At 40.7% G+C, this 288,358-nt stretch overlaps 3 protein-coding genes across 10 annotated transcripts; 2 read left to right on the top strand and 1 right to left on the bottom strand.

Moving 5' to 3' along the window:
* Window positions 1–67,233: 67,233 nt before the first annotated feature.
* Window positions 67,234–146,421, bottom strand: tmem64 (transmembrane protein 64). 4 transcript variants are annotated; one of them, XM_059978820.1, is made up of 4 exons: window positions 145,705–146,421; window positions 103,683–103,838; window positions 91,164–91,269; window positions 89,845–89,983 (listed from the first exon to the last, which is right to left on the bottom strand). In XM_059978820.1, the coding sequence occupies exons 1-3, from the start codon at window positions 146,401–146,403 to the stop codon at window positions 91,204–91,206; spliced, it is 921 nt and encodes a 306-aa protein (XP_059834803.1). In that variant the 5' UTR covers window positions 146,404–146,421; the 3' UTR covers window positions 89,845–89,983; window positions 91,164–91,203. The 4 variants fall into 4 exon arrangements, with proteins under 4 accessions (XP_059834819.1, XP_059834796.1, XP_059834803.1 ...); XM_059978827.1 differs by having other exon boundaries at window positions 89,853–89,942; XM_059978813.1 differs by lacking the exon at window positions 91,164–91,269 and having other exon boundaries at window positions 82,734–89,983.
* LOC132380626 (uncharacterized) lies at window positions 106,868–109,727 on the top strand. Its single transcript, XM_059949603.1, has 2 exons — window positions 106,868–107,781; window positions 107,892–109,727. The coding sequence occupies exons 1-2, from the start codon at window positions 106,926–106,928 to the stop codon at window positions 109,619–109,621; spliced, it is 2,586 nt and encodes an 861-aa protein (XP_059805586.1). The 5' UTR covers window positions 106,868–106,925; the 3' UTR covers window positions 109,622–109,727.
* A 587-nt stretch (window positions 146,422–147,008) lies between the features above and the next one.
* necab1 (N-terminal EF-hand calcium binding protein 1) lies at window positions 147,009–282,892 on the top strand. Of its 5 annotated transcripts, none has more exons than XM_059978859.1 (13): window positions 153,912–154,644; window positions 157,972–157,996; window positions 185,124–185,232; window positions 194,403–194,428; window positions 195,771–195,847; window positions 236,278–236,414; window positions 252,084–252,205; window positions 257,765–257,832; window positions 263,840–263,893; window positions 268,256–268,368; window positions 274,479–274,556; window positions 276,113–276,204; window positions 281,380–282,892. In XM_059978859.1, the coding sequence occupies exons 1-13, from the start codon at window positions 154,564–154,566 to the stop codon at window positions 281,406–281,408; spliced, it is 1,011 nt and encodes a 336-aa protein (XP_059834842.1). In that variant the 5' UTR covers window positions 153,912–154,563; the 3' UTR covers window positions 281,409–282,892. The 5 variants fall into 5 exon arrangements, with proteins under 5 accessions (XP_059834859.1, XP_059834867.1, XP_059834842.1 ...); XM_059978850.1 differs by having other exon boundaries at window positions 153,917–154,644; window positions 195,750–195,847; XM_059978876.1 differs by lacking the exons at window positions 153,912–154,644; window positions 157,972–157,996 and adding an exon at window positions 147,009–147,101 and having other exon boundaries at window positions 195,750–195,847.
* Window positions 282,893–288,358: the final 5,466 nt, after the last annotated feature.

Below are 288,358 nucleotides of genomic sequence, written 5' to 3'. Positions count from 1 at the left end.
GCCTGAGCCGGCCCTCAGTCTCCAGGATGTAGTATGGTGGTCAACTACTCCTTGTTCTTTCTTCCAGTCAATAAAAGCCGATATCTCACCTCACGTCTCAGAGAGTTATTGATGGTGCATCAATCACAGATCCCATTGTTCTCATAGCAACATTTACTCCAACTGTTCTTTTAGTGAAGACTTTTCCATTATTCCATCAATGCTGCACATGTCCTTCATTGCTACCCTCCATACTGTTATTGGTGATGTAAGACCAAAAGATATAGGAGCAGAATTAAGCCATTGGGACCATCAACCTTTGCATTAAATGTGCACAAAGACTTGGCCTCTTCCATTCAATAGGTTTCAATTAGGTCACGCCTCACTCTTCTGAATTCTAGTGAATAAAAGCCCAGAGCAATCAAATGCTCTTTATATGACAAGCCATTTAATCTTGGAATCATTTTAATGAACCTTCTTTGAACCCTCTTCAGTTTTAGCACAACCTTTCTAAGATAAGGGGTCCAAAACTGCTCACAATTCTCCAAGTGAGGCCTCTCCAGTGCTTTATAAAGATTCATCATGACATCCTTGCTTTTGTATTCTAGTCCTCTTGAAATGAATGCTAACATTGCATTTGTCTTCCTTACCACAAACTCAACCATATAACCATATAACAATCACAGCACGGGAACAGGCCATCTCGGCCCTCCTAGTCCGTGCCGAACTCTTAATCTCACCTAGTCCCACCTACCTGCACTCAGCCCATAACCCTCCACTCCTTTCCTGTCCATATACCTATCCAATTTTACCTTAAATGACACAACTGAACTGGCCTCTACTACTTCTACAGGAAGCTCATTCCACACAGCTATCACTCTCTGAGTAATCAACCTGCAGATTAATCTTTGGGAATCCTGCACAAGGACTCTCAAGTCCCTTTGCACCTGCTTTTTGTATTTTTTTCTCCATTTAGAAAATTCATTTCTTTTACCAAAGTACATGACCATACACTTCTCAACACTGTATTCCATCTGCCATTTATTTGCCCTTTCTCCTAATCTGTCCAAGTCCTCCCTATTTTCTCAAAATTACCTGTCCCTCCACCTTTCTTCATATGGTCTGCAAACTTTACAACAAAGCCATCAATTCCATCTCCAAATCATTGATGTATAATGTAAAAAGAATTGGTCCCAACACAGACCCCTGTGAAACACCACTAGTCACCAGCAGCCAGTCAGAAAAGGCTCCCTTTATTCCCACTCTTTGCCTCCTGCCAATCAGCCATGGCTTTATCCATGCTAAAATCACTCCTGTAATACCATGGGCTCATAGCTTATTAAGCAACCTCATGTGTGGCACCTTGTCAAAGGCCTTCTGAAAATCCAAGTACACAACATTAATTGATTTGCCTTTGTCTATCCTGCTTATTGTATCTTCAAAGAATTCCAGCAGATATGTCAGGCAAGATTTTGTTTTGAGGAAACGATGCTGGCTAAGGCTTATTTTATCATCTTCCCAACCACTGAAGTCAGACTAACTGACCTATGGTTTCCTTTCTTCTGCCACCCTCCTTTCATGAAAAGAACAGTGGCATTTGCAATTTTCCAGTCCTCGGGACCATTTCAGAATCTAATGATTCTTGAAAGATCATTACTAATGCCTCCACTCTAGGGTGTACACCATCTGGTCCAGGTGACTTATCTACCTTAGACCTTTCAGTTTCCCAAGAACCTTCTCTCTAGTAATGGTAATTTTACACACTTCATGACCCCTGACACCGGGAACTTTCCCCATACTGACAGTGCCTTTCACTAAGTGGCAGAATCCTGCCAAAGCATTTCAGCCCAAGTGTCATCTGTACTCTTTTCCATAGATTCTGCCTGGTCTGCTGAGTTCCTCCAGCATTTTGAGTGTGTTGTTTCAAAGGATACCTAATGTCTGATTTTTGTTTCCCATCTTTGGTGAAAAATTTTCAAATGTAAGTCTTAAACTCTTGCCTATCGTTGGATGCTGCCCGGACAGTTCATTATTTCCAGTGTTTTATCTTTTTATTCCACCCTTTCAATATCAACTGAACTATGCTTGCTAAACACGGTTGATTCATATTTTTCTGTTTGACTAAGTTTCTTAATGTCTTTGTCTAACTTTACAAAGAATAAAATTTTACTTCCACATCTAACTGGAGTACTTCCCATGGCTCAAAGATTCCATAAGGGCCTTATCCACTTGCTGGTTAATTTTTCATATTAACAAGGTTTCAGTAGGCCTCTTGAGAACTTTCTCATTTTGTTTCTGCAACAGATACAATTCAGCTTCATCCAATGTGAAACCCAAGAGGCGTGATACAACTTCAGTCAGACAGTTTTGGATGACTGTCAGAAGTGTCTCAGTCAGCTCAGCTACTTCACAGTTGGCTGCAATGGTGATACGAAATCAAATATACTCAACACTGTAAACCTAGAACCCTTTATTAAGTGACTCATGCAAATACAATGTTATAATGAGACGTATTAAAGTAAATTAACAAACCTCGGATTTACTGCCTGTAAATCTTAATTTACTCCTACAGCAAATATAAATTATTTACAGACAAGATGAAGCTCAAATGAATTTTTCAGTTTACTGCTGAAAGTTTGCCAAATGATCTGTGTTAAGATAATGAAAATCCCTCAACTTTTATATATCTTCTGATCGTAGGTTCACTTAGGGCTAGGGCTAAGTCGCACTTATCATCCACTTCCGCTTCCAATATTTTCAGATTTGCCTGAGCAGATGAGGCCAGTTATGGATTGACCAGGTCCCATTCACAACAGGCAACAACCGTGTGCAAAGTGCTGGAAGGGACACAGACAAGGAACACTAATTGGTGGTATTTAAATAAAGGAATAATTTATGATAATGAGTGCTAAATCCACTTGTAAATACACTTCAGCATATCAAATTGCATCAGGGTTACAGAGTACAGAAGGTATGCCAACTTCAGAAGGGCCCTTAAGTAGAACAAAAAAAAACAAGATTCCAGGTGCTGGAAATCTGAAGTAAAAACAGACAACATTGAAAAGACGGGGCACTGTTTGCAATGAAAAGAGAAGGCTGTTTCATATTGATTGTCATTCATCCCAACAGTTTTCTATGTCTTCAACGGATCAATTGATGATTTATCATGTCAGACTGCAGTTCAACTTCTGGTTGTTTTCTGATGAGTTTAATCTCTCTAGAAATCTTACTTTGTTTATGCAAGGAAAGGTTTGTCGACTGTGCACCATTTTTGACTCAGAAGTAGTCTGGACTATACAGCAGAAGCACCTGTTAAAAGGGGAAGGTAAAGGGTAAAGCACAGTAGGCCATTTCCACAGAGGGTATTGATAGAGCACATCATTACCTCCCACATTACCTCAGCCTGGGCTCCAACAGTCTGAGACAACTGGTTGACTCACACAAACAACTGGAATGATTGTCAGAAAAGCAAATGTGCTATTGTCCTGAGAAGATAAAAGGTTTCCTTCCTGTGGAGACAAAAGCACTATTCAAAGGAAGTGCCTCTGCACTTCCAGGACTCTGCTGCGGAAAATAGTTCAGGAGCCTTGCAAGCCATTGAGAAACCCTTTCAGCAGTAGCTCCTTTACAAAGATGGCAGCCACTTAAGCTATCATGACAAGCAATTATCGTTGTCATTGTTAATAGGGAGTTCAAACAGCTTTATCATATGCTTTTAACTTGTGTGCTTGCTGCAAAGCTTATTTCATCCCAAAACATTGCAAAAGTGACACTGAGGCTTGAGCTCTGAACTCATTTATAACATTTTGAAATATTTAATGTGGAAAAAGGGTCCTAGGATACAAAGCTTTTAAGGGGTCGTGAACTAATATGGTTAAAAGTGGTTTAGCTCCTCTAAAAATTAACATGATTAGGATCAGAATTCAGAATCAAGTTTAGAACATAGAAATTTACTGCACATTACAGGTCCTTCGCCCACAATGTGCTGACTATGTAACCTACTCCAGAGACTGTCTAGAATTTCCCTAGTGCATAGCCCTTTATTTTTCTAAGCTTCATGTACCTATCTAAGAGGCTCTTAAAAGACCCTATTGTATCCGCTTTCACCACTGCCACCAGCAGTGCTTACCACACACCCACCACTCTCTGTTTGCCCCTGACATCCCCTCGGTATCTATTTCTAAGCACCTTAAAACTATGCCCCCTCATGTTAGCCATTTCTACCCTGGGAAAAGCCTCTGGCTATCCACACGATCAATGCCCCTCATCATCTTACACACCTCTATCAAGTTACCTCTCATCCTCCGTCACTCCAAGCAGAAAAAGCCAAGTACGCTCAACCTATTCTCACAAGGTATGCCCCCCAATCCAGACAACGTACTTAGAAATCTCCTCTGCCCTCTCTATAGTATCCACATCCTTCCCATAGTGAGCTGACCAGAACCGAACACAGTACTCCAAGTGGGTTCTAACTAAGGTCTTATATAGCTGTAACATTACATCACAGCTCTTAAACTCAATCTCACAGTTGAAGAAGTCCAACCCACCATATGCCTTCTTAACAACAGTTAACCTGCGCAGCAGCTTTGAGTGTCCTATCAACACACATCTCAAGATCTCTCAGATCCTCCACACTACCGAGAGTCTTAACATTAATATAATGCTGGTTATTATCACTAACATGCAGTATGTTGTGAAATGTGCTGTTGTGTGGCTACAGTACAGTGCAAAACATTCAAAATTACTGTAAACTACAATAAAAATAAATAAATAATGCAAAAGAGGAATAGTGAGATGGTACTCATGGGCAAAAAATCTGATGGCAGAAGAGAAGAAGCTGTTCCTAAAACATCCAGTGTGGGCCTGAAGATGGTAGTGATGACACAACAGAAAGTTCTGGGTGGTGAGAGTATTACAATTAAAATTTGGCCTTTCACTATACTGGTACCACACTAAAAATGGTTAGATGAAAAACAAACTATTCAATGTACTAGACAACAATACCGTATAGATCCCAAACAAGAGAAAGTCTGCAGATGCTGGAAAGGGTTTTGGCCCATAACATCGACTGTACTTTTTACCATAGATGCGGCCTGGCCTCCTGAGTTCCTCCAGCATTTTCAGTTTGTTATACTCAATAAAATGTACAGGGAGATTCAAGTCCACAGCTCCATGAGAGTGTTGCACAGGTTGACAGAGATGTAGAGAAGGATTATAGAATGTTTTTACTAGTCAAGGCACTGAGTTCAACACTCAGGAAATTACATGGAAGCAAAAAGGTGGTGAGATAAAGATGATAGAGTCATCTAAGAGGTTCTTAGATAGATGCGCGAATGTGCAGAGAATAGTGGGATATGGACATTTGGAATTAATTTAGTTAGGTGTTTAGCATACATTATAGACTAAAGGGCCTGTTCCTTTGATGTGCTGCTCTATAACTACAATACAGAGAAAAATATAATGAGAAGAAACAAAATAATATCAGGAAATCAGCAATGTGTTGAGATGACAACCCCTATGTGCATTTTATTCAAAATAACATGCTTCTCCCTGTGCTCCAACAGCAAGAATACTTAGTACATTTGCTCACTAATAACGACACTGCCTTCCAGCTCATAAACTGTTCTTTTGCTTTCCCTGAGGATGGTGCAGTGGCTACTTTTGCTTAACAGTTGATGAAAAAATGATTAAATAGAGATCAGGCCAATGCCTTTCAGAGACAAAGAAGGCAGAATTGATAATTAAGTCTAGCTACCAAAAGAGAAATATTATTTTAAGTGATTCATAATTATATATTTTCTCTTGCTACCCATCTGATTGTATGAAACAAAATTAGAAGTCTTAAGTGACAACAGAAAATATATTGAATAATACTGAAGTGACAGTCCTAATGAAGTCACATGACACTAAAGTTATTGCTGGGCTTTCTTAATGTAGCAAAACAAATATTTGAAGTTGATTCTATGAGTTACTATGAAATGTAGCAGCCAGCCATTCATCAAAGAATTTTATAAAGTCAGTATTCAATATGGTACTGACTAAAGATAATCTGTCTTTATTAGTAAAGAAACTGTCAATGAAATATTACATGTATGTAAAGCTGTAGCACTAAAATTGAATTTATTTCTGAAAAATTTGTTTTGGCTTTAATAACTGCATTTTAATATTCTGATGTTAAATTCTTTTAGAAAAATGCACTGTTTCTTCCCTTGCAAAGGATGAACATTTTGATGTGCAGTAATTTATTAAACACTGAAACATTAACTATTCTAAGATTCTAAAAGCAATTTTATGCAAAAATGACCCAATGTAGGATATTTTTAACCAATGAACAAAAGTATACAGTATATAATTCAAAAAAGAATTAAACTTTACAAATTATAATAATGTCGAAGATGGCTGAGAACTGACAAAGAATAATTGCAAATTTAATTGCATATTAGTCCCGCAATGTCAATGGATTAATTGGAAATAGTGTAACATTTGGAACATTAGGCAGTTTTTGGTGAGAAAACACAAGTTAATAAAGGATTCACACCTACTATATTTCTGCTCTTAAGAAAGTTTGCCGGTGTTTGCAGTGTTTTCCATTCTAAATTTCTCAATATTTTACCACCTTTATTTACTTGGTTGGATTTTTACTCTTTGATAATGGTATTGCAGAGAATATAGAATAGTACAGCACCAATCCACAATTTTGAACCAATGTTGATGACAATTTATACTGAAAAATCTTCCTCCTGTTTATCATAAATAACCCTCTATTCCTTTCACATTCATGTGTCTATCTGAAAGCCTCTTAAATGCTATCAAATTGCCTGATTCACTACTTCTCCTGGTAGTTCATTCCAGGCACAGGCCGCTCTTCTGCATAAAAAACTTGCTCTTACATCATCTTTAAACCTATCTCACTCTAACCCTAAACACATGTCATCTAATGTTTGACAATTCTACCCTAGGGAACAGATAATGACTATCTACCCTTTCTTGTCCTTGATAATATTTGAAACTTTTATCAGTCTTCAACACCCTAAGGGGAACAACCCAAGTTTGTCCAACCTGTCCTTGTAGTTCATACCATCTGTCCAGGTAGCATCCTGCTAAACTTCTGCACCTTTTCCACAATTTCCTTGTCCTCCTATAATAGGGCGAACAGAACTGCACGCATTACTCCGAGTATGATCTGACTGAAGTTTTATATAGCTACATGCTTCCTTACCCTTATACTCAACTTGATGCTCAGTAGAATATAGCAAAATCAGAGTATAGATTAGTATAAAATACTGATGCTGAATGTAATACCTACATACACTGGGTATTATATAGACGATGCACACCATTGATTTTGACTAGGGGTGAATTTTCATAACATATCAAGAAAATTATTCTCTTTTTTTGTACTGCATCTTTTTCTTCTATTTTCCCTTTTCATTAAGTATTGTAGCTCTGAACAAGCAAGGCTTTAGGCATTTATATAGATATATATGCCAAGGTAGATAAACACTTATTTACTGGTTGTATCCTTATGCTGGTTATTGTAAGGTAAGAAATTTACAAGTTGAAACCCACAACTGCTGGCCTGAATCAGTCACTTTCTTCTCATGCTTCTTTTAATTTAGTATACTGCTCAAGATATATTCCATATATAATATATACCATATATACTGCTCAAGATATACAGTATTCCATATATAATATATACCATATATACTGTTCAAGATATATTCACCCTATCATTAGATCAATAAAAGCCTCATCAGTAATCACAAATTCTCTGGACACTCTCACTCTGACATTGGCCGCCTCTTTTTTTAAAAAACACACCGTTCAGACGAATACCAGGTAAGGCCCTGAAACATATCTCTCAATTCAATATGCTACAGCTTTTTTCAGTTTCCAATTGTTCTATTTATACTTTTCTTGTGTTTCCCTTTTGGATCCTTATTGTACCTTTACCACTTCCTTTTGCCTTGCACCAGCATCACATTTGTCAGTTAATCTCCCAGCTTATTATGAATGTGATTCGTCCTCTGATCCTTACTTTCCTTGCAACTCTAAGATTTTCATTTGGTGATGAAAAATCATTCACCTAAACTGCCTGCAGTAGATTTTGTCTTCAGATTTCCGGCAGTTGCAGTATTTTACTCTTGCAGTTCTGCTTTTAGTAACTTTGTTCACACCTCAGTTTATCAGAATTAACTTTGCAAAACATCAGCCAAAAACATGGTTGAGAATTTAACTCACTGACAGGAAGGCAGTGAAGAGCCATGGGCCATCCTGAAATAGTAATGTGAAAACTCGGACCATAGCTGAGCAAAATGACCAGGCATGTAGCAGAACCGGCAAAAAGTCCAGCACACTAGAAACAACAGTGGTGATAGCTGAAATGTGTTCCTACTCATTCTGGAATTTTGATTTACAGTGGTACTAGAAAATTTGTGAACTCTGGAGATTTTCCTTTATTTCTGCAGGGACATAATCAGATCTTCATGTAAATCCTAAAACTAGATAAAGAGAACGGAATTAAATAAATAACAAAAAACATTATATTGTTCATTTATTTATTGAGAAAAATAATACATGTATTTGTTGGAAAAAGAATGTGAGCATTTGCTTTCAGTAACTGATGTGACCCCCTTGTACAGCAATAACATCAACCAAACGTTTCTGCTAACTGTTGATCAGTCCTGCACACTGGCTTGCAGGAATTTTAGGCCATTCCTCCTTACAAAACTGCTTCAACTCTGGGGTGTTGGTGGGCTTCCTTGTGTCAACTGCTTTCTTCAGGTCCTTCCACAACATTTCTGTAGGATTAAGGTAAGGCAAGACTTGGCCATTCCAAAACACAGGTTTTCTTCTTTTTAAACCATTCTGTTGTTGATTTACTCTTGTCTGTTGGATCATTGTCTTGTTGCATTATCCAACTTCTATCAGGCTTCATGGATGGAATACTACCCTGGCATGCTCCTGTAAGATCTCTTGATTTTGAATTCATTGTCCCTCAAATGATTGCTAGCTATTCAGGCCCTGAACAAAGCAACCCCAAACCATGATCCACCACACTTCAGAGCCAGTGGATGTGGTATATTTAGATTTTCAAAAGGCTTTTGACAAGGTCCCACACAGGAGATTAGTGTGCAAGCTTAAAGCTCACGGTATTGGGGGTATGGTATTGATGTGGATAGAGAATTGGTTGGCAGACAGAAAGAAAAGAGTGGGAATAAATGGGACCTTTTCAGAATGGCAGGCAGTGACTAGTGGGGTACCGCAAGGCTCAGTGCTGGGACCCCAGTTGTTTACAATATATATTAATGATTTAATGGAGGGAATTAAATACAGCATCTCCAAGTTTGCTGATGACATGAAGCTGGGCGGCGGTGTTAGCTGTGAGGAGGATGCTAAGAGGATGCAGGGTGACTTGGATAGGTTAGGTGAGTGGGCAAATTCATGGCAGATGCAATTTAATGTGGATAAATGTGAGGTTTGCACTTTGATTGCAAAATCAGGAAAACAGGTTATTATCTGAACGGTGGCCAATTAGGAAAAGGGGAGATGCAACAAGACCTGGGTGTCATTGTACACCAGTCATTGAAGGTGGGCATGCAGGTACAGCAGGCAGTGAAAAAGGCAAACGGTATGTTGGCATTCATAGCAAAAGGATTTGAGTACAGGAGCAGGGAGGTTCTACTGCAGTTGTACAGGGCCTTGGTGAGACCGCACCTGGAATATTGTGTGCAGTTTTGGTCCCCTAATCTGAGGAAAGACATTCTTGCCATAGAGAGAGTACAAAGAAGGTTCACCAGATTGATTCCTGGGATGGCAGGACTTTCATAAGAAGAAAGACTGGATCGACTAGGCTTATACTCACTAGAATTTAGAAGACTGAGGGGGGATCTTATTGAAACGTATAAAATTCTAAAGGGATTGGACAGGCTAGATGCAGGAAGATTGTTTCCGATGTTGGGGAAGTCCAGAACGAGGGGTCACAGTTTAAGGATAAAGGGGAAGCCTTTTGGGACCAAGATGAGGAAAAACTTCTTCACACAGAGAGTGGTGAATCTGTGGAATTCTTTGCCACAGGAAACAGTTGAGGCCGGTTCATTGGCTATATTTAAGAGGAAGTTAGATATGGCCCTTGTGGCTAAAGGGATCGGGGGTATGGAGAGAAAGCAGGTACAGAGTTCTGAATTGGATGATCAGCCATGATCATACTGAATGGCGGTGCAGGCTCAAAGGGGCAAATGGCCTACTCTTGCCCCTATTTTCTATGTTTCTGTGTTTCTATGAGTTGGGATGAGATTTTTGGTGTTGGTGTGCAGTGCCCATTTTCCTGCAAACATAACGTGCATTCCTGCCAAAAAGTTCAATTTCTGTCACATCTGTCCACGGAAGCATTCTAGAACATCCAGGTGGCCTTTTGTAATCTTAAGTCATGCAGCAATGTGTTTTTTTAAAGAGCAGTGGTTTCCTCCCTGGTGTCCTTCCATGAGTACCATTCTTGTTCAGTGTTTTTCTTATAGTGGAGACATGAACAGAGACTTTAGCAATTTCTAGGGATTTCTGCAGGTCTTTTGCTGTTACTCTTGGGTTCTTTTTCACCTCTTTTAGCATTGCACATTGTGCTCTTGGTGTGATCTTTAAAGGATTCCCAATCCTAGGGAGAGCAGCAACAATACTGAATTTTCTCTATTTGTAGACAGTTTCTCTTACTGTGGACTGATGAACACTCAGGTCTTTAGAAATGCTTTTGTACCCTTTTCCAGCTTCATGCATCTCTACAATTCTTTTAAGACTCTAAAAGTTGTTTTGATCAAAGGCATGGTGCACATAAGCAGATCTTTATTGAGAAGAGCAGTAATCTGACTTTGTGTGTCTTTTTTATATGGCAGGGCACCTCTGCAGCCCACACCTCCAATCTCATCTAATTGATTAGAATGCCTGACACCAAATAGCTTTTGCAGAAGGCATTACCCCAGAGGTTCACATACGTTTTCCAACAAGTACATATAATACTGGATCATCTTTCTCAATAAATAAATGAAGTTTAATGATTGTGTTATTTATTTACTTAGGTTCTCTTTATCTAGTTTTAAGACTTGTGTGAAGATCTGATCACATTTTAGGTCATATTTATGGAGAAACAGAGAAAATTCTACAGGGTTCACAAACTTTCTAGCACCACTGTAGATAGCAAAATTGGTTTTAGCTGCCAGAAATCTTGCTATGGGCATTCTGTTTACTATTGGACTAGGAACCTGAATAACTCCTTTTAAAAATGCAGATCACTATTGCCACCTTTTAAACTCACCACAGACTGTGGAATTGAGAAAATATTCTTGCCCCTCACATTATTTTTGGAGTTTGGAGTTAAAATTAAAATTATTTGCAGATTAGTCTGGAGTGAAATTGGGATTCTGAAACTAAACAGCAAGGAAGTGTGAATGAAAGCATAAATACTGGTTATTATTATTTATAAAATATACTAATAATAGAAGAACCCCAAATATTGAAAAAATACCCAACACAGGCCAGGTGCTAGGTAAGTGTGAGGTATATTTTATGTGACTTAACATTATACTTACAACCATCAAGCTCTCCAACCTAAGGGAATAACGTCACTCAACTTTACTCGCCCACGTTCCAACAACCTACGTGAAGCGGCAAAACCAAACCAAAACAAAACGAAAACAATTGCCGCTAGCCTGCGAGCACTATGGAATTGTTATCCGTGCATGATCTGGCCCCAATTCCAATGATTGCTCCCAAAGTTGAATCCTTTATTAGCAAACATACAGTCTTAGAGCATTCAAACTTAAGTGTACCCAAGTGCAAGCTAAGCATTATTCAGCAGTATTAAGCAGTTAGCAAAAGATAAGACCTGCACTGCTCCCAAGCTACGAACTGCACTGATATAAACAAGAATAATTAACTTATACACTTTACCACACTCCTTCTCATGTGACCAAATATTGTTCTGATTGTATAGGGTCCATCATCAACACTGTGAATCAGTTGCAACTGCTTCAATGCCTTCAGCACCTTCACCCCTATCAGCAGCTCAACTTATGACTCCATTTCCGGCAAATGAATATGCTGCAGGTGACACCATTCCTAAAGATCTCTCTGGTGAGTGATGGTCCCTTTGTAGACAGGAAAGTATTCCTGTGTGTAGATGTTAGGCAGTTCATGATAGTTTTTACTATCCAAGCCAGCCACTTCTAATCCTGAAATGACGTAACTACTCAAAATGTTCTTTTGACCCATGGTGCATAAGAGAATGCTTGTCCGGTTTCCTGTCAAGTTAAGCTTGTTCATGAGGCTCACGGTGCAGAACACAACGGGACTTCCTTGATCTAGGAAACCATAAGTAACCACCAGCTTGTTTCTCTTCTTAGATTTCACCTTAGCTAGAATTATAGGAAGTTTACAATCAGTATCACCATGCGCCTTAAGGCTTTTAGACACCAGAGCAGTACTCACTACTGTCCCTGCTTCATTCATGGCTTGTTTCGAATCTGCACCCTTTTCATCAGGACCAGGCTCAGTTTCAGCTTAACTTTCTACAGTAGCCACAGCAATGGCAAAACTACTTCCTTTAGCTTGAGAATGAGCTTTGTTCACACCTTTGCTTTGCAAAAAACAATGTAATTGTTGCACGGAGCGAATGAGGAGAACCCAAGTGCAGGACACGGGCACAGAGATTGAGTTGGGGATGCTGGCGCAGACGTGAGCATTGAACAGCAAACCAGAGGAATCTTGACATGGAGCTCTGATATGGAGTCTTGACACGGAGACGGGGTTTTCATGGAATATCTTGGATCAGGAGCTGAACTTGAAACAAACAGTTCTAAGCAGTCGAGAAACGAAGTTTTCACATGGGATTAGATCAACAAACTGGTAACCTGTGATAGTGATGCCATTGTATTTATTCACAGTCTCTGATGAAAACCAGGTGTACTGTAATTGAGTAAACTAGCAGCAATTGGAGATCTAATGACTGAAATTAGGGCATAATCAAGGAGAAAGGAGCATTAAAGGGGAACAGCCAACTGGAACCATGTCAGTAACATTGTATTTTTTTCCAAATGTTGAGTGTGTAACAATTTTTACTTGCCTCTCAATAAAATTGACAATGTCAGTGAAAGTAACCTTACAGTTGTGTCTTTCTTACAGTTTACAAACTGTCAATCTTCATTTTTTACAAAGCTCGTCAGGGAATTTATTCACAACAATCCCTGTATTAGCAGGCATGTCCAACTCATGAACATTGTGCATGTCTTCCATTGCATTGCAACAGCCTCTAAGTAAAAGACTGTAAGCTTGAAGGGTTTTCACACAACTTCTGATTTGATATGCAAACAAGAAAGAGCATTTTCCACATAGGCCAGGTCAATTTTGTACTTATCACCAAAATGTTCCTGTAGTTAAGGTTTAGGCCTTTAGACGTCCTTGCTCTAGACCAGCCTGCTGGTAACTTTCGACAAGTTCTGTAGGGTAAACTTTAGTGAACTGTTCAAGAAAATAGAGATGGTTACAATAATTATCAGTCTTGCCTTCAATGGTTTTCTTGAAAACCCTAATAAATGAACGATACTGCAATGGATTGCCATCAAGTTTTAATCTCTCTTTTAGGCAGGGATGCAATGTGTTGTTGTTGCATCATTATGCTTGTTATTTCCTTTTGCATCTTTACAGGCCTCCAACGCAGCAATTAGACCTTTCTCATCTGAAACACAAGCATCATCATACTGTGAATCAATGTCCTCTGAATGCTATTGGATATGGCATAGGTTCAAAGTGCCTCCTTGACGCAGGTTGAAAATGAACACTGAACTACCCCTTGGGTTCAAACTCATAGCATTTGTTCCTCAAGTGTATCAATACTGACATCAAGAATGCTGGATTTTCTCTGTTCCTTGTCAACAAAGGAACTCTCACCAGAGAACTGCTCTGCCAGAGCATGTTTAGTACCCACGGCACTTATAGCCCTTAACTCTGGACATCTTGACTGCAATTTTTTCCTGCACTTAAGCTGCTCCATCTTCCTCCTAAGTTGCTCTTTCATCTGCTTCTAGTTTCTTTGAAGCTGTTCTACCATTCTTCTTTGTTTCTCCAAAGCTGTTTCTTATTTCATTGAAGATGTTCCATTTTCTCTTCCATGACATGTTTATCCCTAAACATTTGTTGTTTTGTGAATAATTCAGCTAAATCCACATCCATTCTAAAGTGTGCTGAAGAGGTATCAGACACATGGTCACTTTTCTAGCAATGGATCATGCTTCACCTATGCTGTCTTCAACTTCATACGTAGTCACAGCCTGGTCTTTGGCTTTGTAAATATTTTCATTTCCACCAACAAACTGACCTTCAACGTCGCATGTTTGTTTAATATCCCTCTTAGTCTTGCTTCAATGGCGCTGTTTCCAGCTGGACTCAGGTTGTTTTCTAATTGCACAAACCAGACAAAACAATGGTTAATTCAATTCAGATTTCAAAAATGGAAGCAATACAATTCTTCTGCTTTTCAACAGAACCAATTGGTTGAACACTTCTGGCAAACACCATTAAAGAGCTTTTAAGTCCAACGCAGACCATTCAAAACTGTGTTTCAAACAAAGGGTGGTTACTTGCCATAAGCTGCTCCAGACTGCACTGCTACTAATTGTACAGAGACATCTGAAAGCTGAAGTTCGTCTGGTATAACTGTCGAAAACTTCTGCTGATAGAATGTAGCAGTAAAAGCAAACCAAAAACCAAAAGAAAATCAAGATAATTGCCGTTAGCCTGCGACCTCTACAGAGCTGTTACACTTGCATGACATGCTCCAAACTCCAATGATTTCTCCCAAAGTCTAATCCTTTATCTGATCTTTTATTGGGAATTAGCAAACATACAACCTTGAAGCAATGAAACTTAAGTGTACCCAAGTGCAAACTAAACATTATTCAACAGTATTAAGCAGTCAGCAAAAGATCTGACCTCCTCCAATTCCAAGCTACAAATTGAAATAAGTAAGAATAATTAACTTGTTCCTTTCGCCTTTACCACTCGTGTGACTAGTTACCAAAATAAACATGCAACACAGTATACAAAGCAGATAGTGAACAGATACATGGCTCCTACACTATAGATTCACTTTCAAGGACTCTCTATCTCATATTTTGGATATTTATTGCTTATTTATTTGTTATTATTTTTCCTTTCTTTTTATATTTGCATAGTTTGTTGTCTTTTGCACACTGGTTGGTTGAACACCCAAGTTGGTGTGGTCTTTCATTGATTCTATTGTAGTTATTATTCTATTATGAATTTATTGAGTATCCCCACAAGAATATTATTGTCGGGGTTGTATATGGTAACATAAATGTACTTTGATCATACATTTAATTTGAACATTGAACTTTGAAGAAGGTAGAGCTGGTCATCTGGGATGCACTCCCAGGTTACAGACAATACAAAGGCAAAATCCAATGGAGATCATGGACACTTCAGTGAAGCTTGTGGAGGGTGGGACGCATGTAAATAGAGAAAGATAATGTTAGAAAAAAATATAATAATATTTTATTATATTTAACCTTTAACATGAAATTCCACAAGTGCTCAAGAGTGTTAGCATTTAGAATAAAATCATTATTATTTATAAAATAATTTATTCTGAAATTAATCATCACAATTAAATAAGAAATTATTAAATAAATTAGACTATCAAAGGAAATGGGAGACAATGATAACACTACCCTTGAATAAATCTGAACTGAGTTTGGCAGTGCACAGGTGTACTAAGTTGCCTTCTTCTGTATCAGAAGATTTCCAGGTGAGAAAACACAACCATTTCCATTAATTTTCAAATGATAAAATATATCCCTCTGCAATATTCTGATTGATTTGCCAGAAGGGCATCATGACAGCAAAGAGAAGTTCCGTGTGAAGTTAGAGACACAATTGGCTGCACAACAGCTGTGTTAGGGTTTGCATGACATTACTTCCTATAAGGTGAAACCTGACAGCATAATTGACAGTGATGCTTCACTCCCTGATGAGCTGGATGTCCTTAATGCACACACTGAAAGGGATAATAAAACTACACCTTTGCAAAATCCCCACAGAATCTTGCGGCCCTGTTATCTCCAACTCAAAGGACGATATCAGAACATTCTTCAAGGAGGTGAACTTTGCAAGGTGTCAGGAACTTGTGGTGTAAGTGGTAGGGCACTGAAAACCCATAACAACCAACTGGCTGGAGTGTTCAAGAATATCTTCATCCTCTCACTGCTGCAGTTGGAGGTTTCCACCTGCTTCAAAAGAGGACCAATCATTCCAGTGTCTAAGAAGATCAGAGTGAGCTGCCTCAGTGAATATTATCCACTAGCTCTCACATCTAATGTGCTGAAGTGTTTTGAGAAATTGATGATAGCCAAAATTAACTCTTGCCTGAGCAAGGATCTGGACCCACTGCAATTTGCCTACCACTACAACAGGTCTACAGCAAATGCAATCTCACTCACTCTCCAGCAGGCTTTGGGCCATCTGGACAACAGCAATACAGCCATGAACATTGGCTCAATATACCTCTTTTGTATTATTTACTTGTTTGTTTATTTATTTATTTGTATGTGTGTTTGTTTTTATTTATTGTAATTTGTTATGTATGTCTGCACTGTGCTGCTGCCACAAAACAAAAAAAATTCATGATTTGTGTCAGTGACAATAATCCTGATTCTGATTTTGATATTAATAGTCTGGTCTGTTCTTATCTTTACGGAGGTCAGTTTTCATTTCTATTAAAAAGTGCAAAGCTTTGAACTTCTTTGTTTAAATAAAAATCAATTACAATGATCTAACGGCTAGCAGCTGAGAATTGTGTGCGAATGAATTGCATTTCAACTCTCAGTATTATGAAAACACCATCCACCTATCATTAATATATCCCATAGTCCTCTGTGGTAATCAGGAAAAAACTATTCTAATTGAATGCTTTTCAATCATGAGTGATCACTTGTAATGTTCAATGATAACAAATAATCATTTTTCCTTTTCTCCTTGGACCGATGGGAGGTAAGAGGTGACCTGATAGAGGTGTATAAGATGATGGAGGCACTGATCGTGTGGATATTCAGAGGCTACCCAGGGCTGAAATGGCTAGCAGGAGAGGGCACAGTTTTAAGGCGTTAGAAGTAGGTACAGAGGAGATGTCAGGGGTAAGTTTTTTTATGCAGAGAGTGGTGAGTGTGTGGAATGGGCTGCCGGCGGTGGTGGTGGAGGCGGATACGATAGGGTATTTTAAGAGACTCCTGGACAGGTACATGGAGCTCCGAAAAATAGAGGGCTATGGGTAACGCCAGGTAATTCCTAAGGTAAGGACATGTTCAGCACAGTTTTGTGAGCCGAAGGGCCTGCATTGTGCTGTAGGTTTTCTATGTTTCTATAACTGGCCTTCAAAAATATTAACAGGTTTACTGAACCTGGCATATGGGAAAATGTGACGTTAGATGTGATTAGATAGCTATTGTATTCTTACGCAACTTCAATGCGCAAATCCAAACTCAACACAAGCACAATAGTACTGGTGTCTCAGTTTTGTCCTGAGGGCTGCTGAATGCTAAGTTTCCTCCCTCGGTGTATGGCTACCTGTGTCACAATTCATGAAAAGCTCATCTGCAAGATAAACCGTCAGGTTCTCAGAACTGTACAAGAACAGTTATAGATGAAGATGTATAATCACAGTTGCTGATCAGACTAACCCATCTAAATGCTCAGAGAGTGAAGAGAAATCCTTTTATCACACAGCATCACATGGATTGGAAAGAAGACATATGGAATTTCCTGAGGATTTCTTTTTTACCTCCATACCCAGCTTATTTATCCTGACTGATTTATCTTGAAAATATCTAAATTGAACTAAAGTAAGATAAAAGTGTACTTGAACAACAGGCAGTTTTTTCTTTACCTGTGATTTATTCGGTTGTCATTTGATGTGCAGGAACTGATTTCTCTGAATCAAAGCTGTATTCTACCATTCTTGAATATAGCCTAACTACCCAACGTGAATCTCGCAGGATTCAAAATATCAACCATTCCTCTGCCTCCACAGGTATTGCCTAACCTGCTGAGTTCTTTCAGTAGTTTGGATTTAACAATTGATTATAATTTTCTTTGGGCTTTAGTCAGATCAGAGTAGTTCTTTAAAACTAAATTTTCCAGCCACCATTAATTGGTTTCATTCCATGAGCCTCTGTCAAACAAAAATAGAATATAAAAAGAAGTTAAATTGAACTGCTACCTTAAATGAGTTCCAAACTCAATTTCTCTCCCAGTAGGTAGAGAACGACCCCCGCCACTTGGTGGGGGGGAGAGGGGATGAATTATATGCACATCACACTGTGCAACCTACTGGCCACTGGGGAAAGGGAGCACTGAATAGTAAAGCTGCTATCAATCACAGGATTTTCATGACTGGGTGGGCAGACCAATAGTTTAAAGAAGTATGTCATATTAAACAAGAGGTGAAGAGAATATAATATGTTGTTTTTTTTGCAAGAGAGATCCATATATCGAGCCTCTTCCAGTGGAGCCAGTTGAGAATGGTGAGGGAGCAGCATTCATTCATTGGAAAGGTGGTCCAGAAGCATAGCTAGATGAATATTGGTCATTGCATTGTTCAACACGCCTGACATGGTAGCATGGAACATGAGAGGTCATCTCCAACCACAGTCAAGAGAGTATCACTTTCATTATGAAGATCCAGCAAAATTTCCACTCCATAGCAAATGTATCATACATGCTTCCATAAGCTCTTCAACACCTCCCCCTTCCCACGTTTCTTCCAACACAAGGCTTGAATGTCCATTTACAATTGCCCACAAAAGGATCGCTGTCAATGTGCCCAATGTAAATTGTTTCCTGGAGTGTAAAATGGCACTGGTGCTCAGTAGAACTCTCTGTGGTCAGTCGCAGAAAAACTCAGAATGTCCAATCTCTCTCTAGAGCGTTGTGCAACAGACAGCAGTAGATAGAACATTAAGTGTGAGTGACCTTTTAAATCATACAATCGTAATAAAAGCAATGAAAACGGCTGCGTTGTGACAGTCCAATGACAGAAGCACTTTGGATCAACATGATCTAAATTTCTAATGGCAACACTCTGGAATGGCATTGTACATAGAGTGACCTTATTAGGTGTGCACTTAATGCAGAAATACATCATCAGTGAATCACAAATAAATTGTCTGGCCAAATTTCGAGAGAGACACAATTTAGGACAGAAAGATTTAATTTTCAGTTGCTGATAAAAACATCAGTTTGTGACTGAATTTCCAGACAAATGCTCCTCAGGGTAGCTAATGGGTTGTACGGCTGAAATCGAATTACACAGTTGCATCAGCAGGTGGAGCAGCAGCAGAAGATCGAAGCAGAGCCATTACTGTGTTCACTTCGTGGTCTTGAGAAACAGGAGGTGGAGCAGCAGAGAAATAGAGCCTTTCTGTTTGGCTAACAGAGCTTTGCAGAAAAACATTTTATGGCTAAATGTGAGACACAGCAGTCAAGAAAAGGAAAGCAGACACTGGAAGAGTGAACATTGTGAGAGAGGCCAGTGTTTGAGTGGCAAATTAAGAGGCTATAGCTTCTGAGGCTTTGGTAAGTAAATGTATGGATAAGGTGCCTTCAATTTCCTTTTTAGTCTTAGAGCAATCAGATGAAAAATAGGGCAGTGGTATGCTCCTTCTGCAGGGTGTGGGAGATCCAGGAGATGTCCACTGTCCGTGAAGACTTCACCTGTGGGAAGTGTATTCAGCTGAAGCTCCTGATTGACCATGTGAAGGAGTTGGAGCCCAGTTCACTCAAGATCATCTAACATGCCAACAGTATCACAGATATGAGCATTAATGAGGTGGTAACACCCAAGGTATCCATCAGATTCCGGTTTAATATCACTTGCAGATGTTGTGTAACTGTGTGACCATCAGGAAAGGAAAAGCAAGTAGACGAATAGTGCAGGGTTCAAATACAAATTCAAAATTCAAAATTTTGGGTATTGCTAGGGTGGATGACTATTCAAGAGGAGATTAGAGTAGCTGGGTCTCTACCAGAAGCAATAGCTCTGAGATTCATCAGGGAAGGCAAACGGGACAGCAGTGATTGGCAAGTCAATAGTTGGGGGAGGGGTGCAGACCATAGCTTTCATGGCTGTAAAAGGGACACTGGGAAGTGTGTGGTCTTCAGGGTGCCAGGGTCCAGGATGTCACAGAGTAGTTGCAGAACATTCTCAAGGTAGAGGGTGAGTATCCAGATGTCATTATCCACTTTGGCACAGACGACATAGGTAGTGTTGGCTAGAAAGAACTACAGTCTACAAACCAGTGAACTTGGATGACTCAAGGACAATGGAAGTGGACAAACTAATTGTCTTTGTTGTCACCATGAGCTTGAAGGAGATGGAGGCAGCCATTTTGTGAGACTATTCCTGCATCCCCCCAACCTTTTCCTGAACTCTGACCTGGGTCTTGCTCTGAGAGAATCTAATCAGAGTAACTGAATGTGGACACAAGGAGCTTCAGCTAATGACCTGCTAAACTTGAGACTATTCTCAGACGACTATCTGTGTATTACATAAAGTGGCAGGCTTGCCAGAAAAGCAATCTGTAATCTCGTTGGACCCATGTCTAGGTCACCTAATTTAACTGGTTTGAACCAGTCAAGGTTGAAAGGAACAAAGGTACCAGGCTGGGAGTGGGGGAGCAGAAAGCTTAGAACAATGTTAGTTGTAGCTCTGAACCAGAACCAGTAAGAAGGTGACCTGGGTATGTCAGGTGACTTTAAACCAAAGGGATGGAGATACATCAGTAGAACTGATGAGGAAGACTATAAGAGTCAGGAGCTTCAAATACAAGGCAGCAAAGACTCTCTAAAAACTGACCATTTCGATCTGAGGTGTCCCACAGACATGAAGATTTGAAATGAGGCTACAAGGAACATGTGGCCAGCACAGAACCTGTTTAACTGGTATTGTCTTTTCTATTCTTTGACTGTTCATGGAAGGTAGCAAAAACTTAAGTGTGCACACAGATATTTGGTTGTGTAAATGACAATGGTCCAAGTAGCCAAGAAAAATGGGTCTGTCAGGATCTACGGTGATTGTAAGATCGCTGTCAACCCAATATGGAAAGTGAACCAATATTCTCTGCTCAAGATAGAGGATACATTTGCAACCCTTTTTGGAGGGAAATACTTAAAGTGGACTTAGCTACATATGGGGATGGAAGGAGAGTTCAAAGTGTTTCTCACCATAAACACTCAGAAAAGGCTTTATTGCTGTAATAGGCTTATTTGTGGGGAAGCATCTGCATCTGCATGATGCAACAAGTATGAATTCCTTAATCCAAGCATCCTTTACAGTGATCATGCCAGTGACTCAGAAGTATTACACCTATCTATCTGTGATGCTACTTCCAAGGAATTAGGAATCTGTATTCCCAGATCCCTCTGTTCTACTGCATAGAGCTACCCAGGTTGGTCCTACCAAAGTATAACACCTCACACTTGTCTGCATTCAAGTTCAAGTTTAATTATCATTTATCCAGACATGAATACCCATGAATGCTGTCAAATGAAACAGCGTTACTCCGGGACCAAAGTGCAAAACACAGAGCCAACAATCACACACAGCACAAGACATATATAAGATGGCAAGCACATGCAGTCATACAAAAATACTGTATATATACTGTACTATATACATGGCCCAAGTCCCTGAGTGACATGTCTTGCAAATAGATGGTGCATGGGTGTTGTCGGCAAGAACAAACAGCTCCTGGCAGTCCACTGACAAACGTGCACACACACATGCAAGCCAGTTTGACTTCCACCAAGCTAACAATGGATGCCAAAACCAACAGGAGGGGCCAGCTCCCAACCCAGCATGGATGTCAGGCTAGATCGCTTCCGGCATCTCCTCTCCTGGACTTCTGCAACAGGCAAGCCTTGAGGCAGAAGTTCTAATTCTTGCTACAACTGAGGACACACGGCTCCCCCACTGTCTGTCTTGCCAATAGGCAACTATTTTGTCCATCGCCATTTCTTTCCAATCTGTGGTAATGAGTTCAAGGAGTGGAGCACAGCAGCCATGTTTGGCAGGAATCTTTTATAATAAAAGAACTGCAATTGTGACATATCCTTTGGCCTTGGGGCATCTGCCACTGCTTGAATTTTCTCAGCACACCTGCAAAATACTTGTGCATCAATAGTATGGCCATAGTAAGTGATGCTTCATTTAAAGAATACACACTTTTGCTCTGAGTCCATAACCTTCTAATCTTTTTAACACTGTTCGAGATTTTGGAGGTGTTCCTTGTCATCCTTATCGGTAACAATGAAGCCACCCAAGTAACACTGAGTACTTTGGCAGCCTGAGTACCTGGTCCACAGCTTCCAGACAGAGTACTGGTGCAGATGCTATTCCAAATATAAGCCAATTAAAGCCCTTTGTGAGTGTTGATGGACTGTCTTTCCATCTTCATCTGTAGGTAGGTCTCAGTTAAGTCCACTTTGCTCAACTATTTCCCTCCAGGAAGGTTTGCAAGTATATCCTTCAACCAGAACAAAAGGGATTGATCTACTCCTAGTACTGTGTTGATACTGACCTTACAGTCATCACAGATCATAATAGACCCATTCGTCTTGGGCTGCTGAGATCACTCACATTGCCCATGGGCTCCACTCATCCCTGGAAAGAACCTCTTGAACTTCCATGCAATCTAACTCACTGGCTACCTTATCACATATGCTATAAGGAACCAGATGGGCTTGGTAAAACTTAGGTATGGTATTTTCTTTTTACACTATTTTATCCTTGCTATGCTTGAGTTTTCCAATGCCATCTTTGTGCAATTTTGTGGCATCATCCAGTACCTTTCTTAATTTGCTTTCAGTTGACTCTATTACAGGGGAAGTGGCATGCTAATAGTGTATAGATCTCCAGTTAAGTTGTAGTTGTCTCAGCTAATCATGCTTCCACAATGCTGATCATCTGTTTTTTTTTACCACATTTACAACATGGCTTGTTAGTAGTTGTATTTTACTGTTATAAATGTCATTCAAAGCCACCTTGAGGAATGACTGAAACTGCTGAGCCTGTGTCCAATTCAGTTTTAATGAATTTGCTGATTTCTTCTGGTGTAGTCCATATGATTGTCTTTTGTTAGTTTTCACATAGTAACCCTTAAGGCTACCCAGTCTAGTGTCACTCTCATCATTATTAGATTTTTCATCAACAGCATACAGATTAGTGCTTCTTTTGAAGCTGCAACCTGACTTTATATCTTTTGCTCTTCTCTATGCAGTCTTGACTGTGACTCAATTGTACCTCTGCAGGCTGTTTCCATTGATACAGCAATTTCAACGACTCTTTAAGTGTGAGTTGTGCTTCAGCTGGGAGCCAGTTTTAAATGCATTATTGTAAGATTCCACAAACTAAACAATCTCTCAGTGCATCATTAAGCCCATTACCAAATGGACAATGCTCAGACAACTTCAGCCATGTGCAATGAAATGGATTCCCTTTCCTTTTGATTCCACTTTTGATACCTAAAGTGCTCTGCAATCAGCAATGGTTTTGGTTCTAAATATCCCTGTATTAACCTTGTAACACACTGTAAGGTTTCACTGCTAATTGAATAGCCTTTCTGTGATGTTTCACTGCTAAGGCTAAGGGAATAGTTTCTCTGTAGAGCAACGTTTGGCTTATGATTGGAGGTAATGTGGCATGTTAGCCAATGAGCAGGATAGTGTTCTTTCTTGTGTGTCTGGGAGAGGGAATTTACGTTTTTTTTTATATCGGGGAGCAATGAAGAGAGAGAACGCAAATGGAGAGAGATGGTAGACCACTGGACAGAGTGGACTGAGGAGCGAGGGTCGGCTACACTCGGAGGAAGTCAACGGGAACAAATGGAGGACACTGTGAGCTCCAACATTGCGCATTAGACTGTTTCATGAGAATGGGTCCTTTTTCTTTTTTTTTAAATTTCTTTACTAACCATATAGTCAAATTAAGAATTATAAAGCTCCATCATTTAATTGCATATTGTGTACTGTTAGTTATTCATGGTACTGATTTGTAACAGGGGACACATTGCACAGCATCCACTCAAATGAGATTTCTTAAGTTTAGCCGGACTGGGGGCTATCATCCCCTAAATTAATCCGCTAGCCGAACTGAGGGTTATACTTCCATGATAGCAGCAGAGTTCATTTCAGCTGGTTTGGTTGGAGCATTCAAACTTCAAAGCAAGCTGTATGCTTTTCTATTGAATGCACTTATAGCAAATGGTACATGCTTCTTGTTGGCTATTCCTTTTTCTTTAAAATACTGTTCATTTTGCTTAGTATACATACTGCAGTTATCTCTTGTCCAATCGAATGTGTCTGCCTTTCCAAGGTAACCACCATTACTGCTTTATTTTAAATTTATCATTATTATCACCTAGTATTCACTGTTTTTGAACCTGTGAATTCTTCCATTTTATGCCTTTTTTTCCTTTTTTTTTTGTTGAACATCTCTTTCTCCAAAAAAGCACATGCTGCACTTTTTTTTAAATTGACTGTTTCTTACTGATTTATTTTAACTCAAACATTTTACTGTGCTTCAACAGGTCAGCTTGGGTTTATTTAAAACTTCCTCATTGACACTCTTACGTTGTGTAACCTAAAAACATAAAACAGATTCCAAAAGCAAAAGCCCAGGAGAATGGGTCTTTGTTTTGTTTTTACTTTTAATTGAGGCAGACTCTTATGACATAATGGCTTGGTGATGTATGCCATTTGTACATATATACTTCATAGCTACAACCTATAATGAATTATTTAAACAGTAAAGCATGCTTAATCAAACAATATACTTACAATATTTCTCAAATATTACTGAATTATTAAATATAGCAACCATACTGTCCCTCCAGCAACCAAGTCTCACTAATGGTTGTGTGCTGATCCATGCCCTAAGCTCATCTGCCTTTAGCTATCTCCTCCGGTTCCATACACACTTTTACATGTCACACTTGATTGGTCCTATTCTCTCATGTCTTATCCTCTTGCTCTTCACATACTTGCAGAATCGAGCTTGCCAAGGCCTTCTCATGGCCCCTTCTGGCTCTCCTACTTTCATTCTGAAGCTCATTCCTGATAGCCTTATCATCTTCTAGATCTATATCATTACTTAGTTTTTTCAACCTTTTGTAAGCTTTTCTTCTCGACTAGATTTTCAACAGCCTTTGTACACCATGGTTGTTTTACCCTCCCATCCTTTCCTGTCTCATTGGAACCTACCTATGCAGAATGCCACACAAACATCTCCTGAACATTTGCCACATTTCTGCCGTACACTTCCCTGAGAACACCTGTTCCCAATTTATGCTTCCAAATTCCTGCCTGATAGCTTCATATTTCCCCTTACTCCAATTAAATGCTTTCCTAACTTGTCTGTTAGGTAGTAATGGTAGTTAGGTAGTAAAGCTATAGTAAAGGAGGGAATTGTGATCACTATCTCCAAAATGGTCTCCCATTGAGAGACCTGACACCTGACCAGGTTAATTTCCCAATACCATATCATATACAGCCTCTCCTCTTGTAGGCTTATCTACATATTGTGTCAGGAAACCTTTCTGAACACACCTAACAAACTCTATGCCATCTAAACCCCTTGCTCTAGGGAGATGCCAATCAATATAAGGGAAATTAAAATCTCCCACCACAACAATCCTGTTATTATTACACCTTTCCAGAATCTGTCTCCTCGATGTCCCTGTTACTATTGGGTGGACTATAAAAAGCACCCAGTAGAGTTATTGATCCCTTCCTGTTTCTAACTTTCACTCACAGAGACTCAGTAGACAATCCCTCCATGACTTCCTCCTTTTCTTCTGCCATGACACTATCTCTGATCATGTCCCCACCTCTTTTGCCCCCCCTCCCTGTCCTCTCTGAAACATCTAAAGCCTGGCACTCTAAGTTAGCATTTGCATAGATGTGCTCTCTTGTGGAGAGGGCTATACCCATGATGGACTGGGCTACGTCGACTACTTTTGTAGGATTTTCCATTCAAGGGCACTGGTATTTCCATACCAGGCTGTGATGCAGCCAGTCTATACACTCTGCTCTACACATCTATAGAAGTTTGTCAAAGTTTTGGATGTCATGCTGAATCTTCGCAAACTCCTAAGAAGAGGCACGACCGTCCTTTCTTTGCCATTTCTCTTACTGGACCCAGGACAGGTCCTCTGAAATTTTAACACCAAGGAATTTAAAGTTCCTAACCCTCTCTACTCTGATCCACTGATGTGGCCTGGCTCATTGATCTCTGTTTTCCTCCTTTTAAAGTCAATAACCAGATCCTTGGACTTGTTGACATTGAGTAAGAGGCTGTTCTTATGAGATCACTCATCCAGATTTTAAATCTCCCTCTGATATGCTGATTCATCACCACTTTCGGTTCAGCCTATGACAGTGATGTCATCATTAAACAAATATGGCATTGGAGCTGTGCTTTGCCACACAATCATAAATGTAAAGAGGAGGATAAGCACACAGCCTTGTGGTGCACCTGTGCTGATGGAGAATGTGGAGGAGGTGTTTTTGCCGATCCGAAAGAACTGGGGTCTGCAAGTGAGGAAATTGACAATCCGGTTGCACATGAATGGGCTGTGAAATTAAAATCTGCTGACTCAGAAAATTCAAGTTCAAGTTTAATTGTCATTCAAGCATACATGAATACAGCCAAATGAAATAGCATTCCTCTGGAGCCAAGGTACAAAACACAGTACTAACAGAGCACAAGGGAAATATAGTGCAAATAGGGTAGCAGTAATCATGCAGACATACAAAAAAATAAGTAATATAACCAAGTCCCTAAGTGACATGTCCCGTAGACTGATGGAGCATGAATGTTATCAGCGAGAACAAGCCTTCAGCAGATGAACATACATATACAATCCAGCTTGGTTTCCACCAAGTGGACAATAGAGGGGAATGCCCCAACCCAGCATGGACACCCCACCACAAAGCCCTCCTGGTGACTGCAACAGGTGACACTGCAGTATAAGGCCTAGTCTTCACTACTACTAAGGCCACACAACTCCCCCACAATCAGAATTGCCAACAGAACGGTATTCTACACTACCAATGTCTAATAGGGTCTTGCCACCACAAGGAACATGTCCAAGACAATCACCCGCTGTTAGACTGCTCACCACGTTCACGCACCAACTCCGATGTCAGGCAGCAACACGGTCCACAGCAAGTCCAGCTCCTCTGCTAACCCACAACACACTGATGGGGTAGACGTGCAGCACTTGAAGTTCTTAATATGCAGCAGTATCTTGCGATCGTAAAAAAAGAGTAAAACACCTTTGGATAGCACCGTAGAAGTTGCTGCGTCCAAGCACCAGAAATAAGGAAGGAAGAGTGCAAAAGTACTAAGCTAAACTACAGAATTAAGCCATTCATTACTTGCAGGATTTTTAAACAAAACTCACAAAATGTTCCAGTAAGAGGTGAATGCTACTTCACAATATAGTGGGAGGCTATGAAGTACCCTCAGAATTTAAAATTTTCCAAAATAATTTTAGTCATGATAATAAAACTAGACTATGTAGATAAAAAAAAGGTTTACTTCAGTGGAAAGAAAAAAAAGAGGACTAATTGAGAGGAGGTTGATGATCCTTTATCATCTATTATGCACAACAGCACAATTGCCTCCTTTGTTTCTGATCTCCATCTTTTCCCATTTGTTTCCCTCATGCCCACTTCAGAAATGAGGACTTGCATCTTTAACTATGAGTCCTCTTTAAATCACATCAAAGTATGCCTTCTGTTTTCGCTCTCCCTTGAGCTTTTGGCTTCTGAGGTTTGTTTTTAAACATGGCTGAGGAGAGAGGCAGGAGGTGCACTTGACCAATTTCACACAGCATTGTTCAGATAATCTTAGCCTGCAATTCCTGAAGGGTAGACTTCATTAGCAACAAATCGGGCAATGGATCAGACAATTCAGAATCTCCAGACCCAGGAATATGCCTAGAAGTTGAATCACTACCATGACTTTTGTTACATAGGCAAATACAGCAACCATTTTTTTTAACCCCATTGAAATCGCTCAAGGATGAAATGGCATCTTGGTTATTGATACTGTTTTGTGAGAAATATGGAAGAGCTCCCTGCTCTTCTGTGAAAAGACACAAGAGGACTTCTTTTACAGAGTTGTCTAGAAGACGAGCAAATAAATTGGGAAGTATCAGAATGCGGAGTGGATCTTGGTGCATTTGATAAGATACAGCATTTACACAAAACTTGTCCTCCTTGTTTCCATGATTATACTATCTAGTTAATGCCCTGTTTATTGCCTAAACCTATGTTCTGGAATAAATTTCATGAAAGGCTAGTTCTAGTTGCAACCAAGATAATGAAGAAAGGAAATGCTGGAAACCCTCAAAAGGTTAATCAGCATCAATGGAGAGAGAAACATCGTCAACAATGTAAGCCCAATTACTTTTCATCAGAACTGAGAAGATTTGGAAATCAGTACAGTTTAAGAAGGGAAACAGGTGAGAAAATAAAGGGAGCAGACCAAAAAAGATTAAATGTCATATATGCTGATAATGCTAATGAGGAAGAGGTGTGTAGGTTGTTAATCCCAGACAACCCGCCTGAAGGGGATGCAATAAGAAATAAATGAATGTATGGAGAGGTGCCAAGGTAGCGTCATGGTTAGTGTGACAGTATTGCAACTCCGGGCATTAGAGTTTGCAAGTTCATTTCTGATGTCTTCAAGCTTACACGTTCCTAGTTGTGTATGTGTGGGTTTCCTCCGGTGCTCCCTGCTCTTCTGTGAAATTTGCTGATTGTCCTGTGATTAGGCTAGGGTAAAATCTGTGGTTTGCTAGGTAGCGTGGTTCGAAGGGCCAGATCAGCCTGTTTCACTCCCTATCTGTGCAAGTGTGTTCAACTTCAATGGTTAGAAGTTTGGATAGGTACATGGAAGGTAGGGATATGGAGGGCTATGGTCCTGATGCAGGTCAATAGGTGTAGGCAGTTTAAATGGTTTGGTATGGGCTAGATGGGCTGAAGGGCCTGTTTCTGTGCTGTACTTTCCTAAGGCTCTAAGTAAGTAAATAAATAAATAAATAAATAGATAGATAAATAGATGGGGGGGGGGGGGGAAGAAAAGCAGGAAACAAGAAAGTCCAAACTGTAAGGTAGATATGAAAAAAGCAACACTGCAGATACCAGAAATCTCAAGTAAAAACAGAAAGCCTAAAATGCTTGGGAAGCCAGACAGCATCTGCAGAGAGAGAATAAAATTAATGCATATTATCAATGGCTTTCCATCAGAATTGGTGAGAAGCTGGAAGAGCTATTATTTGAGGTCACTGGAATCCCTCTCCATGGACGAAGAGAATGGATTATATTAATGGACAGTGAAGACACTCACATTAAACTATTGTTTACTGGCTACAGCTCCACCTGCAGTGCTATAACTCTGTACAAAATCATCCCCAAACTCTGAAACTTGAGTCTCAACAGCTCCCTTTGAAACTAGATCCTTGACTTTGTGATCAATAGGTAGCAATCAGTAAGGATAGGCAGTAACACCTCCACTTTTATCCTCAACACTGATGCTCCAGGTTACATCCTCAGTCTACTACTCTACTCCCTGTGCACTCATAACTGCACAGCCATTTTCTGCTCACTTCACCTACAAACCTCTGGATGATTCCACCATAGTGGACTATGTATCATATGTATAACAATTATTCAGAGAACAGGAAGGAGGTAGAGAGGTTAGTAACATGATACAAATGACAAAAACCTTTCTTTCAATGTCAAAAAAACAAAAAGATCTGGTCATTGGCTTTAGGAAGAGGGGTGACACACACGCCCTGCTTATATCAACAGTGCTGAGGTTGAGAGAGCTGAGTGGCCCATGTTCCTAGGAGAGAACATTACCAATAGCCTGTCATGATTCGATCAAAAGAATGCCACAATGGCACCTCTACTTCCTCAGGAGGCTAAGGAAATTTGGTATGACCCTTTGGTCCTTGCCCAGTTCTATCAATACACCACAGGTAGCTTCTTATCCAGATGCACCCTGGCTTGGTAGGACAACTGCTCTGCCTGAAACCACAAGGAACTGCAGGAAATTGTGGACACTGCTCAGGACATCTTGGAAATCAACCCCCCCCCCCCCCCCCCTCAAAGAATCTGCATACAATTCTCTCTGCCTTTGGAAAGCAAGTAATATAATCAGAGACCTCACCTATTCTGATCATTCTCTCTTCTCCCTCCTTCCATCAGGCAAAATATACAAAAGCCTGAAAGCACATGCCACCAGGTTCAAGGCAGAACTTCTGTGCTGTTGTTATAAAACTATTGAAAGGTCTCCTAGTGTAACAAAGTAGACTTTTGACATCACTATCTGTCTTGTTATGGGCTTTGCACCTTATTACCCTAATGCACCGCACTTTCGGTTGCAAGGATGTGGCTGGGGATGAACCCAAGTGCGGGACACAGGCACAGGGACAGGGTCGTGAGGTGCTAGCACAGTCACAAACATGGAACAAGTATCCAGGAGAGTCTTTACACGGAGACAAGGTTTACGTAGGTTATCCAGGGAATGCTGCGGAGCTTAGAACTGACAGTCCTAAGGAATCAGGAAATGAGGTTTACACACACTAGAATTGACCAACAAACTGGCAGCCCATTACTGTAACTCCAGGGTTCTTATCCTGCAGTCCCAGATGGGAACCAGGCATGGTGTAACTAATGGAGCTGGGAACAATTGGAAATCAGACAAGGGGATTAAGGCCCAATCCCTGACACTTTCTCTGTAGCTATAACTCCTTATTATGCATTGTAATGTCTCAATGCACAGTCTGTATTGATGACATCATGTAAAATAAAGTTTATCAAGGTTACCACTCTGCACATAACGATAATAAACTAATTTACCAGTTTATGCCTCTGAATATCATAAGGAGGTGGTTAGGTTTTCTCTTGTTAGAGGTAATCATTGCCTTGATCTTTGGAATATTACTTGCCACTTAACAGAATATGAACCATCTACAACCACCCTTTGCCTTCTGTTGGCAAGCCATTTCTGGATCCACAGAGCAAAGTCTCCTTGGATCCCATGCCTCCTTACTTTCTCAATAAGCCTTGCATGGGGAACCTTATCAAATGCCTTGCTGAAATCCATATACACTACATCTACTGCTCTACCTTCATCAACATGTTTTGTTACATCCCCAAAGAATTTTAACTTGTAAGCCTTGTAAGGCACTACCTGTCCTTGACAAAACCATGCTAATAATATATTAATAATAATATATTCATAAAAGAACTAATGGTAAAACTAATTCTAAAGAATGTACAAAAAATATAGGAACAGGAGTAGACCACCAGGCTCCTCATTAATCCTGCTATTCAGTATTTACACTGGCTGATTAATACTGGCCTCATCTCCTGTTCCATGCCAGTTCCCAACCTCAGCTCTTCTGTACTTCAAATACCTATTTATGTGCACCTTAAATATATCAAATGATTTTGCTTTCTCCACACCCCCCTCAGGGGCAGGAACAGAAATCTCTAAGGATTTACTGTCCTCTGAGAGAAGAAATTTATTTACATAGCTACAAAATTAGGTGTCATTGAATTATGGCATCAGTTTTAATTCACTGGCACTTTATTTTTTTGCTCTACCCTTGTTTACAACGATCCCTCTAGTGAAAACTTCGGAACATTTCCCGTTTCAAACTCCCTTAGGTTCCCTTATGTTTGAATGTGGTCCCCCTCATTCTTCTAAACTGAAAGGAATATGGTCCCAAACTGTCTAGTTTCTCTTGGTAGGAGAGCTCTCTCTTAGTAAGGATTAAGATGGTGAATTTCCTTTTGATCGCATCCTCTACTATACCCCTTTTTTAAGTAAGGGACACTAAACTGTGTGCATTATTCCAAATATGGTCAGTATCCTGTACAACTGTAACTAGACTTCATTATACTGAAACTCTTTGTAAAAAAGGCCAAAATACCACTTGCATTCTCAATTACTTGTGTGACCTACCTGCTCTCTATTAGTGATTCTTACACAAGGGCACATAGATCTACATGAAGTTCATTCATTTGCAGTCTTTTTCCATTTAGTTAAATATCAGATTCATAACAATAGTCAGGGCATATGGAACTAGGGGCCAGGCGGCAAAATTAATTGATATTGTAAACAGATAATTTTGGCTAGGCAAAAATTGGTAAGTAAAATTTGTATTAATACCTAAATTATTATTAGTATTCACTGATATTAATATTATGCTCTAAATACTTACATTTTTAAGCTCAGAACTGGAAAGAACAATGTTGAAGTTTGTAGATAAACTTGGTCCATTTTATTACAACAAAGACAGAGACCACATACTCTTTGGAATTTTTGAAAGCAGAAGGCAAAATCTCAGCAATACCTGCAGGAAAACAAAAACTTTTTTTATTTAAGAAATGCAACAGGCTAGATAAGCAAAAAGGCCTGCAAATGCGGATACGAACAGAGATCCATGTTTGGCTAGTAATAATATAATGTGCTATGCAGCAGCAAAATGCACATAGATTAGTGGACTCTGCCCAATGCATCACAGGCACATCCCTCCCCACCACTGGTAGAATCTACAGGACGTGCTCCCTCAAGAAGGCACCATCCAAAGATACCCAACACCCATGACATGTCATCTTTTCACAGGTACCATCATGCAGGACCCTATAGTCCCACACCACCATGTTCAAAAATAGTTATGCCCCTCCAAATATTTGGTTCTTGAAACAATCTGTGAAAATCTAATCACTGCAGTTTAGCAACATGATCATTTTGCACTAAGAAGAAGAAGAAGAATAGCTCTTAACTCGGCAGTGGAGTTATCGGGGCACCGCCATGACAGTGCTTCCGTAGCAAGCTGTTCTTGCTTTTACAAGGCTGAGTAGCTAGCTTGACTTGGATCCGAACTTGGAAACCTTCGATCCGGAGTCTGGCACTGATACTATTGTGCCACCAAGCTGGATTTTGCACTAAAATGGACCCTTTTTCATTCTAATTGTGTTCTTTCTCGTAAAATTGTGTATAATTTATGTTTTTTTCTTGTGGATGCTGCTTATATGATGCTATGTGCTTGTGAGCAAATAAGTTTTTTCATTGTGCCTACATAAATTTTACTTTTATACATTACCTTTGAAATTACATTATACTCACTTAAATGGCACCTACGTCCAAAGGTGCTGTTATAGTGCTGCATTTATTCAATGTGCTCAACTACAGATGTGGCTGAGATTCTAGGCAAATTGCTTACTAGTAGAAGTACCACGAAATGAAAAGTCTTATGAACTTTTAAAAAAATGTATCAGGTTTAAATTCTAGATTATACAAAAACAAGAAGATTATTCCTAGATTTACACACACAAAATACTGGAGGAATTCAGCAGGTCAGGCAACAACTGTGGAAATGAATAAACGGTCAACGTTTCAGGCTGAGCCCCTTCATCAGGACTGAGGAAGAAGGGGAAGATGCCAGAATAAAAAGGTGGGGGGAGGGGAAGGAGGCCAGCTGGAAGGTGATAGTTGAAGCCAGGTGGATAGGAAAGGTCAAGGCTGGAGAAGAAATAATCTGATAAAAGGTGATTGTGGACCTCTTGGAGAGGGAAGGAGAAGGAGACCCAGGAGGAAGAAATAGGCAGGTGAGAAGAGGTGAAAGATCAGAATAGAGGAAAAGGGCCATGGGGGGGAACATTTTTTTACTGGAAGGAGAAATCGATATTCATGCCATCGGGTTGGAGGCTACTCAGGTGGAATATAAGGTGTATTATATTAGCCCTGAGAGGGACCTCATCTTGGCACAAGAAAAGGCCATGGACCGATATGTCAGAACAGGAGTGGGAATCAGAATTAAAACGCTTGGCCCCCAAGAAGTTCCACTTGGGGTAGATGGAGCGAAGGTGCTCGACGAAATGGTTCCCCAATTTATGATGGGTCTCACCAATGTAAAGGAGGCTGTATTGGTAAAACCAGACACATTAGATTCACATGTGAAGTATTGTCTCACCTGGAAGAATCATTTGGGGCCATGAATGGAGGTGAGAGAGGAAGTGTATGGGCAGGTGAGGCACTTAGTCTCCTTGCAGGGATAAATGCTATAAGGGAGATTAGTGGGGAGGGATGAATGGACAAGGGAATTGTAGGGGTACAATGTATGCAGAAGGAAGGGGGTAGATAAAGATAGGGTTAGTGGTAAGATTTCTAAATTTTATAAACCTTGGTTCAATCATACCATGTGCTGCTTTGACATCTGTACTGGAAAAGGATGGTAGATTGTGCAAAAACTATTTACAAGGATGTTAATTGAAGAGAATGCAATCCCTTGCAAATGGTGGGCAGGTTGAGGTTCTTTTCAGTGCTGAAAAAGTGAACAGATTGGAGTCTTTAAAACTATGTGATAGAGTAGATGAGGTGAAAATGTTTCTTTGTGTGGTTGTATCTAAGGTAATTTATATAATTAGCCACTAGAAGTTCAAACAAGGATTTTAGCAAATATTTCAATGAATGATGATGTTCTTGTGAAGGAGAAAGAAATAGAAAGTTACATGCATGGTGTTGGAAAGATAATTGGGATTTATTTTGGAGTATAAATACTGACTTGGCCAACTGGAGTAAATGACCTGTTTCTGACCAGTAGAATCTGCATTATTCTATATTTGGAAGTATCTAATCCCATATGGGTGTTGAGACATTCACCTGATCATTGTTCAGTAAGATCTAATTTTTGTTTCCCTGTTGTGTAAGGACAGAATTAAATTGCACTGAGATACCTCAGCAGAACTACTGTTGCTTCCCATCAAGGCTTCAGCATGACTATTGGCCACTTTAGCAGTGGGCAACTAATGCCCACAGATTCATACCACAGCATGAGCTGAAAGAGGAGAGAAAAACTGAAAAAAAATGTATTTCCCAGTTATCTGTCAACATGCTATTGGGTTCTCAAAACCCAAGAGCACCCTCTAGTGTATCATTGTATATAACCAATTTAAATCTATGCAATGCTTGTTTTGCTCCACCGTGTTATATTTTGAAGGTTTTGTTTCCCCCAGAAATACTTCAAGTAAGTTGGGTATGAAATTTTATTTTCATAAACTTATTGTTTAAGTTTCAGCTAAAACTATCTGAATGTAGGTTTCTTTTAATTAATAGAATAGTAATGCTGTGCATTTTATTAATACAGTGTATTCCAGTTAATTGGGTCACAGGTTAATTGGGGCAGCCATTAATTTGGGATGACTCTTAAAGAACAAAAACTAATTGAGCAAACAGCCTGAATTCCCTTCAATTACTTGAGACACTCTGCCACTTAATCGGAACAGGAGACTGTTGCTGAATGGTTTCTAACAAGCATCAGTCACATTGACTTGCAGAGCTATTAGACAGTATACCATGCTTACAGCAAATAGTTTTTAAATAGCATCAGTTGTGTGTGCTTATGCTCAAAGATCATTCAGAAATGGCTACGAAAAAGAATGAAATGTTTTCACTACTCCAACAAGTGAGGAACTACAAAATGTTTGAAGGTATCAACAATCATCTCAAATGTTACAATGAAAAAAAAAATTTGGAAGATACAATTGTCTAAAGTATTATATGTAGGCAATCCACTATCTGCACTAAGTGCTTGCACTGATTTTATTCTCTTACAGTCAATCAAAAGAACACAACAGCCGTACAATGGATGAATTTCTCTATCGATAACTATTACAGTTTTATAGTACTGTAGTATTGGTAATGCTCTAATTGTATTTCATTTAAATACATAATTTGTTACCTAGTTAAACATTATCTTTTTTATACCGTTTTTACTATTTCCATGAAACTTTGGCTAATTGGGGCTGATGCTTAACTGGGCCAAAATGTATCCCAATTCAGACAGACAGACATACTTTATTGATCCTGAGGGAAATTGGGTTTCGTTACAGCTGCACCAACCCAGAATAGTGAAGAAATATAGCAATGTAAAACCATAAATAATTAAATAATAAGTTAATCATGCCAAGTGGAAATAGGTCCAGGACCAGTCTATTGGCACAAGGTGTCTGACACTCTGAATCCAGAATGCACTGTACTTTGAAACTTAATAAAAACATTGAGATATTTTGAAGAGATGTTGAGGTGAATTGACAAGGGCAGGACATTATCTACTGGAGTTTACCAAGGCCTTTGACAAGATCCCATGTCTAATTTGGAGGATATGATCTCATGCTATCCATGGTGAGCTAGGCAATTGGATACAAAATTGGCTTGGTGGTAAGAATCAAAGGCTAATAGTGCAGGGTTGTTTTTTAGATTAGAGATCCGTGACCAACAGTATGTTGGGACCACTGTCATGTGCCGTCTATGTGAATAATTTGGATATGGTTAGTAAGTTTATGGGTTACATCAAAATTGGCAATATGGTGAACAGTGAAGAACATTATCTAAGATTATAACAGGATCTTGATCATCTGGGAAAGTGGGCCAAATAATTGCAGATGGAATTTAACTCAGACAAGAGTGAGATTTTGCCCTTTTGGAAATTAAACAAAGGAAGGACTTACAGTATGTAGTAAATGGCAGATCCCTGAAGGCCGTTGTGGAATAGAGAGATCTAGGGGCCCAAACACAAAATTCCCTGAAAAGTGAGAAATGGGTAGATGGCAGATGAGCGTGCATTTGGCATACTTGCCTTCATTAGTCAGGGCACTGAACACAGGAGGTGAGACATCATATTATAAGTGTACACGTTTTTGGTGAGATTACCCTTGGAATTCTGTGTGGTTTTGGAATGGTATTAAGAAAGTGAGGCATTTTATGTTTCAGAAAAAAACTGTAACACATTTTCTTGAACCCCAAAGCCACACAAAGTGTGTTAAAAACCTTTGCGTCATTACGTTATCACATCAGACCAGCCTCTTAAAGTGAACCCCAACTCAATGTTGGTGGTTGTGAATAATGTACATTTCCACCAATTGCATTACCCTATACAGGTACCCCAGAGCTCACTAAAACCATCATTGTGGGCCTGTCTGGAGCTTGGCTCAGATCCTGTGTTCCATGGGTAGAGGAACAGCAGGTGCCTCTGGCTCGTCCAGAGGTGCGTTGATGCATTCATGGTCATGTTGTGATAGCAGGGGCATGGTAGCGGAATCCTACAAATCTTGGTGGGCCAGTTTAAGGCAATCTACCAAAACACATTCAGGTATACCCCTCTTAATTCCGATAAAAGTCTTTTCTCTCCATTCCAAAATGCAGAATGGGCCATCATAAGAGGGCCAAAGGGGATGTTGGTGTGCTTCATGGTAGACGAAAACAAACGGGGCAGAATGTAGGTCAACAGGCACCCATGAGTGCTGTATGCCACAATGGAAAATAGGAATAGCCACAAAGGAAGTGGATTTACTGAGGAGGTTGGAATGCTGCTGAGAAGCTGAACAGGCGGTCATGGCATCATGAATAAAATCATCTGGCACTTGTAACAGCTGTCTGTATACCAACTCAGTTAAAGATGGCTGCAGGTCCTCTTTTGGAGCTGTTCTGAGCCCCAGAAGGACCCATGAGAGATGATTGTGCCAACACTTATCCATCGGGAAGCCCTCAGAGCAGCTTTTAAGGAGTGATGAAACCGCTAACATAGGCCATCGGAGTGCAGATGATGTGCCAGGGTGTAATGTAGCCTAACACCCAAGTTCTGGGCCCTTGCAGCACAGGAGTCTGATATGAACAAGGGACCACCGTCAAAGGAAATATCAGATAGGTTGCCAAACCAAGCAACCTAGGAGCTGATGAATGCCTGTGCCATATCTGCGGCCAACACCGACGCTAGAGTGATGACCTCTGGCCACCTGGTGATATGTCCACATGGTAAAGAGAACATCAAACCGTGTGGGGGGTGTGGAGGTTGGGTGGAAGAGAACCAGCAAGGTCCACATTGACATGGTAAAACTGTCACTCAGGGACCTCAGAAAGTGCCAATGGCAGCTGAACATGATGGTTAATTTTTGCCCTCTCACACTCCATACTGACTGAGTTCAATCACACACTTCCTTTCTAGGGCTGTGCCACACACCTTTAGTGCTGTCAGTCTCTGTGAGGCTTTCCAGTTAGATGTGGGAGAGTCTGCCTCCAGTCTGTAATGAACAGCAGAAGACCCTGACAGCTGGAAACCATGGTGTTCACAGACCTCTGATATCCCGATGCGCTGGCACTGTTGAGGTTGCAAGGTGGTTGGCACTTCCTGGCACTCATACCAAAACAAGTGTCGTAAAAACAAGTGTAGGCCTGGTGTCATTGATTTCGCAGCTGTGGATTTCCTTGCTGATCGGGCTTGTTGAGGTAGAGAAAGGAGGAGGAATGATGAACCGCTGCCTAGCTGAGTGTAGACTATCAGCCATTTTTGCAAGCTCCCTGTAGTCCTTCATGGTTCATTAGCAAGGGCTATGCGAACTTGTTCTGGCATTTGCTGCGTGAAGAGTTCTTTAAAAATAAAACAAGGATGGTGATCTCCCAGAGAGACAGCATGTGGTCCATTAGCTCAGATGGCTTAGCATTGCTGAAGCCAGCCAGTAGAGTAACTGTTTGGCATGTTCAGACTCCAATAATGCAAAAGTCTGTAAAAGGTGAGTTTTCAGCAATCGGTATTTATCGTTTTCAGGCGGATGTTCTAGTGGACTCACTAGTCTCGCACCCGGGGAATTGCTGAGCAATGCTACCACATAAAAAAAACTTGGTGTTATCAGCGGTGATTTCTCACAGCGTGAATTGGGCCTCAGCTTGTACAAACCAAGCAATGGCATTTTGCTTCTAAAATTCTGGCAGTTTCAAAGTGGCTGACATATTTAATAACCCTGGAATCATCCTAGAGCATCAAGGTCACCATTTTAGGTTTCTGCCAATAAAACAATGTGAGCCATTTTATGTTTCAGAAAAAAGCATAACACATCTTATGGAACGCCAAAAGAGACCCGCCTGTTAGAGTAAACCCCACTCAAAGTCAGTGGTTCTGTATTATGCACGTATCTATCAATTATGTTACCCTTCAAGTAAAACAACATTACACTTTTCCATTCTTCCACACAATGGAAGAATTTTCAGTGCAGTTCTCCCCATTCAACCATATTTTAGCAATACCCATTAAACCACTCTCCAAAGTTTCTCTTAAAATCCTCCAAAGATCTATCTTTCACACCTTCCTCATTCTCATGAAAACTTGGCAACATGCTCCTTAACCACAAAGTTAATATTCACATTGACATTATGATCACAAGGACTGTCTTAGAATACATATCCTTGAAGTGAACTTTTACAAAGGCCATCTCCTTTCTTTATAAATGAAACTTCAACTTGCTGCACTGCTAGATATCTGAAAAAAGAACAAAGAATAGTGAGTTCATTCAGCAGGTCAGGAAGTATTCTCAGAAAGAAAAATAAATTTAACTTTTCAGATCCAGATCCTTCATTACAGAATCTTCAACATGATATATTAACTCTTCTTTCACAAATAAGGTTCAGACTTGCTCAGTACTTCCAGCATTTTGTGCTTTGTTTGTAACACTGCCTTCTTTTACTTTATCCTTGTACATCTGCTAATGATTCCTCAAAAATATATTTTCTACTCCTAAGCATAGCTACCTCAAAGGCATCCTGGTCTGATTGCTAATACTTATCCTCCATTATATTCACCCAACACAACTGTCTTGCTCATTTATACTGACACCCATTGAAAATACTCATTCTTATAGTAAATGCAGTCCATGATCTTCCTTCGTTCACATAGGTCTTCCAACAAAGTCCTATATCTTCAACTAACTAACACAAACTGCTGGAGGAACTCAGCAGGCCAGGAAAAGAGTAAACACTCCATGATTTGGGCTGAGACCCTTCATCAGGACCTATACCTTCAACTCAGAGAGAGCTATGCTTCCTCAGTTTGTTTCTGTCATTATTTTAAGTTGTACCTCCACTCAGGCACCATCCCCTGGAATTCTCTCCCCGAGATCTTACAGGTTCTTCTTTTGCACATCTTCTAATTAGGCTAGAAAATTGTTGTGGAATGACGTGATGAATTTATAGGCAATTTGTTGAAGTTACTTTCTCTCTTGGATGCTTAATGCAATGCAATCTTCAACATACTCTCATTCAGCCACATTAGACACAGAACTCACTTATCTGGACTAGACACCAAGCCCAAGTCAGGTTAAGCAGTCTTGAGCTTTAATTCACGTCTTTGATTGCCTTCCCAGGTTCCACAAAATGTGTAGCCAGCAAATTTATTAACTCTTCCTTGAAAGTCCTTAATGCACCATCAATTACTTAAGCTTTACATAAAAGTATTAGTGGCAGATGCAGGAAAAAGACTATTCAACGCCATATGCCTGTTGTGCCATTCAATAAGATCTTGGCTGATCTTTCATCTCAGCATCATTTTATTGTACTATCTCTACATCCCTTAGTTCCTTTAATGTCCAACAATCTATTGCTCTCATTGATGAATGTTCTCAATGAGAATAATAAATAAAGAAAGATAATCAATCAGCCATGGGGGCAGACTTGAGGAGCCAAAGGCCTAATTCTGCTGGTATGTCTTATGGTATTCTCTGTGCCTAAACATTGCCGCCTCTCTCCCAGATGAGCTAAATCTTTTTTTTGTGCTCAGTTTGATATCACCAACACTGAGCCACCGAGGAGAGCCAGCGAAGCAACCTGCATCTTAGTCATTTCTGAGGCTGAAGTACGCAGATGTTTCCAACCAGTGGACAGTCGCAAGGCTGCGGGACCGGACGACATCCCAGGGCGAGTACTGAGAGTGTGCACTGCACAGCTGGCAAGTACATTTACAGACATTTTTAGTCTCTCCCTCTCCTAGTGTAGTGTGCCCTCCTGCTTCACAACAGCTTCCAGCTTCCTGCTTCCTGTACCAAAAAAGACCAAGGTAATGTGTCTGAATGACTGGCGTCCTGTTGCACTCACTTCAATAATAAGCAAATGCTTTGAGAGGCTGGCCAAGAACTACATCTGTAGCATGTTACCACCCACACTGGACCCCCTACAGTTCGCTACTGACACAAACTATCGGCAGATGACACAATAGCCACTGCTCTACACATCATCTTTACACATCTGGAGAAGAAGGATGTTTATGTGAGAATGCTGTTCTTGGACTACAGTTCAGCATTCAGCACCATAATTCCCTTCAGGCTCAACAAGAAGCTCAGAGGCCTTGGCCTTCACCCTGCCTTATGTAGCTGAATCCTGGACTTTCTGTCAGATTGGCAGCAGGTGGTAAGAGTGGGCTCCCTCACCTCTGCCCCTGACCCTCAACACAAGTGCCCCTCAGGGCTGTGTCCCAAGCACCATCCTTTACTCTCTGTATACCCATGACTACGTTGCCACACACAGCTCCAATCTGCTAATTAAATTTGTTGATGATACTACATTGATCAACCTTATCTCGAATAATAACAAGGCCTCTTACAGAGAAGAAGTCATCACCCTGACACAGTGGTGTCAAGAAAACAACCTCTCCCTCAAAATCGCAAGAACAAAGGAGCTGGTTGTGAACTACAGGAGGAATGGAGACAGGCTAGCCCCTATTAACATCAATGGATCTGGGGTTGAGAGGATGAGCAGCTTTAAGTTCCTGGGTGTACACATCACCGAAGATCTCAGGTGGTCTGTACATACCAGCTGTGTGGTGAGAAAAGCACAACAGGGCTTTTTACAGAGCTCTTTCATCTCAGATGGTTGAAGAAGTTTGGCACGAGTCCTCAGATCCTAAGGACTTTCTACAAGGGCACAATTGAGAGCATCCTGACTGCCTGTCCCTCAATCGCAGGACTCTGCAGAGAGTGGTGCGGACAGCCCAGTGCATCTATAAATGTGAACTTCTCACTATTCAGGACATTTACAGAAACAGGTGCGTAAAAATGGCCTGAAGGACCATTAGGGACCCGAGTCAGCCCAACCACAAACTGTTCCAGCTGCTACCATCTGGAAAATGGTACCGCAGCAATAAAGCCAGGACCAACAGGCTCTGGGACAGCTTCTTCCACCAGGCCATCAGACTGATTAATATATGCTGATAAAATTGTGTTTCTATGCTATATTGACTGTCCTATTGTACATACTATTTATTACACATTACTATAAACTGCACATTGCACATTCAGACGGAGACATAACGTAAAGATTTTTACTCCTCCTGTACGTGAAGGATGTAAGAAATAAAGTCAATTCAATTGCACCCACCTTCATTGGTAAAGAACTCCAAATATTTACCAGCTTCCATGTGAATACATTCCTTCTCATCTGTCCTCCAAATGGCCAACCCAGAGACTGATGCTGGTCACAAATATCTCTGTCTGAAGAAACATCAACCCTGCTTCTAATCAGTCAAAAAGGGCCACGGACTGTTATGGGCCAAGCGCCGGCAACTGGGACTACAACAAGGATACTGTGGTTGGTGTGAGCCAGTTGGGCCAAAGGGCCTGTTTCTGTGCTATATTAGACTATGGCTCAAGGACCTGTTAAAATGTGTGAGTTTCTCTGTAGATATTCCCAGTTGAATGGCTTTAATAAGATAAAAATTGGAATTAAAAGGGAAAATATATTGAAAACTCTGAAGAGGTCAAGTAGCATCTGTAGAAGGAGAAACACATTTAACATTTTGGTCAATAGTCTATCATAAAAGCTCCATTTTGTATTCTTCTTATCCCTGGTAACCTTTCACCCCTTGATTATCAAACGTTTCTCTGTCTTTAAAAAATGCAGTATTTCTTCCAAGCAGAAAATCTCTTCATTGCAACATAACATTACAATATTTTTCCACTGTAACTAATAAGTCCAAAGTTCATCAAACAGTTTACTGGATCCCAAGGATTGTTCTTCAATATTTTCATGGCTGCAATGTATGCCATGAATTTTTATTTGGCCAGAAAGAACTATATTTTTCATACTTTACTCAAGTAATTTATGTTTTCTGTTTGGTGTTTCAGAGTACAAAGAGAGGAGAATTGAAAAGCAATAACGATGAGGGGCTGAGATATGCGAAGAAATTCCAGGAAATCAGATCATTCTGCTGGGATATATTGGAATAACCTACTTACATCATTTTTCCTTTTTTTAAAAGAATTGTGCCATTGTTTACTTAATGAGATGCACATTAGCTTGCATCAGCCTTTTTAATAAAGATTAAATGCAATGTATCCAAGTCAAGCCAAAGCTGGTGGCATCTGGTACACACTCAGTGGCCACTTTATTGGGTACCTCGTGTACCTAATAAAGTGGCCACTGAGTGTATGTTTGTGGTCGTCTGCTGTGGTAGCCCATCCACTTCAAAGTTCAGCATGTTGAGCATTCAGAGATGCTCTTCTGCACACCTCTGTTGTAACACCTAGTTATTTGAGTTACTCTTGCCTTCCTGTCAGCAGGAAACTTAACAGCTATTTTTCTCTGACCTCTCTCATTAACAAGGCATTTTTGCCCACAGAACTGCCAGTCACTGGATTCCTTTTACTCCCACACTGTTCGCTGTAAATTCTAGAGACTGTTGTAAGTGAAAATCTCAGGGGATCAGCAGTTTCAGAGATAGTCAAACCACCCCATCTAGCCCCAACAATCACCCCACAGTCAACGTCACATAGATCCATTTTCTTGCCCATTCTAAAGCTTGGACTGAACAATGATTGAACCTTTTGGCTATGTCTGCATGCTTTTAGGCATAGAGTTGCTGCCACATGATTGGCTGATTAGATTTTTGCATTAACAAGGTGTACAGGTGCCTTAATAAAATAGCGATTGAGTGTAAGTAAGCCACAGTGTATACTGTTATAATGTGTAACATTAGAGTGGAGAACCTTAGTTATTAAAATTCATGACTTTCACTCATTATCTTTATTTGGAGCAGATAATTTAGGAATAGTAATTTCTAGAAAGAAACATGCTTCTGAATCAGGCTGCAGCAGCAAGGTTTATAAATATTGAATCTAATCACAACTTCCCTATAAGATGGAATTCCCTTGACTGCTTGGTACAAACGTAATACAATAGATAGCACTTATACAGAATGTTGCAAATAATAGTTCATTTCTTGGGTATCTTCTCACCAGAAGAAGTATCATTGTCCACTCAATGGTTCACATCAAGGAGTTCTGTGTTCATGGTATCTACATTCCCTAAAAGAAGAGAAGTATTGATGGGTGGCTCTTTGGAGCTACTGACTTCTAAACCCTACCCCTCAGTTCACTCTGTACAGAAGATGGTGGCTTAGGAGTGTTGAGCAAATTCATTAGGATTTCCTGTCATCTTTTGCGGTTATTATTGTGGGAATTCAACAACACAATATTCCCCTATCAAAAATCCAGCCTCATTTACATTTTTAAAGTCAATGGGAACATCAAAGTATAAGGGCCCTAATCTCAACAAACGGAATTATCTATCATTTAATATCTTTTTTCAGCTTTTTAGAATAATTGCTCTGTCAACTGACAAATGTTCTTAAGACTCTTATGTTTGAGTGACATGTCTTAATTCAGATTTATATCACAACCTTCACAGAAGCATGCCCTATATCTTCTATGGGTTACTTTAACTAAATTGACAAATAAATATTAATACTTGGTCTAGGCAGAAAGCAGTAACCTCATCAGATCCCTATCTCTTCTACAGCTGACATCAGTGCACCATGCATAAAGTAATTAAACACCTTCAATTAGTCTAAATAATTAATTTGATTAATTTGTACTCTATAAATCTGGATATAATGTTAATCAGTTAAAAATGTCAGTACAATGACAAATTAAAATCAATAAATTTTCATAGTACAATATATACAAATATTTTCCAGCATTAATTCCTGCTTGTATATCTACTGTAGCTTTGACTTCGACCCTGAAGCATATAAAGGACTTGGAACATGGTGGAACATGGTGTAAAATGGATGAGCATGGCTCATGTATTGCTGTTGCTATTCAAAAGCAGGTGAAGTTCAGACCAGTGACGTAGGTAATGATGAAAGATCATACAAAGTGAAGCACTTTGTTCTTAAATTTTCCTGATCTCTTGTTCAGTTCTTAATGTCATTTAATTATCTCACAAATGCCTTGATCAATAATTATTTTTATCTGTAATTACTGGATTAGTGTAATTACATTGAATCTGCCTTTCAATGAAAGAGTTAGTGTCTTGCTAGTTAATTTCCATTTCAGTTATGTCAGTATTCTAGTTTATTTTCAAAACAGGATTAGGTATTGAATTTTATTTGTCACACAGCTTATGAATTATTCTCTGTGTTAATGATTTCATGGCATGAAACCATTGCTTTGGCTTTTAATCTTTAAACAATACAGGGGCATTCAGCGCTGGGCTTCATCAACAATGATTGTGTTGTTTGTGCTCTTCTGACCCAAAGATGAAATGTGATCATCCGTTAAGTAACAAACAACTGTTCTCAATGTTCCCAATGTTGTAACCTTCAACCTGAGTGAATAAACATAAAACATTTATATAAAAGTTCTGACGAGGAAGATAAATCTGACAATTGAAACCCAAAACATACACGGAACTAGCATCAATTAAAGGAGTAGATGTTTTAATCCACCAAACTATGGTTTAAAAACATAGTTGTCCTATCATGAGTTTTGGGAGGCATTTTGATTTCTGCAACATTGTTTGGAGCATTGTGCTGCAAAGCTCTAATGATGAACTCAAGCTCTGGTTCATTTTAAGTTACAATACTCTGGACTTGCTTATGAACTTTCTGCAGGTAATAATTTTAATACATTTTTTAGTTTGTTAAAACTGTGGTGCTGCATTAGCAGACCATGGTTGCATAGATTTTTAAATAAACCTGGCATCTCACAAGACATATTGGCATAATACCAGTAATTTTAACTCGAATCCAAAAATTTGAGTAATTCTACTCAACACAATCAGGTCCTTTCTGTCTCCGATGTGTTCCCTATGGTGAGTTGGATTCTTCATCCCAACAAAATGAAGTGGAAGGGAGGGGTAGAAAAATTACCATTTTGTTGTCACTTCCAAATCGCCTGCACTCACCACTAATTTCAAAACCAATTCCCTAATACCTACTTTTTGTTTTCCCCAACTGAGGGTTTACTGGTCAAAACCAGCATCAACCTCAGTGACCAAGTCCTATTTTGTACTTGAATCGTGCACTTTGTAAGCCCAGCCACAAAACAGCAGAGTCAACAACAATAACCAAGGCACATCTCTGGGTAAGCTTCCTGCTAAAGATGACAAATCAATGCTTCTGAATGTCTCTGGCATTCAAAACTTACAGACTATATTTAAAAATAAAAAAATACTTTAAAAAAGAGAATAATAGATAATAAAATAAAATAAAACTCTCTAATACATTCAATGCCAAATAAAGCAATCAGACACAAAGGCTTCATGATGCACAGGATGGACCAAACTGCTAATTTGGAAAAGGCAAAATGTGGAGGTGTATGTTTCATGATAAACTCTCTGAGCTCCAATGTGGAATTTTTGTTGTACTGTTATTCCCCTGACCTTAAATACCTAATGATGGAAGGCCGGCCATTCTATTTACCAAGAGAGTTCTCCTCCGTAAACCTGGCTGCAGTGTATATACCACCATCGGGGAACTGGAATCAGGCACTTGAGATACTGCCACCAAAGAAGAAACCGTCCACCCCAACGCATTTCAAATCATAGTCAGGGACTTTTATCAGACTTGTTTGAAGATATCCCTGTCCAATTAGCATCAGCACTATAAACCACTGCTATATTAAGATAAGGACTGATGAGGATAAGGATTAAGATAAGGATCAGGATAAGGCCTGACGTTCCTGGTCCAGACTGCACTTCGGGCAATCTGATAACTTGACTGTCCTTCTCCTACCTGCATGCAGGTAGAGGCTAAAGAGGAAGGTTCCAGATATTAGGGAAGCAAAGAGGTGGTCACTGGAGGCAGAGGAGTAGCTGTGGGATTGCTTCAAGTTGGTGGACTGGGTGTCTTCAAGGACTCATCTGTAGATCTGAATGAATATACCACGGTTGTCATGGACTTTATAAGAACAGTAATAGATGAGTGTGGCCCCATGAAATCATTCAGTATTTCCCCAGCCTGGATGAACCAAGAGATCCACAATCAACTAAGGGCAGATCAAAGGCATTTACCAAGTCTGGTGACCAAGAAAGTTACAAGAGGTCCAGGGATGATCTTTAGAAAGCCTTCTTATGAAGTGACTCAGCTTGAATCCATGAAGGATGCTTGACAGTTGTTGCATGGCTTGAATAATATCATCTCTTACAAAGTGAAATCAAGCCACATAGGTGACTGCAGGGCTCTGCATCCAGATTCACTCAAAGCCTTCTATGTTTGCTTTGAAACATATCAGCTCCTGTCCGAGAAGCTCTCAGAAGATCTGCGCCAGGTTGCCCACCAGCACACCAGATCCATGACAGATGCCATTGCATTGGCTCAATACTCAGTCCTGAAATATCTGGATAGAAAAGGTGCATATATCAGGATACTCTTTATCAGCTACAGCATTCAATGCTATCATTCCCTGAAAATTAAGCCTCAATACCTTGTTGTGCAATTTGTTTCTCGATTTCCTCTCTAGCAGACACCAGTCATTTTGGATTGGCAGTAACAACTCCTCGACAATCTCCATCAGCACAGTTGCACCACAAGGCTATGTGCTTAGCCCCCTGTTCTTCGCACTTTACACTTATGATTGTGTGGCTAATCACAGTTTCGATATCTTACTTAAGTTGCTGACAACACCTGTCATCAGCTGAATCAAGGGTGGTGACAAATCAGCATAGAACAGGGAGGTTGAAAGTCTGGCTGGGTGATCCAATAACAACAACCTCTCACTCAATGTCAACAAGACCAAGGAGTTAATTATTAAACTAGAGGTCCATGAACAAGTCTGGGGGATCAGAGGTGAGGAGGCACAACAACTTTAAATCCCTTGGTATTATCATTTCAGAGGACCTGTCCTGGGCCCAGCATGTAATTGCAATTACAGAGAAATCACAGCAGCACCTCTACATCCAAAGAAGTTTGTAGAATTTCAGCATAACATCTAAAACTTTGACAAACTTCTATAGATGTGTGGTGGGAAGTATATTGACTGGCTGCATTACAGCCTAGTATGGAAACACCAATGCCCTTGAATGGAAAATCCTACAAAAAGTAATGGATACAGCCCAGTCCATCATAAAGCCCTCCCCACCACTGAGTATATCTACACAGAAGGTTGTCACAGGGAAGCAGCATCCATCATCAGGAACCCCCACCATCAAGGTCATGCTCTCTTCTCACTGCTGTCATCAAGAAGGTGGTACAGGAGCCTTAGGACTCACACCACCAGGTTCAGAAACGGTTATTATCCCTCAACCATCAGGATCCTGAACCAAAGGGTATAACTTCACTTTCCCCATTACTGAATTATTCCCACAAACTATGGACTCATTTCAAAGGACTCTTCATCTCATGTTCTCAATATTTATTGTTTATAATTATTATTTTTTTCTGAGCTCAATCTGGCAAAACCTGAGGCATGGGCATAGCCAAGCATGCTCATTTGTCAATTGCTAAGACCTTTCAGACTAGTTTAGTGATGTTAAATATTGCAGCTTTCTGAAGATTTACAAAGATTTTACTGCTTAGCCCTAATTGTTTAATGCTATTGTGTTTTGCCTTTGGGATGATACCAGTTGTAGATATTACTATTGGAACAATGTATACCTTGCTCATGTTCCAAAGTCTTTCAATTTCCTCTTTTAATTCAGCATTTCAGCATTTCTGGTGTTTTTCACTTTCTGATTTCTGTAAGTTATGTGCGTTTGGAATGCCGTTATCTATTAAATAACTTGTTCTTGCTTGTTTATCCCATATTATTATATCTAGATAGTAATTATGGATTAGTCTATCTGTAGGAACTGATTGGACATTTCTGACTCTAACTATTATTCCTTTTTTTCCTTCCTTTTGCACTTACACAGTTTTGTTCTCCTTTGTACCCTGCTGGTGCAGTCTTTCATTGATTCAATTATTATTTTTGTATTCAGTGTGAATGCCAGCAAGAAAATGAATCTCAGTGTTGTATATGGTGACATACATGTACTTTGATAATAAATTCACTTTGAACGTTGAATTTGAACATTCAAATATACTTAATCAATTAAGAAAAAAAAAACATTCTAATATCTTTCAATCACTCTCATCCATGAAAATCAATGTTGCAAAACTCCCTGCTTCAAATCTAACTTAAAGTCAACTGTATTATCACACTCACTAGTACCTGCATGGACAGGAGCCTGAAGGGAATCATAATATTAGTATTAGAATATACAACATAGGTACTACACATACCCTTCTAACTACAATGTTTTACCAAAAGTTATAGTCCTACTCTGTGATCAGTCTAACCCATCCCTCTACATAGCCTATAATCCTCCATTTTTGTTACATCCACAGGCCCATCAAAGAGTCTTTTAAATGTCACTTCTGTATTAACCTCTATCACCAGCCCTGGCAGTGCATTCCAGGTTCTTACCACTCTCTGTATAAAAATATCTGCCTCTAGCATCTCCCTTCAAGTTTCACCCACTCAATGTAAATGGAAGTCCCCTGCCTGACAAACCTCTTAGAATTCTTTGAAGAAATAACAAGCGGGATAGACAAAGGAGAATCAGTTGATGGTGTGTATTTGGATTTTCAGAAGGCCTTTGACAACGTGCAATGCTTGAGGCTGTTTAACCAGCTACGAGCCCATGGTATTACAGGATAGATTCTGACATGGATAAAGCAATGGCTGATTGGCAGGAGGAAAAGAGTTGGAATAAAGGGAGCCTTTTCTGGTTGGCTGCCGGTTACTAGTGCTGTTCCACAGAAGTCTATGTTGGGACCAATTCTTTTTACATTATATGTTAATGGTTTGGATGATAGAATTGATGGCTTTGAGTCAACGTTTTCAGATGATACGAAGACAGGTGGAGGAACAGGTAGTTTTGAGGAAGTAGAGAGGAAGGAGTTACACTAATTAGGAGAATGGGCAAAGAAATGGCAGAAGGAATACAGTTTCAAGAAGTGCATAGTCATATACTTTGGTAAGAGATATTAAAAGGTTGACTATTTTCTAAATGGAGAGAAAATGCAAAAACCAAGGTGCAAGGAGACTTGGGAGTTCTTGTGTAGGATTTCCTAAAGGTTAATTTGCAGATTGAGGAAGGCAAATGCAATGTTACCATTTGTTTCAAGAGGACTTGAATATAAAAGCAAGGATGTAATGTTGAGACTTTATAAAGCACTGGTGAGGCCTCACTTGGAGTATTCTGAGTAGTTTTGGGGCCCTTATCTTAGAAAGGATGTGCTGAAATTGGTGAGAGCTCAAAGGAGTTTCACAAAAATTATTCCAGGATTGAATAGCTTGTCATGTGAAGAACACTTGATAGCTCTGGGCCTGTATTCACTAGAATTCAGAAGAATGATAATCGAATGATATTCAATAAGTCATTGAGACTTTTCGAATAGTGAAAGGCCTTGATAGAGTAGATGCGGAAAGCATATTTCCTATGGTGGGAGAGTTTAAGACGAGAGGACACAGCCTCAGAATAGAGGAGCATCTTTTTAGAATGGAGATGGGGAAGAATTTCTTTAGCCAGAGAGTGGTGAATCTATGGATTTCATGGCATTTGAACTCAATGCCCTGAATAATGATATCCAGCACACCACACTCCTTTCTCAACCACACTGTCAACTTGTGCAACAACTTTGAGGGGTTTAAGAACTTAGATCCCAAGATCCCTCTATTCCTCCACACTGCTCAGAATCCTACCATTAGCCTTCTACTCCATCTTCATGTTCAATCTTCCAAAGTGTATCACTTCACATTTCTCCTCTTGAATTCCATCAGCCCCTTCTTTGCTCAAATCTGCATCCTAGCTACAGTATATCCTCTTGTAATCTACAACAAACTTCCATACTAGTCACAAAACCTCCAACTAGGTATCATCTGCAAACTTACCAACACGCCCCTCCAATTCCTCATTCTGGTCATCTTAGAAAACTACAAAGAGGGATCCCAGAACAGATCCATGCAGAACACCACTAGTCACCAACCTCCAGGCAGAATACTATTGCCCCCTGGCTTCTGTGGGCTACCCAGTTCTGAATCTACACAGTCCACTTTCCATGGATCCCATGTTTCATGACTTTCTGGATGAGCCTACCACAGGGATCCTTATCAAACACCTTAGTAATATTCATAAATACTACATCAACTACACTACATCTATGTACTTGTTTTGACACCTCTGAAAAAATCAATTAGGCTGGTGAGCCACACTAACTGCCTCGAATAAGACTATGTTTCTTCACATGCTCATAAATCCTGTTCCTAAGAAACTCCTCTAATACTTTGTCCACATAAGATTCACTGGTCTATAATATCTAGAATTATCCCTATCAACTTCTTGAACAGAAAAATATCTGCCATCCTCCAGTCCTCAGGTTCCAATGCCATGGCCAGGGAGGATGCAATGTTTATCATCATGCCCCAATGATCTTTTCCCTCATTTCCCATAGTTACCCAGAGATATCCCAACCAGCCTCAGAGACTTATCTGGATAACTAATGCTTTCAGAAGCTCCAAAACCACCTCTTTCTTGACTTCAACATTCTCTAGTATATTACATTGTTTTACATTGACCTCACATTTATCAAAGACACTCACCCTAGAGAACACTGAAACAAGTTATTCATTAAGAACATCTCCGATCTCCTCTGCCTCCAGGTACATGTTTCTCCCCTTATTCCTGAGTGGTTCTACCTCACTCTAGTCACCCACCTATACTTGTAGAATGCCTCAGGGTTTTCCTTAATCCTACTCACCAAGTGTTTTGCATGATCCTCTTAGCTTTCCTAAGTGCCTTCTTAAGCTCCTTCCTGGCTACCTTATAACTCTCAAGAGTCCTGCCTGATTCTTGCTTCCTAGTCCTTTCCTTCTTCCTCTAGACTAAATATTTCAGTTCTTTTGTCAACCATGTTTCCTTTATCCTATCATCCTTTTCCTGTGTCAGTAGGACATACCTATCCGGAACCATATGCAAGTGCTCCTGAAACAACCTCCACACTTCTGCTACGCATTTCCCTGAGAATATTGGATTCAATTTTACACTCCAAGTTCTTGTCTAATATCATAATTAGACCTTGCCCAATTAAATACTTCCATATCATTTTCTTCCATCTCTTGTCCAAGACTATGGTAAATATGAAGTAGTTGTGATCACTATCTGCTGAATACTCACTCACTGAAAGATCTGTTAGCTGGCATGGGTCATTGCTTAGTACTATATCCAATATGGCCTTGACTCTAGTGGGTCTGTCCACATAGGATATCAGGAATCCTTCCTGGGCACACCTAACAAATTCTGCCTCATCTAAACATTGTGCACTGAGCAGATGTCAATCAATACTAGGGAAATCTAAGACACCCGTAGCAACACCCCTGTTACTTTTGCACCTTTCCAAAATCTACATATTTGTCTGCTCCCAGTTTCTTTGTTGGTATTTGAGACTGCAGAATACACTAAATAGAGTGATTGATACCTTTCTGTTTTTGATGCACCAACATTGACTTAGTAGACAATCCCTCCAGTATTCTTGCCCTTTTTACAGTTGTGGAACTAAGTCCTATACACTGCCTATCCTTCCTCATAATTTCTCTATGCAATTCACCTATCTTTAGATCAAATGCTCTGTCATCTCACCTTATATTTTGGTTTCTATCCCCTTGCCAACCTAGTACGAACCCTACTCAACCACTTTAGAAAACCCACGCGTTTTCTATAGCTTATCAACAATACAAAGGAGTGATGGAGATCCTGAAACTTATAAAGGCAGATGAATTGTTTAGATGAGGCAGAATTTGTTAGGTGTGTCCAGGAAGGATTCCTGATATCCTATGTGGACAGACCCACTACAGTCAAGGCCATATTGGATGTAGTATAAGCCTGACCAGGTATTTCCCAGAATGTTCCAGGAAGTGAGGGAGGAGATTACTCAGACCTTAGAAGAGACTTTTGAATCTTCCTTAGTCACTGGTGAGGTACCAGAAAGATAGGTAATGTTGTGCCCTTATTTAAGAAGGGCAACAAGCAACTATAAGCCAGTGAGCCTTACACTTGTTACAGGAAAGTTATTGAAAGGAATTCTTGAGAGACTGGACGTATTTGCATTTGGAAAGGCAAGCACTAATTAAGGATAATCAGCATGGCACTGTGCATGATAATGATGTCTCACAAATTTGAGATACTTTGTAGAGATTGTCATGAGGATTGATGAGATCAGGGCAGTACACGTTCTCTACAAGACTTTAGCAAAGACTTTGACAAGGTCCCACATGGTAGGTGGTCTGGAAGATTAGAAAACATGAGATCTGGAGTGAGTGAGCCAAATGGATATATTGGCTTGATGGTAGAAATTGCAGGAAGACAATGAGGGGTTGAGACAAAAGAGACTGCAGCTACTGGAACTTGGAGCAACACACAAAGTGGCTGGAGGAATAGAGGGTATGGAATTAACGCAGGCAAGTGGAATCAGTATGGATAAACATGGTGGTCAGGATTGATGTAATGGGCTGAAGTGCCTGTTTCTGAGTTCTACATTTCTATGACACTATAATATTGGAGATGGAATATTATTTTCATATTTACCAAGAAATAATGAAAAACTTTTGTTTGTATGCCATACCAGCAGATCATGCCATACAACCATTTTGTAGAAGTATAGGCAGGACCTTCAAGCACAGAAAAACGCTCTTTAAACATAATGACTGCAAGTGAAATCAGTTTGTTTGACTTTTTAATCCATAGTACACTTCTTTGATGTGCAGTTCTACTATGTGCAATAAGTAATAAGCACCTCTCTCCAAAACAATCTCTCAAAAATTGCCTCTCAAGATTTGTCAGTCGCTTGTTTACTGTCTTCCTCCTCTTCCATTTCCTGCTTGTTTACCAAATCTCATTTCTGTTGCAGAGTTTGTTTTAAAAAAAATAACACATTCAAAATGAATCAGTTTCTACCTGACCGTCATGATATCTCCACAAAGGTTAGACTTTGGTCTGCAATTAACAACTCAATATTTCTTGTCAATAACATTTTAAACAATCTTTACCATCACTGATTCAAATAAATTCTTCTGCTCCCTCTTTCTTAAGATCTAATTTTCATTTCTGCACTGGGAAGATAAATGTTTTTACTATTCTCAATTCAATTGTCTAAGTAACGGCTTTCATTTCTGTTTACTTGATCGAATGCAACATTGCTTTATGAGATTTCAATATACTGTCATGGATGACCACCTTTTTTAGCTTTTCTCAGGTGCTTTTTAGTTAGTAGTGTAGTTTCCTCAATATTTCATAGATATTTAATCTCTGCAGCCTCTCTTATGTTTCTGCTCACCCATGTCCAGTCCAATCCCTCTCACGTTGTTAAACTGGTGTGGTGATCAAATGCACTACTCCCACCGTCACACTGAAGAGAGCATACTATGCTCCCTCAGTCGGCATCTTCCAGAATGTCTGCAAAAATGCCTATTTTGCTTCCTTTATGTCTGTTGTTCATCTTAAATGTGTTTCTGAAACTGTTAGAGTCTGTGAATCACAGACAGGAGACGGAGTCATAGCGAAGTACAGCACAGAAACTGTCTCTTTGGCATATCTAGTCCATGCCGAAAACCATTTGAACTCCCAATTCCCATTGGCCTGCACCAGGACCAGAGTCCTCCATACCCCTACCATTCAAATACTGTACCTACCCCAATCTCTCTTAAACATTGAAATCAAGCTCACATGGACCACTTGTGCTGGCAGCTATTTTCACATTCTCATGACCCTCTGAGTGAAGAAGTTTCCTCTTATGTTCCTGTTAAACTTCTCACCTTTCACTCTTAAGCCTTGACCTCTGGATTTAGTCGCACACAACCTCAATGGAAAAAGCCTGGTTGTACTTACCTTGTCTATACCCCTCATACCTAAAAGTTTGTGTGATCCAGTGCTTCGCTGTCTTCAAGAAGATTCCAGGAAATGAGTGCATACTCAGACGGCCTAGTGGTGAAGAAACTTTGAGACGAAGCATGAGCCAATATTTGACTCCATTTCGCAGATTAATGTGCCAATTAATTGCCAATTAAAGCATCGAGGAAGATTGAGACATTGAGGTAGATGCAGAAGGTAAGCAAGAGCTCAGCACGACTGCCTTCCCTTTGATCGTTGGCGAGGAGTCTGGGAGCGGCCTATCACTGTGTGGGTCACTGTGACAGGCAGGTAGGCCTGTCTGCGTTCATGTGTTTTCTCTCTCTTCGTTGGTGAAGGAAGATGTTACCATGGTTTACATTATGGATTGAACTGTTGTGTTTATGGACTGTGAGCTTTCTCAGATTATGGTGTAATATTCTGTGTTTTTCACCATTTCTTTCCATTTTGTTATGCAAGAGGAGGGTTTTTTTTTGGGGGGGGTCAATGTCCTTGTTCAATTTTGTTGTGCGAGGGGAGAGAGCTTGGGGCTTGACATTCTTGTTCCGTTTTGTGCGGGGGAGGGGGATTTGGGTCAATGTTCTCATTCTTTTTTTGTGTGGGGGAAGGGAGATTGGGGGTTTATGTTTCTCTCTGAATGACTTTCATGTTCTATCTTTGTTTCATGGCTGTATGGAGAAGATGAATCTCAGAGTTGTATATGGATACATACTTTAATAATAAATGAACCTTCAAATCTTTGTTTATTTTTCTCTTCACTGTAATCATTTGCTCAGGATAAGGTTTCTACAAATTGTGGGGCAGATCCACATTTTTCTTAGTACATTCCAAAGATCTTATGACTGTGCTGGACAGTAACTGCTGGTTGCCAGAGAGGCCAGGAGCCTGAAAAATGAACAATTGCATATACAAAATTAAATACCTTACTGAAACAAAGTCTGTTAAATATTTCTTATTTCTTTCGGTTATTCACTTTATGTTGCAGTTATATTGTTTAATATATTAAAATCAAGTGGCACCATGTGTATGTAGTGGGTGAGGAAAGCATTAGCTTCATCAGGAAAATGGGAAAATTAACCTTTGGTAACCTGAACTTTCCAGCACCCTCAATCGTCATTCTACTAATTCTGCATGAGATTGCAAGGAGCAATGCAACCTTTAGTGACTTAACCATATTAATTCATAGAGTCATAAATCTCAGAAATAGGCCTTTTGGCCTTTCAAGTCCACACTGGTCATCAAGCATCCATTTACATTAATCCTCTGCTAATCACTTTTTAAATCTCACAACACTCCCATCAACTCCCTTCAGGCTCTACTTCCCACTTACTTATTGGATCCAATTTATAGGAGTCAGTCTATGTACCAATCTGCATACCTCTGTGATGTAGAAGGAGAACTGAGTAGCTGGAGGAAGCCCACAATGCCACATCAGGATTGAACCCAAGTTACCAAAGATGTGAGGCCACAGCTCTACTAGCTGTACCCATCACATACGTAAGAAGTTAAGATTAGGCAACATATACAAATAGGATATTACTGGGGCACTAATTATTTTTCATATTTTATAGTCCTTTGTTTGTATTATCACTCTGCAAACTGCCATCTGTTAGACTACGCAAGGAAAACAGCATTGGCTGTGCCAGTAATTCCTCCCTCCCTCATGTTCTAAACAACTTTTACGCATGCTTCAAAGCATGCAGTGCAATGCCAGCCTCAAAAGCTACCCCCCTCCCAGGTAAGCAGCCACTGTCACAGACAACAGCAGACATGCAAAGGACTCTGCAGAGGGTCAACCCTTGTAAGGCAGACGGACCAGACAACATCCCAGGCCAAGTACTCAGCAAGGGAGCACAGTTGCTAACTGATGTCTTCACTGGTATCTCCAACACATCACCTATCAAGGCTGCTGTCCCCACATGCTTCAAATCAACCACCATCACTGTACCAAAGAACTCTACACCTTCAGAACAAAACAACTACTGCTCGATTGCCAATCATCATGAAGTAATGGCACATGTTAAAAGCTTCATTCCTGACATATTGGACACTTATCAATACACTTACCAACAGAATTGATCTACGGCAGATAGATCTATTAGATACCTGGTCCTGACACAGCTAGAAAACAAGGACGCTTATGTCAGAATGCTGATTCTGGATTTCATTTCGGCCTTCAAACACTATTATTCCACAGACCTTGGTGAACAAGCTGTTACTCCTTGGACTAAATACATCACTGTGCAACTGGGTGTTAGACTTCCTAACCAACAGACCTCACTCAGAATGCAAAACCGCACCTCCCTCCCCATCATCCTCAACACAAGTGCTCTCCCAGGGCTTTGTGCTGAGTCCATAGCTGTACACTATGCACAACCATGACTGCACAGCCAAACACCTAGTTAATGACATTTGAGAGACAATCTGCAGATGCTGGAAATCCAAACAATGCACACAAAATGCTGAAGGAACTCAGCAGGCCAGGCAGCATCTATGGAAAGGAGTAAGCAGTTGACATTTCGGGCTGAGACCCTTCATCAATGGACTGGAGAAGTTAGAAGAAATCATGTTGTTAGGTTTGTCCATAACATGACAGTGGTGGGGCTCATCAGCATCAAAGATTAGATGGCCTACAGAAAGGAGGTGGAAGAGTTCGAGGCCTGGTGCCAGGTGGATAACCTTTTCCTTTCAGAGGAGGCAAAAGAGAACTAGATACATCCATACTCAGATCATTCTACAATAGACAGCATCTTAACAAGCTAAATCACTGCTTAGAATGAAAACTGCACTGTGTGTACAGGAAGGCTCCACAACAGGTAGTCAAGATTGCCCAATGCATCACTGGCACCAGTCTACCCACAATGGAGGGCACACTGTATGTACAGAGAAGTGCTGGAAAAGGGCCAGGAGCAGCATAATGATCCTACCCACCTGGGAGGAGAATCAGGGAGGAGAATATGCTGTGTTCACACCAGAACCACCAGAATGAAAAACCCAAGCAGTAAAGCTGTTCACCCCTCCAAACCCCCCCCCACCACCACCACTACTTTATCATTTTCTGTCAGTCACCTTATATACAGACATTCCTGTGCCTAGAGTCACTTTATGAGCAAACAATTAATCTATGTATATAAGCAATCTTATGCATTTACATTTATTGTGTTTTTATTATTAGAGTGTTCTTTGATTTTCTTGTGTAGCATCAGATTAGAATTAACAATTATTTCATTCTCTTTTACACTTGAGTACTGGAAATGACATTAAGCAATCTTGAATCTTGAATCATTTACCAATCAACTACTACTCAACTCCATAGCAGCCTGGCTTCACCCCTATCACCAATATTCTCTGTGTTATGTCTTTCCTGATTTGGATTGTTATTTTATATCTAATTACTAGATCTCTTTGCTTACTTGTGGGGTTCACAGCTGTTGTTGATTGCTCATTATCGCATGGTTAAGCAATTAGCTTTCATTGTCGGGTCAGCCATTTTGTATTTTTGTACATTTCATTGATTAGTTGAAGAAATTTCAATCAATATTTGAACCTTCCTTTTGTTAGAACACTGAGAAGTACTTTCTTTTTACACTGGCTCCTTGTGTACTGTAGCGTGTTGGTAAATAATAAGACCACCTTCAACTACAACCATACTGGGACTGGAGTTATCTATTTGTCTAGCTTGTGAAAACAGGGAACATTCTTGAGTGAGGGCAGAATACCCTTTGTCCCATCTATTCCTCCCTCAAATTCTCTTCAACTTATAAACGGTTTGTAATACTAACTTGGTTTTTTCTCACCCATCTGGAGAAATGTCGTCTATCTGAAATATTAATTCTATTTCCCTTATTGTACTTGTTGCCCTGATGAATATCTGCAGCATTTTCTGTTTAGGTCACTGGTTTATGAGATTAAACATATTTAAATATATCATTTTTATGATACCTGGAAATAACAACATAAATAACCCAATAATGACAGAACCATATTAAAATACAAATGTTCATCTGCACCTTTAACTAATCAAGGCCATTCTGACACCATGATACCTATAAACTGTGCTAGAAAGAGTGTCCAGAAGTTTTTTTGAACTGTAAAGAGAGATTCAGAACGTGTGGCAAGGCTCCAAATGTTGATCTATTTATAATCACAAATCTTCAATGGTATCAAGTGGACAGGCTGAATCAGCAGCTGTTGTGGCATCTAGGACTCAGGTCACTATGACCTTCCTGCAAAAGACGACTGTTGGAGTATCATTCAAGCTCAAGATCAGATTCAATCATACATGAATGCCCGTGAATACAGTCAAGTGAAAGAGCATTATTCCAGGTCAAGGTGGAAAACACAGTGCTAACAGTTACACACAGCTCAAGGCATTTATAGCACATATGAGATAGCAAGCACATATAAGATATCAGTAAAATACAGACACACAAATAATATATGGTCCAAAACCCTGTGTCCACGAATGTTGGACTCCAGCTTGGACACTGTGTCACACTGCCTGCAGGGGAGCGCACCAACTCCACTACCTGTCTCCTGAGCAGCTGTATAAAGGTGACACCGCAGTCTGAGGCCAATAAATTAGTGAATCCTCTGACATTCCTCTGATGCAGGCAGCAACATCAACCGCACTAAATCCAACTCCTTCAGTTTCTCCACCAATGAGCAACTCGCTGACAGGGCAGACCTGCAGAACTTTAACTCCCCAATGTCCAGCAGGATCTTGCGATCGCAAAAAAAAATACTTTCATAAAAGACAATGCCACCTCTGGTTGTCCCCATATAAACCACCATGATCAAATGCAGAGTTGTCTTACCTGAACTTGAGTGAGCGGTCATGAATTAATACTAAGAAACTGGAGAGTCCTTCCTCGTCACTGTGCAATTTGTTAGAGAGTCAGAAAAGTTGTAATTTGGCATGTGCAGTAAGACATGCCAACCCATTATAAGACATCTGGTGCCAGACATGTGTGACACCTCAGATTAGTCAATAGGTAGAAAAAGTGATGGAGGTCTAGAAAAGAGAAGAGCAACATGGTAGAGGTAAACACCAGACACTCTGCAGATGCCTGAGATCTAGAGTAAAAAACACACAAAATGCTGGAGGAACTCAGCAGGTCAGGCAACCTGTGGGAAGGAATAAATAGTTGACATTTCGAGCCGAGACCCTTCATTGGGACTTTCCACCAGATTCCAGAAGAGCATGACTCAGAAGGCATTGTGGAGGCCTGGAGGGGGGGCTGGGAAGGTTCACCTCTCCCATCTCGATGGCTGCCATCTAGTGCAGATAGCATTTGCTGACTTTCCACAGCTCTTTCAACAGAGACCAGGACTGACAAAGGTCTTAAAATGTACCATCAGGATCAGAGCTGACCAGGTGTCAGTACCAGAGAGCCAGATCGACTTGTTGGAGCCTGGAAGGATGAGATTCGGACCAATGCTGGAGCTGGGTGTCACCGAGCCTTCAAATAGTGAGTAGAGCAGTCCAATCATTATTGGCCCCAAGAAAGATTGCACCCTGAGGATATGCATTGATTTCCAGAAGTTGTAAGCCATTTCTTAGTTTGACACTTATCTTGTGCCCCATATTGATGACCTACTAGAAAGGATTAAATAGGCAAATTACATCACTAAACTGGACCTTTGCAAAGGCCACTGGCAGGTGCCCCTGGCTGACCAATCAAAACCCCTCACTGCCTTCCACACAGCACACCTCTGGTCTGTTTCAGTTCACCGTGATGTCCTTTGTTCTTCATGATGCACCATTAACCTTCCGGTGGCTGATGGACCAGGTGCTCCAATGTCTGCAATGCAGCCTACCATGGTGATGTGGTTGTCTACAGCCAGATGTGGTCAGACCACCTATATAATCTGCACAGGTTCCTGAGGAATATTCAGGCCACCGCTCTCATCCTCGATCTACCAAAATGTGAGAGGGCGAAAAGGGAAACCAGATAGCTTGGTAGCAGCTGGGACATAGAGAGGTTCGAGCACAAGTGGACAAAGTGGAAGTAATCCACTACGGTCTTCGATCTCACTCCAAAAAGGGAGTGACTTCCTTCTTAGGCCTGGTCGGATGGTATCCCTAATTCTACAATTTGGCACTCTGGCCACACCTCTGACTAATCTCACTGGGAAGCTTGTAAACAACCCAGTGATGTGGACAAGTGAGTGTGAGAATGCTTTTCAAGTCCTTAAAGCTCACGTGTTCTTCACCTGAACTTCAGAGTCCAGACTTTGACAAACAGTTCCTTATCCAAGCGGATGCCTCAAGAGTAGGTGTTGGAGCATTGCTGGCCCAAGGAGAACCTGGAGAAGATCAAACTGTCCTTTATCTGAGCTGAAAACCCCTCCCAAGGGAAATAAGGTATTCCACTATTGAAAACCAATGTCTGGCCATTAAGTGGGCCTTTGACTGCTCTTTGGCAGGGAGTTTAACCTTTATACAGACCACAGAGCATTGACATGCATTCGGACAATGAAGGACCATAATACCAGAGTGATACAATGACACCTGGAGTTCCAACTCTTCAAATTCTGTGTCCACTGTGAGCAGGGAGGGGAAATGCTATTGCAGACTACTGCTGAGCATTGCCGCTGCAGAAGAGGAGAATGGTAATATGATGGAAAGCAGTTGGTAAATACAGTCCTTATACAAGTGAATTCTTTCGTACACAAACAGTGCCCTGTCATTCTGTTGTTTTTGCAGTAAGTGTACACACTTCAGTGTCTCTCCTGGTATATTCTCATAATTAACCCATGTTTCTAACAGAATGTTTGTACAAAACTGCCAACATTTTAATTATTCAGTGATTGTAAATCCCATCTTTAAACTAGAATTCCATTGCTTATTATACAGTTCACAGTAATGTGTGATGAAGGTTTTCTTACAAACAATAATTACTGAAGAAATCGGGTGCTACATACCTTAACGTGCGGTAAAATATTACTCTGAAAATATGACAGAGATTGGAGAATTTGTTGTTGAAAGCATTATCTGAAGGTCACTTTCCTGGTGTGTTGTGAAGTAGAAATACTGCAGCAACATTAAATTGGTTTAAAATTAGCTTGCTAAAGTTAAACAATGAAATTGTTGTGTATTTCCTAATTTATGTTTCTGAAGTCAATCTTCTATTGAAATAGAGGAATTCTCCTAAATTACAATGTAGGCTATTGGAGTTTGAATACAACAGTTGACATTACGCTAAATGTGACTTTTTCAATGATCGGTGCTGACAGTTTAATTTACTCCTTTAATAGAGTGCACAAATAAAGGACAACTGTGAATTAGTGTCAAACCGTAAACAAGCAGGAAGAATAAGATATAAGGTAGATGATCTTGAACATAACTAGATATTGGCAGGTATGACTTTGTGGGCATTGCTGAGTCATGGCTGAAAGAAGAGCATAGGTGGGAGCTTAACACCCAAGGATACACCTGGTTTCAAAAGGGCAGGCAGGTAGGCAGAAATGGTGAGGTGACTCTGTTGGTAAGAAATGAAATTAAATTCTAAGGAAGAGATGACATAGGATCGGAAGATGTAGAATCGATAAGGATAGAGTTAAGAAACTGCAAGTGTAAAAGTACCCCGACTGGAGTTGTATACAGGCCTCCAAACAGTAGCCAGGATGGAGGATACAAATTAAAACGGGAGACAGAAAAGAGAGATGTTATGATAGTCATATGAGATTTCAATATGCAGGTAGACTGGGAAAATTAGGTTTGTTCCCAAGAAAGGGAGTTTGCAGAATGCCTACAAGATGGCTTTTTAGAGCAGCTTGTGATAGGCCCCCTAAATTCTGGATTAGATGTTGTTTAATGAGCCAAATTGGATTAGGGAACTTAATGCAATGGAACGCCTATGAAGCAGTGATCATAATATAATAGAATTCACCATGCAATTTGAGAGGGAGAAGCTAAAGTCCAATGTATCAGTATTAAGGTGGAGAAAAGGGAATTAGAGAGGCATGCAAGAGGAGCTTGCTGAAGTTGATTGAAAGGGAAAACCAGCAGGGGATATGGCAGAACAGCAGTGGAAGGGATTTCTGGGAACAATTTGGAAGGCGCAAGATAGATATGTCCTAAAGATGAAGAAGTACTCTAAAAGGAAGATGAGGCAACCATGGCTGAAGAGGAAATTCAAAAGAAGCATAAAAGCAAAGAGAGGCCACATAATACAGCAAAAATTTGTGGGAAGTTAAGAGAATTGGGAAGCTTGTAAAAGCCAATAGAGGGCAACTAAAAAGCCATAAGAGAAGAACAGATGAAATATGAATAAAAACTAGCCGATAATTTAAAGAGGATACAAAAATTTATTTAAGATATATAAAAAGTAAAAGAGAGGCAAGAGTAGTTATGATGCTGGAGAGGTAGTAATGGGGGACAAAGGAATTTTCTAAGTATTTTGAATCAATCATCACAATGGAAGACATTAACAGTATGTCAGAAATTCTAGTGTGTCAGAGGAAATAAGTGAGTGTTGTTGCTATTATTAAGCAGAAGGTGCTTGGAAAGATGAACCAGTGTTACCGGTGAGGATGACAAGGAAAATCTCAACGATTAGAAGATTATGGGCTCAGAGCATGACTTTGTGAATTCTTTAAACCAAGCATCACTTACTGTACTCACACCATCGACGCACAGGAATTACACAATTCATCTGAAAACTCAAGTGGTGTTGGATGCCCCAAGGCCAAAGGATGTGTCACAGTTGCAACCCTTTTTTAGTATTTGTCAATAACTACAACAGGTTCCCAACAAATCTGGCTACTGTGCTCCAGTCCTTGATAGCATTACTACAGATCGGGAAGAAATGGCAATGGACAAAGCCAAGTGAGGTGGCTTTCCAAAACGACAAAGGAAATGGTGACATCAAACACTATACTCACACATTATGACCATGTCAACCAGTGAAGCTTGCCATGCACATCCAGAAGAAAGGCATCCAGAACAGTCAGAACCACTTCCTGCAGGCCCAGAGTCAACTCCAGCAACCACCATGGAGGAGGCTCCAGAACCAGAGATTGTTTTACAGCCACAAGTCTCACGTTCCAAGCAGAGTGACCCCAACCCCCTTGTCAGGAAAGACATTATCCCACAAGAGTAAGAAAGCAATTGAATTTTTTTTAGCCTGAATAAGACTATTTAAAATTTACTATGCTGTGGATATCTGTATATTAGTTGTATTAATATCTGTGTATATAGTTGAGATGCATTCTACATTGAGTTGGAGTTTAAAGCCAAACAGGAAGATGTATGTATTTAATATTTTAGTAATATATGAGTAAAATTGAAAATATATTGTTTGATTATGCATTCTTTGTTGTTTATATAAAGCTTTGCAGGTTATCTATAAGTTATGTGTCAACAATTTGGATGACAGTATCAATTACCTTTTGGCCATGTTTGCAGGTGGTACAAAGATCAGTAGAGGGGCAAGTAGTGTTGTCCTCACCTAACCACTCCACCAGCCTCCGCGTCCAGCATATAATTCTCCAAAACCTCCGCCACCTCCAATGGAATCCCACCACAAAGCACAGCTTTCCCTCCCAGTCCTTCCAGGTGAGGCAACACTTCCCCTGTGAGTCTGTTGGGGTCACTTACTGTGTTCGGTACTTCCGATGTGACCTCCTGTACATCGGTGAGACCCAATGTAGACTGGGAAAGTGCTTCGCCAAGCACCAACGCTCCATCCGCCAGAAAAAACGGGATCTCCCCGTGGCCACCCATGTTAATTCCACTACCCATTCCCATTCTGATATGTCTAACTCATGTTGAGGCCACACTTCAGTTGGAGGAACAACACCTTATATCCCGTTTGGGTAGTCTCCAACCTGATGGCATGAACATCGATTTCACAAACCCCAACCCCCCCTCCCCTTCACCATTTCCCATCCCCTTTTCCCTCTCTCACCTTACTTCCTTGCCCACCCATCACCTCCCCCTGGTGTTCCTCCCCTCTTTTCTTTCTTCCATGGGCTTCTGTCTCTTTCATCAATCAACTTCCGAGCTCCCTACTTCATCCCTCCCCCTCCAGGTTTCTCCTTTCACCTTGCTTTTCTCTCTCCCCTCCTCTTACCTTTTAAATCTACTCCCTGGCTTTTTTCTCCAGTCCTGCCAAAGGGTTTTGGTCTGAAACGTCAACTGTACTCTTTTCCTAGATGCTGCCTGGCTTGCTGAGTTCCTCCAGCATTTTGTGTGTGTTGTTCATATTTCCAGTGTCTGCAGATTTTCTCTTGTTTGGGAATAAATGCAGAGGCTATTTTCTAAATGGGGAGAAAAATCAAAAACCTGAGTTGCAAAGAGGCTTGTCAGTCCTTGTGCAGCATTCCCTAAAGGTAGTTTACAGGTTGAGTCGACGGTAAAGAAAGCAAATCCAATGTTAGCACTCATTTCAAGAGAACTAGAACATCAGAGCAAGGATGTAATGTTGCGACATTGGTCAGCCCACACATTGTGAGCAGCTTTGGGCCCATTATCTAAGAAGAGATGTGTTGGCAATGAAGAGGGTTCAGAGAATATGATTTTGGAAATGAAAGGGTTAATGTATTAGGAACGTTTAATGGCTCTGAGCCAGTACTCATTGGAGTTTAAAAGAATAAAGGAGGGTCTCATCAAAACCTATCACAAACTGGAAGGTTTGGATAGAATGAGAAGTAGGGAGGATGTTCCCCGAAGTAGGTGAGTCTCGGATCAGAGGACACAGCCTCAGATTAGGGAGACATCTATTTAGAACAGAGAGGAATTGTTTTAGCCAGACAGTAGTGAACCTGTGGAATTCAAGCCATTGAGTATATTTAAAGTGGAGGTTGATTGGTTCTTGATTAGTCAGGGCATCATGGATTATGGAGAATGGGGTTGAGAGGCATAATAAATTAGCCATGATGGAAAGGCAGAGCAGAGTCAATGGGCTGAATGGCCTAATTCTGCTCCTCTATCTTATGGTTGGCAATTATAAACATCTACAGTACTTGCTCAGACAAATTGTTGTCTGCTGATTTAACACACTGTAAATATTTTAATTTTCACTTGAGTTGGAAGAACAAATGAAAAATCTTTAAAAGTCAAATAAATAAAATCACTGCATTGATGTATCAGGGTGCATGGAAATTCTGTTTCTATTGACAGTGTGAAGTCAAAAATGGTGTAACATCAAAAGAATATTTATTATTTGTATCTTTCAGTCACACCGTCTCACTGTCATTGCAATAGCGAGCTATTGTATGTGTGTGCCCAAGCAACTGAAGACATGAATTTGGTGTCCATCTAAAAGACTGATGTTCAGCAGGCTCCAGGGATCTTAGTAAACTCATCACCTATCTCTAAATCAAAGAGTTTGAGCCCTACACTAGGATTCTTCAAAGAGTGACTGGCATACTGCTTCAGAGTACTGGTAGAAAACTGTTGACATATCTACCTCCCTCCCAATTCTGCCCATCCCTCTCCCCACCTGTTCACCATCAGAAAGTTTTTCAGTTTGTCTTTCATCACAACTTAAGCATACTAGTTAAAAGGAAATGTGAGAAAGCCAGCAAGAAATCCATTAGCTTTTCTTCCCCAAAGTAATGAAGACTTGACTGAAGTTCTGCTGTACCCAAAACAGAAATGTGGTTAAGTTTACCTTGTGATGATAATCATTTTATAGTTGTAGATCAGGAATTGAGGTTGATCAGGGCATATTTGGTATATTTGTTAGAATTGTTACATTAGTGTTGATTCACTACAAAATCAGTTTAAAAAAATATATATGGCTATTTTCCCATGTTTAGATTAATGGTTCAATTTAATATCAGAGAATGTATACAGTATACAACCTTAAATTCTTACTCTTCACAAACATCCACAAAACAGAAAAAAACACCAAAAAATTAATGACAGAAAATATTAGAACTCCAAAGCCATCCTCCCCTTCCCATGCACAAGCAGCAGCAAAAACATCAACTTCCCTCCTCCCCCCTCTTGCTCCAGCAAGAGCATCAAGCCCCCAACGCTAACCATGTAAGCAATAGCAAAGCTCCCAGAGACCATGATCTAGAATCCTTCAAAAACTACTATCCATCCCAACACTTTGACATATCAGATAGTCTCTCTCTCTCATTAGCGAGGGAGAGAGATATCACTCTTGCAACGATGATAGGGGAGACCAACAGCTCCATGTTTCAATGTTGTAAACTGTCATGTTGTTTGTCCAAGTTCTTCAACTTGAGGACCAAGAGAATCTCACTCATCATCGAGAGAGAAAGAACGAGAGATTGCTCAAGTACAGGGGGCTTCCTTCGACAGTAGCATACACCAGTTTGCTGTCTCGATTTATCATTCTCCAACAACACTTCAGTCAGTGACAGCGGCGAGGAATTGGGTCGGCCACAGGACCACACCTGGAGATATCAAACGCCAGGCCGCTTGACAAGTTTTGAGAGTGAGAATCCACTGTCTGTGAAAAACCATAGTTTGAGCTGCAGCTGTTGATCAGTGACTCCAGCAGGACCCCAGCCACCTTGGAAAGAGAAAAGAGACATGAGTTTAGTTCATTTCTATTGGATTTGATTACTAATTATTTTAAATTCATCCTAAAACAAATTGAAATTCAAAAATAAACATTCCCCTCCAAACATTAATAAATATAAGAAAAATCTTTTCTGATGAAAGATCAACCTGAAATGTTAATGTTTTTCTCTCTATAATTGTTGAATATTTCAGCATTTTCTGTTTTTTACTTCTTATTTACAGCATTTGTATTATTTGGCTTCTGGTTAAATAATGATACATGGAAAGCAAGGTTATCCATTGTTGTGAAAACTGTATTGCAGTTTTAGAGTGATGAAATGATTCATCCTCCATAATATCTAGTGCATTATGTGAAGAGGATGGAGTGTGTAGCTACTTTCAATATTGGCTATCATCCTGTTCAGTAAATCATGATGGCTTAACGTCTAATGGAAACACAAGAGATATAAACTAACATTTCAGCTTTTGTCTAAACTGAAGGTAAACAAGTGAGGTTACTGAGGTAAAGAAATAAACCAACTCAGACAAGCTTCCAAGAATAAAAACTCAGCATATAAACAGATTCACAAACCATTTGATTTACTACATTGCAGAAACGTCTGAACAGGATCATGTTGAACTTGTAGGTTAGTCTAAAACAAGTTTTCCAGATACCAAGCTACCAAAAGCAAAACCACCAAAAATAACAGAATAACAAGAGGTTGATATTTTTATGGAGCATATACACTGTGGATTAAGTTGATTCATATGCTTCTTTAAGAAAAACAATATTCCACATAATTATGAAATAAAGAATACCACCAATCCATCTTCTAACAGAAGCCCTTAATTCTTTCCGTGTCTTTATACACATGTCCCAGTAATAGTCTTCTTAACCTGGGGCGAACCTGATTTAGGAATTCAAGTAAACAACCTCATTTGCCAGAATCACTGCATGCCATATTTTGAATCTTTATTGTACACATTTTAATTTCAATGTCTAAAATGAATTTTATAACTTGACACAATGCACATTCTTTTAAACTGAAATGGTGCGCTCTGCTAGTACTGAAACTGTTATCACTCGATCACTGGCAGAATGATAAAAAGTTTCATTGAGTCTAAGTGTCTTCCTACATATTGTTTGTCCACACATAGACACAAATGTCTTAACCTACTGATGGTTATTCTCTAGTGATCTGTGAAAATCTCGCTGGAAGAGTCTTCGTAGAAATTGAGGGTCTGGCTCCTTTTGCTGGCAAGTTCAAGGTAGAAGCTGTAGATGGGCGTTGAGCTTCATTAATTTTATCAATAGTCTTTTTTTGCCAGTACCATTCTTCATTCTTAACTGTTGCTCACCTTAAATTGCATTTTATAAAATGGAGAAGACAAGTATTCCTTTAGGGTCTGATTACATTGTGTGATTTAGATGAGAAAAAACTCTTCATGAATGTCCAACAAATAGAGACATAGGAACGTTTGGGACATGTTGTCTGCATCTATCACTATGTGGAAACCAATGGAATAGAAATCTTGTAGGTTCCATAAGGGGCATATGATTAACTCTGTTAGATAACCATTCAGACAGTGAAGAGAAAAAATATACAGCAGCACAAGAGGCAGAGTTTAATGTGCTTTTTTTGTTTCTATAAATGACTGGTGACGAAATCTATCAGACTCATCAGCACTTAATCAGTCCTTTAGGTAGAGAAACCTATGTACTGTCCTTCTTAATTACTAGTAAAGCTAACAACTACAGCCGAATACTGCAAAAGTTTTCACTGAAAACATAGAAACGTGCCTTCTTCTTGCCTTACCATCAACAATCTCCATATAGTTAAACATTTATTTCTGTCAAGTATTTCCCAATGGCCTTGTCCAGAATCCAAAAATACTTTGGATCAGTGTCACAATTGAGCTGTTGTAATTGTCACGTTTTCAGTAGGTTAGACTGAATCCTGCTGAATCCAAGATGTCAATAACTCTATTTTATTAACAATAATATAATCAATACATCAACAAATCAAGATTAAATAAGTTATTTATCTGGACATTCAAAATATCACATGAAAGATTCATCCTATTTACACATGCCCATGACTTTGTATGAACACCACAGTTTTAGGTTCATTACAAATTTTTCTGGCTCCCCCAATTTTTTTTTACTATTTAACCAATATCAGAATTAAGTTTCAAGTTTAAATTATCATTTAATCATGCATGAATTCAGTCAAATGAAACAGCGTTCTTCCAGGGTCAAGATACAAAATACATTTTCACACCAGCACACAGTACACTGTGCAAAGCACAAATTGCACATATGGTTAAAATTTCAGAAAAAAGCAATACATTTACAAAGAGAGAGAAAATAAAGTCACTGAGTTGTCCTTCACCAAGCAAACACTAGAGGGCAGCACCAAGTGAATACCAGAGGGCAACACCAATGGGAAAGGCCGGCCCTCGGCCCAGTATGAAATCCAGTGGCACACAGCCAGCTCTGGCATCCCCTTTGCCAGCGACCCCCAGCAGGCTACTCTGAGGCGTGTGGCAACCAAGGCTTGGGTAACACAACACCTGTGCCATAGGTCTTGCTAATGAATCAGTGAGTCATTCTACGTTGTGGTATTCTAGGTTGCCGATGTCTGACAGAGTCTTGTGAATGCAAAAACGATGACCAAGACAATCACTTGCACCTGTTTTTGGACTGCACACCATGTCAGCACAACAGTACACGACAAGTCCAGGCGGCAAGACAACAGTAAGTCCAGCTCCATTGCTACTGAGCAACTCACTGATGGGATAGTCCTGCAGTACTTAATGTTCTTAGTATCCAGCAGCGACCTGTGATCATAAAAAAATGCACTGGACAAACCAGTACACTTCTGATTGGACCCAGAGTGGCCGCTGCATACAAACACGTTGCAGTTTTACCGGAATTAAGGTGTTACATCATTCAGGTTGAAACAATTGTGACCAAACTGGTGTAAAGCTGCCCTCTACTGTGAGTTTAGATACGATACATGAATTTTGTGCACCATGACTAATCAGACCTCAAACTTTCAGGTAAAAGGGGATTTGGAGATATATTACCTTAAACAAAAATAAATACTTACGTTTCACTTTGTGGCAAGAGCACTGCAGTCTGTTATTTTTTCTTCCAGTCAGTCTTCTACATGCCTTTTTCCATTTCACTTACAAGATGTATGCTTCCTTCAGCAATTTGGAAAATGATGACTAGGGAAATGCTTCAAAATTGTTCATATATATTAATAAATTGATTTTTTCCTTGAAGAAGAATATTTGAGCAACATAGGGAATTTGTTTCCTCCAAGGTCAAGAGGTTGAATGTATTTAAGGAGATGCATTCATACATTCATAGTTGCAAAAGGGCATCAACTGGGTTGGAGGAATCATGAATGTGATATTTAGGTGGCTGGCTATCATTGTGTTAAATTCTACAGATTGCTCAGAAAACTAAAAAACTTACTCCTGATATTATATTTTACAAATAAAAGAATTAAAAGTTCAGAGTTTGTAGAACAGAAATGACTTTCTATTACATATTTCGATGCTTAGGGAGTTGCAAGTGCTTTCCATACAAATATGAAATGAAACCAGACTTTCAACACAGCCTGTATCTGACGAAAATTAACCCAAACACAAAATGCCTTACCATTTCACACAATAATAGCTATTTTCTATGGAATTGTCCCAAATAAATAATTGATGGCATGGTTTATGAAAATTCAGAAATTGGTTTTACCTTTTGTGACTTTGTCAGCAACGTACATAGAAAATGAGAAGAATCCTAATAACCAGGGGGCTGGTGTGACTGCATTGGGACTTGAAGTTGAAAAAAATACTGTTAATCCTGTATGAGATAGCCAAGGTATCTTTTATTCTGTAGAGCACTGATAAGAAAAAGCTGCAGAAAGTTGTAAACAGGGTCATCTCCTTTGTAGACAGTAGCCTCCCCAGCATCAAGGACACTTTCAAAAAGGCAGTATCCATTATTAAGGACCCCATCACAAAGGATATGCCTTCTTTTCATTCCTACCATCAAGGAAGAGGTACAGGAGCTGGAGACACACACTCAACGTTTCAGGTACAGCTTCATCTCTTCCGCTATACAACTTCTGAATGGACAATGAAGCCATGAATACTATCACACTATTTTGTCCTCTCTTTTTGGGCTACTTGGAGTGCCATGGTGGTGTATTGGTTAGCAGAATGCTTTACAGTACCAGCAACCTGTGTTCAATTCCTGCTACTGCCTGTTGAGAGTTTGCATGATTGCCCTGTGACTGTGTGGGATTCTTCCAGGTGCTGTGGCTTCCTCCCACAGCCCGAGGATGTACTGGTTGGTGGATTAACTGGTTTTTGTAAATTATCCCATGATTAGGCTAAGGTTAAATTAGGGCTTGTGGGGCAGCATGGCTCCAAGGGCCAGAAGGGCCTACTCTGTGCTGTATCTCAATAAGAAAAATTGAATTTTATATATGTTACTGTGCTTTACAGTTTTTATGATTTTGTATTGCAGTGTACAGCTGCCACAAAACAACTAATTTCATGGCATTTGTCAGTGATAATAAACTTGATTCGGATTCCAATTCGGACCAGATATCTTAAGCATAATGTTTTAGTGTTTGGCAGGTATGACAGTGTGGGTATCTCTGAGTCATGGCAGAAAGAAGATCCTAGTTGGGAGCTTACCATCCAAGGATACATCTTATATCAAAAGGACATACAGGTAGATAGAGAGGGGTGGGGTGGCTGCGTCAGTAAAAGTTTAAATTGAAGTATATGAATTAGGATAGGAAGATGTAGGATCCTTTTGGGTAGAGTTAAGAAACTGCAAGGGTAAAAAGACCCTGACGGGAGTTTTATACAGACCTCTGTACAGTAGATGGGATGTGGGATACAAATTACAGTGTGAAATAGAAAGGATATGTAATAAGGACAATGTTACAATAGTCACTGGTGATTTCAATATGCAAGTAGATTGGGAAAATCAGGTTGGTGCTGCATACAAGAGAGGGAAATTGTAAAGTGCCTACGAGATGGCTTTTTAGAGCAACTAAAAATGTGGATCTAGCAAAGGTCATTTCTTTATTCATGAATCCACTAGAACGGAAACTCATGATCGGGTGTTGTGTAATGAACCAGCTTTGATTAAGGAGTTTCAGGTGAACTAACTCTTAGGTACATTCCAAAGATAAAGAAGTATTCTAAAGGGAGGATGAGGCAACTGTGGCTGCAAAGGGAAGTCAAAGACAGCATAAAAGCAAAAGAGAGAGTATATAATATAGTAAAAATCACTGGGAAGCAAGATGATTTGGAAGCTTTTAAAACCAATAGAAGGCAAGTAAATAAAACTATAAGGAGAGAAAGGTTGCAAAATGAAGGTAAGCAAGCCCAAAACATCAAAGGAAACACCGAAAGCTTTTTTCAGATATATGAAGAGTAGAAGAGAGGTGAGAGTGGACTTCGGACTACTGAAAAATTATGCCAGAGAGGTCGTAGTGTGGGGGAAGGGCGGACAAAGAAACGGCCTTTGCTATCAAAGATAGTAGCAGTATGGCAGATATTCAAATATCAGCTGGCAGAAATGGTTGTAGCTGCTATTTTTGAGGAGAAAGTGGCTGGGAAACTTAAAGGTCTGAAGGTAGATCATATGAACTACAACCCATGGTCATGAAAGAGAGGGCTGAAGAGTTGTGGAGGCATTAGTAATGATCTTTAAAGAATCACTAGACTCTCAAATGGTTCAGGAGGACTTGAAATTTGCAAATGTCACTCCACTCTTTAAGAAGGGAAGCAGAAGAAAGTAAATTATAGACCAGATTGCCTGGCTTTAGTGTTGAGAAGATGTTGGAATCCATTATTAATGAAGTTTCAGGGTAAACCATATAACCATATAACAATTACAGCACGGAAACAGGCCATCTTGGCCCTTCTAGTCCATGCTGAACGCTTACTCTCACCTAGTCCCACTGACCCACACTCAGCCCATAACCCTCCATTCCTTTCCTGTCCATATACCCATCCAATTTTACTTTAAATGACAATACCAAACCTGCCTCTACCACTTCTACTGGAAGCTCGTTCCACACAGCAACCACTCTCTGAGTAAAGAAATTCCCCCTCATGTTACCCTTAAAATTTTGCCCCCTAACTCTGAACACATGTCCTTTCATTTGAATCTCCCCTACTCCCAATAGAAAAAGCCTATCCACGTCAACTCTATCTATCCCCCTCATAAATACCTCTATCAAGTCCCCCCTCAACCTTCTACACTTCAAAGAATAAAGACCTAACTTGTTCAACATTTTCCTGTAACTAAGGTGATGAAACCCAGCAAACATTCTAGTAAATCTTCTCTGTTCTCTCTCTACAGGGAGGCACATGATAAAATAGGCCAAAGACAGAATTGCTCAATTAAAGGGAAATCTTGCCTGACAAATATGTTGGAATTCCATGAGAAATTGTTGTGCATTTGATATTTCGGTACTATTTGAAGAATATTGAAAATACATTGTTTGATTAAGCATTCTTTGTAGTTTACATAGTGGATTAAGGTTTATCTGTAAATGGCAAATGTTATCAAGTCCCAACATGATTCATGCGCGTCTCACTTAAAGTAAACATAAAGATAGACTCACATTTCAGACTCCTGACTTTTCTTTTCAATTAGTTTAATGTTTTGAAGTTTCAAAACATAACAGTGGTGATGAAGCCTTTTTTGTTAAACTTAACCCAAGATGACTACCTACCTGTTGAAACACAGTGAGACATTCATGTTTTAGAAAAGCTCAGCGAGAAACTGTTGAATAAAAAAAAAATCAGTGCAGCACGTGCTTCTTCAGAAGGGACAGATACAGAAGTGCTTAAACAAAAAGGCAAAAAACAGACAGATTCATAGGTTCATAAACAGTGGCTGCAAGGTGAAAATAATCATTAAAAAAAAGAACAGAGATGGCAGGCTACATCAGACAGATGATTTCCATTGCACAAGAGATCATGAATATATATACTCAGCTAACTGAGCAGTATTTTAAAGTAAATGGATAGCCAATGAGAAACAATTACCTGATTTAAAGGCATATAGTTAGCTCAGAAATTTAACTGCTCCAACCAAACCAGCTAAAATGTGCTTTGCTGATATCGTAACAGTAATGCAAGGACATTTAAAACTGAAGCCATTGTGTATTGCAGCATGCTTTAGGTTTCATAAGGAGAATCAAAAGGAAGGGGAGTCCACTTCAGCTTAATTGAAGAGATTGTCTGAGTATTGTCAGTTCAATAATAGGCTTAATGATGCACTGAATGACTGTTTAGTTTGTGGAATCTTATAAGAAAGCCTTTCAAAAAGGCTCCTAACTGAAGTACAATGTCCATTTAAAACAGCAGTTGAACTTGCTGTATCAATGGAAACAGCAAACAGAGATGCATTTGAGTTACAATCAGGAATGAAAGTGAGCATGAACAAATTTGCAACATCTGAACAAAAATCAGCCTGGCCAAACAAGTTATGTTACGAGAGCCTCATACAGAGCAGACCAATACAGGCTTAAAGGTGAAACTTGCAGAAAGTGCAACAAAGCTCTCATGCCCGGGCCAAGCTGCCCTCGATTCAGCCCATTGACACAACATCTCAACCATCCTACTCCTCTGAGACTTCAGGTCACACAACAAAAAGGCCAAATCACAGAGGCAGTACTAAAGCTGAACTCCAAAAATGGAAATTACAGGCTAATGTTTGCAGTGATCATTTACCAGAATAAAGTGTTTAGTTGTTTTCTTTGTTTTGACAGGTTGTCACTAAGCCACCTTAAACTGGAAATACCAAGATACTAAACTGTCCATTGTTAAGGACACAGTTTGGGGGTACTTGGGGGGGGGGGGAGAATTGTAGGGGCAGTTAGTGTTGAGAAGCAGGGTGTCTGCAGAATGAATTGGGCATTTTGGGAGACTGGGAAAGAAATAGCAGATGGAACAGTGTAGGGAAGCACTTTGTTAGAAGGAATAAAAGCATAGACTATCTAAATGGGAAAAACATTTTTAAAAAAAACAGATGTGAAGGGAATTGGGAGTTCTTGCACACACACAAAATGCTGTAGGAACTCGGTAGCCTAGGGAGCATCTAAGAGTACAGTCAATTTATTGGGCCAGAACACTTCGGAAGGACTGTAGTTTCTCTTGTTTGTGATTGGGAGTTCTTGAGCAGGATTCGCTAAAGGTTCACTTGTATATTGAGTCAGTGGTAAGGAAGGTGTTACGAACCCCGTAACTGGGTCACTTACCAGCAAAGATAGAGAGGCCCGTTGAAGTCTGATGGTACTATTTTTAAAAGTCTTTATTTATAAAGGGGTACAAAAATAAGATTAATACAGACATTCAGATAAAATACGTTGTCAATACTCAATCGAAAAACGTGGGTATAATAATAATAATCATCAATTAAGCAATAGCTCTAACGTTTGTCTAGAGGATATTGTATTGTCCGATGGAAAGATAAAAGTCACTGTCCTTTCAAGCTGCAGCTTTTGGGTTTAAGAGAGACTGTATTAAACTTGCCCGGGACTTTTATGAGGCCAATCCATTGCGTCAGGGGAGTTGGTTCCCCGTTGTTAGTTCCAAGTCGTTTTCCGTGGTACCAGCCACCAACCCCCAGGCAAGGGAACTGAACGCATGTGGCTTCCTTCAAATGGCTTCCTGCTATTACGGGATCGCTAGCAGTTCTTCTGGTGTGTCTGAGGGGCTGTCCCTACAGCCCCCCTTTTATCTTAACTCGCCGGGTAGTAGATGTCAATCAGGTTGGGGTGATGCAATCTGTCTCTCAACCAGCCCACTTTACCCGAGGGCTTGCACGTAGCATAGTTCCCAATCCACAAACGTTGTCTCCAGAAGACAATGGCCATATCTCTCTCTCTCATTTCCTGGGTCCTCTGACTCAACCCAATAATGCTCTTGTGATTCTCACAAAGGAGGGGGCTACCCCGCACCCTTCGGCTCCTCAGAGCTGTGGTACAGTCATAACAAAGGCAAATGCAATATTCGTACTTATTTCGAGAGGACTAGAAAACAAGAGCAAGGATGTAATGCAGAGGTTTTATAAGACATTGATCAGACCACATTTGGAGTATGAGAACAATTTTGGACCCCTTAAACTAAGAAAAGATGGGTTGGCATGGGAAAGGGTCCAGATGAGGTTCACGAGAATGATTCCCGAATTCCCGAAGGGGTTAATGTATGAGGAGCATTTGACGACCGTGAGCCTGTACTCACCAGAGTTTCGAAGAATGGGGGGGGGGGATCTCATTAAATTGAACTGCATTGAATTGACCTTATTTCTTACATCCTTCAGATACATGAGTAAAAACCTTTACATTTCCATCTAAATGTGCAACTTATAATTTATAATAAATAGTATGTACAACTGGACAGTCAGTATAGCACAGAAATACAATTGTATCAGCATGAATTAATCTGTCTGATGGTCTGGTGGAAGAAGCTGTCCCAGAGCCTGTAAGTCCTGGCTTTTATGCTGCGGTAACGTTTCCTGAATGATAGCAGCTGGAACAGTTTGTGGTTGGGGTGGCTCAGGTCCCCAATGATCCTTCGGGCCCTTTTTACACACCCGTCTTTGTAAATGTTCTGAATAGTGGGAAATTCACATCTACAGATGCACTGGGCTGTCTGCACCACTCTCTGCGGAGTCCTGCAATTGAGGGAAGTACAGTTCCCATACCAGGCAGTGATACAGCCAGTCAGGATGTCTCAATTGTGCCCCTGTAGAAAGTTCTTAGGAGTTGGCAGCCCATACCAAACATCTTCAACCGTCTGAGGTGAAAGAGGTGCTGTTGTGCCTTTTTCACCACACAGCTGGTATGTACAAACCATGTGAGACCCTTGGTGATGTGTATGCCAAGGAACGTAAAGTTGTTCACACTCTCAGCCCCAGATCCATTGATATCAATAGAGGTTAGCCTGTCTCCATTCCTGCTGTAGACGGCCAACTCCTTTGTTTTTGTGACATTGAGGAAGAGGTTGTTTTCTTGACATCACTGTGTCAGGGTGATGACTTCTTCTCTGTGGGCTGCTTCATTATTATTGAGATTAGGCCAATCACTGTAGTATCATCAGCAAATTTAATTAGCAGATTGGAGATGTGGGTGAAGACACAGTCATGGGTATATATGAAAGTAAAGAGTAAAGGAGGGGGCTTAGGACACAGCCCTGAGGGGCAACTGTGTTGAGGGTCAGAGGCGCAGTGGTGAGAGAGCCCACTCTTACCACCTGCCGGTGATCTGACAGGAAATCCAGGATCCAGTTATGCAAGGCAGGGTGAAGGCTGAGGTCTCTGAGCTTCTTGTTGAGCCTGGAGGGAATTATGGTGTTGAATGCTGAATTGTAGTCCTATGGAATATTGAAAGGTCTGGATAGAATGGATGTAGGGAGTTGGTTTCTATAATGGGTGAGTCTAGGAATAAAGGGCACAGCCCCAGAATAAAGAGATGTTAATTTAGAAAAGAGGTGAAAAGGAGTTTCTTTAGCCATAGAGAGTAGTGAATCTGTGGAATTCATTGTCGCATATGGCGGTGGACATCAAGTCATTGAGTATATTTAAAGTGGAGGTTGATAGGTTCTGAATTGGTGAGGGCATCAAAAGTTATGGGGAAAATGGAGTTAAGAGAGATAATAAATGAGCCATGATGGAATGGCGGAGTAGACTTGATGGGTCAAGTAGCCTAATTCTGATCCTATGTTTTATGGACTAAATGGTTAAAAATGTGGTCTATATTTGCAAGCACTATTAATTCTATTGATGGTCCATAAAATTATGTTGCAGGCCTAGCTGTTTCCTACTTCTTCATTCAAGCTAGATGCAAGATGAATAATGTCATCTCCCTTGTGTGTAATAATTTAAATATAGGCACAATAGCACTGAATCACATCTGAAATTACTCTTTTACTAAATATTTTCTACAAAACATATTGCAACAAAAAATATTTCTGACTGCATTAAAGTATTTATCCATTTGTCACCAAATAAATCTTATTACCACAAGCTACCTTAAATCTGCAAGCATAGGAAAACTTCTTTGTATTCTAAGAAATAATTTAACTGTGCCACTGGGAAGAACCAACTTACTTTAATTCAGCTTTTCATTCCATCTTCAGGACTTGGATATATACTTGACCACCAAAATAAATGCTGCTAGGTCGGAAAACACTGACCGTTCCATATCACTTAGAGACCACTATGTTTCCGATGGTTTGATTACCCTGCATCATTTCAACAAAATCCTTTTGAAAACAAGAATAAAGATTTTAAAATTGAGCACTATTTAATTGAGAACTATTATGGTTAGCAAACACCTGATTAGGTAATTAGAATGATGGGAGCTAGGACATGAGCGGTAGTCATGACGACAAAATTACAGAGTAATATGATCAAGGTCTGCCAGAAGAATGTTGGATGAGTAAAGTCTTGGATCACAAACTCATAAAAGCACTTCTGAGCTGCAGATGAACTGGAACATATTATCAGCCATAGTTCTTCAGGTGCCATATCAGTGATGATGTAAGCATCATCAGAAGCTCCCTTCAGATCAAATGTCACCAATATCATGAAGAATTTAGTTCAGTATTAGCATGGTAACAGAGAATTTTGAAGTTGAATACAGAATATCTGTTCGATCCTCCCAATATTTTGATAATTCGGTGCTGGACTTTGGGTAGGCTGACAAAGTGGAAAATGATACTGATTTCAAAACAGGTTTCTGGAGGACAACAAGAAAAAGAAAAAGACACAAGGGTTTGCAGTTGCTGGAATCTGGAGCAACTTACAAAATGCTGGAGGAACTCAGTTTGCCAGGCAGCATCTATGGAGGAAAACATACAGTCTATGTTTTGAGTCACGACCCTTCATCAGATATGAAAAGATAGAGAAGAGACAGCCAGCATAAAAAACATGAAGGGAAGGGGCAGAACAAGACATGGCAAGTGATAGATAGATCCACATGAGGAGGGATGGTAAGCAAATGAAGGGAAGAGAGGAAATGGCAGTAAAAGTTGTGAGCTGCTTTGTTGCCTCTACCATAACCTTGCAGCTATTGACTTGAAGAAAAGGAGACCAGGGATAATAAGATAGATTTTAAGAATAGATTGGTGAAGGGCTGCTTCCTTTTAAAAGAAGCATTGTCAACAATAATCAAGAAGCATTAATAATTTCAGGAAACAAAGGTGGTCACTGTCGCCTGACCTGTTTGTTATATTGAGAATAGTGTTCCATAAACACAGCACGTCTTTAATATAACCATATAACAATCACAGCACGGAAACAGGCCATCTTGGCCCTCCTAGTCCGTGCCGAACCCTTAATCTCACCTAGTCCCACCTACCCGCACTCAGCCCATAACCCTCCACTCCTTTCCTGTCCATATACCTATCCAATTTTACCTTAAATGACACAACTGAACTGGCCTCTACTACTTCTACAGGAAGCTCATTCCACACAGCTATCACTCTTTGAGTAAAGAAATACCCCCTCGTGTTTCCCTTAAACTTCTGCCCCCTAACTCTCAAATCATGTCCTCTAGTTTGAATCTCCCCTACTCTCAATGGAAACAGCCTATTCACGTCAACTCTATCTATCCCTCTCAAAATTTTAAATACCTCAATCAAATCCCCCCTCAACCTTCTACTCTCCAATGAATAGAGACCTAACTTGTTCAACCTTTCTCTGTAACTTAATTGCTGAAACCCAGGTAACATGTCTCTAATAAATAGAGAGATAACACTTTTGAAAGGAAGACCAGAGAAAGGCCATTAGTCAACTGAGCTTGCTGCATTCATTCAAAAAAAAAAATGACTGAATTCCACAGTGCTAACCCATATTGCATAGTGTCTGGACAAAAGAGTCACAAAGCTTCAAGTCCATGCTGACCATTAAGCGCCTTCCTCTGCTAATACCATTTATCAGGTTTATCAAGAGTACTCAAACTTAACCATTTTTTGTGTAAAGACTTCTAAAGATTCTCAATCTAATATAAGAAATCATGCGCTATATGATCAACCTTTCAAAACATTGCACAAAATGCTGGAGGAACTCAGGCAGCACCTACAGAGAGGAATAAAGAGTTGACATAAAGAATAAAAAAGGGTGAGGTCCTTCAACACCACCACAAGACAGGTCTACTTACTGCTGAGCAGGGAGAACTCAAATGGCTCTTCACACAGGTCCATGTAACTACAAATAGATGGGAACTACAGGACATAAGCCTGATCTAGCTCAAGTTGATCAATGTAAGAGATGCCATTTTCAACTTGGGCACACAGCAAATGCCCACAAAGTCCAAAAATAAGTTGAAAGGCCAACATGGTTTAGATTTTACAAAGTCATATGATTTTTCTTTCAATAAAATTCTCAAGCAGAACTTGACAGCGGCCAATCAGAGTTTAGAGTGAAAAGTAAAGGTATCTTCGCCCAGGTCCAGAGAGAGCTTTAAAAATCAACACTTCGTAACCATTTTATTTCAGAGCTTGAAGAGCAGTTAGTTGAAGTTTGGGATTCATTAGCAAGGTTAAACAAAAAGAAGGCAAGGACACACAGAGTGCCCATTGTTGGAGCAGGGTAGTGATAAGAGCTGACACGAGGAAATCAGCAGGTGCTGGAAATTCAAACAACACACACAAAATGCTGGTGGAACACAGCAGGCCAGGCAGCATCTATAAGGAGAAGAACTGTTAACGTTTCGGGCTGAGACCCTTCGTCAGGACTAACCGAAAGGAAAGATAGTAAGAGATTTGAAAATAGTGGGGCGAGGGGGAAATGCAAAATGATAGGAGAAGACTGGAGGGGGTGTGATGAAGCTAAAAGCTGGAAAGATGATTGGCAAAAGTGATACAGAGCTGGAGAAGGAAAAGGATCATGGGACGGGACGCCTCGGAAGAAAGAAAGAAAGAAAGGGGAGAGGAGCACCAGAGGGAGATGGAGAACAGGCAGGGTGATGGCCAGAGAGAGAGAACAAAAACAAACAACTAAATATGTCAGGGATGGGGTAAGAAGGGGAGGAGGGGCATTAACAGAAGATAGAGAAGTCAATGTTCATGCCATCAGGTTGGAGGCTACCCAGCCGGTATATAAGGTGTTGTTCCTCCAACCTGAGTATGGCTTCATCTTGACAGTAGAGGAGGCCATGGATAGACATATCAGAATGGGAATGGGACGTGGAATTAAAATGTGTGGCCACTGGGAGATCCTGCTTTCTCTGGCGGACCGAGCATAGGTGTTCAGCGAAACGGTCTCCCAGTCTGCGTCTGCAGATTTCCTCATATTAACTATTTTCTAAGTGGAGAAAATTCAAAACTCCAAGGTGAAAAGGGATTTGGGAGTTCTCATGCAGGATTCCCCAAATCTTGCTTTGCAAGTTGAATCTGCTGAGGAAGGTGAAAGCAATGTTAGTATTAATTTCAAGAGGACTACAATATAAAAGCAAAGATATAATGCTGAAGTTGTATAAGGCACTAGTGAGGCCTCACTTGGAGCTTTGTGAGCAATTTTGGGCCACATACACAAGAAAGGCTCTGCTGAGATGGGAGAGAGTTCAGACAGTTCATGAGAAACTTTCTGGGAAGGAAAGCGTTATAATATGAACAGTGATTGAAAGTACTGGGCCTGTACTCAGTAATTTATAAGAATGTTGGGTCTCATTGAAACCTATCAAATATTAGAAGACCTAGATAAAGTGGATATGAAGAGGGTGTTTCCTATCGTGGGGAGCTGAGGACCAGAGAGCACAGCCTCAAAATAGAGGGATGTCCATTTGGAATAGAGATGAGGAGGAATTTTTTTTAGGCAGAGGTTGGTGAATCCATGGAATTCATTGCCATAGGCCAGGTCTCTGGGTGCATTTAAGGCAGAGGTTGATAGGTTGATTTGTGAGGATGTGAAAGGTTATAGAGAAGGCACAGGAAAAAATACAGTTAAAAAGGAAACTGAATCAGCCTGATAAAATAGTGGAGTAGACTCAATAGGCCAAATGGCCCAATTCTGCTCCCATGTCTTATGGTCTTACTAAACTGGAAGGGGTAACATGACCAATGGCATTTGCTTCAGAAGATGACGACGATAGCATCTCACTTTCAAGTCATTTATTAAAACAGCTATAGTACATTTTAAAATTTTGACATCAATACAGCTGAAAAAATGCACTTCATAGTAAACAAAAATTTCAATTTTAGTGCATAGTAATGCAATTGTTTTGACACAAAGTTTTAGACACCTAGAGCAATGATACAATGGGGTCAGTTTGTGTTGAAGGGTGTAAAGAGGTAGGGAAGAAAGAAAACTTGCACTTATACACCTTTCAGAATCTCAGGACATGCCAAAGTTCTTTAGTCATTGAAGAATCTTTTGAAGGTTATCCACTATTGTAATAAGTAAAGCAAAACACATAGCAGTTACATAGAACTGCCAAACAATACAAGAGGACATGGCTTTAAGGTAAGGGGAGGGAAGTTCAAGAGGGATATTATAAGAAGGTTTTTTACTCAGAGTGGTTGGTGCGTGGAATGCACTGCCTGAGTCAGTGGTGGAGGCAGAAACACTAGTGAAATTTGAGAGACTGCTAGACAGGTATATGGAGGAATTTATGGTGGGGGGGGGGGGGGTTATATGGGAGGCAGGGTTTAAGGGTCGGCACAACATTGTGGGCTGAAGGGCCTGTACTATTCTATGTCCTATGTTCAAACACAGCCACCTTATATTGTCTAGGATCACTTTTGGTTTATTCAAAGAGGGCACCTCCAAGTACTAGATTTTCAGCCTAGATTTTTTTTACTATCTACCTCTGGAGCAGAACTTCAATCTGGAGAAGTTCATGGAGCACAAAAAACAAGTCATAACAATAAGGGGAGTATTGAAACTGCCATTTGAGAAACATTATGGAATTGGAACCACTATTTAGAATATATAATACAATTTAAACTTCTATATGCTTTTTATTCTTGTGATTCCATACTGGCATTGTGAATGTAAAGTTCATAAGTATCAAAGCCTTGATGCAAGTTATTCACACAAAACTTTAAACAACTAAGATGACACTTCTACAAATTTATCAAGCAACTGTCTGCAGCTGATTATTGGAAACTCTATATACTGCATACATTATATTTTCACTATTAAACATTATTGCCTTGCACCAATATACGAAGGTTTCAGCAAGCAGAATTCAAATTTTAAAACCTTAATACTTTTCCAACAAATATAAATGGTGATTCAATTTACATACATCAAATTGTCCATCATAGTGAGATTGCCACTCAAAAGTTAGATAACTTTTTGCATAAATTCAACTTTGTTTATTAAGAGAAGTCACAGCTATAATTTACATTTGTTTACAATAAAAAAACATGTAATCAACATTTCAAATTCTCAGCTATATTGGTTCCATACCCGTTTCACTGATAGAGGCAAACAGGAAACTAGGTAAAAATATATTTCTTTATAGTGTGCTTTTTTAAAACTTAATACAACTAAACATTCTTTAGAGAGGATGTATACCTCATTGATTAGCTTATTGATGATCTGGTTCAAATGCAAAATAAGATTTTAAGAACATTTTGAAAAAGCATACACTTAATACATGGTTTTCAAATTTACTTAACTGATGACATCTGCACCCCCAATTTACAAAGCATAACCAGATATATGTTTTACTCTCTTATCGCAATTCAGATCAGAATGATACAAATCCAGAATGCCCATTATAACAGGATTCAAGTTATTCCTAAAATATATTTTCGCAACTACACAGTACATTTTACTTCAGGCATTCACTACCACTGTTTAGTTTTGCCACACAATCCTGAGTAAATTTTGAAAAAACTCTGAATGGTTCAATTGCCAAATGTAATGTACATGTCAAATAAAAATAAATTCATGTGCAGCTAATTGAGCTAGAATAGCATGCTTATCAATTCCAATACCCATTATGCATCCAAGTTATAATAAAAAGTACTAATGGTAGTTGTAAACTGAAAATATGTTTCAACATAAAAATATCATTACATTATGAACTGTAAATAAAGTGGCTATTAAATCACCACCAGGAGAAACAGCCTGACCCAGAGCAACAAAAAAAAACCTTTATTTGAAGTATCTGTTCAGAAAACTTGTAGCATCTGATATTTAATATGGCATTCATTAACACATTTGGTATTAAATTTGCTGTTTAAAGTAATGGTTCTGAAACTAAAATGAGCCATTACCTGTATTTTGTCTCATATGGGATGCAAAACTAACATGAAATATTTCCCATCCTGTCAATTTAAACAAAACTTCAAACATCACACGATATCTGAAAACCCATTTGAGGAAAATAGTTGGCCCGTCAAGTAATTAGCTTCTTATGGACAGGATTTTTTTTTTTCAAATTTCACTGTCTACTTGTGTGAAGATTTTTTTGGCAACAAGAATCTAGTTTTGATGTATTAGTATTTCAACAACTAATTTCAAATGCTGGGTACAAGCATCCTTGCAGAAGTGGACATGCCGCTGAGAATTGGCAGACCTCTTTCATAATGAAGGGATTATACTTACAAGATATGGTGATTAATACATCAAAATTAACCCCTTACTACTAAAACATTCACATAGTACAGTAACAAAAAGCTTTAGGAAATTAACATGTACAACTCATTAGTTTTAGGCAAGCTTCAAAACCATTCACCTGCTCACAAACACACACACACTTTTGAAAATGCATGGTACATCTTGAACCCATGCAAACTGGCATAGGTCAAAAAAAAACATTACTTTGTGATTGCATTTTTATTTTTTTGTTTTGATGAACAGGAGGGAGAATGATCACGTGTATCATGTTCCCACTCCGATCTGGTTCAAATGGATAACCATTAATAGATAAATGTCTCTAGACTAATATGTTAACTACATTGTGCAGAATAATTTATTTAGAAAATAGTATATTAACCTAATTCAATAATAACTGCTTCAACAGTTGAATAACAATGTGAACTTGTACTTAGAGATCATTGCTGTTGCCAACCTTTAGGAATCTATAGTATAATATTAAAATACTGTATATATAACTAAAGTGCATGTTCCATGTACCATGGTCATTTGGGCTACTCCTCATTTAGAAAGATGCAATTCAATTATAGAAATAAATTTAAAGATGGAGCTTACTTGGTCAGCAAAACAATGTGCAAAGTTTAACCAATCTCAAGAAAGATACTTTGATTGCTTGATAGGGCTGAAGAGTGATGGGGGACTATTGGACATGGGAGAAGATACACAGGGAGTAGTTAGAGTAGTGGGTTACAGGAAAGTGGTAGAAGGGAAGCGAGTTCAAGAAATGTAGAGACCCTAGTGACTAGGTGAAAGAGAAAGACGGATTGAGAGGGAGAAGATTACAGGGCTGTGGACATGGAATGTAAGGAAATTCAGAGACAAAGGGCTCAAGGAATAGGTAGAAAAGAAAGTAAGGAGTTGGCAATGGGCAAGGACATCTTTGTGTGAGCCTGCCTCCATGTGAACACACACTGACAGGCACTTGTACACACTTTCACCTAATAACAGTGCTATAATTCTTGCAAAAGAGCCTTGCCTAAGATTTTGGAGCTAGTAACCGCAGATCAAGATCTCCATCTGTTAAATCCAGTCTGTTGGTATGCAGTGACCATCCCACACTAAAATATCATAGTCAGGTAACCTTCACTCTCAATAGATTCTGAACATTATGGACAACATTACCAGTGATGATCCAAATGTTGCTCCTTTTTCCGTGACCAAAGATATTTCATGCTTTACAATGATGTCACCAACTTGAGGTGAAACATAATGGACAGGAAATAACCAGCTCAAAGCACAGCTTAAGTAGGGCAAACAGAAAAGGGAGCACTATCTTCAACAGAATGGTTTTTGCTGCTAAGAACAATCTAGTCCGAGTGACTCCCCCCGTGGGAAAAGTGACACTTGCTTCTGGCCCTAGCACAAAACCAACATGCTATGGTCATTAGTGCATATGGTCCAACCTTAACAACAACAGATCAGGCCAAGTATGACCCTGAAGGGTCAGCAAATGCAAGTTGCTGCTTCTAAGTAACTTCATGCTCCTAGATGCAAAAAGATAGCAGAAGATATTAATTTTGGAGGAATCCTCATCCTAAAAATCTTGAAGCATTATTTTGTTATAATCAGAATTTTCCAAGAAAAGCACAAGACCTTATAGCAATACTCCTGATCCAGAGAGTGGTATTTGATAAATTATTTCACGGCCTGACTGAGAAACCATAAAAAATAAATCTATAATAGAAATCATTAATTAGCAACAGGAGTCATCAGATGACCTCATTAGACGTGCTGCATAATTTAAAAAGATCATAGCTAATCTGATGCAATTTTAACAATGCATTCCTTTCAACCCATCCATTTTTGTTGCTTAGTAAATCTACTTCTACCTTAAAAAAATATTTAAAGGCACAGATTCCAATGCCCTTTGGGAAGAGTTCCAAACAGATGATTCTCAGAAAATATTTCATCCATCCAACCTTAAATGGGCAACTTCTTATTTTAAACAGATCTAAATTCACTCACTAAATGAAACATCCTTACATCTACATATTCTATCAAGGTTCCTCTCAATCGTCTAAATTCCAACAAATGCAAGCATGCTCTATGTTGCTATTCCTCACAAGACAACCCATCCATTCCAGAGACGAATGTAGAAAACTTTCTCCAAACTTGTAGCACATTCGCATCCTTAAATGAGGAGACTCATTAAAAATACAGCACTCCAATTGCGTTCCCACCAAGCTCTATATAACTAAAGCATACTTTTGCATTCAATTCTCCCAGCCAAAGGTGATAAATTTGTTAGCTTTCCCAATTACTTGGAGTGTTTGCTTAGCAGGGAGATAGGAAGGTCTAAAGGAGAGAAATAAAGCTGGAAGGAAACTTCAGAATAGTAAGCAAATTATGCTGCAAAAACAAATTTGAGCAGCGGGGAAGCTATTAAAGTAATAAAATTAAAGATACAATATCTGAATACTTGGAGCTGTTGCAACTATATAAATGAATTAATGGCTTAAATCAAAATAAACATGGATATATGATGACTTTGTCTCAATGGAAGCTTGGCTGCAGAGTGACCAAAATTTGAAATTAAATACCCAAGGTTTCTGTCATATAGAAGTTGCAAGGCTAAAGGGTAAACTTGCGATACAATTAAAAATGGAGATCATCTCAGTGGTGAGAAAAGATCTTCGCTGACAGATCGTGATGCAAACTGAAATCGATTTGGGCCAAGTTAAGAAATAGAAAAATGTAGCTGTAATGATGAAATAGTAGTTGTGATATTGCACGTGTCGTAAATCAGGAAATTAGAGGTGCATGTGACAGGTAATGCAATAAGCATGGGACATTTTATAACTGAAACGCAAACACATCAAATCAGATTTGCTGTAATAAGGTGGAAGACAAATTAATGGAATTTATAAGAGATACTTTTCTAGATCAGCATGTTGAGAAACTAATTGGGAAAGTTCATCTTAGATCTTGTGTTGTGGAATAAAAAGCATTAATTGATAAAACTTGTTATTATAAGGGGTCTTGGAAAAGAGTGATGGTGATATGAAGGGTTGTCAGTAATTTTTAAAATAATCTATTTCAATACAAAACTAGGGCGTAAACCTGAGCTAAGGCACCAATCAAGGCATGAGGAGAGTTGGTTATGATTGATTGAGAGAATATATTGAAATACATGATTGTGGACAGGTAACAATTACCATTTCAAGATATAATGCATGAGTTGCAAAGAATGATAACTTGGTTCATTCATCTTTAAAGCAAAGGTCCTCTATCAGCATATCCTTCCTGAACTATTTTGCTCTCTGACAATAAAGTTTCGCTATGCTGGAAAAAAATGGACTATTCATCAGGGAGTCAGCTATCAGCAAAGGTACACATGAGTGACTTAATATATCTTGGCCTTTAGTGCATGAGCACAGCTTTTGGCCACCTGAGAAGATCAGTTCTCAAATGTGGCACTATGGTTAGTCTAACAGGTAGTAGTGATTCCTGTTTCCTACATCTTTCTAAGCCACAGCGTGAAGAGGCATCATCCAACACTGCCTTAAAATTCATCAAGTATATTGGCAGAAGAAGCAAACCAATGTCACAGTCCTCTCCCAGTCAACAACAGCAACATTGAGGGTCTGCTTACATTTGTGTTGCTTTAATGACAGGCCACATTGTTCGCATGATCAACACCAGATTCCAACACAGAGGTATATGAGCTCTGCCTTATCAAAACAAAACTAAACAAACTGAAGAGGAGTTTTAAGAATTTGAAACTGTAACAGCTTCACCAACTCTTGGAATCCCTGCCCATGTCACTTAAAATAGAGAAAAAGCATTTAGAATAACATCAAGAACAGATGCTCAAGAAAAATGGTAGAAGTGCTTTACCTTCTAGTACCTTTGGCAGATTCTGTAGGTTGCACATTATCCTCAGAACCCACCAAAGAGGAATCAATCAAAAAGGGTAGCCTAGGAGGATGATAATGTAGTGAAGTTAAAGTCTATTGTTGTAATCTATGCATCCTTTTACAGTTCATTTCATTCTCCAGATCTACAAAGCATTTTTGTTCTTTTCTCCTCCCCTTTGACACTCAGGCATCTGTGAGAGACCACGTTACTCGATACACTGCAATGCCAAGTGTACAAGAGTGCAAAATTTTGCACTTCCAAAACTACACCACTTTGCATAATTTTGGTTTGGAAAATGACTTCCATTAACAACAGTCCAAGAGACCAGAGGCAAATTTCCTTACCTCTTTAGTGAGAAAGCCAGTTGTTAAATCCTGTATCCTTACACAACTCAAAAAAAATGACAGCTGAACAGAATATGGGGTTCAGTTACCAATTTATTACTATTTTTGATTTTTTTTTATCAAGATGATCTCTCACTTGTTTTTTCCAGCAACTATACTCCACCATGAATGGTTTTCATTAGAATCTTTCTATTTTAGGTATCAATACCATTCTTTTACTTTCTGCACTGTTAAAGCAGTTGTGTGAAGCCATACCTACTGAAGTATAACACTTAGGCATTAGCCTCTAACAACCTAAATTAGTACTGACAGGTTTACACTTCCATGTGTACAATTTTCATTCACACAATATTAATTCCGCCACTTGTCAGTGCTGAAGTCCTCTTATTACAGAATGTCAAGCTGGCTCCATTTGGGTGACCACCTTTGATCAACGAAGTCTTCAGCTCCATCTGGCAGGCTAGAATGGCTGCATCCAATTCAGTGTGTGCCCTGTGCACAACATAAAACATCAATCCAACACTGATGCATATCTGTACCAAAAGAAAGCAAAAACCATCTGGATTAATACATAATTTACTGTTTGTACTTCTACAGCAATTACATTTGTAAACTTTCCATGTAATCAATTCAATATCAAAATGCACTCAGTGGCCACTTTATTAGGTGCACCTGGTCATTGATGCAAATAACTAATCCACAGGTCATGTGGCAGCAATTCAATACATAAAAACATGCATAGTTGAGAGCGGCAGTTGTTGTTCAGACCAAACATCAGAATGGGTAAGAAATAGGATCTAATTGACTGACCATGGAATTACTGTTGGTGTTGTATTCAACTGCTTAATAGTTATTTTCTTTGCAATTTAACAATTAATTATCTGCTTGTATTTTAAGTAGCTCTTTTCCGCATGTAACAGTTTAACATGCCTCCTAGAGATTATAATGTGTATATTCAGTCATTCAGTGAGTCTCCTGGTGGTCACAGTTTGTATATGCAAATGCAGTGTCCCCAATGGTTATATTGGTGGGATTCTGGAAGCTACTCTTGGTATTGCATTATTTGAATAGGGAGTATCTCATTGGCTAACTGTTATCTACATATTTGAATGGAACTTGAGCTGACAAGACCAGTGCCATCTTAGTCATTTAGAGCTTTTCTAGCTTCTTTTGCATAGCAGACCTCAATCACTCTCCCATTTCAACTTTCCTTTCTTCTATCAATGTTTAATAAGACAATCATTAAGTGACAGGTTTTGTGCCTCTTTCTAACCTCAGAAAAGAAGCTAGAATTAAAACATCAGAATCCAACAATGGTGCCAGGCAGGGCTGTCTTGCCTCAGAAACTGCTGGCCCCCTTGGATTTTCACACACAACAATCTCTGGAGTTAACAGAGAATAGTGCAAAAAACCCCAAAAAAAACAGCTATATGTTACAACAGTGGTGTGCAGAAGGGTCTCTCTGAATGCACAACACGTTGAACCTTGAAGTGGATGGACTACAGCAGCAGAAGACCACACTGGGTTCCACTCCTGTGGTATCAAATCATGGTGCTACAGTAGCACAGCAGTTAGCTTGTGCTATTACAGTTCGGGGCTTCAGAGATCAAAATCAATCTCAGCGTCCTATGTAAAGAGTTTGTATGTCATCTCCATGGAATGTGTAGATTTCCTCTGGGTGCTCCTGTTTCCTCCTACAGTCCAAAGACGTACCCGTTAGCATGTTAATTGGCAACTGTAGATTGTTCTGTGATTAGGCTGTGGTTAAGATAGGTGGGTAGCTGGTGGCACTTGTTGAAAGGCCTATTCCATGCTGCATCTTTAAATGAAAAAATAAAATCAGTCAAAACAGGCAATTTGCATTTAGGGTGTGCATAGTGAAAGTCTTCAAAAACAAGAAACAAACCTCTACTGTGATCAAAAAGATGCCTTTATGGGGTAAATTTTAAAGGAGGAGAAAATAACTGGAATTTCGACAAAAGAGTTACAGAACATGGAAACAGGCCACTCAGCTCAACTCATCCATACAACCAAGTAGTGTACCTGAATGAGTCCTATTGTCTATACTTGGCTCATATCCCTTTAAATCGGGTGTTCCCAAATTTCTTTATACATTGGCCCCCACCATTAACTGAGGGGTCCACAGACCCTAGATTGGGAACCCCTACTTTAAATCTTTCCTATGTATTTATCTGTCTAAATGTCCTTTAAATGTTGTAATTGCACTTGCCTCTGACAGTTCATTCCACTTACTGCCCACCTTCGGTATGGAAGAAGTTGCTCTAGGGTCTCTTAAATGAAAAAGCAATCAGAAAAGGCAATCCCAGTTTCTTCTGATATCTCAAGCTCTCCAGCCCCAGCAACAGCCTTGCGCATCTCTTCTGCACCCTTTGCAGATTAATGACATCCTCCTTCTAGCTGGATGACTAGCAGTGCACATGATACTGTACCCCAGTGTATTCTCACCAATGACTTGGAAAGTTGTAACATGTCGTCCTATCTCATGTACTCAGTGTTCTGATCGATGAAAGCAAATATGCCAAATGCCTTCTTCACCATCCAATCTACACTCTCAAAGAACTATGTACTAAGACCCCAAGATCCCTCTGTTCTACAGCACTCTCCATCACCCTGTCATTTACTGGCAAGCACAGGCCAGGTTTAACTGGCCAAAGTGCCAACTTTTATATATTGTCATCATCCACTCCATTCTTTTGCCCACTTTCCTCTGTTGGTCGCATTTTAATCTTAAATAACCTTCTACGCCATACACTTTCTCAACAGTTTTGGTGTCATCCACAAACTGACTAACCATATCAACTACATTGCCAGCTACATTAATGATTTGGATTGCAGAGTGCTGTGTCAGGATTGTAACATGGGGTCTATGAACAATAAAACTGTTGATGTTCAGGTCTGGACATCTGGAGTGGTCTCAGACTTCATCCTTGCTAGGCTAATCTTTGAGCTGGAGTGCAAACTGGAGACAATGAGAGAACTGTCTGAATTGTTTGTAATAGGGATCATTCTGAATACATCAAGTCAGGTACATAATTATCGTTACCAACGACCTATGGGAACACAAATGACAAAAAGTTTGAGAATCTAGTCACTGATACTATCCAATTGTACATTTCTAACTGGAAAGATGAAGACAAAATTCATTGATAAGATAGCAGGTCTGTTAACAACATGACAGAGGCACCTGTTCAAAGAGTATTGAAAGAAAATATAAAATGAAAGATAAAGGGGTTTGAATAGAATAGGAGGTTCCCAAATATGTTAGCCCCCTTATGCCAAAATCAGCTTAGATGATTATTATGTTATGATCCAGTCATGGTTAATGATGGAACAAGTCCCCGGGGCCTGACGGAATATTCCCCAGGCTGCTCCACGAGGCAAGGGAAGAGTTTGCTGAGCCTCTGGCTAGGATCTTTATGTCCGCGTTGTCCACGGGAATGGTACGGGAGGATTGGAGGGAGGCGAATGTTGCATTCTTGTTCAAAAAAGGTAGTAGGGATAGTCCAAGTAATTATAGTCCAGTGAGCCTTACTTCTGTGGTGGGAAAGCTGTTGGAAAAGATTCTTAGAGATAGGATCTATGGGCATTTAGAGAATCATGGTCTGATCAGGGACAGTCAGCATGGCTTTGTGAAGGGCAGATCGTGCCTAACAAGCCTGATAAGAGTTCTTTGAGGAGGTGACCAGGCATATAGATGAGGGTAGTGCAGTGGATGTGATCTACATGGATTTTAGTAAAGCATTTGACAAGGTTCCACATGGTAGGCTTATTCAGAAACTCACAAGGCACGGGATCCAGGGAAGTTTGGCCAGATGGATTCAGAATTGGCTTGCCTGCAGAAGGCAGAGGGTCGTGGTGGAGGGAGTACATTCAGATTGGAGGGTTGTGACTAGTGGTGCCCCACAAGGATCTGATCTGGGACCTCTACTTTTTGTGATTTTTATTAACAACCTGGATGTGGGGGTAGAAGGGTGGGTTGGGAAGTTTGCAGACGACACAAAGGTTGGTGGTTTGTAGATAGTGTAGAGGATTGTCGAAGATTGCAGAGAGACATTGATAGGATGCAGAAGTGGGCTGAGAAGAGGCAGATGGAGTTCAACCCGGAGAAGAGTGAGGTGGTACATTTTGGAAGGACAAACTCCAAGGCAGAGTACAAAGTAAATGGCAGGATACTTGGTAGTGTGGAGGAGCAGAGGGATCTGGGGGTACATGTCCACAGATCCCTGAAAGTTGCCTCACAGATAGATAGGGCAGTTAAGAAAGTTTATGGGGTGTTAGCTTTCATAAGTTGAGGGAGAGTTTAAGAGACGCGATGTAATGTTGCAGCTCTATAAAACTCTAGTTAGGCCACACTTGGAGTACTGTGTCCAGTTCTGGTCGCCTCATTATAGGAAGGATGTGGAAGCATTGGAAAGGGTATAAAGAAGACTTACCAGGATGCTGCCTGGTTTAGAGAGTATGGATTATGATCAGAGATTAAGGGAGCTAGGGCTTTACTCTTTGGAGAGGAGGATGAGAGGAGACATGATAGAGGTGTACAAGATATTAAGAGGAATAGACAGAGTGGACAGCCAGCGCCTCTTCCCCAGGGCACCACTGCTCAGTACAAGAGGATATGGCTTTAAGGTAAGGGGAGGGAAGTTCAAGGGGGATATTAGAGGAAGGTTTTTCACTCAGAGAGTGGTTGGTGCATGGGATGCACTGCCTGAGTCAATGGTGGAGGCAGATAGACTAGTGAAGTTTAAGAGACTACTAGACAGGTATTTGGAGGAATTTAAGGTGTGGGGGTTATATGGGAGGCAGGGATTGAGGGTCGGCACAACATTGTGGGCCAAAGGACCAATAATGTGCTGTACTGTTCTATGTTCTATAAGTAAATGCAGACAAATGCAGTTTCGAAAGTACCTGAAAACTTAGAGGGTTATAGTCCCTGGATTACTACCCGATTAACATGCAAGTCATCATAGGAATATACAAATAAAGGAGATGAACACATAGCTGAAGGGAAAGAGTGGAAAGAGTGAATCCAATTTGGGGAATACTGGGACCAATTTCCATTTTAGAAGAGACCAGGGGGTTAACATAAAGACTGAAATAAGGAAAGCTTCAAACTGGTACACAAGAGGAAGGGAAATGTTAAGGCAGGAAAGATAACAGGTCTTATAAAAGAAAAAAAGTGTGTCCCTCAGAAACTGTGCCAGGAACATTAAAGGTCAAAGGAAAACTAGGAGATTATGTTTAGGGAAGATAAATTAAGAAATATTAGGGCTGAAGGGCAGGTAAGGCACAAGGCATAAAAGACCTGCCTTTACAAAGAATTAACTGAATGAACTGCAGATGCAATTTCAAGTTGGGGTATAATGTGCTAGCTATTGCTAATGCACTTTCAGAACTATGGCCAAACATCTTTATAATAATATAAGTTATTAAGTGGTATAAATAGCAAAGATCATCCTGTGTGGATGAGAGTGGGGAAGTAGGAAGGAATGACAACCTAACCATAGGATCAAACACGAGGAAATCTGCAGATGCTGGAAATTCAAACAACAACACACACAAAATGCTGGTGGAACACAGCAGGCCAGGCAGCATCTATAGGAAAAGCACTGTCAACATTTCGGGCTGAGACCCTTCATCAGGACTAACTGAAAGGAAAGATAGTGAGAGATTTGAAAGTAGTTGGGGGAGGGAGAAATGCAAAATGATAGGAGAAGACCGGAGGGGGTGGGATGAAGCTAAGAGCTGGAAAGGTGATTGGTGAAAGTGATACAGAGCTGGAGAAGGGAAAGGATCATGGGACAGAAGGCCTCAGGAGAGGGAGGGGGGGGGGGGGGGAAGAAGCACCAGAGGGAGATGGAGAACAGGCAAACAACTAAATATGTCAGGAATGGAGTAAGAAGGGGAGGAGGGGCATTAACGGAAGTTAGAGAAGTCAATGTTCATGCCATCAGGTTGGAGGCTACCCAGCCGGTATACAAGGTGTTGTTCCTCCAACCTGAGTTTGGATTCATTTTGACAATAGAGGAGGCCATGGATAGACATATCAGAATGGGAATGGGACGTGGAATTAAAATGTGTGGCCACTGGGAGATCCTGCTTTTTCTTGTGGACCGAGCGTAGGTGTTCAGCGAAACGGTCTCCCAGTCTGCGTCGGGTCTCACCAATATATAAAAGGCCACACCGGGAGCACCGGACACATTATACCACACCAGTCGACTCACAGGTGAAGTGTCACCTCACCTGGAAGGACTATCTGGGGACCTGAATGGGGGTGAGGAAAGAAGTGTAAGGGCAGGTGTAGCACTTGTTCCGCTTACAAGGATAAGTGCCAGGTGGGAGATCGGTGGGACGGGATGGGGGGGGGGGGGGGGACGAGCGGACAAGGGAGTCTCGTAGGGAGTGATCCCTGTAGAAAGCAGAAAGGGGGGGGAGAGAAAGATGTGCTTGGTAGTGGGATCCCATTGGAGGTGGCAGAAGTTAACCATAGGATTTTGGCTTAGAATGCCATTCAAGAGCGAGGGGGGAGAGAGAAGAGAAATGTAGTTGTAATTGGAAATAGCATAGTCAGGGCCTAAGAAGAGCTCTCTGTTTCCAGGGTTAAAGGTTCCAATAGCTGTGATGCCTTTCTGATGCCCTGGTTCTGGACATTTCATCTGGTCTGTCGAGGAAACTGGAATGGGAGAAAAAAGCCACAGTTGTCATGGTCCATGAAGGTACTAATGATATACAAAACAAGGAAGTAAGTTCTGTCAAAGGAATATAACCAGCTAGGAATTAAAAAGAACCAAAAAAAAGGTAATAATCTCTGGATTGCTACCTGAGCCACACACTAATTAACATACAGTCAACAAGACTAAAGAGGCAAACAGGGGAGAAGTAGGTTTGAATTCATAGGACACTAGTTCTGTAAATGAAGAAAGAGGAACTGTTCCAGTGGGACAAGCTCCATCTAAAAATCACACCAGAACATGAGACCCATCAGTAGGGCTGTAGACAGGGCTTTAAATTCAACACTAGTGGGGTGTGTTTAACAGCATGAAAAATTGAGAAGTTTAAGATAACACAACACAACACAAGAGGGGTTATTAAAGTTTCCAGATTAAAAAGTAGAACAGAGAGTTTTCAAAGGGTTAAGAATCTCACTTTAGGCAACAATCAGAGCATTTAATCAGAGTATTGAGTATAGGAGTTGGGGTGTAATGTTAAAATTGTACAAGGCATTGGTGAGGCCAAATTTGGAGTATTGTGTACAGCCTGGTCACCGAATTAAGGAAAGATGTCAACAAAATAGAGAGAGTACAGAGAAGATTTTTTAGAATGTTACCTGGGTTTCAGCACCTAAGTTAGAGAGAAAAGTTGAACAAGTTAGGTCTTTATTCTTTGGAGCATAGAAGGTTGAGGGGGGACTTGATAGAAGTATTTAAAATTATGAAGGGATAGATAGAGTTGATGTGGATAGGCTTTTTCCATTGAGAGTAGGGGAGATTCAAACAAAAGGACGAGAGTTAAGGAGAGTTAAAGTTTAGAGGTAACACGAGGGGGAAGTTCTTTACTCAGAGAGTGGTAGCTGTGTGAAATGAGCTTCCCGTAGAAGTGGTAGAGGCAGGTTCGATATTGTCATTTAAAGTAAAATTGAAAAGGTATATGGACAGGAAAGGAATGGAGGTTTATGGGCTGAGTGCAGGTCAGTGGGACTAGGTGAGAGTAAGCATTCGGCACATACTAGAAGGGCCGAGATGGCCTGTTTCCGTGCTGTAATTGTTATATGGTTATATAACAAGGGAACAATTAGAGTGGAGAAGCACAAAAAGGACTGACATATTGTATTTGAATGCACGCAGTATATGTATCAAGTTAAATGAGTTTACAGCATAGATCTAAGTTGATGGGTATGATGTCATTGGCATCATAGGAGACATAGCCTCAAGACGACCAGAGTTGGTAGCTAAGTATTCAATAGAAAAGACGGGCAAATGGGAAGAGGTGGCCCCGTTGGTAAAAAAAATGAAATTAAACGAATAGCAAGGAGTGAGATAAGATGAGAAGATGTAACTGCAAAGGATCAGAGGGGAGATCACCTGAATAAAGAAGCATCCTTTAAAATTGAGATGAAGGGCAATTTCTTTAACCAAAGGGTGTTGAATCTGTGGAATATGTATAGAGGTCTTGGAGGCCAAGTCACTGGATGTATTTAAAGCAGAGATAGATAGGTTCTGGATGAGTGGGGTGGGGGGGGGGGGGGATTAAGAGTTACAGGGAAAAAGGTGGAGAATGACATTGAAAGAAAAAAATCAGTCATGATTGAATGATGAAGCAGAATAATTCTGCTCCTATATCAAATCTCATATTCAATTTAGTAATAAATGTTAAACTAGATTTAGTTAAGAACAATAATTTGTGTACACATTTTATTTAAAGGCAATCAAAGTATGAAGAGTTTAATATTCTGTCAGAAAGGGAGAATAATGTAACAGTTAAGGATATAGATAAGGTTGACATCAGCAAAGTGAAAATAAATATTCTTTAAGTAAATTGGGGTAAATGACAATCTAATGAACATTTATAAAATAAGTTATACCGATTATACCAGCAAGAGAGTGGGACAAGATATAGGCTTATCAAAATAGTTTTGTTAGATAAAGTGATAAGTAAATTATATTTACTGGTCTCTGACCCTTCCATGAATTTAAGAACTGTATCTAATCAATTCAAGAAAAACAAAGGGTGATAGAACCTTGGACGCCTTTCTGCAAACAGCAAGTGTCACATGGTCAATTGTTAACTTGAATCTTGGACTGACAGATATTTATAAGTAAATTATAAGAGATATGCAGACTTGTTTAGAAACAAAACACCAAAATCAAATATCTAGTTTGAGAGGAATGCAGCAACACAGATATAAACTCAGCTCAACAGACAACAGACAGTAGGTGCAGGAGTGGGCCATTCGGCCCTTCTAGCCAGCACCACCATTCACTGTGATCATGGCTGATCATACACAATCAGTACCCCGTTCCTGCCCTCTCCCCATATCCCTTGACCCCGCTATCTATAAGACCTTTATCTAACTCTCACTTGAATGCATCCAGAGACTTGGCCTCCACTGCCTTCTGGGGCAGAGCATTCCACATATCCATCACTCTCTGGGTGAAAAAGTTTTTCCGCATCTCTGTTCTAAATGGCCTACCCCTTATTCTTAAACTGTGGCCTCTAGGAACATGCTTCCTGCCTCCAGTGTGTCCAATCCCTTAATAATCTTATATATTTCAATCAGATCCCCTCTCATCCTTCTAAATTCCAGTGTATACAAGCCCAGTCGCTCCAATCTGTCAACATATGACAGTCCCGCCATTCCGGGAATTAACCTTGTGAACCTACGCTGCACTCTCTCAATAGCAAGAATGTCCTTCCTCAAATTTGGAGACCAAAACTGCACACAATACTCCAGTTGGGGTCTCACCAGGGCCCTGTACAGCTGCAGAAGGACCTCTTTACTCCTATACTCAATTCCTCATGTTATAAAAGCCAGCATGCCATTAGCTTTCTTCACTGCCTGCTGTACCTGCATGCTTGCTTTCATTGACTGATGTACAAGAACACCTAGGTCTCGTTGTACTTCCCCTTTTCCCAACTTGACTCCATTTAGATAGTAATCTGCCTTCCTGTTCTTGCCACCAAAGTGGATAACCTCTCATTTATCCACATTAAACTGCATCTGCCATTCATTTGCCCACTCACCCAACCTGTCCAAGTCACCCTGCATTCTCACAACATCCTCTTGACGTTTCACACTGCCACCCAGCTTTGTGTCATCAGCAAATTTGCTAATGTTACTTTTAATCCCTTCATCTAAATTATTAATGTATATTGTAAACAGCTGCGGTTCCAGTACCGAACCTTGCGGTACCCCACTGGTCACAGCCTGCCATTCCGAAAGGGACCCGTTAATCGCTACTCTTTGTTTCCTGTCAGTCAGCCAATTTTCAATCCATGGAGTTGGACCAAAAAGGCTGAAAGGAGCAAAATCCATTTCTCAACACTGAAGGTTCAGTAATGTAATTAGGAGACTGAATGCTGCTATAGACAGCAAACAATACTGACTTTTTTAAAATATCCTAAACAGTTAGGAAAGGAAGTATATAAATTGCAATAGTTTACAATAAGTTGCACCTGAAAAAATATAGAATGGAAAAATGTGAGAAGGGATTGAAAATATCTATGTCAGTGGTTCCCAAAGTGGGCAGTATCATCACCCTGGGACTGGTAGGAGTTTCTAAAGGGTGGGGAGAATAAAGTAGGGAGACAGTGGGGTGCACTTACTAGCAAGAGGGGCAGCTGAGGGATTACCGGCTTAATGTAAGAAACAAAGTAATTATTAAAAGTATTTGATCATCAGTGCCTCATAACTGATTACAATTATCACCTAATCACCTCATGTCCTGCTAACACACGCTCTCTTAGACTTTGCTCGAAGCGTGTTATAGTTGTTGAAGAAGTGTGACATTTCTGTACTTGGCATTATCATGAGAAATTGGGACTAAAGAAATTGTGTTATTATTGGGCCTGGCCCATGCATTATTGCCATTCACTACTGTAGTACAGCGTTAGCTACTATGATTCCCAAACCCTAATCACGCAGGCAGACAATTCCGGTGAATTATGGTGTGTCACTCAATAGGGTAAAGTTCAGAATCTGCCCTTTTGAATGGTCTTGACCACATTTCTCTAGCCTACAGCCCAACAGAGATATCGCTGCCCACTTCATGTACTTTCAGGCAGACAGTCAGGTTTTGCCTGAGCTATTATGATGTTATTACTTTCCCCTTTATTGACAGCAACTTGAGGACTTAAACAGTAGGCACATATTAATCCTATATTAATATAGGATTATTAATCGGGTTATTAATCCGCAATAAAAATGGCAGAGGCAGACTAAATGAAATAGAAGTGTGAAATATAGTGTGGAATATCTGAAATATGGATTTATATCAGCACTCAGCAACCAACAATAGCCAATGTGTCTGTTGTGTGAAAGTTTTTCAAATGAGGCTATGAAACCATCCAGGCTCCTTGAACATTTGAAGAGAATATTGATAAAGCAAGTAAAAACTTGGGTTATTTTCAGTCACTTTGCGAAAACTTTTAGAAACAGAAAACACTTCAAAACATGTTTGCCATTACTTCCTAACAAAACAGCGATGGTTTGCGTGCTTCATACAACATGCTATTGCTCACAGTATCCAAGACATCTTCAAGGAGTGGTGCTTCAGAAAGGTGACGACTATTATTAAGGACCCCATCACCCTGGGAATGCCCTTTTCTCATAGTTACCGTCAGGAAGCCTAAAGGCACACACTCTGACTCAGGAACAGCTTCTTCCTCTGTCATTCGATTCCTAAATGGACATTGAACACTCTCACTTCTTTAAAAAATTATATTATTTCTGTTTTTGTACTATTTTTAAATATACATATCCTTGCCTGCCCATCATCTCCCTCTGATGCTCCTCCTCCCTTTACTTTCTTCCCTGGCCTTCAGTCTCTTTCACCAACTTCCCAGTTCTTTACTTCATCCCACCCCCTTCAGGTTTCACCTATCACCTTGTGTTTCTCCTTCTCCTACCCCCAACTTTTAAAACTATTTTTTAGCTTTTTTTTTCTGCAGTCCTGCTGAAGGTTCTTGGCCCAAATCATCAACTATACTCTTTTCCATAGATTCTGCCTGGTCTGTTGAGTTCCTCCAGCATTTTGTGTGTGTGTTGCCTGGATTTCCAGCATCTGCAGATTTTCTCTTGTTTGTACTTACTCTAATTGATTTACTGATTTATTTTTTTCTTCTATATTATCATGCATTGCATTTTTCTGCTGTTGCTAAGTAGACAAATTTCACGACACCTACTAGTGACAATAAACCCAATTCTGATTCATTGCCAAATCTGGAAAGTTCCAGACAATTGGAGAACTGATTCTGTCAGCAGCAACAGAAAGTTTGAGTATGGCTTTGAACAAGCCACCAGATCAATAGGTGGATAGATGTAATGTTTGAGAATGAGGAAGACACATTGTCCAACAGTATTTGCTCTGCAGATGGATGAATTAACCTTGCCAGGCAACAAATCTTTGTTTTTTTGTTGTTATGTTTGCTTCATAAAAGAAGAAAGCATGGATCCAGAGTTGTTATTTACAAGTGGACTATAAACAGATAACAAGGAGGAAGTCAATATTTCTGGTTGTTGAGCAATTTTTCAAAGAGGACGTTCTACTCATCAATATTCTTGCTTTATACTTACCATTCACTGTGCCATTCTCAGACAACATCTTTTTGCAATAAACCTAAGTGATTGGGTGCATAAATCATCAAATACTGTTATCACAGCAGTAAATAAAAACAAGTCCCATGTCCTCAAATCTTGGCTACTCTGAGAGCTTTGTATTGAGAATGATGAACAATTTGATTCCTTGCTGTTACATTCAGAAGTTAGATGGTTCTCAAAAGAAAACTACTTAAGAAACCTTTATATGCTTTTTGAAACTGGGATAAAATTCTTTGAAGACTTGAATGCTTCATTCTGTAATCAACTCAAGAATATTATTAATAGCATTATTTATTTCTTGGAATTATTCACAAAGTTAAATAAAATCAATCTTCAATTGCAAAGAGATGATGTGAATCTCAAAGTCAAATCAGTCGGCTACAAATTTCTGCCCAAATTAACTCTATTCAAGTGCAACATTGGTCTCAGGGAGGCTCAGGAATTGTTGAAGTTTACAACTTCCAAGCCTCCCAGTTGAAAGAGTAAGAAAGAAGGAATACCAGATGGCAATTTTCAAGTATACTGTGCCCGCCTGGGTGAGCTGCATAAAGACAAATCAGAGATTTCAGGATCTTCTCTCGATCCTAATTTCAGATTTGGTAATAAATCAATTTCTGTACACTTGTAATGAGGAATTAACAGTAAATTTGGAGGAAGAAACAATCTCGCAACAAAATGACTGAGCTGAAGATGACATTCAAAAAAATCCTATCAAGACTTTTGGTTGTAGAAAGAAATCTCTAAATGCCATCCTGCCCTATGGAAAAAGGTCAAGATGTTCTTTACTGCCTTTCAAACATCATATTTAGTGATCATTGCTTCAGTGCAGTTACCCAACTTCTTTCAAAGCATCAAAACAGAGAATGCAAATTACTGAACATGGGATTAGGGTTTCTTTGAGTGACATTCAGCCTGATGTTGAGAAGCTGCTATTGCTGAATCAAGTCCATCCATCTCTATGAAAGCTGAAAATGCAATTAAATAATGAATAGCTGGACTACTACTATTTATGTTCTAAAATTATTGATGAAAATTGCTTTTACTGTAATTTGCAGCTTCTATTTTCTTTCACCATGCTCAGGTCAAAGTTCTTTATAGTTTTTTGTGCAATTGCTGGAAAGGGAGAGGGGGGCACTGGGGATGTGGTCTGGGAGCTCTCTAGGTCTGGGTAATCCATAGGATCCTAAAATTAAATATTAGTTAAGAACATCAGAAATATTTGAGCATCACTGGATAATGATGTCATTTGTCAATAACTTGAATCCTCTCCTCAAAACTCTCCATCTCTCTTCCTTTGGAAGTCTTTTTTGCACTAGTCTTTGGGGTATATTACCTTTGTGTTGTTATATCTCCTTGAATTTTAAATATTGTATATTATTCTTGGGGTGTGCTTTGAAACATGCTGATGGAATTATACAATTTTCTTAGAAGTCTGAATTGTATGAAAAGAAAAACCTCATTCAATTTGTTCAAAATAAATCAGAAGCAGCAATACATTTACAAATGGAGATACAGCTTCTATCCTAGTCTATATAAATTTGTTCATAATGGGACAGTTAGGTGACTGTATGCACTACTGGTTATCCATTATTAAAAAAAAGTTCAGTGTAAACATCACATTACCATATAAAGGAAAGAGCGGCAATAAGGCATGATACAAGTACTTTAGCAGCAAAAACCAGAAGGAAAGAATATATGGGAGTATTATTCCTCCCTTGTCAAGACAAAATTTCTCACATATCCAAATGTGTGATTTGCCCAAATATCATTATTTTTCCACTCCATTTCTGCAACATAACCATACCAAAAAATATCAGAATAACAATGAGATAAATTTAAACATTATTGAATTTTCACTGCTCAGGAAGAAAGCAAGAATAACACAAGAAATACCCTACCTGAAGACTGAATATTAAATATCCACTAACATTTTGTTCAGCAATGACATCTTCCATTGTGCGCAAAGTTGTTCCTAAATAAGAATTCAATAGCTGGGTAGGGAGCAGTCCAACTGAAGATGCAACAAGGTAATTTGGAAGAGACAAATTGGTAATCTGTAGGATTATAAAACTAAATATTAGTTAAGAATATCAGAATTTATGTCATCAGTTACATCAATATTTGTAAAAGCATTGAAATAAGAGCCAGAGTAACCCATATGGACTTTCAGATAATAGCTGATCATATTTTAGCTTCAATTCCATTTCCCTGCACATTCCCCACAGACTTTACTATATTAAAAAATGTCTCAGCCTCAAATATATTCAACGATTCACTCTCCATACATTCTGGGTTAGAGAATTCCAAATATTCCCAACCTTTAGGAAAAGTTCCTCATCTCTATCTTAAATCTGAAGCTACAGTCCCCCACTTCTGGATGACTCAGCTGGGGGTCATGCTCTCTGAGCATCCAGATTGTCAATCACCGTCTTATACGATCCCTTCAACTCAATCTTGGGAATCTTCTGCGAACTGCCTTCAAAATCACAAACTGCTGGTCCATTTGTCAATATGTATAAAAATAAACAGAAGTCGAATTCAGGAAATATTCAGAATCAACATACTTTTTCAGGGAGACTTCACTCTACAACTTTAATTATCTAAAATGTTGACAAACCTCAATATTGTGGAGAGTATATTGACCGGTTACATCACGGCCCAGTATGGAAACACTAATGCCCTTAAATGGAAATGCCTGCAATAAGTAGAGCATTTGGCCCATACTATCACAGGTAAAGCCCTCCCCACCAAGTGAGCATATCTACACTAAGCACTGTCACAGGAAAGCAGCATCTATCGTCAAGGACCACCATCACCCAGGCCATGCTCTCTTCTGCAGTCAAGCAGGTGGGACAGGAGCCTTAGGACCTACACCAGCAGGTTCAGGAACAGTCATTATCCCTCAACCATCAGGCTCTTGAACCAAAGGGGATAACTTCACTCGTTCCATCACTGAACTATTCCCACAACCTATGGACTCACTTTCAAGAATTCATCTCCTGTTCGATATTTATTGCTTATTTATTTATTACCATTCTTATTATTTCATTTTTTCTTTCTTGTTGTATTTGCACAGTTGTTTGCCATCCAATTGGGTATAGTCTTTCATTGATTTGATGGTGGTTGTTGTATTTAGTATGAATGTCTGCAAGAAAATGAATCTCAAGGTTGTATATGGTGACATATGTGTACTTAGAAAATACATTTACATTGAACTACAATTAAATCAATACCATGTGTTAATCCAGCAAAGCTTTCTTAAGTAAACAAAACAGTTCCACAACCAAAGCAATCCAAACAGCACTCATTGTCAAAACTTCAAAACTAAACTCTCAAGAGGCAGTTGTACAACTTCTTCCTGGATTAAGATTAATCCCAGGTTGGATGGCTAGAATATTAACAATGCAAGAAATATTTAAGCTACACATTACATTCGGAATAGGTTCAATAACAGAAATTAAGAATTCTACTGTTAAATGTTTTTTCAGTGAATTCTGCAAAGTTACATATAATCCAGAACCAAAATCAGATGACCCATTTCTAATTATAACCAGTTACCAGAGTACACACATTAAATAGCATGTGGCTATTCATTTTAAGTAATAGGCAAGAACAGCATTGTGGTGAACTATGTGCCTGTCGGGACACGCCCCTGCTGACTGCTCCTGTGGCTCCTCCCACAGGCCCCTGTATAAAGGAGACCTGCGGCCTGAAGATCGGCCTCAGTCTCCAGGACCTTGTATGATAGACACTCACTCCTGGTTCCTTCTTCCAGTCAATAAAAGCCGATATCTCGCCTACGTCTCAGTGTGAGTTATTGATGGTGCATCAATTTTATTGACTGGAAGTTTTAAAACATGGAACCCGTTTTGCGTCCGGACCGGTTGGATTTGGACCCTCAAGACCCTGACACAGCTCTCGCTTTTGAACACTGGCTTGCATGCTTCCAATCGTACTTGGCGGAGCTTCGTGCGACTGAACCCGCCGTTATGCACAGACTCCTACTCTCGAGGGTCTCCTCCAAAGTTTACTCCTTTATCCGGGACCTGCCGACCTACGAAGGGGCACTGGACGCCCTCAAACGACAGTACCTGCGGCCGGTGAACACCGTCTACGCAAGACATCGCTTAGCTACCCGGCAACAGCGGCCTGGCGAATCGTGCGCTGAGTTTCTCCGAGCACTACAGACACTCGTCCGACCTTGCGACTGCAAGACGCTCACGGCAGAACAGCATGCGGAGCTGCTGGTGCGAGACGCCTTTGTGACGGGACTGAGGTCAGTGTACATGCGCCAGCGGCTGCTGGAGAACTCGGATCTTACCTTAAGCTCGGCGATAGAGAAGGCCAACGCTCTAGAAGCTGCTTTGCATAACGCCGACGCTGTCCAGTCGCGCGATTCCCCGCCGGTTTCGTGGACGCCTCAGACCCCGCCACCGCCGGCTCCCAGGAGCGAATTCGCCAACGCCGCCGCCAGTCGCGATTCCACGAGCTCCCCGACCCAGACCACGGCGGTGGCCCGTAAGAAACTCGTGCTTTGTTATTTCTGTGGCCAAAAGAAACATCCTCGACAACGCTGTCCAGCGCGAGAAGCGACCTGCTCCAGATGCGGAAAGCGGGGCCACTTCGCCAAGGTCTGTAAGTCTCAACCTCGAGCGGAGTGCAGCGCTGCGGGTGAAACGTGGGGGCCGCCATCTTGCATGCCGGGATGTGGGCGGCCATCTTTGTCGACGTCAGCACGCCCCGCCCCCGATCCTCGGATGCTGACCGGGTACCCCGGATGTGAGCGGCCATCTTTGTCGGCGTCAGCATGCCCCGCCCCCGACCCTCCGATGCTGACCGGGTACCCCGACGGCGATCCAACTCTGGCCACTGTGACTCTCGACCAAAGCGCCCCACACCAGCTTGCAAGATCCATGATGGACATCCAGGTGGAGGGGCATTGGACTGGATGCCTGTTTGACACGGGCAGCACTGGGAGTTTTATTCACCCGGACACAGTGCAACGCTGCGGACTTGCAACGTGGCCGGTCAGTCGGAGGTTCCATTTGGCCTCTGGGTCGCAGTGCGCAGACATCCGGGTGGGTTGTGTAGCGACTTTGGTGGTGCAAGGCACAGTATATCGGGACTTTGAACTGCTGGTCATGCCTAATCTGTGTGCACCTGTGCTATTGGGGCTGGACTTCCAGAGCCATCTCGAAAGTGTGACTATGGTATACGACGGGCCCCTCCCACCACTCACTGTCAAGAATCCTCAGTTTTGTGGGACTTCTTCACATACCCCGCTACTGACCACACACACACACGGACACACACATCCCATCCAGAACCAGGCCAACAGCTGCGCTACCGACACTTGCAGCCTCTCCACTCTCAAGATCCCTCCCCCACCGCTGTTCGCCAACCTGACCCCCGACTGTAAACCTGTGGCAACCAAAAGCAGGAGGTACAGCGCGGGGGACCGGGCCTTCATTCAGTCGGAGGTGCAGCGGCTGCTCAGGGAGGGGATCATTGAGCCGAGCACAAGCCCTTGGAGGGCCCAGGTGGTTGTTGTTCGGACTGGGCAGAAAAATAGGATGGTGGTGGACTATAGTCAAACCATCAATAGGTTTACGCAGCTTGACGCATACCCCCTACCCCGCATCGCGGATATGGTCAACCAGATTGCTCAGTATAAGGTGTACTCGACAATAGATCTGAAATCCGCTTATCACCAGCTCCCCATCTGCCCAGAGGACCGCCCCTACACCGCCTTCGAGGCGGGCGGCCGGCTCTATCACTTCCTGCGCGTCCCTTTCGGTGTCACTAATGGTGTCTCTGTCTTCCAGAGGGAAATGGACCGGATGGTGGACCAGTACCAACTGCAGGCCACATTTCCCTATCTGGATAACATCACCATCTGTGGTCATGACAGGCCAGATCACGACGCCAACCTCCAATGGTTTCTCCAAGTGGCCGCAGCTCTGAACCTTACTTATAGCAGGGACAAGTGTGTTTTTGGTACCACCCGCCTTGCTATACTTGGGTATGTCGTGGAAAACGGGGTTATTGGGCCTGATCCCGAACGTATGCGCCCCCTGTTAGAGCTCCCTCTTCCCACCACTCTCAAGGCCCTCAGACGGTGCCTGGGGTTTTTTCCTATTACGCCCAATGGGTCCCCCATTACGCAGACAAGGCTCGCCCCCTGGTCAAGTCTACCTCGTTTCCCCTCTCTGCTGAGGCCTGCGCGGCCTTCAACTGCATTAAAGCGGACATTGCCAAAGCTACGATGCATGCAGTGGACGAGACCGCTCCCTTCCAAGTGGAGTGTGATGCCTCCGATTTCGCTCTGGCTGCTACCCTTAATCAGGAAGGCAGACCAGTAGCATTCTTTTCTCGCACCCTCCAAGGCTCTGAAATTCGGCACTCCGCGGTGGAGAAAGAAGCCCAGGCCATAGTGGAGGCTGTTAGGCACTGGAGGCACTATCTTGCTGGCAAAAGATTCACTGTGCTGACCGACCAGCGCTCGGTTGCGTTCCTGTTCAGCAACCAACAGCGGGGCAAGATCAAAAATGATAAGATTTTGCGGTGGAGGATAGAACTCTCCACCTACACCTATGATATCCTGTACCGGCCTGGCAGACTCAATGAGCCCCCTGATGCCCTATCCCGGGGAACATGTGCTAGCACACAGCTCGACCAGCTGTACGCCCTTCATGCACAACTTTGCCATCCGGGGGTCACCCGATTTTACCATTTTGTGAAAGCTCGGAACCTGCCGTACTCCCTGGAGGACATCAGGACGATGACCAGGGACTGCCAAATTTGTGCCGAGTGCAAACCGCACTTCTACTGTCCTGACACGGCACAACTTGTCAAGGCCACCCGCCCTTTTGAACGCCTGAGTGTTGACTTTAAGGGCCCCCTTCCCTCCACTGACCGCAATGTCTATTTTCTCAGTGTTATTGACGAGTTCTCACGGTTCCCCTTTGCCATCCCCTGCCCCGACACCACTGCCACGTCCGTCATAAAAGCCCTGCGCCAGCTCTTCACTCTGTTCGGGTATCCCTGCTATATCCACAGTGATAGAGGGTCCTCCTTTATGAGTGAGGAGCTGCGCCAGTACTTGCTAGCTAGGGGCATTGCTACCAGTCGGACCACGAGTTATAATCCCCGGGGTAATGGCCAGGTAGAGCGGGAGAATGCCACAGTGTGGAAGGCCACACTTTTAGCCCTTAAGTCCAAAGGGTTGCCGGTCTCTCGATGGCAGGAGGTCCTCCCTGAGGCACTGCACTCTATCCGCTCTCTGTTATGTACGTCCACCAATGCCACCCCTCACGAACGCCTATTCTCTTTTCCCAGGAAGTCTGTCACTGGGACCACCCTACCAGTTTGGCTGACGTCCCCGGGGCCAGTGCTGCTCCGGAAACATGTGAGGAGCAATAAATACTCCCCGCTGGTGGAGAGGGTTCACCTTCTCCATGCGAACCCCCAGTATGCTTACGTGGTCTTACCTGATGGGCGGGAGGACACGGTCTCCATCCGCGACCTGGCACCCGCAGGTGCAGCAGACCACTACCCTGAAGGCTCTCCGGTAACTGTGAACCCTGCACCAGAGGTGACACCGTACTCACCAGGCCCTACACAGACTCCTCACGACACTTGTATACCGGGCGTTTCGTACGCATTTATACCAGGCGCCTCGCACATGCATGAGGGATCACCGGCGCCTAGTGGGCAAGAACACGCGCAACCCCCGTCCCCTGTGCAATCGCCAATGTTGCCGGCACCTATGCGGTCACAGCCGGTGCTACGTAGATCGCAGCGACAGATTCGACCGCCTGATCGGCTTGACTTGTAAGAACCTTCGCTACATGAGGACTTTTTCAAACGAAGGGGGGGTGAATGTGGTGAACTATGTGCCTGTCGGGACACGCCCCTGCTGACTGCTCCTGTGGCTCCTCCCACAGGCCCCTGTATAAAGGAGACCTGCGGCCTGAAGATCGGCCTCAGTCTCCAGGACCTTGTATGATAGACACTCACTCCTGGTTCCTTCTTCCAGTCAATAAAAGCCGATATCTCGCCTACGTCTCAGTGTGAGTTATTGATGGTGCATCAAGCATACAATTCATGTAACCATGAATATTTATCATGAAATATTCCATTTTTGCAACTGATTGAAACATAGTGACTTTTGCAAATGTTTTTAGGCTCAATGAATAACACTACAAGAATGAAAAACAGTATTTATGCATCCAGACCTGTATGTACAGTAGAACATTCCATTGAAAGGTGTTCCAACCAGGCAGTTATTAATCACTTTAAAGCCCTGCCTAAGTGACACTTTATAAAGCATTTGGTGCACCTTCAACGTGCACACAAAAAGGCAGCAAGGGGTAGGCAATTAAATGCTGCTCAGCCTGCAAACCCACAATGCACATTGAGTTGCTATTCTATCATTTTTATTTCAGACTAACTGTTATACCAGGGTTATTATGCTGACAGTCATAATGTTTGCATTTATGTCCATGCCATCAGGTTTCATAAGACTCCTTGTAAAAGGAAATAAAATCCAAGTCAAGTCTTAAATCGAGGATTGCTGGGCGCCGCAGCTCAAAGAGCCGGTAAGGATTATTCTGCACTGCATCTCAATAAATAAAGACCATAGTACATAGGCAAATTAGGCCATACAGCCCACCATGCTATGTTATCATGGCCAATTTATTATCCTTCTCCACCCCATTCTCCTCTCTCCCTATAACCCTTGATATCCTGATTAATCAAAAACTTATCAACCTCTGCCTAAAATATACCAAATGATTCATCTTAAGTAGCAGTCTGTGATTCACCACGCTCTCACTACAGAGATACCTCATGTCTATTTTAAATGGATGTCCCTCTATTCTGAGACTGTGCCCTCTGGTCCTAGACTCCTCCACGATAGGGAACATCCTTTCCGAATCCACTCTCTTTTTCAAGGCCTTTCAATATTCAATCGGTATCAATGAGCTCCCCACCCCCTTTCTTCTAAACTCCAGCGAGTACAGGCCCAGAGCCACCAAATGTTCCTTGTATGTCAACTCTTTCATTCCCAGGATCATTCTCATGAACCATCTCTGGACCTTCTCCAATGCCAGCTCATCTTTTCTTAGATAAGAGGCCAAAAACTGCTTATAATATTCCAAGTGCGGTCTGAACAATGCCTTATAAAGTCTCTAGCATTACATCTTTGCTTTTATATTCCAGTCTTGAATATTCGGAATACTGCAGACATTGTCCACTGTGAAGACTAATGCACAATACATATTCAGTTCCTCTGCCATCCCTGCATCTCTCATTACAATATATCCAGCGTCATTTTCTATTGGTCCTATATCTACCCTCAACTCTCTTTTACCCTCTATATACTTAAAAAAGCTTTTGGTATTTTCTTTGATATTAGTCACCAGCTTCCTTCATAATTCATCTTTTCCTTTCTAATGTCCTTCTTAGTTTCCTTCTGAAATTTTTTTTAAAACTCCCCAATTTTCTATCTTCCCATTAACTCTGGCTTCCTTGTATGCCCTCTCTTTTGCTCTTAATTTGGCTTTGACTTGTCAACCATGGTAGTGTCCTGCTTCCATTTGGAAATTTCTTCTTACTTGGAATATACGTCCTGCACTTCCCTCATTTTTCACAGAAACTCCAGTTATTGCTACTCTGCTGTGTTTTCTGCTAGTGTCTCTTTCCAGTCAACTTCGGTGAGTTCCCCTCTCATGCCATTGTAATTTCCTTTATTCCACTGAAATAGTGACACATTGGATTTTATTTGTTCCCCTCTCAAATTTCAAAGTAAACTTAATCATATTGAGATCACTGCTCCCCAAGGGTTCCCCAAGCGACAGCATTTTGCTCCCAAAACTCCAGCAGTTTCAAAGCAACTGTATTGGCCGACATGTTCAATAACCCTAGAACCCTGGAATAACCTAAAACACTGGGGTTACCAATGTAGGTTTTCATACATAAAACAGCAGAGGCATTTTATGTTTCAAAAAAAGCACAGAAACTCATTTTCTGAACCCCCAAAACTAAACACAAAACACACTAAAACTCTTTATGTAATTATGTCATGTCAGACCAGCTCTTAAAGTGAACCCCAACTACATGTCGGCGGATGTGAATTATGTACACGTCCACAAATTAAGTTACCCTACACAATTGCAGAACCTAGCGATTCTTGAAAGATCATTACTGATGGTTTCGAAATCTCTTCAATGCAGAAAAAACAAATTGCGCAAATGGCAAAAGCATGCCAAAAACAGAATATAAAACATCAAACCACAGAGTCAATGACATTCTGGGAATGCTCAGGCAAGTTCACTTTAGCTCTGTGTCATTCATCCACTACAGCCTGCACAGCCAAAGTGAGTAAACAAAAGAGTAACAAAAAACACAACATGAATTACAGAGTCCAATCCACAAACCATATCAATTTTAAACTTTGCCCAAGGCTCCAGCACCATCCTCCAGCAGATATGAGCAAGAAAGAAAGACCAATTAAACTCATGCACCTTGCAATCTTTTGTCACCAATGCAAAAGAATGAACATATACTTTAAACTAAAGTTACAAATAAAGAAACACACCAAAAATAAATATGGATACACAAATTATATTTAACATAGTTATGCTGGTAGGTACCTAAGCACAATGTATAAGTTTACGTAATTTCAACTCTATGTGCGTCAGAGTACACATTTCTCCCTTTTGAATTCGGTGTAAAAATATAGATTATTTTTAATCGCTAACTTTGGAACAACCAACAAAGAGATGACCTTGGGAAAAACATTGAGCTTCGAGATCAAGGAAAACTACTTTTAGTGATTGTCCTTGTTCTTTGTGACAGTGAAACAAAAATGAACAGGGAACTGAAGTTGCTTGAATTGAAAAGATAGTTCAGATGAGATTAAATGGTATACAAGGAGTGTTTGATGACTCTGGATCTGTATTCGTTGGTGTTCAGAAGAATGAGGAGGGTCTCACTAAAAACGACTGAAAATTAAAGGTCTTAGATAGTGTGGATGTGGGGAGAATGTTTTCAATAGTGGGAGAGTCTAGGACCAGAGCGCACAGCCTCAGAATAGAAGGATGTCCCTTTTGAACAGAGGTGAGGGAGAATTTCCTTCACCCGAGGGTAGGGAATCTGTGAAATTAATTGGCAAATACAATGTGAAAGCCACATTGAGCAGGGAAAATGAATGAGCCATGATCAAATGGTGGTGCAGAGTCAATGAGCAAATGATTCTGTTCTATGTCTTATGGTCTGATGAAGACAACTGCCCCAATAAGATTAACAGTCAGTATTGAAGCCCCAATTACATATGGCAGTAATTATTGAACTGATACTCTTCTGTCTTTACATAGTATTGGTGGATTCATAACTGGAACTCTATCTTTTCATTTAAGATTGTTTGCTGGTATACCAGTTGATAATAGATTTTAACCTATCTGAGAAGAAAATGCACAGCCTCACCGATGTGTTATATTGTCAAATAAGTTATATTGTACAGGTTGTTCAATAAGATTGAAAAGAAGATTTCAGTTCATGGCCTGCACTGTATCATTTATTGGTGTAAGGTTTACTATTTCATGCATTTATTGATAACTCACATAGTATTGAGTGACATTTAGGAAAACAGCTTGCATCAGATTCTGATGTAACAATGTGGTCCAAAAATCATTCTTGTTAAATCTTTTTCCCCATTTGAGTAAATTCAAAGCAAACTCACTTACAAATGCATATTGGTTTTCAAGTATAATTATTTAACATATTCTCAAAAAAAATTATGCTTTCAACCTCCTGAAGTTACTGGTAGAGTTTGATGAAAATCTCCAGCTGGCACTAATATAACACTTCCCTTAATTTATCATCTAAAATCTTGCAATGTGGGATCTTAATGCTTCAATGGTTGTTTTGTGAGCAAATATACATTCATCCTAACCAACACATTTACAATCTTTTAGAATTTTTTTCTTTTGCAATTTCCTGACCAATGTAGCATGTTAAAGACTCCATATAGGATAAATCTAAAGAGTTTGAAAGTCAAATGTACAGTGGTCCCACTGGCCGCAAATGCTAAAGCACGCCTAAGACAATCATGTTGTGTAATGGAACTTGGGCCAAAAGAAGATTAATATGGACAATTTTTTTTAACCACTCCACCAGAAGCATCCAAAAAAGTGACTCTTTACTCATTGTAAACAGCCTTCACAGTACTGCCCGAGGCAGTTCTCATTAAATTTAGTTTTTTCTCTTGGATATATTCGCCTTACTGGTCAGGCAGCATCAATGGAAGAAAATAAATAATATGGACAGCATTCCTAATAGGGGGCCTTGGCCCAAAACACTGACCATTTATTTCCCTCCATAGAGGCTACCTGACCTGCTGAGTTCCTCCAGCATTTTGTGTCTATTGCTTCAATCCACCCAAACGGAAAAGCAATAAGATCTTGACTCCTGCAACAGGATATGCATCAAGTAATCTAGTAAATCTGCTTTTATTTTTGCAATGTGCACACTCTTCCCATTTACCTCTCAGCACATCATCTGTCAAACACACCCTCTTGTGCATGTACGGAGAAGGATGGACATAAATTTTTAGGTGCTGACACCATCCTGGAAGATTAACTATTTTAAGAAAATGTACGCTTTCAGGGTCAATTTTGCTTAAGGATAGACTTGCACCTCAGTGTCAGACGGTTAGAGGTATGCATCCAATACCAGACAAAAATACAAAGAAACACAAAAGAATGTGCATTCATGCTGTTCAATTGAAGCAGTGGGTCTGCATTTTAATTACCTAGCACTTTACCAAACAAACCCCATACAACCTTTCCTGGCTATATGTGGCAAAATGCCAGTTGACTGACTTCCAGTTATGCCTCCATATGCTCTCCAGACAGTTGCAAGTTGGAACTACTAAGACAATGGTCCAGCTGAGCCTTTCACTGTATCAAGTCCAGAAATTGCTTAATAGATGGCAGGATAGAGTGTTTGTTGCCATAGTGCATTGGCATGTTTGTGGATTTAGTGTGATGCCTCTAAATATAATTGTTTCATTATGGAAAAGCCTTTATGGTCACTGCAGGGATGAAATGTTTTATACCTTCAATTATGTGATGTCTGGAATTAATAAAGTGAAAGACTTAATTGGATTGTAGAAACTGCCAAAGAAGAAAAGACAACTTCATATGTAATGATGCAAGTGCCTTTCACAACAATGTTGTTATATGTCAGTTTTATAATCAATTTAAAAAAAAGCCTTAGAACACTTTCAGTTCAGGGATTGGGATCTTGCTTTTGAGCACTACTTTCAAGCACTGAGTCCCGTTGACAGGAATTTTAGTTGTTGACTGACCAGAAGGTCTACCCAGCTGTGAGACATTACTGGGCCTTTGTTGCAAGCTGAAGAGTCTGTTTTTTTTTAAAAAAGTGATTTTCTTACACAAGATTGAACCAAGGTCACAAATTACATCATCCATTTTCTCCAGGGACTCCAGTTTGACTCTCTGCAGAATTTCTAAAGAGCAAAATCAACAAATCTCAGCTTTCCCAGCCAAAGCAGTTGAAAACCGATGACACAAGATCAACTGGACAAACTGGGTAAAAGCAAATGTATTTAAAGAATAAATAGACCATGGAAGGGACAAATAATGGGGGAGGGTGCTTGCGTCATTTAACTATGATGGCATAATTCTTTATATTATAAAGGAGTATGACTTCGAGTTCAACTATTGATAACCCATGGACAGGTTACAAATTAGGGCTAACAACCATGTCTGAATACTGTCGCAAGTTGTACACAGATTTACAGTTAGTGCTACTTACATGGCAGTTGAAGATGAAACACGTCCTTGGGTTGGAGGACCATAACCTTGTTGTTACATTATTTTGGTTGGAGTCAGGGCTTTATGCTTTGGCTCTTGGCAGGGCCACTAATGCTGAACAGATCAAAGGGTAGAGGCCAGACTAAGAGAGGATCACTAATTCTCCAGATACAAGGGTTCAGCTCAGGGTCAACAACCCTGACTGGTCAAACAAAGCTGTTACAGAAACAGCAATGAAGAATCCTTCTGCATCTGAAGGAGACAGTATCCCTGAATCTCTACCCAGAACTTACATGACTGACAGTAGTGAATACTGAGCTACTTCCACAGTGAAGGAAGGCCTGAACACTGCCAGAGATGGAGAACCCTCATTGCTGCCCTGAGCACCAGCAGTGTAATGGGCAGATGTGGGTGTGGTGAAGCTGAAAGATTGTTAGAACACAAAAGCAACAACTGTGCATGCTACTTTATAATAGTATGCACCAGTTCCTATATACAATACTATATCATAATTATTTGCAGTTTTATTGCTGTTTTTTCTCGAATTAGCTGTCGTTTTATAGATTACTTGGCTAGTCATGTCATTTTGTTGTAATCTTCTTTTTACAAAGAATTACCACTGCATCGGATCTTGGTTATCATTACAATGCTGGTGGGCGCAGGGCTGAACAAAGATGACAAAAGGTATGATGAGCATTACCCACATTCCATAACTTGCTTAGCAATCCAAAGTAAAAATTTCTACAAACGTAGTTATTTCATTGTCACAGACAGCTGTGGAAATCACATCTTTGGGTATATTTAAAGTGAAGGTTTATAGGTTCTTAATTAATAAAGGTGTCATAAGGTTATGGGGAGACAGCAGGCGAATGGGATTGAGAAAGATAATAAATCAGCTGTGATAGAATGGCAGAGCAGACTTGATGATCTTATTTATTCTTGGACAGAGCTCTAACTGCAGTTAACAGCTCTTAAATGTTTCTAATGTTTAAAAACATTCAAAACTTAAGATTGATGTAACTGTTAAAAAACAAATTTAATTTCAAAACAAAATACCTTTAAGCATTTTGAGTTAAAAATGCAACTTCCCTTTTGACTTCTAATCTGCAGGCTGAGCATCCTTAATGAAATGAATGAGGTTTCCCATCTCAACCCAGATCTGGTTTGCCATAGGAACTTGCAGGCAATTTGCCTGGGTTCATTGATCTCTAACAGGAATCCATGCCACAGCATAATGATAGAGGCATCACTATCTGTCACAGAGCACAACTTGGACCTAAGTATTCATTCAATATCTAAAACTCCAAGGTGTCAATGGGTGAAGGTTAGATTCAATGTATTTTGTGTTGGGTGTACAAGAATGCAGAGAATGAGGGCTAAAAATGTATACATTTAGCTTTATAAACATCGAACTGGTTTATTTTCAGTTTTTCACTCCCTCAAAAGTACAGTTTGAAATAAAACTGTTTTCAGAACTTGAATTATCACATTCCCAATCTGACTTTTCTGTCTGTGGCCTTTAGCACCTTTACAATGAGACCTTTACAATGTAGTCTCAAGGAATAGCACTTCATTTTCTGACTGGGCAGGTCACAGGTTTCTGGACTCATTAAAGAACTCTGCAATTTTAGTTAGCTCAATGTTTGTGATGGCCTGTATCACTGTGGTTCAGGCTATTCTACTTGGACAACCTGGCCTTCTGAACATACTCTGCAATCTCATCATAAAGGAGCTTAATGCACTGGCAACAGAGTCCTTTAAACTATTAGCTTTCACCCTATTAGAGGTATTCCCTTTGCTCTCTACATCCTGCTCCTTAAAAACTTGTTTTACCTCTTTTATAGTTCTAGTAAATGACCTCAGACCCAAAATGTTAATTGTTACTCCTTCCACTTGGTGAAGAATTCCAGCCTGTTTTGTTTAATTTGTTTTGATTTCCAGGATCCTGATATTTTTGATCTCCATTTATTGGAAGGTAAGTGACTTTACAGGATATCTTTGGAGAACTGATCAAACACTAGAGATACACAAGGATTTAAAAAATCCATATTCTCACCATGACTCAGATCCAAATGTTTTACCAGAGCTTGGAGGATGAAAGGCATTCCCAAACACCAAGTCTCTCCATTCCCTTACTAAATAAAAAGTTCCAGTACAGATATAGATCAAGCAACATCTCCAAAACAGAATAATGGTCACTATCTTCCTGCTTCTGGTATACTAATATTGAATTATGAGCAAAGTTTATAATAAGCTCAGAGATTTTGAAAAGCCCTATAAAAGTACATGGAAAGAACAGCTTGCATTTAAGTTAAATTATTTGTTAATATTTGTTTTAAAAATTGAGCAAGTTAACAATTAAGCTACAAATACAATTTTAAGTTTGAACCAGGTTCAGTCAAACCTGGATAACTTATGATATTCTGCACAAGTGACAGACAATAAATTTAAAATTTTATCCACATGCACTATTTAAGATTAACTAATAGTCATAATATATTTGAAATGATATAAATTTGTTAAAACTTACTTAAATACTAAATTTGAATATTAAGAATTTGTAGGCATGGGGGGGGGGGAAAAGAGTGAAAAAATAATTGCAGTTAACGGTGCCAAATGTAGTTATAACAGGAAGCCAATTATTGCTCTGTTGGGTATTGCAAAAGTCCACTGCTTATTCTCTGCTTACCCGTCATCTCTACCCACCTTACCGCTCTCCCATCCCTATTCTACCCAAACGGTGGCCACCCTGGGCATGCAACAGATAAAAGAGAGTCATCAAAAGCTGAGCAGGAATTGTTTCTCAGAACTAACTGTGCAATTCAACAGTGGAAGCAAAAAATAGAATTATGAACAAGAGCAGCAAAGAATCAAATTAAAATATTCTAAATTTAATACCAATGCAAAGTAGATTATTTTATAAACAGTGCCATCAGTGGTTGCGTCAACTTAGTTACAAAATAATTTTCCGTAATCTAAGAACCCACAAATTGCATTCAGATTTACTTCATGTACTGTACATGGTAACATACAGTGAAATATTTGATAACACAAACGCAACACATCCACTGATGTGCTGGAGGCAGTCATAACTCATTCTGGCACCAACATAGTGTATCCACAATGCTGGGCACAAGAAGCAACAAAACAACCCCACACACAGACACACCTCCACCCCTGGACAAGCCTCCTCTTCAGCATCTGGCCATGGGAATTCTGACCGACCTTTGGGCTTTGATCTCCGGTATCTACCTACAGAATAGTTGATGAGACTTTGAACACCATGTTTGAACTCTGGCCTTTGAGTCTCCCGCCCACATGGACATCCAACCCTGGGGCCACCGTCCTTCGTCACCCATCTACGTCCCGGCCTTCAAGCACAGAACACAAGACTATATTCCGAATCTTGCTCGTCCCTATGCTCTTATCGCTGGACTTTGAAAGTGGAGTGGTGGTTTGGGCTCCAGAAGTCCTTTCATCATTGACCACAACGCTGGACTTCTGTGTTCAGAGTGTGGAGCGGAAATTTGACTTCAAATTCCTCCACATCCCTGTTGCTAAACTTTTATCCCCTCTGTCCCCAAAACCATTCTATGAACTTAGAACATTCTGAGCCATGATCTCAACTGAGACCACTGCTCAGCACCGTCTTGACCAGAACCGGATCTCTCCTTTTAACAATTTGTAAGGGATTTCCCATTCAGCATTGCACTTGTCCAACAATTCACGAATATTGCATTTACGTGTCAGCTTTGCAGTTAGCTTACATGTTCATATCCCATGACATAATGCTGACAATGGCACCCTGCCAGCCTAAAAAGCAGGTCTATGAACTTAAGAACTTTTTTTCTTAAAATGCTTTATTATCTTTGCTCAATCATTTAGATACTCGAATAAGAAAGTTAAGTCTTGCCTAAAAGCTAAATATTCAGTCTTGCTAGATCAATTCCTGGGCTGGCATGATCTATGGTAGGAGAGATGAGGTAGGTCACGCCTACTGATATACAACAGATCAGGAGCTACTCCCAGAACCTGACACAATTCTAATAGGATCAGGCCATCTAGATTCAGGAAGGATGTTCTTGTTGGCTGGAGAATCCAGAACCAGGAATCACCACCCGAGGAACCAAGATCAGAATAAACTTCGCCACCTAGAGCGACACAGTCGTGGGATTCACTACCACAGGAGGTGGTCAAATTATTAAAAATATGCAAAGTATATAAGGGTTTTTCTTACTTTTAAGGGAGAAATGCAAACTGGGGAGGTGGCAGTAACAAGACACTGAAGTAGAAAATCAATGATCATACAGTGTGCAACCATCAGCCCAACTCCTGCACCAATTTTCCTTGTTTTTTTCAAAAAAATATAATGAACACAAAAACTAAGCAGATAATCAAGAAACCCTAAAGGGACAAATGTCAAACACAAAACTGGTGCAGAATGAGAAACTCCATTATTGACCCCCCCCCCCCCCCCCGAATCTATGCTGAAGAAAACAGTACAGTACTGCAAACCAAAAGGAAAGTTTGTCTTGACAAGGGTAATGACATCTGCAAACTCTGATGATTCAATGACAGATGCAATCTGGAAGGCAAGGTTCAGCATCCTCCAGTGCGGAGGATAAAAAGTCAGTGAAAATAACTGCCAACGGTTGGAGTTACACTGCAACATAATAGGTCTGATTTCTCCAAATAGAAAATGAAATTAAGGTTAGGGACTACAGGTAGATTGGTGGTGTTGCAATAAAGGCCAGTTATTCAGGAATATATTGCAACAGCCAATGACTGGATGACAGGAAAATATCAGAACTGAACATCAGACGAGTCTAAACCTTGTTGGTCTATGCTTTAATTTGAAAGTTCAACATTTCAGGTTGATCACCATTTATTTGAACAGGTAATTTAAAGTGCAAATTATCTTGTAGGCATTCTTCTTCTGATCAGCATTCCTGTCCTTTCAAATTAATGGATTTGCTGTTACTGAGCCAAGTCTAAATATTCTTAAGAATAAATACTGCAGAATACAGTAAATGTCAGCATTTCCCAACAGCATTCAACTCCAAAGGTGTCTGTTCAGAACTAATTTATGTCCCTGGCTATTGTAGTTTGAATCTATATGCATTTTGACAGTGACTGAGACTGACGATTTACACAATCCATTTCTTTTTTAATCTTTTCCAGCTGCAATTTGAAATGTTAACCGTCCATCTTAACATGAAACCTGACAAAAACCTCCCACAACCAACAAGAGAAACCCCCTGGAATGAACCATGTCAGGATTGTAGGCAGTGAATTTGATCCCAAGGATATTGTAGGCCTTCAGGAAAATGGGTTAGCATTCCTATCCACCTACTGCCTTTGCCCTTCTAGGTCTTGGAAGAGAATAACAAATCTTACCCACATCTGCACCACTGGTGGAGGGAGTGCAAACATGTGGTTGCTTTATCCTGGAGCCAAGTTACCTGAATATTGTTGGAGCTGCAAATAATCAGACAACCTTCACAGTTCCAACTTTGCCCTAAAGAGGTAGGAAGCCTTTCGCAAGCCAGGAAGGAAGATATTTCTTGTCTGTGCTTCATTCCAATATACTCAGAGCAAGAGAACAAATTCCCAGGCTCCAATCTGCACAAGAGTATCTGGTGAACTGCAACCTCAATGAGAGGGAGGAAGGTATTGGTGACAGGTTTGTGAGATTTAACTAATCCAATGGTATTACTCTTGAGAATGGGACTAAATATGACAGCCATTCCCAATGCTGAACAAGCAACTGATGATTTGGTCTAGGACACTCCAGTAGACCTCCTTGTAATGACATGACTTCAAAAATTTGGTGGTTCACGATGTGGTTTTGGTTTATTATAGTCACATGTACCAAGATACAGTGCAAAGTTTGCCTTGCATACAGTTTATATAGATCAAATCATTTCAAAGTGCATAGAACAAAGAGGTAAATTGATAACAATGTCAAATGAAGTGTAAAAGAGAAAGCGCAGAGCAGATAAACAGTGCAAGATCATAGAGGTACTGTAGATTATGATGTCAAGAGTATGCCTTATTGTACAAGAGGTCCGTTCAAGAGTCTGATAACAGCAGAATCGAAGCTGTTCTTGAGCCTGCTGGTAAGCGCTATCAGGTTTTCCCATCTTCTGCCCCATTGGAGAGGGGAGAGGAGAATATCCATGGTGGGTGGAGTCTTTGATTATGCTGAGACAGTGAGATGTGCCATATTTACACTTCATTCTACACTGTCATTGTTTTACCTTATTCTAGCACAATGCACTGTGTAAAAAGTATGCAAGACAAGTTTTCACTGTATCTTGATACATGTGACAAAAATAAATCAAAATCAGAAAGCTTCTTGTGATCCTGTGCATTGGAGCTTCAACACCAGTCTACGATACAAGCACTCTCCACCGTATATCTGCAGGAATGTGCAAGTGTCTCTGGTGATATTACCAGCACAGTGGTGCCACCTACAAATTTATAGATGGTGTTTGACCTGCATCTAACCGTTCAGCCATGAGTGTAGGGACAGCAGAACAGAGCAATGAGCTAACCATGCATCCTTGAGCATGGTCCCCTAAAACCCTCACTAATTTTTATAGCTGTACCATAGAAAGCATTCTGCTAGGGTGCATCACAATCTGGTATGAAAGTTGTCCTGTCCAAGACCGGAAGAAACTGCAGAAGATCGTGAACATAACCCAGTACATCACACAAACCAATCTTCCATCCTTGGAGCAAACACAAGGAAATCTGCAGATGCTGGAAATTCAAACAACAACACACACAAAATGCTGGTGGAACACAGCAGGCCAGGCAGCATCCATAGGGAGAAGGGCTGTCGACGTTTCGGGCCGAGATGTTGACAGCGCTTCTCCCTATGGATGCTGCCTGACCTGCTGTGTTCCACCAGCATTTTGCGTGTGTTATTGTTCCATCCTTGGACTCACTTTACACCACACACTGTCAGAGCAGTGCTGCCAGGATAATCAAGGACAAGGCCCACCCAGCCAACACACTTTTTGTCCCACTTCCCTCCAGGAGAAAGTTCAGGAGCATGAAGATTTGGGAACGGATTTTTTCCGACTGTGATAAGACTGCGAAGCAGATCCTGACCCAGATCTGGGGGGAGGTAGAGGCCCTGGTTTAGGCTTTTCAGCCAATCAAGTCTGCTATGCCATTTGATCATGGCTGATTCATCATCTCATTCAATCCATTCTCCTGCCATCTCCCTATAACAGGGTTCCCCAATTAGTTTTCCACAAGAGCCATATTAAGTCAAGCATGCCAAGGGTCAAAACGTCCAGGGTTTTTTTTTTCCATTGTGCCAGTAAGTTGTTTTATGGACAAATGTTGTTATTGCTGGTAGTGGTAGTGGAAGTAATAATTTAGGCCCGAGATTCTCAAAGCCTGTGTTGTGGATCACAAAAGAAAAAAAATGCACACTTGAAACAAAATAATTCCAAAACCAATCATTTAATTATGACTCTAGCAGTCACATTGAGAACTCATCTGGGACTTAAAGCGCGTGCGCACACAGTGTAAACATGGTAGTCTTCACTACGTCTCTTCCACACAGAGTTTTAGTAGTACTGCCTTTTCCACTGTTTCTGTTCTCTCATTTAATCTATTTGTTCTTTTTACAAAGTAATTAAGCTATGTAGCATTTGAAGTATGAAATGTAGCTATCAATGAAATTATCAGTATTATTGTTGTAATATTATTATACCACAATAAGATTGACAAATGGACACAAATAAACTGATTCACTCACCAATTAGTGAGAGAAGTGACAGCGAAGGAATAAGGCAATCCTTCTGATGGAGACCTACATTCTGTGGTGGCAATCCTGACACACTGGCCAAGATGTGCATTGGAGAGTCAGTCTGTTTCTGTCCTGGTGCTTGAGAGAGTTCATTGAAGAAAACAATGACTCACATATGTACATGGAGGGGAACAGTGTGAGAAAGAGCATTGCAATAACTCTCCTGTTTTTGAATTGAGCTGGGGAACCATGTTGATCCAAAAGTCACTCACCCCAACATCCTTGTGTTGTGCTTTGAGCAAATCAGATGATCCCATTTCCAAGACCTCCATCTGAAGAGTGGCCTCATCTATGGAAGGCACCAGCCTTTTTGCCTCTGCAGTCCACGGCTGTCAGCCGAAATGGAGAACGGCTGTCTCAGGAAGAGGAAGATGTCACCTGAGAGTTTAGGGGAGCTTTCAAATAATTTCCTTAAGTTTTCTGCCAGGCTCGTCACAAAATTCTTCATCAATGGATCCTCCTGCATTTCGTTCTTCTCGCAATGCTCCCGCAGACGTGGAAAATGCAACTTTCTCCCGTGAATGTCGCGCACTCTATGGGGACGTAGGTCAAGTGTACGGTGTGGGATGAGGTTAAAACAAATTATAGCAGCACACACTTTATTTAAATGTTATGACAGGTGCATTTACGTAAGTGCCAATGAGTCGGCGCAGTCCAGACATTTGGTTCTCGTAGTCCGTACCTGGTCTGTGGTCCGTCTTTTGGGGTTGTCTACCCTATAACCTTTGATGCTCTTGCTAATCAAGTGTCTATCAATCTCTACTTAAACAACACCCAATGACTTGGCTTCATAGCTGTTTAACACAATGAATTCCATAGATTTACCACCCACTGGCTAAGAAAATCATCATCTCTGTTCTAAAGGAACCTACTGAGGTTATATACTCTGGTCCTGTATCTCTCAACTATTGGAAACATCCTCTGCACCTCTACTCTATTGAGGCCTTTCAATAGGTATCAATGAGATCCGCCCCTCATTCTTCTAAACTCCAACAAGTATAGGCCCAGGGCCACTAAAGGCTCCTCTACAGTATGTTAATCCTTTCATTCCCCAGATCATTCTCTTAGACCTCCTCTGAACCCTCTGCATTTTCTTAGACATAGGGCCCAACTCAGCTCACGATATTCCAAATGCGGTCTGACCAATGCCTAATATAGCCTCAGCATTATATCCTTGCTTTTATATTAGTTCGCTTGAAATGAATGCTAATATTGCATTGGTCTTTCTTATTAATACTGATTGTGTTGAATATTGAGCTTTAATTGAACACCAAGCTGTAATCAATTAACAGCCTGAGGTATGCTTTGTTGTTTCAATGCTGATCTAGACCAACACCAATTTTTCCCCAAAGAAACAAAATTTAAATACACACGGAATATTGAAAGATTACAGATTACCTTTCATGACCTCAGAACATTTTAAAGGATTTTACAGCTAATAAAGTTTGTTTTGAAGTCTAAACACTCTTGTGATGCATGAAACTTTGAAGTTAATTTGCACACAAGCTTCAAAAACACTACAAAGTGATAGCAATCAGTCCCAGTCTTTTACTAATGCCAATGTGAGATTAAAGATTGAAAATGTAAAGACCATACATTTTTTCCTCTATTCCATGGAAATAAATGAATCAGGACACAAGCCAATAACTGTTGCTCAAACTGTCTAATTATCTGGGTTTTCTAACAGGTGCTTTTGGGCCTTCTTGCACTAATGCAGGAAAACAACTTAAACCCATATCCCCTTGGTGATATTCAGTACAAATCTGTGAAATGCCCTTAATTTATCAGACAAATGAACACACACCAGCCCTCATCGAGGGGTCCGAAGTGGAAGGGCGAGCACTTTCAAGTTCCTGAGTGTCAACATCTCCAAGGATCCATCCAGGACCCAACATTATCGATGCAGTGACAAAGAAGGTGTGACAGCTCTTATATCTCATTAGGAGCTAGAGGAGATTTGGTATGTCACCAAAGACACTTGAAAACTTCTACCGATGTACTGTGGAGAGCATTCTAACTGGCTGCATCACCATCTGGTACTGTTGGGTGGGGTGGGGGCACGGCACAGAAAGTTGTAAACTGAGTCTACTACATCATGGCCACTAGCCTTCCCAGCATCCAGGACATCTTCAAGCAGCGATGCCTCAGAAAAGCAACACCCATCATTAAAGAATCTCATTGCCCAGAACATGCCCTCTTTTCATTGCTACTAATCAATCAGGGAGGTGGTACAGGAGCCTGAAGGTGAACACTCAGCAATTCAGTTACAGCTTCTTCCCCTCCGCCATCAAATTTCTAAATGGACATTGAACCCATGAACTCCACTTCACTACATTTTTGCACTAATTTTAATTTCATTTTTAATACAGTATATATATATATATATATACATACATACACACACATATATATACACATATATATATACATACATATATATATACATACATACATATATATACATATATATACATACATATATATATATACATATATATATACATATATACATATATATACACATATATACATATATATATACATATATATATATACATATATATACATATATATATACACATATATATACATATATATATACATATATATATATATACATATATATATACATATATATATATATACATATATATATATATACATATATATATATACATATATATATATATATATATATACACACACACACACACACACACACATATACATTTCTTACAGTAATTCAGTTTTTATTATGCATTGCAATGTACTGTTGCCACATAAATTTTACACCACATGCTGGTGATATTAAGCCTGATTTTGATTCTTAAGGTTAAAAGACCAAAACTTGTTACAAGTAAAGAAGGAACTGACAGAATGCATGATCAACAGATGATAGGGTGGGGAGGGTTAAAGGTCACATGCACAAATAAGCTTGTGCAACATTGTTTGAGGAGCTGTGACAGAAGTTAGCTATAAAGAGTGCTATTTGATGTGCCTGTGTGCATACTTCCAAGTGGTTTTACATTAACTATCCACTCTCCTCCCTTCTGGATCATCAGTAAACATCTTGAAAGGGAAGTGCTGCAGATGTCCAGAGTTAATGTACATTTCAACTTTAACTTCATTTACTGCTACAATTTTTAGCCTGCGTACAGCTTTGTTAAAGAGTGCTGTTACCTATGCTGAACTACAAGTGCTGGCTTTGTTAACACAACTGCCTGGTAAGGTCTATTACAGCAATAAATGAAATTACACAGGTAATGCACAAAGGAATCAAACTGAAAGTTACTGCTTAGGTATCTTAGAGGCACTAGACCTCATGTTCCTTGCTGCCTTCCCAATAGCATGTTATTCATTACAGCAAAGATAGATTTGCGAACTGGGTTTATCCAATGTTCAAAGTAAATTTATTATCAAAGTACACATATGTCACCATATATAACCCAGAGATTCATTTTCTTGCAGGCATACTCAATAAATCAGTAATAGACTAATAACCATAATAAAAAACATAAATCCGCACACACTCAGTTGTTAAACCAGTGCGTAAAAGACAACAGTGCAAATACTAGAAATAATAAATACAAGAAATAATAATATTTAATAAATAAATATCAAGAACATGAGATGAGAATCCTTAGAATGTGGGAACAGTTCAGTGATAGGACAAGTGAAGTTATCTCTTTTGGTCCAAGAGCTGGATGACTGAGAGATAATATCCTTTCCTGAACCTAGTGATGTATGTTCTGAAGCTCCTGAACCTTCTTTCTGATGGCAGTAGCGAGAAGACAGCATGACCTGAGAGGCAGGGGTCCCTGATGATGGATGCCGCTTTCCAGCAACAATGCTACGTGTAGATGTGCTGAATGGTGGGAAGGACCTTATCCATGATGGACTGGGCTGCATCCACTGCTTTCTGTAGGATTTTCCATTCAAGGGCGTTGGTGTTTCCATATTAGGCTATGATGTAGCCTGTCAATATACTCTCCATCACACATCTAGAGAAATTTGCCAAAGCCTTTGATGTCATGCTCAATTTTTAGAAACTTGTAAGGAAGTAGAAGTGTTTGCAATTGCACTTGCATGCAGGGCTCAGAATAGGTCCTCTGAAATGAGAGCATCAGGGAATTTGCTGACTCTACCTCTGATAAGGACTGGCCTCGTGGACCTCCGGTTTCCTCCTCCTGAAGTCAAAAATCAGCTCCTTGGTCTTGCTGATATCGAGCTAAAAGTTGGTATTGTGGCACTACTCAAGCCAGATTTTAAAACTCTCCTATATGCTGACTTTTCATCATCTTTGATTCGGCCAATGACAGCAGTGTCAGCAAACTTGAACATGGCACTGCAGCTGTCTAAAGAATTAATTATGTTATCATGAAAATTTGTAAATCAAGGAATCCCTATACTCATAAAATAAAATCCAGAACTAGGCAATCACCTCAAACTCCCCAAGTTCAGCACTTTGGCACAGGAATGCACAAAAATTAGCATCTGCAGTAAGTCACCCACAAACTACCCAAATTAAACAAGTCAGCAATGCTTGGCAACTAATTGCCAACTGACAGTACTGCCAACAACTCTTTTTGCTGACTGGGGTAATCAAGGAAAGACAAATCAATCAATTAGAAACTGTCACATCTTAACTGGGCGCTTTTGAGTTTTATGTGCTTAAGATTCATTTTCTAATATGTGGGCATCACAGGAAAGGGCATCACTTGTGTCCGCTCCCTAACTGACCTCAAGCTGCTCTATGTGACATGTCGCAGCCTTTCTGCAACTGTTTAGGCAATCGCAGCTAATTCTAAAACACAGCTTTACAAAAGTGTCATCAAGCAAAAGTAGCTTGATGTTAGGATAAACCATGAAAAGCCTGACCACAGAGGTACATTCTAAGCGGGCTCAGAGGAAAGGTAGAAATGCACATTAGTTTGAGAAGGAAAGTGCAGAGTTTATTGTTGCAGCAGCAAAAAACACAGCTACCACTGGTGGTGGAGCTTTTAAAATCTGGAACATTGAAAAGGATGACAGTGTGTGTATTCTGGAAGATTGTACAACTATAAGAAATTACTGAGAGGTTAGAAATCCAACAGTGATATTGGAATAACAATGAAAACTTTAAAATGGAGGCAGTGCTGAAGAACAAACTTGCAAAGTATGTTTATTATCCAAACGTATATACATTGTACAACCTTGAGATTTGTCTCCTAACATCCTCCAACCCGAGGGCATGAACATCAATTTCTCAAGCTTCCAGTAATGCCCCCAAACCCCCCCTTCATTTCCCTATCCTCTTCTCCCTCCCTCACCTTATCTCCTCCTCATCCCCTTTTTTCTTTCTTCCATGGTCTTCTGTCTCCTTTACCAATCAACTTCCCAGCTCTTTACTTCATCCTTCTCCCTCCACGTTTCACCTATCACCTGGCATTACTCTCTAATCTACCCAACAACCCCCACCTTTTAAATCTACTCCTCAGTTTTTATTTTTTCTCCAGTCCTGCCAAAGGGTTTTGGCCTGAAATGTCGACTGTACTTTTTTCCACAGATGCTGCCTGGTCTGCTGAGTTCCTCCAGCGTTTCCTGTGTGTTGCCCACTCTCACCTCTCTTTTACACTTTACGTATCTGAAGAAACTTTTAGTATCCTCTTTAAGATAGTTTACTTTCGTATTCCATCTTTACCTTCTTAATGACTTTTTAGTTGCTTTCTGGTGGTATTTAAAAGCTTCCCAAACCTCTAACTTCCCACTAATTTTTGCTTTATTATATGCCCTCTCTTTGGTTTTTATGTTGGCTTTGACTTTCCTTGTTAGCCACAATTGTGTCACAATGCCCGCAGAATACTTCATCATCTTTGGGGTGTATATATCCTGTGCCTTCCAAATTGTTTCCAGAAATTCCAGCCATTGCTGCTCTGTCGTCATCCCTGTCAGTGTTCTTTTCCAATCAATTCTAGCCAGCTCCTTTCTTATGCCTCCATAATTCCCTTTACTCCACTGTAACATTGTTACATCTGACTTCAGCTTCTCCTTCTCAAATTTCAGGGTGAATTCGATCATTTTATGATCACTAACAATTCTCTTACCTTGAGCTCTCTAACCAATTCCAGTTCATTGTACAACACCCAATCTGATCCCCTAGAGGGCTCAATCATGGGCTGCCACAAAAAGCCATCTCGTTGGTATCCTAGAAATTCCCCCCTTGGAATCCAGTACTAACCGATTTTCCCAATCTACCTCCATATTTAATAAATAAATGTATTTTCTAACTCTGTAGACCATATGCTCACTACTGTTTAGGTGTCTGCATACAACTATGTTTTAACACTTGCAATTCCTTAGCTCTACCCACAACAACTCAACACCTTCCTACCTACTGCATATCACCTCTTTCTAATGATTTGATTTCATTTTTTAAAAACCAGAGCAATACCACACCCTCTGCTTTCCTGCCTGTCCTTTCAATACAATGTGTATACTTGGACTTTAAACTCTTAGCAATAATCATCTTTCAGCCATGATTCAGTGATGACTACAACATAATACTTGCCAATATGGAACTACAAGTTCATCAACCTCATTCCACACATTACATGCATTCAAATATTACACCTTTAGTCAAGCATTTTCAATTTTGTCCACCTTTTACATTGCAATTCATCCTGTTGACTAGAATTTTGCTTGATCATCAGCCTTTCCTTGCAAGGAGTCTCACTGTACATTGCCTATGCTTGTAAACTAACAACCTTATTTTCAGCACTATCACTCTGGTTCCCATCACCCTGCCAAATTAGTTTAAACCCACCCGAACAACTCAAGTGAATCAACCCACAAGGATATTGGAATCCCTTGAGTTCAGGTGCAAATCATCCCTTTTATACAGGTCAGACCTTCCCCAGAAGAGATCGCAATTATCCATAAATCTGAACCCCTGCCCCAGTTCCTCAGCCACACATTCATCTGCCAAATCATCCTATTCTTACCCTCACTGATATATGGCACAGGCAGCAATTCAGAGGTTACTACACTGAAGGTCCTGTTTCTCAGTTTTCTACCCAGCTCCCTAAGATCTCTTTTCAGGAACTCCTCACCTTGTCTACCTATGTCATTGGTGCCAACATGTATCAAGATTTCTGGCTGCTCACCCACGCCGTTGAGAATGCCATGGATCTGATCTGACACATAATATGATAGAATTCAACCTGAAGTTTGCAAGGGAGGAGCTAAAATTGGATGTATTAGTATTATAGTGGAGTAAAGGTAACTACAGAGGCATGAGAGACGAGAGGGGTAAGATTGCAATATTTAAGAAAAGTTTGGACAGGTAAATGGATGGGAGGGATATGGAGGGCTATGGTCTGGATGCAAATTGATGGGACTAAGCGGAGTAATAGTTCAGCATGGACTAGATGGGCTGAGGAGCAAAGTTTGTGCAGTACTTTTTAATGGATGGTAAACACTGTAGTTGCAATGTGTCAGTGAAGACAATGAGCATTTCAGATTGTAGAGGGAGTATCAAGGGGTGCCACAGTAGCATAGCGATTAGCACAATGTTATTACAGCTCAAGTCATGGGTATTAGGAGCTCAATCCCGGCATCAACTGTAAGAGTTTGTACATTCTCCCCATGACCATATGGTTTCCTCTGGGTGCTCCAGCTTCCTCCCACAGTCCAAAGATTAGTTTAATTGGTCATTATAAATTGTTCTGTAATTTGGCCAGTGATACATTGGTGGGTTGCTGGGTAACATGGCTCACAGGGCCAGAATGGCCTTGCCACGTTGTATCTCTGAATAAAAAACATATCAAAGTTAGCCTGGTGGGAATAAAACCAGATTTGTGTTGGCCTTTGCAGCTAAAAGGAGAAATTGAAGGAAAATAAATCAGAGTAAACAACGAAACAGAAACAGGTCTTCTGGCCCATCAAGATTGTACCACTGCATTTCTCCTTGAGCTGCCTCAACTTTTCAAGTCCAGAAAACCACATAGAAACAGATCATTTTATGTGGCTTGATATGAGAGTCCAAAAATGCAACTCTAGCATAAAATCTGCGCTTGAGTCAATGTTCTCTCCATTAATACAAGTTCAGCACAACCACTTACCTTTTTAATCAATTCAAAAATTCAGTCACATGTACCGGATGTGGAATCTGCTCTGCTTCAGTTACCGCCCATTCAAACAACATTTAAAAAATTGAGAACAGCAACTATTTGATCAATTCTACTTTGTCACTGCAGGACTAGATGACATCACTACAATTTAAAATCACATGTAAAATTACCCTTCTAGAAAGAAACTTATAGATAGATGATACACATCGAAGTATTATTCAAGAATACACTCAGGTGTGGCAACTAAGAGCAACATTCAGTAACTTAAACAGAATAAAGTTACTGTCAAAAGGCTAACTGCAATTTTTGAGTTTAAGTGACTGCTGCATTTCATCCATTACAATAATCTAAAGTGAACCATAATACACATGATAAATGTGAAGTTGTACTTTTTTGTTACATCCTATTACAAAGGTTACCTAGAATAATCTTATTAAATGTCCATTCCCACTGGTGGGATAGGTAGGCCTCTGTTAGTCTCAATAGACCATGGATTTGTGCCTTGGAAAGTTTCTAAGGCGCAAGCCTGGGCAAGGTTTTTTTTTTAAAAAGTGGAAGACCAGCAGTTGCCCAAGCTGAAAGTCTGCCCTCTCCACGCCACTGATGTTGTCCAAGGGAGGGGCATTAAGACCCTTACAGCTTGGCACCAGTGTTGTCGTAGAGCAATGCGTGGTTAAGTGCCACAGTGCTACTGCCACTGGTGGGATAAATAGCAGTGTTATACAAAGATCACAATGCGAAAGAAAAAGATTCAAAACAAAATACAACTGGCACTTTAATTCCCAAACCCACACCCAGTCTGATCCCTGTCCATGTCCTTCTGCACTGTTACAATAAGACAAGTTCAAGGAACAAAAACTCATCTTCCAACCAAGGATGCTGCAGTCTGCACTAGTGAATTTTGCAATTTTAGATAGTGCACTTTCTCTTTGATTCAGGACTGACTGTGCTCCTTTTCCTTTCATTTGTGTTTTATGGCCTGGTGAGCATGTCACAGGAGGCCAGGCAGTGTAACATTACTCAGCCTTTGCAACACATCACACACAAGCTTAAATGCATCTTAGAATCCACATTTCACTCTATCAGAGAGACTTCTTTTATTCTTCCTATTAAGCTCTTCCACTTTCCCCAGGACCCAGAGTAACTTGTTTTCCCTTCTGATGCAAACTCTCAGACCCAAACTATTAATGGTTTCTTTTTCCATTGATACTGCTTGTCCTGCTGAGTTTTTCCAGCTTTCTGATTTTATTTTATATGCCCATTAAGTGTCATCTTTCTCCCCGCATTTTCATTAACATTCAGAAGTGCCATGTAGCAGCTCAGTCTCTGGGAAGATTCCCACTAAAGTTATCTTATCCAGATCTACGGTAAGAGGGGAAAGATTTAAACATAGCTCCAAGGGTAACTTTTCCCACAGACGTGGTGGGTTTGCAGAACAAATTAGGAGAAGTGGTAGAAGCAGGTACAATTACAGTGCTTAAAAACATTGGACAGGTGCAATGATAGGAAAGGTTTAGAGGGATAGAGGTCAAATTACACAAATGGTAACTTGCTAGGTATCTTGGTCAGCAGGGACAAGTTGGGCTGAATGCTTTGTTTCCATGTTATATAACTCCCTGACACTCCACAGAGCATAACAGCCTTCCCTTCGGAGCTACTGCATCCGTATTTATTCATCAATCTCACTAACCTGGACTTGACCAATAAGGCCCCAAGCAGCAATAGCCACTGTTTAAGCGTTACATTGGAGCAGGATTACCCTCACAACTCCTCCAAAGGTTTTTGGGAACTGGCAAAGCACAATTGTCAGATTTGTTAGCTGGCAAATCCATCAAGGGTTTTCAATGCTTCTGAATGGAAGAAAATTTAAAACATTTAAATTTAATAACCAGAACTTGTAAAAACTTTTGCAAAGCATTGAAACACAAAATGTTTCCTCTTCCTTCTTTCCCTATAATCCTAAAATTTCAATTCACTTGAATGGACTTGCAGGTCTCATGGGTTTAATTTGGGGAAAATCAGTGACGTAACACAGCCAGTACATTCAGGAATTCCACATTTTTCAGCTGTGCTGAAAACTTACTAGCGTGTAACACTGAAGAGCTGCAATTGCACATGGAACCCAGCAAAATTCAGATCTGTGGATCAGTCACCCAGTGATGCTAAAGTCACATAAATACCAGATGAAGTGAAATGAAATGCAGGGGGGAAAGTAATGGTAAAATTATGTTTCCTAAATCACAAGTGTTACTTTAAGATAAAATCCAGTAACAGATGATTATCTTCAAAGTGCCCACCCATAGGCTGCAAAATTTCTTCAGTGAAATAACGTATTTAATCAGCTTTGGGTAAATAACCTTCAGAATCTGGAGAAATTCAAGTTTTACCAAACTCCTGGTGGCAGTTTAGGAGTTTGCGAGTTTAAATCCAGTCGGCATACTTACCTTGGGCTATCATTCCGCCAGTACGAACGGGGCACAAAGATAAAGGAGGATTAAAGCATATACTGGCTGTACTTTTCAATGCTTTCTGTACTGGATTTAACCACCTGAAACAATTTAACTACTGTACTTCATGAATAAGTATTTGAACGCCAACACTAAAAATCTAAATTAGGAACATGTAAATTAGAAAACTGCCAGGAATTTCTTCCTACACAAGTATTTACAATTTTTTTTGATAAATACTTGTCTTTTACCCATCACTTCCAGGATGACTAGAGACATTGATTAGCAACTAGACCTACAACATCACAATGCTTTAAAACTGCTCAAATTTATGTGGCTCTGTTGGAAAATAGCTACGGTTAAGAAATTTTTAAAATATGTTTAACACAGCATTAAAAGACAATAAACTCCACCAAAACTGTCAAGTATTTTTATGTAAATGGAAAGAATAGCATATTTAACAATAACTTATTTTGTTGAAATACACAACTCATTAAATATTGGATTTCATTTATTCCTTTTATGAACAAAGAAACAAATGCAAGTTCCTGAGCAGTGTGTGCAATATCCAAACGAGAACTTGCATATCCAGACACATTCTGATTATATTTTCAACTGATTTTTTTTTTAATATTAGCTACAGGTATTTATTCATAAAGAGAAGTGGTAACATCCTGTTATGTGTGGCTAATTATGATGCTTCTCTTTTGAAGATCAACAACAGTTTCACCGAGTGAGGTCAAGATAACGGAAGGGATCTAGATTACAGACTCAATGAGTTGACTTTCAGGATATGCGTGTCAACAAATGCTACATAAAAAGCTATTTTAAACTAAAATGATCAGCTATGATCTCAGCCCATTTTTACTCATCACTTCAGTTTTCCCACAAGAATAGCATATGCATCTCCTGATCGATTTATACTGTATATGCATCAACTGCCATAGTTTGCAATTTTCTAGTTGTCATTCTTAGAAAAACAGAAGGCTATGTAGTAGGGAAATTCTAGGCAGTTTCTAGAGTAGGTTACATGGTCGGCACAACATTGTGGGCCGAAGGGCCTGTGATGTGCTGTAGAGTTCTATGTTCTATAATCCCTTAAGAAAACATTTGTGAAAACACCTCAACTGCTGATTTTTTTATTAAGTAATATTTCCCAGTATGTAACTCCTTAAGTAAGATTCCACTTTAGAAATATAAAATTAACACAATAATGGGTTTTTCAATGAAGTTTGATTTCTTAACCAATTCTCAATACAGCTAATAAGAACTTTGTAAGCCAAAAATAGCCAAAGAAATTATCCTGTATTTAGGTACAGTGATCAATATTATAAATTGCACAATGAAAGTAGTCCATCTAGTATATTATAAAAAGTAACCACCTCACTGAATCAGCATTGTGATACGATGCCAACTCTATACAGGCTGACAGTTCAATTCCTTTCCTGAAGAGTCAAAAAAAAGAGATTCTAACTTAATCAAATGCTGCATGGTAATTCAATCACTTTTCCAGTCTGGCTCTACATAAAAAATATAATTTAACTCATGCCTTGTAATTGTCATCCACCAGACCAGTTTCTCAAAAACAAATTGTCTTTAAATTTCTTTGCATATTTGAAAATTCTGATAGTAACATTCTGAATGGAATTAATATTCCTTGAAACACAAAAGGCAACCAAATGGCACTCCTTTTATAATTGCTCAGCAGCTTTAAAGATTAAAGATTTCCACAAACACTCAAACACAAAATAATAATAGGAGACTTATTTTTCATTAAATTAGATCAGTTAGTACAATATAGCTTCAAGTATAATGTTTTGCCATGTTTCATAGATGGATCTCCCACTCCTGCATTATTATTTCCTATTATTTCTTTCATCTAACAGATAACAATCTTCTAACATCATTCCCTTTTCACCTTCAACATAAATTTAATCTTTCTTTTAAAAAAAGGATGCAATTTTCCATCTTTGCACGTATATCTCCATCCATATTAACACTGTAATGTGCTCACTCTGTAAAACCAAAGGTCATTACACTGAAACCTTAACCCTTCACTGCCCTCCCCCTCCACCCCAATCCCAATAGATGTACCTTGACCTGCTACTTATTTCCAACATTTTCAGTTTCACTACTACTAAATTGTTAAATAGGCAAAAACTTGGTTTAAACAAGTCACTTTAAACACCAACTAATTCAGCATTTGTTAAATTGAGTTAATTTTTGATCAAAATAATCACAAACTGACAAGTAGGATTGAAATAAGCAACGCTGACAAAATAGCTAACAAGACAAACAATGAGCAAAATTCCAAACCGATTTTTGATAGAGTACAGTGTAACACCTAATACCTTTAAACCTAATTACCTTAATTTCAGTTCTTCCATATTTCACCAGCATCATTCCCCTGCATAAATATTAGCTAAGCATCTTTCCCGTTGACAGCTTACACAAATGCACTGCAACCAACCAGTTCTCAAAAAAAAAGAAAAACTGCAGGTGGTAGAACTCTGAAATAAAAACAAATAGAAAGAACTTGAAATGCTCACAAGTCAGGGAACATCCATGAAGGGAATAACAGGGTCAACATTTCAGGTCCATGATCTTTCAGCAGATCTGGATAAGTTGAAAACAAGTGCATTTTAATTTGCAGAGATAGTGGTGGTAGAATTATAAAGTGTCTGTGATAGCGTGGAGATCAATATGATACAAATACTGCTGATGCAATTTAAAAGAGAGAGGGAAAAGCTTTTAGTTGATCTTCCTGGAGGTGGAAGTAGTGGGAGATGAAGAGTACAGATCACTTTTAAAAATGCTGGAAATGTGAAGTGAACACTATAATTGCTCAAAACCTGAATATTAAAAAAGTGTAACTACTCAGCATACCAAGCAACATCTGTGGAGAAAAAATAACAGCTGGTATTATAAATCAACAGCTTTGCATCAGAGCTGGCAGTTCTGACACAAAGAAAAGGCTGTTTCTCTGAAATTGTTTAATCATGTGTCCCCAAATTTACAACATGCCTAGGTGTATAGAAGGTTCAACTGGAACACTAAGATGGGAAGGAAACAGAAAAAGAGTGGGGTTAAGCTCAGTCATAAATCTGCTTTTTAATGCTCCAACATAGAGGAGTCCACATTGTGAATGCTGAATGCAGTACATAAGATTGAAAGAAGTGTACATGGATTTGCAATGCTATTTGATGTTGGGCTGGACAGCTCCACAGGGAACCACTCAATGATCATAGCAGGGCAGCATTATTCACTGATTTCATGTCTGCATGTGGGATTTCAGAAATTAGGAAGCTAAATATTAAATTTTAAAATGTATATTAATGACTTAAATAGTATGAGACGTAGTGACACAGTTGGTATCTCACAGCTCGAGGAACATGGCATTGATTCCGACCCTCAGTGGTATGTGTGGAGTTTGCACATTCTTCCTGCAAGTGCACAGCATTCCTCTCGACTGCTCTGGTTTACTCCTGGGTCCTACAGACCTACAAACTGATAGGTTAATTGACCATTGCTTCTAATTTTTAGATGAATGATAGGATCTAGGGTGGGGATGGTGATTGGAAGAATGCTGGAGGGACCCAGCAGGTCAAGCAGTATCTACGGAGGGGAATAAACAGTTAACTTTACAGGTATAGAAGAAGTGTAAATAGGCACTTGATGGTTAGCACAGATTTGATGACCAATGCATCTGTTTCTGTGCTGTATGACTGTGGTTATATCTTTTGGAACTGCGCTTAAATGTCTTACACTATCAGAAGCATAAAAATACCCAAAGTGCATTGATATTGGTGAGCTGTCAGAGGTGCCCCAAAGAGGTGTGATTTTGGGAATGATGATGCTTCCAACCCCAAATGGTGGATGATACACGGTAGCATAGAGATTAGCACGACACTTCACAGTACCAGCGACCTGGGTTCATTCCCACCACTGTCTGTGAGGAGTCTGTACATTTGCCCTGTGACTGTGTGGATTTCCTCTAGGTGCTCCAGTTTCCTCCCACAGTCCACAGACATACAGGTTGGCATGTTAATTGGCCTTTGCAAATTGTCCTGTAATTAGGCTAGGACAAAATTGGGGGATTGCTGGGCGGCATGGCTCGATTAGCTGGAAGGGCCTATTCTGCGCTCTAGCTCAATAATAATAAATAATGAAATCTGGAGTGCTACTTCAATAGAGAACATGGCCAGCTGGCAAAAAGTAGGGCTCTCCAACTACTGGAGAATCATGTATCTCCAACAGCTCAAACCTCATGGATGCTTTGCAATAATCAATGCTACGTACGCATCATCCTCTACTCAATAATGCAATGCTAGCTGCCAACATTACCTCAGGTTGTGATGAGTGTGGAAGGCCTGTTCTCAACGTGCTTTGGAAAATCGAGTTGACCTTTCACCTTTTGAGAATAGACTTGGAAAATACACACATATGGAAAATGAAAATAAGCTTCCAGGGCAATTCCAGAAATGCCAATCAGGTTAACATTCATATCACAACATCTGATAATACTAAGTGGATCCACAATCACAACATATGATATTAACCTGATACTCAAATATCCATACACAAAGACCTTAGAAACATTATAAACCTTTTTTTTTGCTTCCTCCAGGTTAATACAGGCTGTTCCCATTTAATAAACTGGCTCCATTTTTCCAGATGCTCCTATCATTTTTTTTCTGCAAGTCAGTAAACAATAAAAACTGTTGATATGGTAACCAGACCTCCACAGTATAGTAATGAATGGCATCAAACGCTCAAGGCTGAAAAGAACAGTTAATGAAAATGATGTTAAAAGGAAACTAGTTCTGCTGAAAGAACAATCCTGTACAATGAATGTTTAAATTTAATACAATGGGAACTCTGTCAAATATAGGGATGTCTGTAATTCAGGTGTGCGAAACCCAGAAGGCTTTTACAGCAAATCTTCAAGAAATACCTATCATTAAAGCCAAGTTTCTTCTACATTTAGACTATATTAGTTCCAAGATGGTTCTTTAATGTTGTTATAGCCAAGGGTGGTAGTGGGGATAAGCTCCCAGTACCACTCTCAGCTATAAATGTTCCCAATTGTGTGCCCCTCAAATAGCCTGACAACCAGGTCCAGCTCCTGGCCTTCTCATGTGGCTTAGCTACTAAGCCTGGTGGAACCGTTTCTAATAACAGGTGAGGGTCAAAGGCTGGATACTGATACCTTATAACCAGTTGCTTCAGGCAAATGAGGCTCATCTAGAAGGAAAACTCTGATTTCAAATCTCTGCTGCTTTGTGGCTATATCTCCTCACGCGGAAGGCTCAGGAGTAAACTGAGAGGGAAAAATCTGGAGATAAGGTTCCTGAGGCAATCCTACGTTGAGTTGAGCTGTGTGGAGCTTGCTACAGGGGCAACAGCTGATGCTCCATATCATATTGCCCAGGCTTGCATATCACCTAGACAGCTGGGGTGCAACTTTCATTGTCAACCCTGACCAACGGAGGGCTTCAGAGTCTCAAGGCACTTGGCATGTCATCTTCAAGCTGCTTTGTAAACCACTGCTCCCTATAGGTTTAGTTTGTTTTGCTGGAAGATCTTCATTTGTAAACTTGTACTCAAGTTTCAGAATCCAATTAAAATACAATTTATTTTAATAGAGCAGTGCATGGAGCAATGCCAAGTAATTAGTAAGATATCTATGATTCAAGCATCACTGATAGTCTCATTTTTTTTTGCAAATTGTTTGCTTTAAATCTGACCTCAGCAGCAGTATTCAGCATTTTTACATGGCATTGCATTATGCTCATCTGCAATGACATTATGACTGCATATCCAAATTTGAAGCAATACAAAAAGTATTTTTAAACTAATTTGGTGCTACAGAAAGGAAAAAGTGAATAGCCTTTTAAAACTAATTGGTTGGATGGTAAAGTTAGAAAAAGTCTACATTGTTATTGCATCTTTTATTCAAAAATGTTTTGGCTTCAATCAAAGAACAATAATATTATAATTTTAATGGCATAGTTGAGGAGTTGCTTTCTCACTTTTCCACATTTAAAGATGCAATTATTGCTCTCTAAGCAGTGAAGGAAACCTAGGTTTCTTTTCTCTATTGCAAATTATCTTGAAGAATCCTTTTCCTTGATGTCTTCAACCATCACTAGTATATTATCACCATCATTAACATATTAAAAGCAACCAGACTTCCAATTGCAAGAATGAGGCCATCAAGTAATCTTCTTAGCACCAACATCCTCCAAACCTACTGGGCCAACATCAATGTTCCCTTCCAGATCAACAGAGGATCTACTTTACTAGACGCTAGCTCCATAGTTCTACTCATACCATGCAGGCTTGACACCAGAATTCCAAAGCAGGCATTATTCAGGGTTGCATCAAGGCAAGGGATTGCCAGCTTGAAAGAAAACTACTAAAGGATGTTCTCAAAACGACTATGTATCACATCCGTCCACCAATGTGGGAATCCTGCTCAAGACTATTCATAATGGAGGCTGATGATTTAGGACTGCATCAAGTCTTAAGTCACCTTTTCTGAGCAGACAGAAACCTAGCAACAACAGTAGGAGTGCACTACCTCCCAATCTACCCACTCAGTCAAATACTTCTTACCCCTGTGGCCACGTCAACCATCTCAGAACTGGAGTGGAAACAAATTGTCCTCCTCCTTCTCAGGGGACCGTCTATGAGGGGTGTTTTGTTAACTACACTGCTTGTTGATCACCTGCAGTACAGCTAATTAGCGGTGTCATTGTAGGCAAATTCCCTAGGGCAATAGGACTACAAGGAATTTCCCTGGCAACATTTTCGACTACAGTGCAAATGTTGCCAATTTCATGTAATTCCCCTTTCAACTAAGCTTTATTTATCTTCAATGCGTTCGCCCAACTGTGCCCCCTCCCCAAAGAAGTAAATCAATCAAGCTAATGTTCTTCACAAAGAAAAAGTGTTAGGTATGTGAGCAGCTCATTCCTGCCAATATTTCCAGCAGTCAGCCACAGTAGTTTCATAGTGACAAGTTTATAAGACAGCGATTTTTTGTTTTAAATGATCCAAACAAGGATAATCCTGCAAAAATCACAAATTAGGGATAGTATTAAGTCCAAAGAAGAAACATATAAATGAGCAAAAAAAAGCGGCACACCTGAGGACTGGGAAAAATTCAGAGACCAGCAGAGGAGGACAAAGGGCTTAATTAGGAAAGGAAAAAAAGTTTATGAGAGAAAGCTGGCAGGGAACATAAAAACTGACTGTAAAAGCTTTTATAGATACGTGAAAAGAAAAAGATTGGTCAAGACAAATGTAGGTCCTTTACAGTCAGAAACAGGTGAAATGATCATAGGGAACAAAGACATGGCAGACCAAATGAATAACTACTTTGGTTCTGCCTTCACTAAGGAGGACATAAGTAACCTTCCGGAAATAGTAAGGGACCGAGGGTCTAGTGAGATGGAGGGAAACACATGTTAGTAGGGAAGTGGTGTTAGGTAAATTGAAGGGTGTTATGATCCCAGCCCCCTCCTTTGTGAGAATCGCAAGAGCACCCGTTGGGGGGGAGGGGGGTCAGTAGACCCAGGAAGTGAGAGAGAGAGAGAGAGAGAGAGAGAGAGACGTGCTGAATAGACTCAGGAAGTGGGAGAGAGAGAAACATGCCGAATAGCACGTTCCACCAGGATGCCAAATAAGGCGACAGTGACTATTGTCCCATGGAGACCACATGTAAAGCCCTTGGGCAAAGTGGGCTGGTTGAGAGAGAGATTGCATCATCCCAAACTGATTGACACCTGCGACCCCGTGAGGAAGTATAAAGGAGAGTCTAAGGGGGACAGCCCCTTCAGATGCACCAAGAAGACACGAGAGTGATCCCGCCGTAGCGGGAAGCCATTCTGAAGGAAGCCACGTGCGTTAGCTCCGGGATTGGAATTTGTGGCTGGTATCACGGAAAACCGCTTTTAACTAACATCGGGGCGGGGAAGCCCACGCTCCCCCGATTCAACGGAAGCTTCATAAAGACCTGGCAAGTCTTTCCTCTTCTCCCCAATCTCTCTCTCTCTGTTGCCCCACGTGAAACCCAGCGATTCCCAAAAGGCTGAAGCCTGCAGACTTCTGAGTGACTTTTATAGTTCCAATGGACAATATATTATCCCCTAGACAACAGTAGAGCTCACTTCTTAATGATGATTATTACTATACCCACGCTTTAGATTGAATATTGACGACGTGCATTATCTGAATGTTTGTATTAACCTTACTTTTGTGCCCCTTTTCAAATAAAAACATTTGAAAATAGTGACATCAGACTTCAACGGACCTCTCTATCTTTGCTGGTAAGTTATCCAGTTACGGGATACGTAACAAGGGATTAAAGGCAGATAAATCCCCAGGGCCAGATGGTCTGCATCCCAGAGTGCTTAAGGAAGTAGCCCAAGAAATAGTGGATGCGTTAGTGATAATTTTTCAAAACTCCTTAGATTCTGGATTAGTTCCTGAGGATTGGAGGGTGGCTAATGTAACCCCACTTTTTAAAGAAAGGAGGAAGAGAGAAACTGAGGAATTATAGACTGGTTAGTCTGACATCGGTGGTGGGGAAAATGCTAGAGTCGGTTATTAAAGGTGTGATAACAGCACATTTGGAAAGAGGTGAAATCATCGGATGAAGTCAGCATGGATTTGTGAAAGGAAAGTCATGTCTGACGAATCTTAAAGAATTTTTTGAAGATGTAACTAGTAGAGTGGATAGGGGAGAGCCAGTGGATGTGGTATATTTAGATTTTCAAAAGGCTTTTGACAAAGTCCCACACAGGAACTCAGTGTGCAAACTTAAAGCACATGGTATTGGGGGTATGTTATTGATGTGGATAGAGAATTGGTTGGCAGACAGGAAGCAAAGAGTGGGAGTAAATGGGACCCTTTCAGAATGGCAGGCAGTGACTAGTGGGGTAGTGCTGGGACCCCAGTTGTTTACAATATTTATTAATGATTTAGATGCGGGAATTAATTGCAGCATCTCCAAGTTTGCGGATGATACGAAGCTGGGCGGCGGTGTTAGCTGTGAGGAAGATGCTAAGAGGATGCAGGGTGCCATGGATAGGTTAGGTGAGTGGGCAAATTCATGGCAGATGCAATTTAATATGGATAAATGTGAGGTTATCCACTTTGGTTGCAAGAACAGGAAAACAGATTATTATCTGAACGGTGGCCGATTAGGAAAAGGGGAGATGAAACGAGACCTGGGTGTCATTGTACACCAGTCATTGAAGGTGGGCATGCAGGTACAGCAGGCGGTGAAAAAGGCAAATGGTATGTTGGCATTCATAGCAAAAGAATTTGAGTACAGGAGCAGGGAGGTTCTACTGCAGTTGTACAAGGCCTTGGTGAGACTGCACCTAGAATATCACGTGCAGTTTTGGTCCCCTAATCTGAGTAAAGACATTCTTGCATAGAGGGAGTACAGAAAAGTTTCACCAGATTGATTCCTGGAATGGCAGTCTTTCATAAGAAGAAAGACTGGATCCACTAGGCTTATACTCACTGGAATTTAGAAGATTGAGGGGGGGATCTTATTGAAACGTATAAAATTCTAAAGGGATTGGACAGGCTAGATGCAGGAAGATTGTTTCCGATGTTGGGGAAGTCCAGAACGAGGGGTCACAGTTTAAGGATAAAGGGGAAGCCTTTTAGGACCGAGATGAGGAAAAACTTCTTCACAGAGAGTATTGAATCTGTGGAATTCTCTGCCACAGGAAACAGTTGAGGCCGGTTCATTGGCTATATTTAAGAGGAAGTTAGATATGGCCCTTGTGGCTAAAGGGATCAGGGGGTATGGAGAGAAAGCAGGTACAGGGTTCTGAGTTGGATGATCAGCCATGATCATACTGAATGGCGGTGCAGGCTCAAAGGGCCGAATGGCCTTTCCCACACCTATTTTCTACATTTCTAATGTTGTGCTGACCTGTTAACCTAATCTAAGATCAATCCAACCCCTTCCCTTCTACATAACCGTCCATTGTTTTGTCATTGATGTGCCTACCTAAGAGTTTCTTAAATATTACCTCTGGCAGGGTATTCCATGCACCCACCACTCTGTGTGTAAATAAACTACCTTTGTATCTCCCCTATACTTAATTCCAATCACCTTAAAACTATACCCAAGTTATTAGCTACTTCCATCTGGGAAATTCTCTCTGGTTATCCACTCAATTTATGTCTCTTATCATCTTGTACACTTCCAAGTTGCCTCTCATTCTTCCTTACTCCAAAGAGAAAAGCTCTAGCTCGCTCAACCTATCCTGGTAGGACATGCTCTATTTTTAGTACTCTCAAAGTATATTGTTATGTACTTTGGCAGAATCATATGGCCATAGTAAAGAACATAAAATCTGTGTGAAATTATAGATGTTACTTTCAGATGATACCTCTATGGAGGGATCCAAACTACCAAATCATTTCACCCATCTACTCAGGTAATAATCGTCAATGTGGATGCACCAATAGAAAGCCCCAATTAATAACCAAGAATAGGAAAGAATCACTAAATTAGCCTTCATAACTATATTACTAGTCACCAATTAGGGTGTCAAAAGTTATGCGGAGAAGGCAGGGGAATGGGGCTGAGGGGGATAATAAATTAGCCATGAAGGAATAGAAAAGTTCAATGGGCCAAATGGCTTAATTCTGCCCCGATTTCTCATAGAAATATGGTTTTTAAAAAAAACATTCAAAACTCTGCACTGGCTACAAATGCAGAACATTACAAGTGATATAAACTGCAGTGGTGCCATTCTTTAACTAGGCCAGGCAACAATGATAATTAAGCATTAATTGTTTCACTAAGGTTATTATTCCAAAACTATTTCTCTCTGTACTTCCAACAGCAGCAAAGGATGTAAACTCTAAATCACTCAGTCCAAATGGAAAGGAATACATGAATACTTCCTAAAGTTATCCGATGCCCTCAGATTTATCTACCATGCTGATGTTTTAAGGCAGTGCAAAACTCACAGGATTCTGTCATTAAGAATACCAAACCCCTTTCACTTAATCTCAAATAAAATACTGTTATTTGCATTAGCAATGTGCAAAAAATAATTTTACATTGAGTCCTAAAAGTCACCTTTGATTTTGCTATTAGGTAAATAGAGTCAAGTGAAACGAAAGTTCTGTAGGTCTGTTTAAACCACTCGTGCTATACAACACTTTTAGCTAAAATTTAAACATATGTAATATGTAAACATATTACAACTTTTCTCCAGAGACAGCATTATGATCTCCAGACTGGAAGAACCACCAATTAGTCAGCATGGAAATTTAAGGAGCTCAGGCTGTCCCATGCCACCAATTTGTAAGAACTAAAACATCAAAACGATTTAGATAAACATGAGGAAGATTATAGTTGGTTATAATTCCATAAGCTAACTTATCTATGCACACTCCCTCAAAATACTATGTCCTGCAAACCAGATCATTAAATCAATTTTAGTTAGTTTTCCATCCCAAATTAAGAGGCAAGATTGTTGTGTTCCCAGGAAACTGAGAAATGTTTGTTGTTTCATGCTTTGGCTAGGTTACCTCTGAGCAAAAAAAACAGTAAGTCTGTATTGAATTTCCCTTAGGCTGTTAACGTACGGAGATGATCCACATCCAAGTAACCTCTCATTCCTTTTACTTTGAGGTTCAACACTAATACTAACCGAGAACACTGCATTCTGCAGTCCGAAGGGAATGGGAGTGAGTCTGGCTAAAGCCACCACCTTCAGTCCGCTACCTCCTTCCACCACTCTGACCACGGCGCTCAGTTGATCGTTCGCTCGTACTTTGGCGGACACCCACGCAGTCAGCAGCCGCTTACAAACCAAGTGAGCGATGAACGTCCCAATCAATACGCCGATCACCACAAGCCCCAAACCCAGCAGGAAGCCATACAGGTAACCGGCTGCCACGTTTAGCACGATGTAACCCCAGCTGCAGGGGAACGAGACGGCGATGAAACCCACGATAAAGAGCAAAGCCCCTACCAAGCTGTCCAAGCTCTCCACCCATAGCAGCAGATCCTTCAGGTAGCGCCGCACCAGCGCCAAAGAGATGAAGCAAACAATGGTCAAGGCGCAGATCAGAAGGAAGCTCTTTAAGCAGTTATTCAAATAGTACGTGGCCTTGGGGTCGCCCAGGATAGGCAGCTCGTTATCAATGCCCTGATGCTGTAAGTTGAGTTCTGCCTTCACCTGCATTCGTTCCTCGTATGAAGCCACGTCCACTGCGTCCGCCTGGCTCAGCAGCAGCGAGTTGGGGCAGGGTCTCTGCAAGTTCCGACTTAACACCAAGTGACCTTTGCTTAACTTCTTCAATACTTTGGTAAAAAACAGCCAAGATGCGACGCCAGCGTTCCACATATTGAATCGGAAGTAGAAGTTAAATCATAACGCCTTCTCAAAAATATAGTCCACTCTCCTCTCCAGATTTCTCCAAAGGTACAAAAATAAAAATCCGATGCAATTCGGAAGATTTGTTCACTTTTGCCGAAACTACATCGATGTGCGTAGCTGCAACCCTGGGGTGGAGTGAATGAGGTTGTAAGTGTCTACGGGGAGCTGCTGCAGCGACTTTACACCAAAGGAAGGGGTGTGGGAGGTGGAAGAGAGAGAGGGATGTTTTCCCTCTCGTGGTTTTCCCCAAGGCTGAGCAAGAGGTTTTTTAGATGCTCCGGCTGCCTGTGCTGGGGCAGCTGGTGGACGAGAGGAGCGTTCCTGCCACGTCCTCCCGTCTCATCCTCCCTCAGGGACAGACTGCACAGAAAAATACTAACAACACAGGAGCAGTCAGTCCCTGGCTCCCCGCCACCTAGCGGGGCCCTGCGAAGCCACGCGCCTGATTTCCCGGAGCGCGCCGAGCCCCTGTCAGTCCGCCGCCATCCGCCGGACCGGGCTCGGAGCCGGGCCGGGCCGGGCTGCGCTGCGCTCGGCTCCGCTCGGCTCGGCTCGGAGCCGCAGCACAGCAACGGCCGCTCACCCAGAATGCTGCCGCTCTTCCTCCACGTGACCGATTGGCGCCTGCTTTTGAAACGACTCGGCGTCTGCGAGCGCCGCATCAGGTATGCGGTAGTAGGGCTGCTGTGCCTCGGGCAAGTTATCAATTCTGGGGAAGGATATTCCGTCGCAGTCGTAGGGGCGGGCGGCGCTGATTGAAACGATCAGCAGGCTTCTCCTGACACGAGAGACTGCTTATGCTGGATCTAGAGCAACAGGGACTCTTGATGACTGTACTTTCATCCCACAGGCGCTGATCGACCCGCTGAGTTCCTCCAACAGGTTGTTTGTTGCAGAAGTTCTTTGATCTAATGCAGTACTTCAGCCAGCAATTTTCACTAGTGCCACGTAATCCCATTTTATTCTCCCGCAGTCCCAACTCTCCAGATCATATCTCTCACGTACAGATTAGGAGCAGTTTATGTTAGTTAATTAATTTACAAATTCATGTGTCTTTAGAGTGTGGGGGGAGGGACTGGAGAAAACCTGGGCAGTGACATGGAGCCATTGCAAACTCCACTGACATCATCAACGGTCTGGATTAAACCATAGTCTCTCGTGTTATGCTATTATGTCATCGACATTTATATTCTTGTGCAAGAAATAATATTTTCCTGGACCCAATGTGCAGAATATAACTGTCAGAATGCAAAACATAAAACAAAGCATTTTAGAATAGCAAAATTATTGTGTCAAGCTGTTTCCTGTTTGCAAGAAAGAAGACCTTTGAGGGAATTCACTATCATGCTTCAATTGGATTGATTTGATTAGCTTCTTTTGTTCTCATGGATAGGTTTTAGGAAGCCTGAGAAACTGGTGAATACAATATTTAAAACCAAGTATACTAAGTGTGCAATCAACGTGGGTTAATTATCAGCATATCATTCCAGAACTGGTGCCCCCACATTTAACGTGCTCCGGGAAAAGGTATTACCCCTCAGTCATCAGGCTCCTGAACCTGGGTGGCTAACTTCACTCACCTCAACACTGAACTGATTCCACAAACTATGGACCCACATTCAAGGACTCTACAGCTCATGTTAGCAATATTATTTGTTGTTTGTTTATCATATTTGTTTTTTACATTGCTCAGTTTGTCTTTTGCACATTGGTTATTTGACCATCTTTGTGTGTAGTTTTTCATAGATTCCTTTGTATCTACCAAAAATGTCTGCAGGAAAATGATTCTTTGTGGTATATGGTAACATATGTAAACTTCAATAATAAATTTACTTTAAACTTTGGGTGTTGTTGAAGCTGCACTCATTCAAGGAAGTGATTTTTAAATGTACTCAGCAGGCACTGATTTTTATTCCCTCTCCCTACTGACATGTCCCCTATCTGTCCTCATTTTCTCTACTTTGATGCACTGATAAATGTATTGTTATCAAAACATACTTGAATCCTCATATTGGCCTTGGCAAGTATACCTTCCCTCTGCTTCTTATAACCAGAAGAATGTTTGAGCTAACTGAATAGAGAATTCATTTCCTCCTTTCCAATTTGGTCATTGGAACCTGCATTTGAAATTATACCGCTGGTCCCAACCATGATGCGCTCCTCACATAATAATGCAGACGGTTTTTAAAATGGGTTAACGTTTGGTAAACATGAAGTACATATTTGTGTTATCTGGATGATGACGATAATGAGCAGGCAGCATGAATTTTGTGAAGAGGCTGTATCAGGTCAAAAAAGCGCATGGTTTGATTTATACACATTATATTGCATTTAGTTTTGTCCCAGTTCAATGTATTTCCAATTTAGTGCTGAAGAGGGCACTTTTGTACAGTTGAAAACTGACAAGGATGTATAATTCTGTGCTGACATTGCAAGCATGTTCTTTTGCATGTAATTTGAACAGAGGTATTAAGTTAATCCACAATTAAAAGAATAAACACAGGAATGCAATAAGGCAAAATGTTGTAAATTGATCTTCCTGAAAGTAATTTCTAATGGGTCAGATCTTGTTGGCATGATCTAACATCTCGCAATTGTTATCTGTGATTCCTGGATAGGAAATCTTTATCTTGTTGAATGCTCCAGCACTGAGATCAGAGTACTGACAGAGTTCCCAATGGCACTATGAAGAACTCCCACCTTTGAAATTACCTTCAAAATATTGGCAGTCAGCAAATCCTCACTCCCAGCTTTGTTGACAAAGTTGTGAGGGTTTTTTTTAACATATCGGAAGATGTATTCATTCATTTTTTTTAACATAGATGCCACTGACATGGCCAGCAATTCACTTGCCACTCCAAATTGCCTTTGAGAAGGCTGCCATCTCGAATACCTGCAGTCCTTCTGATAAACTGTTCAGAGGGAGTTCCATGATTTGCGTATATCCTGAAACAATGAGGCAAGAATGAAATGTTTTCAGGTCAGGATATTGACTTGGGCCTCGCTTTTGGCTTTCTTGGTAATATAAGTCCCAAATTTAGGTGGTGTTGATTGGAGACATTTAGCTGAGTACCTGGGGGAGATCTTAAATAGATTTTTGTACCTGTATTTATTTGGGTGATAAATACAGAATTATATAGAAATGTGTCAAAACATCAGTGAGATCATGGACTGCAGAGGAGGTGGTGCTTGCTATCTTGAGGAAGATTATGAAGGATAAATCCTCAGGGCATGACGAGGTGTTCCCTGGACCTTGTGGGAGGCTAGTGCAAAAATTGCAAGAGTCCTAGCAGAGGTACTTAAAAAACCCTTAGCCGAAGATGAGGTACCAGAGGATCAGAGAATAGCTAGTGTTCTTCCATCATTGAAGAAAGACTCTATCAATAAGCTGGGAAATTATAGACCAGTGAGCTTGACATCAGTAGTGGGTAAGTTGTTGGGAGGTATTCTAATGACTGAATATATAAGTATTTATTTAGATAGGTACGAATTGAAGATAGCCAATGTGGCTTTGTGCATGGTAGGGTCATGTCTAACCAATCTTAGAGCTTTTTTAGCAAGTTACCACGAAAGCCAGTGGATATTGTCTGTAGGCTTTAGCAACGCCTTTGTCAAGATCCTGTATGGGTGATGGTCAAGAAGGCATTCAGAATGAGGTAGTAAATTGGACTTGGACATTGGCCTTGCAAGAATAGACAGAGAGAGGTTGCCTCTCTGACTGGAGGCCTGTAATTATTGGTGTGCCACAGGGATTAGTGCTAGGTTTGTTCTTTGTCATCTGTATCAACAATTTGGATAATGTGGTCATCTGGATTAGCAAATATGCGGACAGCATCAAGATTGGGGGGGGGGGGGGTGGTCACAGCAAGGAAGGCTATCAAAACTTGTGGTGGAATCTGGGCCAAATGGAAAAATGCAGACAAGAATGAGGGAGGACCTTGGGAGGACAAACCAGAGTTTAGCGTGATGCTGTTATACCTCAGTGCATCAGAGTTCAATTCCAACACTATCTGTACAGCCTTTCCTTGAACGCATGAGCTTCCCCCAGGTTCTCTGGTTTCCTCTCACTTTCCAAAGACGTACCAGTTAGTAGGCTAATTGGCCATTGCGATTAGGGTAGGATTAAGTAGATGGATTGCTGGGCAGTGCAGCTTATTGGGCCAAAAGGGCTTGCTCCATGTGCATGATGGAACACAGGGCTACTTAGTCTTGGAAGGTGTCAAACCTTTTGAATATTGTTCTTAACAAAGCTATATTCCTTTGAAAAGTAAGCACTCTTATGATTCATGTACAGGTAAATAAGGAAGTTGAGGTTTTTTTTAAGTGTTCATTTTCGCAATATTGTGGTGTGGGCCCGTAAATGAGAAAAGTAAAATCCACAAAGGATGGTTTAAAATAATAGAATAGATTATTTGAGTAGATAGGCAATAAATATAAATACTAAAAATTGTTCAAATTGAATCTGTATGATTATATACAATTAATTAATGTGTCCAATTATATTTATTTTAAGAAATAAAACTAGGAGGCCATAGAAAATGTAACACTAGTTGCTGCAAACTATGGCCAATTATCCTAACATCTTTCATTAAGAAAGGTGTAGTAGACCCTTTGGAAATTGTAATACCATCAGGCAGAGTCAATATTGTTTTATGAAATAGGATTCTTTGAAAATTGTAGATAAAAGGAAACCAGAAGATGTGGAGTATTTGCATTTTGTAAAAACATTCAATAAAATGGCATAAAGAGTATTAATGCTCATGATTTTGGGAATAATATATGCACATGGATTGACCAAGAAACAGAAACAAAAATCGAGATAAATGAGTTATTTGATTGCTGAAATGAATGGGGTGCCATATAAGTTAATGCTGGGTCTTAGCATGTGGGTTCATCGAGTAATTGGAAAGGTAACTGGAATCTATTACAAGGAGATGGAGTAAAGTATGAGGATAGATTGATACAACTGTACTGGGTATCAATGAGACCACACAAGGTGTAATGCAAACAGTTTTAGTTGTACTTAATGAGGACTATTCAATATTTGCATTAGAGTTATTTCTAATGAATTTTATTTGTTTGTCTAATGAGGAATGATTGTGCCTTTACCAATTGGAATTTAGAAGAATGGGAGATGACCTTATTGAATAAACAAGATACTGAAGGTGTCTTACATGTTCAATAAGGTCATCTCCATTCATTTAAACTGTTTAATAGTGGCGGAGGCTCAAGTGAATACACAACCCTGTTCTGCCTGCACTTCTAACATTTTTAAACTTCGTGTGGTGTACTTGTACTTTATCTTAAAGGACAAAATGAAGGTAAGTAAATGGACTCATTGGTAGAGATCTGCAAAAGAGATAAATTTGATCTAACAAGGTGATACCTATTCATTCGCTTTTTTAAAACTATTGCAATTAGGGAACAGAAATTAAATTTGTGCTCACTATATTTTAAGCTTGATATGCTATAATTTTTATAACCTTTTGATGATTATTTTAGAAAAATTTGTTGAAAGAAATAGCAGGCCCTTGTGAAAACATCCAGATGCATCTTGCTTGGATATCCATATTTTCAGTGTAAGGATTTGTTTGATCTGTACCCTATCTCTGACCACTGGAATCTGGTCACTGCTGCTCCACTTTTAAAGTTGAACTATGTTTAAATGGGGAACTGGGAATTCTGGAGGCCCCCTGTTGGTTGGGGTCAACCATGGACATTGTTTGCTCGCTGTTGCTACCCGAGCCAGGGCAATGCGATCTGGAGAGTAAGCTGCTGGCTGTGCAGCAGGCACCCCCTCCCCACACACACGCAGCTGATGAATCCAAAGGAACAGCAGAGACTGATACAGTTTGGCACCAAGGGCATTGCAGAAGTTGCCAGTCAGCATGGAACTCAACTTGGGATTGCCTCAGGGACTTCAGCTCTGAATTTTTCCCCTGGGTTTACTCTGGAAGTCTTCTTCATGAGTGGGTATAGCTGCAAGGCAGCAGAGAGTTGACATCTAAATTTTCCTTCTACATGAGCTGCCAACCACGGGTGACAAGCCCCATCTGCTCGGCCCATCCCCACATTCTGGAAATTATGACTCAGAAGGATTTAATGAAAATAATTAGAATAGTTCTATTTGCTAAGATTTTCGATTTGGCTTGTTTTGTAGAATATGAGACTGGGTGTTGGGGCTATTTCTATTCAGTACTTACTTTTCAGAAATATTGCTCTGTAGAAAAGTCAATATTTCAAGCCTTTTACAGGTAATGCTCTCTAACTCTTCTTCTGCTACATTGACGACAGCATTGGTACTGCTTCATGCACCATGCTGAGCTCGTCAATTTCATCAACTTTGCTTCTAACTTTCACCCCGCCCTTAAATTCACTTGGTCCATTTCTGACACTTCCCTCCCCTTTCTCGATCTCTCTGTCTCCATCTCTGGGGACAAACAGTCGGCGGAAGTCTTTTGTAAACCAACAGTCTCGCGGTTGTCTTGACTATATCTCTTCCCAGGCTGTGTCCTATAAAAATGCTATCCCTCTTTCTCAGTTCCTTCGTCTCCTTTTCACTGATGCCCTTTCTCCACCATTGATGCTGCCCTTACCCGCATCTCCTCCATTTCCTGAATATCCGTGCTCACCTCATCTTCCCGCTGCCTTAATAGTGAAAGAGTTCCTTTTGTCCTCACCTACCACCCCATGAGTCTCCATCATTCCTTGCAACTTGCGCCATCTCCCAAGGGATCCTACCACCACCACCCCCCACCATTCTCCGTTTTCCACAGAGATCGCCCCCTCCGTGATTCCCTTGTCCATTCGTCTCTCCCCACTAATTCACTATTTTTCCTCCCGACACTTTTCACTGCAAACGGTTAAATTGGGGCAATGCTTCGTCGAGCACCTCCGCACCATCCACCGCAAGTGGAGCTTACCACTGGCCAAACATATTACTGTAATTCTGATTTCCATTCCCGTTCCGACATATCAGTTCATGGCCTCCTCTTCTTTCACTTCGGGGCTACTCTCAGGGTGGAGGCGCCTCCAAGCCGAAGGCACCGATCTCTCCTTACCATTTAAACAAAAACTCTGCCCCTCCCCTCTTCTATTCCCACCTGCCTGTCACCTCCCCAATGCCCGTCTTTCTTCCCTTTCTCCATGGTCTATAAAATTCCTTCTTTAGCCCTTTTCCTCCTGGCTTCACCTATCACCTAGCTATCTTCCCATCCCCACCCCCTACTTATTTATTCTGGCGATTTACCCCTTCCTTTCCCGTCCTGAAGAAATATATCCTGCCCAAAATATCGACCGTTTCTTCATTTCCATCGATACTGCCTGACTTGCTGAGTTCCTCCAACATTTTGTGTTTCTTCAGTTCTATCTGCCTGTAAGTGAATACTGTACTCAAAATACTTGAAGAGCGCCAACAAACGCAGTTGTTCGGTTTTTGAGCTCCGTTTCATATACGTGTCTCCATTAAGACATCGATTTCCTGCTTTCTGTCAAAGAGCCCTGGGAGATATTGTCAAACAACTAACACGGATTTAACTGAGTTAGGTATCCCAGGTTTTCATTTGCCTTGACTTCACAATTGGGGAGACGTACAAGCGGCGGCAGTCCCAAAGGAGAAAGAAAAATGCAAGAACCTAAAAGACAAAGGAGCAAATCAGATTTTAAAATAAAACGGGGAAAAGTGTATCCTGAGGTTAAGAAAAACGGGAATGGGTGAAAAGGCTGAAATAAACGGGAAATCGATATAGACGGTTTCGCAAAATAGGCGTCAGTTTCACAGTGTGCGTACGAGTGTGTGTGACTCTGTGCGTGTTTGTTTTTAGCGGAAGCGGTGCGAAGCCGACAGTGTATGTGCTCAGATCTGTCGAGATTAAGAGCGTAAGCGTCTCTCTGCGGAGCTTCGACTTCTGAATGAGTGTGTGCGTGTGATCGCGTGGCCCCCGAACCCAAACAGCGGTAACCTGCTCAGATCAAAACATACCCAGAGCAGCGACAAATCGCAGAGGTAGCTTCCAGAAAGGCATCTGCGCAGATTTATGCTGGGTTTCTTAGTACTGTAATCAACTCGTCCGCATTTCAGAAGAACAAAGTCATCAAGTTCGCGCATGATAGAAATTCTCTTAAACCATGGCTTGCCCGGAAACGTATCCTTTTTCAACAGAAGCCCCGAATTGTGATTTGAAGAAAGGCACGTCGATTTTCCTGGACGTGAGTATTTAAGGAAATTCTTCAAAATATCATCTATTTAACACGATTACTTAGAGGTAACCCGAGTTAAAACCAGCAGCAACTCAAGCTGTCGGCAATTTATATCCTCGCACTTTGTGACCACATATGAAATGTCCATTGTGCAGTAATATACGATACTTAAATAGCTGAGATATACTTAAATAGAGAAATTGAGGGTTGTACTTTCAGATAAAATGCTTTAAAATATTGCAGTGATTAGTGCTCTGAAATATAAATGTTGGGTATATGCGGTGAAGAAGCACTTTGAGCAAATTGTGATGGAAGATTCTTGGCAAAATGTTGGTATTGATTCCGAATCCGAATAATTTTTTTCAGTCAAACGTTTTGAAGTTTTGATTGCATCTGCTAAAGCACCAACATTAATAATGCTACAGTGGATTTTTTTTAAATCAAGAGGATCAAATAAAAAATGTTTCAAATTATTTTTTTAAATCCTCATAGTAAGCAAGCCCTGGAGCTGCCTCTGGATTAGAAGCCACTGACTGTATCTATTCGTCTTAAGTGAAAGAGCAAATTAAACAGGCTAATACAAAAACTTTGAGTCTCAATGAAAATTCCTTAATACTAAAACTATATTTTTTGAATTATAAACAGGCTACTTTTTCATTTTTGAGATGTAATATCCTAGCTTCCATATAGTTAGGATGGACTCTTATTGGTTTTTGGAATTCTAAGGGAAAACAGCAATGATGGGTGAAAATATTTACATAGGTAAATTGGTTATGCAACTTGTCTTGCATGTTGTTCTTACAAATGAATTTGTTACTACAGAGCACTGAAGTAGTACAAGGTAAAGCAGTTAAGGAATGTAAGGAACCATCAATTCAGAAATCCAAGGGTAGCACTTTACTTGTAATGGAGATACTGGTCCAGTGGAAATGACCCACATGGTCAATCCTAAATGTAAGGGTTAAAGTTTATGTGTCTGCAGCAATGGCTAGTTTGGGAACAATGTTAAAGTGGAACTGAATATTTACATTAAAATACCTTCAGGAGAAGTGGGTCAAGGCACTAAAGTGAAATTTGGCTGTGCAAATTATATTAAACTAGGCAATTCTCACAATAGCCTTTGAACAAATATAGATGCTAGTAATCTGGAATAGAAAGCAATAATGCTGGAAATATTCTGCTGGTCAGTCAACATCTGTGGAAAGTGAAAGAGTTAATATTTCAGGATATGATTGTGCACTTTGTGGAAGGAATGAAAGCATAGTTTTCAAAATGGGGAGAAAATTCAGAGGTGCAAAGGGACTTGGGAATCCTTGTGAGGGATTCCTAAAGGTTATCTTTGGTGGGGGGAGGGAAATTAATGGACATATGAAATGAATAGTTGGCAGGAAGGTAAGTAGGAGAGTGGAACTGTGGAATGGCTCCAAAATCTGTCAGAGATGGGCTGAATGCCCTCCTTTTATGTCATAAAATATGAATACAAAATAATTTCCATCATAGTAATCTTGCCAGAAGTCAGTTGCTTCAAAATAAAATAAGCAAGTATAGCATTGGGTTCTCCACTTCTTAGCTGAAGAACTCACCTTCCCATTGTTGAAATAAAATTGGAGTTTGTTTTACAGGTGTCCTCCACTTTATGAATGTTCGCTTTATGCCACTTCACTTTTACAAAAGACCTTCATTAGTAACCTGTTTTTGCATTACAAAGAGGATTTTTACTTTTACGAAAAATTTTTCCATAAAAATTAATGGTTCTTTGCTTTATGCCATTTCGGCTTAAGGAAGGTTTCATAGGAACGCTGTACCTTTGTAAAGGGGGAGGGGGGGAAGGGGACACCTGTATTGGAATATGAATTTCTAGACACTATGATGGGGAAAGGTAGATAAAGGTAAATTTGTTTTTCTTTTTCAGATTTCATATTAATACTTTAATTAATTTAAATGTTTAACTATTCAAATTGATTGTAATAGTCCTTGTATTTTTATGGAATTCAGAAACATTCAATAATTATTACAATGCTTTGGCAGCAGGTGACATTGTAACCCATGGAAGAGGTGGAGCCTCATCACTGAGGACTCATTATAAATTGTTACCTGAGTGCAAAGTTCAGCTCTTTCAGCTCTCTGCATTCAGCTGACATGAGAGAGAAAGTTATTGGATATGATGAAATAACCCAGGGAAATAGCTCAGTACCTGGAATGCTACACTGATTGAGGTGCCAAATTAGAATTTAACATTAAACACGACCCTTTTCTCATCTTTCATGGCCCAATTTGAAGAAAACTATGATACTTTATCTTAGTACATGTCCAGTCACCCAATCACCATCCACAAAATTATTAGACAGTTGCCTCATTGTTTTTTGTGAATTTGGCTGTTCCATTTTTCTATATGAGAACAAAAACAGGTGAATATCATGAAATCAGAAAGGTTATATATAAATATAAAAATCATAATCAAAACAAATTCACAAACATTTTCTTAAAAAAAAGAAATTATTGGAGAACGTTCTTGATGACAGGTTTGTCACATTTGGAAAAACATGACAATTAGTAAGTAAAGTCAGCATAGGTCCTGTGTCATGAATTTGATTGAGAATGTTTGAGGACATGCCAGAGATGATTGATGAGGGCAGGGCAATGTATGATATTTACATGGACTTTAGTTAAGCATTTGACAAGATCTCTCAGCACAGCCTGGTCCAGAAGTTATATCAAATCAATGATCTGTTAATAAATAGGATCCAAATTTGGCTTGCTCATTGAAGAAAGAGTAGAAAGGTGCTTTTACTGACTGGAGGTCTGTGACTAGGGTGTCTTATGTATTCTATCTGTTTAAATCACTTTGTTCCACTGAAACAGGTTTAGAATTTTATATCAGATTAATTAGCATACTGATTTTCATATTTTCATTTCTAATTCTGAATACAGTTTGTATGCGTTTGTTTTGTCAATTTATTGGAAAAGCAATTGAAATAGACTTACTTAGTATGTAACTTTTTAGGTAGCACTTTGGACAGAGCAATTAATTTCAACTAGCTGAGCTGATTTTGAAATTTAGCACAGAATGAAGCTAAATAGTTTCAAATTTCAAAATTTAATTGAAACACTGTCCAGCACATTTCTATTTAATGTGATCTGTAATGTGCTAAGATATTCAATATTCATCTGTATTAGAACAATTGACAAACAAAGGTGATTAATCTGCAGGAAATATGAGTAATTTTCAGTCACCATTAATTGACAACTTTTTTACATTGAGTTCTTTCACTGAGCCTTATTACTCTGGCCTGGCCCTGACACTGATGGGACATTTTTGTGTATGATTCATTTCAGATCTTACGAAGAGCTGACAAGAATGGTAAGAATTATGAAGTTTTAAATCTATTTTTATCAGTTTTCTGAACAGAAGAAATATTTTTTTTTCTGTCACACTATTAGTTTCTTCTGATCTCTTGAAAGATTGATTAACTTCAGAATTCCAGGGTGCATAGCCCTAATCTGTACAATCTTGCAATTTTTCAGATCATGAGCTGACCAACATTTGGACCTGGACTGATAGGTGGCAATAATATTCAGATCCTATGACCATTCAATTAGAGTTGAATCAACCAGCCTTAACATTCAAGAGCATCACTACTTTCAGATTTCTTACTGTAAACATCATGGGAGATTATCATTAACCTAAGTCTTTACTGAATTAGCCCAATAAAAATTGTGGAGACAACAGCAAGGACAGACCTGCACAACTCTTCTTCAGACACCTTAGGGCTCTGCCACCATCTAGGAAACTAAAATTCGGGACAGTAATATACTGAATATCTTTATTTTGCTTGAAAGGAGCACATCACCAAGAACTTTTCACAAGATTGATATTGTAATTCAGGACAAAGTATTATATTTGATTGACAGCTCGTCCATCACCCCGAACATTGCTTCTCCATACTACTGATGTTTTTTGTGTCAATTCACCTAATATTCTTCACCAAACACCTCCCAAACTCGTGACCTTTACCAACTGTGCAAATTCTAACTTTCCATCCGTGTTTCAATGTATCATAAATGTTGAATTAAATCTCACTGTGCCCTACTTATTTATACCTGCTGCCTTTGCTGAACAGCCTTGACTCTGAAAACCTAAAAATTAAAACCTTGAATCTCATGTTATATTCACTTCCACAGCATTGCCCCTACTTATCAATGCAACTTCCAGAAATATATCACCCACCACACCCATCTCTTGCCCTTTAGAAATTTCCTATCTAATCACTTAATCTCTTCCTTTTTACCATCTTTAATATCTGTTAAAATCTGCTTCTTCAACCATCTTCTTGGGTAACATTCCCAATATTGCTTTCTTTCACATCTATTTCTTCACATCTCTGTGAATGATCTTTTTCTATATAAGGACAATATAAATGTTCTTCCTAGAGAAAAAAAATAGGAATTTTAAAATTTTGGTTAAACAGAAATTACAACACAATTTTCTGTAGTCACTACTCATTAGGGATTGGAGAGTTACATTAGTTATAGTTCTGGTTAGTTTACATAAGTTATACCTTCTCTCACTTTAATTCATCCTCTCCTTGTTCTTGATACTTTCCCAATTCTTGGGTTTGAAGACACTAAAATAAACTTTTTTTCCTAAAATCCTCCATACCTTATTTTGTTAGCCACAGTTTATTATTTTTGCTATAGAATTTTAATTTCCCAGTCATTTATTCACAACTATTTATTTTTTTCTCTCTGAAATGCTGTAACATACTTACAATTATACCACTTAATCTAATAAACAAACACAAAATTCTGGAGGAACTCAGCAGGTCAAACAGCATCTATGGACTGTTCGGCCCACCAAAACGTCACCTGCACTTTTTTCCATACATGCTGCCTGGCTTGCAGAGTTCCTCCAGCATTTTGTGTGTGTTACTTGGATTTCCAGCATCTGCAGATTTTCTCTTGTTTGTGGCTTAATCTAATAGTTGTCTGTGTTATGAACCCCGAAACTGGGTGTCTTACCAGCAAAGATAGAAGTGTCCGTTGGAGTCTGGTGATACTATTTTCAACAGTATTTATTAGTAAAAATATACAAAAATAATATCAATGCAAATATACAGATAATATACGTCAGCAATACTAAACCTAAAAGTGCGGGTATAATAATAATCAATAAGAAACAAGCTCTATCATTGTCTAGGGGATAGTGAATTGTCAGATGGAAATATAAAGTTCAGTTCAGTTCATGCAGGCTGCGGTAGTTGTTGGTCACTGTGTTTCAATTGTTGGAGAGAGAGAGAACATGTAAGCAGTAACAGCTATTGTCTTGCCAACCTTCCTTTACGATTTTGATCCGTCGATGCGTTGTTGTTGTGGCCATTCAGGTATGACCCCGCTGTCCTTTAGCTAGACCATTCTTCCGTGGTGGACATGTCACCCAGGCAAAGGTGGACACACACACAAGCCCCCACCGGCCTCGCTATAAAACACTGTGAGTTAAAATTTACCGACCCTTCGTTCAGTCTTCCATGTCCCACCCTGTCTCGTGGGTTTCTGATGCTCACTAGCGTTTCTCCTGATGCGTCTGAGGGGTGTTACCCCAGACCTCAATTTTATCCCCACTCACAGGGTCTCAGGTGTCAATCAGGTTTGAATGACATAACCCATCAAACCAGCCCACTCTGGCTGTCCCCTGAGGGATTTCAATGAATAGAGCAGTACCAAGTAAACAATCCTTCTCCAAAAGACAATAGCAGTAAATCAAAGGCTTTTGTCAGTAGGAGATGTTCCACCTTGTGTACCTCTTAGCTGTCTCTCTCTCTCATTCTCTTTCATGAGCTGTTATCAATAACAACTGCCCTGGCAGATTTCCTTTTGTCTCTCTTACTTCCTTGGTAGCAGCATCGAAATAGTAGTGATTTGCGATTCTCCAAAAGGTGGGGGGGCAGGGGCCACTCTGCACCCTTCTGCCCATCAGAGTTGTTCATCCTTTGTAACATCTGAAACAAGTTATTATTTTGAGCTCCAACTTTCCAATACATGAAACAAAATTTCAAGCTGACTGAAAAAGTACCTCAAGACTCCTGATGTGGAGATCTCTGATCCAAGACTAGAAAAAGCTGGCACAGAAGTATTTGGAAAGATACCAAGAATCTGATGGAAACACATGGAAGTTGAGCACAAGCTGTGGAAAAGTGAATAATAATCCAATCAACCATCCATCTGCCTAAACAATCTGCAATGTGGAAGAACCCTCAAATCCCACATCAGCTAGCTCAACTCCCACAGAATTTTAATGGAAGCAAGTCATCCTGAACTCAAAAAGACTGCCTAAGAAGAAGTAATTCAATTTAACAATCTACCTTAATCAACTAATCCCTCATAATTAAATTTAGTTTCAAACTTAATATATTTTTCTTAAAGTCAGAGTAAAACTCTATCATCTGATTGCACTTTCCTTGAAGCATTTTACCATGTGACTGCTAATTTAAACTATCTCGTACAAAGGAAGTCAAAGTCAGTCCTGAGATGTCTTAGGCACCTTAGATTCTGTTGCATGCTTGCAGAACAGTTGGTTATTGTGCAATACACACAAAATGCTGGAGGAACTCAGCAGGTCAGATAGCATCTATGGAAATGAATAAACAGTTGACATTTCAGGTCGAGACCCTTTATCAGGACTGGAAAGGAAAGTGGAAGATGCCAGAATAAGAAGGTAGGAAGATGCTAAAAGGTCATAGGTGAAGCCAGATGGTTGGGGGTGGAGGAATGAAGTAGGAAGCTGGGAGGGAGGTGGAAAAAGCAAAGAGCTGGAGAAGAAGGAATCTGATAGCAAAGGAGAGTAGACCCTGGGATAAAGGGAAGGAGGAAGGGAAGTAGGGGGAGGTGATAGGCAGTGGAGTAGAAAAAGGAAGAGGCCAGGGTGAGGAATTAAAGAATAGGGAAAGGGAAGGGAAGAAAATTATCAGAAGTTGGAGAAATCAATGTTTGTGCCATGGAGGTAGAGGTTACCTAGATGGAATATGGGGTGCTGGTCCTACAACCTGACTATGGTCTCATCTTGGCAGAAGATGACCTTCTGGAACAGTAATGGGGAGAGGAATTGAAGTAGTTGGCCACTAGGAAATTCCAGTTTATGTGGAGGTGCTCAACAAAGCTGATCTCAACAAAGTAGAGGAGGCCACAACAGGAGCACTGAGTACAGTAGACCACTCCAACAGATTCACAGGTGAAGTGTTGCCTCACCCATAAGAACTGATTGGGACTCTAAATGGGGGGTGATGGAAGAGGTGAATAGACATGTGTAGCAATCCAACCAGGGATAAGTGGGGAGGGACGAATGAACAAGGGAATCAAAAAGGGAGTTATCTTTGCAGAAAGCAGAGAGTGGGGTGGAAGTAAAGATCTGTCTAGTGGTAGGGCCCCATTGAAGATGGCGAAAGTTACAGAGATGATATGTTGGATGTAGAGGTTCATGGGCTGGTAGGTGAAAGGAACAATATTGCTGTTATGGCGCAGAAAATATGTTGTGAGCACGGATGTCCAGGAAATGGAGAAGACGTGGATGAGGGCAGCATCGATGGTGAAGGAGGAAGGAAACCTGTCCTTTGAAGAAAGAGAACATTCTGATGTCCTGGAAAGGAAAGCCTCAAGCTGGGAATAGATGTGGCGAGATTAAGGAACTGAAAAAAGAGAATGGCATTTTTACAGGAGACGGGGTGGGAAGAAGTATAATCAAGATATCTGTGGGAATCAGTAGGTTTATAAAAGATCTCAATAGACAGTTATTCTTCAAAGATGGAGAGATTGAGAAAGGAGAGAGAGTTGTCAGAAATGGACCAAATGAAATTAAGGGCGGGGTGGATGTTGAAAGCAAAGTTGATGAAATTGATGAGTTCTGCATGGGTGCATGAAGCAGCACCAATGCAGTCATCAATGTTGCGCAGAAAAAGTTGTGGAGCATTACCAGGTAAGGTTTGGAGCATGGACTGTTCCATGTAGCCAACAAAAGGCCGGCATATCTGGGGCCCATGCGGATGCCCATGACTATATCTTGAGTTTGGAGAAAATAGGAGGAACCAAAAGAGAAATCGTTAAGCGTGAGATCCAGTTCCGCTAGATGGAGGAGGGTGCTGGTGGAGGGGATCTGGTCAGGTCCATTGTTGAGAAAGAAACAGAAAACTTTAAGGCCTTATTGGTGGGGGATAAAAGTGCATAGGGACTGGACATCCATGGTGAGCATGAAGCAATCAAGGCCATGGAACTGAAAATTGTTGAAGAGACGAGAGCATGTAAATTGTTGCGGATGTAGATGGGAAGGGACTGAACCAAGGGGGATAAAATGGAGTCGAGATATGTGGCCATGGGTCCAGTGGGGCAGAAACAGGCAAAATCAACAGGTCTACCCATATGGTCAGGTTTGTGGATCTTGGATAGGAGATAGAAATAAGCAGTGCAAGGTAAGGGCGCTATGAGGTTAGTGGCAGTGATGGGAGATCTCCAGAGTTGATGAGATTGTGGATGGTGCGAGAGACATTGACAAATATCATTATTGTGCAATGACTCTGGTTAAAAGTTACATCATCATATGTTTGTGTTGGACAGAAGTCTCTACTGAGAATGGAGCAAGAAACAAAAAAAAATCCAGTGAGTGGCAGGTTCTATGGGCAAAAACATGTTGTTAGCAAGAGAGGTCAGAGGAGAATGCCAGACTGGTTCAAGCTGACAGAAGAACGACAATAACTCAACTAACTATGTGTTACAAGAGTGGTGTGCAGAAGAGCATCTCTGAAGGTATAACACATCAATGCTTGAAGTGGATGAACTCCAGTAGCAGAAGACCACAAACATACACTCAGTGGCCACTTTATTCGACACAGGAGTTACAACCAGGTCACATTGTACACTACTCAATTTGCTGCAATGAAATTGTACTTGTGAAGCTAGGAAAGAAACACTTAAGATTGTACGATCTCTTTGAATTTTGTCAATATGTAACAGATGAGAGGAGGCTCCTAATTGTGTGCACTATTCTTTATATCCACCTTTCATAAATCTGAACCTGGCAAAATTTACACCCAGGTCCTCTGAATATTTGACAATGTTCTCTCTCTGCCTTCTCTTCCCACACATTTTAATTTATTTCCTAATGGTAAAAATGTAAAGGACATCCACATTTGCCTCACTTTGTGAAAGGACTGCTCCAGAGTAAAGTCATTATTCTGTGTATCTCCTGTATCTGAAGTTCATGATCCAGAGAAAATCAAAACCACGGTTAAAATGGCCCCATATAATATCTTTTCATCAGTCACCCAAAAAAATGATAGATGTTCAGTCCTAGTTGGAACTCTGTCAGAATATGTAATTGGAATCAATCAGAATGACTTTGCAAGGTTGGCTGCTACAGGATAGGCTGTTAATAATTATGATAAGCACATATCTCAATTTTGGAACCTTAACACAAGGACTAAATCAGATTGCACACTGGCTGCTTGGTAAACACGAAAGAGGCAGAATGCTATAATTAATAGATGCTACCTATTCTGAGCAGAATAGTGGTATCTAAATTCAAGAGATCTTGCAGATACTGGAAATCCAGAGTGACATACAAAATGCTGTAGGAACTCAGCAGGTCAGGCAGCATCAATGGAGAGGAATAAAGAGATGAAGGTCCAGGCCTAGACCATTCATCAGGATGGGAAAAGGAAGAGGGGGAAGGGAAAGAGTACAAGCTGGAAGATGATAGGTGAAGCCAAGTAAGGGGGAAAGTAGGTGGGTGAGGGAGGGGGGGAATGAAGTGAGAAGCTGGGAGGTAATAGATGGGATGGTTAAAGGCTAAGGAAGAAGAAATCTGATAGAGGAGAGTGGACCATGGAGAAAGAGAAGGAGGAGGGGCATTGGGGGAAGAGATAGGCAGGTAAGGAGAAGAGAAGGGATAAGAGGGGAGCCAGAATGGCAAATGGAAAAGGAAGCTACTGAGGTTTTCCTCCTTCAACCTGAAAGTGGCTTCAATGTGGCAGTAGAGAAAGCCATGGACCAACATGTTGGAACGGGAATCAAGAATGGAATTAAAATGGCTGGCCTCCAGGAAATCCTCATTGTTTCAAACAGACTGAAAGCGCTTGATAAAGCAGCTCCCCCAATCTACATTGGGGATCTTACTGATGTAAAGGAGGCTGCACTGGGAACACAGTAGACCCCGACAGTCTTGCAGATGAAGTGCTGCCTCATCTGAAAGTGTTGTTTGGGGCCTTGAATGGTGATGAGAGAGGAGGCAAATGAGCAGGTGCTGCACTTGTTCTGCTTCCAGGGATAAGTGCAAGGAGGAAGATCAGTGAGGGGGGAAGAATAGACAAAGGAATCACAGAGAGAGCAATTCCTGAGAAAGCCAGAGAATGGGAGAGGGGTGGGGAAGAGGTAAAGATGTGCTTACTGATAGGTTTCCCTAGAAGATGAGGAAATGGCAGAGAATGATGTGCTGGATGTGGAGGCTCACAAGGTGGGAGGTAATGACAAGAGGAACCCTGTCTTGTTAAGGTGGTGGTTAGATGAGGTGAGGGCAGCAATGGTAGAGGAAAAGATAAACCATTCTTTGAAGAAGGAGGTCATCTCAGATGGTGTGGAAAGGAAAACCTCATCCTGAGAACAGATGAGGTGAAGATGAAGGAGACTGAAGTGATGCCCAAAGTAGCATTCAAAATTTCCTAGATTACTACATTTGTATAATAACTCATTTATAGTTTATTGCGGAGTGTGCATTAATTAGAAAAAAACAATGTTCAATTCGTAATGATCAATATTCCTTTGAGTTACTGTCACAGACACCAAATTGAATAATAGCTTATCAAACTCTGATTTTCTTGTCAAACAAAACTGTCCCATGTTGCTTTGCTGTATAAGCTTTAATAGCAGTGTGAACAAAAAAATGAAGAAGTATTCACACAATTTTAAATGTGTCAGCATTTCAGGAAACCTAATTAAAGATGGAATATAATGAATGTGGGGTGAGTATCTATCAAAGATCAATAAAGCAGTATGAATCATTTACTTAATCTCTGGTGGATCTAAGATGCATCAGCAAATTGTGCACAGTAAAAAATATTTTTCTGGTAGTTGCATGTGAATCACTCAAAGATCAGTGGTCAGAAGGAAGTATCAATGAATATATCTAGTATCCATTTTTCTACTGAGTATAATTGTTTTTCTTTCAGTTGCCATCTCACTCCAATGTTTGCTGCACTTAATTATGGAAATGCAATGACCTGCCAATCTTTCAATGAATCCACCTTACTAACTGTAATGATAGAGTTAAACCAAAGGTCAGAATGAGAAAACAAAGCTGGATCCAGCCAGCCACCCTGGCTTGTCACTATTGCAATTCCTGCAGTTACACTACGTGTTACAGATTTTGGTTTTGATTGTACTGATTGTACGGTCTCACTGCCATGACCACCCCACCGGGGTATCAGCCTATAACTTGTGACCATGCCACAGGTCCAGATTCTGATGCCCTGACCCTGAGCCATCCTGATGTCTTTGCTAACAGAGCCTTTGAATTCTGATAATTAAATTCATTTAATGGAATTTAATATTTTAAAACAGGTTATATTGAAGTAGTAATAAAATAATAAATACGCTTTAAGACACATTCAAATGTCAGAAATTAATTAAAAACATTAAATTGAATCCAAATAAGGATAAAAACATAACTCTCAGCTGTTTCAATTTTCTTTTTTATTTTAATTTAATCACAGTCACTGACCTTTTATATCAGGGTCAATGATGCATTTCAAATAAATGGGACCTTGCTACATATGCCAGTCGAGGTGTCATATATGAAGTGTATATAGCCCTTCGATTCAAGTTGTTTGTACTCTTCGACCTGAGTCCAATGGCGATATAAGCACTTATGGCCTGTACCTTGTCTGTGACATCTTCATTGCAATGTGCAGGTGTACAAGATAGAGGGCAGCTGACCTACCAAGAAAACCTCACTAGTTCACCATAGAACTACTAACAAAGCATAATTGCATTTTATTCCATTACACTTTCCGGTCAAGAGGATGCATGGCAGAATGATGCAGCAGAAATTGGAAGCTGCCATTTGAAATGCCAGTGAAAAAACCATCTTAGTGTTTTCATTGAACTCGTAGGTAATGCTGATTATTACCACACTGTCCTTATGATGGAAAGAGTAAATGTTTAAGTTGGTGAACAAAGAACCAGTCATAGTGTCTGTTTTGTCATTAGAAATATCAATCTTCTTCAGAGTTGTTGCAGCAGTTTGGAGGTTATTCTGTCTTGTTCTCAACTTGTGGCTTATAGGTAACTGAGGCGTGAGGGGTCATATTATGAGACATTTGTTACAAGAATACACAGCCTGCTTTTGTAATGACTGTACTTATGTGCCTGATGAGGTTAAGTTTCTGGAGCAGTGTTAAATGTTTGATAATGCCATTGAGTTTAAGGAACGAGTGTGTAGATTATATTTTGGGAGATGGTCACTTCCTGCTTCATGTGTTGCTCAAATAGTAGTAGTAGGCAGCTATTGAACACAAGGGATCATGGGCTCCGACTCTCCACATCACTGGTGTAGTCCAGGGGAAGGACAAGCACTGATACAGCTTGGCACCAGTGTCATTGCAGATGTTGCTGGAGTGAAATTGTGAACAACATCAAACTGCCTTAGGGACCCCAGCTCCGGATTTCTTCCTCAGGATTTACTCCCAAAGCCTTTCCCATGGGTGGGAAATCTGAGTTTTCCTTCCAGGTAGCTGCCATCTAAGGCTGACGAGTCCCACCTGCTCGAAGCTCAAATAGTAATTCATGATTACCAACACAAGTTCGAAGATGGTATTGCATGCAGACTTTGACTGATTCATTATCTGAGGTGCTACACATATAATTGAACACTGCACACACATGAGTGAACATATCTACTTCTGACATCATGGATGGATGGTTACTGATGAAGCAGCTGAAAGTGATTGGCCGAAGTATTACCCTGAAGCACTCCCACAGTGATATCTGTGAGCTGGGATAAATGGCCTCCTAACAATTAGAACCATCGAGTGTCTGACCAGAGAAGAGTTTTCCTCCTGATGCTCACTTTTACCAGGGCTCGTTCATGTCCCACTCAGTCACATATCCTCTGAAAACCAGCTCTTTGTTCCATGCTTTGTCAGACTGGAGCAGTTCTTGGACAAGACACAATAAGCAGCAACAATTTGTGTGTATAAAGGATTGAGAATTTAAATACAAAATTCTAGACAGGACATTAAGCAATATTTGAAGAATACCTCACAGCCTTTTATTTTTGGAAGCCCCAACAGCACAAGTGACATGGTATTCAATCTTTTCAACATTTTCTCTTCCCAAGCCAGTGTGTATCTTTGTGTCTCATATTTTGCCCCATCTCATAACCCTCTGTTAAAGGCCACTCAATCAATAGAGTCATAGAAAAATACAGCACAGAAACAGGCCCTTCAGCCCATCACCCTTGCCAAACCTCCTAAGCTGTATACTCCCTTCGACCTGCATCAGGACTGTAGCCCTCCATACCCCTGCCATTCATGTACCCATCCAAATTTCTCTTAAATGTTGAAATCAAGCTCATATGCACTACTTGCGCTGACAGCTCATTCCACACTCTCATGAAGAAGTTTCTCCTTAAATTTTATACCTTTCATATTTAACCCATGACCGCTGGTTGTAGTCCCACTGACCCTCAGTGGAAAAAGCCTGCAGGCATTTACCCCATCTATACCCCTCATAATTTAGTATACCTCTGTCAAATCTCCCCTCAATTCTCTATGTTCTAAGGAATAAAGTCCTGACCTATTCAATCTTTCCTTACAACTCAGGTCATTCAGTTCCAGCAACATAATTGTAAAATTTCTCTGCACTCTTTCAACTTTAGTTAAATCTTTTCTATAGGTATGTGACCAAAACCGCACACATTTGAGATTAGGCCTCACTAACATCTTATAAAACTTTAACATAACATCCCATCTCCTGTACTCAATATATTGATTTATGAAGGTCAATGTGTCAAAAGCTTTCTTTGTGACCCTATCTACCTGTGCTACCATTTTCAATGAATTATGGACTTGTATTACCTGATCCCTTTGTTCTACTGCATTCCTTGGTGCCCTACCATTCACTGTGTGAGACATACTCTGGTTGGTTCTATCGAAGTGCACACCTCGCACTTGTCTGCCATTTTTCAGCCTACTTTTACAGCTGGTTCAGATCCTGCAGCAAGCTCTAATAGGCTTCCTCACTCTCCACTACACCCCCAATCTTGGTGTCATCCACAAATTTGCTGATCCAGTTAACCACGTTATCATCCAGATCATTGATGTAGATGACAAACAACAATGGACCCAGCACCAATCCCTGTGGCATTCCAGTAGTCACAGACCTCCAGTTAGAGAAGCAACCCTCTACTACCACACTCTAGCTTCTCCCACAAAGCCAATGTCTAATCCACTTTACTACATTATCTTGAATGCCAAGCAACTGAACCTTCTTGACCAACATCCCATGCGGGACCTTGTCAAATGCCTTGCTAAAAGTCCACGTGGACAACCTGCATTGCCTTCATCAACTTATCTGGTAACTTCTTCAAAAAACTATAAAGATCAGTTAGACATAGCCCACTAAGCACATGCCCATACTGTATCCTTAATCAGTCTCTGTCTATTCAAACACTCATATATCCAGTTCAGTAGAATACCATCCACCAACTTTCCCACTGCTGATATCAGGCTTATCGTCCTATAATTTCCTGGTTTATTTCTAGAGCCTTTCTTAAAACAGCAGAACATCTTTAGCTATCCTTAAATCCTCCAGTACCTCACCTAAATATCTCTGCTAGGGCTTCTGCAATTCCTGCATTAGCCTCCCACGGTGTCCCAGTGAACATCTTGTCAGACATTGACAATTTATCCATACTAATTTGCATCCTCCGTAATCTGCATAGGGCCCATGACCTTGTTGCTGCTTTGCCTCACTTCTATAGACTCAGTGTCTGTCTCCCAAGTAAACAAAGATGCAAAAAAATCCATTTAAGATCTCCCTCATCTCTTTTGGCTCCATGCATAGATTACCGTTAAGATCTTCCAGAAGACCAAATTTGTCCCTTGCAATCCTTTTGCACTTAACCTATCTGTAGAATCTCTGAGGTTTCTCCTTCACCCTGTCTGCTAGGGCAACCACATATTTTCTTTTAGCCACCTGATTTCTTTTTTTAAGTGTTCTCTTGTGTTTCCTATACTCTATAAGTACCTCATTTGTTCCTACCAGCCGATAACTGCTGTGCTTTTTTTTTCATAACCAGGGCCTCAATATCTCTTGAAAGCCAAGCTTCACTGTAACATATTATCTTTAGCTTTTGTTCAGACAGGCTCATACGAGCTTTTAACTCGCAAAGTTTCACTTTTGAAGGCCTCCCACTTACCAAGTATGCCTTTGCCAGAAAACAGCTTGTCCCAATCCACAATTACCCATCCAGGTCAGCATCTGGATGTATTCTTTTTGTAATAATACGTGTGATACAACAGGGAATTCCAAATATTGTTCCATTAGATGTTAGAGTTGCAGCTGTACTGAAATAGCTTAGTTTGAGCCACAATTTGTTCTGAAACACATGTCCAGTAATGTGATTAGTTATTTCCAAAGGCAAAAGCCATAACTGTTTCCAATTTGCATTGGGTAATGAGAATAAAAGGGAAGTGATGAATGATAAATTGATATGTAAAAGAATTGAATAAATTTGGTGTAAGACAGAGATGGTCTTTTCCATTAACCCCAGCAATGACCCAGAGGCACGACTGGGAAAATTGGATGGCCAGGGACTTACCATGTGGAATTAGTACATACCCACTTGATCTGATGCAGTGGTTCCCAAATGTCTTTGGGTAACTGTCCCCTTGGCTCCCACACCATATCACTGTGCCCCATTCTCCCATTTTGGCCATTACATAAAAATGATAAAGAATTTTGATTTACAATGCACAGTGATAGAAAATAAGAACTGAAAATTTAGTGTAGTGACAAATATTTGCAAAAATTATTCCAATCCATTTAAAGCTACAAATAAAATTATTTCTTTATTTAATTACAGTGGAAACAATATTCACCAATAATTTTAGAGTATACATTAGCAGTCTAACTATCCACTACTTCATTGCATTTTCACCTTTCAAAGAGACAGATGGGCTTAGTGCCATGATATCAGCTTCTCAACATCAGGCTGAATATCACACAGAATGAGTCTCAGATCACCACATTCAGTAATTTGCCATCTGTTTTGTTGCTCTGAAAGAAGTTAGATGACTGCTGTACTAAATATGATGTTCGAAAGGCAATAAGGAACATCTTGACCTATTTCCACAGTGTAGGGTAGCATTTAGAGATTTCTTTCTGCAACCAAAAGTCTTGATATTATTTTTTGAACCTTGGCTTCATCTCAAAGTCATTTTGTAGCGAGATCGGTTTTTCTTCCTTCCTTCCTGTTAATTCTTTATTGCAAGGAATAGACTTATCACCAAATCTGGAATTTGGATCGAGAGAAGATCTCTTTGCCATTTCTTTATGCAGCTCACCCAGGTGGGCACATTATACTTGAGAAACCTCAGAATCAGAACTGGCATATGTCATGAAATTTGTTAACTTTGTGGCAGCAGTATAATACAGTGCATGAGACATATAGGAAAAAAATGAATTACAGTAAGTGTACATACTCTGTACTCTCTCTAATGTCAGTATATCGTTCTAAAATAGGGAGATACAATGCTGCAAACAATACTCCAAGTGTGGTCTCACGAGTGCCTTATAGAGCCTCAATATCACATCCCTCTTATATTCTATACTTCTAGAAATGAATGCCACATTGCATTTGCCTTCTTCACCACCGACTCAACCTGGAGGTTCACCTTTAGGATATCCTGTGCAACAACTCCCTAGTCCCTTTGTATCTCTGCATTTTGAATTCTCTCTCAATCTAAATAATAGTCTGCCTATTTCTTTCTTCCACCAAAGTGCATGACCAGACAATTTCAAACATTGTATTCCATTTGCCAATTCTTTGCCCATTCCCCTAAACTATCTAAATCTCTCTACAGGCTCTCTGTTTCCTTAACATTACCTGCTTCTCCACCTATCTTTGTATCATCGGCAAGATTAGCCACAAATACATTCATCCCATAGTCCAATCCATTGACATATATCATAAAAAGCAGCAGTCTCAACACTGACCCCTGTGGAACTCCACTGGTAATCGACATCCAGCCAGAATAGGATCCCTTTATTCCCACTCTCTGCTTTCTGTCGATCAACCAATGCTCCACCCATGCTTGTAACTTCCCTGTAATTCATGGGCTCTTATCTAGCTGAGCAGCCTCATGTCCAGCACCTTGTCAAAGGCCTTCTGAAAATCCAAGAACACCAGGTCTACTGCATCTCCTTTGTCTACCCTGCTTGTAATTTCCTCAAAAAGCTACAGTATTAGGAAACCATGCTACCTACCCTTATTAAATAGCACTTCCCATCCTTCTTAAATAGAGGAGTAACATTTGCAAATTTCCAGTCATCTGGTACAATGCCATAATCTATTGATTCTTGAAAGATCATTGTTAATGGTTCCGCAATCTTTCCAGCTACTTCCTTCTGAACCCAAGGGTGCATTCCATCAGGTCCAGGAGATTTATCCACCCTCAGACCATTAAGCTTCCTGAGCACCTTCTCAGTCGTAATTTTCACTGCACATACACTTCACCTTGCTGACACTCGTGAATGACCAGTATACTGCAGATGTCGTCCACTGTAAAGATTAATACAAAATATGCATTCAGTTCCTCTGCCATCTCTGCATCTCTCATTACAATATCTCCAGCGTCATCTTGTATTCTCCTATATCTACCCCCAACTCTCTTTTACCCTCTATAAACTTTAAAAATCTTTAAGTGTCTTCTTTGATATTAGTCGCCAGCTTCCTTTCATAATTCATCTTTTCCTTCCTAATGACCTTCTTAGTTTCTTTCTGCAAGTTTTAAAAAGCTTTCCAATCCTCTATCTTTCCACTAGCTGGCTTTCTTGTATGCCTCTATTTTGCTTTTACTTTGGCTCTGACTTCATTTGTCAGCCACAGTAATGTCCTTCTTCCATTCAAAAATTTCTTTTTAATTGGAATATATCTGTCTTGCACTTCCCTCATTTTTCGCAGAAACTCCAGCTATTTCTGCTCTGCTGTCTTTCTTGCTAGTGCCCCTAGTGTTTGGAGGCCTGTATATAACTGCCAGTCAGGTCCTTTTGCCCTTGCCATTTCTTAACCCACAGAGACTCTACACCTTCCAATTCTAATGATTTAATATTATTTCTTATAAACAGGGCCACAATACCACCTCTGCCTACTAACCTATCTTTCCTATGCACTGTATATCCTTGGACGTTCAGCTCCCAATGGCAGCCATCCTTTAGCCAAGTTTCAGAGATGGCCACAACATCATACTTGCCAGTCTCTAGCTGAATTTCAAGATCATCCATTTTATTTCTACTGCAGCGTGCATTCAAATATAATACTTCCAGTCCAGTATTTGTTGTCTTCAGTGTTAACAGCACCACACTTCAGGTTTCGCTGATAAACCAAATCTCCTGAAACTCCTAATGAAATATAGCTGCTGCCTTTATAGGGGCATTGATATGTTGGGACCAGGTTAGATCCTCAGAGATATTGACACCCAGGAATTTGAAACAACTCATCTCTCCACTTATGATTCCTCTGTGAGGATTGGTATGTGTTCCTTCATCTTACCCTTTCTGAAGTCCACAATCAGCTTTTTGGTCTTCTTGATGTTGAGTGCAAGGTTGTTGCTGTGACACCAGTTAACTAGCTGGTATATCTCACTCCTGTACTCCCTCTCATCATATCTGAGATTCTGCCAAAATCAGTTGTACCATCAGCAAATTTATGGATGGTATTTGAGCTATTCCTGGTCAATATCATCTGATACATTATTCGTTCTTTCTCTTCCAACTCTTCTGGGATGGGAAATTACAAATGGTCACAGCAGCCAAGGTTAATAAGGTTAAATTGGACAGAAATGTAATTTGACTTTGACAAGATTCACATTATTTCTTTGCAATTGAAGAATGATTTTATTAAACTTTGTGAATTATTCTAACATATAAGTGATGGCACACCTAATATTCTTGAGTTGATTGCAGAATGAAGCATTCAAGTCTTCAAAGAATATTAGCATTTTTAAAAAGTGCATAAAATTGTCTTGGGCAGTTTCCTTTTGCGAGCCATTTGACTTCTGGGGGCAACAGCAAGTGTTCAAGCTATTCACCATTTTCAATACAAAGCTTTTAATAGTTGAGAATTGAGAGCATGGGTCTTAATTTTATTTACACCTGGGATAACTTTTTTTTGCGAGAAGGTGTCTGTGAGTTACACAGTAAATGGTAAATATGTTATGTACAGCTTTTTTTAAGAAAATAATAAGCCCACAGTGGTGTCCTGACATTGATGGTGCCCCATCTGTTGCACAAGCAATAACATTTTTGAGTGGAAGTTTTCCTCTTTAAAAAATTGCTCAACATCCTGAATTACTGACTCCCCCTTCATATACATTACCGTAACCAGGGAAGACGGAGAGATAACAACTCTTGTACCATGCTTTCATCTTTTATGAAGCGAACATTACCAAAAAGCAAAGTTCAGTTGTCTGGCAAAGTCGATTCATCTAACTGCAGAGCAAATTCTGATGTCCGAAGAATGTTGCACAATGTGCCTTCTACATTCACAGACATTTTATCTATATGTCTTTGAACAGAGTTGTTGCTGAGCAGAATCACTTTATTTGGTTGTTCTGATTACTTATGCAAAACTCTACTCAGAACCTCCTTTACTGCTGGCAGAATCATTTCTTCTCCAATTGTATGTGGATTTACAGATTTAGCAATAAGCATTGAAATGTTGTGTGAAGCTCACAAATCATTACAGCCCCTTGCTCCAGGTCCCATAACTGTTCAACCCTCTCTGCATTCCACTGTCCCTCTCCAATGAGGCCTTTAATGACAAAAATGAAACATTTAGAATGTGACTACCGCCCTCCCTTATTTTCTCTCTCTTACTGTGTCTCTCCCTTCTGTCCCTACACTGGTACTTAATCTTTCCATCTTCCCTGGCTACGGTAACAGCAACCCCCTCAGGGAGTAACATTGCCCACTTTGGGATTCTAGTGGAATTTGCAAAGAAAATATGGTGCATAGTTGCCTGAAGGCGGAATCTCATGTGGATAGGGTGATGAAGAAAGCTTTCGGTATGCTGGCCTTTATAAATCGGAGCATTGAGTATAGGAGTTGGGATGTAATGTTAAAATTGTACAAGGCATTGGTGAGGCCAAATTTGGAGTATTGTGTACAGTTCTGGTCACTGAATTATAGGAAAGATGTCAACAAAATAGAGAGAGTACAGAGAAGATTTACTAGAATGTTACCTGGGTTTCAGCACCTAAGTTACAGAGAAAGGTTGAACAAGTCAGGTCTTTATTCTTTGGAGCATAGAAGGTTGAGGGGAGACTTGATAGAGGTATTTAAAATTATGAGGGGGATAGATAGAGTTGACGTGGATAGGCTTTTTCCATTGAGAGTAGAGGAGATTCAAACAAGAGGACATGAGTTGAGAGTTAGGGGGAAAATGTTTAGGGGTAAAACAAGGGGGAAATTCTTTACTCAGAGAGTGGTAGCTGTATGGAATGAGCTTCCAGTAGAAGTGGTAGAGGCAGTTTTGATATTGTCATTTAAAGTAAAATTGGATAGGTATATGGACATGAAAGGAATGGAGGGTTATGGGCTGATGAGTGCAGGTCAGTGGGACTAGGTGAGAGTAAGCGTTCGGCACAGACTAGAAGGGCCGAGATAGCCTGTTTCCGTGCTGTAATTTTTATATGTTATATGGTTATAAAATATGTTCTCAGACCCCATGTAGATTGGAACAGCTAGTCAGTATGAATTACAGGGTTACAGTGTCAGCATTGTTTTCGTTAATTTTCAGGAGTGCCAAATAAGCGATAATTGAAACAGGCCTGCAACATCAGGGAAAATGCTTCACGGTGACAAATGGTGCAATGGATCAGTGTATTTACTGGCTTGCCAGAAAGTCTGAGAGAAATGTCTAAGCTCTGAATATGGTGAATTTAACTGTTTCCCATAATGTTTAGTATTATTGGTTTTGTTGTTCTGGTATATACTATCAGGGAAATAAAAATATATATTTTGTCTCACTTCTTGGCATATTTTTCAGTTCATAGTTTGAATAGCTCTTTTTGGCACACGTTGGTGGTCGTGTGTACAGAGCTGTGCTTAAGTCCATTCTTTCTCAGCAACTAGCAAATTGAGTATCAGTGAAATTGTATCCATTGTCCATCACAGGTAATTCTGGCCATTCCTGTGCAATGGATGTCATTCTCAACATTAAATTCCATGCACCTGTTGTGTTTGTCTTTTCCCCCATAAAGGGACCTGCAAAATGCAAATATGTAACGTGATCTATTGTCCAGAGCCACATGTTGAAAGGAGCAAGAGGAGGATTCCTGGATTGCTATTGACATTGTTTACATTCCTGCTGTGTCCTTCACTTGCTTGTCCATTGTAGACAAACAGTCATATTTTATGGCAATTGAATATGAGCGAGATGCTGAAGTAAAAGATCTGCCATGATCTTATTGCAGACGTACAGCGTCTGTAAAAAGTATTCACCCTGCTCTTGGAAGTTTTCATGTTGTATTGTTTTAGAACATTGAATCACAGTGGATTTAATCTGGCTTTTTTTTGACACTGATCAACAGAAAAAGACTCTTTCATGTCAAAGTGAAAACAGATCTCTACAATGTGATCTAAATTAATTACAAATATAAAACACAAAATAATTGTTTGTATTAGTATTCACTCCCTTTAATATGACACACCAAACCATCACTGGTGCAGCCAATTGGTTTTAGAAGTCACATAATTAGTTAAATGGAGATCACCTGTGTACAGTCGTGGTGTTTCAATTGATTGTAGTAAAAATACACCTGTATCTGGAAGGTCCATCCGCTGGTGAGTCAGTTTCTGGCAAAAACTACATCATGAAGACAAAAGAACACTCCAAGCAACTCCGTGAAAAGGTTATTGAAAAGCACAAGTCAGGAGATGGATGTAAGAAAATTTCCAAGTCACTGAATATCCCTTGGAATACAGTTAAATCAATCATCAAAAAATGGAAAGAATATGGCATAGCTGTAAATTTGCCCAGAGCAGGCCGTCCTCAAAAACTGCACAAGGAACAACTCTTACCTGGGTGCATCACCAGTCTCAGCTTTATGGGAGAGTGACAAAGAGAAGGCCACTGTTGAGAAAAAAAACCTCATGAAATCTCAGCTAGAGTTTGCTGGAAGGCATGTGGAAGATTCTGAAGTCAGCTGGAAGAAGGTTAAATGGTCTGATGAAACCAAAATTGAGCTTTTTGCCCATCAGACTGAATGCTATGTTTAGTGTAAGCCAAACACCACACATCATCAAAAACACACCATCCCTACTGTGAAGTATGGTAGTGGCTGCATATGCTGTGGGGATGCTTCACTGCAGCAGGCCCTGGAAGGGCTCATGAAGGTAGAGGGTAAAATGAATGTAGCACAGTACAGGGAAATCCTGGAGGAAAACCTGATGAAGTCTGTAAGAGAACTGTGTCTTGGGAGAATATGTTTTCCTGCAAGGCAATGAACCCAAGCATAAAGCCAAAGCTATACAGGAATGGCTTAAAAACAATAAAGTTAATGTTGACTCTCACAGCTACCTAGACTATTCCTCCTCCCACCCTGTCTCCTGCAAAAATGCTATCCCTTTCTCTCAATTCCTCTGCCTCCATCGCATCTGCTCTCAGGAAGAGGCCTTTCATTCTAGGACAAAGGAGATGTCTTCCTTTTTTAAAGAAAGGGGCTTCCCTTCGTCCACTATCAACTCTGCCCTCCATCGCGTCTCCCGTATTTCACGCACCTCTGCCCTCACCCCATCCCCCCCGCCAGCCCGCCAGGGATAGAATCCCTCTGGTCCTCACCTATCACCCTACCAGCCTACAGATCCAACATCTAATCCTCCGTAACTTCTGCCACCACCTACGGGATCCCACCACCAGAAACATCTTCCCCTCCCCCTCCTCTCAGCTTTCCGCAGGGATCGCTCCCTACGCGACTCCCTTGTCCATTCATCCCCCCATCCCTCCCCACTGACCTCCCTCCAGGCACTTATCCCTGCAAATGGAAGAAGTGCTACACCTGCCCCCACACTTCTTCCCTCACCAACATCCCAGGCCCCAGACAGTCCTTCCAGGTGAGGCACCACTTCACCTGTGAGTCAACTGGGGTGACATACAGTATCCGGTGCTCCCAATGTGGCCATTTATACATTGGGGAGACCTGCCGCAGACTGGGAGACTGTTTCGCCAAACACCGGCGCTCAGTCCTCCAGCTGTGGCGGGATCTCCCTGTGGCCACACACTTTAATTCCACAGACCACTCCCAGTCCGATATGTCTGTGCATGGCCTTCTCTACCGTCAAGATGAGGCCACACTCAGGTTGATAGAGCAATACCTTATCTCCCGCCTGGGTAGCCTCCTTCCTGCTGGCATGAATCTTCAACTCACTGACCTCCGTTGATATCCTTGCCCCCTCCCTTACCCCATCCCTATCTATAATTTTAGTCTGGTTCTCTTTTTCCCCCCTCACTATAATCTCCCCCCAGCCCTACCTTTCTTTCTCTTTTATTTCCCATAATTCTCCACCTTCCCCCAGCCCACTTCCCTTCAGCCTATCACTTCCCAGCTCTCTACTTCATCCCTCCCCCGCTTCTTATTCCCCCCTCGACCATCCCATGTTACTTCACTCCTGATGAAGGGTTTCTTGACTTGAAAAGTGCTGTTCACTCACGATCACCTTGGAATCTGACAGAGCTTGACCAGTTTTGTAAAGAAGAATGAGGAAAATTGTAGTGTCCAGTTATGCAAAGCTGAGACCTATCCACAAAGACTCGAGGCTATTATGCTGCCAAAGGTGCATCTACTAAATACTGACTTGAAGGGGTGAGTAATTATGCAATTAATTATTTTGTCTTTAATAATTATAATTAATTTAGACCAATTGGTAGAAATTTGTTTTCACTTTGACACAAGAGTTTTTTTTCTGTTGATCAGTATCAAAAACACAAATTAAATCCACTGTACTTAAATGTTGTAAAACAATAAAAATTGAAAACATCCATGGGGGAGTGAATACTTTATATAGGCATTGTAGCAAAATGTCAGAGGTTGAGGAGAGACTAGCTATTAGTATATAAAACTGTAAGAGGCAGAGATAGGGTGGAAATGTCATACACAGGAGGGCATAGCTTTAAGGTAGGAGGGAGAAATTTTAAAGACTTACGTGGCAAGGTTTTTAAACCAAAGATTGGCAAATGCCTGGAACACACTGCCAAGAGTAGTGATGGAAACAGACACAATAACAATGAAGAAGTATTTGGATAGAAACATGAACGGGCAGGAAATTGAGGGATATAGGCCATGTGAAGGCAGGTATACTGTTTAAATTGACATCATTGTCAGCAGGGACAGCTTGGGCTGAAGAGTATGCTCGTGTGCCATACCGTTCTATGTTTTTTTTGTGCTATGTAAGAATAAAGTGTTGTCAGGATCTGAACTGGACCCAAAATAGTATCTGCAAGTGGATTTCGTCGAGGCAAGTTTCCTTTGAAACCATTGCTGATGACATCTTCCTTTGCTTTGCACCTCATTGAGATGCATGATACATAACCCATTTAGAAATTCCCTACTTTTTGATGGTTTCATTTTTTATTTGCAAAATTTCTTCAAATCCAAGCCCCTGTTTGCACACACTGCTCATTATTTTCACCGAGTGCAACCTAAATAGTTAAATTTTGTCCATATCTTACTGTAATATTAAATTTGCTTCCTACTTTTCCTTAATTACTAAAATTGCCTCCAGAAATTGATATTACAATTTTGTTGCAATTATTTATTTCTTCTGCAATAGCATTAAACTTCTTTCTAAGTAAAAAAAAATTTGAAGGAAATCTATGTCAGAATGTTAACTGAAATGAGTTAATGTGTTCTCCATATTTTTTACCAAATGGTTCAGATTCAAAGCTATCTGTTTAATGAATTGTATGAACAAAATGAAGCCACGCATTTATTCGTAAAGTTCAGGGACTGAAATAGTTTGCATTGAAAGCTCTTCATATTAAACAGATGAAACACTTCCCATATTAATCAACATCTGTCTCCAACAGCAGATGTTGTAAAGTATTTGCATCAGTAGCTTTGAAATCAAGCACTTTGTATGCTCTTCTGAAAGCTTACTGAACACATTAGCTTTGAACTTTTATCTGTTTGAACCTTTAATATTTTTAGCAACTCGTGAACATGAATAACTAAAAGCTAACTGCTTGCTGTATCTGCATGTTAAGAAGTCAACAGTGTTTTGGCCTTTATTGCAAGCATAGAGAGATGTCTTTGACCAGTTATAAACAATTGTATAACAGACTATTGAGCCCCATCTTGAATAGGCTCAGTGCCCAAAGATCCACAGCTCTTGAATAGAGAATTCCAAAGATTCATTACCAAAGAAATTTCTTCTCATTTCTGCCTTGAATAGCTAACTCTTCTTTTTAAGACTGTGACCCCTGATTCTAATAACCACAGTCCGGATTTGTCTTGGTCTCTTCCTAAGGAAGGACATGCTTGTGATAGAATGTGTGCAGTAAATATCCACCATAAGGAGAGGTCAAACAGGCTGAATATGTACCCTTTTGAACTGGAAGAATGAAAGCTGACCTCACTGAAATGTACAATATTTTTATGGTGCTTTGATAAAGTAGGCACAAAGTTGATGTTTTTCCAGGCTGTGGTATCTGCTTGTAATAGTATTATCAGTGAACCTTGCAATATATTTCAATCCACTACTTTTAAGGTCTTGTCTAGAACTAACAAGTTTTATAATGTTATTATTTTCTATTCTGATTCATGTTTTCTGGTTTCATGTTAAAAGAAGAATATGGCACACAACATGCTGAAATGATCTTTATTACAATGTTAAACATATGGTAGTTAACGATTTGGGTGCTTAACCTCTAAGGTACAGTCAGTGTTTCATTTTCTACTACTTATATGACCTTTTAGACCTTTAAGATCAAAAACCTGAAGAAAATTAATAACAGGCCAGATTGTGATTTGTGTTCCAGCAAGGGATGACTTTGCTGACATTAATCATAATTCCATAGCATTCTGTATTATTTGAACTTGCAGAACAGTACTTGTAGTTCAAGTTCAGCCTTTTGATGAAAATATTAAAAGCTCTAGTCTAGAAGAAATTAGGATTATTAGATAAAATAAATTGAAAGTTCTTTGAGTCTCCCTAATGATGGAAACTAGACGCAAAAAACTTTGCTGAAATAGCCAAAAATATTCAGAAAGGTATTTTCTAAAAGGATCTGGCAAAGCATTGTTAGACTTGTTAGCAAAATTGAAACCCATTGCAATATAGGAACAGTAACAGTTGATGCAGAATTGATAACTGAGTAGAAAAAGGGTAGTAGTAAAGATCTATTATTGAAATAAGATGATTTTCAAACAAAAGCTAGTGTTCCAAAAGGTTCTTTTTCCCTCAGTCTACTGCATATATCCATACCCTGGAGGCCGACACACAGTCTGTAGAACCAAAGCGAAACAGTAGTAAATTCATGGATTACAGAAGAGGAGGTGCTTGCAAATTAGAGTGTATAAGTCCCCAGGGCTTGACAACGTGTCCCCTCAGACATTGTAGGAGGCTAGTCAAGAAGTTAGAGGTCCTGGCAGAGATATTTATAATATCCTTAACTATGGTCAGAATACTAGAGGATAGGTAATGGTGTTCAAGGAAGGATCTAAGAATAGCCCGGAGATTATAGTCAGTGGGTAAATAATTGGAAGGTATTCTAAGCAACAGAGTTTGTAAGTATTTGGATGGACAGGGCCTGATTAGGAATAGTCAGTATTGGGTTTGTGCATGGTAGGTACTATCTAACTAAACTTGTAGAGTTATTCAAGAGGTTTTTACCAGGAAAGTTGATGAAGGAAAGGCTATGGAGGTTGTGTACATTGGTTTTAGCAAGGCCTTTGACAAAATCCCACATGGGAGGTGAGGCTGGTCATAAAGGTTCATTTGATTGGCATTTGCAAAGAGATAATAAATTGGATTCAACTCTGCCTTCACAGAAGAAGCTAGAGGATGGTAGTAGATGGTTACCTCTTTGATCAGAGGCCTGTGACTAGTAGTGTGCTGCAGAAAGTCTACAGCCCAGTCCATCACAGGCAAAGCCCTCCCCATTGAATAAATGTACATGGAGTGCTGTATCAAAAAGCAACATTCATGATTAAATACCCCCTCCATCCAAGCCATGCCCTTTTCTTACTACTGCCATCTGGCTATAGGTACTTGAAGTCAAAGGTCCCACACCACCAGGCTCAGGAACAGTTATTAGCCTACAACCATCAGGTTCCTGAACAGGCTCACCACTACTCTAAACTGTTCCTGCAATCTACTGACTAATTTTCAAGGACTCTTTACAACTCTTGTTCTCAGTTTTTAAAAAAATTTCTACAGTTTGTCGTCTTTGACTTATTAGTCACTTGTTAGTCTTTGTGTGTATGTAATTTTTCATGAAGTTCTATTGTATATCTTTTTCCTGTAACTTCAAAAAATGAATGTCAAGACAGTACATAGTAACATAAATGAACATTGATAATAAATCTACTTTCAACTTTTGAACTTGGGTGTTTATAACAGGTTAACTAAAATGACACCCATGACCATTGACTGCAGTAATACAAAAACACTGAGGAAGCTAAGATTCTTCTGAGACTAGGAAACATTTTGTTAGAGATAATCATGAATGTTTCCGTCAGAAGGCACAGATTTAAAGTGACTGGTAAAAGAGCCAGAATAAACACTGAAAACTTTTTTAACTGCACAATCATGACAGCTGTGGCAGGATTTGCAGCCTTTACTTCCCTTGAGGTAAAATTTTAACAGCATAAATAGCAGTGATGCTCCACTCTCTGATGAACTCAATGCCTTGTATGCATGCTTTTAAAGGGACAAGAGCACTACATCAGTGTGAATCCCCACAGCATGTGGCAACCATATGATCTGTCTCGGAACCCAATGTCAGAAATTCTTCGAGAAGGTGAACCCTCACAAGTACCAGGCACTCATGGTGTACCCCAGTTGGGTACCGCAAACCTGTAGTGATCATCTGGCTGGAGTGTGAAGGACTTCTTCAACCCCTCACTCATGCAATCGCAGGATCCCACCTGCTTTAAAATTATATCAATCACACCAATGCTCGAGTGGTAGCTCTAATATCTAATATTATGAAGTATTTTGAATTAAAACCAGAGTTCCTGCCTGAGTTAAAACCTGGATCCACTGCAATTCATAATGGGTCTACAGTGGACACAATCTCACTGACTCCCCACTCTGATTTGGAGCACCTAAAAACAGAGAAATATACCCAGGTGGCTGCTTATTGATGTAGCACAGGATTCAATACCATCATTCTCTTGACATTAATCACCAAACTTCTAAATCTGAGCCTCCCTCTGCAACGTATGCTCGACTTTCTCAGCAGTGGATCACAGATCAGTGATAACATTCCTCCTTGTTCACAACAAACACAGGTGCACCTCAGGAATGCAAGCTTCACCAGCTGCTGTACTCTCTCTAAGCACCTTCTGTAAACTCACAGATAACACCACTGCTGGTGACATTTCTGATGGCATACAGTAGTAAGCTAGATCAGCCGGTTGAGTGGTGTTGCACACTCAACTTCAGCAAAAGCAAGGAGTTTTTTCAGGAAAGGAAAGTTGGGAGAGCACAGACCAGTCCTCACCGAGGGGTCAGCAATGGAAAGGGTGAGCAGTTTCGAGTTCCTGGGTGTCAACATCTATGAGGATCTATCATAGGCTCTACGTGTTGAAAAAGGCACACTGACGGCAGGGCTTCATTAGAAGTTTGAGATTTTGTACGTCACCAAAGGGTGCTGCAAATTTCCATAGATGTATGGCAGCGAGCATTCTGACTGGTCGCATCACTGCCCGGTAGGGAGGCTCCAATCCATAGGGTCAGAAGAGGCTGCAGAAGGCGGTAGGCTCAGCCTACTCCATCATGGACACACCACTCCCCACCAAGAATATTAGAGGCAGCACTAATCACTGCGGGTCCAAGAGCATATTGAAATGGCAGGGCCCAGGTCCAAGAGCAAGGAACGACTGGAGGATTGGATGATTTAAGCGCAGGGCCAGGTTAAAAAGGCCGAGGTGTCACATTAATTTTTGCTCTATTAGATGCCCTCTCTCTTCCTTTGATGTTGGCTTTGACTTCCCTTGTCAGCCACGGTTGTGTCATCCTGTCTTTAGAGTGCTTCTTCTTTGGGATGGATCTGTCCTGCACCTTCCAAATTGTTCCCAGAAACTCCAGCCATTGTTGCTCTACCGCTATCCCTACTAGTGTCCCCTTCCGATCAGCCGGTTCCACCGTCGTGCCACCGAAATTCCCTTTACTCCACTGATTCATCTGACTTCAGCTTCTCCCTCTCAAAATGCAGGGTAAATTCTATCGTATCATGATAACCAGCCCCAATGGGTTCCTTTACCTTAATCTGTGTAATCAATTCCGGTTCATTGCACAGCACCCAATCCAGAATAGCTAATCTAGTGGACTTGACCATACTGCTCTAAAGAGCATCTTATAGACATTCTACAAATTCCCTCTCTTGAGAACCAGCACCAACCTGATTTTTTCCCTTGCATATCAACCTGCTTATTAAAATCTCCCATGACTATCATATCATCTTCCTGTCCTTCCTCACAGCCTCATTACACACTATCTGCTGACGTCACTCCAGTTCACAGGCTTGAGACAGGGTTTTTTTTTAATTCCAGATTTATTTAATTGAAATTCCTGGTAGCCATGATAAGATCTGAACATTTTCTTAGGATCCGTGATATTACTAGTATGCTACTGATATTTCAGAACAAATAGGATTTCTGACTCAAACTGCCTGAATGCAAGTGATGGGCTATCTGTCCTAAACTCAAGTGTTTTATAAGAGAATGACTGCAGTCATCTTTTCTGGATCATTTCACAACAAAATTTAAATCATCAGGTTGCAATCTCTGCTATTACTTTACAACAGATCAATTTATTTTACTTTAAACATCATTCCCAAGTTACTGAACGCAAACATTCTGAGGGATTATTACCACCCAATGGATGCATTCAATTTATTCCAGCCAATTTGTGTACATACTTATTCAAAAGTATTTTAAAATCACTGTTGATGTAGATGGTAATTAAAGTTCATCCTGACTGCTAAATAACTTCTTCACTTCTAGATGATGGCAAGCTGTCCTTTGATGAATTCAAGGCTTACTTTACTGATGGGATCCTGACCACAGAGGAGATGCATGAATTGTTTCATACCATTGATAGCAGTCACACCGAGTAAGAAAAGTTTGGTTTCCTCTCTCCTCTTTGTAATACTAAACTCTTTTCATTTATTCCTACGTGACTATTTGTTTCAAATTGTGAAAAATTGCACTTTCTCTACGCTGTAACATTGTCAATTTATCTTATCAACTTGCAAACAGTCATTTGTTTAAAGGGATCAGTTGGCATTTCACACCTCAATTTAGTTTTTAGGTGGCTCAAATGAAATTCAGTTCAATTCAATTACCTGGAGATCTTGATATCTTTATGTGACTTGCTTTAGACCTAATACATCTTCCTCCTCCACAGCAATTAGGGTGTATGTGTGTGAATAATGAGCTGTGATCTCGGTTAGTGGAAGAGTATTTCACTTTTATTATTAGTGTATTGATGGGGAAAACTCTGTTATTATATTAGAGCAATATTTTCTGAATTTGAAGCAGGGTGGAAAGAATATTGTTTTTTTTGTATTTTTACTTTGGCTGCAAGTGCATGATGCTAGGATTATTCTGATTAGATAATGATCAATTTGTATAGCTTTTAAAATGTACCCAGCAAATGGATGACTAAAATTTTCGGGAGAGATAGAACCATATTACCAAAATATATTTGCAGCAATGCTGAGCTTCATTTAATACCTTTTCTTCAGCAGCAGCAATGACGACACAAGAACGCACGATCAGACCAGGCCAGTCAAGTCTGGTTAGCACCCATTAATATCATAGTTTGTTTGTCTTTTGAGTCAGAAGTTTGCAGATTTGAGACCAATGAGGAATGAGAACTGACTCTGACATTGCAGTGCTGCACTGGCAGAAGTATGAATGGGATGATATATTGAGACCTTCTCCACCCTGTCAGGAAAATGCAAAAGATCTTTTTGCACTTTTCCTGAAAAAGACATGTAATGTTCTGACAACAACACACACAAAATGCTGGTGGAACACAGCAGGCCAGGCAGCATCTATAGGAGAAGCACTGTCGACGTTTCGGGCCGAGACCCTTCAGGACTTAAGGACACCAGCATTTTGTGTGTGTTGTTGTTTGAATTTCCAGCATCTGTAGATTTCCTCTGACATTATTTTACACTGAAAGTAGACTGACAAGTTCAGTAGATGGGATGGTAAAGAAGGTATATGGCATGAATGCTTTAATTGGTTGGAGAACTGAATATGTGTGCAGCTACCTAAACTTTGGTAAGACCAGATTTCAAGTATGATGTGCTGTTCTAACCATCCCATTTAAAAGAAGTTTAGGGAAGCTTTAAAAAGGGTGCAGGAAATGTTTACCATGATGGTCTCCAATTCCGAGGGTACAAGCTGCAAGGAAAGTTGGACAAATGTAGGTTGTTTTCATCAAAGTCTGAGGCTTAAGGGAGACCTACTAGAAGTCTATAAAATTATGGGAGGCATACATACGATAGACAGTCAGAGTATTCTTTTCACAGTGGAAATGTCAAGGACTAGAGGAGATGCATTTAACGAGGAAAGTTTAAAGGAGATATGTGGGGCAGTTTTGTTTTATAGAGTGTGTGATGGGTTCTTGGAGTGGACGAGGCAGATACATCAGTAATGTTTAGGGTTTGTTAGACACATGAATAATCAGGGAGTGGAAGGATAAGGATCATTTTTAGATAGAAGAGGTCTAATTTAATTTGGCATTATTTTTGGTGCAGGGATCATGGGCTAAATGGCTGTTTTTTGCTGAACTGTTCTAAGTATTATCCTTCCAACTACCTCAATAAGATAGATTGCCTCACCAAATTCATATTAGCCTTTGTGATCCCTGGCAAACTGGGTAATTAATTACTGACAAAAGTTGCTGGCTTTGTCCATGATATCGAGCACTGGAATTTATAAAATAGTGAGAAAGTAAATTGTGTGCAAGTGCTAAACTTAAACTTCAGGAGAAGCAGAAAATGGAACCATTTATTTATTTTCCAATTGCACAGTATTTCTCCAAATCCATTAGACAATGGTATTTGCAGCTTGTTCTATTATTAGCATAGTTTTTCTTGATCTTTGAAATAAATGTAAAATCACTAATCTTAATTGGATTGATCTGTTATCTGTCAGTAGTTGAAACAACATTCAGTTTAGAGAAATAGAAGCACTGATTTTTCAGGAAAGCACAGTGTGTTTTCAACTAGAAGTAATTTAAATTTAATTATGTTATTGAAATATTTACATTATTTATTATGGTCTCAAGCATTCTGTATCATGCAGCACATAGTGTTAGTATAAATGCTTTTGCCCGGATGATTTGTTTTATTTAATCTCCAGCCCCTATAGAAACAAAGTGAGAAAATGATTTCCAGTCATTTGCAGGAGTACCACATGCAATAGAGGAAGTTGAAGGGGGTGCATGTGAATCTCTGCCTCGCCTAGAAGGGCACTTTAAGTCCCTGTATGTTAATGAGGCTGATATAAGGGCAAGTATTGCACCTCCTACAGCTCCTACAGGGGTATAAGTGCTGGGGAAAGGGAGGAGTAGGTGGGGAGGGATGCATGGGCCAAGGAGTCACAGAAAGAGTGGTGCTTGTTACTTGGCCTTGTTCAAAGTTATCCAAACACAATTACTGTCCATGACAAACAAATACAATCAACACCTTTTAAATCTATTAATCTTTAAAAAAATTAAAAATACTTGATTTACATAGGCTAACTTGTTTTAGAGATCTTTAAAAATATAACAAATTAACCACAACTTATCTTAAGATCTTTCACGCCTTCAACTTTGTGTAGATCTTCATAGCAAGTTCACTACTAAGGAAAGCTATGGAAGCTGTGCAGAAAAAGTTCCCTAGGATGCAGCATAATGGTAATAGTAGGTCCCATAGGAGATTCTTTATTGAATGTAAAAAAAAGTATTTGTTTTAGAGAATGTCTCCCTCTCCCAGTGTAGGGTGCCCTCCTGCTTCAAAACATCCACCATTGTCCCTGTGCCAAAATAAAACAAGGTAACATGTCTGAAAGACTGGCGTCCTGTCACACTCACTTAAGTAATAAGCAAATGCTTTGAGAGGCTCATCAAGGACTACATCTGCAGCATGCTACCACCCAAACTGGATACCCTACCATTCGCCTACTGTCACAACCAATCGACAGACGATGCAGTAACCACAGCTCTACATGCTGTCCTTGCACACCTGGAGGAGAAGGATGCTTATGTGAGAATGCTGTTCTTAGACTACAGTTCGACATTCTACACCATAATTCCCTCCAGGCTTGACAAGAAGCTCAGAGACCTCAGCTTTCACCCTGACTTGTGCAGCTGGATCCTGGACTTCCTGTCAGATTGCAGGTAGGTGGTAAGAGTGGGCTCCTTCACCTCTGCCCCCTGACCTTCAACAGAGGTGCCCCTAAGGGCTGTGTCCTAAGACCCCTCCTTTACTCTCTGTATACCATAAGACATAAGATATAGGAGCAGAAGTAGGCCATTCGGCCCATCAAGTCTGCTCCACCATTCAGTCATGGGCTGATCCAATTCTTCGAGTCATCCCCACTCCCCTGCTTTCACCCCATACTTTTGATACCCTGACTAATCAAGAACCTATCTATCTCTGCCTTAAATGCACCCAAAGACTTGGCCTCCACCACTGTTTGTGACAACAAATTCTACAGATCTACCACCCTCTGACTAAACTAATTTCTCTGCATCTCTGTTCTAAATGGATGTCCTTCAATCCTGAAGTTGTGCCCTCTTGTTCCGGAATCCCCTACCTTGGGAAATAACTATGCCATATCTAATCTGTTCAGCCTTTTAACATTCTGAATGTTTCTATGAGATTCCTCCCTCATTCTCCTGAACTCCAGGGAATCCAGCCCAAGAGCTGCCAGTTCCTCCTATGGTAACCCTTTCATTCCTGGAATCATTCTTGTGAATCTTCTCTGAACCCTCTCCAATGTCAGTTTATCCTTTCTAAAATAAGGAGCCCAAAACTGCACAAAGTATTCCAAGTGAGGTCTTACCAGTACCTTATAGAGCCTCAACATCACATCCCTACTCTTATATTCTATACCTCTAGAAATGAATGCCAACATTGCATTCACCTTCTTCACAACTGATTCAACCTGGAGGGTTTCAGGGTATCTTGCACAAGGACTCCCAAGTCCCTTTGCATCTCTGCATTTTGAATTCTCTCCCCATCTAAGTAATAGTCGGCCCGTTTATTTCTTCCACCAAAGTGCATGACCATACACTTTCCAACATTATATTTCATTTGCAACTTCTTTGCCCATTCCCCTAAACTATCTAAGTCTCTCTGCAGGCTCTCTATTTCCTCAACACTACCCGCTCCTCCACCTGTCTTTGTATCATTGGCAAATTTAGCCACAAATCCATTAATACCATAGTCTGAATCATTGGCATACATCGTAAAAAGTAGCGGTCCCAACACCGACCCCTGTGGAACTCCACTGGAAACTGGCAGCCAGCCAGAATAGGATCCCTTTATTCCCGCTCTCTGTTTTCTGCCTACCAATGCTCCACCCACACTAGTAACTTCCCTGTAATTTCATGGGCTCTTATCTTGCTAAGCAGCCTTGTACGGCACCTTGTCAAAGGCCTACTGCAAATCCTTTGTCTATCCTGCTTCTAATTTCCTCAAAGAATTGCAGTAGGTTTGTCAGGCAGGATTTTCCTTTCAGAAAACCATACTGGCTTTGGCCTATTTTATCATGTACCACCAGGTACTCCGTAATCTCATCCCTAACAATTGATTCCACCAGCTTCCCAATCACTGATGCCAGGCTAACAGGACTATAGTTTCCTTTCTGTTGCCTCCCACCCTTTTTAAAAGCAGAATAAGGTTTGCAATTTTCTAGTCATCCGGCATAATGCCAGAATCTATCGATTCTTGAAAGATCATTGTTAATCCCTTCGCAATCTCTCCAGCTACTTCCTTCAGACTCCAAGGGTGCTTTCCTTCAGGTCCGGATTTATCCACTCTCAAACTATTAAGCTTCCTGAGCACCTTCTCAGTCGTAATTTTCATGCACATACTTCACTTCCCTGACACTCTTGAATGTCCAGTATACTGCAGATGTCGTCCACTGTGAAGGCTGATACAACATACGCATTCAGTTCCTCTGCCACCTCTGAGACTCTCTTTTACCCTTTATATACTTATAAAAAGCTTTTAGTATCTTCTTTGATATTAGTCACCAGCTTCCTCTCATAATTCATCTTTTCCTTCTGAATGACCTTCTTAGTTTCCCTCTGCAAGTTTTGAAAAGCTCCCCAATCTTCCCACTAGCTCTGGCTTACTTGTGTGCCCTCTCTTTTGCTTTTACTTTGGCTCTGACTTCACTTGTCAGCCATGGTAGTGTCCTTGTTTCCTTTGAAAATTTCTTCTTATTTGGAATATATCTGTCTCGCACTTCCCTCATTTTTCACAGAAACTCCAGCCATTGCTGCTCTGCTGTCCTTCCTGCTAGTGTCCCTTTCCAGTCAACTTTGGCCAGTTCCCCTCTCATATTTTTGTAATTTTCTTTATTCCACTGAAATACCAACACATTATTTTTTCTCTCACAAATTTAAAAGTGAACTCTTATCGTATTGTGATCACTGTTCCCTAAGGGCTCCTTAACCTTAAGGTCTCTTATCACCTCTGGATTATTGCACAACACCCAATCTAGTACAGCCGATCGCCTGGTGGGCTCAACGACACACTGTTCTAAAAAGCCATCCCTTAGAGGTTTTCCCAATCCACTTTCATGTTAAAATATCCAATGATCATCATGACATTACCTTTCTGACACACCCTTTTCTATCTCCTGCTGTAATTTGTAATGCACATCCTGGCCGCTGTTTGGAGGCCTGTATACAACTGCCATTGAGGTCCTTTTACCCTTGCCATTTCTTAACTCAACCCATAGAGACTCTACACCTTTCAACCCTATGTCATCCCTTTCTAATGATTTAATATTATTTCTTGTACACAGAGCCACACCACCCCCTCTGCCTACTAACCTATCCTTTGGATATACCGTATATCCTTGGATGTTCAGCTCCCAATGGCAGCCATCATTTAGCCACGTTTCAGAGATGGCCACAGTGTCACATGTGCCAACCTGTAGCTGAATTTCAAGATTCTCCATTTTATTCCTTATACTGCATGTATTCAAATCTAACACTTTCAGTCCAGTATTCGTTGCTTTCTGATTTAACTGCACCATGCCTTTACTGCCCGGTAACTCATGCCTCTGGCTGTGATTATGCCTCACCTCCTGCCTGTCCTTTCTATCATCTCTGTTGCACAGTAACTTGGATGTATTTCTGTTTTCCCCTTCCTCAGCCCATCACTCTGGTTCCCATCCCCCAGCCAAATTAGTTTAAACCCTTCCTAACAACTCTATTAAATGTGCCCGCTAGGATATTGGACCCCTTTGCGTTTGGGTGTAACCTGTCCTTTTTGTACAGGTTCTACTTTCCCCAGGAGAGGCCCCAATTATCCAGGAATCTGAAGCCCTGCCCCCAACACCAGTCTCTCAGTCACGCATTAATATGCCTGATCATGCTATTCTTTCACTCATTAGCACATGGTACAGGTAGCAATCCTGAGATTACTACCCTGGAGGTCCTGCTTTTCAGCTTCCTACACAACTCCCAGAATACTCTCTTTAGAACCTTCTCCCTTTTTTTACTATGTCATTGGTACCAATGTGTACCAAGAATTCTGGCTGTTCACCTTTTTCCTTCAGAATGTTCTGTACCTGATCCGAGTCATCCCGTACACTGGCACCTGGGAGGCAACACACCACGCGGGTATCTCTATCAGACTGACAGAACCTCCTGTCTGTTCCCCTCACTATGGAATCTCCCATGACTACCGCATTCCTCATCTTCTTCTTTCCCTTCTGCACCATGGAACCAGGCCAGAGACTTGATCACCGTGGTCGTCCTCTGTCAGGTCACCCCCTCAACAGCATCCAAAACGAGATAACAATTACTGAGGGGAATGGCCACAGGGGTGCTCTCTACTATCTGAACTTTTCCCTTCCCTCCCTTTGTCACCCACTTGTCTAACTCCTATAGCCTCGGGGTGACAAATCCCCTGTAGCTCCTCTCTTTCTCCTGTTCACTCTCCCTAATAAACTGTAGGTCATTGAGCCGCAGCTCCAGATCCCTAACACCGTCTCAGGAGCTGCATCTCAGTGCACCCGACGCAGATGTTGCTGTCTGGGAGACTGGAAGTTTCCCAGGATTCCCAAATCTGACACCCAGAGCAAAAGCCTAACCCTACCGATATGATCGCTGTTCCTTAAAAACTAAATGCAAAGAAAAATCAAAAATGCATTCCACTTACCTTGCTGAAGCCCACTTTCGTCAAAGCCTGAATGAGCAAAATCCTGTCGGTTCTACTCTCATCACTGCTCTACTCCCAACAACGGCCGCTCAGCTTATCCCTTCTGTACTTTTATTTAGTTTGTCTACCTCATTTGTGGCCGCTTGTAGGCCCAGCAGAATACCCATGACTGTGTTGCCACCCACAGCTCCAATCTGCTAATTAAATTTGCTGACGATACTACACTGATTAGGCCAATCTCAAATAATAACCAGGCAGCCAACAGACAGGAAGTTATCACTCTGACATGGTTGTGTCAAGAAAACAACCTCTCCCTCAATGTTGCAAAAGCAAAGGAGCTGGTTGTGAACTACACTACAGGAGGAATGGAGACAGACTAACCCCTATTGACATCAATGGATCTGGGATTGACAGGGTGAACATCTTTAAGTTCCTCAGCATACATATCACCGAGTGTCTCACATGGTCTTGTACGTACTGGTTGTGTGGTGAAAAGAGCACAACAGCACCTCTTTCACTTCAGACGATTGAAGAAGTTCAGTATGAGTCCCCAAATTCTAATGACTTTCTACAGTGGCACAATTGAGAGCATCCTGACTAGCTGTATCACTGCCTGGTATGGGAACTGTACTTCCCTCAATTGCAGGACTCCGCAGAGAGTGGTGCAGACAGCCCAGCACATCTGTAAATGTGAACTTCCTACTTTTCAGGACATTTACAAAGACAGGTGTGTAAAAAGGGCCTAAATAATTAATATCACCCCAAGTTGCCCCAACCACAAACTGTTCTAGCTGCTACCATCTGGGAAACGGTACCACAGCATTAAAGCCAGGACCAACAGGCTCCTGGCCAGCTTCTTCCACCATGCCATCAGACTGATTAATTCATGCTGATACAATTGTATTTCTATGCTATATTGACTCTCCTGTTGTACATACTATTTATTACACATTACTATAATTTGCACATTTAGATGGAGATGAAACATAAAGATTTTACTCCTGATGTATGTGAAGGATGTATGAAATAAAGTCAATTCAATTTCAGGCTAATAGGGTTTATTAATGCTGGTGTGTTGAATATGCAGCAATTAGACAAGCCAATAAATACACCTTTAACTCAGTAACACATTACATGTAACAATGAACTATCAACAGCTTCAATAAGCAATTTCTTCATTTTTCAACTTTTTGAATCTGCGTTCATGAGTTTCATTTTAATCAGTTCAAAGTTCAAGAGGGCATGTTGCAACTTTATAAAGCTCAGGTTAGGCCACATCTGGAATATTGGATAGAGTTCTGCTTGCCCCACTATAGAAACGATGTTGAGGGTTTGGAGAGGGTGCAGAAGAGGTTTCCTGCCGGGTTTAGAAGGCATCTGCTGTCACAAGAGGCTGGATAAACTTGGGTTGCTTTCTTTGATGCGTTGGACGCTGAGGGGAGATCTGATTGAGAGGCATACTTACTTTTTAGCTGGTTCAGCAGAACATTATGAGCCAAATGCCCTACTGCTCCACTGTACTGTTCAATGTTCCATGTACATTGCCCATTATGTTACATTTAATGATAATTATTCACTGTGCTCTTTGAAAGAAATATATAATTCTAATTATGTATAAATTTACATATCTCACATTTGTATAAGAAAAATAATGATAAAGGTCTGACTGAAAATATTTCTATATTAAAGCGGTACTGGAGTCTAGTTTGTTACTACTTCAAAAATATTTTTTCAGAGAGCATTTCAGATGCACAAGGCCATAGTATAAATATTTGATCATCAAAAATAGTTCCTCTGTAAAAATAGCAACATGAAATGCAGCAATTGTTGGATTTAAAATAATAAAATAATTTTTGTTTCTGTTTTCTTCCTATTTAAGCAACCTCAACATTGAAAAAATATGTGGTAAGTGGGGATTTTTTTCAAATGTGCTGTATTCACTGGAGCAACAATTAAAACACAAAGATAAAATGGTGTTTCAAGGCAATGTGTGGTTTATATTTGCACAGTCTTGAAGATTTTAAATATTTTATTCACATCTTTGAGATATATGGAATTTTAATATACATTTCTCCTAACTAAAAGCCACAGAAAAATCCAAAATCAAACTATCCAACCTCTGGGGAGTTATTCTCACATAAGTTACACAGAACTGGGCAAAAGTGATTTATAAGAAGTTGTGACAGAACTGAATGTTTGAATTATTTACATACCTATTCACTGAGCAATATTTTGTTGGTGTGTAATTGGAACAAAGACAGGAAAGGGTGTAGAGGTAAGCAGATGATTTTTCTCATCAGACACATCTCCACTGAGTGACCTAGGAGTAAGGATTAGAATGATTTTGTTTGTTTGTTACATACAAAAAGGCCTGGATTCGGCAGAGTACAGATAGTTTCTTTCACCGCCTCAACATGTTTCAAAATATTTTACACTCTGAAAGCACAATCGCAGTTATAAAAGTTGAACATAACAGCAGTTTAAAAAATCACCGAAGTTTGAATGTGCAGTCATTTAAAAATGGTACGAGAACCTGTAAATTCTAAGACAAGTAAAAGAACAATGGAAACATAATTTGTAGATGCAAAAATTATATACTAATCAGGATTTTAAAACTTTGAGGTATCCAATATCCACCCCAATTTAGCATTAGCTAGGAAGAAAAATGCAGAATTTCCTTCAGGAGTTTGGATTGTGTCAAGTTTGAGTGGATTTTCTCAACTCTGAGGATGGTTTGTTTGGTTAAATAACTTGAAACAACTTAAACAAATTGCAAACTGTTTGCAATAACAGTTCTTTGTCAATTCCACTAATAGTATGTACTTCAAGTCCTCAATTGATTTTCTGTAGCAGAATGCAAAAGATGCAATCATATACTTTAACAGACAATATGGAATAGACTATTCCCTTCAATTTGGAAAAATAAAAAGGTGACACTTATTGCAGCTGAATCCTAAGAATTGATTTGAAATTTGATTGTTCTCATTTTGCTTACACACTTGTATAAATAACTACAAAAATAACTGAACAAGTTGCATTATGGGAACTTCAAATGTAGTTGACTTCATGAAATTATTGGGAAATATTATTTACTTTTGATACAAGTGCTTTGATGCCTATAAAATTATTTCAATTGGAACATACAAGGGAAAGTGGATTTTTATAGGGGAAGGTTGGAAATATAAGCCTGCTAGCTCATTGTTGTGTGTGTATGTTTCTTCTTCAGAGTTCTTTTCTCAACATTTAGGAGAGTATGAAAACGTCTTGGCAGCTCTGGAGGATTTGAATATTTCTATATTAAAAGCAATGGACAAAACTAAGAAAGTAAGTGTTTAGCTTATTATTTAAAGCTTTGGTAATACAGGTTAAGCAGGCTTTTAAATCCCATGGTCTAATATGTACAAGAAAAATTGGGCAGGATATTTGTTCTACTAGTGGAGCCACTGCCTCACAGCCCAAGTAATCTGGGTTTGATCCTAACCCTAAGTACTGCCTGTGTGGGATTTGCATGTTCTCCGATGACAAGAGTTTTGTTTGCGGTCAGTATTTCTTCCCACATTCCAGTGGTATGTAAGTTTGTAGGTTAGCTACCCATATGGGTGGTGAGCGGTATAATCTGTAGAACGCTGGTGGGAGAACAAAATATTACAGTGGTTGATGGTTGACACAGACTCAGTTTGTCAAGTGATCTTTTTCTTTCTGTATGACTCTGATTTTGAATAATAATTCTATCTAAAACAAGATCTCAGGACAAGTGGCCATCCTTAGGATGAGTAATATATTCAAAGAATTGCGGTTTGGATGACAAAGCACAGTTGATTTGCAATTGCTTATTACCCGTATCAAAAAATATTGAGCTTAAATTATATGCTAACATTAGTTTGCCATATCATACAGTATTTTGTTATTGAATCATGGCACAGTTGTATTGTTAACTTTCCTCACTTTGGGAAATTTTATAATCATCTTTGGACAGTGATTTGCAAACATTTACCAATGGAGGAGTAATTTTCAGATTTCCCACCTAGTATTAAAAATATTTACAGATACCACAAAACATTACTGGAATACTAACTGAGCTCTTTAAGCTGGCACTCCAGTTCCTCGCATCACAGCAACATTCTCAGACTGGCAGCCAGCATACCCACCTGTTCAGAATGAACAGGAGAGCAGTGATTGCCTCTGTGCCACTACAATCTGGAGCAGAACAGTCCTAGTTAAACACAAACCAGACTTCAATAAGCAAGTTATAGTTAAATGTCTAGCAACAGCAATATTGTCAGGCCCTCCCACCGTGTTGAAGATGATTTAAAAATAGACTAATTGGTTGCTAATTAGCTCGATTGAATGTGTCTGGCTTTTGTGGACAGGATAGAGCCAGGTATTTTTCCAACATTGATTTATGACTGCCAGTGTAACAACTGTTCTGGAATATCTTAAAATGGTTCATTAAACAATGGCTATAATGGTGGTGTAGCTGAGTTGGAGCAATCATTTTACAAAATATGCTTTACCCTTGTCTTTGACACTCTTGTATATGCCCCTGTTCTTGCTGATGTTCTTTGGGTTTCCTCCCTCTATCAACTGTTGAATTGTCCACCTCCATTCATGGCTAACAGGACCTCCAGGGCTTTGATCTGATCTGTCAATTCTGGGATCACTTGGCTCTTCTACATGCTGTGAAGCACATATATCATCATGCCCTGAAGCCTCACCAAGCTGGAGTCTCATTTTTAAGCACTGCTTCTGGAACACCCTTTATAATGTTCTTTGAACCAAAGTTGATCTGCTGGCTTGGTGGTTAAAATAGAATGAGGCATTTCACTGTTCAAGGAAGTTACTTAAGTTCATTCAGAAAACAACTGATGTTTCTTTGCAACCATCATATTTGTGGAGCCATGAAGTCATTAGCAGATGCAAGCACATTTAAAATCTTCTGGGATTGACAGCTGATGCAGCACTGAGGCTAACCAATTTCTTGAACTCCCAACTGAGCTCTGCAGACAATAGCACTGAGAAGCATATAAATAATCTAAACAACTTTTTAAATCTGTGTCAAAAATTTGTTACTTTTTTGTTTCTAGTCAAAGCTGTTGTAAATAAGCTATTTATATCATGTACCAAAAATTAAATAAACCTTAGTGAATAATTATTGGAAGGTAATCCTGGCTCTCCTCTCTCCATTGAGCAAAGTTTAGAAGATTTTGTTACTGACATTATTATACAGATTTATTTTGATTGGGAGTCTTGTTTCTAATTTAATTTTTTTTGACTGCCAAAGAAACCGGTATTGTTTATCAATATATTTTTAAAACTTCCTACCTTGTGTAAGAAAATAATGCGACAAAAATGTTGTCATGCCCTCGTGTGTTGTTGAGGCTGCTCACAACCAGACAACGGTATATTCCATCACACTCTTGACTACAGATTTAGGAAGTCTGCAGCCAAGACAGTCATCATTGAATATTTGCTGTAATAGCAGCTGCATTTACCTGATTGAGCTTGTGTCTTTGACTATAGATGCAGCAACCAAAGCCATGATACAGTTCAATTCCTTAGCATCTTGAATGTAGCAAAATGGCACCAGCCACCTTGGGGAAGAATTATCAAATAGAATTTGCACCAACCAACAGAAAAAGGTTTTTAGGCAATTGATTATAAGATGCAGTCATATATAAAGTTTTAAGTAGAGAGTAATAGGGAGACAAGTTTGAAGAAGTGAACTCTAGACGTAAAGGTCCAGGCAGTTGAAGGCAGAACGGTACAAGCATAGAAATGACCTCTTTACCCAAGTGCATCTTTGCTAACCTTTTTTGCCCATCTGTGCTAAGCCATTATTGATGAACTAATTAAACCCGGAAACCAAACCCCAAACGTCACATTACATGGGTCCTCACATAAAACAAATGAGCACAGCATCCATAAAGCACACTTGGTCATCAAATATCACAGCAAAAAGGCCACCAATTGCTTCAACACGTAAGCTACTTTATCTGTTCAGTGAGCTAGGAGAAAAACTGGGACGTAAACAAACTCCGAAGGAAATCATTCTGCCCTATATTGAGAAACAAATAAAATCTCATTAATAAGATGGAATCATCCTCAAACAAAAGTTCATCTTATTCCTGATCCAATGACACTTTGATTTTTTTTCAATCTTATCACCTATTTCTTCTATTTATCCAGCATTTTACCCATTCACTTCCTTTACTCCACATATTGCCATTTCTCTTTTTCATGTCATTCCTTATATAGTTTTCTCTTTTCTGTATCTGACAAATAATTAAAAAGCGCAACATAAAGTTGATTTGAGAAACACTGAGCAACACACAAAATGCTGGGGGAACTCAACAGGTGTCTATGGGGGGAAATAGTGTAGTTGATATTTCAGGCCGAGACCCTTCAGCAGGATGGAGAAAAAAAAGCTGAGGGGTAGAGTTAAAGGGTGGCGGGGGTTCTGGGTTGAGAGAGAACCACCACGTGATAGGTGGAACTTGGAGGCAGAGGGATGAAGTAAAGAGCTGAGAAGTTGATTGGTGAAAGGCCATGGAAGAAAGAAAAAGGGGGAAGGAGAACCAGAGGGAGGTGATGGGCAGGCAAGGAGGTAAGATGAGAGATGGAAAAGGGGATAAGTAATGAAGAGTGTGGCCTCATGGCTATAGTAGAGGAGGCCATGGATTGACATGTCAGAATAGGAATGGGAAATGAAATTAAAATGAGTGGCCACTGGGAGATCCTGCTGCTTCTGGCGTAAGGAGCGTAGGTACTCGGCAAAGCACTCTTCCAGTCTATGTCGGGTCTCACCGATGTATAGGAGGCCACACCGGGAATACTGAACACAGTAAATGATCCCAACAGACTGGCAGGTGAAGTGTTGCCTCACCTGCAAGGACTATTTCAGGCTCTGGAGGTGGTGTAGGAGCAGGCTATTCATCCCTCCCCACTGATCTCCCTCCTGGCACTTATCCTTGCAAGCGCAACAAATGCTTCACCTACACCTACTACTCCTCCCTCACCACCATCGGCAGATTTTCTCTTGTTTAAGAAACACTGATGTGTCCTTGCATGCTGACCGTGATGCCCTCTTATCTTGGGGATTCATCAATAGTGAAGATTCAATATCCTATTACTGCATTAATTTCAAAGAAGACCTATGCAGATATTATCCCTTGCAGAGCTTGCATTTATCCCTGGATCTTAACGCTTATAGCAGATTGATTGGCTGGCACTGATATGATAGGAAAAGCGCCATATAATATTCACTGTTATAGGGGAAAGAAAACACTGTTGAACAATCTCTTGTTGACTTAAGTGCACACAAGAGTATTCCCAAATTTCTTTGCTAAACCTTGTAGTGCACTACCCCTCTGAAATGTTTTACAACATTCAAAGTAAATTTACTATCAAGGTATATGGTGTGAGTCAAAGTACATGTATGTTGCATACATACTCTGAGATTCATTTTCTTGTGCTCATGGTCAATAAATTAGAATTATAACCATAACTGAATCAATGAAAGACTGCACCATCTTGGAGGTTCTACCTGTGTGTAGTAAAGAACAAACTGGGCAAAGACAGAAGAAAATTAATATACTGCATAAGCAATAATTCTTGAGAACATGAGACCATTACGAACCCCGTAACTGGGTTACTTACCAGCAAAGAGAGAGAGGTCCGTTGAAGTCTGATGATACGATTTTTAACAGTATTTATTAGTAAAAATACACAAAAATAATATCAATGCAAATATACAGATAATATATGTCATCAATACTAAACCTAAAAGTGCGGGTATAATAATAATCAATAAGAAATAAGCTCTTTTGTTGTCTAGGGGATAATGTATTGTCCGATGGAAATATATAGTTCATTCAGTTCATACAGGCTGCAGCCGTTGGGGACTACTGTGTGCAATTGTTGGAGAGAGAGAGAGATTAGGAGAAAAACTTGCTGGCTTTCCTTTATGATTTCGATCCATCAGGTGTCTCGTTGTCGTGGCCTTTCACTTGTGGCCTCTCCTTTAGCTAAACCGTTCTTCCGTGGTGAGCCCGCTACCCAGGCAAGGGAGGGCGCACACAAGCCCCCACCAGCTTTCGCTATAATATGCTGTCACTGGATTTCTAGCGTTTCTCCTGGTACGTCAAAAGGGGTGTTCCCCCCAGACCCCTCTTTTATCCTTACTCACGGGGTCTCAGATGTCAATCAGGTTGGGATGATGCAATCCCTCAACCAGACCACTCTGGTTGTCCCCTGAGGGGTTTCAATGAATAGTACAGTACTCAATACACAATTCCGTCTCCAAGAGACAATAGCAGTAGTCAGTGGTTCTGTTCCGCTGATGTCAGGACACATTCCACCTGGTTGTGTATTCTGTGTGTGTCTCTCATTTCCTGGGTCTCAGACCCAAAATAATAGCGATCTTGCGATTCTCAAAAAGGAGGGGCGACTTTGTACCCTTCGGCCCCTCAGAGTTGCTTCACCTTCGTAACAAGACAGAGTCCTTGAAAGTGACTCCATACATTGCGGGAACATTTCAATGATGGGGTGAGTGAAGTTATCCCCTTTGGTTCAAGAGCCTGATGGTTGAAGGGTAGTAACTGTTCCTGAAGCTGATGGTGTGAGTTCTGAGGCTCCTGTATCATCGTTCAGATGACAGCAGAGAGAAGAGAGCATGACCTGGGTGGCGGGGATCCCTGATGATGGATACTGCTTTCCTATGGCTGGGTTTCATGTAGATGGGCTCAGTGCTTGGGAATGCTTTACCTGTGATGTATGGGGCCGAATCCACAACTTTTTATAGGATTTTCCATTGGTGTTTCCGTTCCAGGCTGTGATGCAACCAGTCAATGTACACTCCATTACACATCTGTAGAAGATTGTCAAAGCTTTAGATATCCTGCCGAATATTCCCATACTCCTAAGTAGATGTTGGTGTATTTCAATTGTAATTGTACATATGTACTGGGCCCAGGACAGATCCTCTGAAATAATAACACCGAGAGGTTTAAAATTGCTGACCTTCACCTCAGATCCTCAGATGAGGACTGGCTCGTGGATCTCTGGTTTCCTTCTTCTAAAGTCAATAATCATCTCCTTGGTCTTGCTTACAATGGCGACTCTACCAACTTAGAGGAGTACACAGCATCACCGACCATCTACGGCAGAAAGTGCATTGGTGATGTTACTCTGTCCAAGACCATCACTATAAGTGCCAACCAGAAGCCATGGATGACTGTGGAGGTGCGTGCACTGCTGAGGTCCAGCGACTCCGCCTTCAGAGCAGGTGACAAGGCAGCTCTAACAAAAGCGAGGGCCAAACTGTCCCGAGCCATCAGAGGGGCAAAGCGTGCACACACCCAGCTAATCCACAGTTACTTCCAGGACAACGGCGACATGAGGCGCATGTGGAAGGGCATCCAGGACATCACCAATTACAGGACAACATCACCTGACTATGCAGGTGATGTCTCCCTCCCAATTGCGCTGAATAACTTCTACACCCAGTTTGAGGCGGAAAATGACGTGGCGGTGAGGAAGTCCACCCCTCCTACAAATGACCAGGTGCTGTGTCTCTCCATGGCCGACGTGAGAAGAACCCTGTGCAGGGTCAACCCACGGAAGGCTGCTGGACCAGACAGCATCCCTGGTAGAGTGCTCAGAGGATGTGCAGACCAGCTAGCAGATGTTCTCACTGACATCTTCAACATCTCCCTGAGCAGCGCCACCATTCCACCATCCTTCAAGGCTGCCACTATCGTCCCTGTGCAGAAAAAGTCTTCAGTGTCCTGCCTAAATGACTACCGTCCCATTGCACTCACATCCATCATCATGAAGTGTTTCGAGAGGCTCGTCATGAGGCATATCAAGACCCTGCTGCCCCCCTCACTGGACCCCCTGCAGTTTGTGTACTGTCCCAACCGCTCAACAGATGATGCCATTGCCACCACCCTCCACCTGGCCCTAACCTACCTGGACAAAAAAGACATGTACATTTGGATGCTGTTCATAGACTTCAGTTCAGCATTCAACACAATCATCCCTCAGAAACTGATTGGAAAGCTGAGCCTACTGGGCCTGAACACCTCCCTCTGCAACTGAATCCTAGACTTCCTGACTGGGAGACCTCAGTTAGTCCGGATCGGGAGCAGCACCTCCAACACTATCACACTGAGCACGGGGGCTCCCCAGGGCTGTGTGCTCAGTCCACTGCTGTTCACTCTGCTGACCCACGACTGTGCTACAACACACAGCTTGAAACATATCATCAAGTTCGCCGATGACCTGACAGTGGTGGGTCTCATCAGCAAGAACGATGAGTCAGCTTACAGAGAGGAGGTACAGCGGCTAACGGACTGGTGCAGAGCCAACAACCTGTCTCTGAATGTGAACAAAACAAAAGAGATGGTTGTTGACTTCATGAGGGCACGGAGCGACCACTCCGCCCTGAATATCGATGGCTCCTCAGTAGAGATCGTAAAGAGCACCAAATTTCTTGGTGTTCACTTGACGGAGAATCTCACCGGGTCCCTCAACACCAGTTCCATAGCAAAGAAAGCCCAGCAGCGTCTCTACTTTTTGCGAAGGCTGAGGAAAGTCCATCTCCCACCCACCCTCCACCCTCATCACAGGGGTTGTATTGAGAGTGTCCCGAGCAACTGCATCACTGCCTGTTTCGGAAATTGAACCATCTCGGATCGCAAGACCCTGCAGTGGATAGTGAGGTCAGCTGAGAAGATCATCGGGTTCTCTCTTCCTGCCATCACGGACTTTTACACTACACGTTACATCCGCAAAGGAAACAGCATAATTGGCTTTTCACTCAACCCTAGAACATCTGAACAGCAAAGATACATACATCAGGATACTCTTTATCGACTTCAGCTCAGCATTCAATAAGGACCCCATGCACAACTCATACAATCTCTTCTCCCTCCTGCTATCTGAGAAAAGGCTCCGAAGCATTCGGGTTCTCACGACCAGACTATGTAACAGTTTCTTCCCCCAAGCTATCAGACTCCTCAATACCCGAAGCCTGGACTGACACCTTGCCCTACTGTCCTGTTTATTATTTATTGCAATGCCTGCACTGTTCTTGTGCACTTTATGCAGTCCAGTGTAGGTCTGTAGTCTAGTGTAGCTTTCTCTGTGTCTTTTTTTTTATTACGTAGTTCAGCCTAGTTTTTTGTACTGTGTCATGTAACACCATGGTCCTGAAAAACATTGTCTCATTTTTACTATGCACTGTACCAGCAGTTATGGTCGAAATGACTATAAAAGTTGACTTGACTTGACTTGACCTGATGACTTACAAAGAGTAAAGGGTCATTGTTTTGGCACCACTCAGCCAGATTTTCAATCTCCCTCCCATATGCTAATTTAATCATCACCTTTGATTTGGCCAGTGACAGTGATGTCATCAGCAAATTTGAGAATGGCTTTGGAGCGATGCTTAGCCACACAGTCATAAGTATAAAGCAAGTAGAGCAGGGGGCTAAGCACACAGCTTTATGGTGCACCTGTGCTGATGGCGATTGTGGAGAAGATCTTGTTGCCAATCTAAAGTGGCCAAAGTCTTGGGGCTTATTGATCAGTTTTGAAGACATGATGTTATTGACTGCTGAGTTGAAGTCAATAAAGAGTATCCTGATGTATGCATCTTTGCTGTTCAGATGTTCTAGGGTTGAGTGAAAAGCCAATGAAACAGCAGCTTCTATGGATCTGTTGCTCTGATAGATCCACTCCAATTTGCCTGTCTTTTCTCAGGCAGGAACTGATCTGTTTCATCACCAATCTCTCAAAACACTTCATCACTGTGGATATAAGTGCTACTGGACGATAGTCATTGAGGCAGGTCACTAGGTTCTTCTTGGGCACCAGTATAATTGAAGCCTGCGTGAACCAGTTGAGTGCCGATGCAAGAGGTTAAAGATCTCTGAACACTCCAGCCAGTTGATCAGTACAAGTCTTTAGTATTTGGCTTGATACGCCATCTTGGCTGAATACTTCTCATGGGTTTTCATTTTTCATAGGAGTGATATATAAATGTTTACATTGGGGTACAAGATATAATTAGGGCATGTAACCAAACAATACCCAGGCTTCTAATGAACAATCTTTTTTTAAAAAAATAGTAGAAGGATGAGTTTTAGGGAGAGAATTACAGACCTTAGAATTTTGACAGTAAGGCCATAGTTACCAATGCTGAATGATTGAATTTGGAGTTAATAAACAAATCATTGCTTAGGGAGTGGGGGGGGGGGGGTGTAACTGAGAACATCTTTGATCTTCACAATAATTAGCTGGAAAAGATTTCTGGTCATCCCATGTGAAATGTCAAATTGCTGTCTAAAAACCTAGAGGTAATGTCAGGGGTGTGCTGATAAAATTAACTGAGTATTATAAGGTTACATGAGGAAACTGGCACTGCTTTTACAGTAGGTGTTAGCAAAAGGCAATGTGCAGGTGGGAAATAGGAGGAAGCCATGAATATGTGTTTGCATTGCTCCTTTTGAATTTGCTTAAAAGTTGTGTACAATATGACCTAATTTCCTCATTTGTATTAGAAATTCATTGACATTTTAAGAAATAATAATTATTTTTACATTTGGTAAGGGGTAAAGTAACTGATCACACATCTAGTGAAATAAAGATCTGCCTTAAAAAAAATACTGAGAGCTCTAAATTCAACAAAAACCAGAATGAAATGGACTTAATAGTAGGCCATTTAGCAAGGCAGAGAACTGCATCCCATGTACATAGACATCTGTCTTGACCAGCACCAAATTTTCGGGTTTGTTTGGTAAACTGTAAGAAATTAACACATTTGCAATGTGTAAATGAATCTCATTACTGACTCATCTGTGTAAGTAACGACAATATTCTAAAATTTAGCTGTGTGTATTCCTGTGTGTTAGTTAAAAACATGCTGATAGACCTTGCTGAATAATTTTATCTTAAATGACTGTATAAAGGTTAGTTGGTACCTTGTAAGTATCTCTACACAAAATTTAACACAATGATTCAGTGCACTGACAAGCCTATGTTTGTGCTGCAGTGATAATTGACAAATACTGGCTTTCCCCTTTAAACATTACATTATTTTGATTACGATTTTAGTCACATTCACAGAGAAGGTCAGTGTCATCAACCAACTTTACACTTCTTGTTAGTTTCTCGTAATAGAAGACATACACTGGTCAGATGACTCATGCTGTAAAAAGCCCAGCTCTCAGCTGAAACTGAATTTTCTTAGAATAGCCACTGCAGCTTAAAATACTGCATTACCTTATCTATAAAATTATATGGTACTAGAACATGGCAATTTAGTTTATTGCTGATTCTAATTGCATAGTTCAAATTCAAATTTAAATTTAAATTTAAATTTAATTGTCATTCAACCATATGTGAATACTGATGAATACAGCCAAATGAAACAGCATTGTTCCAGGATCAATGTGTAATGCACAATGCCAACAGTCAGGCACAGTGCAAGGCACATGTAGGACATGAAAAATAGTAGTAAAATACAGTCATACAAAAAATATGCAATTGAAATCCATGAGTGTTGCAGCAGTCTGCAGTCAAACACAATACAGCTTGCCTTCTGCCGGGCGATCACGGAGCGACTGTGGATGGCACCGACTCCGGCATAGACACCACGCCATACCACCTTCGGCACTCCAGTGGAGCGCCCGACTCCGACGCCTCCCCTAGGTGGCTGCAAGAAGGCCTGGTCCTTGCTACAACCGAGGCCACACAGGTGACTGCCTATCACCTAAAGTTCACCAGTAAACCAATGAATTTGACTTGCAGCATTCCACACCACTAGTGTCCAAATTGGTCTTGTGATCACAAGAAAAGCAACTAAGACCATCACTCGCTGTTAGACTGCACACCTTCTTCATGTACTGACGCCTTTCAGTCGCGGGCAGCATTGTGGTCCACTTCAAAGTTCAAAGAAAGATTTATTATCAAAGTAAATATCTGTCATTATATACAACACTGAGATTTATCTTCTTGTGGGCACACTCAATAAATCTATGGAATAATAACTAAAACAGAATCAATGAAAGACCATCCAATTATGGCATTCATCCAGACTGCAGAAGACAGCAAACTGTGCAAATACAAATATAAATAAATATCAAGAACATGTGATGAAGAGTCCTTGAAAGTGAGTCTATTGTTTGGGCAAACATCTCAATGATGGGGCAAGTGAAGTTATCCCCTTTTATTCTAGAGCCTGATGGATGAGGCCAAGACAGGTCCTCTGAAATCGTAATACCGAGGGAATTAAAGTTGCTAACCCTTTCCACCTTTGATCCTCAGAGATGAGGACTGGCTTCCTTCTCCTGATGTCTATAATCAGTCCAGCTCCTTTAGTTTATCTGCCAATGAGCAACTTCCTGATGAGGTAGACCTGCCATGCTTTAAGTTCTTAATAACCAGCAGCATCTTGTGATCGTAAAAAGTATGTGTAAAAATGACAATAACACCTTTGGTTGACCCTATAGAAGTCACTGCATCTGAGCGCACTGCCATCTTTCCTTAAGGTAAGTTGGTGGAGTATGAGGATGTAATGGACATCCAAGGGAGCATTTGTCATAATTGTGCTGCCTGTGTAATACATCAGACATAGTACTTTTTAAAGATCATGAGCGTCAAGTTTTCATGGCTGCCAACTTAAAATTAAAGATAGGTTTTACCATATTAAGATTAACCAGTACCAATAAACAAGCTTTTGGGTTTCCATGCTGGGGTTGAGAATGCTCTGCAATTGAACTAAAACTAGTCCGAATAGTGCTCTGGACATACAACTTATTTTGCAAAAACTGCTGTTTGTTCCAAGTATAACCACTTCAGAACAGCACAGAGTATCAAATTGCCAGCTGTAACTTTCAAATGCTGGTTGTCTGCTTAAAATAGCTTTGAATATGATGATCAAAGGTCAAACCTGTTTGAAAACCCAAAACCAAATCAACAGAGAGAGCTGCACATTAATGTGAATTCATTAATGCAACAAAGTATTTGGAATTGTACAAATGAGGCCAGACATCACTTGGGTAAAGAACTATTGGTAAATTTATTCAGTGCTTTTGCTAGACTATATTGACATCATGTGTGTATTTTTGAGCATTTCATTTCAGCAAGGAGATTAAAGTTGTATCAAGTGCACAGTGTTGATTAAGCAAGATAATATTAAGAAACTAATTATAGACAAGACGTCGGAGATTGTCTACTGTACTTCCATCAGAATGGAGAAGACTAAGTGATGCTTTAACAAAATTATTAAGATCATTTAAGAGACTGAACAAGGAATTCTATTTCCTTTGGCTGACAAGTTATAATTTAAAATTGTCACTAAATTAGGTGGCATGATGGTGAAGCAGGTCATGCTGCTGTCTCATAGCTCCAGACACTCCAGTTTGCTTTTGCGCCTGAACACTGTTTGTATGAAGTTTGTATGTTTTCCTGCATTATTGCATGAGATTCCCCTAGGATTCACCAAGTTCCACCCTACTACTGTAAATGACCTTTATTGTAGGTAATTAGGAAAATTAGGATTTTTTTGTGTTGCACTGCTGGTAGATGGCCAGCTGAAAAAGTGACATGCTGTTTTCCTATTTACTTTGTTTATGGTAACTTTAGGCACCTCGTTTCTGAAAGAAGATTAAAATCTGGGTGTGCACAACTTGCATTAAGCAGGGCAATATTGTGAACTGTGGAGAAAATGCATTTTTAAGGAGATTCACAACCTAAAATGAAGGAGAGAGTTCAGTGATAAACGCTAAGCAATTTATTCTCGTGGCACTGTTTTCTCAATGCTATTCTAAATCAGTTAAGTATATAGTCAAATGCAAGTGTAGCTATTTCCAAGTTGAATTGTGCCATTCCAGAAATTTGACCAGGCCCTTCCAGTTGTCAACCATCCTTGCATGATGACAGAGGCACCTAGAATGAATTTGTTGTGCAACAGTATTTTGCTCAAGAAGAAAGATCATGCTTAACCAAGAAGCAACCATGGTTAGTCACTTCGGGAACAATCCTGGTTTGTTTGCGCTGCCACCTTTGCAAATACGTGATTTAAAGCAGATATATTGGAACAGACAAGAGCCCAGTGTAGCTCAAAGAAAGGCAGAACCATTTAGTATTTGAAATGTTCTTTATTCCTGTACTTTCAAATTTGCTCCTTCTGCTTTTCTCCCTTACCCTTCAAACTTAATCAGCTTAATGGTGACTTCCCATTCCTCTCTTTCTCATCAATATTTTGATGGAATTATTGAATAATGTTAACAGCATTGAATGTCAAGGAGAGGTCTTTAGACTCCCCATTGATGGAGGCGGTTATTGCCTTTCACTCTAGTTCAAGGGAAAAGCATGGCTTATTTGCCCAAATCTGGGTGTTGCCCTGATTAACACACATAAAATGCTGGAGGAACTCAGCAGGTCAGGCAGCATCTATGGAAATGAATAAGCAATTGATGTTTTGGATCCTGGCCCTTCATCAGAAGGGGAGAAGCACTTTGTTCATTTATTCATTTCCATAGATATTCCCTGACCTGCTGAGTTCCTCCAGCATTGTGTGTGTGTTTTGCTCTGGATTTCCAGCATCTGTAGTATCTTTTGTGTATCTTACCTTTTTACTAGTGGCTTGCTACGTCCTTTCATAAATGTGGATTTAATCGCATGTAGACCAGACCAGTAGGTTTTCTTTCCTAAATGAATCAAATGGATTTTGAATTCCAACATCAATGCTACTTTTTCGTGATTTATTCCAGATTTATTTAAATAATTGAATTTAAATTCATAAATAGCTATGTTGGGACTTCAATTCTGTCAATGAATTCATCTCCAGGTTCAATTAATTGAATTTCAAAGGCAAAATGCAACATACTTGTGCCACCACACAGTACACTTAATAGTCCTCACAGAGGATGAATGGCTATTGTGATTTATGCTCGAGGTTACTAGCTCAGGAATTATAAACATTTTAATATACTTCATTGATTAAATGATTTCCTTTGTTTTATCTATGATGAGGTGAAAAGTAATGCAGGACTTTACTTGCTTTGTATCTTCGTAATGCACGAACTGTTAGACTAAACTCTATCGTGTCAATCTTTATTAAAGATACAGGTGTGTTAATTTGGTAACAAATTTCATAAAACATACCATTAACTATACTTCAACTTTACATCACTTAGAAAATTTTACTTATAGGTTAGGCTTCAACAATGTGCCTTCATTATAATTCACGAAGATTGTAATGAAAAGCAGTTCTATTTAGAAAGTAAATACACTTTATGTACAAACCTGTCTAACGTTTGATTTTCTGGGTTAGGTAATCACTGGCTTTACAATATGTCATCTGATTTACTTCCATTCCACAATGATATTTTCACTGTCGATCATGAACGTAATTTGCAACTGTTGCTATAACACTTCATTGCAGTGAACATTTTACAAACGTTTGTACTTTTGATGGAAATTCTGAGGCCATGGCAGATCACTATCCGTAGCTTTGAATCCACATGCAAAGCAGAATTTGAATTAATAGGTACAACCTACAATTATAGTTGTATGCAAGAAGGTCTAAAAGGAGTACCCCCCAAAAATATTTTGTTCATGGGATGCTGTCTGAATTTTCATCCAGTTGGGTGGAGTAGCTCTGGTGAAATGGAGAGATTGAAAACTGGGGAATGAATTGGGAGTGAGGGGGATAGAAAAGCTTCTGTGAATCGTACAGATAATAATGCTCATTAAAACATAGTAGCGGATTTTTGACTACTTTCAGTCATGGAGATAAGTTATTAATTATTGTATCAGTGTAAATTTTGTCATCCTGCTCTATTAAGGGCCAGTGAAAATGAAGTTGTGGCACAAGTAAAGGATTTATTTCCATCATGTGTCTCTGAGATGTCCTTCTTCCTGAACCATGGATTTCTTCCCCACTCCCCACCACCAGCATTAACAAAGTCATTGACTGTATTTCATTAATTGTCTGCACCTCTGCTCTCATTCCTTCTTGACAGAGAAATGATAATCCCTGTTCTTCACCTTCCATCCCAACATCCTCCATACTCAGCAAACATTTGCTGCAATTTCCATCTTAGATAAGATTCCACCCAAGGTGTATCTTTCCCTTCCCTGGAATTTCAGCATTTTGAAATGATCTGATCCATGGTTGTCATAGATTTTATTCAAACAGTTGTAGATGAGTGTGTCCCCACAATATCAGTCTTCCCCAACCAGAAGATTTGCAGTCTGCTGGGGGCCAAATCAGAGGCATTCATATGTGGTTACCAAAAAATTTACAAGAGGTCCAGGTACGATCTCTGGAAAGTCATCTCATGGGTGAAGTGGCAATCCTGGTCTAAACTGGAATCAACAAAGGTTACTCGACGGTTGTGGTAGGGGTTGCATACTCACATCATTGTCATTATGAGCCATGTGGTATGATGTAGGTGATCATGGTCTTATGACCATGATAGTCCTTAGAAAGTTTTTCTACAGAAGTAGTTTGCCATTGCCCACTTCTAGACAGCGTATTTCCAAGACAGGTGATGCCTGCCATTATCAGTACTCTTCAGAAATGGTCTTTCTGGTGTCAGTAGTCACATAATAAGGACTCGTAATATGCACCACCTGCTCCCATGGCTTCATGTGATCCAGTTCAGGGGTACTAAGCAGGTGCTACTCCTTGTTTAAGGGCGACCTGTGGGCAGCAGAGGGAAGGACTTTGCACCTCGTTTGGTTTGTATTTCTACCCTACCACTGCCTTGAATACAAACCTCATAGAAACTTAAATCAAGAGACATAGGCGACAAAAGAGCTTTGCTTTCTGATGAGCTCAATACCTCCTATGCTCGCTTTGACCACCAGATCATGAATGAACCATCAACAACTCCCCCAGTCGCCGATAACCCTGTGATTTCAGTCTGAGGCCGATGTGTGAACAGCTTTCAGGAGGGTGAACCCATGAAAAGCATCCAGTCTAAACAGAGTACCTGGCCAAGTACTAAAAACCTCTGCTGATCAAGTGCTGAGATCTTATAACCCTCGCTTTGTCAGTGTGTGGTACCCACCTACTTCAAGTAGGCTTCAATTATACCGGTGCTCAAGAAGAATGTAGTGATCTGCATCAATAACAGTCATCTGGTAACCCATGTATCCACAGTGATGAAGTGTTTTGGAAAGCTAGTAATGAAACGTATCAACTCCTGCCTGAGAAGCTATTTCAATCTGCTCCAATTTGTTTACCAAGGTAAAAGTCCACAGCAGATGTCATCTCATTGGATCTTTACACAACCCTGGAACATCTGGACAGCAAAGATGCATAAATCAAGATGCTCTTTATCGACTACAGCTTGACATTCATAACTATCATTGCCTCAAAACTAATCAATAAGCTTCAATTCCTTGGCCTCAATGCCTCCTCGTGCAATTGGATCCCAGATTTTCTCACCTGCAGATCCCAGTCAGTTTGGCTTTGCAACATCTCCTCCATGATCTCCATCAACACAGGTGCACCACAAGGCTGTGTGCTTAGCTCCTGATCTACTTGCTTTACACTTATGATTGTTTAGCTCAGCACAGCTGCAATGCCATATTCAAGTTTGCTGATGACATTACTATCATGGGCCATATCAAAGGTGGTGATGAATCAGCATATAGGACGGAGATTGAAAATCTGGCTGAGTGGTGCCACAACAACCTCTTTCACAATGTTAGCAAGACCAAGGAGCTGATTATTGACTAAAGGAGGAGGAAATCAGAGGTCCATGACCCAGTCTTCGTTGGAGGTGAAGAGGGTCAGCCACTTTAAATACTTTGGTATTATTATTTTGGAGGACCTGTCCTGGGCCCAGCATGTAAGTGCAATTACAAAGAATGCATTCCAGTGCCTCTACTTCATTAGGAGTTGACGGAGATTTGCCATGACATTTAAAACTTTGACAAACTTCTGTAGATGCATAGTGGAGAGTATGTTGACTGGCTGCATTGCAGCCTGGTATGGAAACATCAATGCCCTTGAATGTAGAATCCTACAAAAAGTAGTGGTACGGCCCAGTAATTCACAGGTAAAGCCCTCCACACCACGATGCACATCTACAGGATGTTGTCACAGGAAAGCAGCACTCATCATCAGGGATCTTCATGATCTAGGCCATGCTCGCTTCTCACTGCTGCCATCAAGAAGAAGGTACGGGACCCTCAGGAGTCACACCACGAGGTTCAGAAACAGTTATTTTCCCTCAACCATCAAGCTCTTAAACCGAGGGTGATAGTTTACTCACTTTCACTTGCCCTGTAGCGGTTACTTGAAAACAAATAAAGCTGCTGAGTGACTGAGTATGGGAGTTAATGCTGTATAACGAGTCTCCAGATGACTGAACTCCAAGTTGAAAAAAGTACATTCAATCCTTTATTATGAAACCAACAAAGACTAATGATATTATAGCAATTTTAAAAATCTAAGCGAAATAAATTAGTGACGTAATAAAAGTAATCAGCATTCAAATTAGCAAAATAAGCAGTGAACAAGAACTTTCATTCCCAGTTTGCCCCTAACTAACTAATAAACTGAACCAAGACAAAGTGTGAATACATATGCTCATTTGTTTCTACTATGGCCCAACCAACATGAGAAATTACAGTAACCCAAAATAAACACACAACACAAAATACAATACAGACAGAAAATATGTAGATACATGGCTCCTACATCCTAGCCCCTAATTATTACACTATAATAATTACAACCACATACTGATAAAAATAGGAGATATACAATAGACAATAGGTGTAGAAGTAGACCATTCAGCCCCTCGAGTCTGCACCGCCATTCTGAGATCATGGCTGATCATTCACTATCACTACCCAGTCCCTGCCTTGTCCCCATATCCCTGATTCCCCTATCCATCAGATATATATCTAGCTCCTTCTTGAAAGGATCCAGAGAATTGGCCTCCACCGTCTTCCGAGGCAGTGCATTCCACACCTCCACAACTCTCTGGGAGAAGAAGCTCTTCCTCAACTCTGTTTTAAATAACTGACCTCTTATTCTCAATCCATGCCCTCTGGTACTGGACTCTCCCAACATCTGGAACATATTTCCTGCCTCAATCCTATCAAATCCTTTAATTATCTTAAACGTTTCAATCAGATCCCCTCTCAATCTCCTCAATTCCAGCGTGTACAAGCCCAATCTCTTCAATCTCTCTGCGTAAGACAGCCATGCCATCCCAGGAATCAACCTAGTGAATCTACGCTGCACTTCCTCAATTGCCAGAATGTCCTTCCTTAAACCTGGAGACCAAAACTGTACACAATATTCCAGGTGTGGTCTCACCAGGGCCCTGTACAAATGCAAAAGGACATCCTTGCTCTTGTACTCAATTCCCCTTGTAATAAAGGCCAACATTCCATTTGCCCTCTTCACTGCCTGTTGCACTTGCTCATTCACCTTCATTGACTGATGAACTAGGACTCCTAGGTCTCTTTGCATTTCTCCCTTACCTAACTCTACACCGTTCAGACAATACTCTGCCCTCTTGTTCCTGCTTCCAAAGTGGATAACTTCACATTTATTCACATTGAATGACATCTGCCAAGTATCTGCCCACTCACCCAGCCTATCCAAGTCTCCCTGTATTCTCCTAATGTCCTCTTTGCATGTCACACTGCCACCCAGTTTAGTATCGTCAGCAAACTTGCTGATATAGTTTTCAATGCCCTCATCTAAATCATTGACATAAATCGTAAAGAGCTGTGGTCCCAATACAGAGTCCTGTGTTACCCCACTAGTCACCTCCAGCCAGTCAGAGAAACACCCATTCACTGCTACCCTTTGCTTTCTATCTGCCAACCAATTTTCTATCCATGTTGAAACCCTGCCCCCAATGCCATGAGCTCTGATTTTACTCACCAATCTCCTATGTGGCACCTTATCGAATGCCTTCTGAAAATCTAGGTACACAACATTCACTGGCTTACCCTCGTCTAACATCCTTGTTACACCCTCAAAAAACTCCAACAGATTAGTCAAGCATGATTTGCCCTTGGTAAATCCATGCTGGCTCGGCCTAATCCTATTACTGCCATCAAGATGTGCCACTATTTCGTCCTTTATAATGGACTCAAGCATCTTCCCCACGACTGACGTTAGGCTAACAGGGCGATAGTTCTCCGTTTTCTCCTTCCCTCCCTTCTTGAAAAGTGGGATAACATTAGCCACTCTCCAATCTTCAGGAACTGATCCTGAATCTAAGGAACATTGGAAAATGATTACCAATGCATCCGCAATTTCCTGAGCCACCTCTTTTAGAACCCTCGGATGCAGACCATCTGAACCCGGGGATTTATTAGCCTTCAGTCCTACCAGTCTACTCATCACAGTTTCTTTCCTAATGTCAATCTGTCTCAATTCCTCTGATATCTTATGACCCTGGCCCATCCATACATCTGGGAGATTGCTTGTGTCCTCCCTGGTGAAGACAGATCTAAAGTACGCATTAAATTCTGTTGCCATTTCCCTGTTTCCCATAACAATTTCTCCCAATTCATTCTTCAAGGGGCCAACATTGTTCTTAACTATCTTCTTTCTCTTCACATAGCTAAAAAAGCTTTTGCTATCCCCTTTTATATTCCTGGCTAGACTGAGCTCATACCTGATTTTTACTCTCTGTATTGCTTTTTTAGTTAAGATCTGCTGTTCCTTAAAACTTACCCAATCATCTGTATTCCCACTCATCTTAGCCCTGTCATACTTCTTTTTCTTTAATGCTATACAATCTCTGACTTCCTTTGTCAATCACTGTGGCCCCTTCCCCCTCTTTGAATCCTTCCTTCTCATTGGAATGAACTGCTTTTGCATCTTTTGTATTATCCCCAAGAATATCTGCCACTGCTGATCCACTGTCTTTCCTGCCAGGGCATCCGCCCATTTAACTTTGGCCAGCTCTTCCCTCATGGCTCCGTAGTCTCCTTTATTTAATTGCAACACTGACACCTCTGATCTGCCCTTATCCCTCTCAAATTGTAGATAAAAACTTATCATGTTATGATCACTACTTCCTAATGGCTCCTTTACTTCAAGATCACTTATCAATTCCTGTTCATTACACATTACCAAGTCCAAAATAGCCTCGTTCCTGGTTGGCTCAAGCACAAGCTGTTCCAAAAATACATCCCTTAGACACTCCACAAACTCCCTATCCTGGGGTCCAGCACCTACCTGATTCTCCCAGTTCACCTGCATGTTGAAATAAACATTTTTACATTTATGGAAATGTATTCTTTCTTCTTCAAGTCATCTAGGCCAGTGGTTACCAGCACTTAGCCCAGTACAGAGTGATCTTTCCAACTACTCTCTGTCAAGTCAGTCATGTAACTCCTTAAAACTCTGCCTCATATGGAAGACAAAACTTTGTTGTAGGCCTGTCCAGACTAGTGGTTTTGGTCTTGATGTGCACCTGCTGCACAAATCCTCTTCTGGCTGGAAAGACTTGAATGACTTTTCCCATGATCCATGTGTTTCAAGCCACTGAGTCATCAACTATAAGCATTAACGTCTTTTGGGAGGAAATTATATTTTACACCTGACCATTTCTGATGCTCTTGTAACTGTGGTAGGTACTCTTTGACCCACCATTTCCAAAACAAGTTTGACATGTATTGGACCTGTTTTCAGCTACGCCAAACATCTCTGTCTTCCTTTTGAAACTCTTCTGGTGGTAAAGACGGTGAGGTCTTCAGAAGCAACAGATTGTTGTGGTGTTTGTGCTTCCAAATTATTGCAATCAGAAATGCTTTAGTAATTAAATGATCATTGATAATAGTCTCTACTTCACAAAGGACTATGTGGAAACTTCCTTCATCAAAACTTTGTACCTTCATGGTGGAATTGAGGACCTTTGTACAGATCTAATCAATTTCTCCTGTGCTCTTCCATAATGTGAACCAGCTGGAGGATTAAAAATCAACTTAATTTCTTTTTAAAGAAGAACATCACTGATCTGTGAATGATTCTAATTTTTAATGGCTTGTCTCAACTAATGCTCAGCTATGATAAAGTTTGTTGCATTATCAGAGCACAGTTCACAAATCTATCCTTGTCTTGCTATAAAGCGTTGAAGTGCATTAACAAAGGAATCTATGTCTTAAGATGCCACTTCAAGGTATACAGCTCATATAGCTAGATTATTCACTGTAATCCTGCTCATCACCTCAATAGATCTAATGTAGTCCACTGCTGCATGTGTAAATAGTGGTTCATCTGGAAATAATTTTTTTTGGCAAAACTCAATGTTCATTTCAGGCTTTCTGAGCTCTTCCACCAAGGGACCACCTTTGCCAATTTGACCTTAGGCTTAGTCAACCTCTCTCTCCGAAGAATACCCTTGTTGTTTTTCATCAAAGTCAGACAGAGCAAGGGCAATGTTCAATTGATTCCTCTTCCAACTAAGAAACAAGAGCAGGTTCTTAAATCTAAGAATCCAGTCCACTGTCTTCCTCAAATGGGTCCAAGATGAGAAGTGATGGAGTATACATTTTACTGCACCCATCTCTTCTTTAGTCTGCATGGCATTCATTGTAATATTCCTCTTGACTTCCAGATCATTTAACAGGAGTTCTCCAGAACAATTGGGATTCACAGGTCATCCCTTCTCAGGCTGAAGAAGATACTGAGGCCCTGACACCCATGTTTCATTCTTCGGGAATGCTTTCACGTTCAACCCTCTAGAGGCCACATCAACCGGGTTGCTTGAAGTATTTACATGCCTCCATTGAGATGCTTGTGAGACCTTAAGAATTTCAGGAGCTGTGCTTGCAACTAGAGTTCAGAACCTGAAAGTTTCTTTCATGATGTACTTCAGCACAGAAGTAGTATCAGTTCAAAAAACTGAGTTATGAAGCTGCATGAGTTAAGACTTCTTCCTCCACAACGTGTCCATACAGCACATTGTAGCAGCAATGAGTTTCATACAGAGGATAGAAGCTGACTTTAACAAAGCAACCCTGGAGTTTCCCATGATAAAAGCACTATGCACCTGAGTGTGCATGTTGTGCAACAATAGATAGATCGCTACTCCATAGCCTTGAAACTGTAAAGTGGGATAGCTGTGCAGCAGTAACTTCTCCCAAATCCGGGGGTTTAAAACATCTAACAACCTTGAAGTCTTCCAACTGGCAGAGCTCTTCCAGCCATCTTGTCCACTCATGAGCAACTGATGTTGGTATAGTGACATCCTAGCCAAGCTCTTTCTTTCATAAATCTTGTAGGATCTTCTTAGCAGATAGTATCACTGGAGTCGAGGATCATAGATGGAACTAACTGTGGAGAAGATCCCCCTTCTTGTAAGTCCCCTATCTTGATCTTAAACTTGAATTCATCAGACTGCATGCACTATTGCACACCCAGTACTCTCTCCACCGAAGCAATACCTTGATCCAGATCCAAATCCTGCATGTCTTTGGCTCTTTGCTCTTCTGATATCGCAGCTACCACTCTATTTATTGCTTATCTACTTTGTAAGTTGAAAGCTGCCTTTAGCACAAATTGATACAAAGTATTAATAGAGAGACACCACTTCTTTCTCAGAGGACACTGACATAGGCAGTCGTCAACTTAGAGGCAATGCAAAACCTTATCTACCATCTCTCAGCTGAAAAGTACTTCATAATCTTCTGCACATTTCCTAAGGGCGAAGTTGTCATGGCTCAGCAATGAAAGAGATGAACCACCGTTATAAAGTCCACCATATATTGGCATCAGGCCACCAGCGCAATACCGGTAGATCAGCATCTTCCAGAGGTACTGTAACCTGATGAAACTGCCAAAATGATCCAAATTCAAAACGGATCCTGTTAACTGTCAGCTCTGGCTGTGAACAGTCTCTTCCGTCACCATTGTCTGCTTTCAGTGGTCCACTTACAGTCCAGCCCACCACAGTTCTAATTGCAAAAGGTCCATTATTGACACTGTGAATCATTTGCAATAGTTTAGGCACGTTTGCCCTTATCAGCAGCTCAATTTCTGAATCAATATCTGGCAAATGGACATGTTTCAGGTGAGAACATCCCTGGAATTCCCTCTGTCACAGAATGTTCTCTTTGTGTTGACAAAAATGTTGTGGTTACTTGAAAACAAATCAAAAATTCTAAGCGTCTGAGTACTGTTATGATATGCTTCCAAATAACTGAGCTCCAAGCTGAAAAAAAAGTACGTTCGATCCTTTATTACGAAACCGGAAAAGATGAACGATATTTAGTAAATAAAGAAACTAACAAAACAAAATTAGCAATATAACAAAATAAAAGTAATTAGCATTAAAATTAGCATAATTAAACATAAATAGCAAAATAAGTGGTCAACAGGAAATCTCATTCCTCATCTGCCTCTAACTAACAACTAAACAGAACTACAAATTAAGACAAAGTGTAACTATACTCACTTGCTTTACTACCATGCTGCAACGTGACAAGTTGTTCCTAATAAACACACAGCACAAAATACAATATAGACAGAAAACAGATACATAGCTCCTATATGCCCAATTATTGAAGACAAGAAATAGAAGCAGAGCTAGGCCATCAGGCCCATCAAACCTGCTCCACTAATCAATAAGATCATGGCTTATCTGACCATGGACTCCTCTCCACCTACCTGCCTTTTCCCCATAACCCTTAATTCCCCTACTATACAAAACCCTATTCAACCTTGTCTTAAATATATTTACTGAGGTAACCTCCACAGATTCACCCCCCTCTGGAAAAAGCAGTTCCTCCTCATCTCCATGCTAAATCTTGGTGGCTATGTCCCCTAGATCTCGTCTCACCTACCAATGGAAACAACTTTCCTGCCTCTATCTTATCTATCCCTTTCATAATTTTATATTTCTATAAGATCTCCTCTCATTCTTCTGAATTCCAGTGAGTGCAGTCCCAGATGACTCAATCTCTCCTCATAGTCTAACCCCCTCATCTCTGGAATCAACCTGGTGAACCTCCTCTGAACTGCCTCCAAATCCAGTATATCCTTCCGCATATTAGGAGACCAGAACTTAAGGAAGGATATGTTGAAATGTTCCCACAACCTATGGTCTCACTTTGAAGGACTCTTCCTCTAATATTTTTTCTCAATACTTTTTGCTTATTTAATCTTATTATTATTTCTTTCTTTTTATATTTGTACAGTTTGTAGTCTTTTGCACACTGGCTGAATGCTTAAGGTGGTGATGTCTTTCATTGATTATGCTATGGTTATCATTCTATTATGGATTTATTAAGTATGGCCACAAGAAAATGAATCTGAGGGTTGTATATGGTAACGTATAATGACTTTGATCATAAATTTACTTCAGATTTTACATCTGCTTGCTCCATTCTATCATCTTCAGCAACTACCCTTCTTCTTAAGACAATTGCTATGCAATTGCAAGAGAAGCAACACATGTCTTTTCACCTCTTCCCTTCATCCAGAAATCCAAGCAGTGTTCCCAGCTGAAGCAGTGATTCACTTGTACTTCTTCGATATCACATGTATTTGTCTCTTACACCATGGAGAAACAAAACCTAGACTGGTGATTACCTTACAGAATGAACTTGTATTCAGTGAATAGGGACAACCCTGAGCTTCCTGTTGCTTGCCACGTTAATTTTCCATTGGTCAAGAAAGGCTCTAAGAACAAACCAGAAATAAGAGGGCAGTGTGCCTGACATCAGTCGTGGGAAAATCACTGGAAAGTATTCTAAGGAACAAAATACTGTATACAATTATTTGGATAAACAGGACCTGATTAGTGAAAGTCAATGTGGTTTTGCATGTAATTGGGTATGCCTCCAATCTAATACTTTTTCGGGAGTGGTTACCAGGAAGGTTGATGAAGAATAGGCAGTGAACATTGTCTGCATGGACTTTAGCAAGGCGTTTGACAAAGTCCTCCATGGGAGGTTTGTCTAGAAGCTTTAGTTGCATGCTATTCAGGATGAATGTAATAAATTGGATTCAACATTGGCTTTGCAGGAGAAGTCAGAGAGTGGCAGTAGATACTTTCCTCTCTGACTGGAGGCCTGCAACGAGTGGGGTGCCACTGGGATTGGTGCTGGTTCTGCAGTTGTTTGGCGTATATACAAATGATTTTGATGATAATGTGGTAAACTAGATTAGCAAATAAGCAGATGGTTTGAAGAATGGGAGTGTAGTGGACAGTGAGGAAGACTAATGTTTGCAGCAGGATCTGAACCAGCTGACAATGGCAAATGGAACTTAATGAAGGCAAATGTAGCGTGTTATACTTTGGGAGGACAAACTAGGGTAAGACTTATATAGTGAAGAGTAGGGCACTGAGGAGTATGATAGAACAAAAGGATCTAGGTATCTATAATTCCATGAAAGTGGCATCACCAGTAGACAGGGTTGTAAAGAGAGATTTTGGCACATTGTTCTTCATAAATCAAGATAGTGAGTACAGGAGTTGAGATGTTATGTTGAAGTTGTATAAGACATTGGCAAGGTCAAAATTGGAGTATGGTTTGCTGTTCTGGTTATCTACCTACAGGAAAGATATCAATAAGATTGAAAGGGTATAGAGAACATTTACAAGGATGTTGCCTGGGACTGAAGGACTTGAGTTACAAGGAAAGGTTGAATAGTTTAGGATTTTATTCCTGTAGCATAGGAGAACGAGGGGAGATTTGATGGAGTATACAAAATTGAGGGTTATAGATAGGGTAAATGTATGTGGTTCTGGGCACCATATCTAAGAAAGAATGTGCAGACATAGGAGATGGTCCAGATCAGGTTGATGAGAATAATCCCAGGAACGAAAGTGTTAATGTATGAGGAGCCTTTGGTTGCTTTTGGCCTGTTCTCGCTGGAATTTAGAAGAATTAGAGCAGATCTCATTGAAACCTGCCAAATATTGAAAGACTTGGATAGAGTGCACATGGAGGGGATGTTTCTAATAGCTGGAGAGGGCACATGCTCAGAAAAGAAAGACATCCCTTTGGAACAGAAATGAGGGGGAATTTCTTTAGCCAGAGGGTGGTGAATGTGGAATTCATTGCTACAGTCACTGTGGTGGCCAAGTCATTTGGGTACATCTAAAGCAGAGGTTGATAGGTTCTTGATTAGTAAGGGTATCAAAGGTTATGGGAAGATGCCAAGAGAATGGGATTGAGAGGAAAAGTAAATCCGGCATGATCATCTGGCGGAGCAGACTCAATGGGCCACATGGCCTAGTTCTGCTACTACATCTTATGGTCTAAAATATGAGATCATTGTGAATAATTTTGCAAAATTGTAATACCTGAAAAGTAAATTGATATACATTTAGTAAGAATAGAAATACACAAAATTCTGGAGGTACTCAGGACCTGAGTGCCCTTCTGTTCACTGTGCAAGTCCTATCCTCGGGTCTCAGTCTGAAACATTGGCTCTTTATTCCTCTTCATAGATACTGCCAGACCTGCTGAATTCCTCAAATATTTTTAGCACATTTCTTTGGATTTCCAATATCTGTAAAATCTCATGTTTTAATTTAGTCTAAGTAACATTTTACACAAATTTGTTTCACACCAAAGTGTCAGCACTAACTACTTGTGTAGTACTACATCATCTTCCCTACTTACGCCTGTATCACCAAAAGATCAATGCTGTTTAATCCCCAAAATATTACTTATTTCCCTGGTCATCAAAAATAAAAATCATCACCATCACAATCATCAAACACTTGTTCTACTTATTTCTTTAATCATTGTCAGCATACTCCCTAATATCTCTGATCATCAGACCCATTCCAGTACAATGAAAGGCCTCCTGGCAAGATGAGCTGTCACTAGGATATCAGGGCAATATATTCCCAGAGCTGCATTTCCTGTCTTTGGAGGCCTGTAGAAACAACTGAGACAGCGATGCTGGCAGAACCCCAAGAGCCCTGTGGCCTCAGAAGAAGTGTGGGATGAAATAGGGGGAAAGGGATGTGACCACCAAACACAGGCTGCATTGAGCAATATACAGCTGATTAAATACAGTAGTTTGAAATAAATTATTTTAGATGGTTGTCATCTGGAATTAGTCATGACAGAATTAAAATAGCCAGTCATTTTGATCTAGGCAACATTTGTCTCCACAAATTTAGATAACCATGACAAATCAATATTTTTGACGTAATCAAATGGAAAGGGGGTTTGTGCAATTTACATAATTTCTATTGCATAATTAGGTCTCTTAATTTAATGGAAACTCAAGGAATGCTCACTCGTCTTGAAATTAACCAGTCAGATATTAATGATCAAAACCTTAATCTGTAATTATTTATTATTTCTCCAAAGAGAAATGAACGAAAGTAAAGCAGAAGAGAGAAGTACTTCAAACAAATACATTGTTGGTATTTTACAATAGTAAACATTAGCAATAATAATTGATGATTGCACAGCAGATAGGGCTCTTGCCTCAGCTCTAGGGGCCTAGGGTCTGCACTACCTGGGGGGAGTTTGCATTTTATCCTTGTGACCACATGGATTTCCATGAGGTTTTCTCCATTCCAAAAATATACTGGTAGATTAATTGGTACCAAAAAGAACCTCTTGCTGTAAGTAATTAGCATATGAATCACAAGATAATTGATTTGCAAGTGAGAAAAATTAAGTTACAATGGTTCAAGGAATTAAGGAGAGGGTGCGGGAATGATGGGATTGTTTTATTTCAAGCTGACATAGATCCTACTACCCCCTCCCCCCACCCCCAGTTCATCACCTCAACCTCTAATACTCCAACTTTGTATAACTTCTCCTTATAGCTAATATTTTCCAATCAGGGCAACATTGTAATGAGCCTATTTGGCACATCCTTCCTATAATATGGTGACCAGAACTGCAAATGTGGCCTAACTATTGCAACATGACTTGCCAAGTTTTATAGTCAGTACCCAAATGATCAAGATAAATATGACATATGTTCTTTTTAGCACTCTTCCTACTTCTTTGTCACTTCCAGGGAGCTATAGACTTGCACCTCAAGATCCTTTTGTACACCAGTTCTCCGATGGGTTCTGTCAAGTACAAAATACATCTTGTATTTGACCTCCCAGAGTGCCTCACATTTGTCCATCTGCTTATTATTTCCAACTGATCTATACCCTGCCATATCCTTTGACAATCTTTCTCACTATGCACAACTCCACCAATTTTTGTATTGACTGTAAATTTACTAATTAGCCTACCACATGTTTGGCTAAATCATTTTACAAACATTACAAACAACAGAGGCCTCAGAGCTCCCATCAGAATAATACCCCTCCATCACCTTGATTCCAGTCTACTGTTACGTACCCTGTAACTGGGTCACTTACCAGCAAAGATAGAGAGGTCCGTTGAAGTCTGATGGTACTATTTTGAAATGTCTTTATTTATAAAGGGGCAGAAAAATAAGATTAATACAAACATTCAGATAATATACATTGTCAATACTCAATCTAAAAGCGCAGGTATAGTAATAATCATCAATAAGAAATAGCTCGATCGTTTTGTCTAGGGGATAATATATTGTCCGATGGAAAGATAAAAGTCACTCAGTTCCTGCAGGCTTCAGCCTTTGGGGACCGCTGGGTTTTCACTTGTTGAGAGAGAGAGAGATTTGTGAGAAAAGAAACTTGCCCGGGTCTTTTATGAAGCAAATCTGTTGAATCGGGAAAGTTAGTTCCCCGTTGTTAGTTAAAGAAAATCGTTTCTATGGTACCCGCCACCAGCCCCCAGGTGAGGGAACCGAACGCACGTGGCTTCCTTCAAATGGCTTCCCGCTACTACGGGATCGTTAGCGTTTCTTCTGGTGCGTTTGAAGGGTTTGTTCCCCCAGACCCTCTTTTATACTTCCTCACGGGGTCTCAGATGTCAATCAGGTTGGGATGATGCAATCCCTCTCTCAACCAGCCCACTTTGCCCGAGGGCTTCCACGTAGCATAGTCCCCAATCCACAAACGTGGTCTCCAGGAGACAATGGCCAGGTCTCTCTCATTTCCTGGGTCCTCTGAGCCAACCCAATAATGCTCTTGCAATTCTCTCAAAGGAGAGGGCTCCCCCGCCCCTTCGGCCCCTCAGAGCTGTGGTGTATTCATAACACTACCAAGTCTCCATGAATCCTATGTGCCTTAAAAAAGGATTTCTATTAGATTTTGGAATGGCTCCAGAGGACTGGAAAATTGCATATGTCACTCCACTCCTTAAGAAGGGAGGGAGGCAACAAACAGGAAATTATAGGCCTGTTAGCCTGATTTCAGTGATTGGTAAAATGTTAGTTCATTATTAAAGATGAGGTTTCAGGGTACTTGAAGACACATGATAAAGTAGGCTGAAATCAGCATTCAAGGGAAATCTTGCCTGACTAATCTGTTGGAATGGTTTGAAGAAATAGTAGTCAGGATAGACAAAGGAGTCAGCAGCCATTATCTACTTGAATTTTCAGAAGGCCTTTCATGAGCTGCTTAGCGAGATAGAAGTCCATGGTATTAAGAGAAAGACACTAGCATGATTAGAAAATTAGCTGACTGGTGTTGTAGTTTTTCATGCCCCACAAATGACCAGGAGACGCAGAAGATTCTTCTAGAAGTATTAAACTTTAATTTGTAAATCAAAGCTGAGACAAGCATTGAGCTAGTCGCCGATTGCCCGCCGATCCTTGTACAAAGCATTTTTTATAGCAATCTCCTGGTTTAGTTGTATTAGCATATGCAATTGGTCTATAGTTGCGTAGCACACGTACATCCGCCACTAATGTTTCTACCTATTGACTTAATCGTGTTCTAATCTACATCTCTTAGCTACCTCTCATTAACACACCATTGTCTTCTACATTCTTAAGATTTCATTCTGCTACTAAATTGGATACATGCATAGCAAATAACAAACTCAGACTACATAACCTACATCAAAGCTGACTACATAATTTTGGTTACACAGCAAACAATGCAACTTTTATATTCCAATATATCCCCCCTTTGAGACCCATAGGGTCTCACACAGAGAAAGACTAAGAGTCCGCGCACAAAAGCCCCAATAAACTCAAGCACTTATTCCCAAATCTTGGGTTAAACTATAATTTTCTGTGCCAAGACCTCAAAGTATTCTCTCCCTGTTACCCTGGGCTGCTGAGCCAAAAACCTGTCCCTTTGTACCTGAGACAGGGAAAAAAACTCAGAAGCCCTTACAATCTACTCCCACACTGTCGTTTTGCTCTTGTTCATCCTGCAGGTGTTGTAGGCTGTAACGATACATTTTCGGTGTTCCTTTCTCCACTAAGCTTGCTTCAGTAATTGCCACGAGCATCGGAAATTGTTTGGTTGCAGCATGCACTACAAGAAACTTGAGACAAGGAAGAAAACAGCACAGCACAAGCGCACAGCTCAACAATACAATACTGACAGTTATTGCCATTTTAGTCAGCCATGCTCCCCATCCTCTGAGTCTACTTTCTAACCAGTCTGATGTCCGAACCCTGCATTCTGTGCGCATACCTCGCATTGTGACAAGACAAAGTCCACTGAAGCCTGTAAATAAGGTGACCAAAAACCATCCTTCTTTATCACTCCCCCCCTTGCACAATGGTCAATCCTATGTGCTTCTGAAATCAGAATCATCAGTAGAGGGGTGGGCACTACAAACAAACCGTCTTCCATGCTCCACAAGCCTTCCGGGTTCTGCTTGGCCCCCTTTCGTCTCCACATTGTCTGTTCTGCCAAAGTTGCCTTACCTTGTATTTCAATTAGGTCCTCTACCACAGGTTCTGGAGCTAGGCTTACCTGGGGGGCAATGACAGCTGATGTACATCCAGACGCTTTTCTAGCTGCCTCGTCCGCAGCTTGATTTCCCCTTGTTATTACATCATTTCCCTTTTTGTGTGCCTGGCATTTTACTATAGCCAATGCTTTAGGTTTCATCATGGCTTTTATTAAGTCTAGAATTCGCTGACAAGATTGTATGGGATCTCCACTGCTTTTTTCTTTTTTTAAAACTTCTCTGTTTCCACACTGCCCTGAACAAATGGCATACTCCATGAGCATATGCCGAATCAGTATAGATGTCTACTTTCTCACCTTCCATCATTTCACACGCAGCTGTCAGGGCTTTGATTTCTGCTAGTTGGGCGGAACACGGTTGTGGACAGGACTCCATCCTAATATTCCCTTAACAAGAGCCATCTACGAACAGAACCTTTTTATCTGCATCCTCTAGTGGTTCTGACCGTAAATCTGCTCTCAATTTGGCAAATGTCATCGTCTTCCCTACACAATCATGGGGTTCTCCTTCATAGCCCAAAGGGACAAAATCGGCTATATTACTGGTAGTGCATCTCTGTATAGTTATGTCAGGAAATGTCAATAGCATCTGATACGCTGCTATCCTGGCTGGCGTCAGCACAAATTTCCCTCTTTCCAGCAATTCTGCTACTTTGTGGTGTGTGTACAGAGTCACAGGATAGCCCAGGGTTACAGATGATGCCCTTCCATATGCATTGTACAGCACCGCCAATCCCTGATAACAGAGTGGATACCCCTGAGCCACCTCATCTAGTCTTGTACTGTAGTATGCTATCAGCTGCTTTGCTTTTCCTGTGCCTGTCTCTTGTGTTAGAACCGCTGTGACATAACCCTCCTGTCGGTTAGATACATACAAATGAAAAACCTTCTCGTAGTCAGGCAAAGCTAATGCTGGTGCTGACTGCAATTCCTGCTTAATAGTATTTAAAGCTATCTCTGCTTCGCCATTCCACTGTAAGCCGTTCTTCAAATTTGTATGTCCTGCTTCTATCATTATCTTTCTCAAAGGTACCACAATCTCAGCATATTCTCCTATCCAATCTGAGCTATACCCTGCCATTCCCAAAAACTTCATCATCTGCCCTACGGTCTGGGGTTTTGGGGCCTTAGTTATTGCCTCAATCTGATCTGGTGCTATCGCCTTCACTCCCTTGGATATTACCCTGCCCAAGTATTCCACTTGCTGCGTGCAAAATTGCAGTTTCTTTTTGGATACTTTATGTCCTCCGTGCGCCAGCTTCTCTAACAGAGTTATAGTGTCCTGCTCACACTGTTCCTCTCTGTGGGAGCAAATCAACAGGTCATCCACATACTGTAACAATGTACTTTACAATGGTATGCTCTCTAGGTCTGCCTTCAACACCTGATTAAAAACGCATGGTGAATGTTTAAACCCTTGCTGCATTCTGGTATAGGTATACTGAGCACCTCTAAGTAAATGCAAACAGATACTGACACTGGTCGGCTAGAGGAATGCTGAAGAAAGCCGAACACAAATCAATCACTGAAAAGTAACTTGCTTCTGGTGGAACATTAGTCAAAAGCGTGTGTGGGTTGGGGACTACCGCTGGCCAGTCCTCTACCACATCATTTACCGCTCACAAATCATGCACCAATCTCCACTTAGATTTATCTGCTTTTAAGACCGGCAGCACCGGGTATTGCATGGGCTGTTTGTTCTTTTAAGCACTCCTATTTCAAGCAACCCCTGCACTGTCGATGCTATTCCCTCTTCTGCTTCTGGTCTTAGAGGGTATTGTGGTCTCCTGGGTAGAATTGTTCATTTCCACCTGACTCGCTGTTATTATTTTCCCTACGTCCGTGTCATGCTGTGACCACAGAATAGATGGCAACTCATCTAACCTTACATCTTTCTGCTGGCCTCTTTCCTTTCCCAGCAATGGCATGTGTGGTTGGGGAGTTATTTCGACCTCTCTCACTGTCCCTACCATATCTACACTTACCGTTATTTTAATGCAATTGTTGTCTTCTGATATCCACACCTCTGGCGTGATTTTCCTCCACACTGTTACGGTTTCAGCACTCTTAACTAAGGGTCCTAAGTCTTTAGACTGATATCCCTTGTTTACCAACAACGTTACATGGGCACAGCCTCCGGTATTCTGTACCATTTTTCTAAAAAGGTGTTCCACTTAACTTGTAAAGCTGCCCCTTGCTTTCCAATTATCACAGCCTCCCCTTCCAGGTGCTGTTGGGCACATACCTTCAGGTGCCATCTCTCCTCTAACTCCCTGTTCTGAGTCTCGTCAAAAATCACTGTACAATGTAGCTCAGATTTGGGCATTACAGCCCTGGGTAATATAGCCTGCACACCCTTTTTCCATTTCTCCCAGGTTTCCTGAATCTAATCTGCAATGTCTCCTATCCAAAAGATATTACCTTGTCTTCTCGCACTATCAATTGAGCCCCTGCTCTTCCCACACTCAGCCCATTTCTGGTGCATCCTAATTTTAATTCCAGTTTCAATAAGGCATCTCTGCCTAACAAATTAATCGGAGTTCCTTTAAATACTAGCACCGGCAAAACAATTCCTTTATTTCCCATTCTCAACCGCACTGGAGCCGTGCACTGTGTCAACTGTGTTTTCCCCGAGAACCCTACCGTCTTAGTAAACTTTCCTGACATGGGAAGATGAAGGCATACTGTGGCTATACACAAGTGTACGTGGCTCCAGTATCTATCATCATTGGTGTCAGTTGCCCTTCTAACATAACCTGAACAATGGGTTCCTCGTCTGCCTTCCTTGTTTTCATTGGGTAATGTCCCTTCCCACTCGAGTTCTCGGGGAACCCCTAATACCTCGCATAGGGGTTCACAGCTCCGCTTGGGCTTGTGGGGGCTGGTCCTTGGCTAAACTTTAGTTCCCTTCTTATCGGTTTCTGCTGGTGTGTGACAGGCCATGGTGTAAACGGGCAATCTCTTCTCATGTGACCTGGCTGATTACGTCACCAGCACAATCTACCTCTCTTTCCCCCTGTTTCCTCACTGGTCCCCTCTGCCCATAGCTCCTCTGTCCCCCTCCTTGGGACTTCCAGTCATGTCTGGTCTGTTTGAATTTAGTCTGTTCCTGATAGGGCATTTGTGGGAATGCTCCTCCAAAGACGATTATTGGCACGGGGTTTTCCAGCCCTTGTCTTACAGTATGATCGGTTCCTCCATATAGCAGTGCTTCATCCAGTTCGATGGCTCTACTCGGACCAGTGGTTGCTGGCAGCATCTTTTTGTTTTTCTCTTTTTCCTTCTTTTTGAGCTCTTCGAGCTGCATTTGTATTAACTTTCTTTGCACCTCTTCCTGCTGCTCAGCCAACCTTTGTTTGTCTTTCCGGTATTTCTCAACCGCATGGACTACGTGGTCTCTAAATTCTTGTGGGGTCTTTGACGTCAGCCCAACCACTTCCTCCAGTTTGGATTTTACTTGCGGAGGTATTGCATCCAAAATGCTATGTCGGAACAGTTTGGTCATAAATAAGCTATTCTCCACCTCTTGCTCAGTCTCCAGTCTCCACCTTTTCAACTGGTTTTCTACGTAGGCTGCTGGTTTTTCAGTGTCTCCCACTGGATCCCCCTTTAAGGCTTTGGGGTCCACTTTGGGTGGATAAAGCTTCCTGAGGGCCTGCCATACCCTCTGCCTCACTCTGTCAAACCCATCTCCATCAGTTCTTGGGTGGTTCAAGTTTACTATGCCAGCCATTTCCATTATTTCGTTAAATTTGGAGGTTCCCATCAACCTTATCAATAGTGCCTTCAAATCTCCCATAGCCAATAATCATCCTGCCGTTTCTTCTTCAAAGGCTCTGATCCATTTCCCTGCAAGGGTGTTTTTCAGCCCTTCTAGGTTCTGGGATCCCCAAGGGATATACTACGCTTGTCCTGATCCTTTAACTAACAACGGCATCATTCTTCCTCCTTCTTCCCACCTGCCCTGGCTCTCCTCCTCGCCTGACTCCCCATCTGTCTCAGGGTATGTCTTTACTGCCTCCCACACAAATTTCTCTGGGGTCCTCTTCTTCCCTCGGTCTCCCTGTGGAGTCCTTCCTTTCTGTCTTGATTCAATACTTGATTGGCCCCTGGAGTATTTTTTGCATCTCCTCTGGCAATCCCCTCTCAGTAGCTTATCTAGATCTCTCTCTACTTCCGCAAGTTGCTCCCCTACTGCCTCCTTCTGCTCTTCTAGGCTTCTACCTCCTACCTCTTCCCCACAAATTCTCGCATCCTCTCTCTCTCCACTTAACTCTTGCTCCTCCAATGAGTCACCTTCTCTTTCTTCCTGTCCGTGTCTGTACACGTGTGGCAGGGACTCCTCATGATCCTTACTCGTGCTTGATTCCCTTCTCTCTTGTGTTTCTCCAAGACTCTCATCTCCTATCTTTTTTCCACTTCCCCTTGAATGCCTCATCTCTTCCTGCCCTGATGAGCCACTTTCTTTTCTAGTGTGTTTATTTCTATGGTATAACCGATACACCTCATACTCCTTTTCCTCTCTCAAGTATTTCATCCGTTCAATCTCTTCTTTCATTTCTCTCTTTGCCTGTTCCACCTTTATCCTTTCTGCCTGTATCTCCTTCCATATCGCTGCTTTTTCCTTCTCATATTGTCTTTTTTCCTCCTCATTATCCCAAACTTGTACTTCTCCCTGCATGTTTACTGTTCCCGTCAGCAGGGGGCACTGCTTAGGGGTTCCTTCCTCATTATAGGGAGGGGGCTTTTCTGTTTCTTTCACATCCGGGTACAGAGCTGAAGCTAGTTTCTTACTGTACCCTCCTCTCTCTCTAACAGGCTGTTTCTCCAGCACCTTAGTGTCTTCCTCGCTTGTAATCAATATTCTACCTGTCCTCCTCAGCCTTTCTCCCTCCGTTCTGAAGAGTTTTAGCACTTCCATTTCTCGTTCTCTTTTTTGCCCTCTTTTCTTAGATTTATCTTTTGGTTTGTAATTTTTAATTAGTGCCTCCGTTTCTTCGCACAAACTTATATCAAACGTTCCTTCTCTTGGCCATTTTGTGACCAAGTTTTTGGTTCTCTTTTCCCATTTTTCTTAAGTTTTTGTGATCTCATATTTATTTACTGGGATTTTTTTGCTCAGAATCTCTACTGCCGTTCCTTTACCTGTCATGTTGTTCTCTCTTTTTAAGGTATTTCAGAGATTCACAGTTCGTTTACTGGATAATATTATTTGTTCTAATTCTATGCCTCATCTATCGTCTATCTACCAGCGCTTTAAACTATATATTGGACTGTCCTTGTTTCCTATTCTGTTCTGCCCATATAGACCTCTATTCAGAGTGGTATCCACAGAACTTTCTCTTTGCACCTTGTCTATTTAGACCCTTATCTCTTAAGGCGGTATCCACGAAGATTTTTTCTATTTTCCTTTCCCTGCCCGTTCAGACCTTCGTTTCATACGAAGCAGTATCCACAGGGATTTTCTCTATTTTCCCTTTCCCTGCCCTTTCAGACCTTCGTTTCATACGAAGCGGTATCCACAGGGATTTTCTCTATTTTCCCTTTCCCTGCCAGTTCAGACCTTCATTTTATACAAGCGTTATCCGCAGGGACTTACCAACACCACGTGGAATTTTTCTTAACTTCTTATTAACTTATTTGTATTTACCCTCACTGCGGTGTTCTTGATCAATCCTCTGAGCCTCCTGTTAACCCCCAATTCTGCCAGATTCTTTGGACCGGAGAGACCCTTCGGCAGTGGTTCCACACTTCTGAGACTCCAAGACCTCCCCAAAACCAACAGAATTCTTAGTCCAAATTGTCGCAAAAAGCGCTTACCTTTTGTTTGGGTGCACCCTTAATTCTGTTAGCCTTGTGGGGGTCCCTAGAGGACTGGGAAGAGTCCCCAATCTGCCGTTTCCTTTCCGCGGGTCTCTTTCCGGTTCTGTCACGGTCGCCAATTTTGTCGTGGTTTCTCGTGCCCCACAAATGACCAGGAGACGCAGAAGATTCTTCAAGAAGTATTAAACTTTAATTTGCAAATCAAAGCTGAGACAGTCATTGAGCTAGTCGCCGATTGCCCACCGATCCTTGTACAAAGCATTTTTTATAGCAATCTCCTGGTTTAGTAACATTAGCATATCCAATTGGTCTATAGTTGTGTAACACAAATACATCCGCCACTATTGTTTCTACCTATTGACTTAATCGTGTTCTAATCTATATCTCTTAGCTACCTCTCATTAATACACCATTGTCTTCTACATTCTTAAGATTTCATTCTCCTACTAAATTGGATACATGCATAGCAAATAGCAAACTCAGACTACATAATCTACATCAAAGCTGACTACATAGTTTTGGTTACACAGCAAACAATGCAACTTTTATACTCCAATACTGGCAGGTGTCAAAGAGTGGGAATAAAGGGGGCCGTTTCTGTTTGGCTGTTGGTGACCAGAGGTGTTCCATTGGGATCAGTGTTGAGACTGCTTCTTTCCACATTATACATCAATGATTTGGATGACGGAATTGATGGCTTTGTTGCCAAATTTGCAGAATGTTACGAAGATAGGTGGAGGAGCAGGTAGTATTGAGGAAACAGGGAGTCTGCAGGACTTGGGCAGATTAGGAAAATGGGCGATGAAGTGGCAGAAGGAATATAGTGTAAGGAAGTGTATGGTCATGCACTTTGATAAAAAGAATAAAGACATAAACTACTTTCCAAATGGGGAGAAAATTCAGAAATATGAAGTGCAAAGGGATTTGGGAACCCTTGTGCATGAGGTTAACTTTCAGGATGAGTCGGTGGGAAGGAAGACAAATGCAATGTCAGCATTCATTTTGAGAGGACTAAATATAAAAGAATGGTTGCGATGCTGAGGTTTTGAAAGGCATTATTTAGACCACACTTTCAGACCCCTTATCTAAGAAGGGATATGCTGGCATTAGAATCCTGAGGAAGAGCACTTGCAGTTTCCTCTGGGCTACTGTAGAATGCACTCTGAGAGATAAATTATTCAGAGCTGTGGAATGCCAAAAACTGCACAGTATTCATTAATTATTGTTGGAACCCACAGTGTCTGACAAGAGCAGTAAAGATGGTCAGCAAAAATGCAACTGTATTATGATAAATGTCCACAATGTAAAGCCATATCTCTGCTCCTCCAGTTTGAAATGGATCAATGCTCTACACTCGAAATGAAAGGATTTGTAGATCTACATTCTGAAAGTTGCCTTTGTCCCTTACAATTCCTGACTGCATATTGAACTTATGTGTACTTGTGCATATACAACACACTGACTTTTAACTTTTGAGATAAGCAGTCTATTTAGCTGCTGAGAGATATAACAAAAAGAACTTTGTAAAATATAGATGTAGGTTTTAATAATATTTCATTGATGATAGAAGCTTTACAATTATTGATAAGATGTTTAAAAAGCTTTATAGTAGCTTGCCATTTTCATGGTAGTGAGCTTCTTGGCATATTTCAAAAGTTTCCTTTAAGGCCAGATGAGGCAGTACCTGCAGAGAGAGAAGCAGAATTAATGTTTGAGATCATTGACTTACATCAGTAATAAGCAAGGTTAGAAAGCAAACATGTTTTAAGGTGCAGAGTACTGGGAGGCATGGGGGAACAAAGGGAATGTTTATAATAGGGAAATCAAGAGAGACTGTTTTAGAAATGACAGTGCTGCCAGCTGAGAGAAGGTGGAGAAGGCTTTTTTTATAGCAGCTGATTTGTCTGAATGAGATGTTACGTAGGAGAGAATGGGGACAGAAAAAAGATACACTAAGTGATGAACTGCAACTTACAGAACTCAGAACTTGCTGGAAATCTGAAATAAGAGAATCAGAATCAGGTTTAATATCACCCGGTATACATCGTGAAATTTGTTAACTTAGCAGCAGCATTACAATGCAATACATGATAATAGAGCAAAGAAAATTATGAATTACAGTGAATATATATATATTTGTGTGTGTGTGTGTTAAATTAAATAAGTACTGCAAAAAATAGGAAATAATAAAAAAAAGTAGTGAAGTAGTGTTCATGAATTCAACGTCCATTCAGAAATTAGATGGCAGAGGGGAAGAAACTTTTCCTAAATCATTGATTGTGTGCACTCCTTCCTGATGGTAGCATTGAAAAGAGGGCATGTCCTGGGTGGTGAAGGTCCTTAATGATGGGCCACCTTTCTGAGGCACTGCTCCTTGAAGATGACCTGGATACCATGGAGGGTATGGAGAATGCTGGAATAGTGCATGTGTTGACAGAGAAAGACTAAGTTAACTTTGCAAACTCAGGACATTTCATCAGAACTGGCTATTTTGAAAGAAGCTGGAAGGCTGGTTATCTAGAAAGAGCACTTTGACCTCTCTTTAGTAACTTGCACTTTTCAAACATAAACGCTTAACAGCCCTTAGTATCAACATCGAATTCAACAATTTCTGATAACCACTTAATCCAGATATGCCAAATTGGTACAGAATGAGAGATTTTAAATGTGATCACAAATATGAGGAAATCTGCAGCTACTGGAAATCGAAACAACACACACAAAGTGCTGGAGGAGCTCAGCAGGCCAGGTGGGATCTATGGAAAAGGGGATAGTTGATGTCTCTGCTAGAAACATCGGCTGTACTCGGCTGTGTTAATTTTAAATGTAAATTGCCACCGCTGCAAGTTGAGTTCTACAATTGCTTTCATCTGTCTGCCCAGCATCTCTTTACACTTCATATTGCCCTACATAAATTTCCTGTGATGTTTATCTTGAAATGCTGTTGAAATATGTTACCTGTTCTGTTTTTGATATGATTTATGCTTATTTGTGAAATACTAACACACCCATGTTTAAATAACAAATCAATGTGGATTTACTTGAAGAGTCTATTTGTCTACTAAGTAAAAATGCTAACACAATTCTAAGTAGGAAACAAATAGTAAATTTTGTCCTTTTGATTAGCAGAATTTTGGTAGATGATTTGTCATAGGTAGAGGAAAATGACAAAGTGCCAACAAATTGCAGGGATGAGAACGTTGGCAGTGTGATCATTAAGTTTTCAGACAACATCAAACTTAGTGGGTGAAAGAGAATGTTTAGAATCTAGAACAACTGGGAAAGTTGGGAATGGAATAGCATATGGAATTTAATTCCAGCTAATCCAAAGTGATGCATTTTTGGAAGTTAGACCAGGGTAGGATCTGCACAGTAAATGACAGCCCTGTGTGATAAAACAGAGGGAAGAGGTTGTACAGTCTCCTGAAAGTGGAACACCGATAGACAAAGTGATGGCACGCTTGCCATCGTTGGAGGGTATCTGAGTCACTGAGATCAAGAGTTCTGTTGTAACTAAAAGGTGGTGTTTAGTTCTGGTCACCATAGTATAGGAAAGTTGTGATTAAAATAGAAAGGGTGCAGAAGAGATTCACAACGATGTTGGTGGACTGAGAGTCTCAGTTAAGGAGACAATGGCTAGGCAGGAATTGTTTTCCCTAGAGTAAAGGAGGCTAAAGGGTGATCTCATAGAGGTTTATAAAATCAAGAGAGTCATACATGTTGGATGGTTGTAGTCTAAAACCAGATGTCGTAGGTTTAAAGTGAGAGGGAAAATGTTTTTCCACATGGAGCTGCCAGAGCAAACAGTAGAAGCAGTTACCATTACAGTGTTTAAAGACCGTTTGAACAGGTACATAGCGAGGAAAGGTTTAGCAGGATATGGGCCAAATGTAGGCAAATAAGATTAGCTCAGGAAGATATCTTGGTCAGCATGGAAGATTTGGGCCAAAGGGCCTATTTTCATGCTGCACGATAATTTGCCTCTAACTATGAGAGACCAAATGTCTAAGCCACTGAAAAATCCATTTCCTCCAGTACTTTGTTAAAATGGCATGCATTTCACTCTGCAACTGACATCTTAAATTCAGTTATTATTTCTCATTGGATGGTTTCAATATAGCGTTTATTTTTGTGCAGGAATACCAGAATTCGAGTAATTTGGAACAGTTTGTGACTCGTCTTCTGTTGAAAGAAACCATAAATCAGTTTCAGTCTTTGCAGAATTCCTTGGAATGTGCCATGGAAACAACAGAGGAACAAACTCGCCAGGAAAGGTGAGCCTAAAATTAGCGTTGCCACTCCTTTTTAATACTGCTTTTTATCTCTATATTCTGCATCCATATACTGTATTTCCATATAACTGCAGGCACAATAGTCACACACCATTATAGACAATAGCAAATAGGTGCAGAAGTAGACCATTCGGCCCCTTGAGCCTGCACCGCCATTTTGAGATCACGGCTGATCACCATTCTTCAATATTCTTCCATTTTCTCAATGGTTCTGTTTTAATGGTCTTAAAGCATATATTTTATATCAGAAAAAAATCGGGAGTTGTCTATAAAGACCAATATCTTTCAAAACAAATCAAGAGAACCAAGACGTTGGAGAAGTGTTTTCTGGGGTCTCCCTTCAACTGCCAGCTAAGGTTCAAAATGTTGTGACACAGGGAGTGTCACTCTCTACCAGTTTCATATTGATAAACCACATTTCTCTACTCAGTAGCTGTTCTTGTTCAAATCAATAGTGAATAAATAAATGACATTGTGGGTAGTTTATATAGTTTGTAGTTCAACCAAAGGAAAAGGATCTAAATGTGCACTGATGTAGATTAAGAATAGCATTGTGTTATTTTTACCAGCATTACTCATAAATTCTGTTCAGCAAGTGCTTCTGCTAATGTTAATTACCAAATGTAACCAAACTAAAATTTGCGGAAAAGCTGTGAAAATGTGACTATACTCAAACAAGAATAATCCTGCAATACATACAACAAAGCTGAAAATAGAGAGAAGGTTCATTCAGGATCAACAAAGGGAAAAGACAGATACTATTTGAAATAATTTGTGTTTTCTATTTATAGATATGGATTTTGTTTTTTATTTGGTATTTCCAGCACTTTAGATATGAATTTTCCCCAGGTCTAATTACAACAGGAGAGGAGGGGATTTTGGAGGATTTGAAAGAAGAGAACATCTGGTGGAATCGAGAAATTATCTCTATCAGATGCTGCTTGTGGCAAAGCACTATTTACCCACAAACAGGAAAGGTGGCAAACTGGTGGAAATAATGGATGTCAGAGACTATGATCAACGTATTTAAATCTTGCTAGAGCCACAAAGGTGAATAATGAGAGGAAGCAGGGATACAAATCCATTAAGTATCCTGCTGATATATCCTATTTGATATATCCTCGGCATATCCTGCTGAGACTTTAACTTGAAACAGCATGGAAATGAGGGCTCATTAAATGATTTTCATTATTGTTTGTATAGGAAGGAGATACAATAAGTTGTAAAACTTTCTGCTGGGTCTGTAGTGACTCATCAGTACAGTATTTTTTCCATAATATGCAACCAAGATTATCTCAAACAGTTGTAGACCTATCTCATCATATTTACAGGAAGAATGTGGAGGCATTGGAGAGAATGCTAAAGAAGGTCAGAAGGATATCCCTTGGACAGAAGTACATTAGCTATAAGGAAAAGTTGGACAAACTTGCATTGTCATAAAATGGAGCATCGAAAAATGAGGGGTAACCCAATGGGGTAGATAATTGGTCTTTTTCCCGCTGTAGTCGTATCAAATACTGGAGAGCAAAGATTTAAGATGAGAGGGGAAAGCTGAATAGGAGATTTGCAAGATAAGTTTTGTTTTACACATAGACTGCTAAGTGTCTGGAATGCACTGCCAGGGTAAGTGGTGGAAGCAGATACAATAACAATGATTACGAGGTATTTAGATAGGCTCATGAACAGAGAGGGACTGGGGGAATGCACACCATGTGCAGGCAAATAGTTTAAATTGACATCATATTCAGCACAGACAATGTGGGCCGAAGGGCCTGTCCTGTGCAAAAAGCCCAGCGCTTTGATCTCTTTGGTGGGATCAAACATTAATCAACTGTGGAGACAGTTCTCCAACCCTTTTACACTCTCCACACTAGAGGAATTTTTATTTAAGATATTCTGAATCTTATTCTCCTGCCTGTGAAATACATGAAATAATTTTGAAAATTGGTGCAAAGTAGTTCAGCCCTAGCTTTCTCGGTAAAGCTGTACTGGATTTCACCAATTTGTTTTTGATGATTATGTTTCAGGCTAATTTTGTTCTGTTGAATTTACTCGCCAGTGATCAATGTACATCATTGTTAGTTATGGAAATTATTAATTACAGCATTGGTTCCTGGCCCAATGATAAGTTCAGAACTGGGATGGTTTATGTTGGCATTCTAGAAAGCCTCACTCTTAGATTTTGCTGCAATCTTCCTATTTAACATTCTCATGCTGCAGAAATGTGGTGCAATATGAGATCGGTGAGCATGCCAGAATAGGAAGCAAACCTGTGCCAGTCAAACAAAATTATATGCAGTACCACTGGCGCCTATCCATGCCTCAGTTAAAGCGATGTGCTTAAAAATAAAAGCTTTCAACACAGGAAGTATTAGGTTAGTAGGAATGAAGCAGAAGAGCTTGCCTGCAAGGAAATTTCAGAGTATGCAAGAACTATATCTGTAATGGAGAACTATTGCTTCTTGTAAAAAGTATTCCAGACGTGTGACACATGTTCTACTAGTCTCTCAACAGCAATGTCACTCCTACATCGCACACTGGTTGTATCGGTGTTTCACACCTGTGCTTACATATATATTGCAGTTTTCTGAAGTGCACTAACAAAGTTGCCATGTCAACAACTTTATAACTCCTCTATAATATGTTCCCTTTCTGATCTTTCTGGAAAATCTTAATGAATTTAGATGGGTAATTAGCGTTGAGATTAAACCTTAAAGGGAGCAAGTGAAAGATGTTTTGATTGCAGGACCACAATGTAAAATTTAATTTTATAAACGGCCCTACGTTTTCTGGGTTTGTCCTGATTTGCTCTGTAACTTTGTAAATTGCAACCTTCTGGAGCTGTTTATGTAGCTGTTTATAACTTACCTGGGATATTAATACTTCCCAACCATAATATGACACTATGTCTAACAAGCAAATCTCCTATGTAGAAGAGTGAAGATTATTTACTTACTTGTTTGAGATACCATGTGGAATGGGCCCTACTGGCCTTTTGAGCCACACTGCCCAGCAATTCCCTGATTTAACCCTAAACTAATCACAGCACAATTTACAACAACCGATTAATTTACCAACCGGTACATCGTTGGAATGTGGGAGGAAACCGGAACACCTCAAGGATACCCACACAGTCACAGGGCAAACATACAAACTCCCTACAGGCAGCAGCCGCAAATGAACTGGGTCCCCTGTACTGTAAAGTGTTGTGCTAACCACTATGCTACCGTGCCACCCTCTGTACATATGAAACCAGTCATGAGTTCCCAAGCTGATATTTATATGCTGATTTCAGCTTCTTAGAATATGATACAACATAGAAATCTACAGCACATTACAAGCCCTTTGGCCCACAATGTTCTGCCGACCATGTAACCTGCCCTAGAAACTGCCTAGAATTTCCCTACTGCAATGCCCTCTATTTTTCTAAACTCCGTGTACCTATCGAAGAGTCTCTTAAAAGACCCTATTGTATCTGCCTCTACCACCATCGCTGACAGTGCACTCTAGTCACCCACCACTCTTTGTGTGGGAAACTTACCTCTGACATCCCCCTAGTACCTACTTCCAAGCACCTTAAAACTATGCCCCCTCATGTAAACCATTTCAGCCCTGGAAAAAAGCCTTTTGGTTATCCACATGATCAATGCCTCTCATCAACTTATACACCTCTATCAACTCACCTCTCATCCAAGGAGAAAATCCCAAGTTCACTCAACCTATTCTCATAAGGCATGCTCTCCAATCCAGGCAGTATCCTTGTAATGCACTCTCTCTATAGTATCCACATCCTTTCTGTAGTGAGGTGACCAGAACGCTTATGATTGAACTGATGACTTGTATGACAAATTGATGACTTAATTCATTTTGAGAGAGCACCAAAATTAGTAAACTTATTACCAAGGTTGAAATGAAGAGACATAACCTGTCATAGTAAGTGAATACTGTTAATCTCAGAATACTCACTGTAAAGGATAGGTCTGAATAAGATTGGAGAGTTGTTTGCTTTCAAATTAAAAGTAGTTTAAAATGTCTTTGGTACAACAGAATAAAATTACAGTTCTCCCCTTTGCCAAGTCATTGGAACAGAAAATGCTAGAAGCATTCCACAGCTCAGGCAGCACTTTTGGAGAGGGAAGGAAGGTTGGAGACCTATCAGCAAATTATCTGCTTTTATAATATGAACACTCTGGATTATATTGTGCAATCTTGTTAGCTGAAGAAACTGAAAGAGATCTTTTTTCAACCAAAATCCATTTGTAATTTCAAAGAAAGTATATAATTAACTGATCCTTTAGAGTCAAAATGCCTGTGTTTATTGTTTAGAAGTGGGAGTATGAGCAATTGTGGCCACTGAGCATTTCTTCTTTTATTGTGATTTTATGTGGGGGAAAAAAGATCTTTTCAAGGAGAGGCATAGACTGTAGGTAAATTTTATTTTTGTTATTTATTCTTTCTTTCTTACTGCACATTTAGAGCAGTGGAGTTGCCAGGCAGGAATGCTCCTCTTGCAGGATGTGGGAAGGCAGGGAGACCCCCAGTGTCGCTGACAACTCACCTGCAAGAAGTGTATCCAGCTGTCGCTTCAAACACTCCGTGTTAAGGAGTTGTAGCTGGAAATGGGTGAGCTTCAGATCATTCAGGAGGCTGAGGGATTGATCAATAGAACGTATAGAGAGGTGGTTACACTCATGCTGTTCGACACCGGTAATGGGATGACCACCTGGAGGGGAAAAGGGGATAGGCAGCCAGTGCAGAGTACCCCTATGGCTGTTCTCCTCAACAACAGGTATACTGCTTTGGATACTGTTGGGGGTGGTGAGGGTGGGGGAAGTAATGGCCTAGCAGAGGAAAGCACAGCAGTCAGGTCTCTGGCACAGAGTCTGGTTCTGTGGCTCAGAAAAGGATGGAGAAGAGGTGAGCTGTTGTGATAGAGAATTCATTTGTTAGGGGAACAAGAAGGATGCTCTGTGAACAAAACTGAGATTCCTGGGTAGTATGTTGTCTCTGAGGTGACAGGGTCAGATCGAGCCCATAGCATTCCTAAGTGGGAGTGTGAGCACCCAGAGATTGTGATCCACATCAATACCAATGTAATGGGTGGGGATGGGGTGATGAGGTCCTGCAAAATGCGTTCAGAGAGTTAGGAACCATTAAGGGTGAAGTCTTTCGGGGTAGTGATTTTATGATTGCTATCCGTTCCATGTACTACTGAGGCCAGAAGTAGGAAGAATATAAATATTCTACCTTGAAGGTTTGCTAGAGCTACACGGGGTCAGTTAACTAGAGTTGCAGGGGTTGGGAACCAGAGTACCAGAACAATGGTAGAATGCTTGTAGAGAAACAAGGGAATTTGTTAGGACCTAGGGAATCTTGGTTTATGAAAGATATTGAGGCCCTGGTTAAGAAAAAGAAGAAACTGCATACCAGGTATAGGCAGGTAGGAACATATGAGGTGTTTATGGAGTATAACAAATGCAAGAGAACACTCAAGTTGGAAATCAGAAGGGCTAAAAGAAAGTATGACTTTGCTGTAGTGGACAAGGTGAAAGAAAATCCTAAGGGCTTCTACAGATATATTAAGAGCAAAAGAATAATGAGCAACAAAACTGGTTTTCTGGAAGAACAGAATGGTTTCATAAAATGGAGCCGAAAGAGATGGGGGCAATCTTAAGTGGATTTTTTGCCTTTGTATTTACTCAGAAGATGGTCACAGAGTCGTTAGAAGTGGGGCAAAGCAGCAGTGAGGTCATGGATGGTAAACAGATTACAGAGAAGGAGGTGTTAGCTGTCTTGAGGCAAAACAATCTCCATGTTTTGATAAGGTGTTCCCTTGGACCCTGTAGAAGGATTTAAAACATCCTTAGCCACTGGTGAGAGATGCCGGAGGATTGGAAAATGCAGCCAGCCATTTATTTTTATTTATATTATTATTGCTGTTTTCATTGTTTATGAAACCTCGTACATTTTCTGCCTTTTTCTTTAACCATCTTTCTCTCCCTCTTCTGAAGAGGTATGTGCTGCACTTTTTTTAATATCTCAAACGTCTCTCTCCTCTTGCAAAGAGAGAAATGTGTTGTGCTTTGTTTTTACTTGACTGGGTCTCTCCTCTGGCAAAGAAAGTATTCTGCTCTTTCTTGTTAAACATGAATGTCTTGCTGCACTTCAACAGGTAGGTCGTTGTCTGGTTTCATTTTAAAACTTTTTTTTTGCCTCTGTTATGTTTTGTAACGCAAAACTTATCCAAAGAAAAACATGGAGCCAGGGATAATGTGTCTACTTCCTTCTTACTTTTGTAAGGCGTGCAATTATGACATGGTGACACAATGACGTCTGTCATTCACGTACTTCTACACTTAACCCATAATGAATTCTGTAAACAATAAAGACTGCCTAATCAAACAATATATTTACAATACTATTCAAATATTACAGAAATATTAAATGCACAACAAGTAAGTTGGTAGTTATGCCTCAGAGATGCCAAAGGTTTCCAAAGGGATCAACGTGCCCAATGTGCTACTATAAACACAAACTAGTAAAGGTTCCTTAGGGTTTCAGCGCCCCTTCCTGCCTGCTCTTTGCAGATCTAACCTAAGTTATGGAGTTCCAATTTCTCATCCAATCTTCAGAATATGCAGCACTTTTTTAAGTAGCACCATTCATGAAAATAGAATTACTTATTTGAGACAAGAGTGTCAAATTAGATTTATTTTGAAGATTTTTAGTACTTATTTGCCAATAACAGTGCCTGCATTCATTTTCCCTTTTCTATTGTCCTGAGAGATGTTCTTGAACTCCAGATTGGCGATTGGGTGTTATTTTAGGGATTTTTATTAAAAGGACATATTGACTTAGTTAATAATTAGTCTCTGACTCTAATTAAACACGTGTGTGTAAAAAAATCACATTTTAAATAAAGCTCACTTGTTGTGGTGAACTATGTGCCTGTCGGGACACGCCCCTGCTGACTGCTCCTGTGGCTCCTCCCACAGGCCCCTGTATAAAGGAGACCTGCGGCCTGAAGATCGGCCTCAGTCTCCAGGACCTTGTATGATAGACACTCACTCCTGGTTCCTTCTTCCAGTCAATAAAAGCCGATATCTCGCCTACGTCTCAGTGTGAGTTATTGATGGTGCATCAATTTTATTGACTGGAAGTTTTAAAACATGGAACCCGTTTTGCGTCCGGACCGGTTGGATTTGGACCCTCAAGACCCTGACGCAGCTCTCGCTTTTGAACACTGGCTTGCATGCTTCCAATCGTACTTGGCGGAGCTTCGTGCGACTGAACCCGCCGTTATGCACAGAATCCTACTCTCGAGGGTCTCCTCCAAAGTTTACTCCTTTATCCGGGACCTGCCGACCTACGAAGGGGCACTGGACGCCCTCAAACGACAGTACCTGCGGCCGGTGAACACCGTCTACGCAAGACATCGCTTAGCTACCCGGCAACAGCGGCCTGGCGAATCGTGCGCTGAGTTTCTCCGAGCACTACAGACACTCGTCCGACCTTGCGACTGCAAGACGCTCACGGCAGAACAGCATGCGGAGCTGCTGGTGCGAGACGCCTTTGTGACGGGACTGAGGTCAGTGTACATGCGCCAGCGACTGCTGGAGAACTCGGATCTTACCTTAAGCTCGGCGATAGAGAAGGCCAACGCTCTAGAAGCTGCTTTGCATAACGCCGACGCTGTCCAGTCGCGCGATTCCCCGCCGGTTTCGTGGACGCCTCAGACCCCGCCACCGCCGGCTCCCGGGAGCGAATCCGCCAACGCCGCCGCCAGTCGCCATTCCACGAGCTCCCCGACCCAGACCACGGCGGTGGCCCGTAAGAAACTCGTGCTTTGTTATTTCTGTGGCCAAAAGAAACATCCTCGACAACGCTGTCCAGCGCGAGAAGCGACCTGCTCCAGCTGCGGAAAGCGGGGCCACTTCGCCAAGGTCTGTAAGTCTCAACCTCGAGCGGAGTGCAGCGCTGCGGGTGAAACGTGGGGGCCGCCATCTTGCATGCCGGGATGTGGGCGGCCATCTTTGTCGACGTCAGCACGCCCCGCCCCCGATCCTCGGATGCTGACCGGGTACCCCGGATGTGAGCGGCCATCTTTGTCGGCGTCAGCATGCCCCGCCCCCGACCCTCCGATGCTGACCGGGTACCCCGACGGCGATCCAACTCTGGCCACTGTGACTCTCGACCAAAGCGCCCCACACCAGCTTGCAAGATCCATGATGGACATCCAGGTGGAGGGGCATTGGACTGGATGCCTGTTTGACACGGGCAGCACTGGGAGTTTTATTCACCCGGACACAGTGCAACGCTGCGGACTTGCAACGCGGCCGGTCAGTCGGAGGTTCCATTTGGCCTCTGGGTCGCAGTCCGCAGACATCCGGGCGGGTTGTGTAGCGACTTTGGTGGTGCAAGGCACAGAATATCGGGACTTTGAACTGCTGGTCATGCCTAATCTGTGTGCACCTGTGCTATTGGGGCTGGACTTCCAGAGCCATCTCGAAAGTGTGACTATGGTATACGACGGGCCCCTCCCACCACTCACTGTCAAGAATCCTCAGTTTTGTGGGACTTCTTCACATACCCCGCTACTGACCACACACACACATGGACACACACATCCCATCCAGAACCAGGCCAACAGCTGCGCTACCGACACTTGCAGCCTCTCCACTCTCAAGATCCCTCCCCCACCGCTGTTCGCCAACCTGACCCCCGACTGTAAACCTGTGGCAACCAAAAGCAGGAGGTACAGCGCGGGGGACCGGGCCTTCATTCAGTCGGAGGTGCAGCGGCTGCTCAGGGAGGGGATCATTGAGCCGAGCACAAGCCCTTGGAGGGCCCAGGTGGTTGTTGTTCGGACTGGGCAGAAAAATAGGATGGTGGTGGACTATAGTCAAACCATCAATAGGTTTACGCAGCTTGACGCATACCCCCTACCCCGCATCGCGGACATGGTCAACCAGATTGCTCAGTATAAGGTGTACTCGACAATAGATCTGAAATCCGCTTATCACCAGCTCCCCATCTGCCCAGAGGACCGCCCCTACACCGCCTTCGAGGCGGGCGGCCGGCTCTATCACTTCCTGCGCGTCCCTTTCGGTGTCACGAATGGTGTCTCTGTCTTCCAGAGGGAAATGGACCGGATGGTGGACCAGTACCAACTGCAGGCCACATTTCCCTATCTGGATAACATCACCATCTGTGGTCATGACAGGCCAGATCACGACGCCAACCTCCAACGGTTTCTCCAAGTGGCCGCAGCTCTGAACCTTACTTATAACAGGGACAAGTGTGTTTTTGGTACCACCCGCCTTGCTATACTTGGGTATGTCGTGGAAAACGGGGTTATTGGGCCTGATCCCGAACGTATGCGCCCCCTGTTAGAGCTCCCTCTTCCCACCACTCTCAAGGCCCTCAGACGGTGCCTGGGGTTTTTTTCCTATTACGCCCAATGGGTCCCCCATTACGCAGACAAGGCTCGCCCCCTGGTCAAGTCTACCTCGTTTCCCCTCTCTGCTGAGGCCTGCGCGGCCTTCAACTGCATTAAAGCGGACATTGCCAAAGCTACGATGCATGCAGTGGACGAGACCGCTCCCTTCCAAGTGGAGTGTGATGCCTCCGATTTCGCTCTGGCTGCTACCCTTAATCAGGAAGGCAGACCAGTAGCATTCTTTTCTCGCACCCTCCAAGGCTCTGAAATTCGGCACTCCGCGGTGGAGAAAGAAGCCCAGGCCATAGTGGAGGCTGTTAGGCACTGGAGGCACTATCTTGCTGGCAAAAGATTCACTGTGCTGACCGACCAGCGCTCGGTTGCGTTCCTGTTCAGCAACCAACAGCGGGGCAAGATCAAAAATGATAAGATTTTGCGGTGGAGGATAGAACTCTCCACCTACACCTATGATATCCTGTACCGGCCTGGCAGACTCAATGAGCCCCCTGATGCCCTATCCCAGGGAACATGTGCTAGCACACAGCTCGACCAGCTGTACGCCCTTCATGCACAACTTTGCCATCCGGGGGTCACCCGATTTTACCATTTTGTGAAAGCTCGGAACCTGCCGTACTCCCTGGAGGACATCAGGACGATGACCAGGGACTGCCAAATTTGTGCCGAGTGCAAACCGCACTTCTACTGTCCTGACACGGCACAACTTGTCAAGGCCACCCGCCCTTTTGAACGCCTGAGTGTTGACTTTAAGGGCCCCCTTCCCTCCACTGACCGCAATGTCTATTTTCTCAGTGTTATTGACGAGTTCTCACGGTTCCCCTTTGCCATCCCCTGCCCCGACACCACTGCCACGTCCGTCATAAAAGCCCTGCGCCAGCTCTTCACTCTGTTCGGGTATCCCTGCTATATCCACAGTGATAGAGGGTCCTCCTTTATGAGTGAGGAGCTGCGCCAGTACTTGCTAGCTAGGGGCATTGCTACCAGTCGGACCACGAGTTATAATCCCCGGGGTAATGGCCAGGTAGAGCGGGAGAATGCCACAGTGTGGAAGGCCACACTTTTAGCCCTTAAGTCCAAAGGGTTGCCGGTCTCTCGGTGGCAGGAGGTCCTCCCTGAGGCACTGCACTCTATCCGCTCTCTGTTATGTACGTCCACCAATGCCACCCCTCACGAACGCCTATTCTCTTTTCCCAGGAAGTCTGTCACTGGGACCACCCTACCAGTTTGGCTGACGTCCCCGGGGCCAGTGCTGCTCCGGAAACATGTGAGGAGCAATAAATACTCCCCGCTGGTGGAGAGGGTTCACCTTCTCCATGCGAACCCCCAGTATGCTTACGTGGTCTTACCTGATGGGCGGGAGGACACGGTCTCCATCCGCGACCTGGCACCCGCAGGTGCAGCAGACCACTACCCTGAAGGCTCTCCGGTAACTGTGAACCCTGCACCAGAGGTGACACCGTACTCACCAGGCCCTACACAGACTCCTCACGACACTTGTATACCGGGCGTTTCGTACGCATTTATACCAGGCGCCTGGCACATGCATGAGGGATCACCGGCGCCTAGTGGGCAAGAACACGCGCAACCCCCGTCCCCTGTGCAATCGCCAATGTTGCCGGCACCTATGCGGTCACAGCCGGTGCTACGTAGATCGCAGCGACAGATTCGACCGCCTGATCGGCTTGACTTGTAAGAACCTTCGCTACATGAGGACTTTTTCAAACGAAGGGGGGGTGAATGTGGTGAACTATGTGCCTGTCGGGACACGCCCCTGCTGACTGCTCCTGTGGCTCCTCCCACAGGCCCCTGTATAAAGGAGACCTGCGGCCTGAAGATCGGCCTCAGTCTCCAGGACCTTGTATGATAGACACTCACTCCTGGTTCCTTCTTCCAGTCAATAAAAGCCGATATCTCGCCTACGTCTCAGTGTGAGTTATTGATGGTGCATCACTTGTTTTCACCAGAATATCGATATTATCAGTAAAGATGTCAATTGATCGAATCTTATCAAATTTTGAGGGGTTTTTTTGAGCAACAATATTTTATAGTCATGAAAATCAAAAGAAATGTAGATGCTGGAAATCTAAAATAAAACAGAAAATATTGGGAGAGGGAGAGATACGCTATTGATCAGATTCAGTGAAGAGGTTTGCTCCTACTGTTTGACAGCTAACCTTTGAAAAATGGTTGTGATTCCTGATTCTGCTCAGCTTCATATTCCATTAAATTTTCCAGCCTGCATCCATATGGTTGACACCCTGCAAATGGAAATGCCAAGGCAGAGTAAGCCTCATGTCCGTTCCACAAGGCTAAAATCGTGTCTTCTGAAAGTAGTGGAAATTCTGTATAAAGTTTCTGTATAAAGAGAAAACAAGAGTACCTTAGAAATTTATTTGTTCTCCTTACTTAATAGGTCATATTTGTGTTGATCAGTTATATAATGAGTATCAATTCTCACCCTGTAGTACTGCAAAATGTTTCCTGGCCAGTATCTATCCAGTTTCCTTTATTTTGCCTTGACTGAATCTGACTGCACCAACCCATCTCCCTAGTGCATTCAGATCTTAAACATACACTGCCTAGAAGTGTTTTCTCTCATGCCATATTTAATTCTTTAGCCAATCATCACCATTATTTGACTACAGGTTCTAGATCTTTTCGGCAATAGAAGCAATATCTCTTTATCTCAAAATTCAAGTTATGAGTAAATTTATTATCAAAGTACATTTATGTTACCATATATTACTTTGAGATTCATTTCCTTGCAGACATTTACAGGGGAAAAAAAGAAATATAATAGAATTTTATGAACATTTATGCATAATCAGACAAAGTCTGACAAACAACCAATGTGCAAAAGAAGACAAACTGTGCAAATAAAAATAATACTGAGAAAATAAATTGTAAAGAGGCTCTGAAAGTGAGTCTGTAGATCATAGCAACAGTTTGGTGAATGAAGTTATTCACACTAGTTCAGGAGCTGAATGGTTGTAGGGTAATAACTGTTCCTGAACCTGGTGGTGTTGGTTCTATACTTCCTCTCCGATGGTAGTAGCGAGAAGAGGGCATGGGCTGGATGGTAGGATGCTGCTTTCTTGTGACAGTGCTCTATGTAAACGTACTTAATTGTGGAGACAGCTTTATCTGATAGACTAGGCAGTATCCACTAGTTTCTGCAGCCTTTTCCATTGAAGGGTATTGGTGCTTCCATACCAGACCATATTGCAATCAGTTAGGGTTCTCTCAACTGTGCATGTACAGAAGTTTGTCAAAGTTTTTGGTGACATGCCAGATTCATGCAAATTTCTAAAAGTAGAGGTGCTGTTGTTCCTCCTTTGTGAAGGGTGTTCTGTCTGTACTCTTCATGATCTTAAGTAATGTTATAAACTCTTTGAAGGTATTGTCAGTTACCTCAGGGTATATTGGAAAGTTATTTGCTGTTGACCTTGGAATAGACTGTATGGTATTTTGGGCCTTTTCAAACTCTTCAGACAAGATCATTTACTACTCTGTCATCTGCTGAACAATAAATACTCTGCCACCATGAGGCCACAATACTTGAACACTCTGTAGTAGTAGGAGGAATAGGAGAAAAGAAATGATAATGAAGCAGGTAAAGACCAGGAAGACAGGATTAGTGACAAAGAACAGCCTTCACTATAAGGTGTGCTTCCAGGGCATATCCTGAGATTCACTTAGAAGTCTCATTCCTTTTGCTCAGAAACCAAAGTAACAGAACATGTCCCAAAATCCTCGTTGAATGGAATGCTAAGTAGCAAGAATCACTTTGCAATGGTACCTTTAAGTCTCGCCAGTTCCTCTTCACAAATGATATTTGCATTGTGTTTTCCTCCAATATCAACATCCTTAGAATCATTATTGACCAGAAAACTGTTGTAGGCACTGAATTGCTGTAACTGCAAACAATATGAAGTTATAGTGGAGTCTAAACTTCTTCATTTCTCAAAGCTGCACCATCTTCATAGTTTAATTAAGGACAGCAGGTCTCTGCAATATAACAATTTAAACATATGAAGCAATATCTCCTATTTGCCTTAATAAGCCAGTTCAAAGAGAATGAAGAATGCTGTACCCTATTTGGTAGAAAGAGATCTGTTGATTTGCCATCTCTGTGAACTACATTGAATCTTCATTGTGGTTCATTGCAGACATGATGTATGCTGTTCCAAGTGAATGATGAGTAAAAACTCCATCTCTACCAGAAACTGTAGCTTAACAAGGGCAGTTATATAAATTGATTAAAATCTGCATGTGAATTCCAAATTATAATCTCCAAGCCTGAGGAAAAAGAAAATCTGTCACCTTCCTGTATGTTTGCAAATTGGTGCTTTTCCAGGTTCAACAATATTGGAATTCCCTTACCACAAGTAATGCTGTGTGAAAGGAATTCGGCTCCTTGTCTCCTTCAGTGCCATGTAGAAATATTCCTCTCAGTAATGCTTTTCATCATGTGTGAAAAAGAATGAAGAGAATCCTTCAGTCCATTTCCTTTGATGCCTTCCCTCTGTCAGTGATCATCATGAATAATCAGCTGACTTGAATACAAGCCAGTCAAACCTTGTTGACTAAATATCCATGTGTGTGTTCTCTTCGTATCTATCCTCCATGTGATACTGAGTAATTCTCTAGTCTGTAACAAGCTATTTGATGTTTACTGTACAGAATTGAAGACTCCTAAAGTCTTGTGAGCTATTAGAAAATAAAGATTGCAGTTTACAGCTCCTAAACCAACATACCAGGTACAAGCCCAATATGGTTTCCTAGAAACAATGAAACAATTTTTGTGGGTCCACTCCACAGTGCCATTGTATGTAATATTCTCAAATACAAATGTTCTCTTATTTTAATTATAGAGAGTCAAAAAAATTGCACAAAACGTATTTTCTATGGGCAGCTCTGGCAGGGTTTTTAAATCTTCATCACACTCACACCATACTCTGAATTTAGTTTGTTATAATTTATGAGTGGTATTGGAAATTTTTCAACTGAAATAAAAGTACTTTTGCCCAATCTTATTAAAAACAGAATATAATTGAATATTTTTCAGGTTTTCTTTTATTTAATAGATTGTCCAGGAGCTAGCTATCATGAAAACTAACACCAAGTATCATGTGAAGCATTTAAGTCCATTTTATTGCTGCAAGAAGCAAAAATATCTTTTGTAGCTGTTATCCAAGCTAGATCAAACAATTAGAGCATTTTCAGAATGAAAGTTTCCTACCTTAGGAATGTTTGTAATTTATTTATTCAATGGAGTGGAGTCTGATTACTTTTCAATGTATGGGTGATACAACGTGAATACCAAACTTAAATTTGCAAAAGTAAGTCGTTTGCTGATTCAGTTGTTGTAGGTGATTTATTGCTATGAGGAAATTTACTTAAGGAAAGCACATCTTCCAGGCAAGATACATTTACAGATTAAATTGAGATTATGAATTAACACAGATTACCACCATTTAGATGAGTCCATAATTAGTCGAATTATTCAAATACTTTTACATTTCTTTGTTTCACTCTTTAGGAAGCTTGCTGTGAACCATTCTGAAGGGAAACTGAAAGAAGTGAGACAGATAGAGATAATTTTCTACTTTATAAAACTGGTTTCATGAACTTCATTTCACAATGAAAACAGTATGAAATGAGCTTTCCTCTCCATTAGTTGAGACAGACTATCATAAGTTTCTTGCAATTTCTGCAAATTTATGAGCTTCATCACCCAAAAATCAACCTCATAAATCATCCAGCTGCAGTGCAAGTGGACTAATTGTCACTGATCCACAAGCCCAAAGCGCTGTTTAAGACTCAACATTTATCAAAGCAAAAAGTAATACAAAAGGACAAAAGTAAGTGTAATGTTTAATGAACAAATAAATTATGAAGCTTTATGGAAGCATTTTCTAACAACACTGACTAATAATGATCAAATTGACATTTATGTGACTGCCATAAAGTGAAGATATGCTCAGGCAGCTTTGAGAAAAGGTTTTACTTCCAGAAGGAACAAATCCACACAAATACAAATCTTTCCCGGCTATTTCTCATGCGTATATTAAGAAGTTAAATCGCTTCATTGTCCTTGAGGAATACTTCTAAACTTCAACATCATGTTTTGAAAAGGAATGGTAGAGATAACATCAACAGCAAAACTAACTGCTTTTTTCTCCCATTTATAGACAAGGTCCCGTGAAACCAGAGGTACTTTCAATTAACTGGTCAGGGAAACGCTCCATTCGAAAGCTTAAGAGAAATAATAGCCTGTCTCCAAGTAATACCAATTTCAGCATCTTAAACTCAGGTACTGTACTGTTCATCTGATATCTCAGTATTTCAAAGTTCAAGGTGTATTATCAAAGTACGTATTCTGTATACAACCTTGAGATCTGTCTTCTTGCAGGCAGTCTTAAAACAAAGAAACACAATAGAACATATTAAAATATTTATAGATTTACTTCATTTGATCTTGTCTTTTTTATCATGATACTGTTTTGCACCATGATCATTGATGTTTTATTTTTGAATTTAAATAATTAATATATATTAACAATTTAAAGAGAAGTCATTGATCATCTTCTCGATATTGACTATCCTAACATTTTGACATTATAGTATGAGAAAACTGAACTGTTGCCAGGAGTGCACTTTAACCGAAGATGCAATCTAGAAGCAATACTATCAAAAATTTAGATGATTCTGAAGTAGCTTCCATTGAAATACTAATTTCTCAGTAGATCAAAGGAAACGACAAAGAATTGAAATAAGGTGGGGGAATAAGATAAACCCTGGCAAGTACAAAAACCTTTATCCAGAGCTTCCAATGCAAATTGAATTCTGTTTAAGAGTTCTGCATGAAGTCAGAATTTTCAGTGCTGTATGCAGAACTGAATTTCATACATTTGGAAGAATATTAAGGCCTTGCAAATGATATTGTTTAGATTTGCTAGAATGATATAAGGAAATATAAAGTCGGTGATTATTTTGAAAGATTGAGACTTCTGTCGTTGATGCAAAGCAGCTTGGGTGCGAAAAGAGAAAGGCATCTAAACTTCAGAACAGTTGGAACGGGTTAAAGAACCAGATTATTTCAAGTACTTGAAGGTTTGAAAGTTAGGGGCATTTAAAGAAGATAGAATAAAAAGATATTTAGAATAGAACACAGGAGAAACTTGGTTACATGGACAGTTGTGAAGTTGTGGTTCAGGCAGTATCTTCTCAACATTAAAAGTTAAATGAGGTAGGTATTTGAAGAAAGGAAAGACTAAAATGATATCTATTTAAAGTTACTTTCTCTGATTGAGGATAAGCTTCAGTCTGGTATTTTTCAATAAATAATCCCTTTCGGTCTACTCTGCAATTTCAAGCAATCAAAGTTTGTTTGATAATTGATTATAGATTTCTTTTTCAGCAATTGTAGTAAAGACCAATTTATCTTACACATTTCAGAAATTAATTGCAGAGAATATCGCTTTGGAAAAATAAGTTAATAGATTTCAACAATTTCCAAGAGTTTGGTGAGGTAATTGAGACAACACAAGATAATAAATTTTTCAGGTCACAATGCATCGCCCTTTACAGGTGTTATGAGAGCTAGAGTATATTTAACCATCAGTTAAAAGCTTAAACCACCTTGTTTTGTGAACTAGTTCACCATATTTTCTATTGTGAATTGGCATGGAAATAGTTCATGCAAAGGAAGTGGACTTTAACCTGATAATTCATCACAAGAAATTTCGAAGAATTTAATTGCCACGGCAACACTTGAATGTGTTGAACACTAATCTGACTCTGTGTGATGAGAACACTATAATTATAAATATACTTAAGAAAATGCTAAATGTGATAAAATTGTTCCTAAACCAGTAGGAAACACATAATTCACCAGGAGCTGCACAAGTTGGAAAGCCAGGCTCAATAAAAATGATTAAACTTTTAAGTTATAGCAAACTTCATGTTTGGAAACATACATTTAGTGAATTGTGTATGGAGATTTGGAAGGGGATGCAAATATTACCAGCATCAATATTATAAAGAAAAGCATTGAAGGAAAGCAGTGGTTGGTCTGTCATGTGACATCATGGGATTGCTTGATTTTGCAGCCTGGTCCATCAACCAGTTGATATTTGACCCACTATTTCTGTGTGTGAATGTGTTCATTGTTTCTGGGTGACTACGAGTAAAGCAGACCTATTCGGCTGCACTGGACACAAGAAATATTTTTAAATTCTAACAGTGGCAATGTAGATGGGATCTGTGACTCCCACTTTTTTGGAATACATGTTCACACTTGAATAATGAGCATAATTGGAAAAGTTGAGGAATACTGTGATTCTCAATACCCCGGGAATGTTTCTATCAAACGTTTGGATTGTTTTTCCTTCACAGAAAATGACATCACTAAGCCCAATAAAAAAAAACCAGTATCCTGCTCAGTGTAAGCAATCCGAAAATATATGACATCATCCAAAGTTTGGTGAACCCCAATTTTGCCTCTTCAAAATTCTATGAGGAACTTGTGAGATTAATTGAGTCTCATTACAATCCTAAACCATCAGTTATTGTGCAACGCTTTAGATTCAACACTCGCATTCAACCGGAAAGTGAATCAGGGGCAACCTTTGTGGCTGAATTAAGAACTCTGACTGAATTTAGCAATTTTTGAAGCTGTTCGAGAAGGCCTACGAGATCGCTTGGTTGTCGGTGTACGTTATGTTCGCATTCAATGGCAGAATCAGAGCTCACACTTAAGGCAGCCATTGATATTGCAAATGGCATGGGAGCAGCAGATAAGAATGCAGTTCTGTTGCAACAGGACAAAGTTCAAGGAGAGGCAATATCCTTATCACCTACAACTGCCACAGATTATACTGAATTAACTAAGTGTCCCTAGCTAAGAAAAAAAAGGAACTATACTCTAGGTTTCCAACGTCACCAGAAACCTACTGTCTGATGATACTGAGATTCCGTCTGATGTGCTTGCCAAAAGAAAGGACACTTGGCACGAGTTTGGCCTCCATTCAAACCAGAATGTTCCACAGCAGCACAGTACATGGTTGCAGAGTTGGAGGGGTTCATAATGCGCCCAGATCATCTCGAGCCAGTTCCCCCTGTATCGTTGGTTTTAAAGATTAACAGCAGACCCATTCCCTTGGAACTTGACTCTGGAAGTTCTAGTACTCTCTGCAGTGAACAGACACGGGTAGATATGTTTGGCCCTGCCACCGCATTACAGACTGGAGACTTTTATGGGGGATCAGTTGCAGCTATTTGATTGTGGCAGGGCTCTCCTTGAGCATGAAAACCAATCACACTAACTACCATTGCGTATCACTAAGGGAGAAGTGAATTTGCTCAGCCGTGATTGGCTACAGCAAGTGTCTGTCCTAAGTGTTTATCATTGTAAATTGTCCTGTGATTAGGTTAGAGTAAAATCAGGATTGCTGGGGCAGCCCTGCTTGAGGGGCCTGAAGGGCCTACTGTACGCTGCAGAGTAGAGGTGATGGTTGGTCCAGTGTTCCAAGGTATTAAAAAGGCAGTTGATAATATACCAGACTGTTACATGCTATTCTGGGTAACTTATTAGTGTGCATGTGCATAGATAATTGGTTAAATGATGTAAATGAGAGTTGGAATAATAGATCACATTTAAACTGGTAGACTGGTAATGGTGGAGAGCCTCAGAAACCGTACTAAGCCCTCACTACATTAATTTCAATGACAAAGACTGACTTTGTGAATTTTAATAAAGTTGTGAGGGAAGTGGGCTGTTTAGTACTGTATATGCAAGGAGATAGAGACAGGTTAGTGAGTGAGAAGGCAGCTTATGGTGTATAATATGGAAAATATTCACCCTGGGTTAGTACCCTGAGTACTAAAGACCTGTGATGATCAACTGGCTGGAGTGTTCACTAATACCTTTATCCTCAATAATGTGCTTCAGTTAAACCAAAGCCTACAAAGAACATGGTAACCTGCCTCAATGACTATCATCTCCTGCCACTTACATCCACTGTGACGAACTGTTTTGAGAGGGTAGTGATGAAGCATATCAACTCCTGCCTGAGGAACAACAGAACTGCTCCATTTGCCTCCCAGCACAACAGAGCTATCTCACTAGCTCCTCACTCAACCCCGTACGATCTGGACAGCAAAGATACATACATCAGGATTCATCGAATATCACTCGGCATTCAATACTACCATCCCCTCAAAACTAACCAATAAACTTCAAGACCTTGGCCTTAATGCTTCCTTGTGCAATTGAAGCCTTGATTTCCTCACTTGCAGACCCCAGTCAGTTCAGACAGACAACAACGTCAGCACAGGTACACCACAATGCTGTGTGCTTAGACCCCTGCTCTACTCACTTTATACATGACTGTGCGGCAAAGCACAGCTCCAATGCCATATTCAAGTTTGCTGATGACATCACTGTCGTTGGGCACATCAAATGTGGTGACAAATCAGCATATAGGTGGGAGATTAAAAATCTGGCTAAGTGGTGCCACAATAACCTTTCACTCAAAGTTATCAAGATCAAGGAGTTGATTATTGTCTTCAGGAGAAGGAAACCAGAGGTCCATGTGCTAGTCCTCATCAGAGGATCAGAGGTAGAGAGGGTTAGCAACTTTAAATTCCTCAGTGTTATCATTTCAGAGAATCTGGCCTGGGCCTAGCATGTAAGTGTAATTACGAAGAAAGCACAGCAGTGCTCCTATTTTCATAGAAGTTTGTGAAGATTCAGCACAACATCTAAAACTTTGACAAATTTCTATAGATATGTGGTGGAGAGTATACTGTCTAGTTGCATCACAGCCTGGGATGGGAACATCAATGCCCCTGACTGTAGTCGAATTGGCCCAGTCCATTATTGGTAAGGCAGCATCCATCATCAAGATCCCAACCATTCAGGGCAGGCCATACTTACTTCTCACTACTGCCATCAGGAAGAATGTACAGGGGCCTCAGGACCGACACCACCAGGTTCAGTAATAGTTATTAACCCCGAATGATTAGGCTCTTGAACTAGAGGGGATAACTTCACTCGCCCCATCATTGAACTACTCCCATAACCTAAGGACTCACTCTCAAAGACTCTTCATCTCATATTCTCAATAGTTATTGTTTATTTATTTATTATTATTATTTTTTGTATTTGATTAGTTTGTTGCCTTTTTGCACATTGGCAGTTTGTCCATCCTATTGAGTGCTGCCTTTCATTGATTCTATTGTGTTTCTTCTGTGTATGCCTGAAAGAAAATGAATCTCAGCATTGTTTATAGAGACATACATGTACTTTGATAATAAATTTATTTTGAACTTTGAACTTTGGTTAAAGAAACCAAATATTCTTTAAGTAATGAGGTATAGCAGAAAATAAACATTTTTGCACTACCTAACTTCACCTTTTCTATTTTTTATTTATGATTTAGAATTTAAATTTTTAAAATTATATTTACTATTGATTTGTACTCCAGGGGGCGCGAAGCGCAGAATCAAATATCGCTGTGATGATTGTATGCTCTAGTATCAATTGTTTGGTGACAATAAAGTAATAAAGTAATAAACATGTAGCCATACCAAACAATTAAAAAGGTAAATGATATCTTGGGTGCTTCAGAATTAAGACTGTCCTCTTTTCATTAAGTCTAAACAAACTGAAAAGCAAAAGACACATTAACAGTTTTGCTAATCTAAATCTAAGATTCTGTTGCAGCTATTCACAACCAGCATGAATAATAGTGAAAAAATATTTAGACGAGTGGCTATGATCTTTTAGATAAACATTCATCAAAAGAGAAATCTAGTCCATCATGATTTTAAATAAATTATGCTTTTTTTTAATCTTCTGTCTATATAGATGAGGATACAAAGTGGGTAACCCAGATAAATAGGCTTCAAAAGCTAATTGACCGCCTGGAAAAGAAGGTATGATTGTTAAGAATGTGACATGCGTAACGAGGTGCCTTCGTATTAGTAAATATAATATAGAACTAATAGAGAAAAATTCCTGGCATTATATGTAACATTGGTCTTGTTAATTGATGTAGAATAAGTAAGAATATTTGTACACATATTGCACTTATCAATAGGTGAAACATTTGATTACTTTTTTAAACTGTCACTTATTATCAAGCTATTTTCTACTTTTGAACAGCTCATCTTTCCCACCCTGTTTCCTGGTTTTAAGTTTGTGCTAGTGGTTACCTTTATTCTAATACACTTGATTACATGTGTTTTTTTTTGTGAAATATAAATTGTTTTATCATATTGAGTGAATGAAAATTTATAAAATAATATTGATTCATTTAAAGGATCAAAAAGCTTCTGGAGTTCATTTAATTGAAGTAATCATTTTGTATGCCATCTTTATTATAAGAAAATATAGTGGTAAAATATCAGCAACAGAATTGAAAATTAGAAAATACCATCAAATTTGCTCATTGGATTACCTTCTGATACATCTTAAATAAATCTCTCTGGTACGAAGAATGTTTAGGTTTGGTAATTTCCTTTAACAATTCTATCAGACAATCTACAAAGTTCTGTGTGTTACTCTTAGTTGAGTGAATTAGTCACTTCTAAAGTAATAGAATTATAGAGTAATACGGCACAGATACAGGTCCTTTGGCCTAGTGGGTTCATGGTGACCTTGATGCTGACCCAGCTAGATCCAATCTCCTGCATACTTACAGTCCATATCCATCAATGCCCTACCACCCCACCACCCTCCATGTACTGTCCCAGTGGCCAAATATTTTAATTCGAATTCCCATTCACTTTCAGACATGTTGGTCCATGGCCCCTTCTTGTGCCAAGATGAGGCTCCCCTCAGGGTGGAGGAGCAACACCTTATATTGCATCTGGGAACCCTTCAACCTGATGCCATGAATATAATTTTTTTTCCCCTCCCAGTAAACAATTTTCTTTCCCCACCCCTCCACCTTTCCCTTATTCCCCACACTGACCTTTTACTTCTGCTCACCTGCCTATTACTTTCCCTTAAGTCCCCCCACCCCACCCTTCCTATGGTCCATCTCCTCTCCTATCAGATTCCTTCTTCTCCAGCCCTTGGACCACCTATTTCCTTCCAGCTAGCTCCTCTTTCCCCTGCCCCCAGCTTTTTATTCTGGCATCCCCACCCCCCACCTCCCTCACTTCCTTCTCAGTCCTGCAAAAAGTTCTTGTCCAGAAACGTTGACTGTCTATTCATTTCCATAGATGTTGCCCGCTCTCCTAACTTCCTCTAGAATTTTGTGTGTGTTACTATCCAAGTTGTTCTTAGACATATCATGGATTCCATGCATCCTAACATTGCAAACCAGCTTTCCATACTGGACCTTGTTGGGATCTTGCAAACATCCAAATATATAACATCCACTACTCTACCCTCACCGACCGTTTTGGCCATCTCTTCAAAAAACACTTTTTGGCTTCTTTCGGGGCAATTTACCATGAACAAAACCATGTTGACTCATCCTAGTCAGACTCTATCCAAATGCTGGTAGATGTCCCTCTGAATTCCCTCCAGTAACAAGCTCACCAGTAATGTCAGGCTGACCAGCTTGCATTCCCCTGGCTTGTCCTTGCTACTCTTAAAAACAGAATAACATTAACTACCTTCCAGTTTCCTGTAACTTCACCAGTGGCTAAAGATGAATATCTTTGCAATGGCCTCCTTAATTTCTTCTCCAGTCTTTCATAAAATATGAGGGTGTACTCAGTCAGGCCCTGGGAATGTATCCACCTTACTATATCATAAGACTGTAGATATATTCTCCCTGCTAATATGAATGTTCTCTATCTCCACTTGTTTCTCAAACAACCACGTTTTTCCCTTCAGCAAACATCAAGCAAAATATTTATTAAAAATCCCACCCATCTCCTGTGGCTCAAGACGTTGGTGGCCCTGCAGATCTCTAAGAAGCCTCTCTCTCCCAAGCCACCCCTTTATTCTTTATATAGCTATAAATTATTATAGTCCAAAGGGTTTTGAGTTTATTTGTTTTAGTCAAGATGCTTTAAAGCTAACTATGGGGAGAAGCTTAATCTCAGTCTGATATTGTGTTACTTTGAATTATTTTAATTAAATTCTATTTTAAATAAATATTCCTGATCACCACAGAGATTTGTGAGCAGTTTGAAAGGCCTTTGACAGCACAAGCTGATAGAAGTCTATCAGGACAGTCTGAGCTGGCGTAGGAGTGCTGCATGTTGCTTGCTCAACATCTGCTCCGCTTTGTGGGACAAAGATTATGCAAGACAGCTGTTTGATGGCAAAATCTAATTGTGACCATACTACTCAGCCGCTGGATGTATTTCAAGTACAGGCCATCTTGAGTACAGTTATGTACAATTGATTCATAATGAAGTTTTTAAAATGTAGACTAATCTTTTTTCAGTTTAAATATTTTTTGAATCCGTCTTTGATGTTGAAATTTGCTTGACTTGTATTCAATGTTAATTGCTCAATGTCAAGCAGGAGAGAAGACTATCAATTAGGGTTGGGGCAACAAGTAAATTCAACAATTATAAAACACCAATCTTTTGAGTTTATAACCACGTTATGATGCTGTTGTGCCATACAGAGATCCCATCCTGGAAATGCAATGCATTATTAACACATTTAAATAATTCTCAAAAGGATCTGGAAATCCATGAGGGGGAAACATCTAGCCTCAGAAATGAATTCTTTAATATAGTGTTCCCTGAGAACCAAAATGAGCAGGACCAATTCCTCCACAACTGCAAGGAGCCCTTAGTCTCTCTTCCAATAGAGCCAGTTTATCTTTTGGACCTTCCATAATCAATGATCAACAAACCACACATCCTGTCACTTCCTAAAACCCATTCTGAAGCCTGTACACCTTTAGATTAACAAAGACTGTCCCTCAGAGATTCCTACTGCAGCCTCGTGTTGCTTATTTTCATTGATAACAGGCACCCAGCATACAATTTGACCATAAGATGTAGGCCATTTGGCCTATGAAGTCTGCTCTACCATTGTATCATGGCAGATCCAATCTTCCTCTCAGCCCCAGTCTCCTGTCTTCGCCCCATTATCCTTTATACCCTAACTAATCACGAACCTATCAACCTCTGCCTTAAATATACATAAAGACCTGGCCCCCAAGCTGCCTGTGGCAAAGAATTCCACTGATTCACCGCCCTAAAGAAATTTCTCTGCATTTCCATTCTAAAAGAACACTCCTCTATTCTGAGGTTGTGTCCTCCGGTCTTAGAATATCCCACCATAGGAAGCATCCTCTCCATGTCCACTCTATTAAGTCCTTTCACCATTCGATAGGTTTCAATGAGGTCACCCTCAGTCTTCAGAATTCTAGTGAACACAGGCCCAGAGCCAGTAAATAACATTAAATGACAAACCATTCAAACCCAGAATAATTTTTGTGAACCTCCTTTGAACCCTCTCCAGTTTCAGCACATCCTTTCTAAAATAAGGAGCCCAAAACTGTTCACAATACCCCAAGTGAGGCCTCACCAGTTCCTTATAAAGTCTCAACATTACATTCTTGCTTTTATATTCTATTATATTTGACTGGCTGTTTGTACAGGAAAAAAGAAAAGAATTAGGTCCTGCTGTTCGGTTTGATACAGTCTACTCCTGGCTTTTTTCAACCATGTATGTCTTCTTCTACTCCGATAAATTGTGCATGAAATCACCACATTTCTTGAAACCAACCAATTTTACAAAGCCCACATTGCATCCTGCTGTTCAGATGATGAAGCAGAGAAATGAAACATTTGGTATTCATCCTTCTGCATAGTTATGCAACCTCTAAAGCAGCTTTTGGTTTTTAATTATTCCAGGAAATAGACATAAGATATATTAATCCACAGAGACCATATGTTGCAAAGGATGCTCTAATGAGAAATGCTGTTTGCTGTAATTTCACTTATAACCATTTCTAGCATTGCCAATGACTGTTGAAGTTACAACTGTTTTGTGTCTAGATCGATTACAAACTACCACTACCCTGAAAATAACATAAGCCAATTAGTTAAACACACATTTTAAACAAAATGACAAATGCATGGTTTGGTAGAATAAATCATCTAGCTTTCATAAACAAAGGACAGTATGACCTAACATTGCAGTTTTAGAGAACAAGATTCCCCAAGCTGCAGCGAATAGTCACTGTTTATTACTCAACTGATGATTATTCTTTTTTTCAACACCAGCAGCACGTTTCAAAACTTTCCTAACACAGTGATTTTTTTTCAGTGAAAAATCGCACCTACGCATGTGAACAAGAGAAAGCTGTGTGTACCATAACAGTTAAAACTCAGTTTATCTGTCCTCTTGTCTCCTTGCACGCTTTGGTATCACATATTGTTAGGAAACAAAACATCATGGAATACTTTGTTATGCTTAAAATGCTATGATATTACATTTTGATAAGGAGGGATAAAAAGATAAAATTCATAAATCTGGATTACTTTGGTCTAAAGATTTTCCAGTGGATCAGTCTTATTTTTACTCAGACGTATCTGCTAAACCATAAGTTGGAGAGCTCCTCACAAAAATGAATCTCTTTCACACTTTACATCAAATCTCCTCAAATGAAACACATGATAAGCAGATTTATTTTTGAAGCTGTTAATCCAACAACTACAGTATCACCTAATTTATTCACTCATTAGCCTAGATACAAAATCTGATTGGAGAAGAGTAAGGGATGTCTTCCAGGTAAAACAAAAAGACATTGGAAATTAGGCCATTCAGCCCATCAAGTCTGCTCCGCCATTCCATCATGGCTGATCCCAGATCCCACTCAAACCCATACACTGCTTTCTCACCATATCCTTTGATGCCCTGACCAATCAGGAAACGATCAAATTCCGCCTTAAAGATGCTCACGGTCTTGGCCACCGCAGTCTATGGCAGAGCATTCCACAGATTCACTATTGTCTGGCTAAATAAATTTGTCCTTACCTATGTTCTAAAGGGTCACCCCTCAATTTTGAGGTTGTACTCTCTAGTTCTGGATACCACATCCTCTCCATGTCCACCCTATCTAGTCCTTTCAACAATCAGTAGGTTTCAATGAGATCCCCTTGTGTTCTTCTAAATTCCAGTGGATACAGTCCCAAAGCTACCAAATGCTCCTCATATGTTAACCCCCTCCATTCCTGGAATCATTTACATGAGCCTCCTCTGGACTCTATTCAATGACAACACATCCTTTCTGAGATATGGGGCTCAAAACTGTTGGCAATACATGCCTCCTTGAGTGTAATATAAGCCACTAATCATGTCATATAACACAAAGCAGGCCTTTTGGCCCAATGAATTCATGCTGACCAAATTCCATTTATTCTACTCTAATCCAATATTGTATTTTTGTTTCTACATTCTCATCAACCTTGCTCTCTTCTCCTCTGGATTCTTCAAGTCATCCACGTATTAAAGACAATATACAGTGGCTAACTAGTCTATCACTTGTGTGTCTTTAGGATGTGGATGGAAACCAGAGGACTTGGAAGAAATGTATAGTCGCAGGGAGAATATGCGAAGTCCACACAGCACTCTCTGTCAGCATTGAACCCAGTTGCTGGAGCTTGACGTAGCTGCACCACTGTGTCACCAAACTTGTCCCTATTTGGGACAGGAACAGTATTCTTAGAAGTGGGGGTGAAAAAGCACAAGTCACAGGAGTTTGGACTAACAACAAAGCAACAAACTCACTTCAGATAAAACTGCTATGAGCAGAATAATTGCCAAGATTTCAGAACTCATGCGAAGTGATATTTGAATTATGATCTTTGATTTCCTGTTCATTTGTAGAGTAAGCAGTGAGTCGCAGATTGTTTCATCGCAATGTTCCTAGTGTGGATGGAAGTGCAGAATGTTGACTTTATATTTTACCTTCTTGTTGATTCATGTGTCTGTATTGGTATCATTGGTTTACAGGACTTAAAGCTCGAACCACGGGAGGAAGAAGTATTGGAGGGAAATGCCAAGTCTGTAAGTGAGTCTTACATTAGTCAGACCTAAAATGGTTTCCATTCTTGAGAGCATGGAAACTATATTGTGACCATGTTTGGGAGGTCAGAAAGACATGAAATATTGCCCAGTCCAGAATTTCTTTTGCCAAAATAGAATTTTGATGTCAAATGTCAGCAGCAATTTGGTTTAAAAGGAGCTCAGTCGCTTAAGTTGTTTGATGCTAGAGAAGGCTGTTGTCTGACTAAGAAAATATCTGGAAGCATCTGAATTGAATTGACTTTATTTCATATATCCTTCACATACATGAGGGGTTAAAATCCTTATGTAACATCTCTGTCTGAATGTACAATGCACAATTTATAGTAATTTTTAATAAACAGTATGTGCAACAGGACAGTCAATATACATAGAAATACAATTATATCAGCATCAATTCATCAGTCTGATGGCCTGGTAGGAGAAGCTGTTCCAAAGCCTGTTGGTCCTGACTTCAATGCTGTGGTACCATTTCCCGAATGGTAGCAACTGGAACCGTTTGTGTTTGGGGTGACTCTGGTCCCAGTGATCCTTCGGGTCCTTTAAGCACACCCAACATTAATATCACAAAAATTTATAACTATGGGCGTAATAGTTTAGCAAGCCTGATTTCAATTAGCTGAAGTAGAAATTTCTTGAGATTTTACTTTTAAGGAAGATATGATTATAACTTTTATAGTGAAATTTAACATATGCTGGCTGGTGGCAAAGTGGCATTAGCACTGGACTTCAGACCGAAGGCTCACGAGTTCAAATCCAGCCGGTTCCCTTGCACGCTTTCCATCGGCGCTGGGTTGAGCATCGAGCTATTAACTCAGCCTGATAAAAATAAGAAACTCTGCTACAAAAATTGTCATCCTGATGACTCCACTTGGAATTAAGGGCCTTCTTCTTCTTTACATATGTATAAAGAAAAATGCTGCCCAAAGTATTCTGGTCATCTCTAACCTGGCTCATTTCCAAATTTTGTTTCAATACATACATTTAATGTCAGAGAAATGTATGTCAGAGAAATTCTTTTCCTTTGCAAACATCCACAAAAACAGAGCAGTGCCTCAAGGAATGAATAACAATTAAATGTTAGGACCCCAAAGCCCCCCCACCCCCGGCTCCCCCTCTCATACATCAACAAAGCAACGATCCCTCCCCCACCAGCAAAAAAGCATTGGCACTCCTCACCGAGCACTCAAGCATGCAGCAAAGCACTAATAAAGATTCAGACTTGCAGTACCACAAAGACTACTCATTTACCTGGTATCCAACACAGCACGGGCTCTCTCTCCCCCTAATAAGTGAAAAAAGAGGTGTCCTCGTTTCACAGCAAGAGGGGAGACATAACAAAATAACTCACCGATTTACAGTGTTCGAAGTCTCTTGTGTCCCTTTTTCCAAGCTCAGTGCCTAGAGATCTTGGGTCGCTGGGCACGCAGCCAGCAGCCAGCTCACTGCTTTCAATCTTCCGTGTTCTACCACAACACACTAGGTGGCGGCACTGACTTCGAATCTGTCCGCCTCCAGACCCGTGAAAATCCAATACCCTGAAGGCGCACTAGCCTTCCAGGTCGCATCCTTGACATATGGAAGAGCAGCCGGTGGTGAGGCCCTGTGAGCGGGACCCATTTATGACAGTAATGTGATGAACCTTATTGTCTCAAATAATCATGAGTCACTGGAACACTTGAGAGACTGTGCAGAATCTTTGAATATTTTTAAGGTACACATTGATAGATGAGGTGGCATGGCATTTCTACAAACAAAACAGGATTAGTTAATAGTTTCACACTTAGAGATCCTCATAGGAAATGTGATCACAGTTTTATTGCTGTAATGAAAGGAAGTATGTTAAAAATCATGTAGTTATCTTTATCTTAACCTGTAATACATATATTCAGCTTCAGGAAAGTTAGGTTCTTTATCACCCTCCACGGAACCTTGGAGTGTCCTCTTCTTCAGCGTATTGTGCCTTTGGAATTGCATCCAATCTGTTGGGTAAATGCCTGTTGTACCATTAGGATAATCTGCACCCAAACTGTGCTGGGAGCAGTGTTCTAGTAAGCCACATTACTAAATAAATTTTAAACTAAGCAGTAAAGGTAAGGGATCACAGTTGCAAAGATTTTGTAAATGAAAGCAACAAGCCAGAGAGGAACATATTAATATTGGAAATGTTAAACAGATTGAAAAAAAAGTACAAGATTGTACTCTAAGAAATTCTGTAGAAAAGGCAGAACAAATAAATGGACAGAAAGATTCTTTATTTGAAAACACATAGTCGTTACAAATCTTAGCTTGGGGCCTGAACGTTGAAGGGTATGTGGCATATAGGAAGGACAGAGAAACAGAGAAAGAGTAAATGAAATGGTTCTGTGAATTAATAATGTTCTTAACATGATAGACAAATGACTCAAAGGGACTGAAGGCACAGTTGTTAAATTTGCTGAATCAAAGATGAGTATCAAAGATTGTACTTCGTGAAAAAGAAATAATGAGAATAGATAGCTAGGTTAAATGAATGAACAAATATCTGGTAAATGAAGTTTAATATGAAAAATGTGAAATTGTTCATATTGATTGATAAAATAAAAAAAGAAACATTGTATCTAAAATGGAGGTGAAAGGGATATGTATTGTATGATTCTTGGTACATGATTCAGAAAAGGCTTTTAGGCAAATACAGCAAATAAAACTGACATTCATCATTTATTGCTAGGAAAATTGAATACAAAATAAGGAGAGCACGTTTCAAGTACAGTGTACGTGTTAATGCACTGGAAGCAATTCCATGATGGTTACAGACTACTACTGCAAAAGGTGGTTTACCTCAGGAAGGAAGTTTGGCAGATTGGCCTTGTACCTGTGTTCAGAAGACAGAAGGAACTGGAGGGGTCTTGACAGAGTGAATTTGAAGAAACTGTTCCCTTGAAGGGAGAAGCTAGAACTAGGAGCCACAATTTAGAAAATAAGCAGTTGCCCACTTATGACAGTAATGTGATGAAACTTACTGCCTCATGTAATCACAGGTCACTGGAACACTTGAGAGACTATGCAGAATCTTTGAATATTTTTAAGGTACACATTGATAGATAAACTGGCAAATGGTTACCCTGACAATCAGAAATGCAATGCTGAGAGTCCAGTCAGTTCATCCATATCCTTACTAAATGGCAGAACTGGCTCTGAAGGGATTATGTTCCCAATTCATATGATCAGATGTAAGTTTACTTTGCAAGATGTGTTTTGAGCGGTTTCAGTTGGTGAGAAAATTGCATCGTTTAATAGCGCATCTGGAGAAATAGATACCAAAGTGTTTGCGTATGTGAAGAGCGTAGCGTTACCAGTTTCCAAGATGCATCTGTGAAGCACCGTAACACTAATCTTTCTATGTTTAGTGTGGTCAGTGCAAATCTTATAGACTGGAAAAAATCGACAGATGCTGGAAATCCAAAGCAACACATATAAGTTGCTGGAGGAACTCAGCAGGCCTGGCAGCATCTCTTGAAAAGAGTAAATAGTCAATATTTCAGGCAGAGAACACGAACATCAATTTCTTGAACTTCCGGTAATTGCAGCACTCCCCACCTTCGCCATTCTCCATTTTTGTTTCCCTCTCTCACCTTATCTCCTTACCTACTCATCACCTCCCTCTAGTGCTGCTCCCCTTTCTCTTTCCTCCATGGTCTTCTGTCCTCTCTCTAGTCCTTTATCTCTTTCACCAATCGACTTCCCAGCTCTTTATTTCACGCCTCCCCTCCCCCATTTTCACCTTTCACCTTGTACTTCTTCCTCCCCTCTCCCTTCTTACTCTGACTCCTCCACTTCCTCTCCAGTCTTGATGAAGGAATTCAGCCCAAAATAATGGCTGTTTACTCTTTTCCATAGCTGCTGCCTGATCTTTAGAGACAATTCCTACCACTCCATTTCTTTTCTGCTCTGACAGATCTTTTGGCACTCCAGTGAAAAAGGCAATCCTCCTCCCAACGCATTTCACAATGTCCATGAAGAATAGAGTATGCCTCTTATCTACTTTTCTTGCTACTGGTTTTCACTGCCTAATCTCCAAAAAATAATAGATCTTGTTTCCTACAACTATAATTTCTCCTCTAACCAAATGTGGACTTAATATAAAATCCTAAAATAAAACGGGATGAGCATTGTTGTTAACATGTAGCCATGAACCTTTTATAACTGGTGTTTCTTAAGAAACCACAGTGATTTGTAAACCTACAATGAATGCTATTAAATAATGTTTCAATAGCAAGGATTTATTGTCTTTCAAAATGACAACAATATTTAGGTTTGTTATGATATTTAATCACTGAAGTATAAATTATTTACTTTCCATAGCACATTTTTATTGTGCAGCGACAGATGTCTGTACTGGAAGAAGAGCTGGAGGAATTCCGTTTAGCTTTGAGACAGTATGTGGTATCTGCAACCACACAAACGGGATGCTTGCAGTAAGTGTAAAGATATTTGTGGTAACTATTTTTCCTGCTCTGTGTAATATTAAAGTCCACAACATTGTGCTTGACGAACTATATCCTAGCTCTTTTTAAACGTACCTCCCTTACAATGTTATCACTTCTTTCGACAATGGTTAGAATAAAGAACACATTTTTAAAAAAAAAACATATAACCATATAACAATCACAGCACGGAAACAGGCCATCTCGGCCCTCCTAGTCCGTGCTGAACTCTTAATCTCAGCTAGTCACACCTACCCGCACTCAGCCCATAACCCTCCACTCCTTTCCTGTCCATATACCTATCCAATTTTACCTTAAATGACACAACTGAACTGGCCTCTACTACTTCTACAGGAAGCTCATTCCACACAGCTATCACTCTCTGAGTAAAGAAATACCCCTCGTGTTTCCCTTAAACTTCTGCCCCCTCTCAAATCATGTCCTCTCATTTGAATCTCCCCTACTCTCAATGGAAACAGCCTATTCACGTCAACTCTATCTATCCCTCTCAAAATTTTAAATACCTCAATCAAATCTCCCCTCAACCTTCTACGCTCCAATGAATAGAGACCTAACTTGTTCAACCTTTCTCTGTAACTTAAGTGCTGAAACCCAGGTAACATCCTAGTAAATCGTCTCTGCACTCTCTCTAATTTATTGATATCTTTCCTATAATTCGGTGACCAGAACTGTACACAATATTCCAAATTTAGCCTTACCAATGCCTTGTACAATTTTAACATTACATCCCAACTTCTGTACTCAATGCTCTGATTTATAAAGGCCAGTGTTCCAAAAGCCTTCTTCACCACCCTATCTACATGAGACTCCACCTTCAGGGAACTATGCACTGTTATTCCTAGATCTCTCTGTTCCTCTGCATTCCTCAATGCCCTACCATTTACCTTGTATGTTCTATTTGGATTATTCCTGCCAAAATGTAGAACCTCACACTTCTCAGCATTAAACTCCATCTGCCAACGTTCAGCCCATTCTTCTAACCGGCATAAATCTCCCTGCAAGCTTTGAAAACCCACCTCATTATCCACAACACCTCCTACCTTAGTATCATCAGCATACTTACTAATCCAATTTACCACCCCATCATCCAGATCATTTATGTATATTACAAACAACATTGGGCCCAAAACAGATCCCTGAGGCACCCCGCTAGTCACCGGCCTCCATCCCGATAAACAGTTATCCACCATTTTATTAAATAAGTTTACAGTACTTCACTTAGCTTGAGGTTCTGTTTGGAGCTACTTTTAGGGATGCTTCCTACCAGTAGAAAGTTTAATAAAGAGAAACTATACTGCACACATTTCCTGTACTTTTTTAAGGTATACTCTTCTAATTTTGAGGTTTATAAATTGTAGTTCTACCCTCATATTTAAATCAAGATTTCAACAGGGAGTAGAAGGAAAGTTGTTTAATATATATTCTGGCAGTATATCAATACAACTTCTGTATAAAATTTTTGTATAAGATGTCTTCATTTTTAAAATATGGACCATGAGCTGCAACTATATCAGCTGTATTGCCATCAACAGTATGCCCCTTATTAAAACTATCAAATTCTTTTATCATAAAGGCTTTTAAAATTTCCAAATAAATGGTATCTGTCTGACAAAGCAATCTTCCATTATATTTGGTGATATTATCTTTGTGCCTTTCATAGTCTTGTGGCGACTCATTTCCTAGTGTATCCGAACCGACTCACAATTAGATAGCCTACGGGGGTTTGCGAGCACAGAGCTTTGGAGCCTCTTCGCCATGGGAGGCCGGTTGACAGAGGCTTAAAAGTGAGGCTGAAGTTTTCGAATAAAGTTTTTTCCTTCGACTGCAGTTACCGACTCCGTGTCGTAATTTTAGCGCTGCGTGTAGCACACCGCTACAATTGGTGACCCCGACGGTCCAAACGATTTTTGGACCAGAAATGACCGACGCCGCCTCTGTTCATGCGGTTTCGTTGAAACTGCCAGGTTTCTGGACACAGCGCCCGGACCTATGGTTCCAGCAAGCCGAAGCCCAATTCCACGTTCGCCAGATCACCTCAGAAGACACCCGCTACTACTACGTGGTGAGCTCCCTCGACCAGGACACAGCGGCCCAGGTCGCGGAGTTCGTACAGTCGCCCCCGGCAGACGGCAAGTACACGGAATTCAAAGCCCTGCTCCTCAGGACTTTCAGACTCTCACGGCGCGAGCGGGCTGCCCGTTTACTGCACCTGGATGGTTTGGGAGACAGACCTCCATCGCTTTAATGAATGAGGTGTTGTCTCTGGCCGACGGGCACACCGGCCTCATGTTTGAGCAGGCATTCCTGGAGCAGCTGCCCGAGGACATACGCCTGCTGCTGTCCGACGCAGATTTCAGTGACCCCCGGAAGGTGGCAGCCCGGGCGGACTTGCTGTGGAACGCCAAAAAGGTGAGCGGGGCGTCCATCGCACGGATCTCCCAGCCACGCTCCCAGCAGCAAACCAGCCCAGGCCCGGCCACAGAGCCCGCCAACCCCCGACCCAATGAACACTGGTGCTTCTACCACCAGCGGTGGGGCGCAGAAGCCCGCCGTTGTCGCCCGCCCTGCAAGTTCCCGGGAAACGCCAGGGCCAGCCGCCGCTGATGGCTACGGCGGCTGGCCATCGGGATAGCTTCCTGTATGTGTGGGATAGAAGGTCGGGACGCCGGTTTTTGGTCGATACTGGGGCTGAGATCAGCGTTTTACCTCCGACGAGTTACGACACCCGCAGCAGGGCACCGGGTCCCCCCCTGAGGGCCGTGAATGGCAGCACCGTAAGGACCTATGGCACCTGTCAGGTGCAGCTACAGTTCGGCTCCAGCCGGTTCACGTGGGACTTAACACTGGCCGCCGTAGCCCAACCGCTTCTGGGTGCGGATTTTTTGCGGGCTCACAGCCTGCTGGTCGACCTGCCCAGGAAGAGACTGGTACACGCCGAGACCTTTCAGACGTTCTCCCTGGGTGCAGCCCAGTTGCCGGCCCCTCACCTCGGCTCCATCACGCTGTCCGACAACGACTTCACCATGGTCCTGGCGGAGTTCCCATCGGTTCTGGCACCGCAGTTCACAGCGGCCATGCCCAGGCACGGCGTACAGCACCACATCCCGACCCAGGGACCACCCCTCCATGCCCGTGCTCGGCGGCTTCCCCCGGACAAGCTCCGACTGGCGAAGGAGGAGTTCCAGAGGATGGAGGAATTGGGGATCATCCGGCGGTCTGACAGCCCATGGGCTTCCCCCCTGCACATGGTGCCCAAAGCAACGGGGGGCTGGAGACCGTGCGGCGACTACCGCAGGCTGAACGAGGCTACCACACCGGACCGCTACCCTGTGCCGCACATTCAGGACTTTGCGGCAAACCTGCACGGCGCACGGATCTTCTCCAAGGTAGATCTCGTCTGGGGATACCATCAAATCCCGATGCATCCTGACGACGTCCCCAAAACGGCTCTCATCACCCCATTCGGCCTTTTCGAGTTCCTCCGCATGCCGTTCGGCCTGAAGAATGCCGCACAGACGTTCCAGCGGTTAATGGACGCGGTGGGCCGGGACCTGGACTTCGCGTTCATCTATTTGGATGACATCCTCATAGCCAGCGGCAGTCGTCAGGAGCATCTGTCCCACCTCCATCAACTCTGCGCCCGACTGCGTGAGTACGGTCTTACAATCAACCCTGCCAAATGCCAGTTCGGACTCGATACCATTGACTTCCTGGGCCACAGAATTACTAAAGACGGGGCAACCCCTCTGCCCGCTAAGGTAGATGCGGTCCGCCACTTCCCCCGACCCACCACGATCAAAGGCCTTCAGGAATTCGTAGGTATGGTCAATTTCTACCGCCGTTTCCTCCCTTCAGCTGCCCGGATCATGCGCCCCCTGTTCGCCCTGATGTCGGGTCCGGGCAAGGACATTACCTGGGACGAGGAGTCCGCCGCCGCTTTCGTTCAAACAAAGGAAGCTTTGGCGAATGCCGCATTGCTAGTACATCCCAGAATGGACGCCCCTACCGCCCTCACAGTGGACGCATCCAACACGGCAGTCGGTGGGGTGCTGGAGCAACTCATCGCAGGTCGCTGGCAACCCCTGGCGTTTTTCAGCAAACACCTGCGGCCACCCGAGCTCAAGTACAGTGCTTTCGACCGGGAACTGTTGGCGCTCTACCTGGCAATCCGGCATTTCAGGTACTTCCTAGAAGGTCGGCCCTTCACCGCGTTCACGGACCACAAACCGCTTACCTTTGCGTTTACGAAGGCATCCGACCCCTGGTCATCCCGCCAGCAACGCCACCTGTCCTACATCTCTGAATACACGACGGATGTCCGGCACGTCTCGGGTAAGGACAATGTCGTGGCGGATGCGCTCTCTCGCCCTACCGTTCATGCCCTTTCCCAAGGGGTAGACTTTGAGGCACTGGCAGAGGCACAGCAGGCAGATGAGGAGATTCTGAGTTACAGAACCGCAGTCTCCGGTCTTCAGCTCCAGGACCTCCCCGTGGGCCCGGGTGAGAAGACCCTACTCTGTGACGTCGCCACCGGCCAGCCCCGTCCGGTCGTCCCGACAGCATGGCGACGCCGCGTTTCGACCACATTCATGTGGATATCGTGGGCCCCCTGCCAGTGTCGCGCGGAGCGCGTTACCTCCTGACTATCGTGGACCGGTTCACAAGATGGCCAGAGGCGGTCCTGCTCACCGACACCACCTCCGAATCTTGCGCCCGAGCCCTGATCGCCACCTGGATATCTCGCTTTGGTGTACCAGCCCACATTACCTCCGACAGAGGCGCCCAGTTCACCTCCAGCCTGTGGTCAGCTATGGCCAGCCTTTTGGGGACTCAGCTGCACCACACAACTGCCTACCACCCACAGTCGAACGGGCTAGTGGAGCGTTTCCACCGTCACCTGAAGTCGGCCCTCATGGCCCGCCTGCGAGGAGCCAACTGGGCGGACGAGCTTCCCTGGGTCCTACTCGGCATCCGCACTGCGCCCAAGGACGACCTGCACGCCTCGTCGGCCGAGTTGGTATACGGCGCGCCCCTGGTCGTCCCCGGGGAGTTCCTACCAGCCCCAAGGGGGCAAGAGGAAGAACCTGCAGCAGTCCTGGGCAGACTTCGCAAGAAGCTCGGTAACCTGGCCCCCATACCCACTTCACAGCATGGGCGGTACCCGACCTGCGTACCCAAAGACCTACAGAACTGTAAGTTTGTGTTTGTACGAAGGGGCGGGCAGCGGCCATACGAGGGGCCGTTTATGGTGCTCCGGAACAACGGGTCCACGTTCGTGCTGGACATTGGGGGGAAGGAGGAGGTTTTCACGGTGGACCGCCTCAAGCCGGCTCATGTGGACCTGGCGCAACCGGCCGAGTTTCCGGCGCCTCGGCGCAGAGGCCGACCTCCCAAGCAGGTTCTGGCCTAGACTGTGGACACTGGGGGGTGTATCGCCGGTTCTGGGGGGGGGGTTATGTGGCGACTCATTTCCTAGCGTATCCGAACCGACTCACAATTAGATAGCCTACGGGGGTTTGCGAGCACAGAGCTTTGGAGCCTCTTCGCCATGGGGGGCCGGTTGACAGAGGCTTAAAAGTGAGGCTGAAGTTTTCGAATAAAGTTTTTTCCTTCGACTGCAGTTACCGACTCCGTGTCGTAATTTTAGCGCTGCGTGTAGCACACCGCTACAGTCTCATCATATTTCTGTGTCATGCAAAAACTTACAGTAAGTATAACTGAACAGTGGTCATTATTTCAAAGTAGGGAATATGCACCGGGATTAACAGCCCTATCTCTCTGTGAAAGTGCACTATGAGCGAGCAAATAAGTGTGGTGGGGGCCTAAATATTTGTACTCAAGTCTCAGGTTTGAGACTTGAACTGACACACTAATAATCAGAAACAAAAAATTGGCCATTTGTGATGATACTCCTAAGACCCATATACACAAATATTACATCTCTTCAGATAATGTGTATACTTGCAAAATCTCAAAGGTTGAATGTTGTGCTCCATACCAAAAATTGTTTATCAATAGTAGATTTATATTGTTCTTCTTGTTATGTTATATAACATTTATTTATTATCATTGTTCCACAGTATTTCTGTGCAGAAGCTATCAAATGAATCCCGTTTTATAATTTATGAATTCTGGGAAAGCACCAGTCTCTGGAAAATGTAAGTAATTTAAATCCAGAGATGCATGGATTGATAATAAGTTAGGTGGGATAGCAAAATGTGCATGAATAGCAGACCCAAACAGACTTGCTGTAAAGTCTTTGATCAGCATTGGATGTTATGATAAAGGATTTTTAAACAGGTAATCATGGGGATGACTGAGATGTTTTACCCAGGAATTCCCTTGGAATTGTTTCCACTCAGCCAGCAAAACTTTCATTTAGCTGCCATGTAACTCTTGCTTACATTGGTAAACTTTATCCCAGCACCCATAAAACTGTCATCATGTTAATTTTATACTTGATTCTTGGATGAGACACAAATCAGGCTTCACCATCAAAACCTACTTCTATCACCATTATACATCTCAAGTCTAGACCTGTCTCAGTTTACCTCCTGTTCTTCCGTGCATTTAATAATAAAAAGCACTGGTAAGCGATAAGAACCATTATTTATTCTGCCTTCAATAAGAGCATGGCTGCAGCTCCACATCAGCTTCAGTTTCCAGCTTCATTGCCATATCCCTTAATTAATCCCAGTGCCCTAAAACCCATTGAATTTAGCCATAAGCGTGTTAACTCATCCACAAGCCTCTGGGAGAGAGCATTCCAAAGATACAAATTCTCTGAATGAACATATTTCACCTCACCCAAGTCGGAATTGCAAAACAACTTTCATGACAAATATCAGGGATAATAATCTGATTCTGATTCCTGAATAAATGACTCCTTATCCCAAGCATGTGACCCTTTGTTGTAAATTCTCCAACCAACAGAGATAGACTCTGTCAAACATTTTAAACATTTTATTCTGTTCAAGGAGATTATCAAATTATTCTAGTTAATTTGAAAGAATAATAATCAATCTTGCCCATTGCCTCTCATCCTAGAAAACAATCATGCATTTTTGATCAACTCTGTCTAAAATGTATATCTTCCAATACAAGACCAAAACTATATGGCTCTCTAGATATGATGGCACCATGTAGTTCTATATTTACAACAAAGCTACCAAATCATTTGCCTGAGTACTTGCTGTACTTTCATAATTAACTTGTGAATGTGTACAGAAGCCCTCAAATCTCTTCAAATGCCAGTATTAGTATTTTACTGGTCCTAAATTAGAGTGTTATTTCTTGATATATACAGATGGGAGCCATGCTGTTACTTTGATGGTAGCCAGTACCAGAAAGCAACAGCTCTAAGGCTACAGTGAGATGAATCGGGATCAGAAATCAAAGAGGAGATTTCAGCATTTTAATTTATTTTCATTGTAGGCTAGGCTGTTGCAGCATCCTTGTCCTAATGCATGGATGAAATTAAAATATTTATCAATGGAATATATTCAGTTCTATCGAAATATTAGAATGTGTCCTTCTGAGACAGATTAAAATATGGATTTTTTTACCAGTGAATCTTTATCAACACATTGTTATAAAACAGAGAAGGAACTATCCTGTCTTCTAATATTCTAATTATTTGCTGTCCTAGCCGATAAAGTGTAATTTATATGCACTTTGTGGGTGAAGATGATTAATGATATGCCAATTACTTTAGGCACATCCAGACCAACTACAGCAAGACCTTCCAGAGGAGTAATGTGGATTTCTTGGATACTCCGGAGCTAATAACAACAATGCTTGTACCTGGTATGATGCAAAAAATACATTACTTATACAACTGTGTGAAAACCTATGTTCTATCATTTCCTCACATTTGCAGAACACTGCTGATTATCTTAGTGTACATGTGCTTCTGGAGCAAAGCGTAATAGGGGAATAAATCAAAAACTTGTGCATTGATTACATGTGAAAGAACTGATTATGTAAAACTCTGGCCACTAAAGGAATGCTAGTACAGCAATGAAAAGAGCAAGTACAATGAAGAGATAACTGACCTGGTCCAATTTGTCAATGTTGGTGCATATCCCTCTTAAATACATGTTCAGTGTCTGTCTAAATGTCTTTCAAACAGAGTCATAGAAAACCACAGACACAAGCCCTTTGGCCCAACTATTCCATGCTAGACCATTTAGTCTGCCTAGTCCCATCAAGATCATAACCCTCCATACCCCTCCCATCTATGTACCTATCCAAACTTCTCTTAAATGTTGAAATTGAAATCACATCCACCACTTCCCCAAGCAGCTTGTTCTACACACCAGCCTCCAAGTGAAGAAACTTCCCCTCATGTTCCCCTTAAACATTTCACCTTTCACCCTTAACCCATGACCTCTAGTTGAGGTCTCACCCAACACAGTGAGGGATAAAAAGCCAGATCCTTTCTGATACCATCAAAACTAGCCTTCCTCCGATTTAGAATCTCAACTCAAAGACCAGAGCTATCCTTTTCCATAATTACCTTAAAGTTAATGGCATTATGATCATTAGATGCAAAGTGTTCTGCACAAACTTCTGTCACCTGTCCTGTCTCATTCCCAAATAGGAGATCAAGTGTTGCACATTCTTTTTTTGGGACTTCTATGTACTGTTTAAGGAAACTTTCCTGAATACATTGGACCAACTCTATGCCGTCGAGTCCTATTACAGTATGGGAGTCCTAGTCAATATGTAGAAAACTAAAATTACCTACTATCACAACTCTTGCAACAGTAGGAGATCTCTCTACAAATTTGTTCCTCTTAATCCCGCAGACTTTTGGGTGGCCCGTAATATCACTCCATGATTGTTGTCATACCTTTCTTATTCCTCAGTTCCACCCATAAAGCCTCACTGGATGAGTTCTCCAGTCTGTCCTGACTGAGCACTGCTGTGACATTTTCCCTGATTAGTAACGCCACCCCTCCTCCTTTAATCCCTCCCGTTCTATCATGTATAAAACAACAGAAACCCGGAATATTGAGCTGCCAGACCTGCCCCTTCTACAACCAAGTCTCACTTATGGCTACAATATCATAATTCCATGTGTTGACCCATGTCCCAAGCTCATCTGCCTTTCCTACGATACTTCTTGCATTGAAATATACACAGTCTCACTATGCTCAAACTTTTGTCTGAGGTTTTAACATCTGTCACAGCCACTCCACTATCTGTTCTGGCACTCTGGTTCCCCTCATCCTGCAAGCTAGTTTAACCATACACCCCCACCCCTTGTAGTACTAGCAAACCTTCCCAATAGAATATTACTCCCCCTCTAGTTTAGGTGCAAACCATCTCTTCTGTACAAGTCTCACCTTTCCTGGAAGAAAGCCCAATAATCCAAAAATATGAAGACCTCCCCTCTACACCAACTCCTTAGCCACGTGTTAAACTGTCTGATCTTCCTATTTCTGGCACTATTAGCGCATGGCATGGACAATAATTCTGAGATCAGAACTCTGTCCTTTAACCTAACACCTAACTCCCTGAACTCACTTTGCAGAACCTCGTCCCTCTTCCTACCTATGTCATTGGTACCTATATGGACCATAACCTCTGGCTGCTCACCCTCCCATTTAAGAATGCTGAGGACTCGATCCGAGATGACTCATACCCTAGCGCCTGGGAGGCAACACACCATCCAGGAATTGTATCCGCTTTTACAGCTTCTACTGGCACCTTGTTCCACATACCCACTGTCCTGTGTGGAAAAGTCACCCCTCGGGTTCTTCCCTTCTCACCATAATCATGTGCCCACCAGTTTTAAACTACCTACACTGGGGGAAAACAACTGACCATACTCCTTATCTATACTTTTCATGATTTTATACATCTCTGTAAAGTCCACACTCATCCTCCAACACTTCAAGGAAAAATGTTCTTGCACATCCAGCATCTCCTCATAACTCAAGCCCTCCAGTCCCAGTAACATCTTTATCAATCTTATTCACCTTTTCAGCTTATTGACATCCTTCCTATAGCACTACAGCACTACAAATGGGCCATGTCAATGTACTTGTCTGTCCAAATCCTATTCTCAGTTCCCCGACCAATGAAGCCAAGCATGGTCATCACCATTCTCACCACCTTTTCAGGGAGATGGATACAAAGATCCCTGCTTTCCTGTTCTACAACATTCTCCAGGGCTCTGTTTTCTGTTTCAATCTGCCCAAGTTTAATTTAGCAAAGTGCAACACATCACAACTGCCATTCTTTGGCTCACTTGCCCTGTTGATGTAGATGCCATTGTAAATAACCCTCATTATTATGCTACTATACTATCAATTTTGGTATCATCCAGTAACTTATTAACCATGCCAACTAAATAGTTAGCAAGTATCACTGGAACAGCACCATACCACTGGTCACAAACCTCCAATGTAGGGGAAAAAACAGCTCCTCACTACCACCTTTCCACCAAGCCTATTTTGTAGGTTAATCTTCTGGGTTAAACTATCCAGTAAGGTAATCTTACAGATTTGCCTATCCTGTGAAACCCTGTCTAAGTTCTTGTTGAAGTCTACATAGACAATGTCCACTGCCCTACCTTTGTCAACCCTCTTCAAATAGAGAACATCAGAGTCCAGTTCAGTTGGAATACTTCAGTGATGGAGTGAAGTTGTTCCCTTTGGTTCAAAAGTCTGAAGAGTAATAACTGTTTCTGAACCTGGTGGTGTGGAACCTGAGGCTGCCGTACCTTCTTCCTGATGGTAACAGTGAGAAGAAAACAGACCTGGTTGGTGTAGGCCAGGGGTCAGCAACCTTTACCACTGAAAGAGCCACTTGGACCCGTTTCCCACAGAAAAGAAAACACTGGGAGCCGCAAAACCCGTTTGACATTTAAAATGAAATAACACTGCATACAACGTTTTGTTTTGCCTTTATGCTATGTATAAACAAACTATAATGTGTTGCATTTATGAAATTGATGAACTCCTGCAGAGAAAACGAAATTACATTTCTGCATGCAACAAAAACATTTTGAACTCCCGAAAAAAAGACGTTGGGTTGAAGGTTACTTTTAAGTAAAATACTCAACGTCTATTTGAGTCCTTCTTGTATTTATGAAAAACGCCAAACTTAAATTTGCCGCCAGCAGCAAACCAAAAATAACGTCAGCCAGCTGTCAACCTGAAAAATAAAAGGACTATTTCACTGAACAATGAAAACATATGAATATACGTAAAATAATAGGCAATTAAAATATTTATCATACTTGTTCAGGTTGACTCACACCTGACAATGCAGTCGTATTCAGTAGGGATGGATCGATGCTTAGGGGAGTGACCGGGAAGGATAATGTGTTTTTTTCCTCTCTGAACTCACAGAAGCGTTTCCCAAACGATGTTTGCATTGCGATGATTGCAGAATGTAAATACCCCGAATTTATCATGTCGTGACCTTGTTTGAACTCTCTCAAATTGGGGAAGTGAGACAAAGTGCCTTTCTGTAAATCTCTGGCAAGCAATCTCAACTTGCGCTCGAATGCCAAAACATCCTCCAACATGTGCAGGGCTGTACGTCCTTACCCCTGAAGAGCTGTGTTCAGCGTGTTCAGGTGCGCTGTCATGTCTACCATGAAGTGTAGCTTTTCCAGCCACTCTGGCTGTTCCAGCTCAGGAAAGGTGAGCCCTTTGCTGCCCAGGAAAGTTTTCACTTCTTCCAGACACGCGACAAAGCGTTTCAGCACCTCCCCTCTGGACAGCCAGCGATAAAAACTGCTACACGCAGTCAGTAAACTGCAGTCAAAGATAGCTTTATTCGAACTAAACAGCCTTGCTTTTAAGCCTCCCTCAACCCGCCCCCCATGGGCGCGGATGCTCCAAAAGACACGTACTCACAAACCCCCGTAGGCTATCTCCCTTAGCCTGAACGCTGGCTAACTGTGAGCCGGTTCGGATGTGTCAGGAAATGGGTCGCCACAACGTCTTATTTAGATTGTACAAGATCACCATAATCTTCAAATTTAGATTTACATTTCAAAAACTAACAAACTAACATAAAATACATTTTAATTAAATACTGACCATGTAGCGGTGTGCTACACGCAGCGCTAAAATTACGACACGGAGTCGGTAACTGCAGTCGAAGGAAAAAACTTTATTCGAAATCTTCAGCCTCACTTTTAAGCCTCCCTCAACCTGCCCCCCATGGCGCAGGGGCTCCAAAGCTCTGTGCTCGCAAACCCCCGTAGGCTATCTAATTGTGAGTCGGTTCGGATGTGCCAGGAAAAGGGTCGCCACAACCAATTATTTCCCAAAGCAACAGGGAGCCGCAGCACAGACGTAAAAGAGCCACATGTGACTCCGGAGCCGCGGGTTGCCGACCCCCGGTGTAGGCCCTTGATGATGGATGCTGCTTTCCTGCAACACGGTCCGTGTGGAAGGGCTTTATCCATGATGGACTGGGCCACATCCACCACTTCTTGTAGGATTTTCCGTTACCTGGCGTTAGTGTTTCCATTCGAGGCCATGATGCAACTGGTCAATATATTCACGACCACACATAATCTCATGTTCTCTATTTATTGCTGATTTATTATTATTATTATCATTATTTTGTTTCTTTTTGTATTTGCATAGTTTTTTGCACATTGGTTGTTGTCCACCTGTTGGGTATGATCTATCATTAAATTTTTTTGTATTTACAATGATTGCTCATAAGATAATGAATCTCAGGGTTGTGTATGGTGACATATAAGTATTTTGATCATAAATTTACTTTGAACTTTGAATTTTGAATTGATGTAATGTTAAAAGAGAAAAGAGATAACATTGCCCTTCCTACTCTAATGTAAAATGGTGATAATGTAACACATTTCAGAAGCAAAATGGTTTCGTTAGGAGTCCTTCATCAAATCTTTGGCTCATGAATTATACTGTATGGTTTACTCATCGGAATCCATGTAATGCCACTCCATAAATTCTATCTTTATTTCTTTTACAGCTTCATGGTGGATTCTAAATAACAACTGAAACTGGCTTCTGCTGTTGGAGAAAGTTTATGTTGTATGACAGACAGAAGATGGACATACTTTATTCATGTATTCATGTTTTCATGTAAACCATTTATAAAACAACTCAATGTACTACAGTGTTAAGATTAGTAAAATCCAAACATATGAAAAATGTTACAAATCACTTACATAATAAATAATGAATAACTGCAAATAATATGCCATAGTTGATGAACGGTCAACTTTCAAGCAAGTGTGTAATTCGTAGACAGCTCAAATGTATTAGTGCTATATACCCTGTAAAACAGTGACTTATTTTCTGTAGTGCACTATTTCAATTATCTAAGGCATTGTGTTAACAAAATCCATGATAAAACGTTTAAAGAAATTTAAAAATGGGAAATATGTTCCTTGTCATTCAGTCTTGAGGGTAGATCTGTACTTGATTCCCTTTTACATTACACAATTTCTCTGAGTTTGATGAAGCTTCGCAGCAAAGATTTAGTAATGTTAATGTAATTTCACCTTTCTTAACTTTGGTTGTTCTTTGACATCAGCTCCAGTTTATCTTCAGGATCCATTCAACAGTGTCATTAAGCAAGCTGAGTAGCCAATGACATTGAAGATTCCCTACAGAGAGCAATTTGTATTTGGTTTGTACATTTTATAGACTATGAAAATGGAGCATACATAAGATTAAGGCAAAAGTGAAATGTCATGAAAAATTAAACTAATATATAGATATTGAATTATGAAACAGTCCTCTGATGGAATGACTTTTTAAACACTTAATGGGACTGGAGAGATTGTTAAGCAATAATTATAGAATAGCATACTATTATATACTCAATTTAAAATGTGTAATTCAGGATTGTTTTAGTTGAGAATAATTCATAAATAACTTTGCTCTTAGCAGTTTACTAATTTCTGAAGACTATGGAGAAGGATCTAAAATATAATCCCTGAAGAATAGTGAATCACTAAGAATGTTCATTCCCAACATTACTGCCATATTAACCATTACATATATAAGTGCTGATAATGTCAGCGTTATTTGCATTGCAAACTCCTGGCTAAGGTCCTTTCTAAGTACAAAAGCTCAGCGGTGTATTATTGTAAATACTGAATAGATATAACTTAGGCTGACATGGTGCATCTTTATTCCAAGCCATATAAGCTAAAATTGTTAACCTACTTGTCCTGATATTATATAATGTAATTTCTGTAAAAACTTTTCTAGCAACTCTGAAGAAATGGATTAAAAGGGGGAAAAAATCCCTTTTTAATCAGTGAGAATATGAATGGAAGTTGTTTGAGTTATTTAATTTTGCTGAGCGTGATGGTCATTTTACTGTTATCCCAATTTAAAATGACTTCTGCTGTGAATTCTGTGGAATGAATGATAAATCATACTGTTGCCATTTTAACTTTGTCAAGCAAAAATTACTGTAGTTGCTGATTAATGCCTATTCATTGCAAACACATTAAATCTTGTGTTCTAAATTGTTCCCAGTTTTTTCTTGTACCTGACAACCTTGTTAGTTAACTTATATATTTCAAGAGTTTGGTGATGGAGAAACAAAGCTGGTGAGCATTGCTACCACAAATGAATAAATCACACCTCTTCTAAGAAAAAATGTATGCCATAATGAACTTGCCAAATTTGAATCCTTGAGAAAAATGGTCTAGTGCTTTCCCGGCACATATGATGAATAAATTCTTCTCAGGCTTCCAGCCAAGTACAAATATCGATTATAACTGACACTTCAATGACAAACCCTGCCAGATTGCAGAGTCCTTCATCAAAACATAGATTGCAATCGATATCTGGACCCGGCTAGAAGTCCAGGTAGAGTTTATTCGTTCGAATCATTGAGACTTCATAAAAGTATTTTGTGGTATTTATAAGGTTCCTAGCAAGAATATAGTGCTATAATTCCCAGGTAGAGTGAATTAGTAATGATAAGCAATAAATATTGTTGAAGAGTACTATTATACCTTTCCTAACAAGTAATTGCATTGCAACATCCAACTACTGTAAACTAATGAAAATTTATAGAGCAAGCAGTTTATTACTAAATTGTTCACTAAGAATGAAGAATTTCCTGCCTTTGATTCTAAACTTAGTCTTTTCAACCCCATTTTCACTAATTGGTGCCCTGTTAGTACTAATGACTAATGACTGAATCACACACCTGCTTCTTCATAATTTAATTATGAAACACTAGGAATCAATTACCTTGGATCTTCCTTGCTTCACCTGTAGGCACTGAATGTTTTTAGTGATCAAAACTGGAAATAACACATACAGCTTTTAATAAAACATTTTTCTAATTTGGTTCACTTTGTTTTATTATGACTTCACATCTCTGAACATCGGGAACAAACTCTACTTCTACAGGATGTTCCAATTTCCTGCCATACTTTGATGGAAGATCTGACATAAACTATCATTTTTAGTTACAAACATTATATTAAAAGAACTATATAAGAAGATAAATGTGCATTTTACTTTAAATTCCATTCTTAACTGGCTCAATGCCTCATTTTCTTTTGGTTCAGTACCTGGGCTCATGTGAAAATATTTTATTAGATTCAGGACATTGGTCTTTAGCTGTGTCTTCAGATTTAGCTGTCCTTTATCTTTTCAAGTAGTTTGTTTAAATTAAGCTAGCTTTTATAACAGTCTAAAATATAACACCTGGGAAATTCAGTTCCACACCTTCAGTCATCTTAATAAATAATTGTTCCTTCCTATCAAATAGCCCACTGCTTAATCACCCATAAGTTTAGGCTTGTATTTCTGGTGAGTGTTATTAGACCTCATTTATCAGTGGCCAGTTAGCTGAGAACAATGTGGTTTACCACAGAAACAAAATGAAGGGTTAACCTACTTGCCAGCATTACCATGAGAAAATACCATGATGGAATGGCAGAGCAAACTCTATGAGCTGAATGGTCGAATTGTGCTCCTCTCTTATGGTCTCAGCTCGTGCAAACCTCTCATGGGACAGGAGCTGATAGAATCATGTAGTTTGATTCACCACATTCACACTTGAATGTACCCAGCACAAGTCTCAGACCTACGTAGGTGGATCCTCTTTAATTAAGATAACAGCAGGCCTCACAATTACTGTTATTCTATGTTTGTCGAAGTAGCTTGGAGATGATATGGACCAGACAGACAAGATGGACACACACATACACTGCACATGTCATAGTATTAAGACTAATGATTCCAATTAAAATTGTAGATTGTGCATCTCACATGAAACCTCCTTTCCTCAATTCCATTTCCACCTTTCGTTATAGTGACTTACAAAAGGTGGCACTGTGCAACACGTTGTCTAGGCAAGTATTTCTACAGGAATATCTAATAATTGGGGTGTAGTTCTAGAAATGGTTATGTATTTCAGAGTCCTGGACTACTCTCTTGAGACAATTCAGAGATTATGACAGTGTTTTCAGAAACTAAATGTGGTTGATTTATTAGATCTTAAATTTAAAATAAACATTTATAAATAACATTGATCATGAAATTATGGTATCATCACTGAATATCTAACCGGCTTACAATATGGAAAGTATCTCAAGGTTCAAGATTGTTTATTGTTAATCTGCAGTGCACAAGTATCAAAGAGTATGAAATGATTGCTACTCTGGGTCTGATACAATGTGAAAACACTTTAAGCATAAGATTAGCTTATGTATTGTACATAGATTGATTGTACATACCATACCTATAGTGATACTAGATACGAGAATATCTGTAATAAGGTGACTGCGGAAAATGATAAAAGTAGTAGTGGTGTAGGAGTGTGGTGGAGTGGGTTAATGGGTGGAGGTGTTGATCAGCCTGACGGCTTGAGAGTGACTGTTTTTGAGTCTGGTGATCCTGGTGTAAATGCTGTGTAGACTCTTCCCTGATGGGAGTGGGAGAAACATTCAATGACCAGGGTGGATGGGATCCTTCATGACATTGCTTGCATTTTTCCAATGCCTTTCTCTACACTCTTTCTGTGTATATTCATGGTTTTCCACTAGCACAACCCATCCACTTCAGGGTTCTTCGTGTTGTGCGTTATGAGATGTTCTTCTGCATATCATTGGTGTAACATGTAGTTATTTGGATTACTGTTGCCTTCCTGTAAGCTGGAACTACTCTGGCCATTCTCCTCTGACCTCTCTTGTTAAAAGGCATTTTCACCCACAGAACGGCCGCTCACTGGATGTTTGTTGTTTCTTGCACCATTCTCTATAAACTCTAGCAATTGTGTGTGTAAAAATCCCAGGTGATGAGCAGTTTCTAAGATACTCAAATCACTGACACCAACAATCATTCAATGGTCAAAGTCACTTAGATCGCACTTCTTCCCCATTCTGATGTTTGGTCTGAACAACAACAGAATCTCTTGACCATGTCTACATGTTATTATGCATTGACTGATATATTTGCATTAACAAGCAGGTGTACAGGCCTACCTAATAAAGTGACCGATGAGTGTATGTCTTTGAGACCATAAGATATTGGAGCAGAATTGGGCCATTTGGCCCATTCAGTCTTCTTCACCATCACATCATGGCTGATCTATTATCCCTCAACCCCATTTTCCTGCCTTCTCCCATAATCTTTGATGCTCTCTAAACAAGAACCTATGAACCTCCACTTTAAATATACCCAATGAGTTGACCTCCAAAGCAGTCTGTGGCGATGAATTCTACAGATTCACCACCCTGTATCTAAAGGAATTCCTCCTCATCTCTTTTCTAAAGGGATGTCTTTCTGTTCTGAGGCTGTGCCCTCTGGTCCTGGACTCAGCCACCATAGGAAACATCCTCTCCAAGTTCACTTTATCTATGCCTTTCAATGTTCAATAGGTTTCAATGAGATCCCCCTCTTTCTTCTAAACTCTAGTGGGTGTAGCCCAAAGCCAACACACGCTCCTTATACTTTCATCCCCAAGATTATTCTTGTGAACCTCTTCGGGCCCCTCTCCAATGCAGTGCATACCTGCTTAGACAAGGTGCTAAAAATACTCACAATACTCCAAGTGCATTTTAAAGCCTCAGCATTACATCCTTGCTTTTACATTCTAGTCCTCTCAAAATGACTGATAACATTGTACTTTCCATCTTTACCACCAGCTCAACCTGCAAGATAACCTTTAGGGAATCCTGGACAAGGACTTACGATGTCCTTTTGCACCCCTGATTTCTGAATTTTCTCCCTGCTTATGCCTTATTCCTCCTACCAAAGTGCATGAGGATATACTTCCCTACACTGTATTCGATCTGCTCATTCCCCAAATCTGTCTTAAGTCCTTCTGCAGGCTCCCTGCTTCCCCAACAGTACCTGTCCCTCTACCTACCATCATCTGCACACATTGAGCACAAAGCCATCAATTTCAACATCCAAATCATTGACGTATAACATGAAAAGAAGTGGTCGCAACACTGACCCTGCAAAACACCACTTGTCACTGGTAGTCAACAAGAAAAGATCCCCTTTATTCCCATTCTTTACCAGCCTATCTTCCATCCATGATAGTATCTTTCCTGCAATACCATGGGCTCTTATCTTGTTTAGCAGCCTCATGTGCAGCACCTTGTTAATGGCCCTTTGAGCAACATCTACTGACTCTCTGTCTATCTGCCTATTATTTCCTGAGTGAGTAGTCTGGTGCTGATGGTGTGCTGGGCAGTTTTAACCTCCTGTCCACCAGGGTACAGTTTCCAACCACACAGTGATGCATCATGTTAAGATGCTCTCAACTGTGCATTTGTAGAAGGTCATGAATATTGATTTGTGTTGTCTGGCTCTCTTTAGCAAGTAGAGGCTTTGGTGAGCTTTCCAGACTGTGGAGGATGTGTTCTTAGACAATGAGAGGTTGTGCAAGATGTGCATTCTCAGGAGTTTGAATCTGCTTGCAGCTTCCACAGCTGTGCCGCTGACATGAAGAGGGGTGTGAGTGATGTGATTTTTCCTGAAGTTGATAACCATCTCTTTTGTTTTGTTGACATTGAGGAAGATGATATTTGCTTGGCACCAGGCCTCAAGCTCTTTCAGCTCCTTTCTGTAGGCCATCTCATCGTTGTTAGTGATGAGATCAACCAGTGTCATGTCATTGGCGAACTTGACAATGTGATTGCTTGGGTGTTTGGCTGTGCAGTCATGTGTGAACAGAATGTATAGCAATGGACTCAGCACACAGCCCTGGGGGGTAAATACGTCTGCTATCCTTACTGAATATAAATATTCCCTAATTAGAACAATAGCAAAGTGATTGATATTTAAATGCTTTCTGAAATGGCCAGCAAGACATTAAATTGTACAAGATTAACAAAAATAACTACAAATTAAAACATTTTGTCAACTTACTATTGCCTTGCATTACAATGAAACAAGACAAACCTACTAAACCTCGTAACCCTGAAAAATGGGAATGGGATTGAGAGGGGTAATAAATCAGCCATTATGGAATGGCGCAGCTGACTCAATAGGCCTAATTCTGCTCCTATGTCTTACGTTATTAGGCCAAATATAGACAAAGAAGTCACCTGCTGAAAATATCTTTCACCTTTTTCAGCTGATGAGTCAGTTAATGTTGAACATTATTTGAGAGATGAGAAATATTCTCAAAATGTTTCAGTTTCAAGGTTCATCTTCTGGCTTAATCTCATGACAATTGATTGAACAGTTAGTTCCGAAAGACATAGCTACCAAAGTAGGGTAGTTTAGTGAGGGAGCCAGTGTAAGGAAATTTGATTTTGTTCTCAGCAATCTGCTAGTCATGTAGGCTTCTGAAAATGATAGCATTAATGAGTATGACAACTCTACAATTCATGTAATAATCAACTCTCATTTTCTCATTAAGGCTATCTTCCATCATGTGGCCCAGCCATCATGCTAAATGGAATAGAACCAACAGAGATCTGGAAATTTAAAATGGTTATCTTTGTAACATTGTG

Source organism: Hypanus sabinus, chromosome 1 (assembly GCF_030144855.1).
Source record: "Hypanus sabinus isolate sHypSab1 chromosome 1, sHypSab1.hap1, whole genome shotgun sequence".
Lineage (NCBI taxonomy): Eukaryota > Metazoa > Chordata > Chondrichthyes > Myliobatiformes > Dasyatidae > Hypanus > Hypanus sabinus.
This window is presented reverse-complemented; position numbering and strand designations above follow the sequence as displayed.

Bases quoted from the DNA above. Each gene is read 5' to 3' on its own strand.
- LOC132380626 (XM_059949603.1), top strand. From the start codon at position 106,926: ATGCCTAATCTGTGTGCACCTGTGCTATTGGGGCTGGACTTCCAGAGC. The intron at 107,782-107,891 runs GTACCACCCGCC...ACCACTCTCAAG, and splicing joins CAGGGACAAGTGTGTTTTTG to GCCCTCAGACGGTGCCTGGG.
- tmem64 (XM_059978813.1), bottom strand. From the start codon at position 146,403: ATGTGGAACGCTGGCGTCGCATCTTGGCTGTTTTTTACCAAAGTATTG. The intron at 103,839-145,704 runs GTTAGTATTAGT...ATAATCCTACAG, and splicing joins TGCAGAATGCAGTGTTCTCG to ATTACCAATTTGTCTCTTCC. The intron at 89,984-103,682 runs GTAGGGTATTTC...CTTTTGGTACAG, and splicing joins ATTTAATATTCAGTCTTCAG to ATATGCATCAGTGTTGGATT.
- necab1 (XM_059978850.1), top strand. From the start codon at position 154,564: ATGGCTTGCCCGGAAACGTATCCTTTTTCAACAGAAGCCCCGAATTGT. The intron at 252,206-257,764 runs GTACTGTACTGT...CTGTCTATATAG, and splicing joins TTTCAGCATCTTAAACTCAG to ATGAGGATACAAAGTGGGTA. The intron at 276,205-281,379 runs GTATGATGCAAA...TTTCTTTTACAG, and splicing joins AACAACAATGCTTGTACCTG to CTTCATGGTGGATTCTAAAT.